Source organism: Cydia strobilella, chromosome 18, assembly GCF_947568885.1.
Source record: "Cydia strobilella chromosome 18, ilCydStro3.1, whole genome shotgun sequence".
Classification (NCBI taxonomy): domain Eukaryota; kingdom Metazoa; phylum Arthropoda; class Insecta; order Lepidoptera; family Tortricidae; genus Cydia; species Cydia strobilella.
In genome coordinates, this window is record NC_086058.1 from 6413284 (window position 1) to 6663178 (window position 249895).

The window sequence follows — 249895 nt, forward strand, 5'->3', positions numbered from 1 at the left end:
TAAGGCTACCATTACCGATCGGTCAGAAGTAAAAAAACACATACCTTGTTTAATTTTTTTTACAGCGATTTTATTTTAACGACGTGATGAGTAGATGATTTCCAGATATTTTTCGCATTCGGCTAATAAGATACCAATAAGTATTCTGCAACAACGAATCCCTAAAGTTCAAGGTATATGTGACAATTCTGCCATTAATTTCATAAGTTTATATTGATATAGGTAATTATTATTCAACCAATCCAACTTTAACACGGTTTATGTACTAACTATGTAGGACTATTCTTAGCAGTTACGAAAAAATAATAAATTATGAGCAATAAAACCACTTATTTATAACATTTGTTAACACGCAGAATATTTTATCTGAAATAATATTATTACATTATTAGGTATCTAAAGAAGCACAACATTCTTTAAAGCGAATAAAAATATAATTCCTGTGACATTTCATATTGGTACAGAAAGTGTTATTAATTGAATACTTAAAATCTGTGAATAGCTTTTGTCGCATCGCAATACCAAGTAACCGACTAAATAAAATTCGAAGCAAAATATGAAAAGAGGTATACAAACGGATTATCTTTTAATAATGGAATGGGGGTGCAAAAGCGAACTGTAGCAGACTTGTTACTCCGTACAACCCAACACAGTAATTGCCCAACAACTATAAGAGCGACTTCTATTACTCATTGTTGTTATGGGTCTAGGGATCACACTTAAACTGGCTTGTCTGAGGCAAGTGTTCGTTAGTCATAAAAATACAGCAGCTAAAGTCAAGGAGCAAACAATCGCAGGAATGCGGGTCGCAGATGCGGCCTCGCCTAATGAAGTGCTACTCTGCAGATCTGCCTCACAACAGCCTATAAACATTACCACGTCAACATCTATACGCCCTTTTAACTGCAATATACAGCTCCACGGTGGCGCTTTTAAGAAATTGAATATTACCCAGTACTGGTTGCGTGCCCTTCCGATGAAAATTTATAGAATACGGCACTTTTGTTCGACGCACAAAGGTTTATGTGGAAACTTTATGTTTATTAAGTACTTTTATAACTGTAGGAATGTCGATGAAAAATTAAATGTCGCGGAATATTTACTCGATGTTGTTGCGTGTTTTACAATTGTGTATTGCCGTTGTTTGAAAACTATTAATCATTAAGTTTGAATAAGGTATAAATCATATTTAATACACACCAAAGCTTTTAGAGACGCACGGTTCCATAATATCATAGAGTAACTTATACTAGAGCGGTACTGTCATAGTAAATTTTGTAACCCCAGTAAATTCACTGCCATCTGTCGACACACTTTAAAACTAAAAATGAAGATTTATAAAAATACGATAGAATGTATTTAAATATAGATAAATGATTTTTTTTATTTGCATTAATTATTTTTATGATTTTGACCCATGTTCTTTCACTGATATGCGTTAAAATTGTTAAATAACAAACGAAACCGTCAACGCCATCTATACGACTGTAGGCCAAAACTAGTAGCGCCCTCTGAACGAGAATCAAATTTTCTTGATTTTCGAGGCACGTTTTTTTCTTAGACTGTATCCATCTATTGCGGAGTTATATCTATCTTTGATAATATTGATAATCGTAGCATAAACAGTAATGATTAGAACAACGCGTCGCAAGTATTCGGATGTGAACTGCAGGTGCGTTACTGAGGCGACATTGATGCCGCCACTGTATCTATCAATTTTCTTGATAAAATGAGTGACGGATCGAACGTAATAATACTCATAATCGCAACATATCGCGGCAATATTCCCTAAATAAAAGTTTGTTTATACGAAAAACCTGTCAGAGCGTCCTTATGGCAAGCGACAATGTGGTACCTTTTTCTTGAAAACGACACATTTTAAGTATGTAATGAATGTCCTAATTCTAGAATCTCCACTAAGCTCAAGACAAACGCAACTTATTCCTTTTCAGCAGTGAGTCATCGCGGGATCGGGATAAATAGAATTAATTACTCTTGGTAATGAAGACGCCGAGTTGTCAACTCCTTAATTGTTGTACTCGACTATGAATTCTCAGTCCGGGTTGTTTGCAAATTTGATACTTTAACCATCGATCTCCTTTGTTAGGAACAATACTCGTAAATTTAAACTTAGAGATAAAAGTCAAATATGGCTGACCCAATGTTTAATTACAAAAGTTTTAGATAAATGATGTATTTCAATTTTCAAAGGGTTACGTGGTGGAATTTTGTTAGTGTGTTATGATTATGACTTATTATATAACATGCTGTTTTTAAGTTTATTTGGGTTACTTCATTCATAATTTGACTACAATTTCTTTAAATTAACTCATTCGAATGGCTATATGACGGCATATACCACTTTACACTGGATTATGTGGTTGAGACAATAGTTATTGCCTGTCGGTTGTTAACAAGGTTGGATTTAAATTACATATTCACAGTGCGTTGCAAACATGTTGTTTACAAGCAAAACATAACAAGTTATAATGTAAATCTACAAAACAAATATATAAATTCTGTTCTATAATGTAAATAAAAACAAATCGCCACTCCTTGCGCCTTTCCACTCGCAGGATTGAAATATGTCGGATATTTGCATCCGAATATTGGACGTCCTGACCCTCTACAAATAGAACTTGAGGCAACTCTACCTTCTGAGATGTCTTGATCAATAACCCTGCTGCTGAGAGGCTATCTTACCCTCAATCAAACTTCATATTTACTTGTAAAATTATTAATTTTAATACGTTCAAAATATATATTCTGAACACAATAAATTCAATCGGTTAGGATTGGTATAATTAGGTTATTTTATAGTATTTGTATTATTCTAAAAAAAGTTAAGTTGGTTAGCGATCTTTTTTTAGGGTTTAATGAAATAAAATAATAACTGTTGTAATTATAAACAGTTCTTCCCCTGTTTAAATAATAGTTTTTAATAAAATAAGAGTAAAAGATAAAAGTTTTGTTGTAATATGGCCTAGTTACCAGATTTTTTTTTCGCAAAACTATTTATTTGAATAGAATACCAAATCAGAAACCTTTCCAACCATGTTCGTCGGTCAGAACACTTGGGCTTACATCAGAGGATCTCGAATTCTTAACAGCCGTCCCAAACAAAGCCCAACTTCCATCAAAGCTGAAAGTACAAAGAAAAATATAAAACTTGTAAGTTTCAAAGGGATGATCCCTTTTATTTTCCACTCGTGTTCTTTTGAAATAAAATGCCGATGATGAATTATGTTTTGGTCTGAACTGAATATTATATTTCTTCGAGGTGTGACATTCCTTTTTGTGCTTAATTTTCCTAAATTATACTGTACTTAAATATTCTGTTACAAATGATATCCATAAAATTTGACGGTTCAGTATTTACAAATACTTAAGCTATCGATGTGAAATTTCAGTCTAATTACTAGGTCAAGTGTGGTACCATTTGGAAATGCTCAAATTGAACATTACAAAAAATCCCCTAACCTCACTCCGAAATTTACTAACGAAAAATTTTAAATTTATTACATAATATTGATATTATCATATTTTATATAATCACACCTCTATCTTGATAACTTTTTTTTATTACCTATCAAAAAACATTCTCTAATGTAATTTGCAATTTAACCCCTTTGCGGGTGTTTAATATATTTGAAATTTATATGAGATTACACTAAAAACACGTTCTTTCAAATAAAATAAAAAATTTAGAAATCGGTTCACATGATAAAGAACTATCCCTGAAAAATGGTTTTCCCCTCACTAGCTCAGAAAGTTGTCTTTTATCCTTCAAAACAAGCGGGGAAAAACACGTTTTATCCACTAGTGGGGAAAGTAATTTGACCTTGGATGGAGCGTGTTTAGGTAGCTTGACAGATAACAAAACGTAAAACGCTCATGATAATGGTTCGTTCGATATTAATTATCATTAAATAAATGGTTTGAGAATCTAATAAAAAATACCAAATTTAGCTTTATTTAATGATTTTAAGTCATAAACCTTAAAATTCCATAAGAAACGTTTGTTTTTTATAATGATGTTAAATATAACTGAACGCACAAGTTGAGTCGATGCAATTTCAAAACGCATCGTTGACATTTCATACGTCAGAAATGTCAACATTTGTCAACAAATTTTTTACTTAAAAACTTCTCACCGACTCGCGTAAAAATACACAACTTCCAGAGTTTTCTATTATAATATCGTAAAAAATGAGTGATTCCAGTGGTGAAGATGATCTAACGCCTGTGGATGTTGCACTTTCCTCGCTATAGTGAGGTGAAAAGTTTTGTGTTACACACGGGTGCAAATGTATTTTACTTCTCGTGTGTTGAAACACTCGCTACGCTCAGGATTCTATTTTAGAACCACTCGCTTCGCTCGTGGTTCAACTATAGAATCCTTTCGCTTGCTCTTGTTGCAATTCTACACTCGCGGGTAAAATACAACTTTGCACCCTTGTATAACAAATAACTATTATACAGTTCGCGCAAATTAGTTAGTCAATTTGCCGATAGATGGCGCTTTACACAATTATGCTTAGTATACTTCTAGTCAAAAGTCTTCGTGATTATAGTTACATGAGAAAATTCAAAGATAGATACTCCGTAATAGATGGATACAGTCTAAGGGAAAAACGTGCCTCGAAAATCAAGAAAATTTGATTCTCGTTCAGAGGGCGCTACTAGTTTTGGCCTACAGTCGTATAGATGGCGTTGACGGTTTCGTTTGTTATTTAACCATTTTAACGCATATCAGTGAAAGAACATGGGTCAAAATCATAAAAATAATTAATGCAAATAAAAAAAATCATTTATCTATATTTAAATACATATGGAAGAGATCCCTCATAGGGATAAGTTCGCCTTTGTACATCTTATTATTTGTACCATGTAATTTTTAATGTGTATATTTGTACAATAAAGAGTTTACTACTACTACTACTAAATACATTCTATCGTATTTTTATAAATCTTCATTTTTAGTTTTAAAGTGTGTCGACAGATGGCAGTGAATTTACTGGGGTTACAAAATTTACTATACTACAGTACCGCTCTAGTATAAGTTACTCTATGGAAAATTGAAAGTTTGTACGGAACCCTCGGCGCGCGAGTTAAACGAACTCGCACTTGACCGGTTTTTTTTGTTTAGGTACTCTTACATGCCGGGCCGGGATATAAGTATCCCGGCCCGGCATGTAAGAGTACCAAGATGCCAATCCTTGAACAAATCTAACTGTAACTTAAATAATGTATGGAAAGTCACGTGACTTTTCGCAGCATCTGTTATCCCGACAGATTACTGTTATATACCTTTTTGATGTGCCTTATTTTTATATAGCACATGCTATTTAAAGTATACCACATACCCAATCGAACTGTCATTTTATCTATGATATTAAAACGGAACTATTAACATTATTTACTAGATCCGTTATGATTCCTTGTGCATTCAAACCAACCAGTATTACAAAGCTATCTTTCATCTGTCTATAGAACTCTAGTTGTACATGATGTGCTAGAGGGAGGAAGCAATTATTCATAGTAACTGCATTGTCAGTTGTCAGGGCCTTTGCACTCGCAGCTGACTAGGGCATTGTGCCGAGAGCATTCCACTACAGCCTCTCTGATTCAACATCTTGTATAATTGAAGCATGGAAGCTGAATCATACACTTTTCTGTGTAACAGATAAAAAATATAACTTTTGTAAATAAAACCCATATATTATTTAAGTATATAAATGGACGTAGTTACGCGAAAACGTTCCAACCCACAGCGACCCCATTTTGAGATAAACGCAATTTTGTGTTTTAGCGGTACACTTTTTCCCTGTAATTATTTCAGGCAAATACTATTAGTTTTACTGTGGAATGCCAAACTGGTTATTGGATGATATGCATATTTTTTGTAAATACATAATACAAGGGGCATATAAATAGGTAAAACGAGTTTGAAACGTTTTTGCTAAATTTAATTTTGTATGAACCTTGTTAAATAGCAATTATGCATAAACGTTCCAAAACGAATATTATTGTATTATTATTATTATTTATTGTATTATTTTATAAATATATATCTAAAATAAATTTAATATGTAAAATAATAAATAACAATGAGGAACATACAAAAACAACAAAAAAAAATGAAAATGTATTACAAAAAAAATTGGATGTGGTCTTTTGAGCTTAGAACCTATGCCAAAAATTTGCTGATATGGTTCCAAAAGTTATCAAAAACTTATATTAAACATTCAATTATCATCGTATTCTATGATCTCGAAGTCCGGAACTCCACCAAACCCATCAACATCGTCAGTAGCTTCTTCAGAACTTTGAAGCGTTCTATAAAATTGAAGGCAATCCTCAGGTATGTAGTGGTACATGGATTGTAAGTCCACTAATTTCGCTGGAGCAATCGGTTTGCCATTAGGCCACAATAAACAAAAATCAGATTCTTTTATGTATTGCAGTTCTCGCTTTATTCTTTTATCAATTTTCAACTCATTGGTCGACAACGAAGGTGTCGCAAAAGGCACGGTTGGCTGTGCATAGAGGGGTGCTGGTGCCTACACTTATGTATGGTAGCGAAAGTTAGGTATGGCAGAAGAGGCATCAGAGCCAAGTGAATGCAGTGGAAATGAGAGCGTTGAAAAGTGTGTGTGGTGTGAGATTACAAGATAGAATTAGGAACAGTGTGATAAGGGAAAAGTGTGGACTGAGCGAAGATGTAGTGACAAAAATTGAGAAAGGTATGTTGAGATGGTTTGGACACGTGGAAAGAATGAGTGAAAGAAGGCTAACAAAGAGAGTGTATAAGGGAGAGGTAGAAACGGGAGTTGGAAGGGGCAGACCTCGGCGGACTTTCTCTGATCAGATCGGGGAAATCCTGAAGAAAGGCCAGGTCAAGAGCACCCTAAACCGGCGAGCGTGTATGAGGAATGTTATGAAAGTGAAGGAAGCGAAAGAGGTATGTCAGGATCGTAGCAAGTGGAAATCCGTGGTCTCTGCCTACCCCTCCGGGAAATAGGCGTGATTATATGTATGTATGTATGTATTTATATACGAAATCGTCTTCCATCGTAGACCGCATAAAAATAGAAAACATTTTATCTTTATCCAACTTAATTTCTTTTGTATGTAGCCAACTAACTTTAGATGAGTCTGTAAACTTCTTCCTATTGATAATCTTCTTTTCCAGTTTAGTTGAACTAAAAAAATCAGTCTTTGTCATTTTGTAAACTTGAAGAGGTTTAACTTTTTTACAGGTTTTAATAATATTGATGTTATGAAGAAGCTACTGATGATGTTGATGGGTTTGGTGGAGTTCCGGACTTCGAGATCATAGAATACGATGATGATTGAATGTTTAATATAAGTTTTTGATAACTTTTGGAACCATATCAGCTAATTTTTGGCATAGGTTCTAAGCTCAAAAGATCACGTCCTATTTTTTTTTGCAATACATTTTTTTTTTTTTGTTTTGTATGTTCCTCATTGTTATTTATTCTTTTACATATTAAATTTATTTTAGATATATTTATAAAATAATACACCTAAATTCGTTTTGGAACGTTTATGCATAATTGCTATTTAACAAGGTTCATACAAAATTAAATTTAGCAAAAACGTTTCAAACTCGTTTTACCTATTTATATGCCCCTTGTATTATGTATTTACAAAAAATATGCATATCATTCAATAACCAGTTTGGCATTCCACAGTAAAACCAATAGTATTTGCCTGAAATAATTAGAGGGAAAAAGTGTACCACGAAAACACAAAATTGCGTTTATCTCAAAATGGGGTCGCTGTGGGTTGGAACGTTTTCGCGTAACTACGTCCAATTTAACAAAAGAAGACAACACAGCAGCACGTCTTACTTTGTCGGCATTTGTTTTCACACTACGATGACAAGTAGGTCCGCGGCGGCGTCTCGTTTCACATGTGCGTTTCGTTGGTGCTGTCATTTTACGGGAGCAAAGAGTAATAATGTTGCCACCTTTATTGTAAATAGTCCATTGATTCTTTTGACTAAATACATAAACTTAAATATACCATAGTTATTTATTTTGGTAAAAAATATTTTTTCTCTCGAACATATTTAATAGCAAAAATGGATCAAGTATATGTGGATCGTTTATAGCAAAAAATTAGAAAATAATATATTATAATAAAACGTTCCAATTTATTTAGAACAGTCTTCGCAGCTTAAAAAAACAGTATGGATTAATCTAAAAGGTTTCAAATTACATGGAACATTTTTGCAGGAATAAAAAATGTATAAAGATTTTGCAAAAACGTTCCAACCCACATGGATCATTTAAGAAACAATTAAATGTGCGTTTTATGAATTTAGTATAATGTTCCAAGACAAGTGGAACATTATAACGATATGATATTCTATTAAGAGTTTTTAACAATATGTTTCAGTATGCATGTAATGTTTTTACTTTATTTTGAGTACACGTCCTTGGCATAATGGTGGGTTGGAACATTTGGGTCAAACTTTATTGATGAAACTAACCTAAAAATACTAGCATCTTTGTGTGCACATGATGTAATATGTCAAAAATAGTACCCTGGTTATGGTAACTCATTTTCGAGTGACTTGTGGGTTGGAACGTTTTCGCGTAACTACGTCCAAATGTACCTATACCAACTAAGTGAGCCGGTTGCATAAAAAAAGCCTGGTTAATTAAAAACCGATTGAAGGATACCGTGGGCACCCGTGGGTGCGACTGATTTACTCGTACATGCTTAACCACCAACTTAGCCAGGAAACCTGCTTACACGATACGAGCTGCCTGTAGTTTTTTGCTTTTACTTACCACTTAGATTATTAGGTTCCCTCTGCATTGCCATGGCACATTACTTTAAAAAAACTCTGTTCTCGCCCTCTTGCGACTGTCTGTAAGCACTTAAGCAGTCAAATTTAGATTGATACAGTATTGTTTTTTTTCTAATCAAAGAGAAGTTCTGATAAAATCGACCTGTCTTAGCTGTAATTTTAGTTTAGTTTACGTATCTGCCGCATGGCGCTAGTTATAATGTACGGCCAAGCTGAGTTCGGCCGGATATAACAGCTGTACGTGGTGATAGCGTTTGTTGTAATATGTATTTTTAACTTATCTCTGTCTCTGTCTTTTGTATGTTATATTATATATTAATTTTGTTGTTTTTCTTGTTACCTGTCGTGATTGTTTCACCGGATGGTCTCACCGGAAGATCAGCGATGGAAGTCGCCAGCAACATGCTGAGGTGAGACCATTTCGTGGCACTTTTTCTTTTTATTTATGTTTCTCTGTTTTGTATAATTTTCTATTTGTGTGTGCTAACGAATAAATTATTTGTATTCTATTCTATTCTACATTATGTAAAGGTACATTATGTTGAGTAGGTACCTTTTTTTTAGGTATTATTCGTTCCCATACTTATCTGACATCTACTACAAATACAAAGCACCGCGCTATTACTTTACTAACAGCCGAGTCAAGTCCTAAACCAAATATGGAAATACTGCTAGTTTATCGTTTAGGATTTGGACCATATTTGGACGCTGGATTTTACAACTTTTGAAAAGCAAGTTAGTAAGTCAATGTCAATACACGCCATGTTTGACAGCATCCTACTGGGAGGGAAGACGATATCAGGAAATATTTAGCCAAAGTTAAAAGTTAAGTGTTTTCCTGTGTTAAAAGTTATTTATAAAATGTTGTCAAATTTAGCAACGTTTTCGAATGCTAGTACTAGAGAAGAATAATCATTGAAATATTGTGGAATACGGATATTTCATTGAGAATAAACATCGAATTTTATAATTTTCATCCAGTTTAAAGTACAATGGAAGCTTTACTGATTTCCTTTTCAATGATTTTATGTTTGTGTGATTCAAATTTGTTATTCTTTAACTGAAAGCTCAACAATAACGAACATCGTTATTCTCGAGCAACATTAAAACATCAGCTTTGTTCATTCAGACTTAGCGCATTTGCACGGAACGATGGATATATGGGTACGTCTCAGACTGAAAACAAATATTTTGCCTCTCACAGGAATTAGAAACGAGTATCGTGGCGTGGGAAAAGCAAATACTAGGCGACCAGGTTGGCAGGGGACCGCGGGAGACTCCTGACGTATCGGGACAGGGGAAGTGCGTTCAGATAAAAGGGATGAATATTGCAAGAGACAAGCTAAATGACAGCTGACAACGCTGCCTAATGGAACTTCAAAGAGACGAGTATTGAAATTATACTCTGTTTTACAGAGTGATCTGTATTGCACATTCATTGACATGTCGCTTTTAACTAAACAAGATCGTAATTATCAGCCGACTGAAGAAAAGAGGAGTGCCTCAAGTGAACAAAATAAAATGTGTAAAATGTCTTCGTTATTTGGTTTATACTAATCCGACGACATCACTTCAGATATCATTTAAAACTAAGCTTAAACGAATAGGTATAGGTAGGTATCATGATGTGCTAGTTATATACTCATTCAATTCTAAATTTACTCAACAGTTGTCAATATAAATATACTACACCTACAATGACAGTAATGATAACCCATCTATAAGTAACTATCAAAATTACTATGCCAAATAAGTAGGTAGTTGTATTACAAGGCTCATGTTAGTCCAAATATAACGAATATTATTTTGAAACTCACTCGTAATAATCTCCTAGCTGTAGTGATCCTGTCTACGAACCAGGGGGTCCTTGATTCGAATCCCGGTTAGCGCATTTAATTGTGTGATCATCATGAATATTTGTTTCTGAGTTATGAATGTTATTTATCTATATAAGTATGTGTAAACACACAACAAATATGCACGTCTTACTTTGTCGGCATTTGTTTTCACACTACGATGACAAGTAGGTCCGCGGCGGCGTCTCGTTTCACATGTGCGTTTCGTTGGTGCTGTCATTTTACGGGAGCAAAGAGTAATAATGTTGCCACCTTTATTGTAAATAGTCCATTGATTCTTTTGACTAAATACATAAACTTAAATATACCATAGTTATTTATTTTGGTAAAAAATATTTTTTCTCTCGAACATATTTAATAGCAAAAATGGATCAAGTATATGTGGATCGTTTATAGCAAAAAATTAGAAAATAATATATTATAATAAAACGTTCCAATTTATTTAGAACAGTCTTCGCAGCTTAAAAAAACAGTATGGATTAATCTAAAAGGTTTCAAATTACATGGAACATTTTTGCAGGAATAAAAAATGTATAAAGATTTTGCAAAAACGTTCCAACCCACATGGATCATTTAAGAAACAATTAAATGTGCGTTTTATGAATTTAGTATAATGTTCCAAGACAAGTGGAACATTATAACGATATGATATTCTATTAAGAGTTTTTAACAATATGTTTCAGTATGCATGTAATGTTTTTACTTTATTTTGAGTACACGTCCTTGGCATAATGGTGGGTTGGAACATTTGGGTCAAACTTTATTGATGAAACTAACCTAAAAATACTAGCATCTTTGTGTGCACATGATGTAATATGTCAAAAATAGTACCCTGGTTATGGTAACTCATTTTCGAGTGACTTGTGGGTTGGAACGTTTTCGCGTAACTACGTCCAAATGTACCTATACCAACTAAGTGAGCCGGTTGCATAAAAAAAGCCTGGTTAATTAAAAACCGATTGAAGGATACCGTGGGCACCCGTGGGTGCGACTGATTTACTCGTACATGCTTAACCACCAACTTAGCCAGGAAACCTGCTTACACGATACGAGCTGCCTGTAGTTTTTTGCTTTTACTTACCACTTAGATTATTAGGTTCCCTCTGCATTGCCATGGCACATTACTTTAAAAAAACTCTGTTCTCGCCCTCTTGCGACTGTCTGTAAGCACTTAAGCAGTCAAATTTAGATTGATACAGTATTGTTTTTTTCTAATCAAAGAGAAGTTCTGATAAAATCGACCTGTCTTAGCTGTAATTTTAGTTTAGTTTACGTATCTGCCGCATGGCGCTAGTTATAATGTACGGCCAAGCTGAGTTCGGCCGGATATAACAGCTGTACGTGGTGATAGCGTTTGTTGTAATATGTATTTTTAACTTATCTCTGTCTCTGTCTTTTGTATGTTATATTATATATTAATTTTGTTGTTTTTCTTGTTACCTGTCGTGATTGTTTCACCGGATGGTCTCACCGGAAGATCAGCGATGGAAGTCGCCAGCAACATGCTGAGGTGAGACCATTTCGTGGCACTTTTTCTTTTTATTTATGTTTCTCTGTTTTGTATAATTTTCTATTTGTGTGTGCTAACGAATAAATTATTTGTATTCTATTCTATTCTACATTATGTAAAGGTACATTATGTTGAGTAGGTACCTTTTTTTTAGGTATTATTCGTTCCCATACTTATCTGACATCTACTACAAATACAAAGCACCGCGCTATTACTTTACTAACAGCCGAGTCAAGTCCTAAACCAAATATGGAAATACTGCTAGTTTATCGTTTAGGATTTGGACCATATTTGGACGCTGGATTTTACAACTTTTGAAAAGCAAGTTAGTAAGTCAATGTCAATACACGCCATGTTTGACAGCATCCTACTGGGAGGGAAGACGATATCAGGAAATATTTAGCCAAAGTTAAAAGTTAAGTGTTTTCCTGTGTTAAAAGTTATTTATAAAATGTTGTCAAATTTAGCAACGTTTTCGAATGCTAGTACTAGAGAAGAATAATCATTGAAATATTGTGGAATACGGATATTTCATTGAGAATAAACATCGAATTTTATAATTTTCATCCAGTTTAAAGTACAATGGAAGCTTTACTGATTTCCTTTTCAATGATTTTATGTTTGTGTGATTCAAATTTGTTATTCTTTAACTGAAAGCTCAACAATAACGAACATCGTTATTCTCGAGCAACATTAAAACATCAGCTTTGTTCATTCAGACTTAGCGCATTTGCACGGAACGATGGATATATGGGTACGTCTCAGACTGAAAACAAATATTTTGCCTCTCACAGGAATTAGAAACGAGTATCGTGGCGTGGGAAAAGCAAATACTAGGCGACCAGGTTGGCAGGGGACCGCGGGAGACTCCTGACGTATCGGGACAGGGGAAGTGCGTTCAGATAAAAGGGATGAATATTGCAAGAGACAAGCTAAATGACAGCTGACAACGCTGCCTAATGGAACTTCAAAGAGACGAGTATTGAAATTATACTCTGTTTTACAGAGTGATCTGTATTGCACATTCATTGACATGTCGCTTTTAACTAAACAAGATCGTAATTATCAGCCGACTGAAGAAAAGAGGAGTGCCTCAAGTGAACAAAATAAAATGTGTAAAATGTCTTCGTTATTTGGTTTATACTAATCCGACGACATCACTTCAGATATCATTTAAAACTAAGCTTAAACGAATAGGTATAGGTAGGTATCATGATGTGCTAGTTATATACTCATTCAATTCTAAATTTACTCAACAGTTGTCAATATAAATATACTACACCTACAATGACAGTAATGATAACCCATCTATAAGTAACTATCAAAATTACTATGCCAAATAAGTAGGTAGTTGTATTACAAGGCTCATGTTAGTCCAAATATAACGAATATTATTTTGAAACTCACTCGTAATAATCTCCTAGCTGTAGTGATCCTGTCTACGAACCAGGGGGTCCTTGATTCGAATCCCGGTTAGCGCATTTAATTGTGTGATCATCATGAATATTTGTTTCTGAGTTATGAATGTTATTTATCTATATAAGTATGTGTACCGTCGCCTAGCAGTACTAGTAGGGCAGTTTCAGGTGATAATGTGGACACGCTGGACAAAAGCACCAATCTTTTTTCAGGTACTTTTTAGGTCCATAGATTTAAGTTTTTGATAGAAACCAACTCCTCCGTCGGCCATCTTTAATTTTATGGCGGCCATTTTGAATTATAGTTAATTATTAATATCTCAAGTTCTACGAGTAAGTCACTTAGAATCACAAACTTGGTGTCTAAATATACATATTTGGGGTCAGGGAATTCAACTAGATAAGTTTTTAGATGTTACCGATATCTCAGTTACTAAATTACTTGAAAATACAAAATTGGTGTTTATCTATCTATACATCTATACATATAATAAAGCGGAAGAGGGTCGAAAGTCTGTACATGGAAGATATTCGAAAAAAAATTGCCTGGGGATACTTACAATCGATAACAGAACACATTCCAACAGTTTTTAGAATTTTTGTCTGTTTATCTGTTTGTCTGTTTATCTGTTTATCTGTTTATCTGTTTGTCTGTTTATTTGACCGCGCTACAAATGAAAACGGCTGAACGGATTTTGATGCAAACTTTACTAATCTGTCGAAAAAATCCACGGCCAGGTTTTAGGCTATAAAAATTTGAGAAATTTTACCCCTAAGGGGGTTAAAAAGGGGATGAAAGTTTGTATGGGGTTCAAGATTTATTTTAAGCTAGCAATTTGAAACTTCGTAAGAAGATATATTATTGAAATACAAGAAAACTAATTTCAGCGTTTTTGAAAATTCATCCCCTAAGGAGGTGAAATAGAGGTTGAAAGTTTGTATGGAGATCAATTTTTTTTTTGAGTGCGTTACTTGAAACTTTGTATAATGAGCATATTATTAAAATACAGGAAAAGTGATTTTAGCGTTTTCAAGAATTCGTCCCCTAACAGGGTTAAAAGGGGGTTGAAAGTTTGAATCCATTACAAATGCTTTGAAACTTCTTAGAAAGGTATGATAGACGATTACAAAAAAACTAATTTTGACGTTTTTGGAAATTTAACCCCTCAGGGGGTTGAAAAGGGGATGAAAGTTTGTCTTGGGGTGCAAATTTTATTTTAAGCTAGGAACTTAAAACTTTGCAAAACGTTATTATATTAAAAAGCAAGAAAATTACTTTCAGCGTTTTTAAAAATTCATCCCCCATGGTGGTGAAAAAGCGGTTAAAAACTTTATCTTGATAACTATATCATTTCAGCTACTAGGCCAAGTTAGGTATCGATTTTGTATAAATCGGGTATGCCGAATTCATTTATGATATCAAAATGATACCATTCCCGAGTGAAAACACAAAAAATATGAAAAAACTTTTTTTAATTTCTCTTTACGCTTAAACCGCTAAACCGATTTAGATAAAATTTGGTATAGAGATAGTTTGAGTCCCGTGGAAGAACATAGGGTAGTTTTTAACCAAAAAAATGGAGACTGCGTTTGCATGGAGAAGCGGCCGTGCCCTTTCCTCTTAATAATGGTCACGAAGGTGGGTACTTTAAAAAAATCATTTTTCAGTAAATGTCAAACGATTTGGGACTTAAACGCGTTACCATGCCTTGCCGAAAAAAATCGAATCTTTCGCAAAAGTCTCGCAATGCATTGCGGCCACAAGGGGCACGGTCTCAGGAGACTGAGAAAAACCACGGTGAGAGACTCAGTGGCGCTCTAGCCAGGCAGGTCGCTTCGCTTTCGGCTGAAACGGCAAGCCAGCGCGAGTTCGATTGTGATCCCAAATATATCGTACGTAATACATATGTAGGCGCAGATCCTGACGGAGTGTGGCGCCGGAGAAGCCGTGTTCATCCCGCGTATCCTTCTCATTCCGAGCAACTTCCCGTTCCGCTTCAAGCGCCTACAGGTCCCCGTGAGTGTCTGCTTCGCTATGACCATCAACAAGTCGTAGGGGCAGATGCATTTCAAACTCCGAAAAAAAAAAAAGGGGCAGACGCTGCCCGCCGCCGGCGTCATTTGACTGATTTGACTGGAGGACCGATTTGGATGACATGATTTTGATGGGAACACCCAAATATTCCGAAATATGTTTTTCCGATTTTTATAACCACGACTTTCATAATCCCGATTATTTATAAGTCCGAAATAAAATCACGATTGTGCTATTTCCGAAAACTTAAAATCCGATTGTCACTTGATAGAAAGCTTAAAGTTCCGATTTTACACTTTTCCGAAAATATTTTTTTTTCCGAATTCCTAAATTCTGAAAAATCATTGTCCGATCGGAAATAAAATAATTCGGTATTCAGAAATTCGGTTTTTTACAAGATCGGAAAAATGAAATCCGTGATATTCAAATGAAGACTCACGTTTTAGTAATTATTACGGGTACCTGTCGTGCCGCATCATGTTAAATTCGGCATAAAATATGTTTGGCATAAAAATTCGCCATAAATAAATTAGACAGAACTGCGAACCTGCGAACCCGAACTGTTGCTAGAAGTGGGTTAGGTTAGGTTAGAACTGCGACCCCCAAGAAAACGAACTGTTGCCAGAAAAGTGGAAATTTAAAAATTGGGATATTTAAAATAGGAATCACGTTAATTCGGAATAAGGGCAATTCCGAATTCGTGATTTTGAAAATCGTAAATGTTAAATTCGGTGTTTGCCACCATCGGAATTGTTATAGTCGGAATTATGTAGTTCGGAATTTACAATATTCGGCTTTTTGGGTTTTCGGAAATATAAATCTTCGTGATTTTCATCATTCGTAATTATGACAGTCGGAATTTTGATGGGTCGAGCATTTAAAAATCGGAATGATAAAATTCGACATTCTAAAATTCGAAATAAAAAATTTCGGAATTATGTAGTGTACCCGATTTGCATAGGTACAGTCAAGGACGTTAAACAAAAATGGTACTGTATCGTTCGAAATACACCTATACTACTCTATGCCATTTAAATCACGACAAAAATTTGAATAAGGGCAAAAAAAATATTCATTTTGTAGTGTAATTTTATTTAGTGGTAGCAAAGAGGATATAATATTATAGAACGGTACTGTCATAGTAAATTTTGTAACCACAGTAAATTCACTGCCATCTATCGACACACTTTAAAACTAAAAATGAAGATTTATTAAAATACGATAAAATGTATTTAAATATGGATAAATGATCTTTTTTATTTGCATTCATAATTTTTTTATTTTGACCCATGTTCTTTCACTGATATGCGTTAAAATTGTTAGATAATAACAAACGAAACCGTCAACGCCCTCTATACGAGAGTAGGCAAAAGGTAGTAGCGACATCTGATCGAGAATCAAATTTTCGTGATTTTCGAGGCACGTTTTTTCCTTAGACTGTATCCATCTATTACGGAGTTATATCTATCTTTGGTGGTAGGTACCTAATTGTAAAATATTTTATCTGGACTACAGTCCTCTAGCGTATCCATCTGTCAACTTTACTTTAAGTTCTGTCTCCAGGGGACAGGGAGATAAATTAGGGGTGAATTAGCCGCTTACTGAAACAGACCGAATTCCACGCAGGCGAAGCCGCGGGCACAGCTAGTTTATATATATATTTGGTTTCAGTTATGTTAAAAAACAATTATTAACGTTATGTTATGTTCGAGCACTCTGCCCCATTATACCAACAGTACCAACGTTGCTTAGTTTGGGGCTAGGTTGATCTATGTAAGATTGTCCCCAAATATTTATTGATTTAAATAATGTAGGTCGCAATATATTTATTAAAACCCGTACGTTATTATAATAATTAGATTGTGCATTAGAACTAACTTGATTAACGCTGATGATATGGAAAATACTGCATAAATGGCTTCACCAGTTAATTACTTTGTGCACATTAATAACCATTAAATTTAGCACATAACGAGAGATTTAAGATGAAGCATAGAATTTTTGAAAAGGGTATTATTAACCTACTGTTAAAAAAATAGGGCTGGTTTAAACATTAAGTCGGGGGATTTGTGTGTCAGGCTCTGGAAAACGTAAAGCCTTTTAAAATATTCAACATTGTGCCTCAATTCTGAGCAGTCAAGACACAGTAGGAGTTTTTAATCAAGTTGTGTAATGAGGTTTTATGTCCACTAGAGGAACATAAATTTAAATTTCGTTTGAAAATTTTGCTGCATAAAAATAGTGCCCTAGAAGCTCGAGGTGTATTGTGACGGTCAAGAATGACACTCCCTATAATACCCTTCACTCAAACCCTCCTACTTTATACATCTAAAGCCCAAGAACCCATAGAACTCAACTACTAACCTTAATCATAATAAACCCTAAATTTATCTCTGTCTTGCATTTAAAACTATTGACCATAAAAGTGATGTGATCGTCTAGAAAATAGTAGGACCCCGTAGCTGTACGTAATAACCCCTGGTGCTTTTATAAAGAGGAGAGAAGCTATAACCCGACTAGCAAACTATGGTGCAACTGTTATGCTAAAATATGTCGAATCTAATCGAATTTAAACTGTTGTGAGACATACTAAATGTTTCGGAGAGCCTAGGTCTCCTTTGTCAAGCACTAACATGTCGCGTGAGTGACTAAAACAAGTAAGTCTAAACAGTGAAATTATTTAATGTCGAATCTAATTGATTTGTAATATTATCCCATGAATATATTATATTTTATTCCCAGTATTTTGCCTTATTTGTTGTGTGTATCTACAAATAACATCAGTTTTCTCCATGGTTGGTCGTTTTGAGTTTTGGACCTTATGTAATTTACTGACCCTAATTTAGTGATAGTACTATAACTCCCTTTCGCTTTCATTACCTTATATGGTAATGCGTCCTGCGCTAAGCTTTTGGCTTTTGGCCAATCATGAGAGTAGCGTCACCTTGTATTTTTCTAATATTATTCTAATATTAATACAATACGAGATTAATTATACTTTACTACGTTTCGATTCCTATAATAAATCAATATATCATGAATTCTGGCAACACAAAATCCATTATAATATATGGAAGGGTATAAATAAAAGCCATTTTAATATTGTACATGTATGCATAGATTTTTAAGAAACGTATAGGTGAGCTTTTCGTCACAGTATGAATAATATTAGATATATTAGAGATAATGAAAAAGTGTTGAGATAGTAAAATTATGTATCACGGCCGTACATACTTATAAAGGTAGCAAACCAGCTTGCCTCAAACTCAAATTGTATTCAGCATACCTATTCAGCGTGAAGTAGGTAAGTGCCTACCTACAGATGTATGATAATATGGTTTTGGTGTGGCAGTCTCGGATAAATCGGTACGATCAGTGATCTAGATCGCACCAACCAAACTGCACCAATCTATTTCAATAATTTCCCTAAACTATAGATACTTATAACACACCTTAAAATCATTATCGTCGGATTTCGTACGAAAATGGGCGTATTAAGGTGCAGTAGGTTCAGAAAACGAAGTTTTTAAAAAGTTGCAGCGCTTTTTTAAACCACAATACGGCTGCTATAAATTTAACTAGCAATTTTGAGGTTTTAAGCTAATTAATGTAATTTATCATGCTTAAAGTTTGTATTTTTTCTAAAATCGTAAATAAAAGTCAAACTAATAATCCATTTAACTTTGGCCTTTGCTAGTTGATGGTATCATTTTACAACTTTCTGATGTGAACCCTTCGTGTCACATTAATTTAATTCATGTACTATGAGATTTCTGGTGTACCTAATACACACCTAATATATTAGGCTAACCTTCTGTGAGATTTATTGCATTACGCAGGGAAAGCGGAACGTAAGGGACCGAGACGAGGCGTTTGCTAACAAACATTATTAGGCCGATACGTAAAATAAGCTTATTTAATACTGGAACATAGGTAGTGGAAACGTATGTACATTGTTGTTTTTGTCAATATCGCGTCGCAAAACATTATTTCCTGTGGACAATATAATTAAGTAGAAGCCTGTAGGGGTCCAGCAAGGAAATTATGCTTTAAACTCATGATGTCCACTGGAAAGACTAACTAGTACGTAGCCGAACCTCTCTCTTTTATAGAAATGCTCTCGCAAGTGCCTGTGACATTTTTGCGCTCACGGAAACATTTCAAACGAGCTCGATACAAGATTCCCACCGGGCTACATCGTGTTCCGTAAGGATAGACGCGTGACGCGGGGTGGGGAGGAGTACTTCTAGCAGCGAAAGATATTTACGAACCTTAGTAAAGTTAGTATTACAAATTGATAGCTGGTCATGAGACATGAAACTATTATTTCTTACACTTCATATTACAAATATAGTTATTTGTTATACAAGGGTGCAAAGTTTACATTTGCACCCGTGTGTAACACAAAACTTTTCACCTGACTATAGCGAGGAAAGTGCAACATCCACAGGAGTTAGATCGTCTTCATCACTGGAATCACACATTTTTTTACGATATTATAACAGAAAACTCTGGAAGTTGTGTATTTTTACGCGAGTCGGTGAGAAAAGTTTTTAAGTTAAACATTTGTTGAAAATGTTGACGTTTCTGACATATGAAATGTCAACGATGCGTTTTGAAATTGCATCGACTCCACTTGTGCGTTCAGAATAAGTGGATAAAACGCGTTTTTCCCCGTTTGTTTTGAAGGATAAAAGACAATTTTCCGAGCTAGTGAGGGGAAAATAAAATTCTTATTTGTGTGTAAAGTTACGTATTCCAACCTGAAGCTCCGCAACTATAGATCCCCAAAAGGTGGAACGGGAGGCTGGTAACAACAATGAATCTATAATTGCTATCCCAGCGATCAGTATTTCATAAAAGTATCATATTTATATACCACATTGTACGCGAGCGAGTGTTTACGTACGTATTATAAATAAAAGTTGGTAACACGCCGCTGCACGTAAAAGACGCATTTGGGAACAGAACGGAGTCCCGAAAATCCCCAGGAGCGGTATAAATATCGCGTTGTAGCGTATTAGCTGTCGCACAAACCGCCACATCTCAACAAGTTGGCTTTTTTACGCCAAAAAGTTGTACCTTAAAGTCGAAATTGTTATGCCTCTGCGTAGGACTTTAATTAGGTTAATAGGTATTTGTCATTCTATATCTGCTTAAGTTAACATTTCAAAATATTATAAAAAAGAATTTAAGACAGTTTTACTTACTTAAAGATATAGATTCTAAGGAGTAAAACCATGAATAAAAGTTAAATTAAATCCTTAAAAAGGTTTTAGATTCCTATTAAATTGAATATAGGTATGTACGCTAGCAAATGCATATATCACTAAGTATGTAATCTTGGATATCACTCTAGCCAAGCCTGAAACGAATTTTGAGAAAGTTTAAATTTATTGTTCAATTCACTTTTACAGCACCCTTGGTTCGTAAAGTATGCCAAAGTTAAAAGCAAAATTTATTTTTGAAGGAAAATATTGGGCATTATTTTTGATGTCTGCCTATGAAAACATGAAAGCTGCAAACCATTATCTAGCTAATCGTCGATATAACTGATCATCAAACTTGTGATAACTCGGGGCACATTCTAAAGATGTCTACTTATATATATTTTGCATCCGTCAGCAGCCCATTAGTCATTCATTAGTGATCATGGACAAGAAAAACTTGAACCCGACTACGGTACCCCGCGGTATAGGGAGCGTGCATGAGCTATAGGGGCAGCATAGAAGCCGTCAGATTTTTGGCGCGAGGCGTAAATGTGAAGTTTTTGCTTCCGATGTAGCCCACAAGATGACAGAACCTACTATGAGATATATCTCAGTAGGCGTGGCCAGAACACGTAAGCATGTACATAAACTGGTAAAATCATAATTTTTCCCCTAACAGTCGGTTAGAAAACCGGACAACATCATCAACTTTTGTTTCTAAAAGTTTATGTAAGTACTTAAAAGTACCTAATTAATAAAAATTTTATAACAAGCAATATAAATAAAACCACTTATTGAGTAAAAGAGGAAGCACAAAATAATGCCAGTTTAATAATTTTTCGTTGTTACCTATGTAGGTACTCTAAATAATTTTACATAGGTATTGGTTGATTTTGGTTTTGACAAACATTTTCAAAATTACCACCACCGGGTTAATAATAAATAATAAATAAATAATAAATATAATAATCCCGCATTTTTTTAATTCATTGTGTAAATCCGAAAATTATCTTGGAAGGAATTACCCGTGTATTCTTAAATACTCTTTTCATCCATCGAATACAACAATGGTGAATTATTATGTGATTTTTCTTTGACAGCTGGACTGGCTCCTTGTGGACAACACGCCGGCCACGCCGCTCGCCGGGCTGCGGCACGTGCTCGCCAACGGCTCGCTCGTGTTCCCGCCGTTCCCCGCCTCCCGGTACCGGCGGGACGTGCACGCCGCCTCGTACCGCTGTCGGCTGCGGATCGCGGACAACGCCGTGCTATCGAGGACCATACACGTGCACGCAGGTACACTCTAATGAGCCCGTGGGCCCACTGATTACTCTCGTGATATAATTATCATTAGAGTAATCAGTGCTGGAAGCTGGATATACTCTGCGACGGTTTAATCTTGAAGTGCCATACGTTATTTATGGATTATTTTAATGTAATTCTTTTGTCAATGAGCTATATAAATTCAAAATTTCTGTGTATTAATCGTCCTTAGGTACCTATTTGCGGCGTCTACCAGTTAACAGGTGTTACTTACGAAAATCAACCTGACAGAGAAGCTACCCACATCTTTCTGATGATAATAGTCTCCTTCTTGTGAAGTGGAAACGAATATACTTACTTAAATACCTACCTTACGGGGCTTGCGCCATGAAGTTCATGTGTTTGTAGTAGATCGGCGGTCATGAACTACCTTTCTCAAATTGAAACCTGTACATACTTACCTATTCTACTGAATTAACGTATTAGTATTATGAATCACGTCAGTTCCAATCCAACATCTGTTAGCATGATAACCTTCCACATACATGATCTAAAGTCACCGGATTCAATCGAATGTAAACTGTTGTGAGACATAGTAACATTTAAAAAAAAAACAAATAAAAAAAAATAAAAAAAAATTGTGACTAAAACATGTCAGTCTAAACCGTGAAATTATTTAAGTCACCGGATTATAAATATTGCGCTGACGGAACGTCCCCACTCTGACACTCCGATCAGGGATCGACTCAGGAGCGGCTTAAAGGGACTTACGGATAATTTCACCTGTAACATATTTCTTAACTCATCCCTACTAGATGTACATTATTTTATTACATGAACTTAAGTCTGTGATTGTGGGAGCATATAATGTGAATGAACTTAGTTTTTGTAATATATACTAGAGAGTCCTGTCAGTTTACGTGAGATGGATATTGCGAGGTAACTACCCGTAAATACGAATAGATAAGCGTGAAACCGTTTAAAATATGAATACTGTTTATTTATGCTATACTTGAATTGAAGTAAAATATTTAATTTAAGGTTTACAATAAATTTATCATGTTTAGAATAAGTGACTCGGCTACTTTTCGGCTAAGTGGCTAAATTAGTAGGGAACCTTTTAGGCGTGAACCTTGAGTGCTCTCATAATTTGAATTTCACACACGTGTTTTGGGAATATGTAACAAATTATTTATTTTTATTCTAAGAAGACAAACGAAACAATATATAATTTACTTTACTATAAAGTTTGTTGGTTCTTTGAGGTAAATTTATACTAGATGTGTAAACATAATATAATTAGTATAGGTACTCATATTTCAATAAACCTATATACCGTTTTCAAAAGCAACAGTACCTAAACCAAAACACTGCTACGTATATGCTGTAAATTCTTGACTCTCTGACGTGAACCATTAATAGTCCTAAACCCAACCCACGCGTTCAACCCACGATAACAGGCTTTCCGATTGACGTTAGTATTTATCATTGAATAACAATTAACCTTTGAAGGAAGATTTTGTATATTTATTTGGCGGATTTTACTTGTGACTTCGACCACGCCGTCTCGTTAACCTTCCGTACAAGCTTGACCTCCTTTTGGGGTTACATCTGACATAAAAGTACTCTATATGTCAATCCTATTTATAAACTTCATTGTTCTGTTCTCCTCAACTGCTTCCGAGTTACGAAAAATGCTTCGAGAGCTTAACAGCTCAAGCCTTGAGGTTGGACTAAAGATAAATATGTCAAAGACTATGCTTTTGACCAATAGAACCGCACGTAGGATTGAGATAAACGGAGAATCTATTGCATATGAAGGGTACACGGAAAGAATATGTCTAGTCACTTCTTTCGGAAAATGAGATTTTCATCTCAATATGTAGAGCTCTTAATAAACTATTAGTTATATCTTTTGCTACCACAGTATAATATATGTAACACAATTTTTTTTTTTTAGTTAAAAAAGACCTGGTCACGGAATTGCTATATATTTTGACATGGTTCCAAATTTTAAAACCGCGATTAATCAAAATGTTACTAAAGTGACTAGACATGTTCTTTCCGTGAACCCTTTTGAATATGTCTTACGTCGTCGTCGTTACGTCGAGTACCTTTACTTGGGCTAAATAGTTTCCTTCCAGGTGCGATAAGACGGAAGTCGATAGACGGAATAAAAACGCCTGGAGGTTTGAAGGCCCTTTTGGTTCATAAAACATCTAATGAAATCCCATTACATGTGCATATTTCCAATTCTCACCTACGACGGTACACGAACTTGGTCTTTGACAGCATCTCAGAACCCCTAATCTGGATTGGCCAGCGAGCCATGGAGCGCAACATATTAGGTACTAAATTAATGGGTCGGATGCGGCGGATGGGCATCAACGTAACTTGGAAAGCGGGTCAGCTGAAGTGAGACTGGGCTGGTCATGTCTGCTGCGTTCAAAACCACGTTGGCGATGTTGTGACGAGCTAGACTCCTTTTTAAGGAATTGCCGAAGATTGCACAGAACCGGGAGGAATATAAATCTGGTGAAGACCTTTGCCTACCGGTGGGACACATTAGGCTCTTAATAACAATGACTGAGTATGCATGTCAAATTTTACCATAATCTCATTAACACTTTTCCTACAAAAATAACAAAATATCCAGACAAACATGATTTCTTGAACATTCGAAAGATTCCTTGTCAGTCCACGTTTATTTTAAAGCCAAGCCAACTTATTGTCAGCATTTGTTGCATCTTATCACACGCATCTATGAAAGTAATTCAGTTCAAGAAGATGCCTGAAACAAATATGTACCATTTGTAGGTTTTAGCTAATGAAAATAAGATAATGTTCCTTTCTAGTGCTAAGCACGCCGTGGGAGGTCCGCGTGCCAGACGAGTACGTGATGGCGGGTAACGCCGCCATGCTCCGGTGTATCGTCCCGCCGCACTGTGCGGATCGAGTCAGCTCAACCGACTGGCTCGGCGAGGACGGAGTCAGTGTCTTCCAATACCTAGGTCAGTGTGTTCAGTGTTCACCCCGGGTCTGCGTGTGGTGATGGCGGGCAACTCCGCGCGCCGCCGTGCTTTAGTGTATCGTCCCGCCGCACTGCACCTCGGCGTAAGAGTCAGTGCCTGCCAATACAGCGTGTACGTGTGTGTGTGTGTGTGTAGTCAGCGTGTTAATAATCCTCCTTTCTGTATCCTCTCCTCCTAACTCTCCTCTTGTGTAGTTTTTTATTCACAAGAATTTGCGCGAGCACTAGTTTTGTAAAAAAAGTGAAAGCCTCTGTCCCTTCTTAGAAGATTAGATAATCTCTTAGTTGATTAACGTAAAAGGTTTTATGTATTAAAATTTAATGTATTCATTGAATTTGTAATCAAATTCCACCTGTTGCTTAATAATGAACGAGTCCTGGCATTAGGACGTACCACACCGTATCCGCTTATGACGTCCCTAAGATCTACTTAGTTTCTAAACTAAGATGTAAAGTTGCTGCACGCTTTTAGTTTGCATTATACCGTGTGTTGCCTGTAACACGAGCAAATAATTAAAACATATATTATGCTCCTCAAACTAAAAAACTGTTGTTAAACAACTTTTTAAATCTTTTAATCCTTTAGACTTCCTCTTTTTCATACAAAATAAATATTGCCTTCAATGTACGCTGACATCAGTGTATTTGACGTTGCTTGTCACCAAACCTGGGACAACTCGAGGCACTTATACTAGTGACGTAGCAAAATATTTCATCGACAATTATATCGATGTTACTGTCAACATCTAAATATTCTAAAAAATAAATATATTTACACGTAATTGCTTTGTATACTGCTTCTTAAATTCTAATAAGGTGTTTTTCCAAGAATTTATTTTATTTTTAAACCAGGTCAGTATTTCCACATTCGCACTAAATGTTTTATTCTAATCATTTTATATCGTTATTTATTATTTCTTAAACATTACTCCATCTTCATTTATTGCTTAAAGTACATAAAAAGGGAAATTTACCTTAAGTCATAAAAATACCGTTAGGTACATTAAACCATTTCGAGACAAGGAATTCTTTATCAAAACTATTTTTACTATATTATAATGACTAATGGGCGGCTGACGGATGCAAAATATATGTCGTCATCTTTTTTATCGATATCAAATCCCTAGACTGTGCCCCGAGCATGCCCCGAGTTATCACAGGTTTGCTTGTCACGCTTTAAACATAACAGCATTTGCAATACATTGACAGTTTAATTTATTGCTCCTGTTACAGGAAACACCCGATATATGTAAAATTACAACCAAGTCTCATACCTTTCTCAAATAAGTTTACCCTCCAATTAAACTGGTAAATGGAAGGAAAGCATATTTCGTAAATGTAGCCAAAAATTCTCAAAATTGCTGAATTTTTCTCATCAAAATACTTGTCAAGTGAGAGACGACTCACGCAATTACATTTTCATCACGTAAATAATGTAAATATCTTATTTTCGGAAAAAAAATACGCGGCTCTAAAATGAAACTCTGGGTAGGCTGAGGTGTTAACTGGCGTAAGCCTTCCAAGCATTCGGATACAAATTGAATATGAATATTAAGGTAGATTTACACGTGTGTAAGGTGTATAACTGCCGGCACCTGAATATGGAAGAAGCTGAATATTTCGGCTTAAATGCAAGAAACTAAATGGGCGCCGTTTCTCTTTTGGTATGCAATCTGCAGTGGTTAAAGAAGCGCAAACGGCATGCCTTAATACGTCCGTGGGAGTCTACAATGCATTGCATATATTCCCATTACACTTTTAAAATATATAGGTACTATTGGTACTAAATTGTTAGTTGCGATCAACCGAATTTACGGATCTTTTCTTTCTTTAACCAATTTTTTTAGTCTTCCTTTGGCCTTGACTAAATCATTTTCAGATTGTGTGTAGTGTGTTTAAGTAGTATACCTTAATGAATTGTATCCATTGTATTCAGGCAAATATAGTAACAATGTTTGTCTTTTTTTTATTATCTGTATGGCTACCATCACTTTGGCACTGACATAAACGCTATTGAGAACGTAACTTACTTTCTATTTTTAACCGACTTCAAGATTTTAAAAGGAGGAGGTTCTCAATTCGGTTGTATGTTTTTTTTAAATGTTTGTTACTCGATAACTCCGTCATTTCTAGACCGATTTTGAAAATTATTTTTTTGATTGTAAGTACATATACATACAGATTGGTCCCGTTTTTGTCAAAACGCAGTTTTGATGATGGGATACATGAGGAATCGAGAGAACTCCTCAAATGTTAAAGGCATACATATAGTGATTTTAGTAGTTTCATCAACAAATCAAGCATTTACATTTAAAAAAGTGACATTTGATGAAGTGGAACTGCTGATGATGATCAGAACGGAACTCTTCAATGACGCATAGTTCACGTTTGGGGATTTGTCCTCTTCGTTATGTTTTTCAAGCAAGTTAGGTTTTTAAGACACATTTTTTCAAGCTCGAGTTCTGATGATGGGATCCATGAGGAATCGAGGGAACTCCTCAAATGTGAAAGGCATACATATAGTGATTTTTGTATTTTTATCAACAAATCCGGCATTTTCATTTAAAAAAGTGACATTTGATGAAGTGGAGCTGCTGATGATGATCAGAAATATCAGAATGAACCCAGACCCAAACTTCGACCTGGACATTTTTTTGAACTGCGATCCTCACAGAACCGAACTGCTATCAGAAAAGTGGGTTAGGTTAGGTTAGAACTGTGACCCTTACAGAAACGAAATGCTATCAGAACATTGGTTTACGTTAGGTTAGAACTGTGACCCTTACAGAAACGAAATGCTACTAGAAAAGTGGGTGGTTTTACCTCCTTTTAGTTAGGCAAAAGACGCTGTCTTTTTCATTTCATTGTCTGGAGTGCACCATCAACAATAAGTAACCTTTCAACGGCATCCCCCATTGGTCGTTTTTTTTTCTTAAAAATTATCTATGCATCTCGTTCATACTTATTAGTGCGAGCGAGTTGTATAGAAAGTAAATTACGTAGACGTTAGCGTATATGTCAGTTTTGACACTGTCAGTGTCAGTGTCAGTGTCATTCATGAAGCAAAAACATACGTATACTCGTACTTAATCTTGCTCTGTATTAACAAGAAAACTGTATAAGTGCTGCATAACTTGGCAGCAGATTAAATTATTTTTTATCGTTTACTTTTACGGGTGTCTGGGGAGGCTTTTAGACGTAATAGACAAGAAAGGCAGTTTTATTTTACCTAAAGGAACGAAACCTAAAGCATAAAAATACAATCAAGCCCTTTATTACGAATGAAGATACTTTTTTAAGATAAGTACTATCGAAGATTTTAATTTATGACCCATTTCGTACCTTGTCACAGTGACAATCAATATGAAAGTCGCTAGAGACCTCATACTATTGTCACTGTGACAAGGTACAAAATGGGTCCGAAATTAAAATCTTTCTACATATTATCGTATAATATGTGTTCCTTGTAGACAAAGAGGGGACTCAATATTCAAAATGGAAATGAAATTTACTAATTATAGGTATTACTAGTTGAGACAAACCAGTACAATCAATTTACTTCGTCTCGACATGTTGCTCGGTAACCCTGAATGAGCTTTTTAGAATCCAGCTCTGCTTAGACAGTTAGACAGCGATACTTTATTGAATTGTTTGTCTGTTCGAAGGAAATACTCGATTTCCAGCTCTTCCATAACGGAATAAGTTACAGTTTCGACTAAAAGCCAATACCAGACTTCCGCCGGCGCGTCTGACAGGTCTCATTTGTTTACGCTCCTACTTGCTCACATTCCTTGCCTTTTCGCTCAAGGATTGCCTCTCGGATACTTTATTTACTGCACCTCCTACTTTTCCTTGATTGGGCCTATTGTGAGTCCCGTGGTAGTAATAACTTCTTTTGAGGGCTACCTTTATTCTTTGCACTTGATTACTATTAAGGTTCGCCTTATACTTTTCAAGTAGAACAATAAAGGATTTGGTTTAACAAAGTTTTTGCCAGCCATTTATCCCAAGAGGCCTCATAAACCGCACTTGTGAAAATGAAAACCGTTCATTTTTTTCTTTTTTCTTTGTAATATAAACACACAGTTTGTAATATTAACAGTAGTAGGCACTGTAGGCAGTCTAATTTCCTTCAAACTCCTAATAAATTATATCAGGACGAACTCAAACCTCTGACGAACGGAACGCTACGAACCTTAAGCTGACAGCTCTCTTGGGATGCTCCAGCCTTCCAGGCATCGTAGCTAAGATGTTTTCCACAGCAAATAAATTATTACAACCATCTCAAGCTTCAAACGTTGCAGATGCAATAAATATTAAATCAGTAGGTGAATAATTTTAAGATATTGTACATAGTTTCGTAGTGCTTTCGGGCTCCCGAGTGATGAAGCAACTGATAATGTTGGTTTACTTAAGAACCACCAACAACAAGAACAAGGGTTTATTCAAACCCTTAAATTCTCTTATTTTAGCCTCATTTAATAACATTAATACTAATTGACAATGACATTATAACATGACAGAAAAAACAACCAGATTGTTACACCGTTAATTAAACTAAAGCTAGTATTATGAGTAATTACCGTCCATGCATCTTTCTAACACTCAGTTACCAGTTACCCCATCCCTGTTGTAAATAGATCACAGATATGGTAAGTACTTATACCTACTGATAAAAAAATGTACCTAGTTATATATATCAACAGCTCTGTTGTAAAACAGTCCGACCAATATCGGCGGTGCGTTTCATTTGATTTAGGGCATTTGAGTTTTTTTCTGTTTACTACTTATTCCAGCTACTCACAAGTTGAAACTAAACTTCTTTCTACATTTTAAAAATAGGGATTTGGTGATTACATGGTATTGTATTCGCAGAACCCCGGTACCAGAGGTTAGACGACGGCTCGCTGTACATAAGCGCGGTGCGCGCCGGCAGCCGGGACGCGTTCCGGTGCCGCGTCCGGGACCGGGTCACCGGGACCGCCTACACCAGTCAGTTCTTCGGTAAGCACGCAACAAGAAAGGTCTTGACTTTAAAGTACATAGATAAAATGATGTTAACAACGCACGCTATTTATGCAACAAGTGCGGAAAGTGTATGATTTCCGACGAGTGGAATGACGACGAATGTATAAAGGAATACGAGTCGGAAATCATCTTTACGCACGTGTATCATACTACTATGCATTGTGCGAGTAAATAAAAAAACATATCATGGCAAATAAGTTTAATTATTAAAAGGAGTGTTTTAAATCGACACGAGTTGCAAATTACCCATGAATCTAGTATAACTGGATCGGTCATGAGGGGTGGGGGAAAATGACCGAACGGGATAGTCTTATGTATCTTTCAGTAGGAGTAGCAGAGAAAGCGCTGTTATTGTTTGTCCTTGTCATAGTTTCACTTTTCCACCGCTGCCACAACCGAGGTTGTGGCAAACAAATAAGTACGTGACACGTCATGTTTGTTCGTTGCTTGTTGAATTATCGTTGTTTTGTATGAAATTGTGATTTCTCTTATGAAATATAGTGATGGTTAGCGTTTTGAATGCTTGAACTTTGATAAAATACTGGTGAATTGTTCTGTAATCGGCTGTAATAGCCGCTCTGAGCAAAAATATGAGATCATAACCTTTCACACGTAAGTACGGTATTTTACACCTTCCTCTTAACGCAATATGTGAGAATAACATCGTAAAATTACGTTACACTCAAAGCAATGTAGAATCAAACGATTTCAATAAAAATATCACAATTATTTACGCAAATTAACAAAACATTATTTGTAAAATTATCCGCCCAAATTACGTAGGTAGGTAGGAGTCTGAGGTCAGCCATTTTTAAACTTCTTCTTAATTTAGCTGCATAACAATCATGTTAGGGATACCAGATGAAAATATCATAATTTTATGGGTAATTTTGGCCTCGAAGTTTTTTCGTAATTCTAATTCCAAAAAATAAATAAACAAATGCTGTGAATATTAAATGTGGTGTACATTAATTGGTGTGATTGCGATTTGTGATTTCTTTAAATTAAAACCCATAATACATTTTATTTTACGTTTTATTTACTAAACATGTTTAGTTTTGTACCACCTGCGCGAATTATTGGAGGTATTTCATTGTTTATACGCCTAAAAAGAACGGCCCATTGACATTTTATTTAACAATTTTTTAATACCGTCAAACAAGCTAACTTTGCCTCCAGGGTAATCGCCCCAACGTGATATCAAATATTGGGGTAATTTTTACCAATATGGTATCCCCACGTTCATGACGTCATCTATGTCTATCCCTTACGGGCGCACGCGTATAGCTGGTCTATGTAATGCTAGGTCTATGAAATTACCTATTCGCACGTGATTCGTACAACGTTTTGCAGTACATGTGGCCCTTTAAACTTTCGACATATGCACGAAAAGTGCTATTTGGGGCACTAGTGCGAGAAAGTAGCACCATATGTACTGTAATAAATTTATCTCATCACTTCCACCAATTCCAATCTCAAAAAACCTGATGGTCGATTCTCAAACAACATTTTCGTGGGCATATTGTCTTTCTGAGTATGTACCTACAAAATTATTTTATGGTCATGATATGATACCTAATAAAAACATTCTTTCTTTAACAGGTCACGTAATAGTGACGGAACCGAAAGGCGGTGTGAGGCCTCGTATAGGCCCCGAGCCGCGCAACCGGCGCGTGCAGGCCGGGCAGGACGTGCGGCTGCCGTGCGCGGCGCACGCCTGGCCAGTACCCACTTACAGGTAACTATTATGTATCCATCTGGCGATACGTAGGTAGAGAGCCATGTTCATGCCGGGTAGCTAAACTGGTATCGATTGTCTTGTATCGGGAAATGGCAACGTTATAAATGATAAGCCCATTATCAACATAATTGTTTAATTGTTAAGGGTCCCCGGCAAGCTCGGTTCTCCATACAACCGTAGTTACGCTCTCATTTTAAAACGAGTAGCTAGTTTGCTCTGAAACTTTGTACTTACAATAGGATAAGGTATATCTACGTCTGTATTTAGTTTGTGTAGCTTCCGATACCATAGTTAAAAAAATACAGCTAATTTAAGTTTTTCATACAAAACTTGTTTTTGCTCTATTTCGTTTGTTTTATAAACTGGAGCTATACAAACTAATTACAGACCTAGATATACCTCATATCCTTGTACGTGCAAAGTTTCATTACAATCCAACACGTAGTTTTAAAATGAGAACGAAACTCCGTTTGTATGGAAAGGTGAAATTCGGCCGAGCTTGCCGGGGACTTAAGTGTATTAATTAATTAAAAACAGTTTTTTAGTTGAGACTTGTCATTTCGCTTGAAAAACTTGCCAGTCATGCTTGCCAGGCATGCCTATCATGATTGTAACTCTTTTTTTGTATTTATTTATTATTGTAGTGTCGTTTTTCTCTTTGGAATCACAAACGGCTACGAGCCGACGGAAGATCAGCGGTGGCGAACATTTAGTGGCTTCATTCATATGTTGTTTATTTGTAGTTGTGTTTCATTTAAGTGTATTATTGTATGAATATATACCATGAATACAGGTTTTTTATCTGTTCTTCTTCTTCTTCTTCTTCTTCAAAAGTCAAAGAGGGACCGACTTAAAAGAAAATGACTACCTAGCTATACAAAATTACAAATCACGTTTCCCCATTTCTGTCTTAATATTACGCCACAAAACTCCTATAAACTCACCCCGTAACCTAGAATTTTCCTCTCTGGAACCATAAACATTGCCGAAGTCCCGGCTGATATAGAAACTTTTACATATGCCTAGGTATTCTTTGGCTATATACCAAACAGATCGGCAAGCACTTAGCTCACCCGTTATGTGCTTTAAATCTACGCTCAAAGCCAGTGAATAATGCAAAGTGTAGGAATCACAATTAACGTATTTTAAGAGCGCTTTGGCTGTTCAGCTAAATTGTTTTAGTAAATAGTTTTATTTTTACACACAACTCCTTAAACCGATTGTGACAAAAAAATTCACCACCCTACTAAATCAGTATGGGTGACCCACTACATCCGACCTTTTATTTACGACACACCGCTAAAACTGTCGTAAAATCGTTTTAATATATCTACTACCCTCTGCAACAAAGCTTTTGATGCATGTTCTTGTTCAGTAAAAGATTCCTTCGAATGATAAACCTCCTAGTTTACATTCAAGCAACGTTTTCTTGTTTAAAACTTCGGATTCTGAACGTAGGTTACTAAACTATCAATAATGGATGTGATTTGCAGTTTTACAAAAGTCATATTCTACTGCATTCTCCAACTAAAAGCCTCGCTTCTGCACTAAGCATACAAATAGCTGAAACGTGCGACATTTTACCGCCCCACCATTGCACTGCAAAGAGTGCAAAGTCGCAAAGCCATTTGCACCCGACGACACCTTAGTACTTAGGTAAGTGTTCATCAGAGTAAATTTATAGTCTAGTTTAAAAAAGCATAAGTATCTCTTGCGGCAGCAATTAAAAATGCCATGAATGATCAAGTCTCTTGTTTTTACATATTCTACATATTAGATTTATCTGTCTCGCCCGAATTAACTTTTTTTTTTTTTTTTTTTTTAATCTACATATTTAAAAGGAGCCTTTATCAGTGAGACATGTCGGCTCCGTTGGGCCTCTACATTACAGTTTCAATAAGTGTTAGTATACATCAAAAAAACTGTACACGAATTTCGCAGTTTTAGACAGGGGTTCCGCCAATATCGTGTGAAAAACCCCAATGTCAGTTACTGCATAACCCCTAGCTTCAAATAGTTGCGCCCTCTTGTCTCGAGTCCGAACACATTCCATTAGGAAGTGCTGTACATCCTCGACAGAGTCGCAAATATCGCAGTTGGGCGACTCTGCTTTCCTCATCAGATGAGCAAACATATTCAATGGAATGTGACCGGACCGAAGCCTGTGAGCGCGTACAATTTTCGCCCGGTTCAAGTCAGCCACTTCCCACCAGGGTATCCGAGGAGGCTCACATTGAATGGTCTTGTACCAGATTCCTTTCTCTTGCGATCTTTCATCAAAGAACTCCTTCCAGCGACCATATATTTTACCTTTATACTGTGCGACTATTTCTGAGAAGTCTGGAGCGACATCAAACTCAGTTCCCTCAGAAGCAGCCGCTGCCGCCAACCGGTCAGCCTCCTCGTTTCCCACCAAACCGATATGTGATGGAACCCACTGTATTTTCAAACACCTTCCGCAATTTCGGAGCTTAGAGATTTGCATTAAGATTTTGTACGCCAGTAAAAAGCACCGTTCGCCTGAGGCACACCGGCTCAAATGCTGAATGGAGCTTTTACTGTCCGTGAAAATTGCCACATTAGGATAATTTTGATTTTCAACAAACACTAAAGCCTGATAAATCGCACTGAGTTCCGCGGTCATTATAGAAACTCCAGCTGAAATTTTATATTGTGCTCTTGTGGCACTAAATGGATCGAAAAAGGCAGCCCCTATTTTTTTACCGTACTTCGACGCATCAGTGAATATTCTATAAAAATTAATATATTTTCTATTCAATTCTTGAACCACATCAATACGCAGAGCATTGACGTTGTGTGTGTGTTTTGCACCAATAACAGATTCTAAACCGCTGTGCAAGACTTCATGTAATTCAATTTTTGACACCCAAACATCTAATTGAAACATTGGTAATGGGAATGACGACTGAATATGTTCTTCAGAGATTTCCTCATTTACGACAGCTAGCAAAGGTTTTTTCCTTGTCTTAGTCCAGTACCCTCTTTGGCATGAGGCCCGCAACTCCAGAATCTCATCAACCGTGGCGCTATTTGACCAGGTCAGTGATTTCAAGCAAAACCTAGTGGCCAGTAACCATCTACGGAGATGTAATGGCACAAGACATAATTCACTTTCCATCACGTGAATCGGTGTAGACCTGATAAAGCCTCCGATTACCCTTAGAGCTTGGTTTTGAATTTTTTCAAGCTTATAGATGTGTCTGTTGGCGCTATTGTGAAAAAGTGCACTCGCGTAATCCAGTCTACTTCTAATCAAGGAGATGTACAACCTCCGTAGGTGCTTAGGATGTATTCCCCAAGACGCGCCAGCTAAAGTTATCAAAATGCTAAGGTATTTTTGAGTTTTTTCGACTACATAGTTAATGTGCTCTCCCCATCGTAGGTGTTGGTCTAGCAACACACCTAAGTATTTAATAGATTTATCAGAGCAAAGCGGTTGTCCTCGAATTAATAGGTTTACTTGTTGTTTTTTATCACCTTTGCTGAAAATGCAAAACTTTGACTTACTAGCTGAGACCTCTAGTCCTAAACTGTCCAAAAATTTTAACATTGTGTTTAAACTGTCTTGCATTGAGCAGACACTGTCATATAAATTCTTTTGCCTGACATATAACACAAAATCATCAGCATATTGGGAAATTGAGACATTGACTATGTCGTTACAAATCTGATATGTAGCAATGTTAAACAGAAGAGGGGAGAGTGGATCCCCTTGAGCTAGGCCCTTGTCTGTCCACCGCACCATAGAAAGACCGACATCAGGGTCTCTTAGTAGAAGATGCCTCTCGCTCAAGAAGGCCCATAAATATCTACAAAAATTGCCCCCAACTCCTAAGGTATCTAGAATATCAACAACTTTAGAAACCGAAACATTGTTATATGCACCTTCAATGTCTAAAAAACAAGCTAGAGTACAAGTGTTCTTGGCAAAACCCACTTGTATGTGGGATATTAAGCGAGCTAGGCAGTCCATACAGGATAGACCTTTCCTAAAGCCCACGGTATTTCGAGATAGAATCTGGTTGTGTTCTATAAACCATTCCAGGCGTCTCGCTAGCATTGTGTGGAATATCTTAGATACGCAGGACATTAAAGAAATCGGTCTTAGCTTCGAAGTGTTATCTTGACTTGACTTAGGAATAGGTACGACCTGGATAACTCTCCACTGCCTGGGCACCTCACCTGACACAAAAATCAAGTTATACAGTTTTAGTAGAAACAACAATGCTTGTGATGGCAGATTGCATAACACAGCATACGTTATTCCATCTACCCCTGGAGAAGATTTCTTATTTTTTAGACACCTTGTTAATTCTTCTAGCGAAAATTCTACCTCTAATTGTGGGTTCACAGATGTAAACGTCGGTGACTCCTATCGCACGAAATCAGGCGTGAGAGAACGCAACAATTCGACTTTTTTTTCTTCAGATGCAACAACCCTAGAACGCTTATAACCTTTTATCCACTTCATACGATTCCACATGTCAGACGCGGAAGTAGTTTCATCTATACTTTGGCAAAACTCCCGCCAACTCGACGCCTTAGCATTACGAATGAGGCGTTGTGCTTCTGCAACCTTTTCTTGCAGCAGTTTTAGATTAGCAGGGGTCGGATTCCGTCTGAATTTTGCTAATGCTAGTCGCCTTTGAGCTACAACCAAAGACAACGAGGCATTCCAATAGCTTTTGGGTTTGAAATTCCGTGTAGGATCAGTACACATTTTAATTACAGGGATATTAATCGCTAAGGACTTACTGATACCAGTCTCAAAGATGTCATAAGTAACTTGAACATCGTGTTGCGTAGGAATTGGCTGTTTCGAAAGGTATTCTTTTAGGAATTCGCGAAAGCCTGGCCAATCCGCTTTTTTAAAATTTAATCTTTGCTCAAAGTGCCTGATGTCTTGATAATCTAAACTAAACTTTACAATTAGATGATCACTCCCTAAATGTTCATTGGAAACCTGCCAGGCAAAATCAACAGCAATATCAGACGAGCAAAAGGTGATATCTGGAGAGCTTTCCTGAAGTGACCCACTTACGAGTTTAACCCTTGTCGCCTTTCCATCATTAAGAGACACAAAACCATGCTCGATTGCCGAATCAAACAGCTGATTTCCTCTACCGTCACATTTATATGACCAATTAGTATGATGGGCATTGAAGTCCCCTGCTATTAATGATTTATTCGAAAGAGCCGTGAAAATTGAATCCCAGTCGAGTTGAGTTGTTCGCACTGATGAAGGGCAGTACAGTGATACAATATTATTTAAAGAGGCACAGTTTAAAAGCTTAACACATACAATTTCAATACCAGGGTTATTTAATGCAATGTGAAACGACTGGGCCTTGATGGCGAATTAACTTTGTAATAGTAAAGATGAGCAGTTAGTTCAAGATATTAACGTTAAAGGTGAAAACTGCGGAGATATGTTACTATCGTTAGTCTTTCCTTGTATCCGTCCTCTATACGTATACCTAATAACGTGAACTCGCCAACAAGTCGTTCGTTTAAAAGGTTTCAGAAATAAAATTGTTTCTGTGAAAATTCGAGCGGAATACACTTACCCATATCCACTTAGGTGAGAGCGCCTTACGCTTTTCATTTTGGCAAAGATTAAATGTAACGCCTGCCTTAACGAGATCAAGCCCAATCTACGCAGAACCTGGCTAGCGATCTATTTTAGATTACCACCAATAATTTCACAACAATCCATGGAAACTTCGTTCAAAGTTGTGTTGCGTAGAGCTTTGTTTCAGTCTACGAGCTTAATAACTATGAACCAACCTTTTTTGCTACCCAGATAATAAAAGGGAGGTGGCTTGAAAGATTTCAATTTAAATTAACCCTTTAGCGCCGTGCGTGTTAAAGTACGGCGTGCTTTATTTCGTCGCGAATCCGTTTTGATCCCACGCTGAGATTTTACCGCAATTTTATAATCCCAAGCTACGTGATTCGTTTTAACTGCCAAGGAGCAATTTGCCTCGCAAACCCGCCAAATTGCATTATACCCTCGTAAATGTATTTACGCGTACCTACGTGGCACTTGCCACCAAATCCCGGGTAATTTAAGTAGATTTTCATAATTAAATCATTCAACGCCTAATTTAAACGAGTGTGTCATGCATGAAACGAATTATTTCTTCATTGTCTCCATTTAGCTAATGAATAAACAGGAAAGAGTCGTTAATGGGTATCTTAGCGAGAATATATTTGATTATGTGAGTAAATCTGTTAATTACTTCCTTTGTCGTTAAGTTTCTTGTCACGCTCTATGAATGTCCGTAGGTTGGTAGAGGTTAATTTCATTCAAATTGTGATAAGCTATTACCTCGAACACCATGTGTTGATTTCCCCGTTTGGGTTTCACTGTATAAATTTGGTTTCATGTTAGAGCAAGTCCATGTGCGCAAACCTGTGAATTTGCAATTTGCACTTTTAAGGGAAATGAAAACTTTTTATTAAAATTTCCACACACTTTGCTCTTAAGTTAACTCTTAGGTTAAGTGTTTGAAAACTAATTGCTGATTAATCGTTCCGTTTGCAAATTATTTAGGCTCGTGACCCATTTTTTTCATCGATTTAATCATGAAAAATTATGCAACTAATGTAATTAAAACTAAGTAAAACTGTATTAAAGACTATACACGATAAAATCCGGCCACGCATGATCTGGTATATATTTTTACCAAATAGACATATTCAAGCAGTTATTTTAGTTTAAATAAATATGTTTAATTTTTTGTCCAGGGTTTTTTGATAATCTTCGCTCGCTTCCTGCTACAAAGCCATAATTGCATTTATATTTTTATAAGCTGTTTTATGCACATTATGATGTCATCTTACCAAAAAATACTTTTGAAACTTTTCTACTTGAGGTAGTCAGGCAGACTATCTACTCCAAGCAGTGTAAGTCGTTTTTGTATGGGAGGCAGTTTTTTGTCAAAAGGTCGAATTCACCAGTCAGAACTATCTCAATCTAAACAAATTTAGAACGTTAGCTATTGTGAAAATATAATTTAATAAGATACTACTTGGCTTATGTAATTAAAAATAATAAAATGTTTTTAACAGGAGAATTTGAGAGAGGTTGTCAGAAGACCATGGACAATTTTTTTAGGTGAAAATGAAAAATGAAAAAATGAAAAATGTTTATTTCTTTTAAAACATACAGGTTATTTTACAATGGTAAAGATCTCCTAGTAGGTATACAATACCTGTGGCAGGAGATCCTGCTCATCGGTTATGTTACGAGTAGTTACCTATATAATAAAAATAAATGAACAAAAAGTACTTATATTAAGTAAGATTAGAAGCTTATATGAACAAAAAGTACTTATGTTAAGTAAGATTAGAAGCTTAGAAGGTACTGTGGAATATAATATATAATGGTCCAAGTCAGACAACCTAATGTTATATTGTGAAGATTCATATCATGCGTGGCCGTGTTTTATCGTGTACAGTATTTATATACAAGAAATACAAACAACAGTATCCGATATAAATGTAACATGTTAAGTAAAGGCCAAAACGAAACGCTCTCTAAACTCGGCCGAACGGAGCGGAGTGTTTGAAGCGTAGCGAGGGCCTTGCGGTCGCGGTGCTGTTTGCTTCATCTGCATCACAATGTATCCTCCTAAGGCCCAGCCATACAAAGGAAAAATCCAAAATTTGTCATTGAAATTTGAACCTACGGTGTAGGAAATAGAGTTGATTTTGCGTTGTTGGAAAATTGAACGAATCAGAACAAACGAATGTTCCAATTGAATAGGATTCAAATTTCATCGAACTGAAGAGGTACCTACTATAGGTAGGACCTTGGGCCTTAGGAGGGTATTCCCATTTTCTCAACAGCAGTAAATGCTAATGCTGATTGTAAATCTTAACAATAAGATTCTGCAATTTGCACTTACTTTGTTTTAACTGGCTTCATAAAGGACGGTTTTTTTTTCGTTTTATAGTGTATATACTTTATAGTTGGTGTCATTGCCATCAAGTCAAGATTAGATGATGGGGTCCTGTAAAAAGCGTGGGAATTCCACATATATGACTGTGATTCGGATATTTTTACACACTTTTACTAGAAACTTTGTAGGCCTTAAACAAAGATAAGTCTAAGAGTAAATCATCTATTCATGATAGAGATGAAAAACTTCACTTACCTACACCAATTACGTAGTTGTATGCGTTTCCTCACAATGAAATACTCTCACAATAAGATATCGCATTTATATAAATAAATAAAAAAATTACCCCCAGAGTAAGCTCAATAAAGCTTGTGTTGTGGGTACTAGACGACGATAATATATTATAATAGATAGGTATAGATAAATACTTGAATACGCAGAAAACATTCATGCCTCAGGAACAAATAACTGAGCTGAACACACACATAAATGCCCTTACCAGGATTTGAACCCGGGACCCCTGTTTTATAGCTCCTGGTCACTACCGACTAGGCTGGGAGGCCGTTATAAGATTCGTTTTTGATGTAACCTATATGCTAAGCCTGTACAACATTGTTGACAAGACTAAGTTTGCCCGGCAACTTGCCCATGTTTGGGCAAATAACCCCATTGCGCCGACGGCCACAGTCGGCTAGGAATATTTGTCTTCGGGCGGAAACTCAAATTCCAACTTTAGTTAAATTTAAAGTTACTGCCTCTGTTATCAACAGATAACGACTTCAACAGAAGTACAGTCAAACAATTTAATTTCTGTACCACTTTGTACCTTGTCACAGTGTCCATCAATATGAAAGTAGCTGGGGGATCTCAATTATAGTCACTGTGACAAGGTACCAAGTGGCTCAGAAATCAAATTGCTTGACCGTACGTATATAGTCATTACTATAATTATTCTCTTCTTCTTCCTCCTCGGTTTCTCATGGCTGAGGGTCACGACCTCATGAGGTTGCTATTTTGTGCACCAAAGCTCTCCATTTTGCACGATTTTCCGCCTTCCTGATGTGTAGATCCCTGGCAGGCCTTCTTTACAGTATCTACCCAGCGGTTATAATTATACCTAAAGAGAGAAAGAGACAGAAACAGAATGGGTGTTAGTGGATGGCCGCCGAATTTTAAATGCTTTAAACTTTAATAATAATTGTAATATAAAAATCAAACAAAACCAAAATCAAGCCGTGGTTAATATATAACATTTAAAACTTTCGCGTTTTGAACACATATTAAATCACATTTAAAAACGATAGACCCGTTTTTAAATGTGATTTAATATGTGGTTAATATACATTAAATTATGTAAAAAAAAACTACGATGCTAATATCCAGAGAGGAAAATGGAGACTAGGTTTGTATGAAACGGCGGTTTCTCGCGGTAGTCCACTTTCGTCTCAAAGTATTTAGAAAAGACGGCAACGCCTGATATACGGGACATTTACCTATTTATAGTCCTGTTATCAGAAAATGTCAATTATCATCATCACCATTGGCTTTTAACTAATATTTGGACAAAGTTTGTTTTAACTTTTAATCTTTGATAGGACCATATTGGTTCAGATAAAATTATTTACATCACTTCGTAATTACGAGTGTTGATTACGAAATTATGTAATTAAGTTGGTATTTTCGTACTCTTTCAAATTGAAGCATTCACTCGCTTTCCACAACTCAACTAAGTACTCAAACTCAAAACAAAGTCTGTCACCGAGCCTCATAAGCGAACTTGAATGACTAATTCATCATCATTCGCGCCCTCCGGAACATCGTTAAGACTTCGATTTTATTGCCATCATAAAAAGAAGTTAAATTAAAACTTAGTTCCTTAGCAGCGTTTAAATTTGCCGAGCAAATTTAAGCCATTGGAACGTCTCTCGGGAGAGCCGACTTCGCGAACGAAATAAACAAATACGGGAGTTTTGCGACGTTGTTCTTAATTAAAATCTGTGATACTACGTATATTTGTTTGCGTTAGACAATTAATATTTTAAAGAAGAAACACTAGTTTCTTATTATATTAGGTACTTATAATCACTATAAAACACATATCATTTATTTACCGGTATTTTTATTTAAAAAAAACTGCCGTGGAGGACTTAACTTAAGACACTAGTTGCGTTATTCATAAACACGTTACATGCCTCAAAATTAACTAGGTATGAATCGTTTGCAATTCGCATCAAAGATATAGAATATAAATCAACTGATTGAGGCTATTAAAGTTATCATTAAAGATGTAGGCAACCAACGACTGCAGAACAACATCCGAAATATGTTTTTAAATTATTTTTATTTGTCCAAATTAGAAAAAAAAACATACCGAATTTTATTACGGAATATATTGAGCTTGCAAAACACATTAATTCCAAGTTTCGCAAAGGTCTCTACTTGTATACATTATAAAGTGATTTTTGCTATAGTTATTACCTACTTGAACCTTGAACCTTGCTTCATGCGCTCTCTAATACGTCATTCTCAGTTCTGTTATCTATCAGAATACACCATAAAGTTTCATGTCCCACCATTGCCGAGAGGAAATCTTTTAGAATGCAAATGTCTCGCTCATTTCAGCTGCTTTCAAAACTATTTCTAAAAGACTTGGTACCTAACTCGGCATACATAAGCGTGCCCGCTTGCACTCCTTTCTTTCCCACGAGTTATACTGATGAGTTTATGAGAGTATGAGTTTGATATGTATAATATAATATATGGTGTTCTACGTGCATTTAAATAATCAGTTTTTTAACTGTAATTAGTAACAATAAAAGATACAAAAACTAATTTGGTAGTACAATACAACACTCAAATAGATTGCAGTTTGTTTTTTTAAGGTTGACTCAGTCTTGCAGGGTTTGTTTGTGCGAAGCGACTGTTGGTTTTAATCACAAATTTGTCTGTTGTTAAAAAAATTACCAATAAACCTAATGTTTTCAAAAGCAAGTTTCGAGTTTATCCATACTGTTTCAAATCACAACACCCTGTTTACCTATCCGTACCTACCTAAGATTATTAAAGTACAAAATTTGCGTTATTAATAAACGTCTGTCAAATCAAAGACTTCGTTGTTAAACTTGTTAATCGTTTGTCTGTGTTTTTATGTTCTATGAACGAAGGGGTAATATAGGGGGTACGAGTATAGAATATTCTTAGTGAAAGAAACCGGTACGTTTAAGTAGGGTAACGTTGTTCCGGACCGGTTCGGCAAACTTTCCATGTTTGCTCACTTCATTGTAAATTGACACGTGTAGTGTTTACATTTTGAGAAAACTCAGCTGAATATACGGTTTATATCCATCTTCCAAGTGTGTTATTGTGAAATACTTATTTATATGTATAGTATTGTTTCAGTTCTTGTTATTTCCTTTACTAGTGTGAAAATTTCGTTTTGGATTTACTTTAAGAAAGGATTGTTGAAGACCGGACTAGACTAGTGTTTATATAGTCAGCCCATTTTAGGAATTGACGAGGACTTGGGTTTCTTGAATATATTTTGTAAGCTACCATCGTTGTCATAAGTTACCTGATGATGATTCATTAAAATTAGCCTTTCCCGCTCTGAAGAATCGCTTATGCGGGAAATTCTGTATGTATTCCTAGTGTACTATTGTTTGAAAACACGGTGTTGGTGTTTTTCAAACAACAGTACACTAGGTAATTGTTAACGTATTCGATGAGTAGGGTTTGCTTTTCGTTCCAGCGATCAATCGTTGCTGTGTACCTGACTATAAGAAAAAAATACTCCCATGTACGGATTTTCTCGTAAAGGGATTTTGTCGTATTGACCGTAACTCTTAAGTATACTGTTTTGAAAAAACCGGCCAAGTGTGAGTCGGACTCGCCCACCGAGGGTTCCGTACTTTTTAGTATTTGTTGTTATAGCGGCAACAGAAATACGTCATCTGTGAAAATTTCAACTGTCTAGCTATCACCGTTTATGAGATTACAGCCTGGTGACAGACAGAGTCTTAGTAATAGGGTCCTGTTTTTAGCCTTTGGGTACGGAACCCTAAAAATGGATTTCGCCGAGTATTTTGCACCGGAATCGTTTAGCAGAAAACACTGGACACTATATCAATTAATATTTTTAACTAAATTATGTTATTCGCTTTGTTCACATAAACCGCTACAGTAAAAACTGCGTTAAAGCCTGCCTCGGGCTACCACTCCACTAACAAGTGAGCTCCTTCGAGCAAAATATGTTTAACGATTCGAAGCAGGTAAAGTTACGCTGTCGAACTCTGGGTCGCAGATTAAGCGCTCGGATCGAAAGTACTTTATACCGAGTCTCACTTCGGAGTTCGGCATTTATCAACTATCGAACCATGCATTGGCATTTTTCAGCGAACGAACATACACACCCACATACATATTATGCACCCATACTAAGAACTTAATTAATCGCCATCGCTACTGTAAAAACTGAAAGGGTTATAAAACTCTATAATAAGAATAAGCATGGATAAAAGCAGATTATAAGTCGTGTAGTACTTAAAGTAAAAAGTACTTATAGCGTTAACCTTGTTCAACATCTCAAAGAATTTTGCAATGTTTGGAAGTTGTAATAAATTTAGTATTTTTCTTGTAGAAGACGAACGAATCAAACTCGTTCCTAAGAAAGTATTTTGACTATGATGCATGTCCTGACCTGACCTTCGGTCTATCGGCACAGAAATTGTTATTTGTTTTACAAGGGGCCAAAGTTGTTGTTTAACCTCTCGTACTAATATGGATACCCGAGCAAGCGGCATAGTCGACGCGAAATGAAAAAAGACTTGTTTACTTACGCTGCGATCTAAAAAAATCCAATTATCGAGAAATACCATGTGTGTTCGTGATACATCTATATGTATAGAAAGCTAAGAACATGTGCCGTGTTATAGTGTTTACAGTGTTTGAATCGGACCACTAAATCGTGAGTTATAGTGAAAATACTTTTGCTCAAAGCAGAGGATCTTAGCGCCGACCAGCTTAAATCTTATCTACCGCGCGGTTCAGTCATTTACACTGTCACTCGACATTCTATTTCGGACCTTACGGCGTTTATAATAAAGTTCAATTTCATTGAAATAAAATAAAAACAGAAAACATTAAAGATGTTCTGTTTAGGTTGTGAACTTGAAACAGACAGAACGGAGCGCCTATTCTGTAGTCTTTGTCAAAGATGCTATCATTACAGATGTGCAAACTATACATCCGCATTCTTTAGAGAGCACCAAAGCGAATTACAAGCGAGTTGGAAATGTCCTTCGTGTGAACTAGTCACGCGCCGCCCGCGAAGCGACGACACCCCGGCATCGCCGGCAGCTAGGAGACTGCTAGAACAAGCGGCCCTAGAACAAGCGGCCCTAGAAGATACCAATATGTCTTATGATGACAGCAACATAACAAATATGATTGGCGATACTAAGATAATATCACCACAGCAAAATTCAGAGTTCATTTCGTATAACAAATTCAGCCAATTAATAAAAAGCGAGTTGGTAGCTATGGAACAGCGATTAATACACTCCGTTACGAATAATATCAAACAAGCGCTAGTACTCGAATTTAATGCAAAAATAACCAGCTTGGAGCAAAGTATATCAAACAATTCGGCAACTTTGTTTCAAGAAAAAAACAAATTAGAGAAAAATATAAATAATGTAAACATAAATATAAAAAAACTTGAGGCTGAAAACGCAACATTACATGCAGATTTAGAACAGCTAAATAAAAAAATTTCAGAAAAAATTACAGAAAAAATTCAACCAAACACAGAAGAAGCCCAGCACGGAAACTGCATAGTTCTCTATGGGTTAAATGAATACCCCGACGAAAATGAATACAACATAATTGGACGTATTAGTAATATTTTCTATGACATACTAGGCACAGACATAAACGGATTTATCGAAAAAATAAATCGCATTGGCAAACGTGGCTACCGTAGGCCGCTAAGGATAGAATTACTGAGTAAGAGGATGAAAAGATACCTACTGGACAATAAATACGCTTTCAAAAACACCGGGCTAGCAGTATCAGAGTTCATGGACGCGACAGCATTAAGACAACGAAAGCTATTAAAAGACACTTCAGCACATGCAAGAAAGAGAGGACTCCACCCATTCATTAAGAAGGACAAAGTGTACGTGAATGGATACGAGTACACGATACCGACGGAAGAAAACGTAACAACACTAACAACCCGCGCTAGCTCACATAACACAACTGAACAGGCAGAAAAAAACCTAATAAGCCAAGAAGAACCCCATTCCTTTCGAGAATAAATTTTTTATATACGTCCAAAATATGCAAAGCATAAAAAACAAATCCCATATATTAGATCTATTCATAAATAATAACAATATACATGCAGCTTGCCTGTCCGAGACATGGATTTCTGAATCTCAAAAAGATTTAATACAAATTAGCGGATACAACTACGCGGCGGCTTACTATCGTAAACACAGACATGGAGGCGGGGTGGCAATTCTGCTACAGAAACACATCAAGTATAAAGAACGGCCAGACATCGCAGCCTTATCTCAAGAATATATTGTGGAATGCTGTGGAATAGAGATCCCTGAAGAAAAAATTATATTAGTTTGTATTTATAGGCCTGATCGCGAAATAGACAAATTTTTTAAGTGCCTTGATGAATTATTAAATAAAATTCAATGTTGTGAACATAATAAAAATATCATTATAACTGGCGACTTCAACATTAATGTAAATATAAATAACATGTATTCAAAAAAATTAATAGATATTATGATGTGCTATAACCTCAGACAAATAATAAATAAACCAACTCGAGAAGTAAATAATTCAAGTACCTGTATAGATTTAATATTTACCAACATGACAAACTATAATATCGATGTAAAAGACCACGGCATATCGGATCATAAGGGATTATTGTATGAAATTATAAGTAAGAGCGCAAAGACACAATCACAAAACAAACAAGATCAATGGTTTACCTGGGGTAGAATTTTTAGTGAAACTAATATGTTAAATTTCAAAAATTCTTTAAACGACATTGAGTGGGCTAAAATAATAACTAAAAATAATGATACTAATACAAATTACAACGAATTCATAGGTAAATTAAAAGAATGTTTAAATATACATATACCACAAAAGAAAATAAAATTACAATCTAGACATAAACATACAAACACGTGGTTAACTAAAGGTTTAAAAAAATCATGTAAAAATAAACGACTGCTTAAAATATTCATGAATAAATCTAAAAACGACATTATCAATAAATATTATAAAAAATACGAAAAACTCTTAAAAAAATGTATATACCAATGAAATAAAACTATGAAAACGGATTATATCGCGTATATTGAATTTATAATACATCCCGACGTTTCGAACTCTTTACAGCGTTCGTGGTCAACGGGTGACTACCAATCTAAAAAGAACTCATACGTTAAGTATATGGAAAAATCAAAAAATAAAACCAAGTCAATGTGGACTATCATAAAGCGCGTTACAAACAGAAATACAAAAAAATTATACCAAAACATAACTTTAAAACACGGGAGTAATATTTTAGAATCGCCCAAGATAATAGCAGATACATTCAATGAGCATTTCGCAGCTGTGGGTGAGTCATCATCGCGACCGGCGGCGGCGGCACAAGTGACGAATGCATCGGCCAATTCGGCCATGCCAACCGCGCGCCCCGACCCGCTGCCCGAGCGCTCGCGCTCGTCTATTACATCCGCGTTAAATTCCATATTTATACACCATACTACTACTCGCGAAATATATAATATTATAAAAAATATGAAAAATAAAAAAAGCTACGGCACAGACGAAATCCCGCCGGCATTAATTAAACTTTGCGCTTCAGAACTATGCACTCCGATATCTTGGCTAATAAACCAATCCTATGATGAAGGAACATTTCCGGACGCTCTTAAAATATCTCTAATAAACCCAGTTTTGAAACCGGGTGGCGATAAATATGATGTAAGTCAATACAGACCCATATCTTTGCTCCCGGCCCTCTCGAAAATATATGAAAAAACAATGTCAAATCGTATTTATTCTTTTTTTGAAAAATATAATTTATTAGACACCAATCAATACGGATTCAGAAAGAAAAGGTCTACGTTTTTGGCAGTGTACACATTTATACAATCAGCTTTAAATCTAATAGACAAAAAACAATACGCAGTAGGGCTACTATTGGATATGTCCAAGGCATACGATAGGGTATCCCACCCCATCCTACTAAATAAATTATACGCTATGGGAATCAGGGGTATAGCATATCAGTGGATCAAGTCGTACTTGCAAAACCGATACCAACAAGTGCAGATCGAACACTACCACAGAGAATCGAACGAAATTAGAACAGTAAAATCGGAAATACGTCGAACTACTTGCTCTGTCCCTCAAGGATCAGTAATCTCTTGTCTGTTATTTATTGCATATATTAATGACCTACCAAAAACAATAGACACAACATGTATTATGTTCGCCGACGACGTGTCACTACTTTTAAATACTACAAATAGCACGGAATGTACCGACCGCATACGGAAAACTCTTGAAGGCGTCACAAATTGGCTTACCGACCATAATTTACAGATAAATTTCAAAAAAACTAAAATCATTCAATTTAGACCAACTCAGAAACAACCCTTGAAAATTAAACTAGAAATAAACGGTCAGTCTATTGAAGAAGTTAGTGAATTTAAACTATTAGGGATAACGATCGATACTAGCGTTAACTGGAAAAGTCATATTCAAAATGTAAAAACTAAACTATCACGGTTTGTCTATGCGTTAAATATTCTAAAGAGAAACACAAATTTCGAAACAGCGCTAACCGCATATTTTGCATATGCGTACGCGTGGCTCCGGTATGGTGTGGTCTTGTGGTACCCAAGCACTGACGCCAATGATTTGTTCATAATGCAGAAAAAATGCGTCCGTATTCTGACAAACACACGAATACCAAACAGCAGTCGCCCTCATTTCGTAAAACATAGACTACTTACCTTACCGTGTATATATATACTGGAGTGTGCACTTTTTGTTAGAAACCACTCGGAATTGTTTAAAACCAAAGGAGAAATCTGTAAAACTAATAGTAGGTCTAAGAATCAGTTAGCCATACCAAATACCAAGTTAGCTATGTGCAGAAAGGGACCTTATTATCAATGTATTAGAATCACAAATAAACTACCCGACAGTATAAAACAGGAACCGAATGATAAACTGTTTAAAAATACGCTTAAAAAGCTTCTTCTAGAGAAAGCATATTACACAATAGACGAATTTCTAAATGACCAAACACTGAAATAATGCTATGTACTTACCCAAATTGAATTAATTAAATTTTATTGAAATATTATTGTAAACATTTATTGACATTTATGCATTTTCTAAAATGACATATAGTTAATTAACATTAACTATATTGTTTCACATCATTTAAATCTATGTATAAATTAACCTGGACATTTAATATTTAGCATCATTATTTTATTATTTTACTAATTTTCTAAACGAACTTGACATTTAACGTTGCATAAACGTCAATAAAATATAAAGTTATAAATATAGATTTAATTGCTATTTGTATGAGATGCATGTAATTTTACCTAGACTTAAGAAAATTGAGTGCCCTGACAGGGTGTCATGTACCTACCATCCTCAAACTGTAACACCTAATGTATTATGAACATGACTGCAATACAATAAAGAATAAAGAATAAAGCGAAAGATTGTTGAGCGTTGCGAGTGTTTCAAGGCACGAGGGTTAAACAATTTTTTTTCACCACCACAAAAGAGTGAAACACAATTTTTTTCACCACACCAACACAAGGAAAATACTAACTGTAAAATATCAAATAAAATCAAAGCAAATCAATTCAAAATGAATGTCATTAAATATTTATCATGCAAAATCATCATTTAAAAGTTAATTCTACAACATAAGGAAACCACTCAAAATTAGCATTTGGTTTACTTTGCCCCACATGTGGATAAGATGCAATTTTCTCATCAAGTTTTGAACAATCAAGAGAGCCTTTACCTACCAGCTGTTGTGGTGAAAAAAATATTTTGTAACAAAATGTCTATTAATTTCGATCTGATTGTATTCTATCATTTGTTTCCCAAGGTGGTTTCGCGAGCACCGCGAGCAGCTGACGCCGATCGAGCAAACGCCGCTATGGTCGCGCGCGCACCTGCAGGGCGGGCTGCTGAGCGTGCGCGGCGTGCGTCGCGAGGACGCCGGCCGGCTCGTGTGCTGGCTCAACAACACCGCCGGCGGCGAGTCCGTACACTTCTCGCTCGCGGTCACAGGTACTGAGCGGCCGCTGTGGGCTGGTCGTGCAGTCATAGATTTACACCTAACAAGTATTACCTGTAGCCTGTTATCATGATCATAACAGGCTACAGTCGTCGATTACTGAAAAAAAATTCTTAGTGATTGTCACTGTGGAGCCGGCCATGGCCGTGCAGTGCACTTCATCGATGTAGACCAGGTCTCCGTTCCTCTTTATTTAATATCATATTTGTTATCATCTGGTTTATCATATTCTATGTATGTTAAAAAGAGACACCGCTTTTGAGCAAAACATAGGTATTGTCAAAACACATAATAATATGTAGCTTTAGTCTTATTAATATTGCAAACATGGGAGACGTCCCGAGTTTAGTTAATCTTCCCCCCAATTATTTTAGATATTATTATCAAAGACTGTCTAGGTCTATTGGTTACATTTACTTACGTACCTACTCTTCTCGTATGTGTCAGTAAAATTAGAGTTGGTCCATCAATTATAGGCACCTACACCTGTATACTTAATTCCAACTTAAAAAGTAATTCGCCGTAAGTAGCCATTTTTACCGAAAAACATAAAGTAGTTCGAAGTTTAAAAAACATTTGCAATTTAAGCGAAACGTGCTTTTTATTACTGTAGAAATTTTCACATTAAATATAATCAACAAAGTGATAAATGTCAACATTTAAGCTAAAACTAACATAAAATTAAATTCAACTTCAAAACTATTAGGTACCATCCCATGTTTTATACCCGTGCTAATGTGCATAGTAAGAGAATTCATTTCTCTTATTGCAGAACCTATCTCCGTCCGAATAAAGCCAGAAGCATTGCGAACAAAAATAAACTCGGATGTCATTTTTGAATGCAAAGTCACCGGGCATCCAATCGAGAAGCAATACTGGGTCCACAACGCAAAAGCCGTCAAGCCTAATGAGAGAATTCGGCTGTCGGATGACGGCCTTAGAATACATATCAAGGGTACGCAGAAGGAGGACCAGGGTGTCTACCAGTGCTTCGCTTCGAACAGCAGAGACCAAGCTTATGGCGTAGCGGAGTATTTAATAGACGGTGAGAAATTTACTAATAATGACTTTTAGAGATATTAGACACTATCAGCCTGCAGGAACGTACGCCGTAAAGTTTAAATTACCTACGCCGTTTGACTTTTATTTTGAGGAAAATTTTGTGTCTAGCATCCCCTAAGTATATTAGTGCACATATATTTGCAAAATGTGTGTAGAAAGGAACAAGTTTGCAGCGCTACGTTTCTGTGTTGTTTGTTATGTATTTCGTCGTTGAGGTATGTTAGATTGTGTAATAGAGGTTACAACTTTTGTATGCCTGTACAAAGGTACAGTTTTGCATTTTATGCTCGTCTAAAAACACACACACACACACATGTGGACATTTATTTCAGTTTATGCTCGTCCTCTATATAATGTAGATATATAATCAAATACTACTATAAACGTAAATCATCAAACAAAAATTGCGGAATACGCTACGCACTAGCTGTATTAATTAGAAAATATAAGGCCTACTCGATTTTGTACTGTTTTTATGTTTTTTTTACTTTAGATAGAAAATTTTTTTTTTACCCAAATTAGAATGGTTAAATTTGAAACCGAAATACAAAACTGCGGACACCGCTTTAAAACGTATCGCTAAGCAAATTCAAAGCGAAATAGAGGTTCATTTTTCAGATCTGCTATTCACAAAGGAAACGTAAGAACTGCTTACCTCGACTCAACTTTGCAAGGAAGCTGTTTTACTTATCCAATGCAGAACGTCCCAAACGACAAGATTTAAAATCTCGTGTGGATAGTACGATAAAGCAAATAAATAGGTCGATTTTTCCAATACATATGAACTTCCTGCTTTGGCATGAATGTCGCTTAGGACTGTTTATTCCGAATGTGTTCGTAATACGAGTATATTCTTGAGTGTCTTCTATTTTTGTAAAGGCTGGTATTTGCAGTGTCCGAGCGGCCGCGGGCCACCGCCACCGCCAACCGCTCGCGGCGAGCCCCCTACGCTCGCAGCGCGCAGTCGCATGATGTCGACTGGAACTTCACTGGCACACGAGGTATTTTATTTTCAGTTTCAACATTTATTCAGACGTTCGACGAGAACGGGCAACATTCAATATATTTTTAAGCCTGAAATATGGAGCAGAATAATTAAGTGATAAATAAGTGTTATCGGCTGTTTTATTGAATGTTGACTCGACAGTTGACGCCACATTATGTTAGGAAACTTTAATTACCTTGAATAATGAACGTATCGTTCTCGGAGCCAATTAGAACATGTCAAATGCTTTCTAAATTTATCGACAACAGCGACCAAACAGAGGCTTGCTTATTAAAGTAAAGCGTTGTGGGTAATTTAGTATTTACCTACCAAATTTTATTTTTAATTAAGAAACAAAAACAAATGTTGTATTACTTGCAATCTGACTGCGTTTATTTTCGTGTTAATGGGTGATTTTCAATTGTATCCAAGTTAATATTAAAAAGTTCTGGGTGCGTAGCCAACGTGCAATCGTTAACGCTCCGTAGGCTCCGTAGCGAACGAAACGCAACTGTCACTGTCGCACTAGTGTGGAAGAGTGGTAGAGAAAGATGACTACGATACGCTACGGAGCGTTAACGATTAGCACGTTGGCTTCGCGCCCTAAGCATTCAAGTCACCAAAACAAACGAAAGAATAAGAACCCACTTGAAATAATACACGTTTAACTGCATGCATTCGATCCTCTTTAGTTAAATGTGATTATATATTATTCCATATATGTATCTTATTCGTACAGGGCCCAATAAAACAAATTCCACCAAAAACATTTTCATGTAAAATGTTGCCAAGACGAGACCATATTTATGGCTCGCAATCCCGAAAAGTTATCTCTTGTAGAGCCAAACTTCCAACCCTACACGCCTTAACTTCACAAACTACACCTTGGTCAAAATATGTAGCTTGGCCGTTTCGCTACCGTCACATGGGCGAAAGGTGAAAAATAATTCACTGTTCAATTGTTCATTACTTTTTTTTATGCAAAAGTTCTTGTAGTAACGAAAAGACAACCTGTGTATTTTGTTACATCAGGCATAAAAAAATTGTTTCTGACAATGGCACGCGCCGTAGCACGCGCTCAGACTCAATGGCACATAATGGCCGACCGCTCCCACAAAAGGAATAATGGCTTTTGTTTAACAGATTACCGTCTTAGGCGTAAAAATCATTTGAGAAGACTATACCTTGAAGTGGAAATGGAATCTTAAGTTAAATTAATCCCGGCGTATCCTTTAACGCTATACAAGTAGCTAGCTGCTAGTTAGGTAGTAATTTTGGGTTAGATCCACATCCGAAAATAGTAAACAAAAGGGTCTCAAAGTTTTCCACTTAAGCCTCGTGTCACAAGTTGAACCAACTACCTACATAAACAATAGTCGAAGTTCTGGCAGTGACCTACGACCCACAGTGTTTTTGTCGCCAGTAATTTATGAAGTTATCTTTGGAAAAAGAAAAACAAATTACAACTGTCATACAATAAACAGAAACTATGCCTGATCCGCTATATTTGAGGCGCCAAGTTTGCGGTCCAGAAGCCATTATCGGACATCAATCTTTATCTTCTAAGAAAATATTTTTGTTCATTAATCCACCTGTTGCTATCTCTATTGCACGCGCATAATTATATTGCTGTTCCGCTCGTTCACTGTCATTGACAACCGGCATCATGGGCGAGACAGCAATATAATTATGCGCGTACAATAGAGATAGCAACAGGCGGGTCTATATATTTACGAAAATCTATGCGGAAAGCGTCTCTTCTTTAGTATGAGTGAAATTGGTTTCGGAAATCGTTATACGTTACAAAACATTTCGGTCACCAAGTGGTTTTATATTAGCTATAGGTATAATTTATAAGTCAACCGAATAAATTAATCATCTTGTGACCAGAAAATCACGCAAAACAAACAAAATAAACCTATGTTAAACTTTTTTCAAGTTTGTGTTTATTACTTAGTGAATACAATCAATCTTGGTTTGAAACAATCAAATAAATATTCAGTTCGTTTAGCATTTCCTTAATCAACAAGCTCTATATTCCATTCCAACAAGGTAAGCCCTTCCTTGAGAGCGCTCCTAGAAAATTAATTCAATGTCAGATTAATCGATATTTCAAAAAGCGATAATTCCGGTTGCCTCCTGAAAAACACCCTCGCTTTACACGTGCAACGAGGAAATATATTAAATTTCAACCTTTTATTTTAACAGCCTTTCATAATGCATGCGTACTCGGCCTTGTGAAACGAAATAGGATTTTTCGCCGCCATTTTTGATACAGGCAGGTTTAGGGAAAAAGGAGCTCGGTAACGACGCGACGGTTGTACATAATTTTATCTGCACCACGTGTGCCTGTAATTTTTCAACTTTTCCCGACCGCTACCCGCCCAGATTCTTCATAAAATATTTAAAAGTCCATTTTTAAGCGCGGATTCGCAGCAAGCTATTAGAGTCAGCCCTTCAGCTCAAACAAAGAGTTCCAGCGACGCAGGCACGTTTGCCGCGGGCGCATCCAGCACCCGCACTAAATGCTCCTTCGTCAAATTTTCAATTAAGATCTTATCCTGGGCCGCATAAGGTTCTTTCTTCTTTCGCCGTGTGTATGTATAAGTCGCTTTGTTTTATTACTAATTCGGTCCCCGCTATTTGGTGTCACTGCTCTTCAGGGGTTCCATATAAGCAGGGCCTTGGCGTGCAAGTCGTGCCGCCACATATTCATAATTATACCTCCGCCATAGCTACCCCTACCCTAATGTAAATTTTTTTCAACGTTCTTTACCTCGTCCCAAGCAGTTTTGTTCGACAGAAAACGTATCTAATTCAATTTGTCCTACAACAACTGGCGTCGCAATGCATTTACTTGAACATATAGAAGGATTGCATTTAGAAAAATCCTGTAACTGTTACACAAAGGCCCTTCTTGATCTTAATTGTTAAACCTATTAGGGAACAAGTATTATTTGAGCGGTCGATCTATACATACAACGATACGTATACGAACGACACGAGGATACTACAGACCTACTACTTTTTAGCACAGATGTTTATCCGAGTTCGTGACTTAGTTGTGCCCGGTGTTTTTTTATATCTGTTTCTAAACAATTTTGTGTCCGGTGTTTTTTGTAAGATAGAAAAACCATTTAAGACCTAAGAGTATGAAACCTTCCATTACGTAGGTACTGAGGGTTTGGTCCTGGTATAATAGTCAAAGTCATACTGGGTTAACGGTTTAACGGGTTAACCCCGGCTTAGTGGGATGGTGCAAGTGGTCCTAAGCATTTAAAGCCAATAATACATAACCAAACCAGTAAAGACGATAAATAAATAAATAAATTTAGATAGGTAATAGCTACCAGGTAGACACATAAGGTACGTTTAGAAAAAACCGGCGAAGTGCGAGTCGGCCTCGCGCACCGAGGGTTCCGTACTTTTTAATATTTGTTGTTATAGCGGCAACAGAAATACATCATCTGTGATAATTTTAACTGTCTAGCTATCACGGTTCATGAGATACAGCCTGGTGACAGACAGACAGACGGACAGACGGACAGCGGAGTCTTAGTAATAGGGTCCCGTTGTTACCCTTTGGGAACGGAACCCTAAAAAAAGGTAGGCACATAACGTTGAACCTGTTTGAACGGAGTTAAGCCAATAATAGTTCGATCTATCCTCCCTACCCTAGATGTTCATAATATGAACTCCTCCTGACAGCTTCGTCGATCAGTTTCCTGGAATAAATCAGCGCTTGGAACAGGATATGAAACATGGTCTCCATATTTATTATCCGCCTTGAGACTGAAGTGGATAGTTAAAATACTGTTTGTTAAAATGCACTAAATTTATATGAACCTCGTATGTAGTTACAACGTTTTTCCATAAGTCAACCAGTACGGGGCTAATATTCTTATTTCTTACCAAACATTGGCCTCGAGTGTGTACACCAGAAACAGTATGATCTCGGTATTGATATGAACTATATCTAATAGGAAGTTCTAGTTATACTGTTTAACCGGAGGCAAGCACTTGAAAAGGGGTAGGAATATTAACCCTGCTTTATACGCTGGAGCAAGCTCAGCGGGTTAATTTTAAAATTCTATACAAAGCTAAAGAACTAGACTAGAGGGTATCATAGAGGGAAAATCATCTATTCTTTTGCTTTATAGGTGCACAGGGAATATGCGACATTTTATAGTAAATGGAAGTTATTGTGCGTGTCTGAACAAAAGTTAATACAGAGCTTTAAAAGTTTTATGGGGATAAAAGTAAATGAGTGGGCACTGTGGGCATTATGGACATGTCACCATCTCTCGTCTTGAATTTGACAGAGACACAGAGCTAACTTGTTATCCTAGTTTTCGGAATAAAGTAGAAGATTATAGCAACAGAACTTTTATTTAGTTTTAATTTCATGCTACCCTGCATGTACCCGGTACAGCATAGCATGAAAAAGCACGTCCTTTTGCTATAAGGTACTTACCTTTAAGCAAAAGGACGTGCTCGCACAAAATGATGTTTATGTAGACGACGACTCTTTTGAAGAAGCAAAAAAGACATATTTTTGCTTAGTCATCGTCTGCTCATCATTTTGTAAGTATTTTTTAACAATAATATGTATGTAATAAGAAACAAATATTAGATTTTAATATTGATTTTGAGAGACTAACAACTTCTTTCACAAAACAGAAAAGCTGATTTTCATTTCATTTCATAAAACCGCCATAAAGTAGACGTAGGCTCTTTTGACGTGACACGGCTGAATAACAGATAAAAGCTTTTTAAATATCTGACGGTAAAAGCGATCAAGCGAAAACATTTAAGTGAAATCTGACAGCAAATAAAACAAATTTCAGTATATTAATACCCACGTATAAGAGAAAACTGGGTGATTTTCCGGATGGCCCAGATTAAGCATTGGACTCGGACGGGTGCGCCAGACAGCTCTCTCGATGAAATATGCAAGCCATTGACTAACCTCATTTGTTATCATAACCTTTTCTACTACTAGCACAGCTATAAGATAATTAGTAGACATTTATACAAGGAAAATGTCTCGATAAAGGAAAAAAGAAGAGAGAGACTATTTATTACTAATATTATTTAGTGTAGAACTTATTTAGTACAAGACAGACCAAGCTAATAGATCTTTAAAATGCAAGCGTCTAGTGCAATTTTAGGTTAAAAGAAAAAGGGCCGTCACCGTCAACGCAAGCTCCTGATGACACTCCTCGGTACGGAGTGAAACATGTCGAGCGTTTTTCAACTTAAAATACGGGAGTGACCCGTTATCAATAATATTTAATATAAAAGAATAAGATTTATAAATAACGTTAACTACAGTTTTTACCCGACTGCGCTACGTAAAGCGAGTAATGTAGGCAATAATGTGTTTATTAAGTACACGCTATATGTCATATACCTATTTTATTGTAACGTGCATATAAAAAATGCACTTTTGTAGCTGAACTATTGTAATAACTCTTATTTATGACGGAAAATTTAAAAACAATTTTTACAACATACGCCCTCACTGATTCTCTCTATCTGGGTTAGGTTAGGTATTCTTCTCTTTGCAATCGTATAATATTACGCTGTAACAATATAATTGGGTAGTTGACATTTTTTTTTAACGGTATCAGTCGATCAGGTTTGTTTTGAGGATCAAATTTCTGTATGGGACCCATTGTCTTAAAGCAACTCACAAATGATGGTCAAAGTATGGCACCCGCACTTTACTGACGAAATGCTCTAAAAAAATGGCAACACATCGTGACGTCACTATGTCACTGCTTCGAATATCCTACATATTCGCTAGCGACTGCGTAAGCTAACTCACAATGCATCTCCCTCGTACTGACATTGATGCAAGCGAGATGCACTGCGTTTGAGATGACTCATTCACTAGCGTTTAACTCATGGTGAGGGAATAGGTATAAGTACATATGTATTGATATTAACTACTATATTCAAGTTCGTAACGTATCTGCACTTGAATGGAATGCCGTACAACATAAAAACACTTGTAGGTGCTACATAAAAAGGTACCTATTCCTTTTATGCCCAGGGTCTGCTTTGGGGGTAATAAATGGTCATGCAGATATAAGTGTCAAATTAAATGTAAGTATATTAATTAAAATGTATATTCATTGCGGGTTCATGTAGTAAATTACTGGTAAATATAACTGCTACATGCATAAATCTCAATTAAAAGTGAAATAAACATGCTTAGGTACAGTCAAGGGCATAAATACATACATTCCCAAAGTTTTAAAAATATGTGTACTCTCTTTTACACCTTAGACAATAAAGTCGTGTTCACATATTTTTGAGCCATTTGTCTGGATCGATATTTTTGCCTTCGACTGTACATTACAAATAATATCGTTTTGCAGATAGGTACAACCATGGTAGGTATTGTTTAATAGTGACCTCGTTTAACAAATTCCATGCAACATTAACATGCTACAAACCGTCAACAACAACAATTCCACCAACTTACAAAAACCACGATGTGCTAACCCTTACAATATCGTTACACTTAATCACTTGGAAATGCGTGTCGTGAGAATTTTGTAAAATAGTCGGCGCGTGTACCCGGTAATGAAGGGACTGTGTTATTGCGTTTTACTTCAAATCCCGGACTCATGGGTCTCCTGTGACAACTATGACATAAATTTAATCCAGTCCCATTGTCTCGTTTAAACGGGGAGGCAAAAAGGACATTTCTAAAACGAGCAATCCTATTTAAATGCGAGCCAGAATACGACGATGGAAGGACGTAAAAATACACGTCCGGCAATTATACTGCTCAAAAGATGTTGCACAATAAAAGTGAGCTCTGCCCGTGTTGAAAAGAAACACTAAATCTATTCTGTACTGTAGAATTTCTTCTGACAACAATGTGCAAAGTAGTTTTCATTTTATAGGTATCGGTGCATGTTCGAGTGGCTTCTCAGTTGAAGTTAAATAAGTATGTAAAACATAATAACACTTAAATTAAAAACTTCAAAAATAAAAAAATTGGCCTAAGTTGTAGTCGCTCGGTAGGGTGACCAGAAGGCTGGCCGCATTGCCCCGCTGTATGGCAATGCTGATCCGCTAGGCAAAATTTACGTTTCATACGTTCTTGGCCTCGATACAGTGCGAAGCCTCCAGGACCCGAAGAGAAGAGACTAAAATTTTCCCGATCTGGTTTTGAGCATCGTGTACCGAAGCCAAGAAAGCCACCCAACCTAATGGGTAGGCCAGCCTGGGGTCCATGTTCTTTTGCCAAAAGAAATGTTGAAAATGGTGGTGATGGTTTCTAAAACTAAGTTGTCCAAATATGAGATGGGTCCAATAGTGTTATTATGATCCGCGAAGAATGTATGTGAATTTGGGGACAAATAGACAATGGTTTATGATACAATATGCCGAATGTACCTATATATTAAATTTGATCAGACGATGCGAGGATGCCTTAAAATTTTGAATTTTTGTATATATAAGTAATTTTTTTTAAAGATTGGTCCAAGATGGGACAGCCAAGGAGGTGAAGCGTTTCTTTTTTTAATAATTTTAATACCAGTAGCTAGTTATTCGAACTGTACTATTGTTGGTTCCTTGTGTGGACAGGACTATGTAACAAAAGATTTGAAAAGTTAAGGGATTAAGCCAATAACTTTGAGGTCTGATTTTAATTTTTCCAAATCACCGAGAATTAAAATCGCTTCACAACCAAGGGTCCTGTCGTCTAGGTACTATATATTAAATTTTGTGTTTAGGTTTTCAACTATTGGATTGATGGTGAGGCTGAAAAATTATTAATGAAATAGATTTAATTTCAATAAGCAGCACACACGGTACAACAATGGCCAATGTGATTGTTGCCAATATTGATGGAACACTTTAACTTTTAAAAGCCCTTTATTCGACGATGGCTACATACTTGAAAACCTATGTGACGCTAGGGTATTACGGTTCAAAACCGTGAAAGCGTTACCTACACGTTTATTAATTCTTTTCACAACTTCCATAAATTATTATCATAAACACAAAACTTCTTATTGGGGTCTTGTTTGCGACAAGTTATCAAATCGATTTATTTTTATTCTCTTTCAGCGTTATACAAATTGAGGCGCAGTTTTTTTAGGCTAAGAAAAATGTATTCTTTGTTTCACAAATTCGCCAAGAAAAATACTAATCTAAGCGAAGGGCAGTCGTGCCGGCGGGCGCGCGGGCCGGATTTGCGGCCCAGCCTGTCCCATAATGCCGGCCTCATGCCGCTTAATCGACATGAAAATTAAAACGGAATCTATCCGGCGCCGTGCCAGGAGCAGAGCCAGAAAAGGATTAGTGGAATTAAATCAAGTGGCACTGCTTTATTACGGAAAAGAAATATGACAATGACAATACAAGATTATACGCATAAACGCATCCATTTGAAAACGTTCGGGTTTGTTAACTTAAGAGCACGTTATTCGTACTGTCTCCGTACTTCTCTCGATTTCTTGTTTTTTTTAGATATGATACATACATACATAACACTTTAAACTGTCGCGTTTTGAACAACAACATATTTAATTATACGAACGGGTCTACGGGTTTTTACCTCAAATTCCGACGTTTTAGCTGAGTTGCACCAGGTGTGTGTGTGTGTGTGTGTGTGTGTGTGTGTGTGGGTGTGAGCAGGTGTGCTGGTGCAATGCAACTCAGTTGAAACGTCGGAATTTAAGGTGAAAACAAAGAAATTAAATCGCGGCAGACCCGTTCGTATAATTAAATATGATATATTAATATCATAAAAATAGAATATATTAATTTTATTGTTTTACAATTTGACTAGGTACCTGAAAATATTTAATCATAGGCAAACAATTCAGCGGACGTTAAGCTTTTTAAACAGAGGCCGAAATCCACTGACCCAGTATGATTGTTAAGTTAAGAGAGATTTTATATGTATTAAAAAGTCGATTAACGCTTACGTTCAGAAATACGTTTTACACGATCAAAGTTAAAGTTATCGTATTCAATTATTTCACAGTACCTATACTATATTGAAAAATCCAAAAAAGTTGAAAGGGTGGGCATAACTCCTTTGTCATAATACCATTGTTCAGTAAATGAAATATCGATATTATATTTTGTTACAGAATTGAAACCAGAGCTGGTGTATTGGTTTTCGGAACAGACTCTACAGCCTGGCCCCAGCGTGTCGCTCAAGTGCGTAGCGATGGGTCACCCCCCGCCTCAATTCACGTGGCTACTAGATGGTTTTCCTATACCCACCAATTCTAGGTAAGTGTCCTTGAGAAAATTCGAATTTAACGTATTTATACTTAAAAGGGTAGGTCATATACCATCTCAAGACATAATAATATGTAACCTCTGTAAAGGTGACTGTCCATTTGTAACTGCCGCTGCACTGCAGTTGCGACGTTACGCGGTGTCGCACTACTGTAGCAGTACGACTGCGGCTGTTGCGGCGTGCAGTCGCGACAGCGTTCGTTGATGGCTTGTCAATGTCAAGTCATATAATGTCAGACGTACAAATAAAATACTAATTTACTTTTGTATTTTTTACGTGAAGAAGAGAGTGACGATAATGCTACATGCTACATGAAAAAGAAGACCAGTTTGCCTTTCTACAATAGTCAAGAGTCCGACGAAGGCAGCTACGCAATATTAATAAAAAATCTGATATTTAATGGTGATCCTTTATTCAAATAATATTGCCGATTAAATGAAAAGCAATTCAACATTGAATGAGACTTAATAATTGACGAAATACAATCAAATTACTCAAATATAATTAATGCAGAGGAAAATTTATTCTTAACATTAAGGTAAGTTCACAATGTGAAATTTTCTTCCCCATCCTCTTGCCTAAATGCGTGACCACCAGGTGACCACCGCACACAACAATCCGATGCGATGAATAAAATTATTTGTAAGAGCTATAAGTAATTGCGCAATTTACACTTCATATTGTCAAGTTTCCTATTTGAAACTGAAACACAAATTAAAATCCCTCTTGTGTTGCAGGTGTCCATGGGCGGCACGGCACTCTTTATGATATGACCGTGCATCCATATAAAACTTGACGGGCGAGACAAGAAATCCTTTATGAAGAAAGCTATTGCCCTCACCTTGGCCGATAGAAAGAACTTCAAATAAATTAATTTGAATAATAAATGGTTTCCTCGTGTTGGTGTGATGAAATATTGCGTGTTGCATTGTAACAAAGTTTGTTTAACCCTCATGCCTTAAGACCCCCGCAACTGTCAATATTCTAAATTTTAAACTATTCGCTTCTCTCGTGGTTCAATTTTGTATCCTTTCGTATGTTTGGATATCAATATATTACCAGGAGGTATTAAACAACATCTTTGCTCCTTGTAATAAAAATTAATGATTGCTTCGTTTATTTAGCTCAGGAAATGCTTTGCAAATTTTGCAATGACAAAATTAGAAAGTGTCGCCATAAACGACATTATATAATATGATATTACGACTAGAGTTGCCAGGAATATTCGGCAACTATTCGGCCTATTCGGCCACTTTGCCGATTATTCAGTATTCTATTTGCCTATCTATCGCTCGTGCCCTGTCGAGCTTATAGCTATCCTCGCAAAACTACGAAAAAATAAAAAAACTGATTATTTAATGAATTTATCATGAAATGATAAAAAAAATCACGTAGGAAAATATAGCTTGGCCAGGATTAGGGAATATTACGCGAAACTGCGTAGGGGGCGCCAGGGCGCCACTAACACAATCTGAGGGTCTATCGCAAACCAAAATGAAAATCGAAATTTCGTTATCTAACATCTCTGTCACTCTTGCATATTCGAGCGATAAAGAGGCAGATAGCGAAATTTCGGATTCGCGTTTTCCGGTAGGTCCTCTGTAAACAAACCGCCTTGATGCATCAATGTCATATTTTGTTATCTCTGAAAACTTGTCAAAAACCTATTAAAGGTACAGTATGTATACGTTACTCTATGGTTTACTAAAAAGGCTAGTCCTGCACTCTGGTGGCAGAACATTGCAGTAATATCCCCTTTTGTCTTAGGCTAGTATACTAGTACCTAAAGGAAATGGATGAGTAGATTTTTGTTTTTTCTTATTTACTGACAAATTGGGACACTATTTCCCCTCTGCCGAGGTACAAGATCAATTGTGCATGCATACAACTAGCGCGGTGCGTGTTGTACACAATTATTGTGTACAACACACACGTTTCCTAACTGGCTCGGTGATATGTCTCAATATAGATTAGCAAAAAAGTTTACAGTAGGGACAGTCGCCATCAGATATATCGGAGCGACCGAGGTGCTAAAAATATCTGAACACTCTAGCGCCTTGACAATAAAGGCGTGTTCAGATATTTGTGAGCTCCTGGGCCGACCCGATATATCTGCGATATATGGCGACTGTACCATCCGGGTTGTATATCCTTGGGTGTAATAAGCTCCTTATTAGAACGTAGTGGTTATATCCTCTTTGCTTAGAACTACTCATAACTGTGACCCAAAGACATTTCAGTGCAGGTGACAGATTTGACGTGCGGTCTGCAGCCGCAGTTGCAATAATACACTAAATACGCAAAAATGGCCATGCTACGTGCAGTCGGCCTTGTCATTAATTTTACTATGGAAATTGACAATAACACCGTTGTGTCGGAGCAGTAGTGCAGCTGCGGTTGGGAAAACGTTAAAATCACCATATTACGTGCAGTCGATATCGTCATTCATTTTACTATGGAAATTGACAATAACACCGACGCGTTCAGGCCGCTGCAGTAGTGTCGGAGCAGTAACGCAGCTGCGGTTGGAAATGGACAGTCACCTTAACGATAATACTTAAAATGACGTGTAAATTAACTTTGTAATGTTCGTGTGTAATTTGTTATCACGTGTAGTAAATTTTTGAGAAAGTAATTTTAAAAACATTATTTCGACTTATGCTTTTTACTTTTTACCTAGCAATTGGATGGTGTTTAGTTATACATATGGAGATAATTAAATAAGTGGTTTTTAAATACAAAAGTATACAAAATAATGGCCACAACAAATGGCTATCTAACACAGAAATAAATATTAAATCTGTGTTATCTAAATTTTCAATTATGTTATACACCACACATAAAACTGAAATTAAATTAGGTATATTTTTCTATACAACATTTTTTGCTTTTTATCGTTAAAAACCAAAGCGTATCCACTTAAGAAAAATAAATTAGACATGAATGATAATCCATCACTCTTCTTTATAATGTAGTTGTTTACTGCGGAAAAGCCAAAAAGAGAAGAAATTCACGCTGGTGCTCGCCCCATAACCGATTTAGACAAATGATGTGTCGATATAGCGGAAACAATCTACCACGTATAAACAGATTTATTGCGTCCTATTTTATCAAAGGTTCCGTGAATTAGAAGGGCAAAGTCTTCCGGCTTTTGTTCTTCTATTCAGCATATTTACGGGACTATAAGGGTTAGTTTTAGGAGAGGAACGCTTGGGTAAAATTAAGCAAATAGAGATTGGTTTCCTAGTTTCAGCTTGACATAAATATGTCGTGGACATGGGGTGGCGTGGTGGTGGCCTATAGCGGTGGCGGTAGTGGGCGCAGTACATCGATGTATGCCTACACAGCTAAATAGTATGCTACCACTGCTACCAGTGTATGAAATAATACTACGGACTCATCAACCTAGTGCCTACTATACTTTCGTACTAAATGATAAAATAACTCGTCACACTAGCAACGGAAATCGATTTAATAAAAAAATAGAAAAATCACGAAACGTTCAATTCTTTATTCAAGTAGGTAGGCATATTACAATGCGATTATGAACGTCAAACAAAGCTATTCCGGTTCCAACCGTACACCTCTTGACCCGAGAAGATTTAACCCTATATGGGACCGGCAACAAACTCGGCGGGACACATCTTTTCAAAACAACACTTATTTTCTAATTTTTACAATAGTAAACCTCTAATGACTCATAAGAAATCAAATTAACACTCGGGATAAAACACTTAGCTAAATGATTAAATAATGTTGGAATCTATAAGCTTTCAAAATAAACCTTCAGGTATAAGCCTTCAGGAACGTAGTGAGTTTAGGCACGAGGTTGGCTAACGTCCGATATCTAGCACGGTCCGATCGAGAATCCTGGAATGAATGTCGCGGAGCGGCGGAGCCTAAATCGCTCCCACCAAAGTGAATGTAGGCCAACTTACTTGACCAGTTACCAACAAAACTGCCAACTCGTACCTAACTTCACGCAAGCTAAACCACTTGACGTTCCAAAGCCTGTACCTAATCTTATTTCAACAAGAATGCCAATAGATGGCGTTACTCTCTACATAACTCGATAAATTACATTATCAACTAAGTAATACATAGCAACACTTTGCTAATCAATTGTATACAGGCGTCTAAAACTGAAATGTAACGCTGCAATGTGTCCTTCTGGAGTCACGCTCCGACACGGCCATCCTGCGGTACACACGTCCTCGTGTGTGGGTGTATGCATTTGATTCTGAAACAAAACACACAGCAGAGTATTTCAATCGCTCGGTCATTCCTGACCCACAATTTCGGTCTCATTTCATATGACTCTACATATGACTCTACATATGACTCTACATATGACTCTACATATGACTACATATGACTCTACATATGACTCTACGTATGACTCTACATATGACTCTACATATGACTCTACATATGACTCTACATATGACTCTACATATGACTCTACATATGACTCTACATGTGACTCTACATGTGACTCTACATGTGACTACATATGACTCTACATGTGACTACATGTGACTCCTACATATGACTCTACATATGACTCTACATGTGACTACATATGACTCTACATGTGACTACATGTGACTCCTACATGTGACTCTACATGTGATGCGCCAGTCCATCGGCTTGCTGGAATCTAACAACTCATCATAAGTTAACCATCTCAGCCGCGTAAGTGCTACTCCTCGCAAAGAGTATACTGCACATAAAAAGCAGACCACTTGCACCTCTTACATGCTCCGGAACTTCTGATGCATTATTAGACAATGCCCAGTCCATCGAGCATGCCTTCAGTAGTGAGTGCCCAGTCCATCGGGCGTGCCTTCAGCCCATCGAAAGCAAAATAGTAGTGCCCAGTCCATCGGGCTGCCTTCAGTCCATCGAAAGCAAAATAGTAGTGCCCAGTCCATCGGGCTGCCTTCAGTCCATCGAAAGCAAAATAGTAGTGCCCAGTCCATCGGGCTGCCTTCAGTCCATCGAAAGCAAAATAGTAGTGCCCAGTCCATCGGGCTGCCTTCAGTCCATCGAAAGCAAAACAGTAGTGCCCAGTCCATCGGGCTGCCTTCAGTCCATCGAAAGCAAAATAGTGGAGCCCAGTCCATCGGGCTGCTTTCAGTCCATCGAAAGCAAAATAGTAGTGAGTGCCCAGTCCATCGGGCTGCCTTCAGTCCATCGAAAGCAAAACAACAGTAGTGCCCAGTCCATCGGGCTGCCTTCAGTCCATCGAAAGCAAAATAACAGTGGTGCCCAGTCCATCGGGCGTACTCTCAGTCCTTCGAAAGTACAAGCTTTCAGTCCGTCGAAAGCAAAATAAAATGTTAACAGTAAATCCCAAAAAAAAAAGGAAATAATAAAAACAAGCGTTACAATAATGTTACTCAGAATCACTAGTACTATCAGCGTCATTAATATCCAACTCATGGCAACCTGTACCTGTTGCTCAGGCATTTTTCTATTTCGATAATGCGGGTATTTTAAAGTCAATTACGCGTCAGTATATTTTTGACCCAATTACAGACTCAAACTGAACATTACTGATCAAAATCACATAAGATCGCTTTTTACTTTAGCTTTAACATAAGGTGAACATGAGTTCTGAACAGAAGTAAAACTTCTCAAAATAAACCCAACGAAATGGGAACTGCTCACCAGCTTAATACAGTAGGTATGATGCACACTTGCACACGTCCTCAAAGGTCCAAGCACGAAGGCCGATGCTCTCCGCCTTGCAGTTGCCGTTGCTGCGGCAGATGGCGAGATGCACGATGTGGTTTTTCATAGCTGGCTGTTACTGAAATCATCATTAGCACGGTATCAGGTTTATCGTGTATGCAGGTTAAACTCCAAGGTTTGTGAAATGCTCTAGTAGCGGAAACAATAGACAAGTTACTAATGGATACGGGACTTTATATGTCAGATTAAAATTTAAACTTCAATGAATGTGTTTTATTAACAAACACGCATTCCAAAATGAGTAAAACTGCTTTAAAAAGAATACTAATTCGAACAGAGACAGCTAATTAGTTAAGGTCGACTGTTATGCTTAGCCATTAAACTCAAAATAAAATTCACCAATTAAGAATAGGAACGAAACCTGTCCTTTTATTTCCAATACTCCAGCACAGAAGATACTGCACGGCTGCTTCAGTCATGTGTTACAGGCGTGATGGCGTCTGTAAGTTGTCTCTGCTCAGGCTGCACTACACTGTAACATTAATTTTCAAACGCGTAGTTCATGTTTTCATAATATACACGATTTGTGTCTATCACGGCATTACGGGAACAATTGGTTGCAATTGATTAATTACAAAACGTTACAGAATAAGAATATCATAATTTTATGCATTGGCGAATCGGCAGGATTATTTTCTATCGGCACAATTTTATTTTCATGAAAATCAAATTTAGAGGGTAGATTTACAATAATCACAATTGAGCGAAGAAATAATAACATGTCGTAATAGTTGATGCCTGATTGTAATTAAACGTAATGATATTACAACAAAATAACACGTGATCGCTCTAATTTTAACGGATTACAAATCAACAACAAAGAAACGTGGTGATATCAGAGATAAGGTCACGTTACGACGGCTCTGGTCGACTACCTTAATCATAATTCACAATAATTCACACCAAATAACAATGAACTTCACTCACCTTTCAATGTAGGTCAGACACGTGAGCTTACCATTACCACGTGTCCAGATTAGGCATGTATGTCCCCGAATACAATCCGGAAATACGAGTACACCACGATCCCACGTGGCTGTGCAAGCAATACATGATGCTCTTTTATCCCACGCTCTGATGACGGGGATAATTGGGGGGTGCGTGTGGTGGCCTATAGCGGTGGCGGTAGTGGGCGCAGTACATCGATGTATGCCTACACAGCTAAATAGTATGCTACCACTGCTACCAGTGTATGAAATAATACTACGGACTCATCAACCTAGTGCCTACTATACTTTCGTACTAAATGATAAAATAACTCGTCACACTAGCAACGGAAATCGATTTAATAAAAAAATAGAAAAATCACGAAACGTTCAATTCTTTATTCAAGTAGGTAGGCATATTACAATGCGATTATGAACGTCAAACAAAGCTATTCCGGTTCCAACCGTACACCTCTTGACCCGAGAAGATTTAACCCTATATGGGACCGGCAACAAACTCGGCGGGACACATCTTTTCAAAACAACACTTATTTTCTAATTTTTACAATAGTAAACCTCTAATGACTCATAAGAAATCAAATTAACACTCGGGATAAAACACTTAGCTAAATGATTAAATAATGTTGGAATCTATAAGCTTTCAAAATAAACCTTCAGGTATAAGCCTTCAGGAACGTAGTGAGTTTAGGCACGAGGTTGGCTAACGTCCGATATCTAGCACGGTCCGATCGAGAATCCTGGAATGAATGTCGCGGAGCGGCGGAGCCTAAATCGCTCCCACCAAAGTGAATGTAGGCCAACTTACTTGACCAGTTACCAACAAAACTGCCAACTCGTACCTAACTTCACGCAAGCTAAACCACTTGACGTTCCAAAGCCTGTACCTAATCTTATTTCAACAAGAATGCCAATAGATGGCGTTACTCTCTACATAACTCGATAAATTACATTATCAACTAAGTAATACATAGCAACACTTTGCTAATCAATTGTATACAGGCGTCTAAAACTGAAATGTAACGCTGCAATGTGTCCTTCTGGAGTCACGCTCCGACAAATATTTAAATTATGAAATCGTAATCGCCTAATGTTTGTTTGACTTTAACACACTTTATACAATGTTGCTTTTTGAAGCTAGGTATTTTCTTGGAAATTATTTTTTGTTGGATGGGATGATTGGTATTAAAATATTTTCTAATAAAACTGTGAAACCTGCTGAAAATTGCTTTTACACATAATCTTATTTCCAGATTTGTAGTTGGCCAGCACGTAACGCTACAGGACGACGTCGTCAGCCATCTTAACGTCAGCCGAGTTACTGAACAAGATGGCGGCGAATACGCGTGTGTGGCTACCAACTCCGCGGGCAAGGCGGTGCACGCGGCGAGGGTCAACGTGTACGGGTTGCCGTTCATCCGCGAGATGCCGAAAGTCACCGCCGTGGCTGGGAGCGACCTCGTCATCAAGTGTCCCGTCGCCGGGTATCCTATCGAATCTATTACATGGGAGAGAGGTGAGTAGATTCGACTTTATATCACTTAATTTGTCACCTGTCTAAAATCTCACATGCATGTGTGCGTGTGTACATACACCCCATCATCGTTGGTAAAAAGCAAGTACCAAAAGTAAGTCTTATTTAAAAGCATGAAGGTTACTTTAGTAGTTATCAGCATATGCTACATAACATAATTTATAACATTTTATAAGCATTCTTAGAGCCTAATATGGGCACAATAACTCACGACGTCTTTTAGGGACCTTATTGTTTAGGGTCAAGATTGTCAAGAATACATGTGTTTAATTAAATACTTCGGTGTTGTTTAAAATTATTAAATTGTATGACGCTAACACATCCGCTCTGATTTAACTTACACTGTCTAATGTCTATCAGCGACTATTTTTTATTTACTGCAATGAAAAATCGAACTACAAACTCGATATTCATTATTCAAGCCTTATTAGATACTAGCTGTGCCCGCGGCTTCGCCTGCGTGGAATTCGGTCTGTTTCAGTAAGCGGCTAATTCACCCCTAATTTATCTCCCTGTCCCCTGGAGACAGAACTTAAAGTAAAGTTGACAGATGGATACGCTAGAGGACTGTAGTCCAGATAAAATATTTTACAATTAGGTACCTACCACCAAAGATAGATATAACTCCGTAATAGATGGATACAGTCTAAGGAAAAAACGTGCCTCGAAAATCACGAAAATTTGATTCTCGATCAGATGTCGCTACTACCTTTTGCCTACTCTCGTATAGAGGGCGTTGACGGTTTCGTTTGTTATTATCTAACAATTTTAACGCATATCAGTGAAAGAACATGGGTCAAAATAAAAAAATTATGAATGCAAATAAAAAAGATCATTTATCCATATTTAAATACATTTTATCGTATTTTAATAAATCTTCATTTTTAGTTTTAAAGTGTGTCGATAGATGGCAGTGAATTTACTGTGGTTACAAAATTTACTATGACAGTACCGTTCTATAATATTATATCCTCTTTGCTACCACTAAATAAAATTACACTACAAAATGAATATTTTTTTTGCCCTTATTCAAATTTTTGTCGTGATTTAAATGGCATAGAGTAGTATAGGTGTATTTCGAACGATACAGTACCATTTTTGTTTAACGTCCTTGACTGTACCTATGCAAATCGGGTACACTACATAATTCCGAAATTTTTTATTTCGAATTTTAGAATGTCGAATTTTATCATTCCGATTTTTAAATGCTCGACCCATCAAAATTCCGACTGTCATAATTACGAATGATGAAAATCACGAAGATTTATATTTCCGAAAACCCAAAAAGCCGAATATTGTAAATTCCGAACTACATAATTCCGACTATAACAATTCCGATGGTGGCAAACACCGAATTTAACATTTACGATTTTCAAAATCACGAATTCGGAATTGCCCTTATTCCGAATTAACGTGATTCCTATTTTAAATATCCCAATTTTTAAATTTCCACTTTTCTGGCAACAGTTCGTTTTCTTGGGGGTCGCAGTTCTAACCTAACCTAACCCACTTCTAGCAACAGTTCGGGTTCGCAGGTTCGCAGTTCTGTCTAATTTATTTATGCCGAATTTTTATGCCAAACATATTTTATGCCGAATTTAACATGATGCGGCACGACAGGTACCCGTAATAATTACTAAAACGTGAGTCTTCATTTGAATATCACGGATTTCATTTTTCCGATCTTGTAAAAAACCGAATTTCTGAATACCGAATTATTTTATTTCCGATCGGACAATGATTTTTCAGAATTTAGGAATTCGGAAAAAAAATATTTTCGGAAAAGTGTAAAATCGGAACTTTAAGCTTTCTATCAAGTGACAATCGGATTTTAAGTTTTCGGAAATAGCACAATCGTGATTTTATTCCATCGTGTTTTTAAAAATCGTAATTTTGATATTTCGGACTTATAAATAATCGGGATTATGAAAGTCGTGGTTATAAAAATCGGAAAAACATATTTCGGAATATTTGGGTGTTCCCATCAAAATCATGTCATCCAAATCGGTCCTCCAGTCAAATCAGTCAAATGACGCCGGCGGCGGGCAGCGTCTGCCCCCTTTTTTTTTTTCGGAGTTTGAAATGCATCTGCCCCTACGACTTGTTGATGGTCATAGCGAAGCAGACACTCACGGGGACCTGTAGGCGCTTGAAGCGGAACGGGAAGTTGCTCGGAATGAGAAGGATACGCGGGATGAACACGGCTTCTCCGGCGCCACACTCCGTCAGGATCTGCGCCTACATATGTATTACGTACGATATATTTGGGATCACAATCGAACTCGCGCTGGCTTGCCGTTTCAGCCGAAAGCGAAGCGACCTGCCTGGCTAGAGCGCCACTGAGTCTCTCACCGTGGTTTTTCTCAGTCTCCTGAGACCGTGCCCCTTGTGGCCGCAATGCATTGCGAGACTTTTGCGAAAGATTCGATTTTTTTCGGCAAGGCATGGTAACGCGTTTAAGTCCCAAATCGTTTGACATTTACTGAAAAATGATTTTTTTAAAGTACCCACCTTCGTGACCATTATTAAGAGGAAAGGGCACGGCCGCTTCTCCATGCAAACGCAGTCTCCATTTTTTTGGTTAAAAACTACCCTATGTTCTTCCACGGGACTCAAACTATCTCTATACCAAATTTTATCTAAATCGGTTTAGCGGTTTAAGCGTAAAGAGAAATTAAAAAAAGTTTTTTCATATTTTTTGTGTTTTCACTCGGGAATGGTATCATTTTGATATCATAAATGAATTCGGCATACCCGATTTATACAAAATCGATACCTAACTTGGCCTAGTAGCTGAAATGATATAGTTATCAAGATAAAGTTTTTAACCGCTTTTTCACCACCATGGGGGATGAATTTTTAAAAACGCTGAAAGTAATTTTCTTGCTTTTTAATGTAATAACGTTTTGCAAAGTTTTAAGTTCCTAGCTTAAAATAAAATTTGCACCCCAAGACAAACTTTCATCCCCTTTTCAACCCCCTGAGGGGTTAAATTTCCAAAAACGTCAAAATTAGTTTTTTTGTAATCGTCTATCATACCTTTCTAAGAAGTTTCAAAGCATTTGTAATGGATTCAAACTTTCAACCCCCTTTTAACCCTGTTAGGGGACGAATTCTTGAAAACGCTAAAATCACTTTTCCTGTATTATAATAATATGCTCATTATACAAAGTTTCAAGTAACGCACTCAAAAAAAAATTGATCTCCATACAAACTTTCAACCTCTATTTCACCTCCTTAGGGGATGAATTTTCAAAAACGCTGAAATTAGTTTTCTTGTATTTCAATAATATATCTTCTTACGAAGTTTCAAATTGCTAGCTTAAAATAAATCTTGAACCCCATACAAACTTTCATCCCCTTTTTAACCCCCTTAGGGGTAAAATTTCTCAAATTTTTATAGCCTAAAACCTGGCCGTGGATTTTTTCGACAGATTAGTAAAGTTTGCATCAAAATCCGTTCAGCCGTTTTCATTTGTAGCGCGGTCAAATAAACAGACAAACAGATAAACAGATAAACAGACAAACAGATAAACAGACAAAAATTCTAAAAACTGTTGGAATGTGTTCTGTTATCGATTCTAAGTATCCCCAGGCAATTTTTTTTCGAATATCTTCCATGTACAGACTTTCGACCCTCTTCCGCTTTATTATATGTATAGATAGATTAAAGATTCCGATAAAAACGATATTGATGTATTAAGAATAATAGGACCATTGGGAGATAAATAAGACTTCTTAAGCGTCTGCAGTATAAAACCATCAGACGATGTTGAGCTATGTTGAGTCGTATTTCGAACCGATTGGCAAATTTCCGGGCGATATTTACTGGGTTTTGGCAAGAATCCCAGTCTTCTCTGAATCCTTACACAGCGCATTATGGTCCTTAGTTTATTTAAGTACATCAGCACTACCTATCCGACGTGAACGTTAATGTAAGTCGAGGCAGAATTTAATAGGATGATTTTCCTGTTGAGACTTACCTGCCCAATATTAACCGGGGCAACATAACCTGCCTTCTCGTAATAAATTTTCCTTTGTTGGTTAATAATGATATAATAAGGGGGTATCTTCGTTGTACCATTGGCATAGCTAAATTATGAACATAATGATATTACAACTGCCTAAAATAATTGGACTTTCTTTTGTTTAGAAGAAAAATTCCAAAAATTATGTTGTCTTAATGGTAGAGTAGAGATTTATTTATTTAAAATATTCTTGAAATAAAATAGGTTACCTGGCATATTCTAAGGTTTGATGATAATACTCGAATTTGTTATACCTACAAACTTTGTGATAAGCAACTGTTATTGTACTTTTAATATTAACATATTCAAGTAGGGTACTCGTTGACATGTCTCGAAAAGAGGTCATACGTAGAGATAAAAATATCGCAGTTAAAACCTGCTTTCAGCAAGTACAAACGCTGGCGTAATTGGTTCGGCGATATACGGCTTATAGCTGCAGAAGCACACAAGCACTTACAAGGGTTACGTGAGTTCGTGCCAGACGAGTTGTAAGGCAAACCAACGTAACGTGACCTCGAGATTTGTAACAATTTTATTGTAAGAGTAAAAGTTCTGACATGATTTAAGATAAATCAGTGAAACTGTTTAAAGAAATCCTCACGAACGCGCCATAGCCATAAGAATAACAGTATCTACACATCTATGATGTCTCAAATTATGTTGTCCTTCTCACTTATATAATTAATTACTGGTCGAAGCAGTGGCAAACCGATTAAGTCAATGCCACTGCCAAAGTTCCTAACCGATCTGATAGATGAAGCAACGCCATCCTTATGGAAAGGACCAGTCAGATCTGTCAGAAGAGTTGTATTGTAAAGTTTCGGCTGCAAGGTGTTGCAGTCTTTCTAATCTTTCTATAGCAAACAGATCCCACTTGTATTGGTTCACCTAAACCTACGACTCGTTCTAGCTCGAAAAGCGACTGCAATATCAACTCAACACACAGAGTTTAGTGCCTAGGCGGGACAGGCTGCTGACATATAGATTAAGTCGATTTTGGAGTGAACACGAAATCAATTTCGACGGCCGAATTTGTTAACGCTAAGGATACAATGTTAAAACGGCTCTTAATACAGTATTACAGGGAACTGGAGTTACGCGATTTTAAATTGGTCCAAGTAAATAGGTATTTATTCAAAAGCAATACACAACAAGACGAACAAATAAGTATAGGTCTACTTAACTCAGGCGGATGGTAAAGCAATTTCTCGGTTGTTTTCTTGTAGAAGTTAATATATTTAAATAGTTTTGAAGTTATACTAAGTTAACGTAATACAAATCAGACGTATACAGACAAGCCTTTAATCAATCCGTAAATTCCAACAACCAACCAACCAACAACAATGTTGAGTGGCAAACCTATAGTTTAGATAATGTACAGAAGATGTGTTTTTTTTTTTTTTTTTTTTATGAAATAGGGGGCAAACGAGCAGACGGATCACCTGATGGAAAGCGATTACCGCCGCCCATGGACACCCGCACCACCAGAGGGGTTGTAAGTGCGTTGCCGGCCTTTAAGATGGGAATACGCTCTTTTCTTGAAGGTTTGAAGGTCATATCGGTCCGGAAATACCGCAGGCGACAGTTCATTCCACAGTTTAGCTGAGTTGAGGACTGCCAACCATCTAAGTGGTGAGGATGGTAATGTTTTCGCGTAGGGCGATGGCGAAAAGAAGCTGCAGGGATTAATCCGAACAATTCCTCGGAGCACTCCCCGTTATACGCGCGATAGAAAATGCAGAGCGAGGCCACATCTCTACGCAGCGCCAAGGAGTCAAGCCGTTCCGAAGTACGCTGGCAGTCGACAATTCGAGTCGCTCTTCGCTGGATGCGGTCCAGAGGGAGAAGCTGGTATTGGGGTGCCCCTGCCCATAGATGAGAACAGTATTCCATGTGTGGGCGAACCTGCGCTTTATACAGCTGTAGGCGGTGGGCCGGCGTGAAATACTGTCTCGATCTGTTGAGCACACCGAGCTTTTTTGAGGCTAATTTGGCCTTACCCTCTAAATGGCCGCGGAACTGGACTTCACTCGAAATGTCGACGCCGAGGATTCCGATACTGGCTGCGGCAGTCAGGGGAGTGCTCTCAAAACGAGGTGATACGACAAACTCTAACTTTTTTGCGGTAAACGCGCAAACCTGTGTCTTGGCAGGGTTAAAACGGACTAAGTTTAGTCGACCCCATTCAGAGATTTCTTTTAGGGAAGTCTCAATTTCAGACACAAGTTTGTTCCGGCTCTCGATGACGTTTTCCCGAGAGATATTGGTGCGGCCGGTGTAAGAGGCATCACCAGAGGTATGTTCTTGTCAACGACAATAATTTTGAATCTTAGAAATGAGAGAGCAGATTCAATTTACGTTCATAGTAAACAAAGGTTCTCGGAAACCAAACATGAAATGTTGGTGAACGGTAACAGTTGATTTAACCAAGTAATTAATTTTGCGTCGTCAAAAATTTATAAAATATTTGTTGCTCTATTTACGTGATTTTAAAAACCAATTTACTCGTGAAACTGTCTTATTTACGTAAACACTGTTTCACAATTTCTAAATGTACCTAGTCACTGCAGTACAGCGCTAATCTACGAAATGAAAGTTTATATTCGTATCTACCTATATAGTTTGTCTAACACAATTCGAAAGGCTATTTATTAGGCACCCCAATCTGCACGCTCTTTAGCGTTCGGCCTCGAATTATCATACTGATTGTGATTGCCTGATTGCATTCGGTGCTAAAGTCTTAGTTACCCGCAAACAATTGGCAGAGCTAGTTTTAGGCAAAATAAATCCTCACGATTGCTTCCATTAACATTATCACTAAAACTTTTCCGCTCTCCCGGACATGACCACATCGGCCATTGTTATCGTTAGGTACTTTTAAGTAATATTTATTCGAAAATATTTATTATATTTAGTTATATAAAGTTAATTCATGGTTACTATTGGAATAGCTTTAGGAGTATCTCAATTTACTTGCTTGTTAAGGGGCCCACTGACTATCAGTCCGCCGGACGATATCGGCCTGTCAGTTGTTCGGAACTGTCAAATTTTTGTTCTGACAGGCCGATATCGTCCATCGGACTGATAGTCAGTGGGCCCCTTTAGCGTTTGTTCGTACTTATATTTATTGCATGCCCTAGCTATTATGTCTTAGCTATCTATCAGCAATTGTCAGGACTTTTTATCAAATTAATTAAAATAATTCTTCTCTCACAAATATGAACATCGACAGCGACTATTTTATCTACGAGATAGAAGTTATTGGCTTTGAATTGGTCGCGATAGAAAAGGTTATTAAGACCCCAATCAGCACGTATAGCGGATTATCATGCTTTTATTATCATGCTCACTTCTTAGTGGACCCGCAAATAATTTGCAATTTTTATATAATTAATGATTTAAACTTTATTGCACTTGCTGTTTTATAAATTTATATTAACTTACACTTTTACCACACCACCATCCTCACGCACATTTTAACCGTGGCCCCACTGCTTTGACTAACAGTGGGTCCACGGGTATTTTTTTTGCCCGTTGTCCCACTGTTCTAAACAGTGTTCGCCAGTTGGTCTACGGGTAATTTATTTTTACCATGGTCGCACCGCACTGTTTCTTTTTCAAAAACATTTCCTTCACAACTAACACAACTAAACTCCTATTTCTGAGCGGTTTGCCCTTCGGGCATCTGAAGCTACCTAACGAACCAACCTACCCTACCTAACCTACCTTTTCCTTACGCTTTTTTCCCCAAAGTGTAATGTTTTCACGGACATCACACTAAATCAATGGGTAGGTAGGTTAGGTTCGTTAGGTAGCTTCCGATGCCCGAAGGGCAAACCGCCCAGAAATAGGAGCCCCGTCTAGTTAAGTTGTGAAGGAAATGTTTTTTGAAAAGAAACAGTCCGACGAACTCTAGATTTGATGGGCACCCCAGCATTTTTCATAGTTTCGATGTGCAGCGCCACGCGTAGTAAATTGAAGAAGTAATTCGATAAAAATGCCGTGGCAAATTACAAACGACGCTGTTATAAATTGTCATAAGGTATTTTACAAAATGCGGACTTTTTATAATTTGCCTTCGGCATTTTACAAACGGCGTCATCATTTTACAAACGACGTCGTCATTTTACAAACGGCGTCATCATTTTACAAACGGCGTCATCATTTTACAAACGGCGTCATCATTTTACAAACGACGTCGTCATTTTACAAACGTGAATAAATCCCGAGTATTTTTTCTGAGGTCTACGTCTTATAACATGATCCTATAGCGTTCTATGAAAGCTTTAATTAACTCTCGCCATATTCTGTGAAACGATTTTGCGTATAAAATAATTCTAACCTCCTTCATATTGCATGAGCGGAATAATGACAAGCCAGTGTTCTCAAACCTAATGTTTTATTCATACAAAATGTCGTTTAATTTAGGGAAGTTTAAACGTAAAGATTTTTTCCTTTCAGCTCATTAGTGAATTTTAGATAGAGTCGGCATTAGAAACAACTGTCAGACATTTCAATTCTGCTTACGACTTTATAGATTAAATTAGATTTGATTAGATCAGATGATTTATTTCATGAAAGACAATTACATAATAAGTTTGCATTGATGTCAAAAATATAAGAATTTCTATCATGATCGTCAAAATAAAAATGAAAATAATAACAATACTAATAAAATAAAATTATAGCTCCAATAACTACACATACAACACACACAAATACAAACAAATAGTATATTGACTGGTATCGTCAACGACGCATTCGTTGATATGCCACATTTACTTACGGAAATCAGCAAGTGATTTTAAAAACAAATATCTACGTAACGAAAAAAGATTCCCCGTAGAAGGAAGGGTTTAACAAACTGACAGGTCACCAGTTAATACACCGTATACTAGTAATACAAAGGAGGCTGAAGACGAAGATAGTGGTACAGAAATTGCAACCAGAAAGAGAGATCATCAATAAAAATGGCTTAATAGATAAACGCAGTCACAACTTACAAGCAAGCAATTTTAAACATCCCCTGGTTTCTGAAGGATGGGTATGGATTTGTAATAGGCTTGATGACAAATTTTTATTAATAGTATCAGTCGATCAGGTTTGTTTTTAGGATCAAATGTCTATATGGGACCCATTGCATTAAAGAGTAAAGCAATACAAGTCAGAAATGTTAGTCAAAGTCCGACAGTCGTACCTCACTCGCGAAACCCATCTTAGTATGGAAAACAAGAAAATTGCGAATTTGTCGGTGAAATATTCCGTTTATGTACATATATAGCAGCTATACAATCTTTTTTCGGGTTTAAAATGTAAGGAATCGAATAGTACTAGTACCATTACTTTTTAGTTTTTAATACCTTTTTGAAATAAAAATTTCGAAACTGTTGAGTCCTGTATTTTTTTATCATTTTCATATATTATTTTTTGTTGTAAATTTCAACATGTGTCATCAGTCATCATCTTTATTGTGGGTAGTTGATAGAGTAGTTATTTCACTTTAATTATGAGGTGGTTTCAAGTAACCTTGTTATTGATGTAATAATAAAGAAATATTATAGGATATTTTTACACAAATTGACTAAGCTCCACAGTAAACTCAAGAAGGCTTGTGTTGTGGGTAGGTACTCATATAACTTAAATACATACGTAAGTATCCAGTTTTATTTAAATTATTTTATCCAATACCTAAGACTCACTCAAGGCAGAAGTCTAAGTGGTATGATTAATCTAGCCATTTTTCTATACCACTCATAGTATATCCAAACCCTTGGAGCCGTAGTGCCACTCGAGTTTGACCGCATTATCCTTTCTTAAATCTTTACCGACCCGCAACATACCTACTTAGCAATATGTTTAAGAAAATGGGCAAGCGAAAGAGTAACGAATTAAGCTCCCGCGGGGGTCGCGACTTCGCACCGCAGTTCACAAGAAAGAAGCACTTACATAATATAAGTTCCTTAGGTTCTTAGTCCATTTCTCCTTTGAGAGGTATCGTAGCAACAGGTCGTTAAGGAAACTAGAGGAAACTGGAGCTCCTTTTTACGTAACGTCACCGAATAACGTTATAGACGATCCATGGACGTGATAGACGAAGTGTGAATGTTTCGCCCATTTGTTTTGTTCGGAGAGGGATACTTATAGCTGGTTTTGTGTGGTTTGGGAATTCATTTGCCGCTTTCAAAACTAGGTTGAAGAAAGTAGGTCAAGGATTATTGAATTATCAGGATTTTGGTTCATTAGCATACGTGTGCTAACTCGGGGCACGAATACTAAATGATGTTTATTATTGAAGTTTATTAAATTATATTTATGCATTTGGTCATTGAAAGCCGTCTATTACTGTCAAGAGGTGCGATATCATGTCAAACAACGAGCCTTTTAACGTAATAAACTTTAAAAATAAACATCACTTTAGTTTACTGTTCGTGCCCCGTTTTTTTTTCTCTTATCTGGCTTTTACTCCCCGCAATTATGCACAGGGTGAATTTGCCAATGTCGGTTTTTTTAATTTCACGCGTGAGGAGAATGTTCGGTATTCTTAGGAGGGTGTATGTGGTTGGGAAAACCTATTAACAAATAATTGTTATGAACATCACAGACAAATACATGACGAATACAAAAATTAGCTGAAAAGCGGGAAGTGGGTGACAGAACGTTAATAGTGCCAACATGAAGGAAGTGGAAGAGAAGAAAATGATATATAAATGATATATGAAGTATCGAATAAAACATAAATAATTAGACGCATTAGATTATAAAAGATAAGACGCTATTTAGAGTTTAATGTTGTTCGTTTGTAAATATTTAATGAGTATAGAAGTTAGCCTAGTATCCATGTGACAAAGTAGTGAGCTAAAGCATATAGGTCGTGGAACATTTTCGGGTAATACATCGTACAGTGAATAGCTACACCCTGAACAAGCAAAGAAGATGTGGTCCAAGTTACCCTCATCTAACCCGCATTCACACAATGAGTTCGCACGGACACCAATCATAGCCAGAAATAAAGGAGTACATACTTTGCCTAAGCGTAAACGACAAATGGTCGATATTACCCATTTCGGAGAAGTACGAAAACGATAGAACCACGGTTTTCGAGTAATTCGAGGTTGTACACAGCCATAATGTTTACCTGTCTGTAATCTAGAGGTATCCCATTGCTTCTGCCATGTATTCAACATATTGGATAGCGCACAATTCAACAGGTCAGTACTGTACCTATAAATTTCCTGCTTTATTGATCCAATGTCAATCGCTCGTTTTGCCTACATATCAGCCATGTCATTGCCGTTAATACCACAGTGGCTTGGAACCCACCCGAGAACAATATGTAGGCCCCTTGATTCACACCTACGTAGCACAGCTTTGATTTCGAGAATCAATGGAAATTTTGCTTTTAATTTGAATTGGTTGCCTACAATAGCCTGCAGGCAACCTACTATCAGAGAGTGTTTTTAATATTGTGGGTCTCTGCATATTTGATAGCCTCAAGAATAGCAACTGCCTCGCCTGTGAAAATGGATGCTTGAGGAGGACATTTAAATGGGAGGGCAATATTGTACCGAGGAATCCACACCGCTGCTCCCACACATTTTGTATGATCTACCTTTGAAGCGTCAGTAAAAACCGGTGCCCCGAGTATAGTATTTCACTAATTTTATAGGTAGAATGATAGCCTGACAGCTCTGTCATCGCAATATATATATATAAAACGCAATAAATAACCTAAAAACGTCAAATCTCGCAAAACTGTAAATAAAAAAACAGGCCAAGTGCGAGGCGGACTCGCGCACCGAGGGTTCCGTACTTTTTAGTATTTGTTGTTATAGCGGCAAAAGTTTCATCATCTGTGAAAATTTCAACTGTCTAGCTATCACGGTTCATGAAATACAACCTCGTGACAGACAGACGGACAGCGGAGTCTTAGTAATAGGGTCCCGTTTTTACCCTTTGGGTACGGAACTCTAATGACATCTCTCAGCGTACCCATCGAGTTTGAAAAATATATTCATTATTTTGGTTGCAAATACTGTCACATTTATACAATTTAATCATCGTGCCATACGTTTGCGTTATGAAGTAAATTGTAACTTTATTGAAACCATTTATTAACGGCAAAAGGTCGTAACTTTATGGACTGCTACTCAATAACGTTATCGAACATCAGGAACGTTGTTCAATAGCGACAGGAGGAGCCTGTTCCGGAATAATAATAAAAAATATCAAATTGAGGACTTCCGATTGATGGGCTTTCTTCCGCACAAGCGACCTTAGAGCATAATGAAGTAAACTCCGACAAAAATTTATAAGACCGTGAAAATTCCCTCGCGTTTAACAGAATTACTGTGCAAGATTAAATTAAGGCTCTTCGGTCACTCCTTAGTAATTCTCCTTTTTCGTAGCGACCCTTGTCAAGAACTCCGCCTTATCTTTTTCATAGAACACTCTCATTAAGCTGACCGAAGGTTTCTGATACCTGTATTGATATAAAAGGTTGGGTACCCGTGCGAATCAAAAGATTACCTTTATATTCGATTCACACAACGATCTAGATTAAAGCAGAAAAAGTTTTCTTTCTATAGATAAGTAACATCAGTACGAGACATCTAGTTCGGGTATTATTCTCATAGCGTAGCGAAGACTGTTTTCTGAATGATAACGAGGCTCGATGGAAGACTAAGTGAATTTCTGCGATAAATTCAATTATCCGTGCTTTATAAAAACTGTTTTATCCTAAGCCTTAATTGTCAATATTTTTAAATAAATCTTAAAACGATGCTCAAATTATACAAGAGAGTCTAGTCGAAGCGACTTCACTTAGATTTAAGTTTTCAAATCTACTGATTTAGTTGTCTCCTTACTTTTTAGTCAGCACGTATATTTCATAGGTAAGTAGTGGGCCACATAATGTGTGGAAGTAGTTTAATGTGGAAATAGGCTAGAGCGTCCCGGGTAAACTTTCGGCGGGTAACTGGCTGAAATTTGTTGGATGTCGTTTGGCTGCTCGGCTCTCGACCGAGTTCCGCTTGCGGTCCACATAGCTTACAATTAGAATTTTATTTTAGCCACCAGGTTCCGGCATTATAAATTATGCTGGAATAAAATTGTCGCCTGCAGTTACGAGGATATATATTTAGTGGCATTTAAGGTCATACGTAGGAATTAGTCCAGGTAACTATGTAGGAATATTTAAAAAAATCTTCTTTTGACCCTTTTCCTGGCGGTCTAATTCCTAGCGGCTTAATTACTGCGTAGATAATCCGATGATTATTATAGTGAAATTTGAAACATAATAATAACTCAACATTTTTTGATGGACGATAATTGCACCGATGAGAGAATGTTTTTCAATGTGGTAGGTACATTTATTGCCAATGCTTTAAGTTGACGGCGCGCAGAAGCTTTTAACCTGTCATTAAAAATACAAAACTAACTCCATTCTATCGGTTTCAATAAAAAAATGCTGTTCTGTTTAGTTAGAACAAGTGGCCACCAAACTTTGAAGTACTATTTTTTATAGATGGTCAAACGCTGCCACTGAACCGTCGTCAGCGAGTTTTTCCTAACGGGACGCTCATCGTCGAGCAGACGCAACGGGGCGATGACGCCGGCACATACACATGCCAGGCAGCGAACAGACAACGCCATGCAGCTCGCCGGGAGGTTGAAGTGCAGATTCTAGGTCAGTTCACACAACTAGATATTCAAGGACGAATATTTAAAGTTACAGATAGTACAGTGCACATTCTAGGTCGGTTTTCTAAGGCGCCCTTATACTGGAGCAAACGCAGCGAGGCGTACACCTGCACGTACACATTTCAGGCGGCATACAGATAAAATCACGCAGCACGCCGAGAAGTCGAGTTGAAGTGGTCAGTTCACACAACTACTCATGAACAAATACAACCGTTACCGGGAGAAGACGGTAAGTGTACATTCTGTCAGTTATCTACCGCACCTTTATCTTGAGGCAAACGTAGCGAGACAAATACGCGGGTACGTACCCAACTACACATACCGGGTAGCACCGGGTACACTCGTCGGGAAGTCCAGGTGCAGATTGTAAGTCAGTTCACACAACTACTTACTCAATGACAAATAACATCGTTACAAAGTACCTACTCTAGGTTGGCTGACTGACTTAGAATATGCACTATTCTAAGTCAGTCAGCCAACAAGGCAAAAACCCCGACACGTACGCATAGAAGGGTTGAAGTTAAGAATTTATGCACACACAATTATGTATTCAATAAAGGCTTTGTAGTTACATTTACGTCGTCACACGTACACTTGACCCACTTTTAATAATCTGGCGTGATATTTTTTCTTTAATTAACCTTTGATGCACTTTATGCTTACGTTTAAACAAGCAAGTGATCCATATTATCTATTTATTCATTATACCAAATGGATTCAAATACTTAAGTCGCACACATGCCAGGCAAATTAATAGTGCAATGCGACATGCCGTAGCAGGCACAAATTCTAAGTCTGTTAGTTCAACAATGTACTCAGATTAATCTTGTTTCAAACCAAACAAAACGGCAGAAACAACAGATGCGCAACACACGCGTGGTTCACATACAAATCCTAGTTTAATTTCCACGACGCATTAGAAATTAATAGGGTATTATTATTATTATTCTCTTTATTTATTATTTTTCTTACGTTAGGTTTTTTATAATATGCATATAAAAGTAAAATATAAAAACACTTACAAAACAATACAAAATACATATAAACAAATTATAAAAAACCTAACCTAGGGTGCCGCCAGCAGCGGGGCAGGGCCCAAGCTGCCGGTGGTCAGGGCCGCAGAGAGAGGAACCGGCGGACTATCCGCGCCGTGTCCAAGATCACCGCCTTCTGCATCTGACCCTTGATCCAACCACCTAGCGAGAGTCTCTCAAGGTGTTGGTCGAGACTCTTCGCTATGAGACCGTTCGCTGAAACGACTATCGGGACAATGATCGTCGAATCAACATCCCACATGGCGGTTATCTCGTGAGCCAAGTCTAGGTACTTACTGGACTTGTCCTTCTCGGCTTTCACGAGATTCTCATCATGGGGGATGGTGATGTCGACGAGCACGGCCCGGCGCTGCGATCGATCTATTATCACAATGTCAGGCTTATTATTATTATTATTATTATTCACACTTATCCAGAAGTTGTTGAGAAGCTAATTTGCAGTGAAGAGCTGGAGTACTTAACTAGGAATTTATTAAACAATATTTACAGAAATTTCTCTTTGCGGTTCAAGAATGTCCTAAATGCATGAAGGCTGTCACTTCAGGGGAGCGGCCATTGACAGCTTACACATTCGACGCGTGTGAACGCGATATACAGAGCCATTTTATAAATTCATTTACATCCCTCATTAGTATAATCACACCCGTTGTAATGGGAATTGAGGGCAGTTTTATCTTGAATTATTTACATTCTAAAGAGAAACGTAATCAGAATTTGGGGTATAAACTTTCTCATTTTCTGTCAGTAAGCTTTAGAGCGCTATAAAATCACAAATTCAAAAGGGGCGGAGTTACTCATCCGTAATTCATTAAAGTTAGCGCGTTTACCATTCCCGCGGCATCTACGGGCAAACTCGCAGCTTTTCCCGGTTAATAGGGCAATAAAAAAATAAAAATAGGGACCACGAGCACACCAGACTGAGCAAGCTACATGCCTGTGAACAGAGGTTACGATACGATAATTAACAGTAAACATGAATTTCTATCCAAAATGTAAACGCAGTTTGTATTTTTAAGGTTAGGGAATTTCGAGCTTCAATTTAAATTCTGACATGACTTTTCGATACCGATCCGATACGAAAGAAAAAATGCAGGACGGTAATTTATCATTCTCCTACATAAATACGTATTTGGTGGTGGGTTGGTTGGTGATTTATGAAATCAAATATATTCAATTAAAGTACCTATAGTAATTCATTGGAAGTGAAATTTATCATACCCAACGTAGCACACATTTGTTACAAAACCATTACATAATATATCATAAGGTTGGATAAAAACAAACTACCAAACTCACCCGCACAAATAGCGAAACTTTTGATAAACCGGTCCTTGGGGATTGAAGCGCAACGCAGCGAATTATGTGGTAGGAGAAGTTTGAGTAAAAAAGGTAAAACTCAAATTCCTAATTATATTTTCACGCCCGATTCCCGTGGACAAACTCGCTCGGCAAACGTTTCCCCTGATGCATTTAGAGTGGCGGAGTTCCGGCGCGACAGCCAAATATATTGCATTTCAGAGGACGGCGTCAACAAGAAATACTTATGCGCTGAATGCCATCGCTTTAGGAGTGGAAACCACAAGCACTTATGACGTTGTCACGTGGTTAATAATTGGACGACCCGCGCTCGCCGAAACCGCCTAAACCTAAATAGGTTCACTAATTAAAATTTGATTAAAGCCGCTGACTTGGAAAATTCCCACGATATTTCGCTTTATAATATAGAATTTTCAAAAAATATATGTCAAACACATTCTGTATATTCACAGTTCAACCGAAGATCTTGCCTATTCAGCCTCTAACGAACTTGCTGAGGGAAGGCATGAGAGCAGCGATTTCTTGCCAGATCTTGGAGGGGGATTTGCCAATTGCCTTTCGCTGGGAGAAGAATGGACAGCCCGTGACATCATCCCCGTATGCTCCTAGTGGGATTATCACGAGAAGAATGGACGAGTACAGCGCGTCTTTGGTCATCGAACACATTACTTCGCTGCACAGTGGAAACTACACTTGTATAGCGTCGAATGTAGCTGGTTCTGAACGGTTTACAGTTCCGCTCACTGTCAATGGTAAGTCTGAGTATATATATATATACATATATATATATATATAGCACTAGTTGTTTTTTAATATATGGAATAGTTACCAGTATTTTACATAGAGATGTTTTATTTTAACCTTACCTCATATTTTAGTGCCTCCACGGTGGAGACTGGAGCCCAACGACGTGGCAGTAGCTGCCGGGCAAGATGTGACTCTTCAATGCCAAGCTGAAGGGTACCCGAAACCAATCATTACCTGGAAGAAAGCTGTTGGTAAGCTTATGACAATTTTTTTTTGTTCGACTTTTCGATATACAATATTATACAGCTTCAGACCAAAATGCTACAACGTCGTAGCACTCGTAGCCTATGCATGTCGATATCGTACCTAAGTATGTAGCAGGAAATGCTACGCGCGCGAGTATGTGTCTCATGTGCACCAAGAATGTTCAAACGACCAATTCTAATTGGCTATTTTAATGCACCGTTCCACTTCAAAGTTTTGCAAACAACATTGTTATCTATGGTTTCGTTTGTTGCAAAACATAACAAAATTTACAATTATTATGCATTACTATATTGACAACAATTCCCTTTAGGGAATACTCCTGGTGAATACAAGGACTTCATGTTCGAGGGCACCTCTAGGATGCTGGAGAACGGGTCACTGGTGTTCGAGCGAGTGGCCAAGGACAGCGAGGGACACTACTTGTGCGAGGCTAGGAATGACATTGGCGCGGGATTGAGCAAGCTCATATTTCTAAAAGTTAATGGTGAGTATTACTAGACTAAAAAAACCGGCCAAGTGCGAGTCGGACTCGCGCACGAAGGGTTCCGTACCATTACGAAAAACAACAGCAAAAAAATCACGTTTGTTGTATGGGAGCCCCATTAAAATATTTATATTATGCTGTTTTTAGTATTTGTTGTTATAGCGGCAACAGAAATACATCATCTGTGAAAATTTCAACTGTCTAGCTATCACGGTTCATGAGATACAGCCTGGTGACAGACAGACAGACGGACAGACGGACGGACAGACGGACAGCGGAGTCTTAGTAATAGGGTCCCGTTTTTACCCTTTGGGTACGGAACCCTAAAAACTACCTATCTGAAACTAATGCAACTTACTAGAGTTGAATGGGTTTGATGCTACGAAAAATAATATAAGTAATGATTTAATTTAATTTATGTACGTATAACTGCCAGTTTCATAAGTATGAGTATAGAGTTGGTACCTATATATATATATTTTTTAATTTATTTACACAAAGGGTACATGCTTACAAACAAAATTTATGCATAATTTATATAGAGTAGGTATTCATAAAAAATCTAATCCGTGTAGTTTTGCATTTGTTTCGACTGACTGGTTTTTCTTCCATGAACAGTTCTACCTATAGTTTCATGAAATAAATACCTACCTACACGTTTTTATGACACTATCTTTCTCAAATCGACACATTTAACTCCATAGTAGCTACCTCGGTTTTTACAGAATGTACCACTTAAAACTGTTTGGTCTAAAAAAGGAGAAATAAATTTTAGCTAAACCGCGCCGCGAAGACTATAAAATAGGCTTGGTTACTGCGAAATTCCCAAAAACTCGCGACTACTTTAAGTAATGAAACACGAGTTAAACTTGAGGGGAAGGGAAAATTACTTTTCACGATCTGTAGATATAGCGTTAAAACTCGGCATCTTTTTGTCGAACCGTCTGCGAAAAGTTGTGGAATGTCTTGATGGCTGCCATCGCTGGGATGAGTTTGGTCGGGACCAGCGACCGTACTCAAATGAAAATTCTTTCGCGTCATTATTGCTAGTTGCACGCCGTGGATATATCCTTCCTATTAAAAACAATGGAACTCAACTATATGTAGTGTAGTGTAGTGAGAGCTACGTAACGTCTTGGTAGCACGGATATAGAGGCCACTATTTTTATCGGTAGCTTTACACTCGACTGCATTATTTGTGTTTTCATATTTTTAGCTAAAATAAAGACAATAGAATGTCTGAATTACCTAGTAATAAACAACTTTACTGTACAAAAGAATTAAACATAATATCTTAAAAATATATTCGGTATCAAGTGCGTCTTAGTATTCATTTGTCTTTGCACAAAAAATATTGTGTAATGCTTTCACCGACAATTTCAGTTGCGAGCGCATAAAAAAGCAGTAGCTTTGTTTAAAAAATAACAGAATCTTTGTGTTAAGGTTGTTTAGAAGTTATGTCACGTTTAGTAGCCCGGTCTTTCAATTATCATTCGAATCACGGAAGGTCGGCAACTTTTCCTATAATATTATATCTAACCGCTCCACCCCGGGCGAACTTTATTTAATTCTATAGAATTCCGCCGCGCCCGATAACTCGCTCAAATTGCTGAATTGGCAGCATTCTATTGTACTTATGTAATATCGGAGGAAGTCCATTTTCTCGCCACTCCGCCACGTCTGATGAGCGCTGAGTGGCACCGCTACTTTAAAATTATACCCGGGTCACTTCAAAGCCGTCGGCGTTTGCTCGTCGCTTTTATGAATATATTTTGTGATCGGTTTCAAAAACAAACGAAGACGTTCTATTTAAAAATATATTTCATTACTGATAAGTACAACATAAGTTGCCGTAACGAATAAGACTATATTTATTCCTACGGCTGTAATATTATACCAATAGTTTGGTTGCAAGGTGAGAAGACGCGGCTGCTTCGCGCGCGTCTGAGCAGAAAACTCAATGACCGTACGTCGCAATACGTCTCCTCTTTATTGGAAAACGAGACAGTCGGTTTCCACTAGAATAAGTTCACCGTGTACGTGTTTGTGTTCGCCGTTATTGGCTTTTGTTGAATGGCAAATATCGGAAAGTAATACAATTTCAATTGTGCTCAGTATCGGTCGCGGTGCAGCGGTAACTGCTAAGTAGTTTTCTGCTGCGGTTGCTTTCATTCAGTAACAATGAATAAAATGGCATTTTCTTTCAAGAGTTTCCATTTATAATATCTTTGGATAAGGTCAATCTTTTTTTTCCAATTATTGTGGGTCATTGTTGATGTTTGAATAATCCCGCCCTCAATATATGTAGATTGTAACAAGTTGCCAGTGTAAACATCAGTAAAAGAATTTCTCGAAGTTCGATAGCCAGCGCCGCGCCAGGGCAGTCACGTCCACGCCCGGTTTGTAAACAGTTCCTCGCTTCCAACCGTAATTGTATTTCCCGCCAGTTTATTTCGGTTTGACACGAGCTTTACTTGCGGAGATAAACTTCGACATACCGTTTAACTAGACGATGCACTGAAGCCTTCGTTTATCTTTTTATGATCGATGTTTATCGGCGATATGAAAAGGGTAACTTTTTGCAATGTGTTCTCACAAATAAACAACTACAAATTTGATAAAGTTAACCAAAATTTAAATCATTGCAGGTAACAGACAAAGACAGAATTTGACAGGAAATATTATAAAGGATTTAAAAAACTAGCCTCGCAAAAACGTATACTTCAGTCCTCGGCCTCGAGAAAGAAGCTGGCTTTACAATTCTTTGTTCCTTTTTCCTGCTGGAAGTAAAATACTTATAAAATACAATGTGGATTTTAACCAAAATTAAAAATGTTTTAAAAGAAAATATCTTGCAATGCAGGTAGTTATTTTATGTTATATTTGTTTAATTATATACGTCTTTAGATGACCGGCATGTTTATCGTCTCGGGTTTCACTTACGCTTAGAATTACTTTATTTTCACCGAGCGATCATTAAAGTTCCGGAAATTAAATAAAACAATGTTTTAAGGTCGAATCGTCTTATTGTTGTCAGCACACATTACTTAGATTGGCTGATCTATGTTATGTGTTAAGATGAACGGTAAAAGGAGCAGTATATGTAATAGGTTTTCGCCCATAAATATCACTGAACGCCACAAACATTTTGCCGTAAATCTTTCCAGCCTTTTTAGTTCAACGTAGACAATATCTTACATTCCGCCTAAATGAAGAATTTCTCCTGCAGGCGGTACAAAGGCAATGAAGAATATGAGGACATAATATTATCTTTATTTTAAAGGAAATTTTATAACTTTTCGTTGCAATAGTAAAGTTTGTTGAAGATATTTATTTGAAGAATTTTATTTAAGAATAACAAACAACAGGTTCCGTTAACAAAATCATGGGCAAAGTCATGTGAGAGAAATACCTCTTCATCCTGAAATTTTTTAATCGACCTTTAGAGCGTGACGTAGGTAAGCAATCTAGGTATTCTAGGTACTTGTATCTTTAGGTTAGAATCACATGTTTTGCTGGATCACTAACCTCTGTATTTGGTAATTTACTTGACATAATAAATCGGTTATAGTCTGTTCGGAAAGAGTTGTGGAATGTATTGGGCCCCATACATTCCACGACTCTTCTCTTTCCGCACAGACTCTAGCATGATCAATAAGCACCGTTGAGTCTTATTTTATAAGTCTGGATATTTTAGTATTCTTCATTCATCAATTTTACTAAGTACTTAGTTAGTCGAATATCAGTTCGATCGCTTTGGAGCTCCGAATTATCAGCTTTAAAAGTTTAACCTTTGAGCCACCTCGCCATGACTTACTTTTAAGTTGCTTTAATTAAACTTGACTTCGGAAATCCTATCATCCAATACAAGTCGGTAGAGTACTTTCAAATTTTGTATTAATAGGCCGGATCAAAAGCAATTTGAACAATGAGAATCAAGATTTTGTAGTCAGACTTTACTAAGTAACTATAGATACCATTAATATTGTTTTATTTCAGCAATTAATTTATACTCAAGGCTCCTTTGTAAGGCTATTCTATATTTAGAATTCCTAATGTTTGTTCAATTTTAAGTATATAGCCACGTACATAAGAGTAAGTTAATATCGAGTTGATGAGGTTGGGTACGCTTTTCTTTCAAAAAGGTATTAAAAATGAATGTTAATTAAATCACTGCCTAACCAAAGTTTTCAAAAAAGTAACAATAGGATAGGTAGATACTTAGTAGTACTTATTTTAAATATATAAAGATCGAGTAGAAGCTTGAAATTAGATAGGTTATTTACTTACCTAATTGTTATAAGTCTTGTAAACGAACTAAAACAAAACGATGCTTATACGAATAAGGATTTAGGGTTAAGAAATAGAAATTACACTACATACATAAAGATGCCTGCGAGTTCTGAATTGCAGCTCCAGCCCGTTTTCCGATGAAGAGCAAAACCGTTCAAGTGACGGCGGGAGAAGCAGCACATCTGCAGTGCGCTGCGTCCGGCGACGCTCCGCTGGAGGTCAGCTGGAGGAGCCCTCACCATCACACCATCGCTCACCACCTGGATCAGAGGTGAGTACCGTCCAGGCAGGGAAAGCAGCACATCTGCAGTGCGCTGCATCTGGCGACGCACCGCTGGAAGTCAGTTGGAGGAGCCATACCTGGGTTAGGTGTAGTTATCATTCAGTTGGTGCTGGGGGGAGTGGCGTATTAACAGTGCGCCCCATCTGGGTACGTGCCTCTTGAGGTCAGCTGGAGGAGCCCTCACCATAACACCATCGTTCACCACCTAGATCAGAGGTAGTAACAGCAAGGGGGGCGTTATGTACCAGTTTTTTTCAACCTCATAGTGATGACTTAGTGTTACCAAAGATAAATTTAAGCATTGCGAAATAAGCTGTCCTAAATTACTACTACACCAAAGAACACTTTCTCCTCTAAAAACCTACCTAGCTATGCACATATCCACACACACATTCACTCTTAAGACTGCTGATAAGACTTGGCAATTTCTTTAAAAAATAGTAGTAACCTAATAGAACGATAGCACTCTCACAGAACCAGCAAAGAGGCGGAATCACTTTAAACAAGTTAGAAACTTCTCCGTTTTCTACGTTTTTGAGCAAGCAGAAAACCGTACTAGTAGTTCCGCCTTATTGTTTTGTTGAAGTTTTAATTGGTAGTTATTTTACAGATATACAATCCGCGAGCAAGTTCTGGACGATGGCCTAGTTTCCGAGCTTAGTATTCTGCAGACGTACCGGCAAGACACAGGGGCGCTCACGTGTAGGGCTTCCAACGCTTACGGACAAGATGAGATGCTCATACATCTTGTGATACAAGAGGTAATAAAAATACATGTCATCTTTTTCTTTAAGCTAGAAATGTTCAGTACATTTATTTCTACGTCATTCAAACATTAAAACGTTGTTATAATTAGTATGTTGAGTTGATGTTCAAGAAACTCTGATAGTGTATTGTATACTTTACTTTACAAAGCATTTTTTTATTTTAGATAGGTACTGTACCGGCCAATAATATATCACCTTTGTGTTTTTTTGTATGCATGTATAGAGTAAACAAGTTTGTAGATTGCATATTTTACTAATCATTATATACAAATATATGATGAATACTGCAATGAAATACTTTGAATTACAATGTGGTACTCAACATATTACTAAAAAAGCTCTAATGAAAAAATGAAGCAGACTATATATTTAAAAAAAAACCTCTATGAAAAAACCATTACATGAGACATGCATGAGACCAATTTTTCTCACCGCTCGCACAAAGGACTACTACTAGACTACCCAAAGTTGTGAGGTGGAAATCATTTACAAATATATAAAAAAAGTTCTACCGTAAAAACATGGTAATATATTATTGGCCGTCATTAGTTAGCTATTAAGTTTTTTTATCATTTCAGGTGCCTGAAATGCCAAAAAATATAAGAATAATAGACCAGCAGTCCCGATCGATTCAAATATCTTGGACCCAACCATACGCAGGAAACAGTCCTATAATAAACTACATAGTACAATATAAGGAAGCACCAGGTAAAATTAGTTTATCCATATTTGGTTCTTATATGTACCAAGTCATGTATTTCGGCTTAACGATGATGACAACAAAGTTATACTACATATTTAAAGCGCTGTAAGTATTTAAACAGATATACATAAATATTCACATTTTTAGAATCATGGCCGACGACTCCTCAAAAAGTAATAGTACCGGGGAGCGTGACTTCGGCCAACGTGCAAAACCTGCAGCCAGCAACATCGTACCACCTTCGCATCATAGCAGAAAACAGGCTGGGGCAGAGCGAGCCCAGCCAGCTTGTGCAAGTCACCACGACTGAGGAAGGTAATAGACAAAATAATTCCTATCAATTTAACTCAATATGAACTATTTAGTCCAGTCAAGTTCAATTAATCAAAGGTATTTTGGAAAGGCATGGAAGATGCCTGCTACGAGTAAAATCCAGAAGAAAGAAAACTCGTCTGAACAAATTTATGTCATCCCTTGCCTATCACGAAAGATACTTGGAGAAAAGATATTGATATTTCCTTTACCAAATTCATCTGTTCTTTCAGTGCCGAGTGGTCCTCCGTTGGACGTGCGGGTGGAAGCCAAAAGCTCCACCGAGCTAATTGTGAGCTGGGAGCCTCCACAGAGAGATCTGTGGAACGGGAACATCTTGGGGTACTACGTGGGGTTTCAGGAGGTAATTCAACTTATTGATTCAATTTATGAACTAGATGCACATGGAATCATTATCGATTAATTTCGTGAAAACCTTTTTTTATACATGTCATAGATTAACCATTCAATTGGCACAAATTGCTAGTTCTCTTTCCACGTTCAATAAAATTGTTCTTTCCAGTTAAACAACAACAGTACAATTCTAAGCGCAAGCGGACCAGGTGGCGCCTCCTACACCGTCCGTACCGTCGAGGGTGCCGGCACAGCCCGAGCGAGAACCACGCTCTCGGGGCTTCAGAAACATGCTGCGTATGCTGTCGTTGTTCAAGCGTATAATAGTAGAGGTGCGGGGCCTGCGTCCCCGCCTACCACTGCGACAACTATGGAAGATGGTGAGAAATCTTATATAGATACCTACTTTAAACCTGGCAAAATTTCGGGTACCAAAATTCATATCATATGATGCATAATGGGACAGCCCTTATTTTTGTTATGTCAATCTAGAATATTGGTCCAATTGATCTATCCGAATTGTAATATTAGTGCATGTGTGATCATTACGTGTATATTTTCAGTACCCAGCCTACCACCAGGATCGCTGCAGTGCACAGCGCTGAGCTCTCAATCAGTACGCGTAGCTTGGGAGCCCCCTCCCACCCGCGGTCGGAACGGAGTACTACAGGGTTACCGAGTCACATACGCACCAGTTACTGATTGGTATGGTAGGTATTCATCCAGGGGACAGTTTGTGAACTCAAAATTACAACCTTATCCTGACAAATAGTACTTAAATAACCTAACCTCGCCTTGAGGATCAGAAAAACGTAGCTGATTAAGACGTAGACGTATAGTGCGTCTCTCTTGCTCTATAGCACTGAAATATTCTTAAGATAAATATGTATTTCGTCATAGTCTTTACTTACCTACGAACGACCGACAAAACACATATTTAGACAAAGAGGAGTGTGTCTACATGTAGCAATTTTTCATTACAGGAAACGAAGATGCCGTAACGAAGCAAATATCGGGCCTCCACACCACTCTGTCAGGGTTGCGTCGGTATACGAACTACTCCGTCACAGTGTGCGCTTTCACCGCGGCTGGAGATGGGGTTCGAGCTGCTCCCGTTTATTGTCACACTGAGGAAGATGGTAAGTATCTAAACAATACTGTAATGGGATCTTTGTCACAATGTTGAAATGGGATCAATTTAGAAACAGAGAGGGTAATAACCAGCAAGGTCAAAGTATGACGAGACCTTATAAAAGCCTCCTTCTCCACTGTTACAAAAATGATGGTTTCGCCTTCACTCGTATTCTTAATTGTATCTAACTTCTAATGACAGCAAAATTTTCAATTACAGTGCCGTCAGCTCCTGCGGACATCAAAGCAGTGGTATCTTCGCGTAATAAAATCCTCGTGTCATGGCTGCCTCCCACTTCCCCTAACGGTGTGCTAGTGGGCTACACTCTGTATATGAGCGTCATAGAAGATGGGAGGGAGGTACGAACCATTGTCTTAAAACCTAAAAATAGCCTTTTTTGGGTTCCGTACCGAAAGGGTAAGAACAGGACCCTATTACTAAGACTCCGCTGTCTGTCTGTCTGTCCGTCTGTCACTAGGCTGTATCGTATCTCATGAACTGTGATAGCTAGACAGTTGAAATTTTCACAGATTTCTGTTGTCGCTATAACAAAAAATACTAAAAACAGAATAAAATAAATATTTAAGTGGGGTGGGACAACAAACGTGATTTTTTTACCGTTTTTTGCGTAATGGTACGGAACCCTTCGTGCGCGAGTCCGACTCGCACTTGGCCGGTTTTTGAACTTTAACGACTTTGTTTGCTAGGTATGTTGTGCAATGGGTGAAAAACGTTAATTTGCTGTGATTTTCAGGAGGGTACCCACAAGCGTATGTTGTCTCCAAGCACACTATCTCATGAAACATCACGGTCACCGCCGCGAGCAACGCATCAATTTTGGGTTTCAGCGTCTACGAGACTCGGTGAAGGAGAAGCTACTAGAGTTGCCACTGTCCTACCGTCTGATTCTGGTGAGTTCATTTATGGTGTATTTTTATAAGCATTTATGGTGTATTTACACGATTTTGCCTGGACGCACAAAATATTCAATAAATACACACTTATTGAAATCCTCTTGTGTATGCACCAAGATTCGAATTTGGGTTTTGTAAACTCACACGCCTGATCAGCAGAGTAAGCTTATTAGATTATATACATTATTTTTTAATTGGTTCCAGTACCAGCAAGAATAACCTCATTTAGCCGAAGCATAGTGACGCCATGGAAGGAGAACATTTCGCTATCGTGTAACAAAGTTGGTTCCCCGAATCCCTCTACGACTTGGAGCATGAACGGTGCCTCCCTCGAATCGACGTTGAGGAAAAACGTTACCACTGATGGCACACTCATCATCAGGTAAGAACATTATTACTATTATAAAACCCTTATAACTCCATCAAGGTAGTTTTACAGTGCCTCGTACTAGCTATTATAACATCTTTGAAAAACCAAACGCTAGCCCGATATAACGATTGGGGTAAATACGAGATCATACTGTGCTCACTGCTCGCATGTTTTTCATCACTAAAAAGAGCGCTCATAAAAAGTTTTTAAAGGAATAACTTGCTAAAGTAAAAAAAAAACACCACATATGAATATTATAAACAACTTGTTCCGTTAAACAAGTCAATCGCAGTCCCATACAAACTCCCATTAACACCCACCTTAATAATTTTCGGGATAAACAAGTCGAATTAAACAAATTATTGACCAAAAATATGTCTATCAAAAATACCGCTTTAAAATTACAAACACAATAAATTATAATATAATATATATTTAACTGAAAATAATTATAATAAATAAAATTACAATATTATAAAATTAAAACTAACCTATTAAACCTAAACTGTATACACTTAGTATATAAAAACTTATTAATCACAAACTAGTCCCGTCAAAAATTTCCTTTTAAGTTCCGAACTGTTCCCTACCTGGCCCAAATGTTCCAAATATGCCAGCTGCGTTGCCACGCTGAACGGCTATAGTTATTTGTTATACAAGGGTGCAAAGTTGTATTTTACCCGCGAGTGTGGAATTGAAACAAGAGCAAGCGAAAGGATTCTATAGTTGAACCACGAGCGAAGCGAGTGGTTCTAAAATAGAATCCTGAGCGTAGCGAGTGTTTTAACACACGAGAAGTAGAATACATTTGCACCCGTGTATAACACAAAACTTTTCCCCTCACTATAGCGAGGAAAGTGCAACATCCACAGGATCATCTTCATTACTGGAATCACTCATTTTTTTACGATAATACGATATTATAACAGAAAACTCGGGAAGTTGTGTATTTTTACGTGTCGGAGTCGGTGAAATTTTTTTTGTTGACAATGTTGACATTTCTGACGATGCGTTTTAAAATTGCATCGACTCAACTTGTGCGTTGAGAATTTACATTCAACATCATTTAAAAAAACAAATGTTTCTTATGGAATTTAAGGTTTATGACTTAATATAATTAAATAAAACTAAATTTGGTATTTTTTATTAAATTCTCGAACCATTTATTTAATGATAATTAATATCGAACGAACCATTATTATGACGTTTTACGTTTTGTTATCTGTCAAAAGCTACTTAAACACGCTCCATCCAAGGTCAAATTACTTTCCCCACTAGTGGATAAAATGCGTTTTTCCCCGCTTGTTTTAAAGGATAAAAGACGGCTTTCCGAGCTAGTGAGGGGAAAAGGATATTTGTTGGACCAGGTAAGATCCAGCACGGGGGTCACAGCCTCTGTCCCTCAACCGACGCCCGATCTCCCTGACCAGCTTTTTGGCCTCGGCGCACCATGGCCCAGCCGTTTCGACAGCAACCGGAATGAAGTCATACACTGGTCCAAGGTTGGCGTATTTGCTGTGTTTGACCTTAGCAGCGGCCTCAGCCGCTGCACCTGCCTTTTTTAATGTGTGGCCGACATGAGAGGGAGCAAACGTGCACACACATGTGGCATCCCACAGCAGGCTCCAGCCTTTTGCCCACGGGACCAGTGTAAGACCGTCCGGCCTTTTGCCATCTGTACGGCTTAAGCCAGGAGGCTCTATAATGCATGGTATGTTCGCCGAGACTAAAGCGCGTCGAAGCAGCTCGTTAATGGCTTGGTGCCTAGGTATTCGCCCTACACATCGGACGCAACTAAGCCCGTGGTGCCCATTAATCCCGACCATTACCCCGCAAGGGCATCTGTGGGGCTCACATACCCTGCTCCCAAGACGTAATGCGACACTCACCCTCACAGTGTCATTGTCCAGCAACGTCTGCCGCCACTGAACCTCATCAAAGTGTACGTTCAAGATGGATTCGAGGCCCCGCCTGAGCACACCATCGAAGTCACTGACCTCCTGCCTAAAAAACCATGTAGGCGCCGTCCTCAGTGTATAGGTTATGCGTGGCATCGCAAAACAATTGCGTAACAGAACCAGAGCCACATGCGATGACAATTGATTCAAACGCTGTAAGGAAGAATCCAGTGCCGTCGTCTTCGTCTGCAGCACTGAGCTCACCCCTTCAGGAAAAATAGGAGCTCCAAGTAGACAAAATGTTGACTTGTTAAGTACCCTGATGCCGGGCAATACTGACTCAAAATCTGATAGGGACGTTTGCGCCAAGGAACCGCAGGGAAACAACTCACACTTCGAAGAATTGATTTCCAAACCGATGGATCGCAACGCCGGCAAGAGCCTCGGCTTCAGAACCACCCCCTATAGTGCCATCATCAAGGTACCAAACATTCAAAGGTGATTCTAAAGCCGTTATTGCATTCTGCATTGCCAAACAAAAGACGAGAGGGCCTAACGGGTCGCCTTGCTGAGCGCCGACCTGCGAAGCGATCTCACTGCCATCGTAAAAAAGGTTACTAGGGGAAGAGTAGCACTGATACAAGAAAGGGTATAGTGATGGGGTGTGAGTTTTAACTTCTTTTAGAATTACATCCCTTTCAGCACTGTTAAAGGCATAAATTGTATGTGTGTTATTCAAAACTGTTCATACCTTTACTAGCATCATAATTTTTTACATAATATGCGCATAAATTAATTTAGCAGACAGTTTACTACTTTTTTAACGGTAAATGTTATCCTTGCCAGCATGAGCCAATACGCTGACAGCGGCAACTACACCTGCGCCGTAGAGAACCCCCACGGCCGGGACGAGGTCACTTACAGCGTAGAAGTGAAGGTTCCGCCACAGCCGCCGGTGCTCGCCGTAGTCGACTCGTACGCCGACTCGCTGCATCTACAGTGGAGTGACCAGGGCGACGGAGGGAGCCCTATATTGGGTAACTAGAATTTATGTTACTTACCAGACTTGCTATTTTTGCTCGCACTTTTATCACTTACTGACTTGATAAAAAAACCGTCACTAGCAGTTGAATATAGATAGATGTCGGAACGTGACGAACATCTATAGGTAGTATAGATATGGCGAAAAAATGCCACCGTCATATCTGTGTAGGCGTATTTACCAAACCATATGGAAACTGCTGAAAGTGATGTTGCTCTGAAGACATAACGGATTCAGGGATTTAAAACCACCACCATTATCATATATACGTCCCGCTGTGCTGCTGGACATAATCCTCGTCTCATAGTAAAATATGGTTTAGTCTATGATCACATACAACAAGACCATATTGTACCTACTCTATGGTCGTTTTTTTTGCAGGTTACGTCATCAACTACAAACGCGAGCACGGAGACTGGGAGGAGTTGCAAGTGGAGGCTGGAACGTCGGAACACGTGCTGCCAAACCTTTGGTGCGGAACTCGGTATCAGCTGTACATCACGGCCTTCAACCGCATCGGGACGGGGCTGCCTTGCGATATTGTTCACGCCTTCACTAAAGGAACTGGTAAGTAGCCAGAAACCTAAAATACTTAATTAGACGATACATTTCAAATTAAAAGCCATTTTCTGAAAATGTATGACGTCTTTACTCTTACGTTACTATTTATGCATTTTTTTCTAAGGGTCTAAGTACTTCTAAAGTTATGAGCGACAGATGATTTGATTAACGTAGATTTGTTAATTTTGTATGATTGGCCAATTAGCATTGTTCATTTTTTTAACCCCCCATTTTTATTTTATTTTCTGAAAATATAGGTTCATTTAAGATACCAATTTGAATGATTTAGTAATTCATGGCTCGGTTGAATATTTATAATTTATTAAAAATATGAGGTACGACTTTTCGTAAATTACATGTCGTGGCTGTTGATAAAGCACAAGCAACAACAAGCATTAAAAAATATGTAGTTGTCATTGTCAATCATAAATCTAGTATAGATCTGGAATAGGCATGAGTGGTGGGGAGAACTGTCAGAACGGGATAGTCTTATGTATCTTTAAGAAGGAGTAGCAGAGAAAGCGTTATTATTGTCACTTCTACAGGATCCTACCTTCTATGTTGTCAATTGATTGTAATTGTCATCTGTCATTAATGTCATTAATGTTAGTATAACGCGTTTCTATAAATAATATCGTCGTATTATTTGAATCCCTAAATCAATAATCAAAAAGTACGCTAAATTTGTTAAAGTTCACAAATCTGCCTTAAGTTATATAACTTAGTTTTATTGGATGTATATAATGTACAAATTTCTAGAGAAGGCGGAGAATGTAAAGTTATAGCAAGAATAGTGCCTGGGTGTGGGCATAGATTTAATAACAAACTATACAATTATTTTCTGGTTCAACAAGAGTAGAACTTCAACTGAATGCTACTAAACAAAGCCCTCATTGTCAACCTCACGTGCAGAACATGTTGAACATATAATGTATATACATTTTTGGGAAACAGGTTTTTCCTAAATTAATAAAAAAGTAAAAAATAAGACATGTTTTATTTTTCACAACTCTTTATTAACTTTGGTTTTGTCCGCCATGGTCGTGATATCAGCAGCTTGAACCTTGAACTGCAACTTGTAGGTACCTGGAAATTAGAAATTATCTTTTCAGTTTCATGTTGATTTTGAGTATAACTATTATGTATTCTTGTATGTATATTATTTATTGCTTACAAGATGGTTATAAGTTACATATATGTATGTCTGTTTGTTGAATTTAACTTCAAAGCAGTAAAACGGAGCTAGTAGGGGACAAGCTGTGTTAAACGGTTTGTCTTTAGATATTCTGGCCACATCATCACAGAAAATAAATAGGTAATAGTGACCCGACCACCAAAATGGACTATTAAATATTCGTAGTAAAATTATATTAATTTTATACTTACATCGACGTGATCCTCACAGCATCATTGTGTGTAACAAGGAACAAGGTTTTTGATATATTAAGCAATCAAAATCTACTGTTTAGGTATAAAATATTATAAATCAAATCGTAAGAAACTAGCGGTTTAACTGAAAATGTTAATTATGACAATTGATGACAATGACAACTTTGACAATTACGTGAGTGACGGATTTATTTACTATGGTTCGATAACTTTTATTATACTATGATTTTATTATATTCAGGCTCGCGAGAAGGTCAAACTAAGGTCATCAGTATATTTGTTGAAATATCTTCAATCCTCGATTATTATATCGCAGCAAATGTCGGAGACTGTTTAAAAACCTCATATCTCGAAATGGTTTTCGAAATAGAACATTTAAAAAAAAATGAACAATCCTAATTGTTTAATTCGAAAATTGCCCACACGAAAATAAATCCTATCAGATTCTGATAAGTCAGAATCGGATAGGATCGGATCGGGAGTTATTAATTAAGATTAATAACTGATTTCTTTCAGTGCCAGTAAAACCGAAACACTCGCAAATGATAACTCTCAACACAACCACTGTAACAGTGTGGTTAGACTCCTGGGGCGACGGCGGGTGCGGAATCCTCTACTTCGTTATTGAATACCGAGAAGTTAGCCAGTCACAAGTAAGTACTACTTAATATACATAATGTATTGTTATTAAATTTATTACAAGATATTACAATTAAAAGTCTATAATAAATTAAATCATTAAACCACATAAATCATTACTATATTACTACATTAACATTATTTAACATATAAAAAATAAAAACAAACCAGTCAGCAGCAATCAGTCAAAAATCCCACCCCGCGTCATCCCTGGTGCAAAGGTGCCCAAAACGCTCGCCGCATTACCGCGCTGAATCGCGATGGATAACCTCTGCACCAAGAATGACCCGGAGCGGAGATCCAGGTCTTTATTTCGCAAACGGTCCCCAATCTCCTTGAAAAACTCTCTAGCCTATGAGCAACTGTAATTCTGATTTAATTTATTTGTAAATCATTGGCCCCACGTTTGGGCGCCACTAAACAGAGTAACATGAAAATATAAGAAATTCTTCAAAAATGTTTTAGGGTTCCGTACCCAAAGGGTAAAAACGGGACCCTATTACTAAGGCTCCGCTGTCCGTCTGTCTGTCACCAGGCTGTATCTCATGAACCGTGATAGCTAGACAGTTGAAATTTTCACAGATGATGTATTTCTGTTGCCGCTATAACAACAAATACTAAAAAATAATAAAATAAGTTTTGTTTACGTTTTTTGTGTAATGGTACGGAATCCTTCGTGCACGAGTCCGACTCGCACTTGGCCGGTTTTTTTATATATATCTGTAACACTAAAACCAAGTAAGATTTTACGTGTATTTCTATCGGACTTTATATGAAAATTTTCTTGAATATTTCAAATCAAACCATGTGTTTGTTATTTCAGTGGCGATTAGTATCTAACAGCGTCCAAGCGACCGAGCGAGTTTTCAGCGTGCCTGGTCTAACACCAGCTACTCAATATCAGTTGCGGATAACAGCACATAACAACGCGGGACATGCCGTGGCGTTATATAACTTCACTACTCATTCCATTAGTGGCAGTAAGTTTAAGTTAAGGTCAATATTACTATGTTTAGGTTAAAGAAACCGAGGAAACTTTATTATTTTCGCTTAAAAGTTAGTAATTTCGAATTTTTATTAACAACATATAGAATGGTAGGATTAAGGAATTAATAAGGGGGTTAGGGGTATGCATGCAAAATACGTATGTCTCCCTCTATCGTGGATGTCGTATAAAACATCAGAATCTTACTTGACTTATTCCTCACTAGGCCATGGTTTTTATACCGTCGTTGAAAGTCTTTGTTGTCCGCTACCACCTTCGACTGTTTTAACTAAGTGTTGAAGTCTAGATATAGGCCAAACGTTGGGCGCCACTTTATAGAATGTAAACAGACCTTGGCATTCATTGTTCCAAGTATATTGCTAGTGATAGGTATTGTAAATTAGTCTGATGGATCTAATGGAACTCTTTGTTATTTTTATAGTTATAGACGGAGAATTGTCACCTCCGGTGCCAGCAGCGGGCGCACGCTCTCTAGGAGGAGCGCGCGTCATCCTCCCCGCGGCGCTCTCGCTGCTCGTGCTCGGTGCCCTTGTTGCCATCGTACTACTAGTGCGGAGGAACAGTAAGTACAGTGTACTTACATTAACTCTTGAAAAACTAAGTCAAAGTCAAAGTCAAAATATTCTTTATTCAAATAAAATCCAAAGCAAATCGATTGAAACTTAATATTATTAAATATTCATTTAAAAGTCAATTCTACCAGCAAACGTAAGAAAACAACTCAAAATTTGCATTTGATTACTTTGCCTCACATGTGAATAAAATGCAACTTTATTATCAGTTTTTGAACAATCAAGTGAATCTTTACCAGCTGGTGTGGTGAAAAAATATATAGTTTGTCAAATAACTGTCTCATTTCAAACATAGACAGAGAGAATGATACTATCTTTGTCTTACACTAGTACTAGCACCCAAAAGAAAAGGATGAGTAGTTTTTTTTTTGTTCTTATTAACTGACAATTTGGTTTGACCAACTAATCCTATTCATTAAACAAGTATGTTTTTTACCGTGAAAGAAGCGGGCGGCACGGAGACGGCGGCGACGGAGAGCGCGGCGGGCGAGTCGCCGTCGGTGGCGCAGCTGCAGAACAAGGCCAACCGCGACCAGCAGTACCTCGCCGCGCGCGCGCAGCACCCCGCGCCGCCCCACCACTACAAGCACGCCTCCAACGGTACTTACACATGCCTTATCGCAAACGGCCTCGTCTAGGCCCGACTATTATGAGCTTCGAGGGACTGCGTAGGCCAAAGGCCCGAATTGTCCGAGCGGTGCGCGCTTCTATACGAGGCCTAAGGCTAAGCTGAAGGGTCGAGATCGAACACGCTTAAATTTTCAAAGGTGTTTTATAAACCGATCCGCTAGCCCGAGCGGCCTTGCTTCGTCCTCACTTTCGTGGTATTTTGCGATTGCAGGACAGTCGAGACAGCATTGCTTGAAAGTCCCCGGCAAGCTCGGCCCAATTTCACCTTCCCATACAAACGGAGTTTCGTTCTCATTTTAAAACTACGTATTTGGATTGTAATGAAACTTTGCACATACAATGACATGAGGTATATCTAGGTCTGTAATTAGTTTATATACGTCAAGTTCATAAAACAAACGAAATAGAGCAAAAACCAGTTTTGTATGAAAAACTTAAACTGGCTGTATTTATTTTTTTACTATGGTATCTGAAGCTAAATAAATTAATTACAGACATAGATATCCTATTGTAAATACAAAATTTCAGAGCAAACTAGCTACTCGTTTTAAAATGAGAGCTTAACTACGTTTGTATGGAGAACCGAGCTTGTTCCCATTTTCAGACTGCCAACCTGTTTATAAAATGGCCTTTTGTTTCATACGCTCTTCTTCTTACAGAATACATCGAAGACATTTGCCCATACGCAACGTTCCAGCTAACGAAGCCTACGTACAGCGAAAGCAGCTATAGTGGAAACGTCTACAGCGGCCCGTACCACTCAGTGCGCGGCTCATTCGTCTACCACGACCTCAAGCAGAATGATAAATATAAGGTACCGACGTAGTGAATACGCCGTTTTCGTCGTATTTTACTCGGAAAAGTTCGTATTGTCATGCTACTTCAGTCAGTCTCAGTACAAAAAGTACCAACTGAGGCTGAGTGAAGTAGCATGACAAACTTGAAACTTCAAATGCGATAAATAAGTTGTAAGTATAGTTTTAAATAGAAAGAATTGGACTTACTAGTTGCCCACTTCAACAAAATTAAAAAAAAACCCCTACGCTATGTCCCAAAAATGTCTTACATCATTTTAGAAAAGTGCTGATACTCTTCAAATGCTGGATCGATTTCTATCAAACATAGCTAACAACCACCGCAAGGAAACTCGCTTCCACGAAAAAAAACCGCATCGAAATCGGTCCATCCGTTGGAGAGCTACGATCCCACAGACAGACAGACATTGGCGTCAAACTTATAACGCCCTTCTTTTTGCGTCGGGGACGGGGCTTAAAAAGAGGTGTCGTCAGGTATCGTGTAATTGAAAAAAGAATGGAAATAAAATAACGTGCTCAATCGTGAACATTGCAGAAGTGGGTAAAAATTATTATATATAAAAATTATAATTAAAGATTTACCATATTCACAGGGCAAGGAACCAGAATACACGAAAGTGAGAAGAAAAGGAAATCGCCTCCGCGATCCTCATTCCGAGAGCCAAGGTACCTACTTCCCACACTTCCACTCCGCAGACAGTTTAAAAGAAGCTTACCTATAAGTAGTTAGACTATTGATTTTGTTTCAAGTAGACCGCACCTATTGGAGTTTAATTTGGACCCGTTGTAGTTTAAGTATTGATATTTCAATTTGACAAATGATGGCCTTTTATGCAACCCGATGGGAGCGTAACTGGTGTTGTAATTGTAAAGGTAAGCATGCACAAAGTATGTATTGTAACATACCTATCAGTTTTTTTTTTTTGTAAAAGTAGGTAGTTGTCATGCTGTAGTACTGATTCGGCTTTGTGATATTATTCGTTTACGGTCTGACATCCCGTGGAATGCTGCAGAATTTGTTAAAATTTATTGAAACATTTTGCCCCGTTTTACAACATGTGAAATTAAACCGAAACCGAATTCAATTTCATTCACCATAATATAATTATTGTTAAGACCAAGTCATCTGTACAAAAAAAGTTTATACACGCAGGGTGTTAATTAGGTCCTGTTATTTCATTAGATCTTCAGTTTTATAAGACCGCCCCACCCCTATTTTGTATTTCGAAAACAACTACTTATTCAAATCAGATAACGCAATTATACCTACTGGTCCCTGAATATACAAAATAACAAAAACTGCATTCCAATGAGGTTTCCTTTTATGTCGTAAGTTATTTCAAATGCATTTTGGCTGTGTTATAAAGTTGCAGCATGCCTTTGATATTTTGATTTGATTATGAAAATATTTAACGACGCTATTTCTGTGATACGAGTACCATGAGTTCGAAAGGATAATTATCAATGATAGTCATCTTGATAATTATCGTGATTTTTATGCCTGATAATTATCGATTTAATAATACCCTAAAATTTACGAAATATAAGATTGTTTATACATAATGATTATTATATTTCAATGGCTCAATAAAAAACTAATCAATATTAGGTCAGTTTTTATTTGTAAGTAGGTACACAGCAAAAAACGCCCCAATCATTATTTTTTACTATTAAAGAATTCAAAGAAAATGGGATAATTATCAAAGACTATAGTTATCCGGATTATTTCGAACCCTAACGAGTACTGATAAGTTATTTGATTGTTATCTAAAATTGCAACTGCATGCAAACTACTTTAACTCATAACCAAATCACCAGACATTTATATCCATTTTACACTACCATTATTATATTTTCAAAATAATATTTTTTTCCATATTCACTGGCCACGTGAAGTTTTATTAATTCTATTTTGAAATTTTGATCCTTGGTGGCGAATCATGAGCGTCTTCCATTGTTATGTTGCTCAGTTTTTACATGTACCTCTCCACATAGTGCTCGGGAAAGATATGACCTCTAAACATCATAATAAACTAATATTACTTAGTACTAATATACTCACAAATAAAAACACTTTGAAAAACTAAACATAAACCAAAGTAAGTAATTCGTAATTTTTTGCGTCTACTTAATTTCTTTCTGGTAACCACGCCCTAACAAAATGCAAATGAAATGACATATATAAATTCAACTAAAGGGGCCCACTGATTATCAGTCCGCGGGACCCACAGACCTGAAATTTATGCTTACGCCGGACCATATATCCGCCTGTCAGTTAGAACAAAAACTTGTCAGTTCCGAACAACTGACAGGCCGATATCGTCCGGCGGACTGGTAATCCGAGCCCCCTAAGAGATGTATAATGCTCAACTTGTCATTTAGATTTAAGTGCCGTCTTACTTTCTGATTTGTGACGTAGACTATGTATGACGCCAAATAGGATTAACCGCCACTTTTTTGATGATCTTAAGTACCGCAATACTGGCTGGGCCGTTACGGGTAGGCGATTAAATAAACATACTTGTGATTAAATTAAAGCGAAAGCGTAGTCCTACGCGTTCAAAACCTTTAGCCTTTTCAAATTCTTGTCATTACCATAATTAATACAAATCAAGTCATAAATTTCTGCTTCTTTAACCGAGCCGTCATATCTTTCCCGACCTTCCCGGCTCCACGTCCCCAACCGACAGTTCTCATTGCATTGCAGAGTCGGACAACTTGGGCTCCACGGACTCGGAGGTGAAGAAGATACTAACGCTCCACCTGCCCATTACAGAGTACGAGGACGACGCCAGCGACGACGCGAGCGCGCCGCACTCGGACAGCGAGCCCGCGCGCCTGCGCCCCGCGCATCCCAACTCATGTATTACTGATTGGCTTATTGCATTCCAAATTAATTTATCTCAACTGATTGATGCTATAATGAATAATAAAAAAGAAAAACACTGCTCGGCATTCTACGTCTGTTAGCCACCTAAATATCCCGATCAACTGTGTCTATAATGTAGCATTTGTCCTTTTCAGGCGGTTGCCCACTTGCCAATAGGGGAATAAATTCTCCTCAACAAATCGCATAATAACGCAATCGTGCTAATAGTTCTAACTGACTAGATAACTAAGTATCTACATACATACAAATACATACAGGTACATTAAATACATAAAGATACACTAAATATTAAGTATTAAAAATAGTAGTAGGTATTTTAATAGGTACCTACTCCGAAAAATGCTTAGAAGCCGAATTTCGGTGAGATGATATTCCATACCTTAAAAATGTAACAGTGTCAAACCAAAACTCGTTCGTAACTGACACTGGTGGTAGGCTTCATAAATCATGACTGAGTTTACCTAAAAAAAAATACAAAATCACACAATGACACAAAATGAAATTTTAAAACTGTTATCCAGATCCAAGTGTGGAGCGCGAAGAATCTTCTTCCTCGTCGGAAAACTCGGTGGGGGGCGTCGTAAGGAAAGCGTTCCCCTCGCGCAAGGGTAAAGCCGGCGCGATGGGCAAGCGACATGTGAGGAGCTCCAGTGGTTACAGCAGCCACAACGATGAGACGACATTCAGGTGACTAACACTATAACAGTAGCATCGTAAGACTGAGGTCCATCTTTGTAATAGCAACGCAAGCAAGTATAGCTCCAGGTAAGAATGGATACCTACTTATAGCAGCCACTTCCAGCTTCAGCTTCAAATGATTGGCCTTATATTTGTGGTACCGCAGAGGCGAAAACGATGTATCTTAACAAAAACATATAGACAACAACCCAGCTATTGGTGATTGTCACTATAGATAACTCTGGTAGATCTGGGCGTAGTGCAAATACGACCTATTCTTCTGGTCAATTTCCTCGGTCTTGCTCTTTCTGTAGCCACAATAATTTTAGGTATCTATCAACATTTACAAAGCGGCACCGCAGAGTCACGTGCGGAAGGAAACCTTCCTCTACAAGATCTAGCTATCACAACACAATGGTCGCTACTCTATAACTGGCACTAGAACTATGATACCTACTTCAACACAACGTATCAAACGAACGCGTTCCTCTCGCACGTAAAATTTTGACCTTTCGATTACAATTGTCCGAACTCTAGTTCATAGTAACTTTTGGAACCGCCCGCCATAGAACTAAATCCTAAAACATTTCAGCATATCCAACTACCCCTCGTTCAACGACCACATCCACCCTCCGTCGCGGTTCTCAGACGACACCGACGAGCCCCGGCGCAAGCGCGACAAGATGCCGCGCGAGGCGTTTCAAATTAACGTGTAATAACGTAAGCGATGTTGTGGCGTGGCCAGGCTTTAAATCGTTAACACACGGTTCAACCGGACCACAACCTTGGTGCCTGTGGCGTGGCCTGAGGACACGGCGGCTGTGTGTTAGAGATATTAGTGATATTACTGTGTATGGCGGAATGCTTTCCACACCATTGAGCATGGTACGGACCGTACCAAGGTCGCGGTTCTGTTCGACCGTATGTTATCTACTCGTAACGCTATGAATTTTACATAGTAGGGACACTCAACTGCAGCTATATCTCAATTCAGAGCCAGATTGTCTATTTCGCTCTAGTGGATTCTACAGTCAAGAAAATCTGTAATATTTATCAGACTCAATAGACAATCAGGCCTAGAATTCAGTTGTGTCTGCAAGGGTCCTTTCTCGCCAACATAAAGCATTCATCTTACTTGCATTAGGAACCTCTGCGGTGCACGCATGAGATTGAGAACCACGGCCGTCAATTTTATACGTAGAGAAAACACATCACTAAAAGCCATATCATAAAATGCCGCATTCCTAGACCTTTTTGCCATTTTATAAATATCCAAAATGTATAGTTTAAAGCTACGTGTAACAGCTTAGATATATGTTGTTATACATTCTGGCTTCACGCACCATACTTCCCTCTCGCTTACATAGGTAGTTTTAAACTATGAAGAGATGAATGCTTTATGTTAGCGATCGTCATCGGTGGCCCTCACGTGATAATTCTACCATAGGTAATAGTAGGTGCTGGAAATATAACCCCATTCGCATGAGAGCTTAAAAAGCGTCGCGTTAAAACCCTACGTTGGCGCTTTTTTATCGTTCTTAATATTTGTGTTCATATGAACGCTGAAAAATCATTGTGTCGCACTTTCTTCGATGTGCAAGAATAATAAGTTAGTAATTTAAATGTAAAATTATTGGCAATATCCATTTGTATTGCGAGAAAAATTAAATTTTATTAACCTTACCTTACCTCAATGATCAACAATATTTGCCTTTGTGAACATTTGAGGCTTCATACTGATAAGTTTTTTAACTGAGTGCCAATTTAAGCCCTCGCCGACGCTTTTTTAACGCTCGTCAGAATAGAAGCACGGAGTTCTGTACGCGCAATTCGATTAACGCTAAACGCTGAAAAAGCGCTCGATAAAAAAGCGCCGCGCTAAAAAACTGCCTTCGTCTAAACACATTATGATTATCCATTTGTATCATTCAAACGCTTTATTAACGCGCGTTGTAAAAGCGCTAGTGCAAATGAGGCTTAAAGGGACAGGAAATAACATGATGCGTGTTTTACGGTAGACGGTGTCGCACCTACCTGTATAAAAATTAAGTTGTATGTTTAGATGATTCATCCTAACAAAGATAAATATAACTCCGTAATAGATGGATACAGTCTAAGGAAAAAACGTGCCTCGAAAATCACGAAAATTCGATTCTCGAGCAGAGGGCGCCACTAGTTTTGGCCTACTCTCGTATAGAGGGCGTTGACGGTTTCGTTTGTTATTTACAATTTTAACGCATATCAGTGAAAGAACATGTGTCATAATCACATAAAAATAATTAATGCAAATAAAAAAATCATTTATCCATATTTAAATACATTTTAACGTATTTTTTATAAATCTTCATTTTTAGTTTTAAAGTATGTCGATAGATGGCAGTGAATTTACAGCGGTTACAAAATTTACTATGACAGTACCGCTCTATCTTATTATATCCTCTTTGATCCTAAAAAAGCTCCTAACAGCCGTTTTCGTAAACAATTCGAACGTAATAAACATTATATACGTAGATAATAACATAGGTTAATTAAGCGCGACTGTCCCGGTGTCCCAAAGAAAGACTACATGTGATGTTTTGCCCGCTTAATAAAACTTAGAGCACCCAGACTTAGAGCTCGAATTATACGCGGAAACGGCGACTGGGCACGAACTATGAGCAAACGAGACCTCGAGAAGTCAATGACTGCTGTAAGGAACCAATGTGCACATCGGCTACGCATGTTTGGTTCGCGCTCTAATCTGGATCGGACTTAATACAACTTAAAGGTTCGAGCGAGCGCTTTTACAACGCGCGTTAAAAAAGCGTTTAAATAACGCAAATAGATACATATGTATATTCACACGATGGCGGTGGCGCTTTTATCAAACGTTATTGGATTTCCGACTTTAAGCGTTGGTCGTTAAATCGAATTTAGCGTGCGGACGAATTCAAGCGCTTTTTTATCGCGCGTTGTAAAAGCGCTCGTGCTAATGGTGTCCTGTTAATTTCACACACCCATCCTACCATCTCGCACAAAATGTATCTAAGAATATATTTCCACGTAGGTTGTCTAAACTATATCAAGACCGCTGTTTGAAGGCAGTTGTGTGTCTTGGTTAGCACTGTAATACATATATTAAATATATTAATAACGGGTTACTCACGTGTTTTAAGTCGAAAACGCTCGACATGTTTCACTCCGTACCGAGGAGCGTCATCAGGAGCTTGCGTCGACGGTGACGGACCGGCGCAGACTGCGGGCCGCAGCCCTCCGCGCCCGATGACTCGGCGCGGGCGCCGGTGGCGGCAGGGGGGGCGAGAAACTACCCTCGTTTACGGCATTATTGTCAAATGATGGGTTGCACACAACACTCACTACGTCATTCGCTAATGGTTCGTCCACACTGTCCACCGACGTAGTACCCAAAACAGTTTTCCAGCTCGGAGGCACTGACCAACCACAATCACGGTTAAAATTCGGATGACGACCAATTTCGATAGCCTTCCGTACTTTTCGCTGAATCACAAACTTTTCTTTCGCCAGCACAGTTACCTTATCGAAACGTATATAGTGAGTCGAATCCGAATCCAACACGTGTTCCGTCACCGCAGAACCCCGGCTATCCCTGTTCTTCATACTACGTATGTGCTCGGACAATCTGGTGGAAATGTTTCGGCCCGTCTCTCCTATGTAGTTTTTCCCACAGGAGCAAGGAATCATGTATACACCCGGACTGTTCAAAGGCTCCCTATCCTTTGGCGAACGCAGCACCTGTCCTAGCTTCATATGAGGACGGAAAATCGTCTTAATGCAGTATCTCCGGCGTAATAAGTGTCCGATTTTATCCGTCACGCCCTTAATGTAAGGTAGGTATAGGGGCAATCTCTCTGCCGTAGTTAAACGGGGACGCGCTGATGCGTTCGCAACACGATAACTCTGCCTCCAGTTATAGCCATTGCATTCCAATACCCGCCTCACGTGACCCAGCTCATGGTCCAAGTTCTGTGGATCACAGAGGTTCAAGGCCCGATTAAACAGTGTTCTGGGCACAGAAGATAAGTGGCACGGATGATGGTGCGAATCTGCCCTCAGATATCGATCTGTATGTGTTGGTTTACGATACACTGTGGTTTGTATCCGCCCACAAGGTTTACGCATAACCAAGACATCCAGAAACGGCAGCTTTCCTTCGTTTTCTTCCTCCACTGTGAACTGGATCTTGTGATGCCTGGTATTGAGGTGCTCCGTGAGATCCCTTAGGCTGTTTTGACACGTGAGTGACCCGTTATTAATATATTTAATATGTCTATGTCTCACGGAAGTTTTGTTATTAAAACTGTAATTCATAATCATAAATCATTTATTTATTGCATTCATGTACAACAGTACAACATAATAAGTAGGTAACTACAAAGTACCATGTATGTGAAAAATGAACCCGGGCAGGGTGTAGCAAATTTGTTTTATTTTAATAGTAAAGGTAAGGTATCATCAATCATCGCATTACGTTGACAAGTAAACATTATGTTTCAGTATCGTATCTTTGCGTCGTTGTCACTTTTGGGTTCACTGTAATGGAATGCTCACTCATGGTTACGGCGGTTACGTTTAAGATTTGTGACTTTTTTTTTTGTTTAAAATTTGCTAATACCTATAAACTCCAGTATGAATGGGTGTTAATTTGAAATCCCTACAAAACCCCCTAGTCACTAGACCAGTGATCATAAACTTAATGTGTACCTACCTATTAGAAAAACTATGGAAATACACATTTCAACAGTTCTCAATACGGAACCCATGTGAAAGGGCACACTTTTAGTAACTTTATATTTTCTATAAATTCCCGTATGTATGAGGCGTGGCACAGTTAGTTTACGTTTCCTTCCTATGATTACTGTCATGCAGTTCAAACCTACTGTACTAGGTAGGTACTCTTGTTAGACATCATATGTCGAATAAACGTGCTGGTTTTGTTCACCATGAATTTCTCTCTACCATATTTAATTAGTATTTTAACGTTCGAACCCACTTTGGCAGACACGGCTTCTTTCATTGCAAATTCTGAGTTCGAATACCGAAAGAAAACTTCAATAGTATGGCATCAAGCCGATTTCGACCAAGTAACAAAACTCCTGTCAAATTACCAAGGAAGTGTAGCAACAATTCACACGTACGAGAACCAGGACCGATCAATAGACATACAACAAGCGATCCTGTTTGTAACGTCATCCTACGAATTCCATAAATTCGTGGCGAATTTACCTAAAAATGTTACTTCTCCGAGCAAAGTCATAACAGTTGTAACGAATCCCATCCCAGATCTCAGTAATATTACGAAGATAGCTTGGAAATATTATATTACGGATTTACTAATTCTGATTCAAAATGAGAACCAGTCTGAAATGTACACGTACTATCCCTACCGCAATAATGTTTGTGGAAACACTTGTCCGATTAAAGTGGATTTCAAAGAAAACTTTTTCCCGAGTAAGTTTAAAAATCTTCTCGGATGCCAAACTCGAGTGGGAACATGGGCAGCAGTTGTTAAGCCCTATTTAGAAGTAAAGTGTGTTAACGGTTCATCTCCTTTCATTAAAGGAATTTTCGGTAACCTGTTCATGCTGATAGCCCAACACATGAATACCACAGTGAATGTGTTATGTGTGAGTTATGACGAAATATATTCATTGAATGAAGGAAATATCCATGTCCTCACGCCGCTGATACCCGAAGATTGGTATACCTCGGTATACCAGACTACAGCAATAAGTCACTTCTTTGAGATGGTTTGGTGTGGACCTTCGCAGCGGGAAATCCACGCTTGGATTAAAGTTTTAGTGCCTTTCATGAATAAAATTATAGTTCTGCTCTGTGCCGCATTTATAGCGCTTGTGGTGCTACTAAAGATCATTAGCAAGATTGAACCAATTAACAAGAGCTTCCACATAGTCTGGAACATCTTAGCGATTCTCTTAGGGCAACAGGCTGAATTTGTAACAAAATCTCGCTTGGTGAATTTCCTTTTTGTGCTTTGGATTTGGTTCAGTATGGTGGTAACCACTGCTTATAACGGGCTATTAGTAAAAGGTTTGCAGACGAAACTTCTGGAGCCGCGGTTTGACACAGTTGCGAATGCTATTAGTTTAGTAGACGGCTATGGAGGAGCCGAGTGGTATAGGGAATGGTATAAAGGCACTCCTATTTGGAACAGATTTGAGGAGATCGACTTAGTTGAAGAAGTCGAAAACCTGATCCGCATATCGCAGGGTAAGAGATATCTTCTTTTGACTGAAAGATTGATGTTGTTAGGGTATCGTTTGCAAATCTTGAAGGGCACCGAAGGTATACAAGCTATTACGACACTTGTTCGCGCCCGATGGGGAGGTGGAGTAAGAATAAACACCGCGCAAAGCAGGCTGGTAGAAGCCGGTTTTTTACAGAAATTAATTCGAGATGAGGAACTTGCGGTTGCCAAGAGCGAAGCCAAGCTGAGAAGAAACTCTTCTGACACGGACGCTGGACATTTAGACATCGTAAAGCTCGGCTCTTGTTTCTTTTTTATAGGGATCATGTGGCTGGTGTGTTGTTTAATTTTACTATTAGAGATTGTTCACTATAGGCTCCAGAAGCCGAATGTCAAAGAAAATTTTCAGACTAAACTGTTTTAAGTAAGTAGGTTAGTAGTAACCCAAAAGAAAAACGTCCGTATGAGAAAATTTATATTAGTCACATGAATGAGACAAAAATGTTGGAAAATGTTAATAAAGTTTCATTAAATAACACAATTGTTTTATTTAATTGTGGATTTCTAAACAAACGCCTGTGCCTCGAACATTGTTGTACAGTATTATACTATTTCATCAAGTGGTTTATAATGCTTAATAATGTCAAACGTTGTCTTTACAGTGGAATGCAGGGAAGATTAGCTGAGCAGTCCTTCAGGCGGTACAGCCGTGGCGCGGAGCGCTTCGGCAACATCTACCAATAGAACTATTGTCACTATAGGCCTACAACCTAGTAATCACGGTCATGCTTCTAGTCCTGAAAAAGCGAAACGCTATCTGCTAGAGTGAGATGGTAATATTGACCTTCATTGCTTTCACACTCGACGGGTACAGATTCTACCCAAAAACACATCCATTCAAAAACCTTCGTTACTACTCGTAGATATATTTCGGGTGTAGCCTCTCCTCTTGCAGAACTGCAAGCAGGAGCGTGCATAGAGGTTTATTACTTAACTGAGATGTCGACGCGGAGACGGATTCGTCTGATTCGTATCAAGCTCAGTAAGTAAAGTTAAAATGTGAGCAAAGATATTTCCAAACTTAACCACCTTCTGCATGCGCCACCGCGGTATTTCTTTACGAGCCGCTTGAGTTAAGTGATAAGACTGTAATTCCAACATTCCTCCAGCAAATAACTGAATACCGACATAAAAAATTATGGATTGTGCGAGTAAGCAGTACTTATCTCCATTTCTTTGTAATCACTACAAATATGCAATTAGTTTTGTTTGTTTGTATAGTCTGCGCGCGATGGATAACAAAGATTATTGTGGATAATTACATTAAATGGGCCAACCAGGGCAAAATCTTTCAAATTCAACGAAGTTTCAAATTGAACGAATTTTCAAACGCAAGTAACTACTTAAATACAGCAGAGTTGTTTAGCGCGGCACAATTATATTTAAATTTCCTGGTATTCCTAACGGTCGAGACTTATGCCTAACATATTATTGTAATTATTATAAAATATAAATGATGTTGTTGAAAACGATTTGCTGAAGTTGCCAAAATTCCCGTACCTACTTCTAGTGGTGTACATACGAGTGTAGATAGATAGGTAGGTATAGTAAATGACTACTCTTAGTGCCACTTACGATATTCAATTTTGTATTCGGAACGCTGCTCATGCCTTCCGATTCCGATTCTTCTCGGTGAGCTCTCCAAAGTTTGAAAAAGAAACTAGTTCTTCAATCCTTTTCACTCTATCACATTAGTGAAGTCTGAAAAGGACACTGCGAATCGGGTTTTTTTTACTTTGAGAGTAGCTCTTGGCTCTGTCGCTCTGTAAATATTATTGTAATTACTGTGTACTTATTATCGAATGTAAACATAAGAAGAACAATAATTAAAAATAAAAGTATATATTTAAACTTAATGCCTTATTGACCAAAGTCTTAAAACTAGTTTTGGATGTAATTGTAAAATTATATCCCATAGGTATTTTCATTATAATTGTTTATTGTTGTAAAGTTTATGAGAAACGTTCGTTTCGATTGGCAAGTCTTTCTTAACGTCTATAACTGTAAGATATCTTGCATACCTTAACGTGTAACTCAAATACCTATATGTCTTAGCTTTATGGACATTTTCCAGTTGTGGTAACACACTTGTGTGTTTATGAATATCTTCATACTTAACTTCAACAGTGCCCTAAGATATTAATATTATTCACATCCAAGTTCATATTAAGCCCATTTTTGTAAACCCCGAAAGCAGTAAAATGTAAATTGGACACAATTACCTACCTTAAGGCCTCATACGCACGAGCGCTTTTTCAACGCGCGTTAAGTAAGCGCTTGAATCCGTCCGCACGCTAAATTCGATTTAACGACCAACGCTTAAAATCGAAAATCCAACAATGCTTGATAAAAAGTGCCACCGCCATCGCGTGAATAAATAAATGCATGTATCAATTTGTGTCATTCAAGCGCTTTTTTAACGCGCGTTGTAAAAGCGCTAGTGCTAATGAGGCCTAAGAGGAGAGCGTTTGCACACTGACGTTTTTCGCCAATGGCGCGATGGCAGTAGATAGTAGAACCAAAAAAAAACAAACACTGCCTTTAAGCGCAACGCTGCGCCGGCGAGAAACGCTAGTGTGTAAAGGGTCTAAACTTAGTTAAACTTAGTAAATAAACAATCCTCAGTAAACGGTAACACAAGACAATACACTTACCTATAGTTTTTTGGTGAATACGGCAGAAAGTTAACTTTAATGTACATTCGAACTGTATCTGTAGAAATAGTTACGAGTGTTGGACACTTAACACGACATTTTGTATTCGATAAAATATTTTTAAGTGGATTGTGTGAATTTTTACTGTTTTACAATCGTTTGCGTTGACTTTCGTAATTCCAACGAAGACTGCCCTATATTTAATTGAGATCTATTTTATATATATACTAAACACAAACCTAATGCTAGTCAGTCGGGATAACGTAGGATGTAAGAGTCACCATGAGGTTTAACAATTTTAAGCTGTAGTTCCGATTGTTATGGCATAGACATATGCAATTTGAAAATCTATCTGTATTTCATTCGTTAGTGACCTGTTGAATTGAATGAAAGATTTATACTTTGCGATTTTACTGCAGAGACGAATAAATTATTAAAAAATATCATCTTATACAAAATGCGGTCCTCCGAGTCCATTACCACACTAAATGGCTTCATAAATTTGTGCCAAGCAGCATTTAGTATAAGACTGCGACCTAACTGTTATTCGCGACTAATTCTCTTATCATAAAAATTAGGTATTTTTAAATGGGACTTAAAATTAACACAAAATATAGCAATTTGATTTAACTTTACAGTTGAACCGCAAAGCAAACAGAACCCGTTGGACTGATTGTGACCACATCGGAGGTCAAAAGCGAACTATTTAGATCTACAAAATCGTATGTCATTTACTTTCGAGACTTTTTAAATAATTTAAAATATTAGACCTCAAAAGTCGTTTGAATTCTAGTCAATGTACCATATCATTTTTGAGAGTTATGTTACGATACTTTGATACACGTACATGTAAGGGTTAGTTAATCATGTTGTTACAGATATGTTTTTATAAAGCAAACAAATGAGTTATTAGGACATTATGATGTGGACGAAAATAAAAATTCATTTACTTGAAAATGTGTGTTTTTATTTTTTACTTACGCCTAATTCATTTACACGTATTACGTACATTTGAAGAAAAATAATTACATATAAAATCACTTGCTTTCAGGTCGTTTTACAACGATGTGAACACTTTTTTTAATTATTTCACGTATTCCATGTAATAAGAATAAGTAGGTGTTTTCAACAATTATAATACATAATTTAAACTTTCATTAATTATCCAATTCCAATTTGACTGAAACCATTCCAACTGATATGGAAGTGCGACAAAAAAAAATGTTCTTACAACATTTTTATCATGAAATGATAAATCTGTAGAATATTTTTTTTATACATTTGAGAATATAAAGTAGTGACAGAATACATTATTTCATGTAAGTATGTATTAAATAGCAACAAAAAGAGCTTTATCCTTATCGACAATCAATATTTTCAACAGTATGAATGAAATAGTAGATTCAGCTAAGATTAGGCTGCACAATTTCTTTTTTCAACTACTATGACGTGCTTATATACAAAGATATATGGTAGAATATATACAACTCTTATACAAAAAGTGAGAATAGTTTTCACGTGTTAAGATACTCGTGTCATTGAGCAGAAGTTCAATTTTGCTTGATCCAAAGTTTACATATCCGGCTTGTACCGGAATTAATTATTCATAATCAAAATTATAATTGGTCAAAAACAGAACAGTTTCAATAAAACTGAAGTCAACTTACCAAAACGCAATTATCTTGATGAACTTCTTTCTAAACCCGGCCACGTAACATTCAAACAGTCACATTTGAAAAAATCTTATTTGCATTACTGTGGCGAATTTATTCACATCACAATCGATATGGCGTCAAAATTCACAATCGATGTAAGTTAAATAATTCAATTCCTTGGTACAATGCCTCAAGGATCCTTGGTACAATGCCTCAAGGGCCTATTTTAGATTTAAGCTAGTTATTAATTTCGTTTACGTAGTACCACTGTATATATCTTGTATGTAAATACTGTGTTAATGTTAGTTAAATAATAATTTGAAGAATACCGGTATGGTATAAAAGACTGATCAGAATCTTATTATCAAATCAATTCCATGCATGGAGTAAACAGATAACGGTAAAGTACAATTTAATCGTAAATGTCGAGCACAAAGAACAGTTTCAGAAAAACGGAAACAAGAAAAATTACTAAAACGCAGTTACCTGATATAACATACATTTCGAGCAAGTACTCCAGCCCTGCCCAGAATCAGTCGCTGTCGTCGTCCGCCGTAAAGTCGTAAGGGCGGAACTTGGTCCTGAAGTCTGCCACGAAGGCGTCCTCTTGGTCGCGGCTGAGGAGGCACTGGCGCCAGTCAGCTTTGTCCTCGCAGTCGAGGATTTCGGCGCTTGAGAGAACGTCTCTGAAACAGAATTAGTACATTGTGCAACGTGGGGTGTAAGTTAAATATTGCAAACGAAATTATAGTTAAATCGCGACGGCTGGCCGGAGCGATTTATAGACTCGAGTTTGCAATATTATTACGTCCCGAGTTACACACAATATTTTTCATCACACTTGCGATACGAAAATGAAGGAAGGCCATTGCCACTTCATACATTCTGTGTAATTCGAAATACATTTTAACCTTTAATATGTTCTCACTACTGAGGTGAAAAATTATATGTGCAACACGAGAGCAAAGTTATTTTACATCTCGTGTTTTTGAGTCCCTCGCTATGCTCAAGATTCTAACAGAATCACTCGCTTCGCTCGTGATTCAATTATGTGTATAATCTTTGGCTTTCTCGAGACTCAAAATAAACACTCGCAAGAAAAACCAACTTTCCTCTCTTGTTGGACAAATAACTATTGTGCAACAGGTACATAATAAGGGCCGAAGTTACAAAACGAAGCGAAGTTGAGTTTTGTAAAGACAGGCCTGAGAATTTTAAGACCTAATTATGTACCGTTGCAGATAATATTTTTTCTAAGACAGCGGCAAACGCCTAAAATTAGAAATAAAATCAAAGTAATTATTGTTTTGTACATATTTGCCTAGAAGTCAGAATAAAAAAAAAACAACAGTTGCATAATATTGTATGAATATCCACAAGAACGCTGCTGTTAGGATTCTAAGAACACTGCACCGGGGCCCGCCGCGCGCGCTTCTTATGAAGTTGATTGATGAATGAACGAAATCACACAGGTACAAATAGGATGGAGATAAGAATTTTACAATTTAAATATGACACGGACAGTTTAATCTCTATCGGTTCCACTTATTTTTAGCTATCCATACTACGGCTGCCGTAAGCGTGACCCTTTCGTCATACAGTTTCGTTTTAGATAAGGATGTTTATAGGTTAACACATTCACTGTCAAGAACCCGCTGCGTGGGTTCATTTTGTATTGGAAATGGGGCGCTTGGCACTGAAAGTGTTCTAGTTAAAGTAGCATTGTTATCATGGTCTTCCTTTCGTTCGATGTGCTCAAATTACTGCACATTTGCAATTAAAACTGCACGAAGCCATGCGCTTGACGAGGAAGGAGACGGAGAAACCTGGTTTTCAACAGATGGACATGATGTCACGATCCTCAGCATTGAGGGAACGACTGAAGAAGACGTCTTCTGTAAGGTTGGGCTTTGGGCTGCTCAGATACCAGCAAAATGCCAGAGCAGTAGCATCTCTTGTGGTCCTGTTTCAATACCCTTGCATATGTAATGTCAGCTTACCTCCCGAACTGCAGCGGGAAATTCGGCTTGGTGTTGGCGAAGAGCTGCTCGCCGCTGGGCAGCTCGGCGTGGAAGTAAGGCATCCCGGGCATCGTCACCTTAATTCGTAAAAATTTGTTAATAACATTAAATTAAAAAATCCACCACACACTAACGGATGTACCGATTTTGATAAAACATGTCTAATAACCACCGCTAGTAAACTCGCTTTTAAATAAACGAAACCGCATCGAAATCGATTCACCCGTTTAAAAGCTACGGTGCCACAGACACACACGGGGGTTGAAAATACGGCATAATTAATGAATATTTTTTTATTGGGATATGTAAGTTATAATATAAATCGATTTTTTTTTATAAACCCTTAGCATAATCCCTTCACGCTGCACCCCGCAAAAGTACCGAAACGCAATTTTTGTAACTTTTAAAGAAAACTGTGGGTATAAAGTACAGAAAAAGTACGCTAAGTGGGGGTTGATTAGGCCAAGTTTTCCTTATCGTCAGGTGACAACCAAAACTCAAATTAATTAATTAATTGCTAAACAATTAGTGAGTTTTGGTTGCCACCTGACGATACATTTTTATTCAGAATTGTTAAATTACCTGGCTCATCTCTGAGTACGGCGGCAGCACCTCTATCTGCACGCTGTTGATGCCTGCCTCGTCCTGTTAAAACAGAAAAACCGTCAATAAAGCCTTATGGCTCACACAGCCGCAGCAACAGCAGCAGTTTGATTCTCTCTTGCGAACCGTTTTACCGTTAATAGTCAATATGATTAGTAAACAAACAGTACCATCCGGATTCTATACAGGTCCAAACTACTACTTCCTGAGCGATAAAGTCGATATTTGCATTCGTTTATAAACTTTATAGAATGGATAATAAAGTCGATATTAGCATGTTACCTGAAACACCTCGAGCAGCTGCGGCTCGCTGGCCCTCGGGCACCGGCACGCACTGTATGACGCGCCGCGGTAGTTCCTCTCGCTCGAATAACACGACTGCCTTGCCGTTATACTATACCATCATTATTACCGTCTTCTTCACTCTTGCTACGGCTATGCAAGTGTGAATAAGAAGTCTTATGACCTCGAAAATGAGTTAAGTTTGTGATGAGTTTAGAGTATAGACTCGTACATGTTGCGCAACGCCTCTTTAGACTACTTCCTCGGCGATAAAGTCAATATTTGCATTCGATTATTAACTGTATTAAATAAAAATAAGGTTGATATTAGCATACCTGGAACACCTCAAGCAGCTGCGGCTCGCTGGCCCTCGGCACCGGCACGCACTGTATCTGCATGTGCGAGGTTCGGAAGTTCCTCTCGAAGAACACTACCGCCTTACCGCTGGACGCGTACATGTTACGTAGCGCGTCTTTAAACTTCTTTATCTCTGACACTACTTCCTCGGGCGCCTGGAATGAGAAGCGAATTTTAGTGTGTTGTAATATGGTACACTTTCAAATGTTACATTGGAGAAATGGCATACCTACTTACAATTATATCAAAATTTAACCGAGCTACCTACCTCTTCTCACACTTCTCGCACTTGGCAGAATCCACCTTGCTAAAATAGCGAGGATGAGTATAAGCCATTTATGGGAAAAAAATATATTCTATGGTCCTATCTATTGTATGTGATCTATAAATTAACCACTTTCTTTATTATTATCAAAATCATGTCACATGTAGGAACGGACCTAGAATATACAACAAGCTCCCAGCGGAGATAAAGAACGCGGGTAGTACACAAATATTCTTTAAAAAATTAAGAAAATGGCTCTTAAACTATTCTTTCTACGACATCAAAGAGTTTTTAACCTACCCAACAATTTATAAATTGAATTGAATAATGTGTGTAATTTTATAATGGAATTTAATTGAATAATTGTGTTTAATTGTATAATTTAATCCTCATATATAATAATGCTTGACATGTAATATTTAAAAATATTTTATAAATTTTATATTCTTGAAATTGTGTCGCTTAACCTCAAACTCGGGTAAATCCATTCGACCCTCTTAGCAAATATCTACCCTATTACCTTTTCTTAATACCAAAATCGCATGATCTGTCAGATGGATTTACCCGAGTTTAAAGTTAAGCGACTCAATTTTTCTTAATGATGTTACTTTTAGATGTAAAATTGGATTTGTCTGACTGCTGTTATAGGCACAAAAGTAGATTGAAGGCATAGTAAAATGATTTTGTTTTCAAAATTTGTGCCTAATAATTTAAAGGCTCACAACCAAATAAATACATTTAATTTACAGATAACATCGCTCAATATTATGAATTTATGTAGCTCGTAAAGAATATCTTAAAAAATAATATAGTTATATGTAAAAAATCCGCAACGCAGGCTTCGTCAGGTGGCCACAAATACAAATCAGCAACATGCTTCGTCCCAAAAATACCAATGATGATATCCGCAACAGGCTTCGTCACTTTTTTTTTGTTTAAATAAAATAACCGTCACGAATCGCACCTGGCTCAAATGTCCCCATTACGCTGGCAGCGTTACCGCGCTGAATGGCCAACGAGATCGAGAGACCAGGTACGATCCGGACCGAGGGTCGCACCCCCTGTCCCTCAGCCGCCGACCCAAATCCCTCACAAAGTCCCTGGCCTCCACAGCCCAAGGTCCTGCAGTCTCGACTGCAACCGGCACAAAGTCGTACGTTGGTTCCAGGGCAGAGTACTTGGCATGCTTCATTTTAGCGGCATACTCCGCGGCAGTACCAGCAGACCTGACGGTGAGACTCAAGTGGGACGGCGCAAATGTACTCACGCACGTTGCATCCCACAAGAGGCATCGTCCCCTCTGCCATGGAACCAATGTCAGACCATCAGGCCTCTTGCCATCCGTGCGGCACAACCCTGGAGGCTCCAAAACGCAAGGAATATTGGCCGACACCAAAGCCCTGCGGATGACATCATTGATGGCATAATGCCTGGAAAAACGACCCGCGCACTTCATGCAGCTAAGGCCATGGTGACCGTCTTCTTCAACCATGACCCCACAAATGCACCGATGTGCTTCGCACACCTTACACCCCAAACGCAAGGCAACCGCGATTTTCTAAATTATGTTAATCCGTCTATCAATTTTGATTATAAGTAGAGATCTTATACTTACTTTAAGAACCGATTGGTGATGTGTAATAGGTAATATCAAGACATGGTCCGGAGTGAGAGGCCCCTTGGGTAGAGCGAGATAGCAATGCTCGCCCACACATATCACGAGGTGCTTCTCCACGGTGGGGGACGCCAGGCAGAACCAGCATTGATCTGCGGATATAAAAGATAAGATAAATACTACCGGTCAATCTTAAGGTGCCGTAGGTTCAGAGAACAGTTTTTGAAAATTACACAAAAAAAAACTCTTGTTCCGTTTCTGCGTGAAACAAACCTACCAAAAGCGCATGATAATCATTTATTAAATGACACAATGACGGCGCGTTCGTTAAAGCTAAGTTGGTGACATACTCGCAAATATGACATGGTTATGGTGGTTTGGTTGAAACATTACTTGTCTAGCAGATTTCTCACAGTCATGGAAATATATCAGACACATTTCATCACTAAAAAATACCTTTCTAACCTACAATTTTTAATTTAAGGCGTTATTTGAAAGCCGGGTCCACACAGAGCAAGCATACGCGCGAGGCAATTTCCTCGCGCACAAAACGGCCGGTGTAGACGTGCCTCGGCCTAGGCGCGCGTGTTGTATCGACATTTTTAGACGTGCCTCGCGCGCGCCGCACACTGGATTACACTGGGCGTTTTGTGCCGAAGAAATTGCCTCGCGCGTATTCTCGCTCTGCGTGGACCCGTGGGCTAATGACGAATAATGTTGACCAGACTATAAAACTCAGATTTCCTTCAAATTAGATTTGAATTTACGAGAACCAAAAGACAATCCGGCTCTGAAATCAGAAGCATCTGCAAAGTGCCGTAAACAACTCTTATGGGGCTACAAACCTTGATCAAATTCCTTCCTTTTTCTCTCTTGATGGTCACCCTTCCTTTTTCTTTTGCCGCCATGGTCGTCATCCCTCGCGTCCATGTCGTAGAAGAATTGACCGTTGCCAGTAAACTGCAACAGAAAAACCAAACCTCATTTAATGCTCAGTAATTTTGATCCTTATGCCATTCTTCGTAAGAGTCAATCTCAATACAAAGGTTTTTAAATTCCCCAAATGGCATCTGTTTTAGGCAGTATCGGACACATTACACCAGAAATTAGACTGCATATTCTTTCGGGAAAACAAGACACAATTTTCGTTTTTTTGTATGTATATCAGCCACCAAAGTTTATCTAACTTGTTTTCACGAAGCAGCTACACACAAATCGAACTACCTAGTGAGGATCTTGCCTCACAAAGCTCTGTTAGTTAAGACGTGTTTCTCTCAAGGCATCATAAAGGCGCGTGCGTTTGCCACTGCTACACGCGGCAACTTCGCCACGAAGCGAACCTGCTCTTAAAATACCGGTAAAATTCGTTTGTAAAAACCTATCAGTTTGACATTATAGTTGAATTTTACCTTGACAACTTTCCCTGGCTGATGTTGTTTCAAGAGCTCCGGATCGAAAGGACACGCCGTCTCGTCAGTAGTGGCTTGCAGCAAATCAGTCATACGCATCTTACTGATGGACTGCAGGGAACATGCATAGATCCACTTCTCTTTATCCTTGTTGCCCACGGCCGCTAACGCTATGAACCGAGTTGCGCTTTCTCTGTAGTCTTGATGGACACTTAAGTTTCTGTAAAAAAGGCCATATGAAATTATTTATTTTTATTTACAATGGTTTATATTTGGTAAAAACCACATTTTTTTACCTAATTAATGTGGGTAAATAAGTTTTGAAACAATAATTTAAGTTGGATTACAAAGCAAAAGTAACAACAACATTTTGTACAAATTTTCAAAAAGTTTACGACAGGAACATTTTTCTATGAGCCTCCATCTCCAATTTTATAGTATTTATTTAAATTAAATCTTTTTAATTTATAGGTCTATTATAATTTTTTGTAATTAGTACTGATGTAAATATCTGTAGAAATTAGCATGTAATGTTACCTGTAAGGCTGCCTCTCGAAATATTTATTTGTTGAAGGCACCAAATGATACCTTGGTTTTATATGCATAGTTAGCCATGCTATTAAATCTGATGTTCTTTCTTGCTCTACTTCTATCTGAAAATAGAAAATAATTTTCGTTCAGGGTCATAAAAACATACAATAAGATTTTAAAAATAGATATTGTATTAGCATAGAAATATACATACAAGTGAATGACCTTTTGGCTTGTCTTGGCAAGTGCCAAAGTATTTACTATCATGCCCAAGATCGTATACCTCGTGCTGCCCACCATACTAAATTATAGCTAAGCAAGTTTGAATCTACTTGTATTTTTAATTGGGTTGAATTTCATTTGTTCGAAAATATTACGACAGAAACTAAATGCTACTTTGTTTTTAATGATTAATATTTTCATATTTTCATCAATAAGAAACCTATGTCTATCTTTTTCTAGCATCTCTCCTCTTGCTAAATTTGTTTAACATATTTTGACACCCTTCAGGACCCAGGCATTTATACATATATCTTACTGATGTTGCAGGATTTTATAACAACACCATATGTCATTGGGCACTACAGGGTTTATAAGTAGACAAGCCTAGTTATTACCTTTTGATTTTCATCTTGCTGTATCCCCACAGGCCACAGAGTAGTAATCAGTATGTCAACGCCTCTATACTCACTCTGGCCCCGGAAACAAGCATCTCTCACGGCACTGCAATCGCTGGGCTCAAATGTACACATGGGCATGTCTTTGCCGAGCTCTCTGCGTGATAAACCGCTTAAATAGGCTATTTTTATATCTTGGCTTGTTGTGAAGATGCCCCTTATGCCTGGAAATATTAATTGTTAATGATATTAATAGATATGACAGCCATTAGTCACAATGGTCATTTTGTTGAGTGTTGCATTGTTGTGTGTTTTGTGTGAACTGGATCTTAAAATGAACTCCAAATTTTAAAAAAAATTACAGGTTAAAAACAGATGTGCTAATTAATCTTAATTTTCAAATGACTTTTTTTTTATATGACAAAGTACAAAATTGTTTGTAACTAAATGAATGTCTTACCCATATAAACCACATTTGGGACAATTTCAGATCCTTCTTCACAGTAGTATTGACAATGATCACTGTTGTTTGGCCCAAAAACATAAGTAGTTACTGGAACTAAAAACAATCAGGTGTTACAAAACCTAACCCTTTGAATGTAGTGCAAAAATTCCGTTCTTTATTTTTCTATGATTTATCTAAATAAAATTACCTTTCCTATAGCCCATCTTATAAGCATCCAATTGTGAATTGTCTTCGCCAAAGAAATTTCCAACGCATAGTAAGACATCAAACGGGCCAGACTTCTTTACTATGGTCTCAACGCGGGAAAATAAACTGAGGTAGTTCCCATTCACGTCGCCGCAAAACAAGCTAAAGGAATAAATTTGGGTTAGTAAAAATACATTCGAGGAATAATACGTCAAAAATGCGTAAAGAAACATTACGTTTTCTGCTTTGATTGATCTGCAAATGTTGATGAAGAAGTTACGGTTGAAGACATCGTCGTAGTCAAATAGGGGTTCCTTTACTATAGGTTAGAGTTTTACCCAATACTCAAGACAGATTGCTGGAACTATTATTAAGTAATAAATCCAAGTCACATAATAAAGCAAAGAAATATTTGATTTTTATTTCCAATTTTGGACTGTAAATACAACGCAGCGATTGGCATTGGCACTTTGTGCCGACTGTCAAATGTCAATGTCAAATTGTCAAAATAAAAAACAACTACCGGGCTGTTCAAGCACTACTTTCGTTTTAAGTAAAATCAGCAGTTATTTCATCTACTTAGACAAACATTTTCACATTGTGTATTGGCCAGCCTGATTTTAATTTCAAAGTGACATTTTTATTGTCTGTTGTCTTGTCTGACTGTGACATGATATGATATGGTGGAAATGTCAACTTTGAACTGGCTAAGAAATGATGCTACGCTACTATTTGGTGTTATTTTTGTTTGTTTATTAGCGATTTCTATAATTTCGAGTAAATCATTTACGTTTTTAACTGTGCAACAATGGCTTCATCGAGTAAGTTGCCTGGCACTGGCTTAGAAGATGTCGGTGTTCCCGGACAAGCCTTCCTTCGAGACGCACTCACGAGCTGCACGGATCCCTTGAAAGCTATAGAAGAATTTCAACTCGAAAACGGTATACTGTTGCCTTCATTGAGACCAATGCTGCCCCTACTCGATCTCCATGGCGTCCGCAGACTAGATTTCCATACATCGGTTTTAGAAGAGTTGAGAGATAAACTGACATCGCACATCAATGAACTGGGCTCTAAAGAGAACAGGGAGCATGACAAAAAACTCAAGGAATTGCTCAATAAAAGCTTTTCAGTTGTACGAGTGAAGGCTTTACGACCAGTTATAATGAGTATTCTTAAGAATACACCACATATTGACGACAAATTCCTCAGAGTTTTAGTAAGGGATAGAGAACTGTATAATGACACAGATACTGAAGTGAAACGACAAATTTGGCAGGACAACCAATCCCTATTTGGGGACGAGGTATCCCCATTATTAAGTCAGTATATCAGAGAAAAGGAGAATGTATTATTTGACCATGAGAATCTTAACAGTTTGTTCTTTTCACCTTCACCAAAAGTCAGAAGACAAGGTGCGGTTGTGCAGAAACTTGCTCACATGATTGGCAATAGTGTTAAATTATATGACATGGTACTGCAGTTTCTCCGCACCCTATTCTTGAGGACAAGGAATGTACATTATTGTACACTGAGAGCTGAACTATTGATGGCTCTCCATGATTTGGAGATCCAAGACATTATTTCTGTTGACCCATGTCACAAATTCACATGGTGTTTAGATGCTTGCATCAGGGAGCGTAATGTAGACATTAAAAGGTCCAGAGAACTGCAAGGATTCCTGGACAGTATAAAGAAAGGTCAGGAGCAAGTATTGGGTGACCTATCCATGACCCTATGTGATCCATATGCTATTAATTTCTTGGCTACCTCAGCCATTAAAATCCTGCAACATTTGATAAACACTGAAGGTCTTCCAAGGGACAACACCATACTTATACTCCTGTTGAGGATGTTGGCCCTAGGACTGAGTGCCTGGGTCATGATAGACTCACAGGAATTCAAAGAACCAAAGCTAGATAGCCAAGTGGTAACAAAATACTTACCAGCATTAATGTCCCTAATGGTGGACGACCAAGTACGAGCCACTCATAACAAACTGCCCCCAGATGAAAGGGAATCGGCTATTACAACTATTGAGCACTCTGGGCCCCCTCCTGATGCCTGTGAGGCTTACATGCGAGAGAGTTCAGTTTGTGGTGTCCTAGCTATGTATTACACCCTGCATGCTGCCAAATTGCGTGACCGTGGAGCCTTACTCAGAATCCTCAGTATCCTGGGCAGTTGTAAAGACGGCAGAGCATATGAAGACCCCTTCTTACATGCACTTGTTGCACTATTAATTCAGCTGCCTGATGAGTTCCAAGGTGAAGATTTCAGTACAGTTTTGTTTGATGAATTTTTTTTTGCTGGTCTATCAAAAGACAATGTCACTAGACATTTATTGAAGCTGCTTTGGTATATACATCCTAAGCTACCGGAAACTAGGATACAGACACTCATGAAAGCGTTGCAACCTGGTACACAACACAATGAATCTGTACACAAGCTGTACGAGACTTTACAACAGAAGATGACTGTGCAAATAGAACCCGCGGGGCCGAGCACTACTGAGATGGAGTACCTCGACTCACCACTTATGAGTGTGCCCACTCCTGCGCCTTTTCACATGTAATATTTTTATGTATTTAGCAATAAGGTTTATTTACATTTTAATTATAAAATAAATTTATAGCATAGAGAGTTGTTTTTCCTTTATGCATTTATGCCATTCAAAATTCAGTGCAGTAATTTTTATATTTTGAACTATCTGTATCTAGGATGCTCAATGATTTTCAGAGTAAGTCATGATGGTTAATAACAACAGAACCGCACACGGCTACTAAGATGCAGAGATGCGAAATTGAGTCATACCAAAGAGAATTAAGAAGACATAGAGTGCTCACTCCATACTAGGGAATGCAAACCGGTTTTTAATTGTACGGCAAAACCGGTTATTAACCGAAAGTTCATACAAATGAAAACCGGTTTGCATTCCCTACTCCATACATCGGTTTTGTTAAAAGACTATTGATTTCATAGTCTACTTACTTTACTCTTTTCTTTAGTCTACATCTAGCGTCAAGTAGTACTGCTACTCGACACTAGATGTCACATGTACCGCGACTGACGAAGTGTAGGTATGGCTCAACAATTTATAACTATAGTTGGTCAAGCAAATCTTGTCAGTAAATAAGAACAAAGAAAACTATACACATTCCGGGCGCCAGCACCAGTGCAAGACAAAGACAGTATGACTCTTTCCGTCTACGCCCGAAATAAGACTGTCCCTTGACAAACTATATTATATAAGATAATAATGTAGTCTTTTTGGTAACAAAACAGATGTATGGAGTGAGCACTCTATGTCTTCTTAATTCTCTTTGGTTATACCAAAGAGGATATAATAAGATAGAGCGGTACTGTCATAGTAAATTTTGTAACCACAGTAAATTCACTGCCATCTATCGACACACTTTAAAACTAAAAATGAAGATTTATAAAAATACGATAAAATGTATTTAAATATGGATAAATGATTTTTTTTATTTGCATTAACTATTTTTATGATTTTGACCCATGTTCTTTCACTGATATGCGTTAAAATTGTTAAATAACAAACGAAACCGTCAACGCCATCTATACGACAGTAGGCCAAAGCTAGTAGCGCCCTCTGATCAAGAATCAATTTTTCTTGATTTTCGAGGCACGTTTTTTCCTTAGACTGTATCCATCTATTACGGAGTTATATCTATCTTTGGTTATACATAGCACTGAACTGCGTCATATCATATGTTTGTGTTGGTTTGTGTAAATGAATTGACTTAGCAGTTCGAAAAGTAGTTACCTTTACAATATTTTACACTCCTGAATCAATTTATCCTATTGGTGTAGATACAGTAACTTCCAATAGTTACCAGATAAAAGCTAGTCACTAAAGTCAAATAAATAAAACAAGGTAATTAAAATCTGTAAATATTTATTAGTATTGACTTAAAACAACAGTTTTACAATTAAAGTACATTACTGGACGTTACAATAATCTATTTTATGGACGGACATCTGAGCACAATCATGGCAGTTAATTATGTTACTTTGATCATACAAAGTTTGTCATTGCTGATTTAGTAAGTTAAAAATACATATTAGACTTCGCGGAATAGGCCACTACTATTCTAGCTGTTTAAAACTTGGCCTGTCCGCAAGATGGCGTTTAGTGGGCGCGTCGCTCGGGCTTCAGATCCAGGGAGTGGAGAGATCGGAGGGAGCGGGAGCGCTCGAAGAGGGAGGGGTCCGTGTAGATGGGCTCGCTGCCGTCGTCGAAGGCGTTCGCCAGGCGGCCCGCCGAGCCGGCCTCCTCGCCGACTTCGGCGAACGTCCTACCCAGACCACTGGAAATGTAAAAAGTAAATTATTTGTATGAAATAAAACTATGAAAACGGATTATATCGCGTATATTGAATTTATAATACATCCCGACGTTTCGAACTCTTTACAGCGTTCGTGGTCAACGGGTGACTGAGGAAAAATTACAAAATGCAAAAATACCCACATACTAAAATAATGAACAATCATAGACTACAAACTTTAAGGCTGGTTGTACATGCAAAATCGGTTCATAAGGCTAGTTATACACTATAATTATTTTTCAAGTAAAGATATATATATATACGCGATAAAAATAAACTATGCCGGCTCCAACCCTACACCACGGACCCGAGAAGATTTAATTCCCTCCTAAATTGTAGGAGGGTATCCCAATATGGGACCGGCAACAAACTCGGCGGGACACATCTTTTCAAAACATCAGAATGTCCAGCATCATCCAACACTACGGTCTCACAGTCTATGTCTCGCTTGCTCCTTTATCAGGTGGACTACAGGATCCCAAGCTGGTGGTAGAGAAAAGCCATCTTCCCTATTAAAGTTTGGATATTTCTTAATCTCAATGGCCTCGCGCAGCATTCTGGGTATGTAACGCTTCTCCTTGGCAAGAACCAGAGGCTTATCAAACTTGATTGAGTGATTGGCTTTATCCATGACATGCTCACAGACAGCAGACCTAGGTCGACGGTGCTTGACATCAGCTATGTGTTCCTTCACCCGAGTGGAAATGCTCCGTTTCGTCTGCCCGACATATGATAGGCCACACTCACAGTCCAGCCTGTACACTCCTGCAGTCTGTAGAGGGGTATTGCATTTTACAGGCCTCAGGAATTGTGACATCTTCTTCATTGGCTTGAAATATGTTTTTATAGAAGCACGCTTCAAGATGTGGCTGATCCTGTCCGTGACCCCCCTGACAAAAGGCAGAATGGCAGGCCTGCGCTCGACTGTGGGGATCTTAATGTGGGACCTCTGGTTGACCCGCGGTATCCTGAGCTCGTTTGCCTGGAGCGCGCGCCTGGCATGCTGGAGCTCCGCGGCCAGATGCTGGTCATCACATATCCTCTGGGCTCTCTGAAACAAAGATTTGCCTACTGTAACAAGTTGACTGGGATGGTGATGCGATTTGCCATTTAAGTACCTATCAGTATGAGTAGGTTTCCTATACACAGTGCGACCTAGGGTGTTATCAGGATTTCTTTTTACCAATACATCTAAGAAGGGGAGAGAACAGTCTTTTTCCAACTCCATAGTAAATTTTATTTTGCTATGGATGGAATTTATTTCTTAGATGTATTGGTAAAAAGAAATCCTGATAACACCCTAGGTCGCACTGTGTATAGGAAACCTACTCATACTGATAGGTACTTAAATGGCAAATCGCATCACCATCCCAGTCAACTTGTTACAGTAGGCAAATCTTTGTTTCAGAGAGCCCAGAGGATATGTGATGACCAGCATCTGGCCGCGGAGCTCCAGCATGCCAGGCGCGCGCTCCAGGCAAACGAGCTCAGGATACCGCGGGTCAACCAGAGGTCCCACATTAAGATCCCCACAGTCGAGCGCAGGCCTGCCATTCTGCCTTTTGTCAGGGGGGTCACGGACAGGATCAGCCACATCTTGAAGCGTGCTTCTATAAAAACATATTTCAAGCCAATGAAGAAGATGTCACAATTCCTGAGGCCTGTAAAATGCAATACCCCTCTACAGACTGCAGGAGTGTACAGGCTGGACTGTGAGTGTGGCCTATCATATGTCGGGCAGACGAAACGGAGCATTTCCACTCGGGTGAAGGAACACATAGCTGATGTCAAGCACCGTCGACCTAGGTCTGCTGTCTGTGAGCATGTCATGGATAAAGCCAATCACTCAATCAAGTTTGATAAGCCTCTGGTTCTTGCCAAGGAGAAGCGTTACATACCCAGAATGCTGCGCGAGGCCATTGAGATTAAGAAATATCCAAACTTTAATAGGGAAGATGGCTTTTCTCTACCACCAGCTTGGGATCCTGTAGTCCACCTGATAAAGGAGCAAGCGAGACATAGACTGTGAGACCGTAGTGTTGGATGATGCTGGACATTCTGATGTTTTGAAAAGATGTGTCCCGCCGAGTTTGTTGCCGGTCCCATATTGGGATACCCTCCTACAATTTAGGAGGGAATTAAATCTTCTCGGGTCCGTGGTGTAGGGTTGGAGCCGGCATAGTTTATTTTTATCGCGTATATATATATATCTTTACTTGAAAAATAATTATAGTGTATAACTAGCCTTATGAACCGATTTTGCATGTACAACCAGCCTTAAAGTTTGTAGTCTATGATTGTTCATTATTTTAGTATGTGGGTATTTTTGCATTTTGTAATTTTTCCTCAGTCACCCGTTGACCACGAACGCTGTAAAGAGTTCGAAACGTCGGGATGTATTATAAATTCAATATACGCGATATAATCCGTTTTCATAGTTTTATTTCATGAGTAACTATCGCGGTAACCGAAGACAATATTAAATTATTTGTACTTTTGTGTAGGCGTTAGGATTTTTACTGGCAAAACTTATCAACTAAACTAATCGCTGCAATTGTTTCTTTTCAAATCGGAATTTGTTGGACGTTTACTTAGACCTTAATAGTCAATCACAGACAGACAGACAGACAGACTTAATAGACATTCAGCTCTAGAGGTATTATTCGATCCAGTATCTATCTAATCTAGGTACATATTCGTTAGTCAATGCTGATAGTTATGACGCTACGTCTAAGTAGTTGCATTTATATTTCGAGAACGAGACTTCCTCGTGATCTTCATCGTATTTACCGATTCTTTCGCAGATTCACGAAATCAGAAAGCACCTTTTCGATGACTATACCTAGTTGTTTGGTGTAGCTAGTTATGTTGAACCTGGTAAAGGTTTGTGCAGATGCGAAGCGGAGAAGAGCGACGTACGAATGAGTTGTCGGCCCGCAGAGCAGACGTCGCACTTGACGCTTGGTTGTTCTTACACACCACGCACCAATAACACCTGAATTGTGAGCCTGGGTTACCTCAGCGAAAAAGGCTTGTGCAGATGAGAAGCGGAGAAGAGCGAGGGACGAGTCGGTCTCGGACCCGGCGTGACGGGTCGCAGCGGAGGCGCCGCGCTGGACGCATGGATGTTCTTGCGGACCACGCGCCAATAACGCCTGGAATAAGAAGTATTAGGTAATAAATAAATACTGTAGCACCTATATAAAAAGGTTATAGCACAACATAAACAAAGGTTATAAATACCTGTAAATGTATAAGGCCGCGAGCAGCATCGCCAACAACAGGGACAGCAAAACGCAGAGCGCTACGAGCAGCGCGCGGTAGTGGTGAGGCGACACGCAAACTCCTACGGCTGCGACGACTGGTGACGAGTCCGGTCCGCTTTCTTCTAACAACTCATTTCGGTTGTCGAACACCTGAGACATATTGTTTGTTTAACGTAGTTGATAAGAAACCCTTTCAGTTGCTACACTTGGAACCCCACTACTCCTGCACCAAAAAATATCATAAATCATTTTAATGACTAATAAGTATGTAAGTTTAATTGTGGGTTATTCAATCTATTTTCCCGTAAAATAAAACTTAGTACCTATGTAATTGCTTTTAATCTTCCCACCATGAAAATACACCCTTCAACTTGAGTTGCAAAACTAAAACAAACTTTAAAATATTTATTTTACACTTATGAGCAAAGCCAGTCTAGGCAAGGTCTACGGCCTAGACCTTTTTCTTAATCCAGTTTTTGTTACCTAATTCGTTTATAATTAAATATATCCAGTCAATAGTCCTAGACAGAGCCTAATTATTTTATTAAAGAAAATCCATTCAGCAACCAAAAGCAGATAAATCTTACCTCAATCATCTTTCTGACATGGCTGGGCGTCTCCTGCACCTCGTTCTTCAAATACTTGTCCACGCTCGCGTCCTCAAACGACACCTTGTACACAGCATCCCCTTTGTCATCCTTCTCCGGGTTATCGGTCTTCGAGTCCGTGTCGGCTTCGGCGGTGTCGTTGGCGATCGTGAGCGTCCCGTTGACGTCTCGTCGGCGGCGGCCGAAGGATGGCTCGGAGCGGCCTGTTTGACTCGGGCAGTACGCCTGTGAACAAAATTAGGTTGAATGTCTATGAATCCTAATAAATTCCAAGTATGTATAATTGGAACCACCTCTCGGCATTAAGTAAATACCTAGAGGCTTTTCTTGATCTATTATCAATTAAAGATAGACGGTTTCTCAATCAAAAGCAACGTCACAAGGCCTGAATTACACTTGTAAGTTTTACTTACGTAAGTAGGGACACAGCTATACTACGGAATGAGATATGAATCTTATCGTTATCTTATTCTAGCAAATAGCTTTGTCCCTACTTACGTAAGTATAATTTACAAGTGTAATCCTGGCCTAACACCCAGAACTTCTACTTACTATAGGGTATTTGACTGTATTAAAAAAAAATATTACACCATGCATGTACCATTAGATTAATAAAGAAACGTGGACAGCAGTTATTTTTAGACGCAATTTCTATTTCAAAACTCGTATAAAACTATAAAGAGTAGGTAATTTGATTGTGACGTCACATGCTAGTGTTTCATATAAATTCCATTCCATTCCAGTTCGAAAAAAAAACTGATTTGACTAGTAGTCAAATGAGAGTCAAATACCCTATTGAAGCAGATATTAAACCAAACCGAATAAAGAATAAACAGGGATCTAAATCGTTTATTACCTATCCTATTTTTAAGTCTCGTATAAATAGGTACTTATGTTTTTCCATGTGCAAAAGTTCACAATTTCGAAAACTTTCCGTCGGCATATTAATAATTTCGATAACGCTTAATAGTTTATATTTAGGCATTTAGGTAATGTAATGTTTATATTCCAGAGTGCATTTTGATGCATTAACGTCAGATACATTTAGTTAGGTCGTTGACGTATTCAATTGATTTTACGGGACATAAAAAGATAAACACAAAACAAGGGTTAACTAGGTCAGGACGATCACGCCGCTATCAATGCTATCTTCAAGAAAGCGAATATGTAATCGACATATGTATCGAGGTATGTTTGTTACTTGTACATCGTTCTTTAGGATTAGGAAAAATTACAAATTTGCCCACGTTACTTTCTTTATTTCAGTCATTCATATTTTCAGTTTCTCCGGTTTTAGGCCGAAAAAACGTATATTTCGACTCTCTCGAGGGAATAGAAATTTATACCTATACAGAACTATGAAATTTGGCAAGTAATATCGTCATACACTACAAGTAGTACCTACTACCTACAGTGTGGATCATAGTTCAACAAATTGCGGGACCGTGAGTATGGGTCGAAACTTAAGTTGGATTCCTATACATTATCAAACTAAAATTGACATGATAATATTAATTCAGATACTTTTCCTTAATAATTATCATCCTATCGAAATCTCAAGTTGGTCAAGCAAATCTTGTCAGTAGAAAAAGCCAGCAAATTTTAAAAATGTAGGCGCGAAGGGTTATCGTCCCATAGAAAATTTGAATTTCGAACCATTTTCTACTGACGAGATTTGCTTGACCAACTATTATATACATCAAAAGAGAATTAAGAAGACATAGAGTGCTCACTCTATACATCGGTTTTGTTACCAAAAAGACTATTATTTTCGTAGTTTATGTACATCTAGCGTCAAGTAGCGGAACTGTTAGTATTGCTACTCGACACTAGATGTCCCATGTGTCGCGACTGACGAAAAGTGTATTGCTCAACAATTTATAACTAATGTTATAAGCAGAGGGGTTGAAAATAGAGTACCGGTTAATCCGGTTATAATATTAGCTGAAAATCGTTGAGCATTAGGCTACGCGCGCACTACGGTGCGGCGAGTTGCGGTGCGTTTTTAAATACGCAAAGGGAAAAAAACCGTGTGTGTCCAGTACGCGCACAGCGGTGAAATATCCGCACGTTTTGCCATTCTAGTCCCAACTCAAGTCAAGAACGGACGTTGAAAATGGACTATCATACCAAAATGCAGATCTGTCTATATTTACTGTTGCGCAAAAAAAAAAGCACCTATGGGTACATCCCCTCGTGGCATTGCGGCCAATTCAAGGATTATTATAAATTTTCTCCCACATTCTTGTTTTTATTATTCTATCTGCGTATTCACGGCAACTTTTGTCCCAAATCGGCGGTCTATTCTGAACCTCATTAATTAGTTGTTCAATATTTAAAGTTGCGATCGCCGCTTGCGCCGCGTTCGGAGACGCGCTAGGCGACGACATGACCGCGCAGTACCGTGTCGCGAGAACAAATGCGTCACTGGATGGCTGCCGGCCGGTGTCCGCACGGATTTTTTTCCGCAGTGCGCGGATGTATTCAATAGTCCATAGGATGCAAAAAATTCGTGCGGCGCCGCACCGCAACCAATCTGCAGCAAACCACAGATTTTAATCCGCATACAGATTATTTTCCGCAATGCGCGCACTTCAAGGAGGTTGCATACTTAACAATTTTGCGGGAAAAAAACGCACGGTAGAAATCCGCAGTGCGCGCGTAGACTTAGACTTCCCGTTTGCCGCTACATCTATTGTCGAGTAGCAGTACTGAGAGCTACTTGACGCTAGAAGTCGACTACGAAAATAATAGTCTTTGGTAACAAAACCGATGTACAGAATGAGCACTATGTCTTCTTAATCTAACATCTTACAAAACAAAGTCCCCCGCCGCGTCTGTCTGTTTGTATGTTCGCGATAAACTCGCGTCATGACAGAGTAGTGTCATTTTGTACGTACGGGCGCGGCGCACACCCTCCCACTTTCTCGACCTCCGAATGCACGGAATTGGCGCGCGGACAGTACCAGGGCAAGGGCAACCCGGGACTTGTTCACCCTAGACAACAAAGTCACCCAATGGATCCAGCAATTGGGCGTACTACTATAATATAATTATATACCTGTTACCTACGTCAAAGATAGATATAACTCCGTAATAGATGGATAGAGTCTAAGGAAAAAACGTGCCTCGAAAAATCAAGAAAATTTGATTCTCGATCAGAGGGCGCTACTAGCTTTGGCCTACTGTCGTATAGATGGCGTTGACGGTTTCGTTTGTTATTTAACTATTTTAACGCATATAAGTGAAAGAACATGGGTCAAAATTATAAAAATAATTAATGCAAATAAAAAAAAAACATTTATCTATATTTAAATACATTTTATCGTATTTTTATAAATCTTCATTTTTAGTTTTAAAGTGTGTCAATAGATGGCAGTTACTGTGGTTACAAAATCTACAATGACAGTACCGCTCTATCTTATTATATCCTCTTTGCCTACGTACATCATCATATTGAACGATTGTATATTTTTTTGCCATACGAATAAATAAATAATCCCTTTGGGGTCATCCATTAATTACATCACACGTTTGGGGGGGGGGGTGTCAAGAAAATGTGACATGTTGTGACAAGGGGAAGGAGGAGTCACAAAAGGAGGAGTTATAAAATTACTAATAGGGTGCGTTGGGATAAGATTGAAGGGTTTTTTTATGAGGGGTAAGATGAAAAGTCGTCGGTAATGCTCTGGCATACGGAATTTTTTTGTCTTACCCCTCATAAAAACCCTTCAATTCGATTTGCCGATTTCATTGAAAAATGTGACGTCACATCAGGGGTTTGCCAAATGTGACCAAGTGTGTAGCGCGTTGATGAATAACGCCATAAGTGTATAATTTGCTAAGGTAATAAGGTTTACCCTTGCGAAGCCGGGGCGGGTCGCTCTCGCTAGTTAGAAAATAAGGAGAATTTAATTTCAAAATATCGACAAATCGCATAGCAGTAAGCTACGGATGCCGTTCAAAAACTGGTTATAACAAAATAAATTAAATTTGCTAGCCGAACATCCAGACAGTACTAAACTAGTATTGCGTCTCGTTACCCAGTTTACTCACGGGTATAGCGACATCTAGCGTAGCTAACTAAGGCGTAATTAGAGTGACAGAGAAAGATGCCCGCAATTTGAAAGCTGTTATAGCCCCCCAGTTAGTATTTGTTGATATAGCGGCAACAGAAATACATCATCTGTGAAAATTTCAACTGTCTACCTATCACGGTTCTTGAGATATAGCCTAGTGACAGACGGACAGACAGACAGACAGCGGAGTCTTAGTAATAGGGTCCCGTTTTTACCCTTTGGGTACGGAACCCTAATAATTAAATCTCAAAAACAACGATTTTTCTATTTTTTTGATGACTGTAGGTAGGTAGGTAGTTTCAAACATAGATAGAGAGAATCATACTATCTTTGTCTTACACTAGTACTAGCACCCAAAAGAAAAGGACGAGTATAGTTTTTTTGTTCTTATTTACTGGCAATTTGGTTTGACCAACTATACATTTAGCAAAGATAGATATAACTCCGTAATAGATGGATACAGTCTAAGGAAAAAACGTGCCTCGAAAATCAAGAAAATTTGATTCTCGTTCAGAGGGCGCTACTAGCTTTGGCTTACTGTCGTATAGATGGCGTTGACGGTTTCGTTTGTTATTTAACAATTTAAACGCATATCAGTGAAAGAACATGGGTCAAAATCATAAAAATAATTAATGCAAATAAAAAAAATCATTTATCCATATTTAAAGACATTTTATCGTATTTTTATATATCTTCATTTTTAGTTTTAAAGTGTGTCGACAGATGGCAGTGAATTTACTGGGGTTACCAAATTTACTATGACAGTACCGCTCTAGTATAAGTTACTCTATGCATTTAGTAATCACTTTATTGTATGTACGCGTAAGTAGTGTGGCTCGATCGTTGCCTGTCTATTGAGAAACTGTGAGAACTTAGTCTTATTAAAAAATAGTTATTTGTTTTACAAGGGGGCAAAGTTGTCGAGGGTTAAACAAATGTTGCCACCGAGTGAAACACAACATTTTTGACCACACCAAAATACTAACTGTAAAATATCAAACAAATTGAAAGCAAATCTATTCAAAATGAATGTTATTAAATATTAATTTATTTTATTTTATTTATTTAAGAAACAAACAGTCGTTTACAAACAAGTCTAACATAAATATTTCTTAAATTAAGGCCTGGAGTTTCATTATTGTATATAAATAGCAGTCTATAAAACAACAAAAACATAATGTAGGTAGGTAGTAGGTAGTAATAGTTTGAAGGTATAGGTAACACTCACGAGAGCCTGCGCAAGATTTGTATTGAACTATCAAAATTATATATGAAAGAAAATCCTCGCCAATTTTCGTGAATCGACCCATAGTTAAGTACATTTATCATTCAAAATTATAATTTAAAAGTCAATTCTACCAGCAAACATAAGAAAACAACTCAAAATTAGCATTGGATTACTTTGCCTCAGACGTGAATAAAATGCAATTTTCTTATCAGTTTTTGAACAATCAAGAAAGCCTTTACCAGCTGGTGTGGTGAAAATAATATTTTACCTACTTGCTAGCTTCGATAGGTACCTTTACTTTAGGTATTGCTCGCGCATATATGTTATTTGGCATTTTAAATGGAAGAGTAAACCAAAAGACATTGCAGGTAAAGAGCCACGCTACTTACGCGTACGCGTACAGTCATTAAATGTGGCGCTACATGTCTAAAGGTGTTCCATGTGCATAAGGACCCTTTAGGAATGAAACGCCACAAATATGGAAGGCTAAATAAGTTACCAAATATATTTCGGAACACATCCTTATTTCAATAGAGTTAGACCAAGGAAAGTCTGCAGAGATTTTGATAGCACACGCAGTGCCAGTGTTATTTCCTACGTCATAGTTTCATAGATGTTTGACGTTTAAAATAACACCTGCACTACGTGTGCAGTCAAAATCTCTGCAGACTTTCCTTGGTTTGACTCTAGTAACAAAGATGACATTACACTACAGGATGTTTTTAGTCACCTGCAATAATTCACCGGGTGAATACATAATAAAAATTGTCTCTCCCATACAAAATATCAACAACAGACCAGCCAAAATGTATAAATCATACAAATTTTGTCCGTTACTATTTATTTGACGCTGACGACTGTGGCTACTTTCAAGTTTAATATAGGTGTAACGGTGTAACATGAGGAAACCGAATAATTTTGACAGCATATTCCTGATCATATTTAAAGACTAAAATGTCCTAAAGTAATAAGTTTCAGAGTTAAGAGGCCGTAGTCGATTTTGGAGCAAAATTTTTAAATTGATAGATTTAGTCGTTGAAATTATACACGTTTTGTTGCGTAATATCTAAATAAAAAGTATTGGTTTCTCTTCTCATCTTGCCTTTTAATAATGAGGTCGCAAGCGTGCGTCACCGGTAATATATGAAAAGTAGGGGCAGTTTTTAAAAATTCATCAAAAATTTATGGTGGTAAATTATACAAATTGATGTATAAGAATAGTTTCAACAAATGTTGTAGATTGTTTAAGTATCAAAATTACGTTGAAATTAAGTCGATTTTCAGAGAAATTGTCACTTGTTTTGAAGTAATTTCTGGAGAAAATTGATTTCGTCTAACTTTCATTTACACTACTTCAAAGTCATAATGTTGTAGATTATTTAAGTATCAAAATTACGTTGAAATTAAGTCGATTTTCAGAGAAATTGTCACTTGTTTTGAAGTAATTTCTGGAGAAAATTGATTTCGTCTAACTTTCATTTACACTACTTCAAAGTCATAATAATAAAAATGTAGTCTGATAAACGTCAAGTACAGGATATGTGTAATACAAAATTACCATGTTTAGCCGTCCAAACTTTACGAAATTTACAAATAAGAGCGACAAAATCAGTGCTTTACGCGCGTTTACCTAAACGTCCATCAGAAAAGCAAACATTACTAATTTAGTGAATCTGTTTTCAACAAATTGATCTGATAAAAGGTAAGATAAGAAGATGCGCTAATAGAAACCAGTACTTTTTATTTCAATTAGGTAACAAAAGGTGTACAATTTCACCGATTAAATCTATTAATTTTACATTTTTGCGACTAAAATCGACACCGGCCTCTTATACCAATTTAAAAAAAAAGTTTTTATTGTTACATAGTGATGATATTTTTGATAGCGATATTGCGGATATTGTCACTATGGGACGTAGTCTAAGTATCCTTATTGATAGGTGTCAAAAAGTGACAGGTAACACTTTGCAAAAACTAGGTTTTGCGAAAAAAAAAGTAAAAGTCCAGTTTAAGTGACAAGTTTACCAATAACATTTACTTTTTATGTACAAATTACATTAAAAACATCGAAGAAACAAAACGATCTTTTTTTTTGCGAATTTGACCTAAACTTATTACATTTTTTCCTTCTTTTGGCCTCAAAAAAGCGTGGTTGAAATCTTTCGGGTTCCTCGTGAACACCTTGTATACCTATTTGGGGAAAGAGTTAAAATCAGCCTATTTCCTGAAAAGCAAGCGAGAATTTACGGCGCCTTCATAAATTGAATATAGGTAGGTAGTCCATGTTTTGCGAGCATGTGAGGATCAAGCGATAACCCTTGTTATCTTCCGATACCCCCTAGAACTGGATGGAGCATGATAACAGCTTCAATAATAATAACAGTGCAGGCATTGACGTAAGTTGCCTTGTTTACCTCTGTAATCGTGTCGGGAAATAAAGCTTGGCAAAAAGTCAGTGAAGCATTTTTCCTATTGTTGCAAATTATTAAGTATCTCTTCTTTTCTAATTGCGGTAAATAGTTAAATTTATCACGAGATATCCTTAGATCCGAATCTTTTTCGTTATCTTCTGAAAATCGCATTTTACATCGCACGTTGCTTGCACACGGCCCTCATTCATATTATGTGGGTCACTTAGGTACCGATATTGTATTTTTTAAATTACCTCACCAGTCGTAAGTGGCACGGTGGATATCTTTGGTCAACAGAAGCAGCAAAGTGAATTAGGTCGTTTTGTGTTACCATTCGTACCAACATAGCTGATCTACCAGGGGACATAATAGCCAATTAGCCACAATTTCACAATCTTTAATCGAAAAATAAAAGACGTGACTTTTTATTCGCATCTATTATAAAATTCCGAAACATTTTGTAGGTACATACATTTCTTACACATTTCGATTGGCTAATACGCTTCCTGTTAACCTGACCTTACGTAATAGCTACAGATAACCAGTCATAGTCCCCGCATCCACTCAGCCTTAAACACTAAGGAGCTAGGTTGCTAAAAGCATAGTGATTTAGTAAAGGCACTCCAATGGCATTGTAAGAATCCAACCATTTATTTTCGCCTGCAAGGGATGGTACTAAATATGTAGGTACTCACCGGTTGACAGCCATCGCGACACGTCCTAACAGTCGCCTCGAACACCAAGAAGTTGGACTCGGGGATCTTGAAGGCGTTGAAGCGGGCTTCTAGCGAATCCCCGCTGCGGCCCTTGTCCAGTTCAGGGAACACGTCGGGGTCTACCGGGCATCTGCGAAATTGACCATAAGGTTAGCGTAGGGGGTCTACTTTAGTATAAAAATGTCTGGCAGCTTGTGTCACACCGGTTAAATTCTTATATATATGCCTGGAGTGCATTTCATAAGGTTATACATTTTAGTTTTAGTACACGCGGAAGATTTTTTCTAATAAAATAACTTCTTGGCTACAATATTTCATGAATGGCCCCTCGTTAGGCAAAAAAGCGTATTCCACTAAGTTCTATCTCGTCCCCAATTTATCCGAGTCCTATGAATTTCATAAATTTTATAAATCTGTAGGACGTGAGAAAAACTTGTTTGTTGATACTGCAAGGTGTAAGGTGTAACCGACAACATATGTGCAATGTGTCATCGTCTTCGTATCATAATGGTCATTGTCATTTTTATCGTGAAATGAGACCTAACATCCGACAGTGCGGTGTTGTTGTTTAATAACAGGATAATTATAAGGATAACACGTAGGTTGAAAATGTCACTTTTGTAGACAATACAATAAATGTTAACGACCCGGGTTATACATATAGGATCATTACGTTTTTCTTATTTGAGTCCCAAGCACTGAAGAAATATATCCCGCCCGCCAGGGTAAAAATTATCTTTTTGTTTTCTTAGATTTGCGAAGTCTATGTAGATTAAAAACGCGAACGACTAATAAAATGTGTATGACCCACAGCTGTACCTAGTTACAGTAATGGCTATGTGTAACTGAATTGTGTATGACTGTGACATTGACTAACCTAAAATAATATACCTACATAGATTTAGATTCTAATCTGTGATCCGAAAGTTAACAACATTCGTAAACAACTCACAATCATCAAAATCAAAACTATGTCGGGTGTGTTGTTGGCGATACATAGGTATATGATGTAATGTAAATAATATTATTATATCTATTAACAACTTGAAATTATACTCCTTTAAAATAAATTTTAGCGAACAGCAAAGACGATTTTACCTTTTATGTTTGGAGGTAAGTACCTAGAAACATCTATAAGTTCTATAACTAAGGTATTTTATCGTAAACATCATATAACTCGGCAAATATTTATGTACGGATTTAAGTAGTCATAACCATCAGTATACTATGTTAAACACGGAAACAAACAGTATGATAGCTTTTGTATATATGTTTAAATCATAATGCAAATACAACGACGTAGAAAACAACAGATAAACGCTATTTATAGATCTGCAGGTAGTTACATGTTTTCCAGTATGTTTGAAGGACATACATTACATAATATGACTGTAAATTTGATAGGGAACTAGAAAATACGATCAAAAAGTCTCACGTCTCGTGTAAGTAAAGCTTTACACGAGTTAATCGGTTCGGTCAGTTCTATTGTAATTTATTAATTTCCCGATACTCTCCATACAAATATTTAAATAACTACCGCAGTTTACATTCATTGCCTATTGTTGATTTAGTTGCCCTAGACTTACTCGTAAAATAGACGATGATGTCCAAAGTGCTAAACCGTTTTACCATAGACATTATATTAGGTGAGCATTCCCCACTCTATTCTATCTTTCAGGTGAATATTAGCGACCGCGATAAATGTGGTCGAATAGTTCTGAGAGGAGAGAGATAATAGTATGGAATATATTGGACTTACCCCACTCTGTCAATCAGCTGCACCGATCTTCCAGAATACGGGTCCCTTGCAATGACGTTCGTTGCGAAAATGTCTGTCGCGTAGTTGTACCCATCCTGCGCCTCTAGCCTGAATGTCAATGGGTCTCCAACAGCAATGGTCGTGGTCGGACGGCCCTGTTAAATTTCAAATAGGATGAAATATAGCATAAGTATAAGTAAGATGCATAGGTTAAACCCTTTGCAGAGAAGCGAATAAAGCAACCATCACTTTCAGGTGGACACCACCGGATAGAAGGCCTGGTTCCCGGTTTACGGCGAATATCGAAAATCTTAATGTCAGTAGATATGTCTTTCTATCGCTCGATTAGTCGAAATGCTGGAGCAATAAAAATACACATATCTAATAAAATCTCGATTTCAATTATTGCGGTAGGCTCGGCTACGGGCCATCGAAAGCGTCACAAGCAGCTGGTCTGAGGTGCATCAAGGCCAATGATGTTGCTGGAGATAAGGTGAGTTTATGAAGGTCTGAGGCACCTCTGCGTGCCAACATTAATGTACTTATTGCAATTTACAATATTTAATAGCTTTACTAACTTAACGGTTTCACTCGCGTGTTTTTAGTCACTCGCGCGACATGTGAACACACGTGAGTGAAACCGCTAAGTTAATATGTCTCACGATAGTTTAAATTCGATGATTTAATAGCTTTTAACAGGATCTGCTATAATTACCTGGTACAGGATCATCAGCCGGACCTTAGAGTTGAGCGAGCTCTCCTCCGGGAGGTACTCTATCGGTATGGGGCTGCCCGACCTGTCGATGAGATCATACCCAAAACTGCGGTTAGACGTGAAGTTTATATTTCTAAATAAATAGTAGCTGACTTTGAATGGATTCAAACGACAATATGTTTTATTCTATTTATGTTTAAATGTGAGACAATATTTTAGAGAGTATGAATAGTCAGATCACTTCAATATATATATACTAAAACGTTAGACAAAGCGCATTATTAATTTGAAATGTGAATCCGTTCAAAGTCATTTGTTAGTAGCTGTTAGTGAAATAACAGCACTCAAAATCAAAACTCCAATAAATAAGTAAGTACTAAATAATATCAAGGCGTTATAAAATAGAACTCTAGTCATCGCTTCTCAAAACACACGAAAAGCAAACAAGAAATACAATAAATAGTGTTTATTTAAAAATTACAATTATTAAAAATTGATAACGTTTTCGGTCAATAGATTCTACTCTACTTAGATGGTTGGCGTGGTGATTACGGCGAAGGAGCCACAAATCTAAAACCTTTGACTATTGACCTGAAAACGTTACTTAATTATAAAACCCCAGTCCCACAAGCCATTCACCATTATTGAAAACAAAACAAGGAACAGAGAAATCGGCTTAAACCAAAACATCCTAGCATCAATGCTAAACCTGCAAGCAGATTGCAGTTAATGTTTACAAAACGGACATATCCATTACTGCAAGCTAAAAGCGCTAACTTTCAGTCACGCAGTTAACAGTTAATCCAACAATACTTTACCGTGTCTGTTTGACGACATGACATGGTGATTAGGACCTTTGTCGAAAACAAGTGCTATGACCGATCCTGACCCTTGCAGTTTGCGAATTAAATTTGCTTTGGTACCTACCTATACAGGTTTGTATGAAAAGGCGTCGGTACATATTTGCTGATAAGTATAAAAAAAATATGATCGTCTGCCCAGGAAACAATGAACACCACACTAAATAAATAAAATAAAAAATTCCAGAAATCCGATGTGGACTAAGTAGTACGGAATAATAACCAAAATATCGCATACCTGCTTAATTGCTTATTCAAATCAATTAAAATGGTGATTGCTAAAGATACCTACAGTCAGGAAATGTTATTGATATAAATTGTATGGCCGTACATGTCACGGTCTACTGTGCAGGTACTTATCTTGAATATTTTTACGTGTGTTTCGTCGATGATTAATTGAATCCGATCATAGACAACACCGGAATGCGCGTACATATTAAGTACTTACGTGGAGAGGCCGTTAGCAACGAGGGTTCTATTGTGATAATAATGTAACCTATGTCATGTAATCAAACTAGACACTATCACAAACAACACCAACTCACCCGGCCCCTATGTAGTTGGACGTGACCACCGCCTCCGCGGGGCCTCGGAACAGGCATGTCAAGTTGAAACGCTTGTCGCGCGACGTCTGGACGTTGTCACTGAATTGTACTACTACGATGTTTGTCATTGTGTCGCCGTACTATGACAATGAGGTGTTTTAAAATTAATCGATTGATTACGTAAATATTTACCTACTTTGGTTAGTGTTAACAAATCTAGATGGTCTGAGGATTCAACATAGAATTAGATAGTTATACGAACATGTATTTAATATAGGCATATGCATTATAAGTAATAAGGTATTTTCATAGTAACGGTTTGCTATAAAACTTTTTTTGCAATAGGAAAAACATCAGATAAATCTGAATCGTTACCGACGGAGAAGAAAATATTCGTACATACCTACTCTTACATTTTCTAGATTTTAGCCTAGATTAGCATAAGAAGAACAACAACCTCATCATGATGATGAGAGTGAGACATGGCGAGCTTAAACTAAGATGTAAATGAGCAATAAAAAAAACAACTTATTAGACAAACTTTGAAACAGGCTTTTTTTATTAAAGCATCTATGTAGAGAATAAGACATGTAAACTAGGTACTTACACGCTGCGTGCCACATTCCGGATACCCATGGGCTCCAGTGATTCGCAAGACATTCGACACTCCACCATTACCCCTGAAGAAGCAGCGGTCATAGAATCCGTACGTGTACATTCGTCCGAAGAACCCTTCAGGAAGGCGAAGCGTGAACTCCATGCCATCTTCATTGCACACTTGTGATACTTCAAACAAAAACAAAACGTTCAAACGGAATTTGAAGATCGAATTTATTATCAAAACGATTTTACTAATTTATAAATTGATACATATAGATTGTGTCTGCATTCAGTTCAATACAAGTCTGTTAAAAATATCTCTTAGAAAATATTTTTGTTTACTTTTCAGACCAGGATTATTCCGTGGAAGGAAAGGAAAGCAATATTTTGTATTTATCAGTCACAAATAGACTTATCATAATAAATACCAGCAGCAAAAAAGGCGGTATGCACCGCTGAACTATGTACATAATTTTGTAAAACTTCTTGTAAATTATTTATGTAGAAAAAATAATGGCATTGAGGCCCGAAACTTAAGTAGCAAACATTTGCGTTATTCAGGTTTCTGATCTTACAATTTTGAAAACTTACCATCCAAGCAGTCATCGGCGATGCGCCCAAGGGCCCTCTCGTAGAAATCGTAGTCGTTGGCCGTGTTATCAAAATGCGCAGGATTCGCGGCGTCAAGTTCTCGAGTGTCCCGGTCGCTGAGCTCGCAGTTGTCGCGAGGTTCGCTTCCGTAGGGAACATCCCTGAAAATATTGTGCGATTTGAAGTCTTGTTGCAATATAATTAAGACCACCGTTTGTCCTAATAGATAGGCGCCTAATGTCAACAGAAACGTACAGATGTCGGATGTAGCGTTCCACCGTTAGGTACTTTATTTAACTTCATAAACCGCAAATCGATATTAAACTAAAGGCACAGGACTGAATTCCTATGAGATTATAACAAACCGAAATATCTTAAAGCCTGACCAGGAATATATGATCACGCGCCATGTTGCGGAATTTCACTGGAACTATTTTTTTCATACTATATTGAATTGTCACCCTATACATGAGAATAACAGCGCCCTCTTGACTATGATCATATATTACTGGTCAGGCTTTAAGTACCTATATGCGAGTTGTGTTGTGTTGTGCTGCATTCTCGTATTATTTGTTTATTCTTATTATAAACAGACATAAGGAAAAAATCTTGAAAGTTTCTTTATATTCAAGTACCTGTAATTGAACGCCCGACAGATGAAGTCCCTCGCCTCAATACATTCCCTCTGACAGTGCGCCAATGAATGCGCAGTCGTGAATCTCCTCACAAATCTACGCTGCATGCGTTGCCGTCCAACTTGTCTGAAGCTGTCCTCCTCACAACGGGAGCCTTGCCACGGTCTATGACCTACTGGAGGTCCGCCTACTGGGGCTCCTCCTAGTGGGTTGCCGATGGGGATGCCTACTGGTCCAACCGGTGCGATAGGTCCATCTGGCTCGTATCCTCCATAACCGGGTCCACCTTAAAAATGTGTAAATAAACTAAATATTTTTTATACTACGTCGGTGGCAAACAAGCATACGGCCCACCTGATGGTAAGCGGTCACTGTAGCCTATGCACGCCTGCAACTCCAAAGGTTAAGTTCTGGCAACCTTACTCACCGGAACACAACACTATGAGTAGGGTATAGTGTTATTTGGCTGCATAGGTATCTCAATAATTATAGTCAAGAAAATGTACGCAATTTACCAATTGGTCTGTTTACGCCAGGAGGATAGGTGTCGCGGTAACCTCCGGGTCTATCCACAGGCCGTCGTACAGGATAAATTGGTCTAGGTTCTACACCTACCGGATACCTGTCGATCAAGAACAAATTGTAATAATCTACAAATTGTAATAACATTCAGTGTGCTTTATTTCCACTGGATTGGACTGTTTCTGTTTACCTATCAGCGCCTGGACGAACTCCCCTGTCTGGATAGCGGTCTCCTGCTGGATAATCAGAACCACCATAATAACCGCCACGGCCATAACCTATAACATTATGAAGAACATCACTGTGTTAATAGCAAACTTCAAATTATAATATAAGTATAGCTAGGTACAGTTAAATAATTCAAGTTCCGACCCATTTCGTACCTTGTCACAGTGACAATCAATATGAAAGTCGCTAGGGACCTCATTCTATTGTCACTTTGACAAAGTACAAAATGGGTAGGAAATTAAATTACTTATTTGACTGTACATATGGTAAGTTATATATTAATATAGCACCTACAGGTATTATTAGAATAATGTCGACACATTATTTTAGAGCATGTTTATACCGACTGAGGTTTTTCACAGCGATTTTTCAAATTGCTATTTCTAAGTATGTTTACTTAAACAGCCAATCGTGGCAATATCACGGTTTTTGCTGTTAGTTAAAATATTAAACAATTTATGCTTAAACTTCAAATCATAGAGTAACTTATACTAGAGCGGTACTGTCATAGTAAATTTTGTAACCCCAGTAAATTCACTGCCATCTGTCGACACACTTTAAAACTAAAAATGAAGATTTATAAAAATACGATAGAATGTATTTAAATATAGATAAATGATTTTTTTTATTTGCATTAATTATTTTTATGATTTTGACCCATGTTCTTTCACTGATATGCGTTAAAATTGTTAAATAACAAACGAAACCGTCAACGCCATCTATACGACTGTAGGCCAAAACTAGTAGCGCCCTCTGAACGAGAATCAAATTTTCTTGATTTTCGAGGCACGTTTTTTCCTTAGACTGTATCCATCTATTACGGAGTTATATCTATCTTTGCTTCAAAGTGACAAAACCCGGCCAAAGTATTTGTTATTTGATTGAATGTGTTAAGGAATTTGTGCTTACCAGGATATGACGATCCGGTCGGCGGATACTTGTCATACAGATCCGGGTAACGGTCCCCGCCGAGCGGTACCGGGTCCCGGTTCACTCCTACGGGATACCGGCTGCCGTACGGGTACCGTCCCAAGTCGCTAGTGCTGGGATATCGGTCCTGATCGAATCTGTCAGGATACCGGTTCCATCCGGGTCTGGACGGGTATCTACCGCGGATCGGATATCTGTCAGCTGGATACCGATCGACGGGGTATCTGTCAGGGGAGATGTCGATAGGGTATCTGCTTACAGGGTAGCGCTCTTGGGGTGGGTAACGACCTATGTCATTAGTAGTTGGATAGTCGAGGAAGGGAATTCTGTTTGGTCCGGGATATGGTAGGGTCTCGCTGGTAGGGTATCTGTCGCGTGTGGGGTATCTATCAACGCCTGGATATCCAGGGCGATATCTATCGGCTCCTGGGGGATAACGGTCAATAGCTGGATACCGATCTGAGCTAGGATATCTGTCTATTGGATATCTATCGGCAGGACTGAAGCCTATTCCAGGGGGGTATCTGTCATCAGGGTATCTGTCGTCAGGGTAGCGGTCGTAGCCCGGGTTGTATCGGTCCGGGTAGTCGGGCCCGGCGGGGTAGCGGTCGTCGGGATAGCGGTCGGGTCTGCCGTACCGCTCGTCGTCCGAGTAGCTGTCGTCGGGGTACCGGTCGCGATCGCGGTCGCGGTCACGGTCGCGGTCGCGGTCACCGCTACCTCCTTGAATAACCAATGTGAATTAGTAAAATAATAATAATAATAGGTAAATTCAAAATCTACTTTAAATAATTAACATGCATACAAAGCTGGGTAAACAGTTTAAAAATAAACTCTACAAGCTAATCATAAACAAAACAGCGGCTATACCGATAGAGCTTATCAAGCAACTACGACTGTTTTAAACATTCATTGAACAAACAAAGTCATATGTACTAAAGGATCGATTGCACAATGCAACATTATTTTTCCAACAAATGTTCTCAGACAGAAACAATATTGAAATAAAAGGAAAACAAACTACACCAAAACATGCTCACAAATTTATACTTTATTAACGGAATGCAGGATAAAATTATACTTATAGATCAAACTACGCAATATAGACAATTCAAAAATATGAATCCCTTTTGCAAAGCCACGCAATATGAAAATTCACAATAATTATTTTAGTCTTCGTCAAAGTAGTCTACTATAAACTACTGATTAGAAATGTGCTACTGCTACTGCTGGTACTAGACACCTAAAGCCTGCTACTAAAATGAGATGATCTATCTAAAATATACATCTAACTACAACTAAAAACTACAAGATATTTCACTAAATGAGGCATGTTCCAAAGTTTAAGTTACTTTTAACATTCATTTCGAAACAGAAAAGAACGCTAAAAATTCTGGTCGCATAAGTTTGGTCGTCTTTTGATTCGGAAACAGGTTACTAAGGCCCAGTTGCACCAACCACAATTGACGGACTGAACAACGGTAATTAGCAGTAAACTAGAATCAACCCAAACAACCCATACAAGAAAATTTTGCTAACGCTTTGACGGTGACAGACGGTTTGGTGCAATCGACCCTAAGTGAATATAATTCGATATTGTTGATAAAATGTAACTTAACGTCACAGGAAAGTGAAGCCTCATTGAATATAATAAGAAATTCTACCAATACACATAATCTAAATGATGACATGCGAATACAGAAGCCACAGGTCTACCATGCACTATTCCGAACCTGTAGTAGTGGGTCGACTCCACGGAGCCTGCGATCCGCCGCTAGCATCAGCCTCACCACTCACTAGCTGGTCTGTTTTCCCACACAAATTACAATTTAGAACACCACGAAAAAACGTGATACAAATTTAAAAGCGGTCATGAAAACATCGATATCTTTTAACTAGTTTATCACCTGCCATTATCTGATCTTATTGTTTTTGTCACCTACTTTTGTAACACAATTGCAAGCCATTTTGTAATGTAATGTAATGTGTAGGTAAAACAACTCGTTAGAGAAAAATAACATCAGAGCTTACGTACTTATTATATTTCTAGAGCGCAGATGGGTTCAATGTCGAAGACCACGTGCCTGAGCAATTGACCTTTTATACCTTTGAGGACAGTAGCACTCGTAAATTGCGTCTATTGGGCATCCAATTGAAATTGTCAAGTGGTTATTGATCTCTTCCGTTTCTCTCGTTTAAAATAGGCTATACTTACGCATTAGGTTCTCGTAGTAATCAAAATCGGGATCGTAAAGTAATCTCATCCCATCCTTCTGGTTATAACGACTGAGACGACATGTCCTGGCGCGATCACTGTATACCGCCGATCTGTAAGTATAATAAAAATAACTGTGCGTCATCCAATATCGGACAATGAACTGAAATGTGTTATCTGGACGTTTGAAGCGAATTTGTTTGACATCGCATGTTTTGAAATGGATTTTAAGTACTTTGTGAGTGAAAAATAGCTTAAATATTGTATCTGGGACTGTTTATTCAGGGCAAGTAGGTATGACCAGATAAACAAGTAAATTACATTTTGATAGGTTTTTTTTACCTGCATTGGAAGCTGGTTTGTCTAAGACATTCGTCGAGGCACTCGCTAAGGGACCGTCCAGTAATCTCCGAATGGAACTCTCCGGTGATCCGGCTGTTCCGGTAGCGCTGGAAGGCGGTGTCCGGCCGTCGACCCGGAGAGAACAGGTGTGACGTCACGCTGTTGTCCGGGTACTCCGTGCCGCGAGCTGTCACCCGATGAGAAACTGATCATAATTGTGAGAAAAACCTTATTTCGACTTCATGCATCACAGTCACCTTCAAATAAATTGTTAGCTTAGTCAGTTCATTAGTTCTGGAATAAGTAGGTACCAATTATATGTCTTAGTTTGAACACAAATGAGTTAATTGTTGTTAGCCTAACGTTAAGACAACAAAACAAAAGAAACTCACGATTGTCTAGACAAACGAGATCATAAAAGTGATGGGTGGGTGATGCACTGACAGTCACGTCGTCTTTTTGTGAAACGGAATCTTCTTCGGAAAGCACACATTGGCGAGTCATTGCGTCATGCTCGATCGATCTACAGAAATATCTGAAAATGACAATAAAATAAACACAATCATGCAGACAACCATTATATAGGATAATTGTATTTAACTAGTACAAAGAGTACACTTACTTTTCCGCACGGACGCACATAGATTGGCATTCGTCCAAGGTCATATTGGAAAAAACGTCAGCTTCAAAAGGACCTCCGAGACGTTTATTCTCTTCCTTGATGAACACTGCGAGGCCGTCACATCTCCTTTCCGCTAAAATAAAAGATTAATAATTACTAGCTTATGTTTGAATTGAATTAAAAAAAGTAAAAATGCAACATCAAAACCTACATACCGTTAAGACAAGTATTTTCTAAGTAATCGGCATTATGGTCATCTTCCAGAAGTTCAGGGTGGGTCCTTCTAGTGAATCGACTAAGAGAACAGGTCCTCAAAGCAGAGTCATACGTAGCAGAACGGCACACAAAGCTGAACTCCCCTAAGCATTTGTCTTCGCACTCCGTTCTGTTGGCGACCATGATCTCCTTGAGGTCTGATGATGGAAGTTTTAACCGTTTTCTAGCGTGCCTCTCGAAGACATAGCGACGAGAGGGACACTCTCGTTCCGGACGGTTTGCTATAATAAAAAACTATACGTGAGAAAAATGTCTCCTAAATAATCAGTCAGTTTAAGAGACCTACTTCCGACAATTTGATTGTCTTAAATCTCAGGCAGTTGTCTTACAAGATCTGTATCTCGAATATGTAATGTTTGGTAGGTCTTACATGTTAGGCAAATTTCGTTGAAATGAACGCTGTTGGGTACGATCATCAGAGTGCCAATGCCTTCAGGGGCAGCTTGCTCTCTCGTCAAATAGCACGTTGACTCTTCATACTCCGGCTCAGGACTGAAGGCCGCAATACGCGCTCCAGGTTGGAAATCAATGGAGTTGCATGTCCTGACTAAACTGTTTCCAGATCTATCCCGTAAACATAAGTCTTGGCATTTTTCCAGTACACGGAAAGGCGGGGCAGTTTCTCGTACCTGACAAACAAAAGGTTTCCTTTAGCATCTAAGTATAAAATATCAGGTTTTGTTGTAGGTAAGTACCTAATTGTATTAGAGAATTGTATAGGAATATTTTTAAGTGGAAATGTATGCTTACAACATCATCGTCGAATCCGTGAAGTTGTTGATTAGGAAGGCGTTCGTACATTACTCTTCCCATTCCTTGGTTACATGTTGTTTGAGCTGAAATGTGATAATTATATCGTATGTAACGTATATTTGCTAATTAATTTTGCACAATGCACTCTAATCGTTATGTTGTCGATCCGGCCCCATAAATCGACATACAGCTGTAAATATTGTAACGTTATTGTGACCTTTGAAAATTACCGAGGTGTGAATATGACAATATGACGTCAAATTCTGGAGGCGTGTCTCCAACTCTCCATGCAATGATGGCTAAGGGGACTAACCTACCTGTTGTTTATTATCACGTAAACAAGTACATATGCAGAAAATAAAGAAGAAACAAATTAGAGGCCTACAAATGTACTTAATCGTAACGAAATAATGCGATTGTATATGAGTTGTATGTCGTTGAAGAAATTACTCAGGAGAATAACTGATCTCTACCTAAGGGCTTAGGTAAGTAATACTATTATCGATAAACTTTTTTTCAGTTGTTTTTTTTCGCGGCCCATAGAGAGGCTCACGTAGAGAGATGTGATAGAGGGACAGGCGTCAGTTTATGCATGTACATAAATTAGTATAATACCTTTAGCCATGGTGAGCATAGTGAGCGCGGTGAAGGCGTGCATGACGCTCGCCCCTCGCGGCTTCATCTTCCTGCTTCTGACTGACCCTCGTCACCGACCGCTCATATGGCCACCTGAAACTAAATCGGTGCGTTTCAACATTCACAATGGACAAAACAACTACAAGATGGATCATTTAGGTATGTAGTGGGTAAGTAGCACGAAGAAGCCAAGCACTGAGAGCCACTTAACCATGCAAATAGCTTCTTTCATTACCTGGCTCCTTAGTGCCACTTTCCCTAATAAATGTGTTCAGCAACGCAACAACGCAAACATCGTAAACGCGCACGGAATCAAGTTTGGATATCTACTTAATATGAAAAACTTTTGTTTCCGTAGGTATCTTTTTTGTTACACTTCCTTCAGGTTTCGTAAATAAGAACATTGTATCAATGCTTTTCCCACAATAAATCTTCATTAAATTATCCATTATAGTTCTTGTATTTACGCCCTCAAATCATAAGGTTATGGGCCCAGCGCGCTTACATTTAGATAAATTTAAAGAAATCCACTAAGGCGCGTCCGCAACCTTAACTTGATATTGCTATGTGAGATTGAGTTAAACGGACTAAATGGATTTTTCAATAATGACACCATTTTAAAATTCAGGGGGTACTCAACTAAACAGAATATTTTAATATCACGAACGCTAACCTAATATCAATAAATATTATCATTTAATCAATCATGCAGTAGGTAGGTAACACAGGATATCAATATTAGGTACGTAATTTTAAAAATAACTATCCTTGGCACGTAACAAGCGTGACCAATGATTATCATATTTACGAATATCTTTCCGTAAAGCACCGATCACTATCACTATATACAGGAACAGATGTTATTCCCCTACTCATCTACGATAAGGAATATTAGATATTCGTATCACCCATTCGTAAACATTACATAATACCCTGATGAACACGAGTTCTTTAAGGCTGTCCGATTGCATGCAGTTCAGATTATCATTTTCCAACATGAAGTGCAGAGAAAAGGTACTTTATCTCTGCCGCTGACTGTACCGACAGTTCATCTTTTTGCAACTCCCGCGAATTTCATGCCGATTTGTGAGATTGCGACAAACTTTACTTGGGTTATGTTGGGCACCACAGTGATATTAGGGTTCCTTCATGAATAGGGGGTATTACTGCAATGTTCTGCTACCAGAGAGCAGCACTAGCCCATTTAGTAAACCATAAAGTAACTTATACATAACTGTGCCTTTAACAGTTTTTTATTTTATGAGTTTTTTGAGAATTTTCAGAAATAATAAAATATGACATTGATGCACCAACGCGGTTTGTTTATAGAGAACCTACCGGGAAACGCGAATCCGAAATTTCGCTATCTGCCTCTTTATCGCTTGAATATGCAAGAGTGACAGAGATGTCATATAACGAAATTTCGGTTTTCTTGTTTCGCGACAGACCCTCAGGTTGTGGCAGTGGCGCCACGTACGCAGTTTCGCGAAATATTCCCTATTGCAACATTGATACCTAGATAACCTGTGATTCCACAGAACGGTTCTGGGCCGACCAGGGGTGTGTCTGCGCCCTTTCTAGCAAGTTCGTCCGCTTCTTCGTTTCCGTTAATGTCGGAGTGCCCTGGTACCCATCTAAGTATGACTTTGTTGGAGTCAGCCAGTGCATTTAGGTTTGTTTTACAGTTCTGGACTAGTTTTGAGTTTGACTCGAGGGAATCTAGTGCCAGCAGAGCAGCTTGGCTGTCTGAGTTGATGTAGATATGATGGTGTCTTAGGTTTCTATCCAGGTTAAGCTCCGCACATTTGTTGATGGCGAAGACTTCTGCCTGGAAGATTGATGCCTGTGTGCCCATGCTGACGCTAGCTCTGAGCTTAGGTCTCTCACCATAGATCCCACATCCTACATCATTGCCTTTCTTGGAACCATCCGTGTACCAAATATGGCTTCCCTCTTCGAAGTACATTTGGTCGTTGGTCCATTTGTCTCTAGGAGGGATTTCTACTGTGTACAGTTTGGTAAAATGACATTCGGTGTGCGTGTCATCAGTGGGCATGCTAAGGGTTCTATTTGCAAAAACCCAGGCCTTTAGTTTGGTTAATGCTTGAGAGCGCCATTTTGGCCTGTTTAGCGTGCATATTCTGTAGACGCACTGCTTGGCCTCCTTTTGCACGTGCAGGTGGAGTGGTATAATGTCCAGCAGTGCGTCTAGGGCCGCTCCCGGTGTCGAGGAGAAGGCGCCTGTTGCGGTTAAACAAGCCGTGCGTTGCAGGCTGTTTAGAGTATCTATCGCCGTCTTTTGGCTGGTTTTGTTACACCAGACTGCGGAGGCATAGGTGATAATGGGCCTCACTACCGCTGTGTACAACCACATAGCAATTTGGGGTCTTATGCCCCATCTTGCTCCTGCCATTCGACAGCATGACCACATGGCCATTTTTGCTTTTTGTATAATATTTCTCAAGTGAGGGTTCCAAGTTAACTTTTGGTCGAAAGTGACCCCTAGATACTTGACCTCTTCTGAGAACGGTATTATTTGTCCATTAAGTCTTGGTTGTGTAAGCTTTTCCAGCTTTCGTTTCCTTGTGAATGGTACTATTACAGTCTTGCTCGGATTAATGGACAAGTCATTTTCTCTACACCATTTGAATATAGTGTTTAGAGCTCCTTGCATTAGGTTGGAAATCGTGTGGAGGCAAGGGCCTTTGACAATGACTACCAGGTCGTCGGCATATCCCTGTGTGTCATAGTCATGGCCTGACATAATTGCAAGAAGTTGGTCCACTGCTAGGGTCCATAATAGTGGGGATAGAACGCCTCCTTGTGGACATCCTTTTGTGGTATAAAATTCATGCTCTATGGTATTGAGGGTCAGAGTGGCTACTCTGTTCGAGAGCATGCTATGTACCCATCTGGTGGTGGTTTCGTCTACTCCCTTTGAATTCATACCATTGAGTATGGTCTCTGTGGGCGTATTGTCGAAAGCACCCTCGACATCAAGGAACGCACATAGAGCGGTTTGCTTTTCCTCTAGGGTTTTCTGCACCTTGTCAACCAGGTCGAGTAGGGCAGTCTCCGTAGATTTCCCCTTTTGGTAAGCATGTTGGTTTACACTTAGTGGTCTATCCACCAGGTATTTCGCTCTAATGTGTTGATCAATGATTCTTTCCATCGTTTTGAGTAGGAACGATGTTAGACTAATAGGTCTGAAGGATTTAGGTTGTGAATAGTCCTTTTTCCCTGCTTTTGGTATGAAGCGTACCTTGACCCTAGTCCATTCATCTGGTATAATTCCCCATGCAAAACTTGCTCGGAATATTCTGGCCAGATGCGGGAGGAGGAGTTCCTGTCCTTGCTGTAAAAGCGCCGGAAATACTCCATCTTCTCCTGCCGATTTAAATGGTTTAAATTTATCCAATGCCCATCTAATTTTGTTTGGTCTGAAAATGTTAGTTGCCAAATTCCAGTCGATATTGCTTGCCCTGTGGTTTCGAGAATTCCTTTGGGCGCAAAGTTGTGTGTTACTGGTTGAGTACGAACCGGGGAAGTGGGTGCTTCTGAGCAAGTCCAGAGTTTCCTCTTCTGTGTTCGTAAATGTGCCATCTGGTCTTTTAAGAAGACCGAGATAGTTGGTTGGTGTCTTGGAGAGTATTTTGTGAATTCTCGCTCCTTTATGAGTTTGGGCAATCTCTTCACAGAACTTCCTCCATGACCTTCTTTTTGCTTTCCTGATTTGTTTATTATATTCAGTCAGCGCTCTACCATACCTTATTTATCATATTTACGAATATCTTTCCGTAAAGCACCGATCACTATCACTATATACAGGAACAGATGTTATTCCCCTACTCATCTACGATAAGGAATATTAGATATTCGTATCACCCATTCGTAAACATTACATAATACCCTGATGAACACGAGTTCTTTAAGGCTGTCCGATTGCATGCAGTTCAGATTATCATTTTCCAACATGAAGTGCAGAGAAAAGGTACTTTATCTCTGCCGCTGACTGTACCGACAGTTCATCTTTTTGCAACTCCCGCGAATTTCATGCCGATTTGTGAGATTGCGACAAACTTTACTTGGGTTATGTTGGGCACCACAGTGATATTAGGGTTCCTTCATGAATAGGGGGTATTACTGCAATGTTCTGCTACCAGAGAGCAGCACTAGCCCATTTAGTAAACCATAAAGTAACTTATACATAACTGTGCCTTTAACAGTTTTTTATTTTATGAGTTTTTTGAGAATTTTCAGAAATAATAAAATATGACATTGATGCACCAACGCGGTTTGTTTATAGAGAACCTACCGGGAAACGCGAATCCGAAATTTCGCTATCTGCCTCTTTATCGCTTGAATATGCAAGAGTGACAGAGATGTCATATAACGAAATTTCGGTTTTCTTGTTTCGCGACAGACCCTCAGGTTGTGGCAGTGGCGCCACGTACGCAGTTTCGCGAAATATTCCCTATTGCAACATTGATACCTAGGTAACCGAGTTTGTTGATAATTGATTACAATTACTCTGTTCAAACTCATCGTCCTCAGGCTAACGACCGCCCGAGCTCGGTAAGCTATGAACATAGGGTCGTGTGGGCAATTACAGTTAAATCAGTTCATGAGTCATGTTAATCATAGTTTTATGGACATGAATACGGTTTTTGCAAAATGATCTCCGGTTCGCTGCGTCGCGTGAATATGGTGGACAATTGAGAGCAAGGTTGAACTAAAATATTACTTATATCTCTTACCGCCACTTGCACCATTCCACTAGTCGGGGTTAACCGGTCAAACCTGGAGTTATCATGGTTATAATTTGAAACTAGGTTAACGGTTTAACCGCTTAACCCCGGGTTAGTGGGATGGTGCAAGTGGGCCTTACTGCACAGGTAGATGCGCATCTGTTTTGTTGGTTTACTGTGGGTTCCAGCGCCACTTTCCGCAAGAAAATACACGTAAAGCTGTTAGCAGAGTCCTGTCTGTGTCGCTAACCACCCTGGCGGCAACACGCCAGGCCAAGCCATGACATCCCAAACTGACCAACCTTGGTCTACAGTCCATTGCGCCATTCACACAGTGTAGAAGTACCTATACATCTAAGTTCTATTGTATTTTGTCGCCTTTACATGGTATTTACGGCTTTAAAAAATTGATTTGAATTGAAAATGATAGGGCTGCTATGGTACTGTCATCCGAACGGTGCCGACAATTTGGTTTTGGACAAGATCTCAGAAAACCAATCGATGAGAGCAGCTAGCGCACGGCAGCCCCAGCTCAGAAGCAATCATTGTGGTAGGCCATTGTTAATTGTTTATTTATTTGACATTTATAAGCATAACAGTTACACCAAATCGCTTACAAACTAGCTATATACTACAGTAGCATTTACAAAACAAAATACACACGTTAAGACGTAGGTCTTCCAGCTAATAATCTAACTTAGATGATGATGGTGATGATAAGTATGGATGAACCACAAACATAGCATGCTTAGGTAAAGTACATTATTTATTAATTGTGTCAAACCTTCCATGAGCTGGATAAGTCTCTACTGGTAAATTGTCATGCCGTGGAAGCTCCAGAGCTGTGTAACAATATTATTTCTCATAACTATCCCATTAAAATATTGTCACTTAACATTAGGAGTGAAGTGGTTTATGTATATATATATAGAAATCTATTGATTTAAATACATATTTTCCAATGCTTCTTTATTAATATCAAATAACGTGCTTCAGTACAAAATGAATCGGAAAAGTGACATTATTTTTTACATGTCATTGTTTTAAGTAGAAAACGAATAACATAAGGCGCGTGAAGGTTTTAATACCAAACATTCTCGCCCCTTTCAACAGAAAATGAACTTAAATATCTAGCTATTCTAGCTAATTAATAGGTAACAAAATAATTTTGTTTATTGGCCTAATGAAAACACCTTTCTGGGTTCTGACTTGGGCTGACCGTACTAAATTATCAGATGCATTTTTATGAATAGATATTATTTTAGCCAGCGGCCAACAAGCAGGTGGAGTAGCTTCGTCTTTCAATAAAACAATTTGTCCAATTTCTAAATTGGTCCTTCTCTGCAGCCACTTGCTTCTTGGTTGCAGCTCACTCAAATAATTGTTATAGAACTGTACCCAAAACTTTTGTTTTATTTGAGTAATTTTTTGATACATTTGTAATCTATTTTCTGCTTTATCAACAATATTAGGCTCAGGAACATCTGAAATTGGAGAACCAATCAAGAAGTGAGCCGGTGTCAGGCAAACAATATTATCATTATCAGGAATGTCAAAAACTGAACATAAAGGCCTTGAATTCAGAATACCCTCAATCTGAACAAGAACTGTATAAAAAAATTCATAAGTCAATCTGACATTACCTAAATATCTTTTCAGTAAACTTTTAACAGACTTAATTCCAGCCTCGTAAATTCCACCCATGTGGCTGGCGAGAGGAATAGTAAATTTCCACTCAATAGAACTGATATTACAATAGTCTATTACTTGACTATATGAAGTATCGTTTCTAAATAATTGATACAATTCATGAAGCTCGTTATTTGCTCCTTTAAAATTTGTAGCATTATCCGAGTACAAATGCGTACAGTAACCTCTTCGACTAATAAATCGTTTCAAGGCGCAAATAAAGGCTTGTGAAGACAATTCTGTAACTAGCTCTAGGTGTATTGCCTTAGTTGACAGACATATAAACAAGCATATATATCCTTTGATGTACTTACAATTTCGAAGCATAGAATTTCGAATATACACTGCTCCGCTAAAATCAACACCAACATGTAAGAAAGCTCGTGTTAAAGTGACTCTTGGAGCGGGTAAGCTAGCCATCTGCTGCTCACAGGCTTCAGCATTGTATCTGACACAGCGAACGCATCTATGTATGACTTTTCTGACTTCCATACGACTGTTAATTGGCCAATATTTTAACCTTAGTCCAAAAAGTGTGCCTTGTATGCCTATGTGCAACAAACGAAGGTGAAACTGTTCAATTAATAGAGTTGTCACGTGTTCTTTACCTGGTAACACTATCGGGTGTGCTTGACTGTAAGGTATGTTAGCATTTTGAATACGACCACCCGTACGAATAATATTATCGTCATCAAGAAAAGGGTTGAGCTTACGTAGGGGGCTTGACTTGTAAGTGTATAAGCTTCGAACGACAGTTTGTATATTCTCAGTAGTAGTACTATTCGAGTTTACGTTTGTATTATTTGTGGACTGTATAATATGTGATTTCAATGTGTGTAACTCTTGGTACTCCTTAGAGAAATGTACACGCTGAATCGTTTGAATTATGAAGTTGTGTGCACTTTTCAGTTCCTGTGTTGTGAGAAAAGACACAATTTTAGTCAAGTTACGTAAGTTATTTATAAACCTAAACATGTAAGCTAACACTCTAGTCAGTTTATTAAAGTTCGAATGTCTCTGAAAGTATGTATAGAAATCATCCTGTGTATTTTGTTGAGTCACAGTATGAGCGGTGCGTGGCTCGATCACTTCAATCTTCAGCTCATTGTCAGTGATTATAGGTGATGACGTCATTGGCCATGTACTAGGATCTCGAAGCAGCCAATCTGGACCGTTCCACCAGAGTGAGTTGCCCTGTAGGTTCTGTGGGTAAACTCCTCGTGTAAGTAAATCAGCAGCGTTCTCTTTTGTATTGACGTAATTCCACATTTCAGACTTAGTCAATTCTATAATCTCCATTAATCTATGGGACACAAATGTGTGAAGTTTCTTGTATGGCGACTTAATCCAGTGTAACACAATCTGCGAATCTGTGAATAATACAATGTCATGTATTTTGAATTTTTCTTTGAATGCTCTTCTCAGCTTGTCAACTAGGTGTGCTAACAATAAGCATCCAGATAGTTCAAGTCTTGGCAATGATTGAAGACGGATTGGACTGACTCTTGTCTTCGCCATAACAAGACTGCAGGTGGGTTCTTTGTTAGGATATGTGGCTCTGAAATAAACAACAGCACCAAATGCCTTCGCAGAAGCATCACTGAACCCTATCAAGGATATCCATGTTGGTATATCTGAGAAATAATATCTAGAGACTTGGATGTTTTGCAACTCGGGTAGATTAGCTTGAAATTCTAGCCAAATTCTTTGTAGGTCTTCTGGAATGACCATATCCCAATCAACCTTGGCTTTCCAAATGTCTTGCATGAGGATTTTCGCTATAATTACCGTTGGCGCTAGTATGCCAATAGGATCATATATTTTTGCTATTGCAGACAGTATGTTTCTTTTTGTAAGCTCGAACTGTTGTAGCTCTGGAATAGCTGTAGTAAGCATGTCGCTTTGTGGTAACCACTTCACTCCCAACGTCTTGACAGCTTCGCTAGGGGTAAAATCGTATGTGTCATCATTTGTAGATACAGCATTTGTAAGTATTTGAGGCTTATTTGTAGTCCATTTATGAAGAACGAAGTTTCCCTTTTGTAAAACTTCTATGAGTTGATTACAAACTTGTTGCGCCCGTTCAAGAGTGTCCGCTCCAGATAGGAAATCATCCATATAACATTCAGACTCGATAATGTCAGCGGCTTCTGGATATTCTTCTTTGTGTTGTCCAGCTAACATGCGCAGAGTCCGGCATGCTAGATAAGGCGCGCATTTTGTACCGTATGTTACAGTCTTTAACTGAATGCATTTTAAAGGCTCTGACTTCGAATCTCGCCATAAAATTCTTTGTAGCGGCCTTTGCTCTTTTTTGACCAAAATAGTCCTAAACATTTTCACTATGTCGCAAACGAACGCATATTTGTACATTCGAAATCGGAGTATTATGTCAAGTACGTCATTGTATATGTTCGGTCCGTCTAACATTATATCATTGAGGGACAATCCCGACGACGTCTTGCTACTCGCATTGAAAACCGTCCTTAATTTTGTAGAGCGACTTTCTGGCCTTAAAATACCTAAATGTGGCAAATAGCATTGTGGCACTTGTGTGTGTTGAAAGTCATCAATATACTCGGCATGACCTAGCTCAATGTATTCATAAATAAACGCCTTGTATAATGTGTAGAGCGTGGGGTCTTTTTGAAATTTAGACTCAAGACTTAATAAACATCGATAGGCTTTTTGAAAAGAATTACCTAAATCTTGAACCTTATCGTTTTGTATAGGCATTTCGACTACGAAATGTCCAGTCTCAGCTTGCACTGTTGTGTCAAGAAATAACTGTTCGCAATATTTTTGCTCCGGTGTAAACACGACTTTAGGACTTACCTCTTCCTGCTGCCAAAATCTAACTAATAAATCATCAGTCGTAGGCGAGTCAACAATATGTAAAGCAATATGAGCGGCATGTGTCTTATGTGTGCCCGATACGCATTCTTTGAGAGGACCTCCAACGACCCAACCAAAAACTGTTTCTATCAGTAAAGGTTTGTTAGGCCCTAGGCTAATCTTATTATTTAGCAACAATGAATAGAAATATTCAGCACCTATAAGAAGGTCTATCTCACCAGGTTCGTAGAATGTAGGGTCTGCAAGCAATTTGTTAATTTTTGCAGGAATGTTCCATGTACTTGTGTTTATGTGTACATGAGGTAGTGGAAGGGTTATTTTTTCCATGACAATAAATTCAAGACTCGTTGTAAAGTCAGAATGTCTAGAAGCTATGTTCGCTTTCATACATAATTGCGTTTGCTTACCTGTCACGCCAACGCCGTATATATGATGGTTATCGTGATATAGCTTACTGTTCATCCTCTTGAGAAGCCTGTGAGCAACCATATGGATTTCACTTCCATTGTCCAACAAGACACGTGCAGGATGCCATGATCCTGTCTCATCTTGTATATTTATTATCGCTGTAGACAAAAGAATCTGTTTACTAACGTTTACCACATGCATTGCAGTAGGCGTCACAAAATTCTGTTGACATTGTGTATGTGTAACGTCACTGACAGTTGTCGGTTGCGTTAAGTTATGTGTATTGTGTGTCAGCTGTTGCTGTGGTAGCTGTTGCTGTGCTAGCTGTTGCTGTGGTAGCTGTTGCTGTGGCAATTGTTGCTGTATCTGCTGTTGCAGAGAATGCTGTTGCATTGAAGTCGTAGCTGACTGTTGCTGCTGTTGAGCTGTAGCTTCTGTAGCGATAGCAATGTTCGCGCGTTTAGAGGGAGGGTTAGCAAGATGAATCAAACTATGATGCTTACCGTGACATGTAAAACACGACCTTTTGGAGCATTTATGTTTGGCAGTGTAAGGCTGTAAGCAATTGTAGCACAAAAACTTGGATTTTATGTAGTTTATGCGTTTGTCAACTGGCATTTCCAAAAATTGTACACATTTAGCTATATTATGTTGCCCTTGACAAAGAGTACATATGTCATTACAATCGTCAGATGTAGATACGTGTACGAGCTTGGGGGTTGATTTGGATTGAGGATACTTATCAGATTTGTCATTCATAAGCTCGAATGCTGTTGCACGCAGCTTAAGGAAATCTAAAAGCTCCTTTATTGTAGGAAATGAAGTCTCTTTCCTTGTCAACTCCCATGCCGCCCTCAGAGAATTGTCTAGTTTCTGAGTAATTATATAAACTAAAAGTACATCCCATTGCTGCACTGGCAGGTTTAAAGCATTTAGAGAATCTAAACTTTGTTGCAATACATTTAAGAACTCTTTTATGTTAGATCTGTTAAGTATAGGAAAACTTATAAAGCTCTTTAAGTGAAAGTTTACAATAATAGTTTGGTTTTCATACCTGTTTTCTAGTATACTCATAGCTTTACTGAAATTTCCGTCGAGAATCAGAAGGGAGTTAATCAAACCCGCAGCTTCGCCCTTTAAGCAGCTCTTCAGATATTGCATGCGTTGCAGCTCTGGTACGTTTCCTCCGTTCATGGCACACTGGAACAGGTTTTTAAACGCAGGCCACTCGCGTATGTCACCGCTGTATGTCGGAAGCTCTAATTTTGGGAGTTTGTACACCGGTTGACTTTTCGCTTTGACGTCCTCTTCTTTTCTCTCCAACAGTTTGTTAATGAGCGCTCTAGTATGGTAATATCTGGACTCCATGATCGATCGTTCCTCGTCGGCTTTCTTCTCGTCTTGTTCTAAGAGCTCAATTGCCTGTTGAACTTGATCGAACTTCTCCATTTGCGTAGATAAGTCGGCACATCTCAACTTTATCTCTTCTATATTTAAACTATCTTTGTCGGATGAATCCAATCCGGTAACGTAGTTTACGATTCTGGTCACCTTACCTTTTATTATACTTCTCGTACTTTTTAACGTTTTATATTCTTCCGTGTCCGTCATTATGTGTGTAACTGTTGCTACAAATATTATTATTTACGCACTGTCGGCTCAGGTAGGACCAAAAATGAAGTGGTTTATGTATATATATATAGAAATCTATTGATTTAAATACATATTTTCCAATGCTTCTTTATTAATATCAAATAACGTGCTTCAGTACAAAATGAATCGGAAAAGTGACATTATTTTTTACATGTCATTGTTTTAAGTAGAAAACGAATAACATAAGGCGCGTGAAGGTTTTAATACCAAACAAGGAGCCTGCAACATAACTTTGACCAGTTCTTGGTAACGTTTAACAGAATCAATATAAAATTTGATGTAATTATCTTGACAGAGTGCTGGCTGAGGGAAGGTTCGCAGGTGGGGCATATAGATGGCTACATCTCCTACCGAACCATGAGAACTAATAACCAGGCAGGTGGAGTGGTCGCCTATGTAAAAAAAGAGTTAAACGCTACTGTCACCGAGCCTATGGTACAGGACTGCGACTGCCTCCTCGTTAGCATCCCGGATCATTTTTCTTTATTAGGTATTTATAGATCACCCTCTTTTAGTAATATAAACCCCTTTTTAATCTCTCTTGAAAGCATGATATCGTGTATAAGGAAACCTCCCTGTTTGGTTATTGCTGGTGATATAAATATTAATATAATTAACGAAGACCCGGACACATCGGAGTATCTCAGTGTTATGGCAAGCCTAGGGCTGACTGCAGCAATAGATAAGCCGACTAGGAATAATGCTTGTCTTGACCATATTTTTGTAAGATCGAGATTTGCCTTGGAATCGGTGGTATGTGCATCCGATATTACAGATCACGACATAGTCATGTTGGGTATTGGATCTTGTGCTAAAACTAAAACCTCAAAACTCATTAAGACAAAAAATACTTTAAATTTTGAAGCTATAAAAACGGACCTTAGCCAAGAATCCTGGCATAATGTTACCACTAAGACATCTGCAACGGAAGCAGCACAAGTTTTTTCTGATACTTTAACTACTATAGTTAAGAGACATACAACCACCAAAATCATAAGTCGATCTACTCATGCTCTTAAGCCTTGGATGACTCCAGGACTTATTAGATGTTCTAAACATAAAGATAAATTACATTCTGAATATCGTAGAAATCAAGGCTGTGACCTAACCAAGTTAACTTATACCAGATATAGGAATTTTTACATAGGCCTAATACGTAAAGTTAAGGATGAATATGACCGTAAAAGAATAGCTGATAATACAAACAATCCCAAGAAACTGTGGAGTACGATCAAAGATATAACGTTTACTCATCAGCAACAAATTCACCCCTCTGAGCTTGCATTAATTAAACCAAATGCTGAAGATTCTCTTAATTACTCAAACAATTATTTCACCTAGATAGGACACAACTTAGCTAGTAAAACCCTAAATCGGCTTAAAACTACAGAAAGCAACTTGTCGGCGAATGTAACAGTTAAGAGAACCCCGGCCAATTCACTCTTCCTGGGCCCTACTGATGAGTCTGAGGTAGAGAGTCTGATTAGGAATCTCAAATCGGACAGCGCACCCGGACTTGACAATATTAATAATATTCTACTAAAGCACATCAAGGATTGTATAATTATGCCACTGACATTCATTTTTAACTTAAGCTTATCAACTGGCTACTTTCCGGACCACTGGAAGGTGGCAGCAGTTATTCCTATCCATAAAGGCGGCGCCAAAGACTGCCCAGGTAATTATCGCCCCATCAGTCTCTTAGGAAGCGTGTCCAAAATCTTTGAAAAAATAGTACATAATCAATTAGTTAAATTTCTTGAATCAGAGAATATGCTTTCTTCGAGTCAATTCGGTTTTCGGCATGGGAAGTCGACTGAGGATGCTGTCTCAACTCTTACTCGCCTTGTTTCTAATTATTTGGATGAGGGTAACGCGTGCATCGGTGTCTTTTTGGACCTGGCCAAGGCGTTCGATTCAGTTTCGATACCAATTTTGCTCAGGAAGCTTGAACTGTCGGGTATTCGAGGTACGGCACTCCTATGGTTTAAAAGCTATCTAACAAACCGTAGCCAGTGCTTAAAGTTGGGCGCCCTGGTCAGCTCTCAAAGAAATATTCCTTACGGGGTCCCACAGGGAAGCATTCTCGGACCAACGCTATTTTTGATTTACATCAATGATTTAACAGACCTTTCCATAGGCGCCGAAATTATCTGTTATGCGGACGACACTGCCCTAATCTTTCACGAATCGTCCTGGGAAAAATGTTTTGCAGCTACCGAGAGGGGGCTTGCTTTAGTAACTAACTGGCTTGCAAATAATTTACTTACTTTAAATATCTCAAAAACCAAATACCTTTGTTTTCACAAGACTGCAGCTTCATCTCCCAGCCACCGCCCTGAAATTAGACCCCTCTAGTGGCCCGGGGAGTAAGGATAACAATAGTGTCAATAACTGCCGCACAATAAAATATTTAGGCATTACCCTTGATGAAAATCTTAATTTTAAAGCCCATATAAATTCTGTGTCCGCTAGAGTTAGAAAATTAATATATATTATGAAACTACTCAGAAACGCTGCCGGCAAAGATATACTTAAACTATTGTATCACAATTTGGGGAGGAGCTGCCAGCTCAAACCTCATAACCTTAGAAAGAGCTCAACGTTTTATCTTAAAAGTAATGCTCAGAAAGCCTCGGCTATTCCCTACTGCTTCTCTGTATAAAGAATGGAAGGTATTGTCAGTTCGGCAACTTATGTTTCAAAGGGTTACTCTCATGATACATCGTAACACCATTGCTTCCCAAAACTATGCGTACCTGCTAAGCAGAAGAGTGTACAAAATTCCAGTTCCGAGCACGAATACAATTTTTGCAAAACGTTTCCCCAGTCATCTCCACCCATACATATACAATGTGGTCACAAAATATTGTGACATTAAGAACGCATCCCTATCCGAAGCCAAGAGAAAACTTTTCAACTGGTTAAATAGCCAGAACTACCATGAAACTGAGCAAATAATGAAACGAGTTGTCTAAATTATACTCCATAATAATCCTTCAGGCTCGCTCGTACAGGCACTGAATGACATCAGACACAATCACTACACTTATACACATCATACTCACACTCACATGACACACATCATGATTTTCTGGTACGCTCTTGAAATTGTAACTACAATGTAATAATTGTTAGTTAGTAAGTAATGTTAGTATTAGTTTTGCATGTATCTCATTTCATTTCATTCAATGTAAGAACTGTAAGATAAGAGACTTACTTTAGTTTAGTTTAGACTTTTAGAGGATACCCCTAAACTTGTTATGTAGTAAATCTGTAGAGCGGTCACCACGATACAGGCCTAGCCTAGTGTGGGACCACTGAGCCTGTTGTAATTTTAAAATCTTTCTTTTAATAAACAACTTTTTTTTTTTTTTTTTTTCTTATGCACGTAGGTAATTCGAATGTTTTTTTTTTTTGTGTAAACAAATTACATAGTTATTAAAATAGTGTTGAAATGACCATGTTTACGGCCGCTGGTATAGGAAAATTATGAAGTCGTTTACCTACTTAAAGAAGGCCATTAATATTATGTCCATCGTAAATAACAGAACACAATCTAGTGGAAAATAGTATTTTGTTTAAAATAGATAGTATATCAAAATAATTAGTTTCATCATTCACTACATGATTAAACTAACCTACAAATAATTATCAGCATTATAAGAAGACTTTTTCAGTGTGTATGGCGTTACGAAAAATACGAAATGCGCTCAAACCAAGTACTATTAGTTGTTCTGTGCTCAAACGTGTGTGTGTTATTTATATACTTATTACTTATAATTATGTATCGATTTATTTTTATATTACTATGCTACCACCGACAATGAATATTGGGAAAATGCTACGGATTCCTTCATAGGCACGTAGCGATGTTTAGCAGTTACGATAGTTGATACATTCACTGCCAGCGACCCGCTAGGCGGGTTTTCTGTTTCGTAGGCGCTTTTCGCTACGTACGGTTTTTCCCCTGTGTGTGCGTGTGCGCTCGTAGTGCGGTAGCTCGCGCTGGCACTGATTGTACCTTTGCTATTGTGAACCCAAAAAGAAGCATTTATTTACAAAAATATTGTTTTCATATTTATTTTCGTCTTTTTTAATGTTTATATCGAGAGTGACAAAAGGCCTAAGATTGTCTAGTGTACCGCCGGCCGGCGTGGCGTGTGAGTGAAAGAAGGTTACCGCAAGAATATAACCTGTCGCATCGAGAGGATTCCGCCATTGCTGCATCACATGGACAGTCCAGTGCATGATAATCCCGTTGGCTGAATTACTTTATTTGTTTCGTTTGTTACCGGCGAGTATAGATTTATTTATGCTCGATCCAGACTGTTGCGAACTGGCATTGAATCTTATTCTAAAACCGCGCTAATTTGTAACATCTTTTTATATTACTATGTGTAGGTATTTTTATGACAAATAAAGATCTTTAAAACCTAATATAATCTTTACATGAATAATCAATATTATCATAATTATTGTAAATAACTGTCAGATACACAGACCTAAAATGTATGCTTACGCAGTCAGATATGCTATCTATATTTAAAATAAATACTTATATCCATGGCAACACTTAAATGACATCAAGGCCTAGACCAAAGAGTAAAGTAAGTATGCCTAGACACAGCCCACGTGTGCAACGTATGCAATGCATTATGAGATTATGACAATCTAAACCCTGAAATCAACTGTGCTTAGAAACATACTTCTCATGCGTTGCGTTGCGTTGCGTGTGACAAGGTATGTTTCTAAGAGTTGCTGTTTCTTTTAAAATAAACATCACAGTATAACAATATTTCGTCATAAAAAAAGATGAAATATTATTTTTATTCAAACTCCTCATATTACACCGGTATGCGCGTGCGGCGTACGTGCCACCGAAGTACAAAGCATCCATTTAGTTGATAAAATAGAAAATGCCTGTACTAAGGGCACAATAACTGTACTGCTATTGATCACTGGACATTATTTGTAATGGATCCAACATGGTCATCGATACCGTTACTTTGCGCAGACGCGTGAAATTGGGCTGGAAAATTGCAAATAGTTACATTTTATGTTTCAATGCATAATTGGCTATTGTTCAAATATTTAGAACTTATACTAATACTTTTACTCATCTACAGATTTTCCTGTACAAAATTTCTACCATTGACGTATTTATCATTTATACTTAATATAATTTGTCTTCAAATTTTAATTCTACATTTTGTATCAAATTTTTCATTTTTACTTAGATACATATTTTAAAATGTATAGAACCAATATTTTTAATATTATAGCTACTTAAGCTAATAGTTTACTGACCGTACGTCAAAATAGAAGATAGGATAAGGTTATAAATAAAACTGATAACGTCAATAAAGAGGCAGTCATTCAGTGCATGCATGATAGTATTGCATGTTGCATGCGTGCGCTTTGTGACATCACGCGGTTTATCTTTTCTGACGTGCATGGTGTACATGTTACATTACATCAGTCATAATCATAACTATATTGCTTTAGGAGAGCTCGATAACCTAACTTTGTTTATGAAACAGATCGTAAGTAGGGGAGAGCGGGTAACAGTGAATCACTTTCATAATCATAATCGTTTATTAATTAGGCTCACCAAACGAAAACCAAAAATTGCTAATCGGGGGAAATAATTCGTGTATAAGCATATTTTGGCATAGTTGTAGGGAATGGTGTATTAAACAACATGCTAAAAGTACCGGAGGGTGGGGGTTAGTTACTTATAATCAATCCTAAGATCGTTCTTTTTAGTTTTTCGTAAATAACTCGTAAACGGTAGCCCATAGCAAAAAATAGTCTTGTACGTAAATAATTTGTATAAAATTTCCTACAAAATATATATACAGGCTGTCCCAAAAATATCACGTTAAACTAAAACTGGAGGTAGGACCTTAGTAAAGGAAGTTAGGGTCTTAGTAAAAATTAAATGAAAGAACAGCCTGCATACCTCGTGAGTCGTGATTGCAGTTAACTCTTAAATTAACTTTGAGGGCTTATACCGGCACCGTCAGTGATAAAAAAGAGCAAAATTAATAAAAACCTAAATCTGTTATAATTCGAAAACCGTGCAACTTTTACTGAGGTCATGTTAAGCTGGTTTGGATGACCCATTTAGTGTCCTACCTCCAGTGTCCGTTTGACGTGCTATTTATGGGACACCCTGGATTTTGTAGGAAATTTTATACAGATAAAAAGGGGCCTTTACCGATACTTACCGATATCTTAGTTTATTAACTTAGTACAATTTTATGAGTATGTTGGATAGTCCGATCATTTTACTGGTTTTAAAAACAGAAAATAGTAATTACTTGAACGGGGAGCCGTTCAGCAAATATATCATGTATGCATGTACTAGGCGTACTTTGCAAACAATTTGCCTCATTGATGCGTATGCTGGACGAAATATAGAAATTTAAATGACAAAGCGATGAGGCCCAAAACTATGAAAATTTTGGCGCTCACCAAAATGTGCCGATGGTAACCGGATGTAGGCATCCGGGTTATTGTGCACGAGCGATGTCCTCGCGCAGCCTTTCCACGATATGACGTCGCGTGTCGCGTCCAAATTTTATACAGTTATCTGTATCGTGAAATCGCTGTCTAGCCTATGTGTTCGCGCGGTTTGCAGTGCGAATTATGACTTTTAATACCTAAATCGTTGCTTCGCCTAATTCATAACGTCTCCATTGTAAAGTGTCCTTCTATCTAATACATACCTACATCCAAATTATAGTCGGGCGATTAGAACTCTATTCTCACCGACTTACCCAATTTGAACAAATAAAGCCCTAATTCGACAATCCTTGAACAAAAGCAAGCCAAAAAATGCTACGACTTGCCCAACGGATGCATTTGACGCCAGTGACGCCACGCTTTTGGACAAGCTACCTATCGACATGACTTTATCAATCTCTAACGGGCCAGTGGGTGATTAGATATGAGTGTGATCTTTGATTAAGCAACAAAGTAGTGCTGCGGATCTAGGTCAAGATAAGATATAGTAAGTGGATAATCTTTTGGGGAGAGAAGGGGCTTGTCGTCGGAGATCGCAGATTAACCAATCTGCGGTTCGCAGACGACTTTGTCCTTTTCTCCTCAACTGCTTCCGAGCTACAACAAATGCTTGAAGAACTAAGTACCGCAAGCCTCGAGATTGGACTTAAGATGAATATGTCAAAGACCAAGCTTATGACCAACAGCACATCACGTAGGATAGAAATAAATGGAGAACATGTTGCATATGCCCATGAGGGTGTACTTCCTTTTTGGCGAAATTTATTTCGCCAAATTTCACATGGCAACCAACTTTTCGCCAAAGTTTCATTTGGCAAACCAATCGTTGGCATAACCTTACTTCGCAACCATTTCATTTCCCAACCCCATACTTGCGAAATGAAAATGACGTACTAGGTTGGGTTAGGTTAGGTTGGAGTATGTAAATTTGGGAAATGAAATTTCGCCCAACTAAAAATATGGGATAAATAGTTTGTGGGAACTGAAAGTTTGTCAAGTAATTTTCGCCGAAACATCAGTAAACCGTCCATGAGTACATTTACTTGAGCCAATTAGTCTCGTTCCAGGCGCGTCAGGAACAAGAGGTCGAAAGACGGATTGAAAACTCCTGGAGGAGCTATTGGTCCATGAAACACCTAATGAAGGGTAATTTTCCGCTGTCACTTAAACGGAAGCTCATGGACATGTGCATACTCCTAGTTCTAACCTACGGTGCATAGACTTGGCCTTTGACTAAAGCTCAGAAGTCCAAACTCGGGATTTGCCAACGAGCCATGGAGCGTAGGCGTAGCATATTAGTTGTCAAGTGATGGATCGAGTCCGGAACACCACGCTGCGCTCCAAAACCCAAATCGTCGATGTAGCTCGAAAGGCGGTCAAGCAAAAATGGGACTGGGCTATGGTCACGTCTGCCGAATGAGATCTACCTATTTCCATACAATGTATTAAATTGTCATTCAATTCTCGTCTTTAGAATATGAATGAATGATGATTTGAGAAAAGAAGAATCTGATGTGGCTTCAGATGTTCAATAGATACACACATGCATTCGCCCTTTTGCCCAGTTGCGGGACAGATTCATGAGAAAACGAATTACAATATATGGGTCACTCCCATCATTTATCAATTAAAGAGCAATGCGGATGTCAGAAATCCCGAGTAACTGTTGAAACTGTTTCATCACCTTTCATGTCCATTCACGCGGGACGGTGTGAAAACTGTTCGGACTATTGTAGAAATGTAGGAGGGGCTAGGTTGGCCGTGGGAAAGGCAGCATCCCGACGCGGCCCTTGCGACATCCTGAAGGCGCACCCATACGAAGCAATGACATGGACTATGTACCATCGCCCACACTGTTAACTGACAGTTCGTAAACCTTATTATAAAAGGCATAAGGTTCATCGATGGACAGTTAAAGTGTTGCTGTTTGTTTGTAGGCTGTGGAGTTTAACCTTTTCGCCGCCGCGTCAATGAAGTAATAGTGACTCCAACGCCATGTTATATTTTTTTACAAAAAAAAAACAAATAGTGGTGACGTGTGGGGCACGAAATGTACTGACTTTATATCAAGTCAATGGCGGCAAAAGGTTAATATTAACCTTTTAATGCGAAAAGGTTAATATTAATTATTATTAATAGTTTTTAGTATATACTAGAAAACGTTCATTTAATAAAAACCGGACAAGGAGTCGGACTCGCCCACTGAGGGTTCCGTACTTTTTAGTATTTGTTGTTCTAGGGGCAACAGAAAAAAATCTGGGAAAATTTCAACTGTCTAGCTATCACGTCTCATGAGATACAGCCTGGTGACAGACTGACAGACAGACGGACAGCGGAGTCTAATAATAGGATCCCGTTTTTACCTTTTGGGTACGGAACCTTAAAAAATATGATTACCTACCCCAAGAATGTTGGTAAAACCCGATAAAATGTGCACGTCCTAAATTCATTTATTTTGTTTGAGTTCAATTGTTCATCTCGGAATTACATTCAGAACTCAGACATTTTATTTATCAAGTAGGTACCTGTTTTAAAAACAAAATGCTTTTAAGGGTTAAGTTTCCATGAAAAATGTACTAACCTCCACAAAAATACCAATTTGGGTCTTAAACAAACTCGTAGGCATAGATTAGTATATGTTATTCTCGTAGGTGTCGGATATTTGCTCTCAAAACTATATAGCATATTTTCGTATTTTTATTATTAAGTCCTAATTGTATTTGGTAGGTAGTAGTAGTATTATCTCTACAGTGAGAGAATACCAAATTATCGGTTAAAACAATGAGGTAATTTGAACTTTGTCCAAACGAATAAAATCCAATGGCCGAACAACGTTAATCCTCAAACATTTCCTGACCTTGCCGTTATCATCCTCCACATGCATGTGCACGTGACGATAAATTTACTTACAATCGACAAATGTTTGCAAACTTAAACCTGTGGCTTTGCTACTAAGTTATTATTAATAGATCTTTGTCTTGTCTTCTTTTCAGTTTGCCCTTTTAAACACAAGGATCATACTCTAAGAACAAATTAAATTATTTCAGTTAATAGTAATAGTTATAGTTAGGTAGTTTAATTTAATTATTTCAGTTTATAAGGATCATAATATAAAGCCTGATTTTGTTCTTAATTTTGTTTAAATAGTTTTTTTTTTTTTGTTGTAAAAATGGCCTTTGCATTATGGATTTGGTTTGTCAGCAGTAAAAGTGACATCGGATTAGCTGGAAACTTAGGGTAGGGTAGGAAACAGTGGCTCAGTCGCCCCAAAATCGCCTCTATCATGTTGGAATTAGGTTGAGTGAGCCACTGTACCCGGCTATATTTTTCCGAGCCAGTTTCCTACCCTACCTACATGCCATGGCCGCTGAACATGTGAATTCGTTTGATAGCCAACAGGACATCAATTGATAAGCAAGGGACCTCCTTTGACTTGGAAAATATTGATAAGGCCCAAAACATTTAGCCAGTTGATTGAGACTTAGGCATACCTAGCAAGCGAACGATAGTCTTCTATCTTGCAACTATATTACTAAATTGTTGCCATGTTTAAGAATTTTACGTCAAAAATGTGACAGTTACGTTCCTACGCCCGTACGTGGCGCCCGTAATAATTTTCTACAATTTTTTTGTCGGACGGATTGCACTAAATTTACTTGACAGGCAAGCTTATTGATTAGGCTTGGCTTTCCTGGAGCTAAGTATATGATCAATAAGTATTCAACTATTTAACTTTTTGGTATCATGATGGGTTAGCCCGCGAGAATTGCATTGTATCGATATATCACTGATGAGTTCAGAAATCAATTCGCCGACTACCGCACTCTCGGTTCCGGTGCGTATGCACGTGGCATGCACGCGCCGCGGTTGCATAACGCAGTCACAGCGCACTGCATGCGCAAACACGGGAGCCGCCCGAACCACCCGACCATGCTACTATATAGCATCACTGCAAACACCGGATTGACGGGGGCAAATCTGAACTGACGTTTAATAGTGCGTGACAAATTAAATTAATTTTATTACTAGATATCGATAAAAATAACGTACAACCGTTGTGTAATTTTAAGAATGTGAAATAATGGTATATTGCAAGCTAAAATAAATTTTAGCAAGTCCAGGTTAATTACGTTTTGGTTTTTAACGACGCTGTTATGCCTTTTGCTTCTTATATGCCTTTGTACGGAAAACTTTTTTCGTGACATATGAATTTTACATTTCTTGCAAAAGTAAGTCGTACCTCTATCTTCTATATCTGAATGGTCAGTTTTCCATGTAAATGAGCGATTTTTTTTCTTGCGAGGCATTTTTAACCGACTTAAAAAAACAAAAAGGTTTGCACGCAATTAAATTTATTCAAACTTAGCCATTTCGATAATGATGGATAGAATTGTTTTTTACGATTTCGATAGATTTAGTCGGTTTTTAATTAATCACTAGCACTGGTGCACTTTTGCCCCCGTCAATTCGGTGTTTGAGCATCAGTCATTAAAATATAAGTGTAATAGAAAGAAGAATTAAAGTAATTTAATTTAGAAAGAGTTAATAATAGTTGTTTCATTAGATAACGACTCTGACACTGTGCTGGGACATTATGATGGGCTCAAGCATTTCTATACTATGGCATTCCCCTTTCCTCCGGGGTTTTCCATCAGATTGGACCATTTCTAGATAATGGTGCCCCCTTTTTTTCAGAATCAGATTGGATCGATACCTGAGATTTTGGTCCAAGACGTGCAGCCCAGGCATAAGCAACTGCTCATTGTTCCCACACTGATGACACTCTTAATTGGAACATTAAGTAAACTTGAAATCGTAATAAAAAAATATGTATAAAAATATGTTAATTAATTATTAAATTAGGTAGGTACCTACTACCTAAAACTGTTAACCCCGAGTAAAAATAAAACTATAGCTTAATTAACAAAATATATATATACAGGGGATTATACTATATTACTTCCCTCCCATAGAAAATGGACCAGCCAAAATGTATGCAACAGCCCACGTTTTTTTTCGAGATTTCGGGGTTGGACCCATGTCCCATAGTAAAGGTTGCTTAGTATAATCCCAAAACCTCCCTGGTAACGGGAATGTACTTATTTTTAGCCACCGTGTATAACCTCCTTGGTTCCCTGAAGATGGCCTGTACCTTTTCTTAGTAATATATATGTTACGGGTAATGTTAGAAGATTAATTAAACTCAATTTTACCCTACTACTTTACCCAAAAGCCTCGGGTAATACTAGTTATACCAGGGTAGACTTGAGTTTAATTTACCTTCTAATAAAATCATTAATCCCGTGAGAGTAATTTCAAAAATACCTAATATGCTTACGTGAAGGAAGATACACCTATTATAAGGAAGTTTGATCAAAATATTACATGTATAAATAGTTTAATTGTCAGATTAAACTTTGCGCACAAACTAACAACGCAACACGTAACCACTTTCGTAGTTAAAATAATATAAATCACATCCTCATCACATAAACTATACACGTCATTGCGCAAAGATCACTCGTAGCTTCAGACTTTTCTTCAATCGCTACGGAGAAGCACTTACTTGGAGCTTTCCCGTAACGAGTCTCTACGTATCGCGTAGCGTAGCACAGTACAGTTCAGTAGGCACAGTCCAACACACACTTCAACAACTTCCACGGGAGCCGCGCGGCCACTCCACAGGACAGTCAAAAACAAATTGTGGACTTTTTTACACAATAATTCAGTTAAATCACATTTAGTGGGGGACGACAATAGAAGAGCATTGATGTGGGCGAATCACACCATCGCTACGCATCGCTAATTTTCCATGACGACCCCGCACTGACCGAACGAGCCGTGCGCCATACCCCATACATTCGAATAACGCTTTAACTCTTTACAAGCCTCATATCTATTTATCACTCTTTTCCATTGAACGATAGGATAGACTGGGATCATATTAAAATACCTTTGTCATTGTTGGGCAGAATTCACTGTGCTCATTAAAACTAATACGTATTGAACTATAACTGTTAGGTATTAGTTTTCGACAATGCCGTTATGTTTGGGAAAATGCTGTTGAAAAGAATTCAGTGACCATAAATCTACGTAACAAGCCTACTTCTCTTTTCATTATATATTGTAGAGAATAAACCATTTGCTGGCCAAGTTTGTAACAGAACACACACAGCGTATAAAACAACATAGATATTATGTATTATGTATGTTGTAAGTGATCAACGTACCTATAGTACAAAAAACGATATAAAGCGCGCTTATAGATGTCTATAATATAGATATCTAAAAACAAGGAATAGTTCTTCATCTCACACCATGTTGAGGCTTATACTACCAGCATGTATTTCTCGGATAACGCGGAAAGGTACCTAATACCTTCTCTACGCTTATGGGTCTGTACTGTAAGTATTTTTTGGCAGTGGTCCTTCCATGCAACGCATCAAACTATTGATATTCTACAAACCCTATTAAGTAGGAACCAACTCATATAATCATGAATTATGATTCAGAACACAATGTTGTGCAACATTCGGTGCTGGATCACTTTTATACATGGGTACTATTACTATAAAAGTCAGTTTATAAAAAGGATAGCTTACCATCCGCAGATATGTCATTAATATCATTACACGAGTTACCTTTAGCTTTAATCCAGCGAGCTTCTAACAAGACGCATCCAAGTTGATGTTACACTCAGTGACCCCAAACCGTGCGCTTTTCCGGAAACCAGCAACAATGGCGGCCAAAATGGCGGCCGGCGCGCGCGCCGCTCTGCGAAACCTGGTGATAAACATCATTAAATCATTACAAATGATACAATTATCATTACTTTGTTTCAAATTAACCTTGACAGCGGTTACAGCGTTCATCTCGCGCAGATCCAAATGAAGATTGCAGGTCGACCTTTCGGTTCAGAGAATTTGTTCAATATGATGTAAAACTCATATAATAAGGGCGGATCTCCTGTCATGTCTGAGCACTTATCAATCATCTCGTTTAATTCAATTGGTTAATCTAGTACACGATAATTGTCTGTGATGGACAATGCTACTGGCCGGTACCGAGCTTTGACCCTCAAACCGTTTACATTGACACCCACCGTTTTCAAAATAAGAAGCAGAAATATACTCGTCTAGCAGGAGTGTACAGGCTGGACTGTGAGTGTGGCCTATCATATGTCGGGCAGACGAAACGGAGCATTTCCACTCGGGTGAAGGAACACATAGCTGATGTCAAGCACCGTCGACCTAGGTCTGCAGTCTGTGAGCATGTCATGGATAAAGCCAATCACTCAATCAAGTTTGATAAGCCTCTGGTTCTTGCCAAGGAGAAGCGTTACATACCCAGAATGCTGCGCGAGGCCATTGAGATTAAGAAATATCCAAACTTTAATAGGGAAGATGGCTTTTCTCTACCACCAGCTTGGGATCCTGTAGTCCATCTGATAAAGGAGCAAGCGAGACATAGACTGTGAGACCTTAGTGTTGGATGATGCTGGACATTCTGATGTTTTGAAAAGATGTGTCCCGCCGAGTTTGTTGCCGGTCCCATATTGGGATACCCTCCTACAATTTAGGAGGGAATTAAATCTTCTCGGGTCCGTGGTGTAGGGTTGGAGCCGGCGTAGTTTTTATCGCGTATATATATATCTTTACTTAAAAATAATTGTAGTGTATAACTAGCCTTATGAACCGATTTTGCATGTACAACCAGCCTTAAAGTTTGTAGTCTATGATTGTTCATTATTTTTTAGTATGTGGGTATTTTTGCACTTTGTAATTTTTCCTCAGTCACCCGCTGACCACGAACGCTGTAAAGGGTTCGAAACGTCGGGATGTATTATAAATTCAATATACGCGATATAATCCGTTTTCATAGTTTTATTTCATGAGTAACTATCGCGGTAACCGAAGACAATATTATATACTCGTCTATTTATTCTCATAATACATGTAGATATTACGTGGGCCACAGATATAGTCGTCCAAATATTTATATATCAGCCATTTCTCGACAATTAATATTTGCATTACCTTAAGAAGTTAACGCATTGCTAATGTTGGTTGTGAACTGATATGGCTATTTCACAATCTTATTTCTTCTAAAATATCTGTTTTATAAGTACATACGTACATTCATACAAGTGAATACAATCAAAATATTGTGTTTAATAGGTACTGGACGGCTTTGAGTTTAACGAGTTTTCAAAGTTATTAGACCAGTAAAAAAGTTGAGTACTTTTATGACTTAAGAGGTCTTAACGGACTCTTAATTAAAAGACCCAGATACTTATACATGAAAACTACATTATAATGATTTACAATGACTTTATAATGATGAACATTAAGAACCCATGAATGGTACAAGATGTAACAAAACGAGGAACTTTCTCGGAAAAGGGGTATTATCCTGAAGGGTTGTTGAACCTCAGTAGTGCTATATTTTTTCTAAATAACCTGTTTATTTTGACTACAAAGGGGCGATTGGATCTTTTTTGCACAGTTTTATAAGGAAAGTTCCTAACACACATGGGACATTTTGGCATACGCGGGTACGACTCGGGCGGTATCAACAAGAACATCAGTCAATAAGTGAATAAAACATTTTAAATGGGTAGGTTTAAAAATGTTATGTAGGGGTTGCCACTGTTTTTTGTTTAAATAATGCTTTAACTAAGATGCTTCGTTAGGCGCGCTTGAAAGTAGGTCACAAACTTATCCCAGCTGTAAATATTAGTGTTCGTATTTAAGAAAGAGCGCAGAAATATATATTTTTCGTACCAAATCTCTAAAGTTCAGACCAGGTTACTGTGCCGCTTCAAATCTAGATATTTTTAGACAAACAATTTAGATACCTAATCATTTCTAAAGTAAGTATCTTATTTCCAGTCATATCCTCATTGCTGAGGGTCGTGATTACCACAGACGCATCAGATACCGTTTACAGGTTCTATACCATTTGCAGGCAAGCCTGGGCCATAGGTCCTGCGTCCTGCATATGCTTTTACTGTACCTATCCACCGGGTAGGCGCTTTTCCTCTACTTCTCTTCCCTTCTACTAAAGTAAGTATAAACAACATTAAAAGTGTTTTTGTTATGTAAATATAAATGAAGTAATGTAAATGTTGGTACCATGGTGATGGTTTTTTGGTGGGAGGTATTCTTCTAGCCACACACATTGATGGTCGAACCTCAAACTCGTAGCTGCTGTAAAACCTCCTGAACAACTGTGTAAAAACATGCAGTGCCGGCCCGAGTCCTTGATCAGGGTAGAGCGAAATCGGGTTTTGGCGCCCTTCGTTGAAGCTTTTTACCCAAAAGCAAAACGAACCGTATTTGCGTCACACTTGCGTCTTTAAAAACTTTTTTTTCTCATTTTCTATTTTGGCGCCCCCCCTTGCCATCCGGCGCCTAGAGCGGCCGCTCCACTCGCTCTACTCTAGATCCGGCCCTGAGAACATGTTTCACAAATTTTGTCCTTTTTAAATAGGTACGTTACGTAGGTAGCGTTATATCTAAGAAGATCCATTCCATTCTCATAAATTAAATTCAATAAAGTCTCTCCGTGGGAGGACAGTCTATTTTCTAAGCCGGTGGTTCGCGATTAATAAACATGGGCGGCTTACCTTATCAAATTTGGCTGACGGCCTTTTTAGCAAGATTTCATTTTATTTTATTATTTTATCTCCTTTCTAAAATTTTGGCTACTTAAGACACATCTTATGCTGAAAAAGTAAGTATAAGGCCATATTTTTTTGAAATGACTGCTCCTGAATATTGCTAGTAGTTGAGAGGCCATGGATGCAACATTTTCACTACTTACTTAATATTTATGTTGCAATGGCTCACATTAGTCTCGATATTTAACTCGCTACTAAGCATATCTGGCTAATACTCTAATGTTTATTGAATGTTTTTATTTTATAATCAGTCTCCACAAGGTAAAGAAAAATAATCCACCACCAACAACAACAGAGCCATATTTCACTTTTTAAGTGTAAGTAGTACTTACACTTAAAAAGTTACTTACTAAGTACTAACATGTAGGGCTTTCTATACTTACTTACAAATATTTTTGAAAAATTAAACGTCTGCATATTTAGTTATCAGATGGTTATCAGGTAATGCAAAACTTCAGCTATTTTATCATCAACTTATCCCATGTAGTGAACATAATTGCAAACAATTAAATAATTGCCCCTCTGTACCTACCTATTAAATATAACCCGTGCAAAACATTGAGATAAGACACGACACAATACCATATCATAGAAACAACAAGCAATATTTTTCGTTTAACATTGCTGTATTCTTATGACAATCGGGCATATTTGTTCTTTTTGAGAAGCGATCTACATATTTGTATATTGCAGGTTAGCACGCTGTGTACCTAGCGATAGCGCTTTGAACTTGAGACTTAATTAAGAATTGATTATTTTTGCACGGAATGGAAGCGTGTTTATTTCAATTAGGAATGCAGAACCACTTCTGAGGGCCTATATACCGCGAACACCGAAGTTCGCAAATTTCGAGCATTTTTCTCTTTTCTCCAATTAATCGATTCTCGCGGTTATAGCCCTGACCCCGTAGACAACATGCCAATCGCTAACGCTACGTAGCGAATTATGGATGGTATAGAAAGGATCGCAATCTCTTATGGCAGAATTGTTGTAAAAGTGACCGCTTTCAGCTTTAAATAATAGTTCCTAATCTCTCCGGTGGCGCTAGTTAGGCTGTGGGACATGAGTATAACATGAACCATATAAGGCAACAAATTGTTTTTGGTAGTATTTCGGTGTATGGTGGCGCCGCCTAATTACTGTTTTTTGATAAACACTTTTCATAAATAGAGATTTGGCTCCTTTATACAGTCTCCATGTAGCGAATGAAACGCATCTGTCACGCACGGTAGTACTATTCGTTATTCTGTGCTGTCGCACTAATATGGAATTCGATGGCGAAGTGCAAGCGATCGTCACCTTGGCCGCCAGATTCGGTAAAAATATTTATTTGAGTTGAGATGAAATATAACATCGGATGCTTATGGTTTTATTTTAATTTACTGAAATGAAATGAATAGGGAATATAACGCAAAACTTTGCGTAGAGGGCGTCACTAGCACAATCACGGGGCCTATCTCGAAACACGAAAATCAAAAGTTCGGTTTCTGCCTCTCTATCACTCTTGCATATTCGATCGATAGAGAGGCAGATAACGAAATTTAGATTTTCGCGTTTCGCGGTAGGTCACCTGTAAACAAACCGCCTTGATGTATCACTGTCGTAGTGAAAGCTTGCCAAAAAACTGTTTAAGGCATAGTATGTATAAGTTACTCTATGGTTTAGAACGTGCAATAGTGCTGCACTCTGGCGGCAGAACATTGCAGTAATATTCCTTATTGGCAAACGGTTGAGTTTATTTAAGCGCTCGTCTTTGATGAAATGCTTTTATAAAATTTATAATGGCTCACAGATGACAGATTTAAATATTTTCTAGAGAAAGCTGACTGCAATAAATCATATAGGTACTTATTACTTATATATAAGTGTTTACTGAAAAATACACGTTTCCTCTTTCCACACGCAACCTGGGGTCTAGCCAAGATAACAATCGTTGATAGAAAACGCCATTCGAAATTTAAATAATTTATAGAAATAGTCGCGTGACAGTTCGAATTGTACGGTACGATTGACATCTTGACTAGGCCCCCTGGTAGTTAGATCCACTAGACGATGCCTTTTAGAAAAGCACACAAAACTTAAAAAAAAAACAATATTTTAAATGTCCCTAACAACCATTTTCGGTCGCCGTTACGACACGGTGTAGACACATCTTGCGTCGACACCGTCTTTTCCGGTCACAAAACGGTCGCAGTGTGGTCGCCGTTACGTCGCCGTTACCGAAATGGGGAAGGCTCGACACAGACACATTTCAGTCACAAAGTGTCGTCGCCGTGTGCACACATTGTTACCAGTTTGCGACTAGTTATCCCAAAATCATTCGTTCATTTTGTTCGTTTCAAATGGGAACTGTCAGATGGAAATATACTTAAATAAAAATAAACAAGTGACAAACGCCATCGCTAAGAAGGATTTACAAGACGTAAGTATTTATTGTTTGCATTTATATTACATTATGGCTTTAAATACTATGGGAAATTAAACTGCTCGAGTGATTTGATTAACTAGGTGTAATTTTATCAACGCGCCACCTCATTATTTTAGTTTAGCCAGAAATGAAATTATTTACTTCTCAGTGCATGTGTTCATAACTACATTATTTGATGCAATTTTAGTGCTCCGATGCATATACTATACCTAAATAATAAAAATAACGCTTTACATATTACTAAACTTGGTACTTATGATGTAAAAATATGGTTTAAGGCTGAGAAAAATTCCAGTCACAAAGTAGTCGCAATGTTACGACTCTGTGTAGACTCTGTGTAGACACTGTGTAGACATATGTCAAAAGTAGTAACAAAGTTACTGGATTTGCAAAATGGCTCCTTGTACTCATTTGTTTTCAGATCAGTGTTGCCAGATCGTACCTCTTATTTACGTACTTTTTGAATAGCATATGTACTTAAAACGTACCCCGCCCAAAACCGTACTAAAATCGTACTTTTTGGCTAAACCGCACATTTTAGTACGATTTTACGTACTTTTCGTATGAGCGGTTCAAAAATATACTATAATGGCGTAGAAATAATAGTGACAGACCAAAAAAGTACGATTTATTTGCGTAAAAATTTGTGACTTTGTTTTGGTATTTCTGTGCCTTACTATTTTGCATACTGTTCCTTTTGCCCTGAGAAAAACAAACTAAACATAGTTTTTTGCCCAACGTGACCGCAAGTTATCTTTATTTTCAGATCTAACCAATTGCTACAGAATACAAATGACAAAGAAAAGAAGCAAGAAGGAAATAAAACAAACAAAAATACAAATGATTCCTCGACGCAATCGGGTTATTCTTAAATTGTGTCCATTTTTTGTTTTTGTCATAAAAGTTTTTATAAGAGTTTTGAATGATTCACGGCTAGTTTCACTACCTATATAGACCGTGATTACCTTTTGTATTGTTTTTGAGCTCCCGATATTTCGACGCAGTTACATGCATCTTATTCACGGGTGACTGAAGATAGTGGGTGGGTGCAAAGTTGTGTAGACTGCGCTCTGTCTACCCTCATTATATCATATCGGGGATATTGGGAGCTCAAAAACAATACAAAAGGTAATTACGCTCTTCTTTTTTTCATACAAAACATGGTACTATATTGGTGATTCTTGAATTGTGTCCAGAAGTTTTTTTGGCATAAAAGTTTATTTTTCACATATTGTTACATATAAAGTACATACAAAAAGTGAGCGTTCCGTGACATTTCTTGCATTTTCTAAATATGTATTCTTTATCTATGAGGATCTCACTAGAATACCTAATATAATTAAGTCGTTAATTTTTAATTATCCTGTATAATGATCTCAGTAATTCGTTTTAGTAGTTTAAGTTTTAAATAAGTATTAAATAAGTACAAACGTATGGTTGTGATATAATATATAGACTGCGAGCCACGAACCGATTTTAATGACCAATAGCCTCCCGGGCGAAAACCCGTAAAGTGGAATACCTAATATAATTAAGTCGTCAATTTTTAATTATTATTTATAATGATCTCAGCAAGTCGTTTTAGTTTAGTAAGAGCCTGTTATCGATTTTAGTCGCAAAAATGTAAAATTGTTAGATTAAGTCGCAGAAATTGTACACCTTTTGATACGTACTTAATAGAAATAACAAGTACTGGTTTCTATTAGCACGTCTTCTCATCTTGCAGTTTTACAGATCAATTTTTTGAAAACAGACTCTAAATTAGTAATGTTTTTTTTTTTCAGATGGACGTTTAGCGCGCGTAATGCACTGATTTTGTCGCTCATATTTATTTGTAAACTTCGTAAAGTTTGGACTGCTAAAAATAGTAATTTTGTATTACACATATCCTGTACTCTACCTTTTACAGACAATTTTTTTATTATTATGACTGAAGTAGTGTAAGTTAGACGAAATCAATTTCTAGTATATTGTTCTTGAAATCATTTTAGATCATTTAAAGCTTTTTTTTTCATACAAAACATGGTACTATATTGGTGATTCTTAAATTGTGTCCGGAAGTTATTTTTTATAAAAGTTTTTATTTTTCACACATTGTTACATATAAAGTACATACAAAAAGTGAGCGTTCCGTGACATTTCTTACATTTTTTTAAATATGTTTTCTTTATCTATGAGGATCTCACTAGAATACCTAATATAATTAAGTCGTTAATTTTTAATTATCCTGTATAATGATCTCAGTAATTCGTTTTAGTAGTTTAAGTTTTAAATAAGTATTAAATAAGTACAAACGTATGGTTGTGATATAATATATAGGTATAGACTGCGAGCCACGAACCGATTTTAATGACCAATAGCCTCCCGGGCGAAAACTCGTAAAGTGGAAAACCCTGGTTTTTTTCTTGTTATTTTATAATAGTTTAGTATGGTCAACCACTGAACAAATATTAAACTTTAAAATATTTTGAGCCTTGCCAAGATAAGGGTTAAAAAAAGTATGCTTAGAGAATGTTAATAATTAATGTTTATTTATCGAAGCGTTGATAATATTGGAAAGAATACCATTTCGGTATTGCAATCCATAGCAAAAACTTTGCATTTAATGTCGTCTAAATTATAATCTCTCAATTCTTCATTTTCATAAATGAGCGCTGTGGCATATATGTATGTTTATGTTTGATGATTTAAATGGCAACTCAAAAAATATATATTTGTTTTTTATATTCCCGCCGAAGACTTTTATTTTTCCTTCTACACAAGTAGCGTATTGCATTTCTATTAAATTTTTGTCAGTAGTTAGAAACCACTTGTCCTTATTGTTTTTAAGCTTAGAATAAATTTAAAAGTGGAAAAATTACTGCCTTGGGTGAGACTTGAACTCACGGCCTCTGGATGCCTCGGCAGAGCGCTGGAGTATCTATTGTAGCAATTTTGGGAATAAATAAAAAATATAAATGCCACAAGATATATATATTGATATTTACAAGCCACGGAAATCAACCTTATTAAATAAAATGCCACGGAAATCAATTTTATAAAAATGCCACGGAAATCAATCTTATTAAATAAAAAATGGCTAAAGCCTACTGGTACCAGTGGGGATCAGCCAGGAGTGAAGGCTGCGAGTAATAAATATTTAACAGTGGTTTAAATTATAAAAGATATAAAAAGGAAGACGTTGAGTAGATTGCCTAAAATTGGTAGGTAGGAAATAGGTACTTCCCTTGAGAGAGGAGAGTGAGCTGCTTGGAGAAACAGGCCCAGGCCTATACCGGTTCCGGTCAGGCGGATGTCGGAGCCGCAACCAGGGATCTATGCCGGACACTGTGGTATGGCGTGCGCCGTGATCCGTGTCCAGAAAAAGTAGGAGCAATATGTTCTCCAAATAAAATGAAAAACTGCGGACGAAGAGAAGGGCCACGCTATAATAAAGTGATGAAATGAAAACCAATAAAATAATAAAATAGAATATGGAACGGACTTACCCGCGACAAAAAGCGGTTCTCCTTATTTCTAAAGGGTCGGCTATTCACGTTAAAAAAACTTCCGTGATCCTGGGTAAACCCGGTACTTGTTATAGATGGGCAGAAATGGCAGAATTACTTTTATTTTGTGAAAAGATCAATTACTTTTTCACCATCACATCCAATTCCTTCTCACATTGACAGTTTTCACACCTTCATCTTTTTTTCATTCTTTTGGCAGTTGTCAAAGCAAGGCCGTGAGTTCAAGTCTCACCCAAGGCAGTAATTTTTCCACTTTTAAATTTATTCTAAGCTTAATAGCATCGATCGTAGACGTTCCTGCTTGTTAAAAATTAACTTATTATTTTTAGATATCGAGTATTTTTTACTAATTCTGACTGTCTTAAAAACTTTTTCACCAGTTTCCAGTAAAATTTCGTTTTTGAGGGCGGGATCTGATTTGTTGCAAGTAGTCTCTATATTCAATTTCGACAGTTCTTGTATGCGATTCGCTACTTGCGCCAATGGTTGGTTCCCTTTTCGTAACAGGTTTTTAATACTGTAAAGCATACCTTCAAAAGGATAGGCGCTAAGAGAAGGTATCTCTACCTTCATAACGTCAATCATTGACAACATGGCATTAAATCTTTTATACTGGACGCTCGATGCCCAAAAGGGACGGTAGTTCGGAAGGGACGACAAAGGGACGGTGTGGCATTAAAAAGGACGGAAAATCGTCCTATTTGGGACGATCTGGCAACACTGCTATTAATGGACAGTTTGACAAACCTTCGTTTCCAATAGGTATTTTATATTGTCATTTGCGGTCACAATGTTTCGAAACATTTCAGTAACCGTTACGACACATTGTGTAGAGATTTGGTCACAAACTGAACGCAAAGTGTACACAATGTGTCGACACCTTGTTACCGAAAAGTGTACACACGGCGACGACACTTAGTTACTGAAACAATTCTGGCCACATTGTGTGCACACGGCGACCACACTAAGTTACCAAAACTGAACACAGTCGCAAAGTGTAGTAACGGTTACGACACCGTTTCGACACATCTGACATTTAGTTACTACTTTGATGATTCTGCGACCGGAATGGTTATATGGGGTATTCAAAACATAAAAAAATAACTTAGATAAATATAAAATTAACTAGAACTTGGCACCCATATAGATCTCAATTATTTAGCTGGCGAAGTCAACAACGACGCATATTTTTAATATTGAACTTAGCTCTCATTTCACATTTATGTTTTTGATGGGATTATTTTTTACTCATAATAACGAGCTCTTTCAATCCTATAAGGAAAAAAAAAGTGTATGCCTTATTTTATTAATGTAGGCCAGAACGGTCGTCAAATATAATAATAATATAGCCTGTACGTAAAAACCGGCCAAGTGCGAGTCGGACTCGCGCACGAAGGGTTCCGTACCATTACGAAAAAAAAAACAGCAAAACAATCACGTTTGTTGTATGGGAGCCCCATTTAAATATTTATATTATTCTGTTTTTAGTATTTTTTGTTATAGCGGCAACAGAAATACATCATCTGTGAAAATTTTAACTGTCTAGCTATCACGGTTCATGAGATACAGCCTGGTGACAGACGGACAGACGGATGGACAGACGGACAGTGGAGTCTTAGTAATAGGGTCCCGTTTTTACCCTTTGGGTACGGAACCCTAAAAACTAGCCAAGTCGTAGTCACATCCCGAATTTTAATTACACCCCAAGCGAACTACAACTTGGCACCCATAAAGATCTCAATTCTTTTGCTGGCGAAGTCAACAACGACGCATATTCTTAATATTGAACTTAGCTCGCATTTCACATTTATGTTTTTGATGGAATTATTTTCTGCTCATAACTATAATAACGAAGCTCTTTCAATCCTATAAGGAGAAAAAAAAGTATGCCATATTTTATTAATGTTTTTGCTCCAGTCTGTTTTAATGGTTTATCTATCTATCCATCCATCTAGTCAAAGGCTGATATTGCATGCTGGAATGCTTTAAAATATTTAAATGTGTAAGTAATTTTTATTTTATTTTTTCCAATTAGATAAAATTAAAATCATCAATTTTTTCTAAGTTTATTCCCATATAATGTCAATGTTCGACCGTATATGTAATTAAAAATATTGGGAAATATAAATTTTCAAAACTATATGGAGTTGTGACGCATATTCTTAATATTGAACTTAGCTCGCATTTCACATTTATGTTTTTGATGGAATTATTTTCTACTCATAACTATAATAACGAAGCTCTTTCAATCCTATAAGGAGAAAAAAAAAGTATGCCATATTTTATTAATGTTTTTGCTCCAGTCTGTTTCAATGGTTTATCTATCTATCCATCCATCTAGTCAAAGGCTGAAATTGCATGCTGGAATGCTTTAAAATATTTAAATGTGTAAGTAATTTTTATTTTATTTTTTCCAATTAGATAAAATTAAAATCATCAATTTTTTCTAAGTTTATTCCCATATAATGTCAATGTTCGACCGTATATGTAATTAAAAATATTGGGAAATATAAATTTTCAAAACTATATGGAGTTGTAGTTGCAAAATTCGAAATAAGAAGTTGAGTGTCATTTTATGAACAATATCTGGGAGACAGAACTTTGCTCGGAAAACATACAAAAATCAGAAATGCACGTTTTCCCAGAAATAAGACCTAGCTAGATCGATTTTTCGCCCCCGTAAACCCCCATGTAGCAAATTTCATCGAAATCGTTAGAGCCGTTTCCGAGATCCCCGAAATATATATATATATACAAGAATTGCTCGTTTAAAGGTATAAGATAAGATTCAAATAATTCCAGTCAAAATACTTTAGTTTTTGTGGCCTTTTTTGGGTTGTCGCAAACGACATTTTGTAACACAGTTTACCGTTGGGCAACGGTTAAGCAACTCCGTGCAATTCCTACTTTCTGCCTGGTTACAGAGAAATCAATCATGAAGCAAAAAATACATATTACCCATGGCCCAGTTAAAACGCTCGTACAATCCGCTCTGTAAAAGATAATAGTAATATTAAAGTACAATCTCGACCAATATTATATTCAGCCACGCGTACTTTTTAGGGTTCCGTACCCAAAGGGTAAAAATGGGACCCTATTACTAAGACTACACTGTCCGTCTGTATGTCTGTCGCTAGGCTGTATCTCATGAACCGTGATAGCTAGACAGTTGAAATTTTCACAGATGATGTATTTCTGTTGCCGCTCTAACAACAAATAAGTACACGAAACAAAATAAAATAAGTATGTATAGGTATAGTATGTGTCAGTGTTGGCCGTAATTGTTAATTTTAATTAACCATTGATCAATTTTATTAACCATTAGTTCCGCCATTAACCAATTGCATTAAAGTTAATTCGGATTAAAGTTAATTCGGATTAAATTTTTGAGACGTTAATGGCCATTGAAGTTAATTCGGATTAACTTTAATTCGGATTAACTTCAATGGGCATGAAAGTCAAATAATTAATCCGAATTACTCTCAATTTGGATTAACGTCTAATAAAATTACATTCGTGATATTTTAAAATGAGAGAGCAAAATGACCCTGACTGAACCCTGGCAGTAGTAGCAGTACCTACCTACTACCTAGTAGAATTCTGGTTTGGTGCAACACAGACATACGCGGTTTTGGTCATTTAAATCGTCTTGATGAGCACTTCGGAGAGCCGTACCCATGATAGAGCTGATGCTGAACCCTGGCAGTACCTAATGGATCTAAGGTTTGGTGCAACATAGGCACAGGCTGTTTTAGTCATCCGACTCGTCTTGATGAGCACTTCGGAGAGCCATACCCATGATAGAGCTGATGCTGAACCCTGGCAGTAACTAATGGATCTAAGGTTTGGTGCAACATAGGCACAGGCTGTTTTAGTCATCCGACTCGTCTTGATGAGCACTTCGGAGAGCCATACCCATGATAGAGCTGATGCTGAACCCTGGCAGTACCTAATGGATCTAAGGTTTGGTGCAACATAGGCACACGCTGTTTTAGTCATCCGACTCGTCTTGATGAGCACTTATGAGAGCAGTACCCATAATGGAGCTGATGCTGAACCCTGGCAGTACCTAGCGGAACTAAGGTTTGGTGCAACGTAGGCACACGCTGTTTTAGTCATCCGACTCGTCTTGATGAGCACTTAGGAGAGCAGTACCCATGATAGAGCTGATGCTGAACCCTGGCAGTACCTAGTGGATCTAAGGTTTGGTGCAATATAGGCACACGCTGTTTTAGTCACCCGACTCGTCTTGATGAGCACTTAGGAGAGCAGTACTCATAATGTAGCTGATGCTGAACCCTGGCAGTACCTAGCGGAACTAAGGTTTGGTGCAACATAGGCACACGCTGTTTTAGTCATCCGACTCGTCTTGATGAGCACTTGGAAGAGCAGTACCCAAGATAGAGCTGATGCTGGACCCCGGCAGTACCTAATGGATCTAAGGTTTGGTGCAACATAGGCACAGGCTGTTTTAGTCATCCGACTCGTCTTGATGAGCACTTCGGAGAGCCATACCCATGATAGAGCTGATGCTGAACCCTGGCAGTACCTAATGGATCTAAGGTTTGGTGCAACATAGGCACACGCTGTTTTAGTCATCCGACTCGTCTTGATGAGCACTTAGGAGAGCAGTACCCATGATAGAGCTGATGCTGAACCCTGGCAGTACCTAATGGATCTAAGGTTTGGTGCGACATAGGCACACGCTGTTTTAGTCATCCGACTCGTCTTGATGAGCACTTATGAGAGCAGTACCCATAATGGAGCTGATGCTGAACCCTGGCAGTACCTAGCGGAACTAAGGTTTGGTGCAACGTAGGCACACGCTGTTTTAGTCATCCGACTCGTCTTGATAAGCACTTAGGAGAGCAGTACCCATGATATAGCTGATGCTGAACCCTGGCAGTACCTAGTGGATCTAAGGTTTGGTGCATCATAGGGACACGCTGTTTTAGTCACCCGACTCGTCTTGATAAGCACTTAGGAGAGCGGTACCCATGATAGAGCTGATGCTGAACCCTGGCAGTACCTAGTGGATCTAGGGTTTGGTGCAACATAGGCACACGCTGTTTTAGTCACCCGACTCGTCTTGATGAGCACTTAGGAGAGCAGTACCCATAATGAAGCTGATGCTGAACCCTGGCAGTACATAGTGGATCTAAGGTTTGGTGCAACATAGGCACGCGCTGTTTAGGTCATCCGACTCGTCTTGATGAGCACTTAGAAGAGCAGTACCCATGATAGAGCTGATGCTGAACCCTGGCAGTACCTAGTGGGTCTAAGGTTTGGTGCAACATAGGCACACGCTGTTTTAGTCATCCGACTCGTCTTGATGAGCACTTAGGAGAGCAGTACCCATGATAGAGCTGATGCTGAACCCTGGCAGTACCTAATGGATCTAAGGTTTGGTGCAACATAGGCACACGCTGTTTTAGTCATCCGACTCGTCTTGATGAGCACTTAGGAGAGCAGTACCCATGATAGAGCTGATGCTGAACCCTGGCAGTACCTAATGGATCTAAGGTTTGGTGCGACATAGGCACACGCTGTTTTAGTCATCCGACTCGTCTTGATGAGCACTTATGAGAGCAGTACCCATAATGGAGCTGATGCTGAACCCTGGCAGTACCTAGCGGAACTAAGGTTTGGTGCAACGTAGGCACACGCTGTTTTAGTCATCCGACTCGTCTTGATGAGCACTTAGGAGAGCAGTACCCATGATAGAGCTGATGCTGAACCCTGGCAGTACCTAGTGGATCTAAGGTTTGGTGCATCATAGGGACACGCTGTTTTAGTCACCCGACTCGTCTTGATAAGCACTTAGGAGAGCGGTACCCATGATAGAGCTGATGCTGAACCCTGGCAGTACCTAGTGGATCTAGGGTTTGGTGCAACATAGGCACACGCTGTTTTAGTCACCCGACTCGTCTTGATGAGCACTTAGGAGAGCAGTACCCATAATGGAGCTGATGCTGAACCCTGGCAGTACATAGTGGAACTAAGGTTTGGTGCAACATAGGCACGCGCTGTTTTGGTCATCCGACTCGTCTTGATGAGCACTTAGGAGAGCAGTACCCATGATAGAGCTGATGCTGAACCCTGGCAATACCTAGTGGATCTAAGGTTTGGTGCAACATAGGCACGCGCTGTTTAGGTCATCCGACTCGTCTTGATGAGCACTTAGAAGAGCAGTACCCATGATAGAGCTGATGCTGAACCCTGGCAGTACCTAGTGGGTCTAAGGTTTGGTGCAACATAGGCACACGCTGTTTTAGTCATCCGACTCGTCTTGATGAGCACTTAGGAGAGCAGTACCCATGATAGAGCTGATGCTGAACCCTGGCAGTACCTAATGGATCTAAGGTTTGGTGCGACATAGGCACACGCTGTTTTAGTCATCCGACTCGTCTTGATGAGCACTTATGAGAGCAGTACCCATAATGGAGCTGATGCTGAACCCTGGCAGTACCTAGTGGATCTAAGGTTTGGTGCATCATAGGGACACGCTGTTTTAGTCACCCGACTCGTCTTGATAAGCACTTAGGAGAGCGGTACCCATGATAGAGCTGATGCTGAACCCTGGCAGTACCTAGTGGATCTAGGGTTTGGTGCAACATAGGCACACGCTGTTTTAGTCACGACTCGTCTTGATGAGCACTTAGGAGAGCAGTACCCATAATGAAGCTGATGCTGAACCCTGGCAGTACATAGTGGATCTAAGGTTTGGTGCAACATAGGCACGCGCTGTTTAGGTCATCCGACTCGTCTTGATGAGCACTTAGAAGAGCAGTACCCATAATGGAGCTGATGCTGAACCCTGGCAGTACATAGTGGAACTAAGGTTTGGTGCAACATAGGCACGCGCTGTTTTGGTCATCCGACTCGTCTTGATGAGCACTTAGGAGAGCTGTACCCATGATAGAGCTGATGCTGAACCCTGGCAATACCTAGTGGATCTAAGGTAGGTGGTAAGGCTCTATCATGGGTACCGCTCTCCTAAGTGCTCATCAAGACGAGTCGGGTGACTAAAACAGCGTGTGCCTATGTTGCACCAAACCTTAGATCCACTAGGTACTGCCAGGGTTCAGCATCAGCTCTATCATGGGTACTGCTCTTCTAAGTGCTCATCAAGACGAGTCGGATGACCTAAACAGCGCGTGCCTATGTTGCACCAAACCTTAGATCCACTATGTACTGCCAGGGTTCAGCATCAGCTCCATTATGGGTACTGCTCTCCTAAGTGCTCATCAAGACGAGTCGGGTGACTAAAACAGCGTGTGCCTATGTTGCACCAAACCCTAAATCCACTTGGTACTGCCAGGGTTCAGCATCAGCTCTATCATGGGTACCGTTCTCCTAAGTGCTTATCAAGACGAGTCGGGTGACTAAAACAGCGTGTCCCTATGATGCACCAAACCTTAGATCCACTAGGTACTGCCAGGGTTCAGCATCAGCTCTATCATGGGTACTGCTCTCCTAAGTGCTCATCAAGACGAGTCGGATGACTAAAACAGCGTGTGCCTACGTTGCACCAAACCTTAGTTCCGCTAGGTACTGCCAGGGTTCAGCATCAGCTCCATTATGGGTACTGCTCTCATAAGTGCTCATCAAGACGAGTCGGATGACTAAAACAGCGTGTGCCTATGTCGCACCAAACCTTAGATCCATTAGGTACTGCCAGGGTTCAGCATCAGCTCTATCATGGGTACTGCTCTCCTAAGTGCTCATCAAGACGAGTCGGATGACTAAAACAGCGTGTGCCTATGTTGCACCAAACCTTAGATCCACTAGGTAGTGCCAGGGTTCAGCATCAGCTCTATCATGGGTACTGCTCTCCTAAGTGCTCATCAAGACGAGTCGGGTGACTAAAACAGCGTGTGCCTATGTTGTACCAAACCTTAGATCCACTAGGTACTGCCAGGGTTCAGCATCAGCTCTATCATGGGTACTGCTCTCCTAAGTGCTCATCAAGACGAGTCGGATGACTAAAACAGCGTGTGCCTATGTTGCACCAAACCCTGGATCCACTAGGTACTGCCAGGGTTCAGCATCAGCTCTATCATGGGTACTGCACTCCTAAGTGCTCATCAAGACGAGTCGGATGACTAAAACAGCGTGTGCCTATGTTGCACCAAACCCTAGATCCACTAGGTACTGCCAGGGTTCAGCATCAGCTCTATCATGGGTACTGCTCTACTAAGTGCTCATCAAGACGAGTCGGGTGACTAAAACAGCGTGTGCCTATGTTGCACCAAACCTTAGATCCACTAGGTACTGCCAGGGTTCAGCATCAGCTCTATCATGGGTACTGCTCTCCTAAGTGCTCATCAAGACGAGTCGGATGACTAAAACAGCGTGTGCCTATGTTGCACCAAACCTTAGACCCACTAGGTACTGCCAGGGTTCAGCATCAGCTCTATCATGGGTACTGCTCTTCTAAGTGCTCATCAAGACGAGTCGGATGACTAAAACAGCGTGTGCCTATGTTGCACTAATCCTTAGTTCCGCTAGGTACTGCCAGGGTAATCAGGCCCAATTGCGAAGGCCACAGCGTGTCATGGCGGTCAGGATGGTGAGGGCATACCGCTCCGTCTCCTACGAGGCAGCGTGCGTGTTGGCGGGGACTCCGCCTTGGGACCTCGACGCAGCAGTGCTCGCTGATGTTTATTGGCGTGTCACTGAGGCGCGGGCTGAGGGGATCCAACCACCTCTGGAGGAGGTCAGACGGTGGAGACTTGACTCCCGTCGAGTGCTCCTCCACAAGTGGAATGAAAGGTTGGAGGCGCCAAGTGCCGGCCACTGGACTGTCGAAGCCATCCGACCCGTTCTGGAGCGATGGGTCAAAAGAAAGGGGGGGTTCCTCTCCTTCCACCTTACCCAGGTCCTCTCGGGACACGGTTGTTTCGGGAGATACCTGTGTAGGAGGGCGGGACGGGAACCAACGACGCAGTGCCACCACTGCGGCGACGCTGAAGACACAGCGCTACACACGCTGGCTGGATGCCCAGCGTGGGCGGAGCAGCGGGCCGCACTCGTGGCCGCAGTGGGAAGAGACCTCTCCTTGCCAGCGGTGGTGAAAGCCATGCTTGGTGGGGAGAGTCTATGGAAGGCGGTGGCCTCTTTCTGTGAGGACGTGATGGTGCAGAAGGAGGCAGCGGAACGCGGCAGGGAGGAAGATCCGACCTCTCAGCCAATGCGCCGCAAGCGCGTGGGGCGGCGGCGGTTGGCATACGACCGCCGGTTACCCCCATAAGGGTCCCTGTGGGCGGCAGGCTCGGGGACGTCTGTCGCCTACACAAAGGTCCCTGCGTGGGCGGGCGCAAACAAGGCGCCCATTGAGGTGAAGGCACAAGAGCCGGGTCCGAGTCCGGACGGCCGCTGGCGAGGTTGCGGAAGAGTACTTCAGCGTTCCTGGGACCTCGCCGTATAGCAGTGAGGCGGCAACAGAGGGGGTTTAGTGGGTAAACCATGGGTCCCATTAGCCTGTATGGGAGTCCCACATAACCATCCCAGGCCCGTCCCTGCGCCTGGGTGGTATGCGTAACGCATTCCCCCTCTATAAAAAAAAAAAAAAAAAAGGTACTGCCAGGGTTCAGCATCAGCTCTATTATGGGTACTGCTCTCCTAAGTGCTCATCAAGACGAGTCGGGTGACTAAAACAGCGTGTGCCTATGTTGCACCAAACCTTAGATCCACTAGGTAGTGCCAGGGTTCAGCATCAGCTCTATCATGGGTACTGCTCTCCTAAGTGCTCATCAAGACGAGTCGGATGACTAAAACAGCGTGTGCCTATGTTGCACCAAACCTTAGATCCACTAGGTAGTGCCAGGGTTCAGCATCAGCTCTATCATGGGTACTGCTCTCCTAAGTGCTCATCAAGACGAGTCGGATGACTAAAACAGCGTGTGCCTATGTTGCACCAAACCCTAGATCCACTAGGTACTGCCAGGGTTCAGCATCAGCTCTATCATGGTTACTGCTCTTCTAAGTGCTCCTCAAGACGAGTCGGATGACCAAAACAGCGCGTGCCTATGTTGCACCAAACCTTACTTCCACTATGTACTGCCAGGGTTCAGCATCAGCTCTATCATGGGTACCGCTCTACTAAGTGCTCATCAAGACGAGTCAGATGACCAAAACAGCGCGTGCCTATGTTGCACCAAACCTTAGATCCACTAGGTACTGCCAGGGTTCAGCATCAGCTCTATCGTGGGTACCGCTCTCCTAAGTGCTCATCAAGACGAGTCAGATGACCAAAACAGCGCGTGCCTATGTTGCACCAAACCTTAGATCCACTAGGTACTGCCAGGGTGCAGCATCAGCTCTATCATGGGTACTGCTCTCCTAAGTGCTCATCAAGACGAGTCGGACGACCTAAACAGCGCGTGCCTATGTTGTACCAAACCTTAGATCCACTAGGTACTGCCAGGGTTCAGCATCAGCTCTATCATGGGTACCGCTCTACTAAGTGCTCATCAAGACGAGTCGGGTGACTAAAACAGCGTGTGCCTATGTTGCACCAAACCTTAGATCCACTAGGTACTGCCAGGGTTCAGCATCAGCTCTATCATGGGTACTGCTCTCCTAAGTGCTCATCAAGACGAGTCGGATGACTAAAACAGCGTGTGCCTATGTTGCACCAAACCTTAGACCCACTAGGTACTGCCAGGGTTCAGCATCAGCTCTATCATGGGTACTGCTCTTCTAAGTGCTCATCAAGACGAGTCGGATGACCTAAACAGCGCGTGCCTATGTTGCACCAAACCTTAGATCCACTAGGTACTGCCAGGGTTCAGCATCAGCTCTATCATGGGTACCGCTCTACTAAGTGCTCATCAAGACGAGTCGGGTGACTAAAACAGCGTGTGCCTATGTTGCACCAAACCTTAGATCCACTAGGTACTGCCAGGGTTCAGCATCAGCTCTATCATGGGTACTGCTCTCCTAAGTGCTCATCAAGACGAGTCGGATGACTAAAACAGCGTGTGCCTATGTTGCACCAAACCTTAGACCCACTAGGTACTGCCAGGGTTCAGCATCAGCTCTATCATGGGTACTGCTCTTCTAAGTGCTCATCAAGACGAGTCGGATGACCGAAACAGCGCGTGCCTATGTTGCACCAAACCTTAGATCCACTAGGTACTGCCAGGGTTCAGCATCAGCTCTATCATGGGTACCGCTCTCCTAAGTGCTCATCAAGACGAGTCGGGTGACTAAAACAGCGTGTGCCTATGTTGCACCAAACCTTAGATCCACTAGGTACTGCCAGGGTTCAGCATCAGCTCTATCATGGGTACTGCTCTCCTAAGTGCTCATCAAGACGAGTCGGATGACTAAAACAGCGTGTGCCTATGTTGCACCAAACCTTAGATCCACTAGGTAGTGCCAGGGTTCAGCATCAGCTCTATCATGGGTACTGCTCTCCTAAGTGCTCATCAAGACGAGTCGGGTGACTAAAACAGCGTGTGCCTATGTTGCACCAAACCTTAGATCCACTAGGTACTGCCAGGGTTCAGCATCAGCTCTATCATGGGTACCGCTCTCCTAAGTGCTCATCAAGACGAGTCGGGTGACTAAAACAGCGTGTGCCTATGTTGCACCAAACCTTAGATCCACTAGGTACTGCCAGGGTTCAGCATCAGCTCTATCATGGGTACTGCTCTCCTAAGTGCTCATCAAGACGAGTCGGGTGACTAAAACAGCGTGTGCCTATGTTGCACCAAACCTTAGATCCACTAGGTACTGCCAGGGTTCAGCATCAGCTCCATTATGGGTACTGCTCTCCTAAGTGCTCATCAAGACGAGTCGGGTGACTAAAACAGCGTGTGCCTATGTTGCACCAAACCTTAGATCCACTAGGTACTGCTAGGGTTCAGCATCAGCTCTATCATGGGTACCGCTCTCCTAAGTGCTCATCAAGACGAGTCGGGTGACTAAAACAGCGTGTGCCTATGTTGCACCAAACCTTAGATCCACTAGGTAGTGCCAGGGTTCAGCATCAGCTCTATCATGGGTACTGCTCTCCTAAGTGCTCATCAAGACGAGTCGGATGACTAAAACAGCGTGTGCCTATGTTGCACCAAACCTTAGTTCCGCTAGGTACTGCCAGGGTTCAGCATCACCTCCATTATGGGTACTGCTCTCCTAAGTGCTCATCAAGACGAGTCGGGTGACTAAAACAGCGTGTGCCTATGTTGCACCAAACCTTAGATCCATTAGGTACTGCCAGGGTTCAGCATCAGCTCTATCATGGGTATGGCTCTCCGAAGTGCTCATCAAGACGAGTCGGATGACTAAAACAGCGTGTGCCTATGTTGCACCAAACCTTAGATCCATTAGGTACTGCCAGGGTTCAGCATCAGCTCTATCGTGGGTACGGCTCTCCGAAGTGCTCATCAAGACGATTTAAATGACCAAAACCGCGTATGTCTGTGTTGCACCAAACCAGAATTCTACTAGGTAGTAGGTAGGTACTGCTACTACTGCCAGGGTTCAGTCAGGGTCATTTTGCTGTCTCATTTTAAAATATCACGAATGTAATTTTATTAGACGTTGATGCAATTGAGAGTAATTCTAATAAATTTTTTGAAACTTTAATGGCCATTGAAGTTAATCCGAATTAAAGTTAATCCGAATTAACTTCAATGGCCATTAACGTCTCAAAAATTTAATCCGAATTAACTTTAATCCGAATTAACTTTAATCCGAATTAAATGGCTAATGGTTAATGGCCATTAACCTTTTTAATTGTTAATTTTTAATGGTTAATGGCATTAGCGTTCGGCCAACACTGGTATGTGTATTATATTTTACCCTAATAAGCACGTTAATAGGCAAGAGATGACAAAATTTAATAATCATTATGTTATTTAAATTCGTCATTAGTTTGTTTATTTGATAATATTGAATTTGTTTCAATAACTTTTAATTTATAGTTTTTATGTGTAATTTACGTTATAACGGAATTTATGGCTAGACATGGTATAATCGAAATAATAGTAATTAATAATATAATTTGCGATACAGCGGGGAAATGCCGCCAGCATCCTTGGTACAATGCCTCAAGGGCCTATTTTAGATTTAAGCTAGTTATTAATTTCGTTTACGTAGTACCACTGTATATATCTTGTATGTAAATAAATGTATATCGAAATAATAATTTAATTTAGTATGTCTACCATGTAATAATTTGTTAAAGTATGTTAATAAACGACATCATAACATTACATCATTAGCTAATTTACATATGCTAGATGCTCGGATACTTGCATACGTGCCATTATGCACACGCTGGAAAAAATGGGTCACGTTTAAAAACGCATGATCACCGTCAAATATAAAATTTTATCTCCACGGCGAGTAGATCCCATTAAATCCAGACCCTTATATTCCTAGCAACTATGGGCATTCTGAGGTAATCGTTATACTGGTATGGTAATACTGGTTTGGTTGTGAATAGGGACCCGGTATGATAGCGCTCGCTGTTGCCGGGTGCCCGGTGCCTACGTGACGTAGCCCGCGTGGCAGCCCCGAGGTGGGGGCAACGAGTTTGTTTTGCTGCGCAGCGCACGCAGCTCGCCAGGTACGGGCAGAGGTCGATGCTCGTCTGTTTGCGATATCGATAGTTGGTCGGCTGTTGATAATTTTGCTCTCATGAAGTTAGGAAGTTTAATATGCCACCAAAATTTCTGTATTTGTACATGATTGTGTAACAAAACCAAGTTATAACAAAATGTAAGTTGTTGGGTTGTTGTGTTAGTCGATTTTAAGTAAGTAAAGTAAACAACACAGTAGAATCCGGTTATAACGACTAGAGATGCGGATACAATCTTGATATTTTGTGTCAAAAACAAAACAAACTATACCAACCGATGAAAAGGCGCAGTTAAAGGGTTAAAGAGGTATTTCCCGTTCGATATACGGATATTACGTATCATTTTATGATTAATATGTACCGTATCTGCAGTACAGTTCCATAAGTCTCGTAAAATAGGTATTGAAGTAGAACTGTGTCAGTTTGTAAAATTGAAAAATAAAAAAAAAATGTAAATGATATTATTTTCAAAATTGCTTTCTTAAGGTTGGACATGAGGATATCACGTATCATTTGTGGTATATTGTACAAAAAAAAATCAGCCATATCGTGTCTGGAGGAGCCCAAACTTGGTATGTTTCGAAAATTATTTTTGTTTTAATTTAAAAAAAATGGCCGAAATGTAATGATGTGATATATTTTTAGAATAGCCTCAAAAAGCTCTTTCGTATGATACTACACACGATAGGTTTTGAATTTTTTTTTCTTCATACAAACGGTATTTTTATACGAACGGGTTAGACTATTTGTTAATATTGATGTTTATTGGTCAATCTATTTAGAGATGTAATATCGATGAATCTGATGTAAACACTAAGTACATCACTATAGTGTATTTTGATTGAGTGTAGTGAAACCGGCAAGGCAAGGCAAGGAGGCGAAACACAACAAAGAATCAGTCGGTCATACATGCCCATGTTGATCAGACGTACGCGCGCGCGACTGCGATAACCGTTTCTGAATTTAGATATTCTATGAGAATCAAGCAGGCTTGACTGCTGAATTTATGCGCATACAAATTACGCCGACATTTTAATAGACAAGTCATACAAGAAAAAATAAAACAAGATGTTTTCAACGGCGAGAAGTTTAGAGAAGATCATTCAGATTTACAAGAATGAAGTCCGCCGGCAGATCAGCAAAACTACCAGCGTGACAAACTCTGATGCGATGGTGCCAAAGTTGGATCAACCTACCTATACGCATCCGAGCAACGATGAAACCGGACTCCCAAAGAAGCTGCTCAAACTGCAGAAATACCACAGGTCAGTGAACTCTGTTAACCGTGCGTGAACTTTTTGCAAGTTTTGAAACGTTCAAAGTTTCTTTCAGGCTTTTACTTGGTGTGTTATATGTTATTTACCTAGAATTCTAGAACCTAATTCGGTTACCATTTTATATTGCCATTTACCACTGATATGGCGCAGTGGCGCTCAAGCGTTAACTCCATGAATACCGGTTTAATGCGAAACCATTTATAGTTTAGATTTTATTAAGTACTGGTACTAGTAGTAGTAGTAGTAGTAGTAAACTCTTTATTGTACAAATATACACATTAAAAATTACATGGTACAAATAATAAGATGTACAAAGGCGGGGTACTTATTAAATACTGGTATTTTAGACACAAAATCAGATGAGTTAAGTAATTAAAATATGCTCAAATATGGTATTTTAGATATACTATCTATTTTATTTAAAGGTTTTTTATGAACTCATAACTCTCATAAGTAATAAAAACAAAGGCATGCCATGCCCTAACAATTAACATAAATGGTTAAATATAATAGAGAGCACAAAAAAATATTATGCAGATTGCAGTTATAGTTAGCTTTGTTTACCTTCATTCTTTGTAAAACAATAAAAGTAAAATAGATACCCTCGTCCCTTTTTTTTTAAATAAAACAAGCACCAGCATGGCAGGTGCCGTGTGCATTATTAAAAAAAATCCTTTCTTTATCATTTATTGTCACGTCGGATATGCATGAACATTCGACTTTAAAAAACCGGGCAAGTGCGAGTTGGACTCGCGCCCGACGGGTTCCGTACCATTACACAAAAAAATCACGTTTGTTATATGGGAGCCCCACTTATTTATTTATTTTATTTTGTTTTTAGTATTTGTTGTTATAGCGGCAACAGAAATAAGTACATCATCTGTGAAAATTTCAACTGTCTAGCTATCACGGTTCATGAGATACAGACGGACAGACGGACAGCGGAGTCTTAGTAATATTAGGGTCCCGTTTTTACCCTTTTGGTACGGAACCCTAAAAATAATACTTTTGCACTTAAGTACATATTTTTTATTTCAGCTGTTATAATTATCTTTCATGCATCGAGCGTTCGTTTCTGCGTGATCGCACTACAACGTTGAACCAAATAGCATGAAAAATAGATATAGAACTACTTATCACATTATGTATTCATGTCACAAAATACAATTTGAAAATCTTAAAATCTAATTAAGCAGATACAAAAATTACAAAAATCTTAACCTAAACTAAATAAATGTATTTTATCTATAATTTTTTATTTAAGGTATCAAACCTTAAAAGTCAAAGCCTGAAAGAAACTGGAATTACCACTGCGTCTGTCAACGGATTTTTTATTGATCATCTGGTTGGATGAGATAATGCTTTTCTATTGTATTCGATGAGTATTTCTATAGGAGTCACAGTTTCTATAGCCAGAACTATCGTGCACTGTCAGATGTGTGAGCGAATGTTTTTGGTCTCTAGATTCCTGTCGACCCTGACACCCCAGCAAATGCCCCTGGCGACCCGTGGACTGGCCGTGTCCAAAGACCAGTCCAGGGAGTTCATGGCTTGCTTCCCGGACATCGTGAGGGACCTCACGGAGACTAGGAAGCATCTTGACGTGCCGGAAGCCAGCAAATGGTTGGCTAAGGTACGTTTTGTACTGGTCAGGGGGCAGCTCGAGTTCACTAATATGGATTTGTCCAGTAATAAGTTAATATAAGTCATTACACTGTAAGCTTCTTTACATTTGGTAATCGTAATTGATTGGTGCTCTTTTGTTAACACATGGCGAAGTTAAAAAAGTGCAAATACAAATACAAAAATAACTGGTCATATACAAACATTTGAGAATACATATATAAAAAAATCCCAATGTTGGTAAACTCAAGCTAAAGAGCTGCTTAGGAAACTGCAGGAGCTGCAGAAAATGTAGATTGAGCTGTGTTCACTTGTACATTAGTATGACTAAGTTTGAAGTAGCAATTTTATTTTTCAAGTTAAATTTTATGGTATGAAGGTATCGACATAAGGCTAAATAAACCAGTGCATAACTGTACAGTGCACCTTCGTCGTATGTGTGGATATTGAAAGCCGGAGAAAGCAGTTTCAAATTGCTGAGGACTGGATTGTTTATAAATAGATGCCTTGTATTGTATGTGTGGGATTTATTTCGTACCTTCATTCAAATTGTCACAGTACTAGTTCATAGGGTCCTACCATGGTCCCACCAATACTTACATAATTCGGTGACCATGTACAACAAAATAATTATTGTGATAGCACATAAAACCTATATTTATAATCAGGGCGCGTTTTTAGGTATACATATTATCAGAGTTAATCATGGTATTATTGCATTAATAGATAAGAAAACACGTGGTCGATATTTGGCTAAGTGTTCGCTAAAATATAATGTACTCCTCCAGTGTTAACAAACAATGATATCATCGGACGCCGTTTAAGTCGAGTCTCCATTTAATATTCACAACATTGATGACGAATCAAATAAAACTGCCAGCACTTGGGCAAACATTACCTATAATAAATTGCAATGTGCTCATTATTTCCTTTGTTTATAAAAAACGTGTCTTGAATAATACTTTTGTTACAGCTTTTGCAATACAACGTGCCAAATGGGAAGAAAAATCGAGGGCTGGCCACCGTGATGGCCTACAAAATGTTAGAGAAACCGGAGAACCTTAGTCAAGACAACGTATATTTGGCCAACGTCATGGGGTGGTGCACCGAAATGGTAAGTGTACCTACCTATTTCGCTAGGATACCCTGACTAGGTTTGTTAACTTAACACAAATCGATACCTTTGCTTTTGCGTTCAATTGTCGTAAAGGACATTAGCAGTTAATGTCCTTTACGACAGTTGAACCCAAAGGGGCCAAAGGTAGAAATGTAAAAGAGCCTCTGGGGTATTTTATCAATCGGTCAATCGGAATGTTTATTTCAGGCAAAAATACCCATAGATAAAAATATTACTTAACAGCTTCACAAGAAAATTAAAAATTAAAAAAAAAACTTAAAAATAAATAAAATAGATTAAAATTATATTACAATACAATAACATTAAAAATTAAATTATATTCAAATAATAATTAATTTTACGATAATTTACGGCGCTTATATAGTAGCTGTTTGTGGAAGGAAGTGCAGTGACAAAAAAGTCGTAATTAGACATATACATAATTAAATACTATAGTTTTTTCATCGCATAGTTAGTGAGTACAGTCGCAAGTTTAGTGAGTTTAACACCAAGTCGTATTTATTGCAAGTTGCTGATACGGGTAGTTGGTATGCGGTGACACGACTAACACGCAGTGAATTAGTGACGCGGCTATTTTTAGAACTGGGATGATGGTTATTTTAGACTAGACTGCAGTTGCGTGGGTCTGCGGTGTGTTTACAACAGTTTATTTATTTTTCACCTCAGCAGCTCGAACAAGCCTACTTTCGTCACTCCCTGGAGTGAGGAAATTGCGACATTCCTCACTCCAGGGAGTGAAGAAAGTGCAACTTTCCTCACTCCAGGGAGTGAAACAAAGTAGCTTTTTAATTTAGTAAAGGCCATGAACTGCCACTTCATACCTTTTTTTAAGGTTCCGTACCCAAAGGGTAAAAACGGAACCCTATTACTAAGACTCCACTGTCCGTCTGTCTGTCACCATCACCAGGTTGTATCTCATGAACCGTGATAGCTAGACAGTTGAAATTTTCACAGATGATGTATTTTTGTTGCTGCTATAACAACAAATACTAAAAAGTACGGAACCCTCGGTGGGCGAGTCCGACTCCCACTTGGCCGGTTTTTTTTTCTCTGTATTATTCTGTGTAATTCGAAATACATTTTAACCTTTAATATGTTCTTACTACTGAGGTGAAAAATTATGTGTGCAACACGAGAGCAAAGTTATTTTACATCTCGTGTTTTTGAGTCCCTCGTTACGCTCAAGATTCTAACTTATAGAATCTTTTGCTTTCTCGGGACTCAAAATAAACACTCGCAAGAAAAACCAACTTTCCTTTCTTGTTGCACAAATAACTATTATTTATTTAAAGCGATTGATGTTAAAATTAGTTAAAAAAAGTATTTAGCTTTATAAATTTTATGATTTAAAAAGTTCAGGCCCTCCATATAAAGCAAATAGATTTAGATTAGATTTATTTATTTCATAATATTAAATTACATTATAAATTATTTTAAGCTAATCTAAACGAATTTATATTATGATCGTCAACTATTATTTATACAAATGCCAATACAAATAAACTTCATCATCAAATATTAATAGCAAAATAAATTCATCACAAAGTCAAATAAATATTGGGAAATAAATATACAATGTCAAATAATAGCATAATTACGGAAAAGATGTTAATATGGTTACTTATACATAGGTATCTCGTAATGATCCTCATATTAATACAATACAATATAATAATAAAGTAACAATATCATATCATATAATTAATTAAATCAATTCATAATATTAGACGTCATTTTCACATATTCTTTTACAGAATATAATAGATTTTCCTATAAAAAGGATCTCAATTGGCTTCAATATACTTACACCTTGTTTTGGACAGGTACTGACAAACTTTGTCATACAAAGTTATCCTTTAAATTCTTTAAGAATTATTCCAATATCCAACCGAGTTATTTATGTAAAAGCAACGGAAGGAATGCGAATTATTAAATAACACATGCGTTGCAGACCTTGAATTTCGTAAGTTATGCTAATATTATATTTGCTCGAGCGTTATCGTCTTGCCATGGATGGCGCGATAAAGAACACAAACAACCTACGTATTTGAACTGGTCAGGTCAAATAATGAATAAAACCTTATTAGGTAATTTTACAATTGATCATCGACAACATGAGTTATTTAATTTGTATATAAATAAATCTAGGCCTTTTATCGAAGTTAAAAAATATGGATTTTTAAAACGATCAAGGTTTACTTATATTCTTTATCAAATAAATTTATTACTAAAATAAAATAGGTGAATGTGGAATCGAATAACAATTAACCACTAGTCAACAGTAATTCGCTGAGAACGCTGAATATTTATCACTACATAGTATAAAAAAGTCGCTTCCTGCTGTCTCTCTGTCCCTATGTATGCTTGGATTTTTAAAACTAAGTAACGGATTTTGATGCGTTTTTTTTAAAAATAGGGAGTGTGATTCTAGAGGAAGGTTTATATGTATAAACAGCATTGCACCCGTGGGAAGCCGGGGCGGGTCGCTAGTTATGTAATAAAGTAATTTATGTTTGTCCAGTTATTCCATTTGCAAACATGCTATACTATGCTATGAGGTCAACTACCTCTATCTCTGGAGCTGACTGAACCGGCTCTTCTATTTTGAAATGAGTAGATAGTTACGTTTTACCGATTTTAATTTTTATTCGCTTAAAACTATTCGTTTTTCGCATTTCAGTTGCTTTGGTTTGTAAATGTTAAACAAAACCAGTTAAACCGGTTGTCTGAGATAATAACTCCGATAACGTACGGATGTATGAGTATGGATATAATATGAAAACCTATTTAATATGTATAACTTGTTGTATCTACTAAACACTGCTGCTGCTTAGTTCTATGTACTTAAGTGTTTAGGTAACCGTAGAACGTGTTTACAACAATCGGACCATTAATAGCCAAGTAGTTGAGGAAGGACGTGACTGCATAGGATACGCGTATAATGCTTGTAAGTACAGTCGCCATCAGATATATCGGAGCGGCCGAGGTGCTCAAAAATATCTGAACACGCACTCTAGCGCCTTGACAATAGAGGCGTGTTCAATTCAGATATTTGTGAGCACCTTGTCCGCTTCGATATATCTTGTACTTAGTTGATGATGTATTTAGTTACTTGTTTAAATAGTTTACTTATAAACCCATAATGCTATTAAGCTTCAAGTTGCAAGTTAAATAATTTTTTCTCAATTAGATTGCTCTTTACGTAGTTTTTACATAAAAAAGAACTTTAGAACTTATAAGGATCTATACATAAAAAAAAAACCGTTAAAAAATTTTAACGTCTTTGTGTGTGTTAGGAATCAGAGGGCCTACCGCGAACCACGTTCGACGTGTTGCCTCTCTGTCGCTCTTGTAAATTCGTACGTAAGTGTGACAGGGAGGCAACACGTCGGACTAGATTTGCGATAGGCCTTGTTTATTTCACGGTCATTTTTTTGCGTCCTGCGTACCCGAAATGGCGACGTGATAAAAAGGAATACGTTACTAATATAATGCTTTTAGTTGTTGTGGATTTTTTTTCTTTTTCCCCATTTAGTACATCGTGATAATTACAAATATGTCATAGTTTGTCATTAATAAATAGTTTTTGAGTTAATTGATTCATTTACCTACCTACATTCATTTTTATTTTTTTCTGCGTGACTTGCCTGCAAGTGTCACTTTGACAGTGACAGTAGTTTGTTTACATTAATTCCGTGAGTTAAAAAAATAGAATATAGAAGTTTCCAGACACACCATCGTACGTACAACTAAATACAAATGCGTATAGGTAACCCATGCACTTGCGTCGACGCCGACTCATTGAGCATGGTTTCGTAATTTGCCTCAATTGACACGCAGGTACAGCGTGATGGGTTTCAAACGACAAAGTGAATATGCTCCTTCCATTCTGTAAATAAGACTCCAAATAGTTTAACGGTTTGATTACTTGCCACTGTGTTTATACCGTTGCAAATGAGACCTTTCAAGTACCTAGTACATCATTTATCTACATTAGCTGGTGCAAAACAATTCTGGCATGTAAACTGAACGCGTTTCGTCTCTTTCGACGGCTATAAACAAACAGTAGCCACATTGGGTAATGCTACTAAAAAAATTATCGATTCTTGTTGTTAGCGCATAATAATTAACGTTAAGCTAATTTTGCTAATAACTGCACGTTCAAGGAATTTGAAATATTTTTGAAGGTACACTCAGTTAGAGACGATCTCGATACTGTAGCATAAAATTTTAAAATTCGCATTTGTTTATCATTTTTCGGATATGTAAGCAACTAATTTATAAGCCTGGAAATAAGTCGTTTATAATAAACGTGTAAGTATGACGCCACGATACTGGTAGGTACTCTGTTAAATGTAGAGCTAAATAAAACTGTCTCGAAAAAGTAAAAGTTTAATATTCTCCTGTTAGAAAATTACGACAAGGTCATAAAATAAGGTATCTAGCTGATTTATTATTGCCCCATAGACTAAGATTTTATTTGCCAGGCAACAGAGCCGACCGCAGCCAGTTCTAATTAGGAATAATCGGCCAAGAGCATGTCGGGCCATGCTTAGTGTAGGGTTTCGTAGTTACCATTCTGTCAAAATAGGCCAAACGGGAGTTATTAGTAAGCATCATGTACGTTACAAGCATAAGGGAGTACCTTTGCAGCGTACGTCTTTGTACGTCTTTTTACTAAGAAAAGAAGATTTTTTGCAATAACTCAAAAACGACTGGACTGATCATGTTAGCTATAGTTTTCATTGAAAGTATTTATTAAGCTTTTGTTTCACGATTTTTTCCATATTTTTTGGACCCATGATCCATGATGATGAATGAATCCATGCCAAATTGTACCTTTCTACCACTAACGATCACGGAGCAAAGCCTCGGACAGACAGACATGGCAAAACAATAACGGTTTCTAGGTGACTACGAAACCCTAAAAATGAAGCCCATCGGTAAAACCGAATCAAAAATCAGAAATCAGAAACATTTATTGTTCAAACTGTGTAGGTACAAGAAGTATAGCTAGGTACATTTTTTTATGGGTATCAACAGTTTTACCCTTTTCGGGCATACAATAATTAATTAGCCGAACGATAGTGTAAGGATAAACTACACCCATTTAAGTTTTGGTATCAGTACCTAACTAACGATATGACCTCTCCTAATTTCAGTTCCACACGCATCAGCTGCTCATGAACGACATCATAGAAGGTCGCGACATGCGGCGCGGCGCCCCCAGCTGGCACAGTCGCCCTGAAGTCGGCCTCAACGGTATCAACGACGCCATCTTAGTCCAGTCCGCTATGTACTCGACCCTCAAGAGGCACTTCAGCGCCAAGCCCTACTACAAGAATGTCATCGAAATGTTTAACGAGGTAAGAGCCTTCAGCATTTGTCTAGTCAGACTTTGATCACAGGCGCCGCTTCATAAAGCGTCTACGAAGACCGCAACACACCACATAAGCTCTTACTTGTAAAATTCTACGTTACGTTACGACCCGCACCACTCAAGTTGCGTCCTATCAATACTGTAGCCTGTAGTTTAGGACTAATTCTTATTCTGATATCCTAAACTAATTTTTTATTACAAGAAAGCAAGTTCTTGATCATTTTTGTCCATACCTACAGATGCTCCTCAAATGCTCCACCGGCGAGTACTTAGAACAATCAATGATGAAAGGCGACAAGCCCGACCTGGAGAACTTCACAATGGAGAAGTACCTGACGATCGCCAAGTACAAGGTCGCCTACCACACATTCCAAATGCCGGTGGGGCTGGCACTACTCATGGCTGGAATTGATGACCCGGAAACGCATAGGCAGGCGAAGACTATTCTGCTAGAAATGGGGCAGTTCTTCCAGATCCAGGTTGGTGTTGCAAATGTCAAATTCGCTTCAATAAATATACATAATTGTTAATGGTAACACAATTAAAATACTTGATGACTCTGGAAAACAGTCAATTATCTGTCAGACATCTGTCGAGACTGATTTATGATTAAGATCACAGAGTAGGTACATTCTCCTCATATGCGAAAGGAAGGAGTAGGACCCTGTTTTTATTGAGTCCAGTCTGCGTAGTCCTCGCAAAGCACATTTCATAAAGCGCTGAAGAAACGTATGCTCAAATATATCAATGTCATCACTAATTTAACCTTATAAATTTTAATTTAGTTGCACAGCTTAGTAACATGCCTTCTAATTTTCAGGATAACTTCCTTGATTGCTTTGGCGACCCAGCTGTCACAGGCAAGACTAGCAGCGACATCCAAGAAGGCAAGTGCACTTGGCTGGCAGTTGTAGCATTACAAAGAGCATCCCCTACCCAGAAACAAGTCATTGAAGAACACTATGGCAACTCAAACCCTGAAAGTGTAGAGAAAATCAAAGATCTGTATGAATCCCTCCAGCTCCCCCACACTTACTCTGTGTATGAAGACACTACATATGATCTCCTTAGAACACAAATACAACAGGTCACAAGAGGCCTACCCCACAACTTATTCTTCAAAATTTTGGACAACATTTTCAGGCGACAAATATAAAAGAAAAAAGCTGGACTTTTTTCTGATGACTTAATAATGTTTTTGTTAATTATGAATTGACAAAATGTAATGTAATTATTAATTTTATATATAGCTGGTGCATTTTTATAAATTAGAAAAGTTTATAAGTGTTGTGTTGTGATGAAAGATGTGTATGATTGTGTGATGAAATGTTGCAATTATTAGTTTTAACAAGCTTAGAAAAGTTTGTTGATCATAATCCAATAACCAATTTCTCTTAATTAATATATGAAATGCAGTTCTAAAAGTATAATATTTAAGTTAGAGCTGGATGTGTATGTGTGACCGTTAAATATGTAGATGTAAATATACAAATTTTGATATTAAATAAAAATTAATCAGTGTTTGATTTTTACTTAGATATTATCACTTACAATCCACCAAAACAGTTCAAACAAACAAAACAACCCATTCAATGCACATAGATATAATTGGTAATTGCTATGAAATGGTACCTATAACTTACAGACCTACAGTGGACTAGTAGTGTTCAATATCAAATAGTGTTTGTAATAGGTTGCCTTTCTAGGCAAAAACTTTTATCGGTCTAACACTTAAGCAATAAATAGACAATAAAGTTCCTTGGTGGTAACCATGCAGAAGGTAGTTAAGTTTGTAATTTATTTTTACTTCCCTTGAAATCAAATTCGCACGCGAGGCAAGACTTTAGTACATAGTAAATCTTCTTAATCTAATAAACTTCTTACCAACCGCCTAAGCTGTGGCAAACTGTTAAACCTATGGTTCAATAACTCCATACCACTTTTGTTATGTACGTTTTGTTAGTGTTGGTTTTTGTTAGTCCTACACTCCGTATAGCATAAGTAAAGGAAAGCTTTCAAACTTACCCCGAAAGGCCCGAAAGTTCAGCTGGGTCAGCACCGTCAGCATTGTAAAAATGAAAAGTATATTGGTGCCAGATAGTAACTAGTTCCATCTCCAATATTTTTGGTTAACATTATACATTTATACTTCTAGTTATTTACCGACGAAATAGTAGCAAACGAGGAGTAGTATAGGCAACTTATTAATGTTATACGCATAATAAAAACCCCGTTTACTTTCATTTTGATTTTGACGCGGTAAGTTTATGACGTTTGACGTATAATTTTCGCAGCTACTTTTTTTACTTTTTTTTTATATTCGTCCTTCTGGACAGGCTAAGACCATAGGCCATACTGCCTCTTCTTCAGTAAGATTAAATTAATGTAAGTTTTACTTACGTAAGTAGGGACAATGCTATTTGCTAGAATGAGATAACGATATTCATATCTCATTCTGTAGTATAGCTGTGTCCCTACATACATAAGTAAAACTTACAAGTGTAATCCTGGCCTAACGTAAAAACCGTAAGCTCCGTAAGTGTTCAAATCACAGACCTGTCATTTTTATGCTCTGTGGTTCAAATCATGTTACTCATGTTGTTAAGTTGTCGGCTTGATTTTTATCTAGTTTTCTAAAATATTTAAGATATAGTTGGTCAAACCAAATTGGCAGTAAAGGCCTTTGTGCACTAAGGTCATTGTGCGACGCACGCATAAGTAAGAGCGAGAAAGAAATATCGCTTTCTCGCTCTTACTTATGGGTGTATCGCACAATTACCTTGGTGCGGTGCGATGGTCTGTTATGGACTTAAATAAGAACAAAAAAACCTATACTCATCCTTTTTTTTTGGTTGCCAGAAAAGAGTATATAACCACTACGTTGCCAGTACTAGTGTAAGACAAAGATAGTCTGATTCTGTCTATGTTTGAAATGAGACAGTCCTTTGACAAACTATAGTTGGTCAAGCAAATCTTGTCAGTAGAAAAAGGCGCGAAATTCAAATTTTCTATGGGACGACATCCCTTCGCGCCTACATTATTTTAATTTGCCGCCTTTTTCTACTGTCAAATTTGTTTGACCAGCTATATATACAGACATGTAAAAGAATAGACCTAGCATTATCAGCTATACGCGTGCGTGTGCGTGAGGGACAAAACATACGCAATGCGACGATATGATTGGTCGAGTAGATTTGTAGCCCACATGAATCTAGTATAACTGGATCGGTCATGAGGAGTGGGGGAAAATGACCGAACGGGATAGTCTTATGTATCTTTCAGTAGGAGTAGCAGAGAAAGCGCTGTTATTGTTTGTCCTTGTCATAGTTTCACTTTTCCACCGCTGCCACAACCGAGATTGTGGCAAACAAATAAGTACGTGACATGTCATGTTTGTTCGTTGCTTGTTTAATTATCGTTGTTTTGTATGAAATTGTGCTTTCTCTTATGAAATATAGTGATGGTTAGCGTTTTGAATGCTTGAACTTTGATAAAATACTGGTGAATTGTTCTGTAATCGGCTGTAATAGCCGCTCTGAGCAAAAATATGAGATCATAACCTTTCACACGTAAGTACGGTATTTTACACCTTTCTCTTAACGCAATATGTGAGAATAACATCGTAAAATTACGTTACACTCAAAGCAATGTAGAATCAAACGATTTCAATAAAAATAACGCAATTATTTACGCAAATTAACAAAACATTATTTGTAAAATTATCCGCCCAAATTACGTAGGTAGGTAAGAGTCTGAGGTCAGCCATTTTTAAACTTCTTATTAATTTAGCTGCATAACAATCATGTTAGGGATACCAGATGAAAATATCATAATTTTATGGGTAATTTTGACCTCGAAGTTTTTTCGTACTTCTAATTCCAAAAAATAAATAAACAAATGTTGTGAAGATTAAATGTGGTGTACATTAATTGGTGTGATTGCGATTTGTGATTTGTTTAAATTAAAACTCACAATACATTTTATTTTACGTTTTATTTACTAAACATGTTTAGTTTTGTACCACCTGCGCGAATTATAGGTATTTCATTGTTTATACGCCTAAAAAGAACGGCCCATTGACATTTTATTTAACAATTTTTTAATACCGTCAAACAAGCTAACTTTGCCTCCAGGGTAATCGCCCGAACGTGATATCAAATATTGAGGTAATTTTTACCAATATGGTATCCCCACGTTTATGACGTCATCTATGTCTATCCCTTACGGGCGCACGCGTATAGCTGGTCTATGTAATGCTAGGTCTATGGTTCGAAATGACAAATGTCACTTGTCACTTCAATGCATGAATCTAGTATAACTGGATCGGTCATGAGGAGTGGGGGAAAATGACCGAACGGGATAGTCTTATGTATCTTTCAGTAGGAGTAGCAGAGAAAGCGCTGTTATTGTTTGTCCTTGTCATAGTTTCACTTTTCCACCGCTGCCACAACCGAGGTTGTGGCAAACAAATAAGTACGTGACATGTCATGTTTGTTCGTTGCTTGTTTAATTATTGTTGTTTTGTATGAAATTGTGCTTTCTCTTATGAAATATAGTGATGGTTAGCGTTTTGAATGCTTGAACTTTGATAAAATACTGGTGAATTGTTCTGTAATCGGCTGTAATAGCCGCTCTGAGCAAAAATATGAGATCATAACCTTTCACACGTAAGTACGGTATTTTACACCTTCCTCTTAACGCAATATGTGAGAATAACATCGTAAAATTACGTTACACTCAAAGCAATGTAGAATCAGACGATTTCAATAAAAATATCACAATTATTTACGCAAATTAATAAAACATTATTTGTAAAATTATCCGCCCAAATTACGTAGGTAGGTAGGAGTCTGTGGTCAGCCATTTTTAAACTTCTTCTTAATTTAGCTGCATAACAATCATGTTAGGGATACCAGATGAAAATATCATAATTTTATGGGTAATTTTGACCTCGAAGTTTTTTCGTACTTCTAATTCCAAAAAATAAATAAACAAATGTTGTGAAGATTAAATGTGGTGTACATTAATTGGTGTGATTGCGATTTGTGATTTCTTTAAATTAAAACCCATAATACATTTTATTTTACGTTTTATTTACTAAACATGTTTAGTTTTGTACCACCTGCGCGAATTATAGGAGGTATTTCATTGTTTATACGCCTAAAAAGAACGGCCTATTGACATTTTATTTAACATTTTTTTAATACCGTCAAACAAGCTAACTTTGCCTCCAGGGTAATCGCCCCAACGTGATATCAAATATTGGGGTAATTTTTACCAATATGGTATCCCTACGTTTATGACGTCATCTATGTCTATCCCTTACGGGCGCACGCGTATAGCTGGTCTATGTAATGCTAGGTCTATGGTAGCCCACCATAAACCATACTAAATTTACGGTGGGGAATCAAAAAAAATGTGAGACTGTGACAAGGACAAACAATAACAGCGCTTTCTCTGCTACTCCTACTAAAAGATACATAAGACCATAAGACTATCCCGTTTGGTCATTTCCCCCCAACCCCCATGACCGATCCAGTTATACTAGATTCATGTGTATAAGTGATAACTTTTATAAGGGAAGTATATAGGAGGCGATGGCGAAATACCGAAATTTATAAGAGTGAATGAGAAAAAATCCTATGCTGCCCAAATTTTCTATGAATATTCTTTCTCTTACCCCCGGTCGCTCTGTGGCGCGTCTATAACTACTTGTATAGACTATGTCTATGGTGCGTGTGTTGTAAAATATAGTTGGTCAAACCAAATTAGCAGTAAATAAGAACAAAAAAACTATACTCGTCCTTTTCTTTTGTGTGCTAGTACTAGTGTAAGACAAAGATAATATGATTCTCTCTGTCTATGTTTGAAATGAGACAGTCCTTTGACAAACTATACGCGGTTGTACGTCATAAAACGTCGTCATTGGCAAAATCCCTCCTGCCAAAACCCCCAAGAGGGGAAAACCATTAAAAAAAACGTGACAGTGACATTGACAGTTTGAACATTAATGTCAAAATGTCACTTGCACTAACTAAGTCAGGTCACTCACAATCAGAACTTGAAGAAAAGTAGTCAGTTACAGTCGAGTATTTTATATTTTAACAATTAATAAAGTTAGAAATTATACTAGTATTTGCATATTGCATCTGTTTATCAACGGCCCGCTATAGTACGGTTTTTTTATCACGCTATTTAACTTTACAAATATAGTTGTGTGAAATTTCTGTTATAAGATCCCAAATAACTGCAGGAATTCGGTCATTAACCAGGAGAAAGTTAGCCATTGCCAAATTCTTATTGGAAGATGAATACCTCAAACTTACTTAGATCCATGATCAGGAGCAGTACACTGTTCAGGAATCACAGAAATTTGCCGAGGTAAGATTATTGACTATTATTATTTAGCCAGGTACAGGATGTAATAGATTATTTTACGCCTTATTTCTTGTTACCTATTGTTAATATGTTTCCTATATTTCCTATAATATAGGCCAGGAAATCACGTCAATCAATGTTTTTATCGCGTATATATTTTTATTTTATTTTATTTTATTTTATTTATTAGGAAAACTTACAGCTGAAGTAACACGTTAGGTAATAACATAGAAGCAGTGAGCCAATTACAAGTTTCCACAGATAGAAACTGCGTAAAGTGCATGAGGTGCGAAATTATAACTAATAATACTTACAAACTTATAAATATTCTTTACTTATCTTACTAGACAGGGAAAATTGGTTTAAACAGTTAACAAGAAGAACAAAAGAGAGAAAAAAAGAACAGGATAGAGATACAGTGTTGAGTTAACACTTTTTCCACTGTTAACACTTAACAGTGGGAAAAGTCCTGAGTCATTAGCTTACGTATCGAACTAAAGCTATCCCAGAACAGATCGATGAGATCATGATGTTTGCAAAGCTGATTGAAAGACTTACCAGCTCTTAGAAGGAAGGAGTTTTTCCTGTAATTAGTATGAACGGAGGGAATATGGAAGGTTTTTTTGGTGCAAGAGGATATGCGTGGGGGGACTGTGAAATTCAAGTTGGCTAGTAGATCAGGACAGTCTACATGGTTCTGAGCAATTTTCATAATATATATTACGTCGGATATATTACGCCGGATGTAGAGAGGTAGCAGATGAAGTTTTGCACAATGCTGTTTATAACTTTGTTTTGGAATTTTGAATTTAAATCTCAGAGAATGAATAAACTTTTTTTGAACTCTTTCTATTTTAGAAATATAGGTGTCATAACAAGGGTTCCAAACCTGAGAGGCGTATTCGAGATGGCTTCTTACAAATGCGCAATAGACAATTTTAATTAATTTTAACTTATTAAAGTTCTTGCACGATCTTGTGATAAAACCAAGTGCCTTAAAAGCTTTATTGACTATTGAATCCACGTGCCGATCAAAAATCAACTTATTATCCATTAAGATACCCAAGTCCCTTATCTCACTACACTTGGAAATAATCTCATTTTTTAACATATAGTTATAATTAAGACATTACGCTTTCGAGTAAAGGAGATGGCAAAACATTTGGACACATTTATATCTAGTTTACTGATAGCGCAATATTGATCTAGTCTAAGAAGATCTTCTTGAAGTTAAGTAGCGTCAAGAGCGTTATTGACTATCCGGAAGACTTTCATATCGTCGGCAAATAAAAGAATATTTGAGTGTATGAAGCATTGTGAAATATCATGTATAAAAATGGTGAATAATAGTGGTCCAAGAAGAGATCCTTGGGGCACTCCTGAAGGGATTTCCACCCACGATGATGAGAATCCGTTCAGAACAACTGCTTGAGACCTGTTCAATACATAGGAGGAGAACCATCGAAAGAGGTCTCCCCTTATACCTACTGATAGAAGTTTTTGTAATAGCAAATTATGGTCGATGCGATCGAACGCCTTGCTGTAATCAGTGTACACAGCATCGACTTGATCTCCATTATCTAAGCTACGTGACAGGTAATCATTAAATAAGATAAGGTTGGAATCCGTAGATCTTTGTTTAAGAAAACCATGCTTAGGGACAGAATACCTGTTTAAGAGAGGCATACACCTGGTTGTAAACCACGCGCTATATATATATATATTTATATATATATATCTTTACTTGAAAATAATTGTAGTGTATAACTAGCCTTATAAACCGATTTTGCATGTACAACCAGCCTTAAAGTTTATAGTCTATGATGGTTCATTATTTTTAGTATGTGGGTATTTTTGCACTTTGTAGTTTTTCCTCAGTCACTCGTTGACCATGAACACTGTAAAGGGTTCGAAACGTCGGGATGTATTATAAATTCAATATACGCGATATAATCCGTTTTCATAGTTTTATTTCATGCTCAAAAAAGTTACAAAGTCAAAAATTGTGTTCCAAGCATTTCCCTCTATACATTCTTATTGCTTGGCCTAATATCAGTAGAAAAATTATTTGGTCCAGCGGGGCAACAAAATACTAATTTCATTTTCACCTGTGTACATAATATTTTTTCTAGTATCTGTAGGAGACACTCATCCTTGATGTAAATGCATACATACGGGCAATAATTGAACACCTGTTCTTATACAGGGTAGCTAAAAAATAAGTGCATTCCTGTTGCCAGGGTGGTTTTGGGATTATACTTGAGCAACTTATACTATGGGACCAACCATGAAATCGCGAAAAAAATATTTACCCTCCCATAGAAAATGGACCAGCCAAAATGTATGAAACAGCCAAACGCCGTGTATAGACATTCATTTGAAGCATTTAATTAATATTATTTGAATATATTTTAACACCAGTGATGATTTAAAACCTACTTAAAAGTAGATAAAAGTTTTATATTATAAGATAATTTGGTGGGGCAATGTGTGTCGGCATTGGACAACCTGGCGCCCTAGCCAAGTTGACAGTCGCTATCGCTCGATAACGAAACGCTTTGTGTCTCTTTATCACTCTTCCATATTAGTGCGACAGTGACAGTTGCGTTTTGATCGCTACGGAGCGTTAGCGATTGGCGTGTTGGCTACGGGGCCTGGTCTTGTAGTCACAGCATTTCAATGTTTACAACTTTGGCCCTCAATGGGACAACTAAGTATGCTAAACACTAATCATATACAGCCAGAATGCTTTTCTTAGGCAATAACCATCCCTAAAGAGAAAAAGGTTCTTTGTAAATATTATTATTGCTTTTATATTATTGAATGAGATAACTCCCAATTTAATATTTACCAGTCGCTTTTCAGTGAAGCAAAACATTGTGAGGAAACCAGACTAATCCCAATAAGGCCGCCTTGTTTACCCTTTGGGTTGGAAGGTCAGATGGCAGTCGCTTTCGTTAAAACTAGTGCCTACGCCAATTCTTGGGATTAGTTGCCAAGCGGACCCCAGGCTCAGACAACGTTCATAAAGCTTACTGAATATCTGGGAGACCGAGCTTAGCTCGGGAACACGCTCGGAAAACATTCCTATAGAAACTCAAAAATGCGAGATATTCGATCTCAGAGATATTCGATCGAACCCCTTATAACCATCGAAATCGTTAGAGCCGTTTCCGCGTATCATCGAAATATATATATATATATATATATATATATATATATATATATATATATATATATATATATATATATATTTCGGTGATATATATATATATATATATATACTAGCTTTTGCTCGCGACTTCGTCTGCGTGGAGTTAATAATTTTTTACCCAATCTGCATTTTATCGATTCCCCATACAAACTTCCACCCCCCTTTTCACCCCCTTAAAGGATGATTTCTGGGATAAAAACTACCCTATGTCCTTCCCCGGGACTCAAACTATCTCTATACCAAATTTCAACTAAATAGGTTCAGCCGTTTAAGCGTAAATTAGAGCGGTACTGTCATAGTAAATTTTGTAACCCCAGTAAATTCACTGTCATCTATCGACACACTTTAAAACTAAAAATTAAGATTTTAAAAATACGATAAAATGTATTTAAATAAGGATAAATGATTTTTTTTATTTGCATTAATTATATTTATATGATTTTGACCCATGTTCTTTCACTGATATGCGTTAAAATTGTTAAATAACAAACGAAACCGTCAACGCCCTCTATACGAGAGTAGGCCAAAGGTAGTGGCGCCATCTGATCGAGAATCAAATTTTCGTGATTTTCGAGGCACGTTTTTTCCTTAGACTGTATCCATCTATTACGGAGTTATATCTATCTTTGATAATACTATTACTTATTTTGTGCTTGTATTATGATGGGTATACTCAGACGATATATGAATGAATGAATGAATGTTTATTTGCGGAATATGGGTTACAATAAGTTGTTACAATTTTAATTACATAGTCCACCATACTCTACTAAAAAGTATGCAAATATAAAATCTAGATTTCGTGGCTGAAAGTCACACAAAATAAAGATGCCTTAATATTAAACTAAATGTAAATGCTTACATTGAACCTATAACTAACTCCTTATTACTAGGTAAACTTAGCATTTAAAAACTCGTATTTATATAATATATAAATACATAGAAAACACCCATGACTCAGGAACAAATATCTGTGCTCATCACACAAATAAATGCCCTTACCGGGATTCGAACCCAGGACCATCGGCTTCACAGGCAGGCTTAATAGGTAAATATTGTCATGAAACATTAAAAGCAAACCATATCCCACATCGCAGTAAGTAGGTACGTAATTACGTATTAAAAAAAATGTTAAAGTTGGCCGGTGGTACTGGTGGTGGTAGCAACCTAGCAACTCCTAAATGTTAATCAAGCATTCTCATAATTGAAAAAGTTTTCCAATCTTACGTAAAGTTATGGATATTAGGATAGAACTCATAGATGCCAAAGTTAGATGTATCGCCTGGCGTCATATGTCAATGTCTTTTAATGATGTTTAGCGGTATACCGCCTATGGGGTACAATACGATGCGCCGAGGCTCGTACTGCAATTGACGGGGGGTATTCTTAGAAGGTTCCACCCGAAACTGAGAGAGGAGCTTCGCCATACACACTCGCGATTGTAGCTGTGCGAAGCGGATCCCTGAAATAATGCAGTAGTACAGAAAATAATTATCATCATGTAACAATTTAAATTCATATTAAAATATTAGACAAAATACCAGCTTTGCTGGAACAAGCCTGCGTTAACGGTCACTTGACCCAAAATACTTTCACAATCATTATTAAACTGTCGAAGTGACTTTTGTGAGTGGCCTACCCTGCACTTTCCGATAATTTAATCGTATTTTTAGCGCATTTTAGCCCCGATGAATCTAAGCTTACGAATAAATTGATAATACATATTTGAATTCCATGTGAATCTTAAATTAATGTACAGTCAGCTGCAGAGAAAAGGTACCCCCCTGCATAGAAGTTTGTATGCGAAGGTGCTAAGCGAATAGTACTGCTGAATGTACTAACACAATAAACAACGTCAATCAGTTGCTCGTCGTTCGGTTGGCCGAATTCCTGAATCACGTAGTTTGTTTTGTTTACGTACTTTTAAGACCCAACCCATATGGCACTAACTATAGGTTAAACATGTTCAAACTACAATTCTAAGATTACCTAAATAACTCATAACACTCACCGATGCAGTTTCTAGGTCCAAGTCCAAAAGGCAAATATGCGCAAGAGTGCCTCGCTGCCACATTCTCTGGTGAAAATCTCTCTGGGTCAAACTTCTCAGGATTAGGGTATATCTTCTCGTCATAATGGATACCAAGCGTTGGAATTTTAATCAACTGATTTTTCTCTATCGTTACGTTTGTACCGGGTATCTTATAGGTGCTGTTAGACTTTCTTTTCAAATCGGATAAAATTGGATACATTCTCAATGTTTCATCGAAAACTTGGCCCATGTAAGATAAATCTAAAACAGCTTGTAGGGTCATTTTGCCATCATGTTTCTTTAGTACTTCTTTTATTTCTACCATCACCTTGTCTTGAATTTGTGGGTTGAGAGCTAACTGGTACAGGATGAAACTTATTGTTGCCGCACTAGTTTCATGACCCGCAGCATAAAAAGTAAATACCTGTGCCGCTATTACCTCGTCAGTTAAATGTAAACCCGTCTCAGTATCCTTGTTTTTCCTAATTAGTCCAGAAATGTGCTTCTCTTCTCTCATTTTCAAAATTAAGTCCATGAAATCTTTTCTATTGGTTGATTTACCATTTCTTTGCGCAGTGACGTCTTTGACCAAATTGATAAAAAATGGGATAATTTCTGTTGAAACAAGTGAGCCTCCAGTTTTCATTAAAATTCCAGGATACATCAGCTCAAGTTCACGACTAAGGGTAACAGAGAATATTTTACTGTCGATCCTACGAAGGGTTTCGTGTTCTTGGTTAAATGTATCGATTTCTATGCCAAATACGCAAGCGGCTATGGCAGCCTGCGTAAACTTTCGTGTCATATCGTAGACTTCTTGCTCCGGATTTAACTGTGTGACTCGGGCTACATACTTCACAAATGTATCCCCGCGTTCACTTAAAAGATGCATCATACTCTTTAGCTTTCCAGGAGTAAAAAGCGGAGAGAAGCGGCTTCGTAACAGTCGCCAGGTCTCTGCATTACCATGAATCAAATTCGCTCCGAAACCCGTTTTTTTGTACTCATATCCGCGGTTCACGAAAATATCGAAGTCTTTTATTAGTATATTTTTTATCACATCTAAGTCCCTTACTAGCAATTCTGGGGATCTCATCACGAACATTCCTACCACTTTTTCTTCTGGGTACATATCGTAGATATCCTTGAATACGTGGCCAATGGGTTTTCTTCTGAGTACTGCATCCTTTATATTTCCGAAGAAGAAAGTCGGTTTTGGGCCAACAACGTTTCGTTTATTCCAATAATTATTGTACTTTGTGAAGTGGTAATACAAGAAAGAAGCAATGACAACAGATATCGTTAAAACTATTACCACCATTGTAACCAATCAATATAAGACGAACTTCAAACTGTTAATGAAAATAATGATTATAGCTTCTCTCTTATTACGTATTAAATATAGGTATTAGCTAGCACATTTTTTTACTGCCAATAGTTAAACATACTTAATGATATGTCACAGAGATAACAAATATTCACTAACTGTGCCCTCGACTACGTTCGCGGAAAATCACATTCAAGTGGTATAATTATGTACTATTAGTAGGGTAAGTAAGGACAGTAAATGTATGGAACAGTATGCACTTTAGTCTCAGGCAATGCCGCTTGGCACGATTGTTCCTCAGATCAAACGAAGCTGATTTGGGCCGCAAGCCACGAGATCGTACCGTGCATACCCCCCAAAAGGGTGGGGGGTGGGGGGGTGAAAGGGTCGTCTCCCCAGGTCCAATCTATGCTATATTTCTTCCTGTTCTTAGCAACTAGGGCAAGTAATATATCATTTTCGTACAATTTAGGGACGAGGTATTCATTTTTGAAATAATTATTATACCTTTTTATACAAAAAAGTGATTTTTGTACAAAACATGAAAATTTAATTTAATGTGACTATTTTGTCTGTTACAATCACAGTGTTGCAATTTGCACTAGGTAAATAAAAATGTCAATGTAGCCCATTTATTTAAAAAAATATTACGTTACAGTAGGCATTCATACATTATTTTTTTTCGCAATAGAAAAAAAATAGCTCGTGGCGGTGACGATTTCCATAGTTCCATCAAATGGAAATATGGCCAGTCAAAGATTAAAAATGTTTACAAAAACACTGAATTTCGCATTTTAAAAGTAATAATATAATGTTTTAATGATTTTTCCATGCGTTTTTGCCCTTTTAAGAAACAAATTTGACGTTTTTAGGGTTCCGTACCCAAACTACCCAAAGGGTAAAAACGGGACCCTATTACTAAGACTCCTCTGTCCGTCTGTCTGTCACCAGGATGTATCTCATGAACCGCCGCAATAGCTAGACAGTTGAAATTTTCACAGATGATGTATTTCTGTTGCCGCTATAACAACAAATACGAAAAAGTACGGAACCCTCGGTGGGCGAGTCCGGCTCGCACTTGTCCGGTTTTTTCATTTTATTCATACAAACTTACCCCCTTGAGGGTTAATATTTTCAGATTTTATTTCATTTTTTAAGGAGTACCAACAGCTACAAAAAAAATATGCTTATTTAGGTAACAATACAAAGCCAATTACAGGTACTCACAGATAGAAATGAAATAAACAATTTATCACTACCGTTCTGCTAGGTTGCCATATGTGTAGTACGATTGGGCCATTGGGGCAATTCCAATTCCAGTCAGTTCAACGGCGACAACCGAGCGGAGTGCACGTGTGACAATGGAAAATAAAGAGCGTGAAATCTGGACACGGGTAATAGACGTATACAAAGACCGGCCCCACATGTGGATGTGTGAGTGGCCGGCTTTACGGATGGTCCTAGGCCTGCGACATTTGTAGTCATATGTCAATGTCTTTTGATGAAGTTGTTCGGCAAATCGCTCTTGTAATAGATACAACACGGCACGTAGAGGTTGGTACTGGAATTGACAATGGGTGTTGTTGGGACACACTCGGAATTGTACCTGCCCTGCGTGAAGCGGATGACGGATCCCTAAAATAATGTAATACAAAAATTACGGTTCCTGGCCCGATCACGACACCTATATATGTACTCGTGTAATTATTCTACTTCTTTATTATTATTACTTTTCCGTGATTAAGAAAGACATTAAAATCTTGACGATAGGCTACTTGCATAAAAATATTCTATCTACGCACATATCATTAGTGCCCAGGTCACAAATGACCAGCATTATTACAACCAATTTTACTATGAGAAAATTGAGAAGTTTGATAACTGAATTCTAATTAGAATAGGCGTGTTCCGACACGCTCTTGGCCAGTTTTTTACACTACTTGCACGAATTATAAGTATGTCATTTTTCATTTAGGCATCTAAAAAGATAGGCCCCTGAGATTTTTTTCAACGATTTTAACATGTCTATAAAAGTTTCGGTCTCGGCCGAAATTAAGCCTAAACGGAACCTTCGGGTTCGGCGAAAGATCCGGTTTCGGTAGGACACTAATTATAGGCACTGTCATGTGTAGTCCTATTTTGAACCTGAACCTGATTACTTGCGTGCCGCATATGTTTTTGGGTACTTCCGGTCTGGGTCCCCACGATACAGGCTGTGCCTAGTGTGGGGATCACTGTAACTTTTATATGTGTACAAATAGACTTTTTGGCAAATAAATAGATTTTGTATTCGTTTTCTTTTGTATTTGTATATTGGCATGACAAAACCCGAGTTCAAGTCCATCCATATTTCTTCAGACCAAATTACGAAAAGAGAAGCGTAACTGTGTGCTTGTTTCCCACCAGCGTGGTGTTAAAAATTTAATAAATAATTATTCTTTATTACCATTTCTAAACGTCACTTTTGTCTGAAAGTTATCTTGAGACCTTATTTCACGATCTTTTAGATATATCTCAGGAAGTTCTGAATCAGATAAGAATTCAATACAAATTGAAGGAAATTGTGAGGCATCTGTAGTATGACAGTAGCAGACTTCATTATTTATATTTCGGAGGAACACATTTATGCTCTTTAAAACGAGTAGTCCGCTGAATACGAAGACATTTTCAATTTTCTTTTCCTGAAGATAGTTTGTTAATTTAGTAGGTCATAAATAGTTTAGTAATGAATAACAGTGTCATTTATTTGATTAAGCAATTGAGGTAAAACATATATGCTTATATTCTTTTGTATTTAAATTTGAAGATGGATACTTAATTGTCTTCTGACACAAAAAAAACTTATAGTTTTAATGCCAGGGTTTTTTGGTGCCTATTAAGAAACTTACAATGTAGAAACTGGATCTTTGTAATATATATATATATATATATATATCGGTATATATAATATATATATATATATATATATATATATATATATATATATATATATATATATATATATATATAGCGATTTAGATTAATCTTTCAACTGTAGTTGGCCAAAGGTATTGTATATCATCTAGTCTAGTGTCTAGTGAAATCGTGTTACGTACTAGGTATCATGTCAATGATCATTAAAAACTATTAATTTTTAATATAATATTAATTGTTAATAAGTGTTATTGTATATGTATATATAAAGGAAAACAAACGGATAATCACAATATAAATTCCTAAACAATTTACCTCGTATAAATTTGAGTGAAATTTTATATTGTGAGAAAAATAAATCATGTTTTTATTTTATTTTCAGGTACATGAAACCAATAAATCTATGTAAAATGTCAGTATCAAGTAACGCATCTCAACTAATCACTCAAAAGACGAAAGAATCTTTTGAGGACGCGCTTCCAAGCATCATGGACACTATCACCACTAACACACAGTTTGCAGACGTACCTGAAGTTGGGAATTGGGTGAAAAAGGTAACTAAACTAACTTGTAGGTGTACCATTTATCTGAGGCGGTTGGTAATGTAAGCATCACAATAGTTAATATCCTATATGTGGCCTAATACTACTGATAATTACATGTAGTATGTACCTGGCTCTATACTTTTGATTGTTGTATCTATGGTCATTTTAGTTTGAGAGAGAGAGCTGTCAGATTTGGCGGCAGGCCTGTGCGCGAGGTTATGTTACTTATGTTCGATTTGATCTTTATGTAATCTTATAATTAATCCTGTATATCAATGTAATAAAAGAAATGTCAAAGCAAGCAGTGGTTTGTGTGCTAAACCCCTTTTACTGAGCATTAAATCTATGGATGATTTCAACTCAGAAAGCGGGATTGTGAATTCAAATGCCCACATAGAAATTGGATGATTATTTTCACCTATATAGAGATGAAGCACACATCTCGAAGAATGTGAAAAAAAAAACATTTAGTTAAGGCGTATATCTGGAGCATTGCTTTAAATGTTTGTGAGACGTGGACAGTGACACAACGGGACAGAGAGCGATTGGAGGCCTTTGAAATCCGGTGTTGGCGGAGGATGCTAAGGATTAGCTGGACAGAAAGGAAGACGAACGTTGAGGAACTGAGCATGGCAGGAGAGAAGAGATGCCTGTTAGGCACAACAGCTAACAGAAGGTGCAAGATGATTAGTCATCTAATACGGCACGACCCGCACGACAGATTCTTTTTAAACATCCTGAAGGGCAAGATTGAGCGAGAAAGACGCAGAGGAACACATATCTCAGCCAAATGAAAGATAGAGTTTCTGTCATGTTGTACGAGGGAGTCAAAAGGCTGGCCCAGCAAAGAATGGTAATTACTCCATCAACAAGAGCATAGCTCTTAAAATTGATGATGATGATGAAAGAGGTACATAGTAATGTAAGTTGCTTGGTCTTTTGAATGTTAATTTCATAATCAAGACAATAGTGTATATATATTTATAAATATATATGATACACGATTTCATTAGTTTGTTTTGTACGGTAAACAAAATGATTGACAATTGGTTTCATTTGTTTAAAATAAAAGTTGTTTTAAATTTGCAATGCACTGGACATTTGCTATGTATTGATCTAGTTATTAACCTGTGTTTTTTGTCATTGTTTGTTTTTGGACTGACACGTTGAGACACGTTGGAATACAATGAGAATAGATCTCGACGAAAATGCAAGCAAACGACCATCACGGTGAGATTGGTGAGACGCAGAGAACTATCATTAAGAGCCAACATGGTTATAAGAAGTCAAAATGGTAAGGATGGTATTGTGCACTGTTCAGGTACAATTCAGGTGCTCAGTGAAGTTAATTATTAACAATGAGTTGTAAAATGACAATAATTGAATATTTACTAGGTATTATTACTATTATTTTTTGGATAGTCTAATGACACTAAAAGGTTATTTTTTTGTTCTAATGATGCATGAGTATATAATGCCTATATATGGTAAGAGATAACAAAAAAAGGTGATTGATTAGTATTGCAGAAGTTATTGCCATGATGAAATGATGAGATAGCAAAGATGAGAGGTAGCGACTGACAGCGGGCTAGAATTGTAGGAGATTGGCCCATGACGGTTGTCAATGGGAAGATTTAGAAAAGGCCTTTACCAAGCATCACACTTATTGAGATAAATACCCCGGTCTCTAATTCAGAATAAAAGAATCTTAATAGATAAATGTGCATATCGGTTATTTAGGTGAAAAGACAAAGAAACTAGTTTTTGTTTTGATGCAAACAAATTATTTATAAACATTTGTATATAGGCAAATGTAAAAAAAAAAATGTTAATTAAAGATGGTATATTCTACATAGTAGTACTGTAGGTACATGCATTTAGTTGCCAATCATTGTTGTACTGAAAATTATTAGTCTGGATACTCCGAGAGATGCATATAGAAACAATAATGAATTAATGGAATTACACACAGTATTAATTCTAAATTTGAAATGAATGACATTGATAGTTTTACATCTATTTCATACTACTGTTTTAAATGTCATGCAATTGAAAATCAAAGTAACAATTTTAAAACATCATTATTATCATTCAGGGAGCATGATTTACATGATGACTGGTTGCGTTGTGGATATTGACATAGCATAAGAAAATGAAAAAAATGAAATATAAATGTTTATTTTCTGATAACAATAAGTACAGTTCACTTTCAGTGGTTAAGATCTCCTAGTAGGTATTTAAAAGGTTATATTTCACTCTATTTAGAAATCTTGAATACCTACTTCATACCTTTGAATTGGTGACAAGCGGTATTTATATTTAAACCTTATTGCACAAAATATACACCAATGTACACATTTGTTTCTCTAAATTTATAAGTTTAGTGCAAGTTGTGTCTAGTAAAAGCAGATTGGCTAAACAAGAACAGATTACTTTTTCCATGCTGTTGACACAATATTCAATATTTGTATTAAGTTCATTGCATAGTATTCAGTTATATTTTGCAGTTGTACAATACAATAACAAACCACAAATGAAACTATGAATTGTTGCTATGAAATACAATTAATTTGTGACTTTATGGTTTCATTTGCATAAAGGGTGAATCTGAAATAATTATTGTATGACAGATTCAGGTTAAGAAATTTTACAGTTAGTGATGCCTAACTAAGTTAATCAAACTCTTAGGTCACAAATTATAAAATTCAGGTTACTAATAGGTAAGGACCATAAAGTGTCAAGAAAAGGCAAAAGCAGCATACTTGTGTATACATTATCAAGTTAAGAAAGTCTATTTGTAAAATTAAAAAGTTTACAAAAACAGTCCCTGTTTGAAAAAAAACAAGACTTAAAGAATTCTCATTGAAAATTGACTTGAAATGCAAAATCGATGAATAAGTACAACCACTGTCACAAGTGTTAGTACAAAATTTTAGTATCGTCCTGAGCAGAAGTCTGTGACTGACCTTAACAAAAGAATCAACACCAGAGTAGGTAAGTTAAATAAACGAAGCTAAAAGTAGATAACATTCAAACTTAAAGAAGCCTTATAAAGTAGGCTCAAGAAGCCTTATAAGGAGCTTGGAACTAATTTTTATTTTTCATTTCAATTCATGAAACTTTGTATTCTTAAAATTTGCTTGATCAGTAGGTTTAACAGAAGGTACCATGGAAGGTAACATGTATGATTTTATGACAGAGACACAGTGATGACAAGAAATAAGTTGGTAATATTAATTAAAGTATAGTAAGGCAAAAGAACCATGATTCATAAAGACAAAATGTATGGTTGCATTTTTGTCATTAAGTGCGTTGTCGCCACGATTAGCATAGCCAGGAAATATTGGCTGTATCAATTAACAAAAAGTGTATAAATGTATATTGGAATAACTTTTAATCACTTCCAATACTTCCAATAATATAGTAGGTGGGGTAATGACACTAATGACGCTAGTATATGTTACGGTGTACTCGGTGTAGTACCTATACGCTATTATTTAGAGCTACTTTTTTGGGTGCATGTCATCCCGAGATATAGTTGCTGCGTTCTTGCCGATTCCTGGGGCTGAATATTACCATTGTGAAATACTGAACGAAGTTTAGGACGAAACATCAGGATCATAAGGTCATTGAATAAATAATTATCTGTTTATATAAATAAATTAATAAAAACCTGTTTTAAATGTAATCTTCTTAAAGTTGATGAATCGATGGAATATTTGTCATTTTATTTAATTAATGTTGAGGATTTTTCGATGAAGATAATGACTGATATCCATGACGTCATTGACGTCTGATTACGATTTCAGTAACGATGAGTAGGTATCTAAGGAAGATCTTAGGTAACAGAGGTCCGAGAACGATGATTATGTATATGACCGAACATATCGATTACAGTGTCGATGTCAACGAATGTTTGCCTCGATGTCCACGACAGGGTCAATAACTGACCATATCGATGATGAAAACGGAGCTGAACGACTTCGATAACAATGTCGGCGATAATGCTTGACTGACCATATTGATGATGATATCGATGATGATTACCGAACAGATCGATTTTGATGACGATATAGATGATGATAGATGATGATTAGGTATATAGTAAGATTAATTGATGATGATAATGATTGACTGAGTCGATGTTTATATTTTAATTATTAAATTGTTGAGGATGACTGTGACTAAAATTATCTTTGCTACTGCTAATGATTATAACTATTTTTATTTTTGTATGTTTCAACGCTGGTAACCTGGCTGAACGGATGAAGTTGATGATAAGCGAGGGCATCGCAGCAAGAGCTGACTGAAGCAAAGGAGGTGAAACTGTTAAGACAGAGCTGCCAGCAGTGGGCAGGGCCCAAGCTGCCGATGGTCAGGGCCGCAGAGTGAGCAACCGACGTACTATGCGCCGTGTCCACGATTACCGTCTTATGCATCTGATCAAGCGACTCGGCGAGAGATATTATGAATCTAGAATATAACCGTTGAGTTTTGGCAGACTGTCTAGTGCAGGCCGTAATGGCAGACTGTTTATTATGTTAGTTTATATTTTGGGAAAGATAGGTACTTGTAATATGGACCTTGTAGTTAGATTCAAAAATAAATAAATAATTAGTTATACTTTGGCAAACTGTCCAGCGCAGGCCTTGAGGGCAGACTGTCTGGGGCAGGCCGTGATGGCAGACAGGCCATAACAAATTAAATTATTAGGTTGGCTATAGGTATGAATGTTGGCAGACTGTCTAGAACAGGCTTTGATAGCAGCCTGTCTTCTAGAGCAGGCCGTGATGGCAGACTGTCTAGACTGGTCTAGTCTAGAGCAGGCCATAACAACAGTCTAAATAAATAATTAGATTGACTAGGTTGAATGTTGGCAGACTGTCTAGAACAGGCTTTGATAGCAGCCTGTCTTCTAGAGCAGGCCGTGATGGCAGACTGTCTAGACTGGTCCAGTCTAGAGCAGGCCATAACAACAGTCTAATTAAATAATTAGATTGACTAGGTTGAATGTTGGCAGACTGTCTAGAACAGGCTTTGATAGCAGCCTGTCTTCTAGAGCAGGCCGTGATGGCAGACTGTCTAGACTAGTCTAGTCTAGAGCAGGCCATAACAATTTTTATACTTTGGAATGATGTCTAGAGCAGGCCTTAAGGGCAGACTGTGATTGTTTATCATGAATTATACTTTGCCAAACTATTTAGAGCAGGCCTTAAGGGCAGACTGTGATTGTTTATGATGTGTTATACTTTATACTTTGCCAAATTGTTTAGAGCAAGCCTTAAGGGCAGACTGTGATTGTTTATGATGTGTTATACTTTGCCAAGCTATTTAGAGCAGGCCTTAAGGGCAGACTGATTGTTTATGATGTGTCATACTATGTCAAACAGCTTAGAGCAGGCCTTAAGGGCAGATTGTGATTGTATATGATGTATTATGCTTTGCCATAGAGCAGGCCTTAAGGGCAGACTATGATTGTTTATAACGTGTTATACTTTACCAAACTGTTTAGAGCAGGCCTTGAGGGCAGACTGTAAATGTTGATGTTGGTTTATACTTTAACAGACTGTCTAGAGCAGACCATGACTGTAAGTTAGTTCATATAGTGAAAGACTAGAAGAAGGCTGTAAATGCTACTATAGGTGCTGGTTGTATGAAATGACTGTTTACATGATCTCAGGTTAAAGCATCAGGTTAATATACATATTGTCACTGGCTGCGATTGATTAATGAGGAACTGAATAACCAGAAGGTTAAAATAATGTTGTTATGTATGTTTATCTTTCGTTAGTGTTAAGGTGGATGACATGTTATGATATATGGTTGTTGATATAAATGTTTAATTACTTTAGTGAGAGGACTCACTAAAATAAAAAGGATGGCCGAGCTGTAAGCATCACAATAGTTAATATCCTATATGTGGCCTAATACTACTGATAATTACATGTAGTATGTACCTGGCTCTATACTTTTGATTGTTGTATCTATGGTCATTTTAGTTTGAGAGAGAGAGCTGTCAGATTTGGCGGCAGGCCTGTGCGCGAGGTTATGTTACTTATGTTCGATTTGATCTTTATGTAATCTTATAATTAATCCTGTATATCAATGTAATAAAAGAAATGTCAAAGCAAGCAGTGGTTTGTGTGCTAAACCCCTTTTACTGAGCATTAAATCTATGGATGATTTCAGTAAGAAGCAAAGAGGATATAATAGGATAGAGCGGTACTGTCATAGTAAATTTTGTAACCACAATCAATTCACTGCCATCTATCGACACACTTTAAAACTCAAAATGAAGATTTTAAAAATACGATAAAATGTATTTAAATATAGATAAATGTTTTTTTTGCATTAATTATTTTTATATGATTTTGACCCATGTTCTTTCACTGACATACGTTAAAATTGTTAAATAACAAACGAAACCGTCACCGCCCTCTATACGAGAATAGGCCAAAGGTAGTGGCGCCATCTGATCGAGAATGAAATTTTCGTGATTTTCGAGGCAAGTTTTTTCCTTAGACTGTATCCATCTATTACGGAGTTATATCTATCTTTGGTAAGAAGTTATTAAGGTCAGCCACGGACTGACGTTACATAGGGTGACGGCACCAGTCATGGATATGTTAAGCAAAGAGTACCCAGTAATGGACAGCAAAGTTGTAATGCCTTATCGCCCACCATCCATTTATAATTATCTACTAGTTATTTTGGCCATCAGTTACCTGAACACAGTGTTATTACTTTAAAAATATGTGACGTTTTCAACCAAAAGGTACCACATTGTCGCTTGTCGATAAGGTTGATTTCTAATTGAAGTTATATGGAAATAGCGCCTAACTGACAAGCGACAATAAGTACCCTTTTGGTTGAAAAGGGCACATAGATTTGATTTTCGTGCCGAAACCGAAACCTCGGTCGAACACTACCTAAAATACAGTTTAGGCGAGGCCGAAAGGTTCGGTAGTTTTTTACGGTAAACCGAAACATGATTTTAATGATCTTCTACTACAAAATCACCGCGCAACATCTTTACCAACCACCTGAGATAAGTGGTAGACCTATATGTAGCTTGTTCATATCACTTTCATCAGAAAGACACCTTAGTGAGGAACCCTAGCTATTTGGTGGCACATTTTATTTAAATGTCGTAAATGATGGCATAAGCGTATGCCACACTGCACCCTTTTATAGGAAAACGTCGCATGTTGTATCCTTATTCAAACCTCTTGTACTTATTTGCATAAAATCCCTCTTCGAAAGTCAAATAGTTTCTTTTACGTACCTGTTATTATCATATTTAAATGATAATACTTATTTAAGACGAAAGTGGATTACCCGTGCGAAATCGCCGTTTCATACAAACGTAGTCCTCATTTTCCCCTCTGGATATTAACATTATTGGAAATGTTTTTACACAATTTGTTTACCTACCACAACTGTGAGCAGAGCATGTTTGATTTTTTTTCGAATTTTTAATTATTATAATACTACGTTATGCATATATGGTCGACTTTCACCAAAACGTCTGATGGATGAAACCATAGAGTAACTTATACTAGAGCGGTACTGTCATAGTAAATTTTGTAACCCCAGTAAATTCACTGCCATCTGTCGACACACTTTAAAACTAAAAATGAAGATTTATAAAAATACGATAGAATGTATTTAAATATAGATAAATGATTTTTTTTATTTGCATTAATTATTTTTATGTTTTTGACCCATGTTCTTTCACTGATATGCGTTAAAATTGTTAAATAACAAACGAAACCGTCAACGCCATCTATACGACTGTAGGCCAAAACTAGTAGCGCCCTCTGAACGAGAATCAAATTTTCTTGATTTTCGAGGCACGTTTTTTCCTTAGACTGTATCCATCTATTACGGAGTTATATCTATCTTTGATGAAACTTATATTATATGAAAGAAAATATGTTCCTGAGCATAAATAAATAGGGTTGCCTAAAAACACAAAACACATGGTCTAGGCTTTTTTAAATTAATTTTGAAAAAAAAAAATTCTTTAGGCAACCCTATTTATTTATGTTCAGAACAGAAACATATTTTCTTTCATAAAATATAAGTTTCATCCGTCAGACGTATCGGTGAAGTTCGACTATATACAACGTATCTTAGGTTAGGCTATAAGAGTTCGGAGCATTTAAAAATTAGTATGTAATCTGTTTTTCGCTTCTAATTTTTACAATAATAAAAAAATCTAAAACAGTTAAACGTATGGCTTAACTATATGTACATCAAATTATGCAAAAATATTTTCCATATAAGTATCAATATCCAAACTCCAGAGAGGAAAATAGGGACTACGTTTGTATGAAGAAGCTGCCGTCCCCTTTCCTCTTAAACTAACTGATAACTGAAAAAACTGACAGAATGATACAATACAATACAATTTATTTTGGTACCTATAATATATATTTCGAATTGTACCGATTTTCAGGTTACTTTGCTCTTTCACTTCATATTACGAGTATGTACAGCGAGCATCGTTATTCTTGTTCACAATCATATCAATAATTAAATAAACACTAAACTCAATATGTCTTGAATAAATCGGACAATATTAGGGCTATAACCGCGAAAATCGAAATTTGCAAATTGCGGGCATTTTTCTCTTTAATTACGCTTTCATTGGAGTAAAAGAGAAAGATCCCCGCAATTTGCGAATTTCGGGTTTCGCGGTGGCCACACAGAACACTCCTCTATATTCAACGCGTTAGAGTGCACTTTTAGATATTTTTGTGCACCATGAGTACCATGGCCGCTCCGATATATCTGAGTGCGATTGAATTAGTTGCTTTTTGCAGACGCTGGATTATAACTTAGGAGGAGGGAAGAAAACAAGAGGCATGACCACACTCCTTGCCTATGAGATGTTTGAGAAACCAGGGAATATAACTGACGAAACTATTCATTCAGCGAAAATGCTTGGCTGGTGTGTTGAGATGGTATGTGAATTATCTTGCATTCGCACGTTTATTATATTATAATAGAAACACATGTTTAGGTAGTTGGTATTTTATTTGTATACTAATTAAACTAAACTCACCATGTCCTATTTTCCATGCACGTTGCATACTCGTAATCATAGTAAGCTCTATTTGGTTACGATTTGACACAACTCAAATCACAGACCCTAAGCAGATACTATGCATATGATCACGCGTTGTTAAAGTACAGAGTTGTATTTTGGGGAACTGTCTCTATCCATCTGTGCGTATACATCATCTAATTTGTACGAGAACTGTTTACAAGTGTTCAGTTATGAGTCTTGACTTTTGTATGTACAATTGTAAAAAAAAAAACATTAGATTAGGTATTCTACTAAATGGTGACAGTTAATCTTAACCCATATAATAACATAACTCGACAACACCCAAAATACTGAACATAACCTTTCACGCTCTTTTTGCATTTTTTTTTCTAATCAGGATTATTATTTACAAATATTGAGCCCCGAGGAGGTTCGAACTCACGACAGTCACGACCTTCCGTGTTTTGTTTCGATTTAAATCATAAATCATTTATTTGCTTGTAAAGCATACAGTTACAGATGTTCACGTTTGTTGTTGTCCTCCTTATTCAGCTGTCCACAAACGCAAGAATATTAAAATATGCCTACTTATAACTAATAAAGAGTCCATGCCTATTATACAAAAATGTTCATGTTAAGGGTTAAAGGTTTTGTAAAAAGAAATCTGTGTTTCCTTCAGCTGCAAGCATACCTGCTTATACTAGACGACATAATGGACAGCTCGTCGACGCGCCGCGGCATGCCGTGCTGGTACCGTCTGCCGGATGTCGGCACGCGCGCCATTAATGACGCCATCTTGATTTACTCCTCCATGTTCCACGTCATCAAGTCGCAGTTCGGGAGAGAGAAGTTCTATACTAAGATATTGGAATTGTTTAATGAGGTAAGAAAATACACATTTCACCAATATGCTAAGGGATATATCGGTCAATTTAGTTAACCTCTGTTAAATTTTGTCTCTTTTTAACGAGTACAGTTGGTAATCTAAGCTAATTTTGCACTAATTTAAATAGAACAAAGTGAGGGAGTGAATTTTCCTAGAAATTTTACATAAGTACGTATGAAAAATGACATACGCTGTTATGCCACGCGCGGCAGTTTACCTAACAAAACAAATAATAAATATAAAATCTTAAACTTTAATTGCAGACTCTCTTCCAAACCTCAATCGGGCAACACCTAGATCTGACGATGGCGAATCGTCACAAAAACGACTACAGTCTGTTTACGATAGAGCAGTACAACGCTATCGTCAAATACAAGACTGCGTACTACACGTTCAAGCTGCCGGTGTGTTTAGGCTTGCTGTTGGCCAACAACACGGACCCGGTCAAGCATAAGAAGGTTGAGGACATCTGCCTCGATATTGGCAGGTTCTTTCAAATACAGGTGCGTATGTTATCTAATCTTCTTGCTAGTCGTTCCCTCGTGTGTGCATGAGGATCGTAGCCATTGCAATTTGCAATCTCCATGCAGCCCGGTTATAATAAACAAAACCAATTATCAAAATATTTAGTTCAGTACGGTTTCACTCACTATTATTTTTAGTCGCTTTTGGCGACATGTATCGGATTCGTCGGGAATTCTTCCTCAGGCACGATACCACAAAACCAATTATGATTAGCTCATTTAAAGCGAGAGTTCAAATATTGCACATTTAGAGCAGGTAAGAAAGGTAAGTTATATCAACATGCTAAATATTTTAATACTGTCAAATGTTTATTGATACCATATGCCTTGTCTACCTCGTTGTTGTCAGTTTCTTTCAGATTCAGGTGCCTATTTTCTAAAATTTCTAGTTGTTCCCTCATGTCTAAGGGTTCTAATAAAAAAAATACCAATATTCGCTCAAGTGCATAAAGAGTAAGAGTCAGTGGACAAATTGTCAGATGGCAACCAAGGGCCACTACTTAATTACTGTTGCCAAATTAAAAACCGTGCTAGTACCAAAGGTACTAGCTCTAAGTAAACTTTTGTTACTAACAACTATGGACATTGTTTCCGAAATAAATTATATTTGAATTTGAATTTGAATTTGAAAGTAAGGTTAATTTTTGTTTAATTATTTTTAGGGTTCCGTACCCAAAGGGTAAAAACGGGACCCTATTACTAAGACTCCGCTGTCCGTCTGTCTGTCACCAGGCTGTATCTCATAAACCGTGATAGCTAGACAGTTGAAATTTTCACAGATGATGTATTTCTGTTGCCGCTATAACAATAAATATCGTGCACTAATAAACAGCATTATCGTGTACTTTTATTATGTACCTATGTTACAACTTCTTGAATAAACGTCTTTTATTATTATTAAATACTAAAAAGTACGGAACCCTCGGTGCGCGAGTCCGACTCGCACTTGGCCGGTTTTCATTTTGCAATTACCTAGTGAGTTTTGATTATCACCTGACGAAATATTGCCACACTTGCGCCATTCACTAACCCGGGGTTAACCGTTAAACCTGAAGTTACCAGATACCAGTACAATTTGTCACTGGGTTAACGGTTTAACCGGTTAACCCCGGGTTAGTGGGATGGTGCAAGTGGCGCCTAATGTCAAGGTAACTTTTATCAATGTACTACATTCTTACCAATTTGTCCAGTGTTTAAGTTACTTTGGACTTTGAAGCCTCGGCATTTAAAAAATTCCATACCTACTTGCTTTTGCTTACTTAGTAATAAAACGTGAGCCTACTATTAACCAGAGCCAACTCTTGCGTCTATAAAATCTACATATCCGTAACATGATCGCATACGGAAATTATTTAGACTATGAATGCGTGAATTTGCATTAGACATGAACTTACATATGCTCTTCTTTTGTCAACGCGTTTATTTAAAAGCTGTATGGTGTGTCTATATTAAAACCTCCCATTGTAAATACACAAAGGAAAATATTACCTACCTTATCATAATGTAGATGGCTAATTCAAAAATCGTGACGCCGCATGCTTGAGCTCTCTCAAATTGTAGTCGGTCAGACTTCTATCGTGCATAAGTAGGTCCCTTGAGGAAAACTATAGGTTATCTTTGGCCTTCACCACCTATAAGTTTTTTTTTTAAATGCTCGCAAAGGTGCGTCCAGATCTGACAAATGCAACGATCGCGCATTATTTGCTTGCGCACTCCTCTATTTATTTATTTAATAGTATATTGTTAACCAAGGGATGAAATGATGGCTTTCACACGAGTTAAACACTACTTTTCATTTCACATACGAGGAAAGTAAAATACATGTTTTTTTTTTAAAACATGACTAAGTTTACATTTTTATAGCATTTCTTGAGGGTTCTTTAAATTAACAATTTAGGCAAAATTATTGTTATTTATGGAATGGAGAGTTAAATATCAGAATGGAAATTTTATAACAAATTCATTTAAACCCAAATTTCAATTGCTTATTGTAAAAAAAAATCGTAGTTGGAACGTAAAATGCTGTAGTGCAGACACGTATCATTTTCTGCACACCTTTTAGAACAATTCAGAGCATGAAAAATGAAAACATTATTGAACAATACATGAAAGTACAAATGGAGGACTTAATAGCCAGAAGCCAGAACCAAAAGGCATTCTTTAGCAGTCAACCATGGGCTAAGCTAAGCCGAAGAGATTGAGCTAGTGCAGGGTCATACAGTTAAAGCAAAATTAGAAACATTTTAATACCTATTGTTAACATAATGTCATTAACGGATCTAACGCGATCAAATTTCATTATTTTACTTTTTTTTCCGACGTTTCGGCTAGGTTGCACTAGTTGTTGAGTGTTGGTCACGGAAGACCGCCGTTTCGAGGACGTCTTCCGTGACCACAGCTAGTGCAACCTAGCCGAAACGTCGAAAAAAAGGTAAAATAATGAAATTTAATCGCGTTAGACGTGGAAAAAATATATGTAGTTCTTGACTATATTATCTTTAATATCATAGCTTCCGATACACGAATTATGACACTTCGCTCGATACAATTAATTCCCAAAGTAACCTCTAACTCGGACTTTTAATCAAACTTTACTCGGTTATTTATTATGTGACACATTAAACAAAAAAAGAAGAAAAAAACAATCTTAACTTAAATAGTAATTTCATAGCTTTCGAATTTCGATATTGTAGGGTAACGTTTTTAAAATAAATAAAAATCTACAAAATTCGATCAAAATTGACACTTGGCGCGCATGATCTTTCCCGTTCTTTCTTGCGAAATGTGACAGAGACAGCGGCAAACCGATGGAACGGCCTTAATGACATTAATTATGTGTACAAAACGCGAACTTAAAGTGATACATTGCAATAGTAGATTGTTAACCAAGAGTTGAAAGGCACCCATTTCCGTCGAGGTTGTTTGGCGCTCGAACGCAGTGAGAGCGCCAATAGTCCGAGATGGAAATAGTGCCTTTCACTCGAGTTAAACACTCTACTTTTCATATCGAATGCGAGGAAACAAAACAAGACAAGGCAATTTTGCAAAATCAGTAACTAAAGTACCTAATAGACCTGCGGCCATTATTTTTTTCCTAAGGACTTACTTGCAATCGGAGACTTTTCACGTGTGAAGATAAATAACCCCTAGCGAAAAATATTTAGATTGCAATATTTACGGAAACACACATATCTTAACAAACTGCAGTAATTTTAAAATGATTTGGTTAATTTAGTATCAAAATCAGCGGGATTGCCTCTTACTTTTTAATTTTTTACTTTTTCGTTGTAAAACTCCCAATAGTTAATGGCATCCCAGTCATTTAGCCAACATAATAAAAGTATATAAAGAAATTTCAATATTAAATAACAATTTAATGAATAAAATAAGCAAATTTTATCTTATATTTAATTTTATTTTCACGAATATAGTGATAAAAGACTTTAAAAACCCATTTAATATCGTACAAACGTTTAACTGTGGCTGTATAAGATACTGCCTTTGCTCATCTACGCAAGTGTATGGTTTAAAAAAATATTTTTGGTGTATTCCTTTTGGTTCCCGCCTTATGATATCGAGTAAATACAATTCAACAAAAGAAATCAAGAATAATTTATTTCAACAATTTACTTACATCATTTTTGATAAAAAACGATTCAATGCGGGATTAGTAAAATTAGAACAATTTCCAATTGTTCCAGGCGGGGAAATAAAGACACTATTTTTCAATTTTGTTTCTCGTGATGCTCGTGGGACGGGGACGAAGAGGAGTACAACACTTTTCTGCACTAGAGCAGAAACGTATCACTTTCTGCGCACTTTTTAGAACAACAACGACCCACTTTCAGAGCATGAGACATGAAAACTTATTGTTAAGTCTGGTTTCTACGTGTTATTTTGTGAAAAAATAACCAAACTTAATTGTCTTTATCAGGACGACTACATAGACTGTTACTGCGACGAATCAGTAAGCGGCAAGAAAGGCACGGACATTCAAGAGGGCAAGTGCTCGTGGTTCGCGGTGCAGGCGCTGCAGCGGTGCGACGCCAACCAGAGGACCGTGTTCAGCACCTGCTACGCCAGCCAGGAGCCGGCGCATATTGAGCGGATAAGGATACTATACAGGTTTGTTACGTATTTGTACAACAATGTATTTTAATTGGTATGTGTATACCTAATTTCAAATTTGTATGCCTGTCGGCGAAGCATAGCGTTCTATCATACTTTTTGTACCAACACTGTTACCTATGTTTACAAATAAATCATTTGAGTTTGAGAGAGGTACAAAAAATATTTAGGTAGTTAAACACTGATTTAAACTGACGAATTTTGGGGTTCCGGACCCAAAGGTTAAAAACGGGACCCTATTCGTCTGTCTGTCTGTCACCAGGCTGTATCTCATGAACCGTGATAGCTAGACAGTTGAAATTTTCACAGATGATGTATTTCTGTTGCCGCTATAATAACAAATTACTAAAAACAGAATAAAATAAATATTTAAGTGGTGCTCCCGCTCCCATACAACAAACGTGATTTTTCTGCCGTTTTTTGCGTAATGGTACGGAACCCTTCGTGCGCGAGTCCGACTCGTTGTTGGCCGGTTTTAACTCAATATTATTCACGGCGACGGGACTTAATCACGTAAATTAAAGTTTTAAATTTACCTCCGACGTTTCGAGGATGGCGTTGTCCCCGTGGTCTCGGAAATTTAAAACTTAATTTTACACGATTAAGTCCCGGCGCTGTGAATAATAATAGGTAATAGTTAAGTTGGCGGGCCGTATGTTTGTTTGCCACCGACGTGGTATAAAAAAGTTCCTATGGTCGTCGAGGAGGACACTAATATTTTTTTACGACACCACCTCGTAAAGGCTTTCTTTATTCTTCAAAAAACTGATAAGTACAGCAGATCACCTTCCACTCGATCGAACAGGCCTTAGACCGGACTGAGGTCGCGGTCCGGTTCGGTAGCAATAGCTACCGAAGACAAAAAAGGCACTGACATTCAAGTGAGGTACTTACGTATCTCTACAGATACTACGAACCACCTGCAAATCTTACATAAATTTAATAATAAGTACACGTTGTAAGTACATAATTATTAAATTTTTAGGTATTGTTTTTTTATTTCAGACAGTTACAGCTGCCTGAACTTTACGCCGAAACGGAAGCCAAAATGTACGACGCACTGATAAGCCAAGCCCGAGCGATGCCCGAAGATCTGTCGCCTACTCTATTCGTCAAACTTATTGATATGCTCAACAAGAGGAGCCATTGATTAATACTGGAGACTAAAAGTGGTATTGGTGTGTAGGTAGATAAATAACATCATAAAAATAATATACGTTTGTAAATTTTCCAAAGCTCTCGATTAAAGTTTATTGTTTTAGACGATAGATATAGTACCGTAAAACCACACAACAATGGTCTAAGTAATTTCGTTCGCCGGTTCCTATCTCTATCGTATGCGCGCAATTATAAATAAATATTATATTAAACTAGATGACCCGGCGAACTTCGTTTCAACTATATCTATTATCGATATTTTTAGACGTGCCCCGCGCGCGCCTTTCATTGTATTAGTGACACAGGTATCGGTATACGGTCGAGCCGCCATTTTATTGGTTAATGTCATACACACATAGATAATTTATTCTAATTCACTTATTCGTGCCAGCCCTTGTGAATTGACCTGTACAAATCTCACTTATGAAAATCTATCGTAAAGATCTACGTGGCTATAAACTGAAAACATTCTTATAAGTCTGTATTGAGTAAAAACCGGCCAAGTGCGAGTCGGACTCGCGTTCCAAGGGTTCCGTACATTACACAGTTTAAACAATGTATTTTTTATGTGAAACGTGAGTGAAATGTCTTTAAAAAACCCGTAGGGGTCGGATCAAAAACTTAGTAATTATAAGTCCGACTCACGCTTGACTGCATATTTCTAATAGGTTTTCCTGTGATCTATAGGTAAAGATCTATTTTGTGTATTTTTTTCAAAATTTTTGACCCAGTAGTTTCGGAGATAAGGGGGGGGGGGGGGAATGGTCATTTTTTGCCTATTTTCTTAAATAACTTCTAAACTGTTTATCCTAAAATTATAAAAAAAATTATTTGAGATTCTCATAATGAGCTCTTTCATTTGATATGTAACACGATATAGTTTGAAAAACTCTATTTTTTTATTTTCTCATTTACCCCCAAAAGTGGCCCCCGTGTTTTAAATTCATTTGTTTACGTTACATGTCCGTCTTTGGGTCACTAACTTACATATGTGTACCAAATTTCAACTTAATTGGTCCAGTAGTTTCGGAAAAAATAGGCTGTGACAGACGGACAGACAGACAGACACACGAGTGATCCTATAAACGTTCCGTTTTTTCCTTTTGAGGTACGGAACCCTAAAAATGGCTTACTCCACTGTTTTTTACAGTAAATACTAAATGCTAAAGATAGGTAGTTTTGCGTCAAACTTTGATATAGTACTCACAATTAATTGCTCAATACTTTTCTAGTTTTTTTTCTGGTCGAAGGCACTTGTTACTGACCAATGTGAGGTTTAGGGTGACTGCTATAGATATTGGCCACTACATAGTAATTGGCCACCCTAAATCTTAACAAATAAGACTTCTATTTGCTTGTTTCTTTTTAATTTGTTAGAAGTGGTCAATTAGGTACTATGTAGTGGCCAATGCCAATAACTATAGCTGTCACCCTAAGTAATAAAAGTAAGAAGAAGAGAAAAGAGTAAGAGTTTGTAAGTGTATCATTTTACAGCTTAAATCACATCAGTAGGAATACGTTATGTACGTATTACTACTGATGTGATTTAAGATGTGATGTTGACATATTCTCTAATTTTCTCATTTAATATGAGTACATATTTTAAAACGAATTAACTGTATATAATGATATTTAATTAAATATAGTTATGGGCATTTTTTGATATTTGTGACGTTTTCAACCAAAAAGGTACCACATTGTCGCTTGTCGATAAGGTTGATTGCAAATTGAAACTATATGGAAATAGCGCCTTATTGACAACCGACAATAAGTACCCTTTTCGTTGTGAATGGCACATTTATTTACCACACATCTAAGTCAAACAAGTTTTTATACATATGGGTAAAATAAACTATTGCTACGATATAATGAAAAACTTAGGTTGCTATTCTTATTTAAAGTTTTTTTCACAATATTTAATATAACATTTTTTGTTTTTCAAGGCTTCATTAAAACCCTACTGTCATTTTATTCGTTAGTTAGATAAAATAATAAAAGATTTTACTATTGATCTACAGGTATTTCAAAATTAACTCATTTACTGCCAGCGACCCGCTAGGCGGGTTCACGGTTGGTGCCTTTCGCTACATATGTATATTTTCGTGTTATCGGCTACGATCATGTTTTAATGCAATTAATTTTCTAGCTACCTATCTACCTATAAGCCTTCACAAGGTATAATTGATTTAGGAGATACAGTAAGCTGCGGGGTACAGTGACCCCCTTTCTAACGTATTAATTTAAAGTGATAAGGTTCAATTTTGCATCATTTTAACTTTATAGTTATATTAACAAGTTAGAAAATCAAATGTATTAAAACCATCTGTCAAGCCCAAACTAAAGATACCTAATATAATCGGACCTAGCTTCCTGGACAGACTTTAACGTGACAAAGTGTGGTCGTGCCATAATAAACATCATATGTTCATAGATACTTCCACACTTATCCTCGTAAGGCCCAATGTGCATTACAATGCACACTCTGATTAAATTAGAACATTTCTTTTATTCATTGTTTTTTCCAAACAACCTAAATTCATCCCAATTTACTGTACGACAAGGTTCAAATTAAAAATAGGAAAAGTTTGTATTTACGAAGGCGGCGAGGGCCTCACGAGGTTATGACAAAATCTATCCAGAGTTAACTTGGTCATATTCTAAGCGCCACTTGCCATTCCACTAACCCGGGGTTAACCGGTTAAACCTGGAGTTACCATGGTTATCAGTACAATTTGACACTGGGTTAACCGCTTAAACCTGGGTTAGTGGGGTGGTGCAAGTGGTCCTTACATGATATAAAAATTGTTTTATGATTATCAGTGTGGGTGGAGGTGTTTGTAAGGTGTATGCTCTTAGTACCTATATTAAGCCCCATTTAGACGGTTCAAGAAATTGCATGCGATTTTCGTTATATTGCCGTATTTGGTCGATCCCTGAATTCCTTGTACTCTGTAGCTAGTTAGCAATGTATCGAATAATGCTTGCAAGTTCTTGAACAGTCAAAATGGGACTTTAAACATGATCTTCAAAGACTGATAACCTTTATGTATGATGTACCTCGAATTATAGTCACAAATGTATAAAATACGCTCCAATATAGATAGAATTGTCGCACAATAAAATACGAACTCCATGTATTGGCTGTGTGAAGTAGTGTCGGGGAACTAACAGCACGGCACACATCGGGGCAAATATAAACACTTTCTTGGGCACAAATATTAATTAGTTATTCATGTCAGATTACATTATAAATGTATAGAAAGAGTTATTTTATCGTTGACAGAGGACAAATAATGTATATGGCCCAAAGCCGCCAGGCACGCGCTTAATTATCTAGTGCACTATCATTAAACTGTGCCAATACATAAACTATATAGTTTATTTAAATGAAATAGATGTTTTGATTGTTTGGTTGTATTTGCTCTAATCTAGTTAAACTGGAATTGTTTGAAGAAAAATGTGAGAGATAAAATATCATTCTAATGATTATTAATATTGATTAAAATGTATTTGAACACCTAAATGTTTTTTTAACTGTTGTAAGTAAAATAAGATATTTTATGAATAAAATTGATTATAAAATATTTAGATCAGTACGGTTTTTACTCATTATTATTTTTAGTCGCTTTTGGCGACATGTTTCGGATTCTTTGGGAATCCTTCCTCAGGCACGAGTGTCCGCGGCGGTGTACGTCGTGCACTGCCCGCGCCGACCGCCTCGTCGCTCGTTGCGCACGCGCTGATGGGGCGGGGGCGGGGGGCGCGGGGCAGTCCGCAGATGGAGTCGTCAAAAAATAATAGTGAGTAAAAACCGTACTGATCTAAATATTTTGAAATATGTCTCACGATAGTCTAAGTGCGAAAATTGATTATAATAATAAAATTATTTACTTATTTATTTCCCCAATTTAATAAGGTATTTGTCTTCTTACCTAATACCTTTGGTAAATGGCTTAGTTAACGATAACAGACATTTCATACTCATTACTCCTTCGACGAGATATGGTCTACCAATGTTTAGTTAGTTTACTGTGCTCCTGTTAGCCTTGCTTGGCCACTGTTGCAACTATTGAGGTACAGTCAAGGTATTAAATATCGATAAGGAAAGTGCCAATAATACCTTAACCACAGAATAAATATTGGTACAGAAGGTTCATTCTCTATTCTCTCTAACAAAACGCGTCTATTACGAGAGATATGACCGCTAGGTGGCGTAAGCGCGAGCAAGCGTCCGTTTCGTATCGGTGCGCGGCAACTACTATGGCTAGACACCAAAATTGAGCCGCATGTACTTGTAGCGACGCGACGAAATCGCGGAGTGGGCCACGCCTGCCTTAACGCCTAATATATGGACCATAAGGTCGCGGTACGGTATACATATTTTTGGCACTTTGTCCGTGTCAATATTCAGACCTCGACTGTAGGTACAATGAATTCGATCGAGCCGCAATGTAACGAAACTCACTTGCAAGTCCTCGAGCCTTTGTAGACATATTTGACATCGATCCTACATGTGCTTACTTTAATTTAGCCAATAACCTTTTGGACGCCAATGACCGATATATACGCACCGTAGGTTCAACGCCAAAGGCCGATTAATCGGTCATAGACCACAGAGCAACATAGACCTACGTGCATATGCATAAAGTTCAATTTCAGTTTTGACACTTCGGTGACGTGGCGTCTGGATGACTACGTAAAACCCTGACCCTCGTGTTAGAAAAAGTCGTGACCAGATA

The 249895-nt window shown here is 37.9% G+C and overlaps 8 protein-coding genes across 11 annotated transcripts; 5 read left to right on the top strand and 3 right to left on the bottom strand.

Annotated features, from left to right (window-relative positions):
- The first annotated feature begins 21316 nt into the window (after positions 1-21316).
- Positions 21317-118529, top strand: LOC134749660 (cell adhesion molecule Dscam2). Its single transcript, XM_063684676.1, has 37 exons — positions 21317-21346; positions 21975-22170; positions 24993-25148; positions 30044-30172; positions 31799-31934; positions 50049-50233; positions 51013-51285; positions 52196-52303; positions 61413-61557; positions 69522-69784; positions 83354-83515; positions 86354-86653; positions 86780-86899; positions 87226-87399; positions 91813-91963; positions 92586-92736; positions 93321-93450; positions 93593-93760; positions 93991-94121; positions 94281-94491; positions 94675-94847; positions 95079-95250; positions 95463-95602; positions 95998-96154; positions 96362-96539; positions 99272-99462; positions 99849-100034; positions 101934-102070; positions 102880-103036; positions 103484-103624; positions 104079-104234; positions 104924-105078; positions 105673-105745; positions 107787-107942; positions 108491-108656; positions 109240-109367; positions 115536-118529. The coding sequence occupies exons 1-36, from the start codon at positions 21317-21319 to the stop codon at positions 109361-109363; spliced, it is 5781 nt and encodes a 1926-aa protein (XP_063540746.1). The 3' UTR covers positions 109364-109367; positions 115536-118529.
- On the top strand, positions 113609-115323 carry LOC134749661 (uncharacterized). Its single transcript, XM_063684677.1, has one exon. It carries the CDS (start codon positions 113609-113611, stop codon positions 115295-115297), a length of 1689 nt encoding a protein of 562 aa, XP_063540747.1. The 3' UTR covers positions 115298-115323.
- Positions 118530-118564: 35 nt separating the features above from the next.
- Positions 118565-128053, bottom strand: LOC134749417 (CWF19-like protein 1). The gene is made up of 12 exons (XM_063684340.1): positions 127831-128053; positions 127596-127756; positions 127403-127501; positions 126943-127166; positions 126332-126447; positions 125795-126014; positions 125231-125345; positions 124386-124537; positions 122484-122660; positions 121846-121908; positions 121243-121340; positions 118565-119928 (listed from the first exon to the last, which is right to left on the bottom strand). Exons 1-12 carry the CDS (start codon positions 127884-127886, stop codon positions 119775-119777), a joined length of 1635 nt encoding a protein of 544 aa, XP_063540410.1. The 5' UTR covers positions 127887-128053; the 3' UTR covers positions 118565-119774.
- Positions 128054-128284: 231 nt separating this feature from the next.
- Positions 128285-130235, top strand: LOC134749592 (negative elongation factor B). The gene has a single exon (XM_063684596.1). It carries the CDS (start codon positions 128403-128405, stop codon positions 130167-130169), a length of 1767 nt encoding a protein of 588 aa, XP_063540666.1. The 5' UTR covers positions 128285-128402; the 3' UTR covers positions 130170-130235.
- Positions 130236-131487: 1252 nt separating this feature from the next.
- LOC134749398 (uncharacterized) lies at positions 131488-181191 on the bottom strand. 3 transcript variants are annotated; one of them, XM_063684317.1, is made up of 24 exons: positions 181007-181191; positions 156460-156573; positions 155842-155927; positions 155462-155720; positions 155031-155312; positions 154816-154948; positions 154586-154728; positions 154194-154398; positions 153852-153964; positions 153370-153441; positions 151615-152359; positions 150669-150758; positions 150472-150578; positions 149957-150242; positions 149322-149482; positions 148738-148916; positions 148131-148270; positions 146726-146807; positions 146011-146165; positions 144231-144381; positions 135797-136042; positions 135187-135359; positions 134961-135098; positions 131488-131925 (listed from the first exon to the last, which is right to left on the bottom strand). In XM_063684317.1, the coding sequence occupies exons 2-24, from the start codon at positions 156524-156526 to the stop codon at positions 131748-131750; spliced, it is 4191 nt and encodes a 1396-aa protein (XP_063540387.1). In that variant the 5' UTR covers positions 156527-156573; positions 181007-181191; the 3' UTR covers positions 131488-131747. The 3 variants fall into 3 exon arrangements, with proteins under 3 accessions (XP_063540387.1, XP_063540388.1, XP_063540389.1); XM_063684318.1 differs by lacking the exon at positions 181007-181191 and adding an exon at positions 179932-180482 and having other exon boundaries at positions 150669-150756; positions 151616-152359; positions 154194-154380; XM_063684319.1 differs by lacking the exons at positions 153370-153441; positions 181007-181191 and adding an exon at positions 179932-180482.
- A 23265-nt stretch (positions 181192-204456) lies between these two features.
- On the top strand, positions 204457-214265 carry LOC134749388 (farnesyl pyrophosphate synthase-like). Its single transcript, XM_063684308.1, has 6 exons — positions 204457-204843; positions 206320-206488; positions 207452-207592; positions 212779-212982; positions 213236-213475; positions 213817-214265. Exons 1-6 carry the CDS (start codon positions 204647-204649, stop codon positions 214150-214152), a joined length of 1287 nt encoding a protein of 428 aa, XP_063540378.1. The 5' UTR covers positions 204457-204646; the 3' UTR covers positions 214153-214265.
- Positions 214266-219056: 4791 nt separating this feature from the next.
- Positions 219057-245560, top strand: LOC134749302 (uncharacterized). 2 transcript variants are annotated; one of them, XM_063684200.1, is made up of 7 exons: positions 219057-219377; positions 229243-229414; positions 238234-238374; positions 239140-239343; positions 239610-239849; positions 243805-243995; positions 245004-245560. In XM_063684200.1, exons 1-7 carry the CDS (start codon positions 219304-219306, stop codon positions 245146-245148), a joined length of 1167 nt encoding a protein of 388 aa, XP_063540270.1. In that variant the 5' UTR covers positions 219057-219303; the 3' UTR covers positions 245149-245560. The 2 variants fall into 2 exon arrangements, with proteins under 2 accessions (XP_063540270.1, XP_063540271.1); XM_063684201.1 differs by lacking the exon at positions 219057-219377 and adding an exon at positions 228636-228710.
- LOC134749296 (cytochrome P450 6B4-like) lies at positions 222642-225971 on the bottom strand. Its single transcript, XM_063684193.1, has 2 exons — positions 224600-225971; positions 222642-224050 (listed from the first exon to the last, which is right to left on the bottom strand). The coding sequence occupies exons 1-2, from the start codon at positions 225939-225941 to the stop codon at positions 223884-223886; spliced, it is 1509 nt and encodes a 502-aa protein (XP_063540263.1). The 5' UTR covers positions 225942-225971; the 3' UTR covers positions 222642-223883.
- Positions 245561-249895: the final 4335 nt, after the last annotated feature.

Bases quoted from the DNA above. Each gene is read 5' to 3' on its own strand.
- LOC134749660 (XM_063684676.1), top strand. From the start codon at position 21,317: ATGGACAAGAAAAACTTGAACCCGACTACG. The intron at 94,492-94,674 runs GTGAGAAATCTT...GTATATTTTCAG, and splicing joins TGCGACAACTATGGAAGATG to TACCCAGCCTACCACCAGGA. The intron at 99,463-99,848 runs GTAACTAGAATT...TTTTTTTTGCAG, and splicing joins CGGAGGGAGCCCTATATTGG to GTTACGTCATCAACTACAAA.
- LOC134749398 (XM_063684317.1), bottom strand. From the start codon at position 156,526: ATGAAGCCGCGAGGGGCGAGCGTCATGCACGCCTTCACCGCGCTCACT. The intron at 148,917-149,321 runs GTAAGTTTTCAA...TTTTGTTTGAAG, and splicing joins CGCCGATGACTGCTTGGATG to TATCACAAGTGTGCAATGAA. The intron at 136,043-144,230 runs GTGAGTACCTAC...TTTTGTTCACAG, and splicing joins GTCGCGATGGCTGTCAACCG to GCGTACTGCCCGAGTCAAAC.
- LOC134749302 (XM_063684200.1), top strand. From the start codon at position 219,304: ATGAATACCTCAAACTTACTTAGATCCATGATCAGGAGCAGTACACTG. The intron at 219,378-229,242 runs GTAAGATTATTG...TTTTATTTTCAG, and splicing joins AATCACAGAAATTTGCCGAG to GTACATGAAACCAATAAATC. The intron at 229,415-238,233 runs GTAACTAAACTA...TGCTTTTTGCAG, and splicing joins TTGGGAATTGGGTGAAAAAG to ACGCTGGATTATAACTTAGG.
- LOC134749388 (XM_063684308.1), top strand. From the start codon at position 204,647: ATGTTTTCAACGGCGAGAAGTTTAGAGAAGATCATTCAGATTTACAAG. The intron at 207,593-212,778 runs GTAAGTGTACCT...TCCTAATTTCAG, and splicing joins TGGGGTGGTGCACCGAAATG to TTCCACACGCATCAGCTGCT. The intron at 212,983-213,235 runs GTAAGAGCCTTC...CCATACCTACAG, and splicing joins TCATCGAAATGTTTAACGAG to ATGCTCCTCAAATGCTCCAC.
- LOC134749296 (XM_063684193.1), bottom strand. From the start codon at position 225,941: ATGGTGGTAATAGTTTTAACGATATCTGTTGTCATTGCTTCTTTCTTG. The intron at 224,051-224,599 runs GTGAGTGTTATG...GCATTATTTCAG, and splicing joins TGGACCTAGAAACTGCATCG to GGATCCGCTTCGCACAGCTA.
- LOC134749592 (XM_063684596.1), top strand. From the start codon at position 128,403: ATGGCTTCATCGAGTAAGTTGCCTGGCACTGGCTTAGAAGATGTCGGT.
- LOC134749417 (XM_063684340.1), bottom strand. From the start codon at position 127,886: ATGTCTTCAACCGTAACTTCTTCATCAACATTTGCAGATCAATCAAAG. The intron at 127,502-127,595 runs GTAATTTTATTT...GATTGTTTTTAG, and splicing joins TAAGATGGGCTATAGGAAAG to TTCCAGTAACTACTTATGTT. The intron at 124,538-125,230 runs GTTTGTAGCCCC...TTATATCCGCAG, and splicing joins AAGGAAGGAATTTGATCAAG to ATCAATGCTGGTTCTGCCTG.
- LOC134749661 (XM_063684677.1), top strand. From the start codon at position 113,609: ATGAATTTCTCTCTACCATATTTAATTAGTATTTTAACGTTCGAACCC.